At 38.7% G+C, this 256,358-nt stretch overlaps 10 protein-coding genes and 4 non-coding genes across 31 annotated transcripts; 8 read left to right on the top strand and 6 right to left on the bottom strand.

Annotated features, from left to right (window-relative positions):
- Positions 1–20,852: 20,852 nt before the first annotated feature.
- Positions 20,853–26,798, top strand: cxcl12a (chemokine (C-X-C motif) ligand 12a (stromal cell-derived factor 1)). Of its 2 annotated transcripts, XM_030155556.1 has the most exons (4): positions 20,853–20,988; positions 22,513–22,630; positions 23,622–23,705; positions 25,292–26,798. In XM_030155556.1, the coding sequence occupies exons 1-4, from the start codon at positions 20,922–20,924 to the stop codon at positions 25,317–25,319; spliced, it is 297 nt and encodes a 98-aa protein (XP_030011416.1). In that variant the 5' UTR covers positions 20,853–20,921; the 3' UTR covers positions 25,320–26,798. The 2 variants fall into 2 exon arrangements, with proteins under 2 accessions (XP_030011416.1, XP_030011417.1); XM_030155557.1 differs by lacking the exon at positions 25,292–26,798 and having other exon boundaries at positions 23,622–23,709.
- A 27,546-nt stretch (positions 26,799–54,344) lies between these two features.
- ercc6 (excision repair cross-complementation group 6) lies at positions 54,345–70,168 on the top strand. 2 transcript variants are annotated; one of them, XM_030155535.1, is made up of 22 exons: positions 54,345–54,422; positions 54,955–55,169; positions 55,303–55,531; positions 56,313–56,433; positions 56,534–56,648; positions 57,554–58,268; positions 59,672–59,803; positions 60,642–60,800; positions 61,594–61,729; positions 61,964–62,134; positions 62,453–62,629; positions 63,998–64,114; positions 64,536–64,631; positions 65,362–65,580; positions 66,025–66,135; positions 66,716–66,835; positions 67,059–67,153; positions 67,670–67,815; positions 67,945–68,541; positions 68,652–68,820; positions 68,901–68,979; positions 69,068–70,168. In XM_030155535.1, exons 2-22 carry the CDS (start codon positions 54,974–54,976, stop codon positions 69,506–69,508), a joined length of 4,341 nt encoding a protein of 1,446 aa, XP_030011395.1. In that variant the 5' UTR covers positions 54,345–54,422; positions 54,955–54,973; the 3' UTR covers positions 69,509–70,168. The 2 variants fall into 2 exon arrangements, with proteins under 2 accessions (XP_030011395.1, XP_030011394.1); XM_030155534.1 differs by having other exon boundaries at positions 57,551–58,268.
- Positions 70,169–71,417: 1,249 nt separating this feature from the next.
- Positions 71,418–94,630, top strand: LOC115434597 (uncharacterized). Its single transcript, XM_030156634.1, has 9 exons — positions 71,418–71,647; positions 71,813–71,901; positions 72,663–72,763; positions 73,342–73,443; positions 75,067–75,239; positions 75,715–75,827; positions 75,936–76,311; positions 80,571–80,628; positions 82,559–94,630. The coding sequence occupies exons 2-9, from the start codon at positions 71,844–71,846 to the stop codon at positions 93,920–93,922; spliced, it is 12,345 nt and encodes a 4,114-aa protein (XP_030012494.1). The 5' UTR covers positions 71,418–71,647; positions 71,813–71,843; the 3' UTR covers positions 93,923–94,630.
- Positions 94,631–96,045: 1,415 nt separating this feature from the next.
- vstm4a (V-set and transmembrane domain containing 4a) lies at positions 96,046–103,578 on the top strand. The gene is made up of 8 exons (XM_030156039.1): positions 96,046–96,253; positions 97,509–97,961; positions 100,894–100,947; positions 101,034–101,141; positions 101,236–101,269; positions 101,351–101,499; positions 102,128–102,195; positions 102,986–103,578. The coding sequence occupies exons 1-8, from the start codon at positions 96,205–96,207 to the stop codon at positions 103,136–103,138; spliced, it is 1,068 nt and encodes a 355-aa protein (XP_030011899.1). The 5' UTR covers positions 96,046–96,204; the 3' UTR covers positions 103,139–103,578.
- A 1,998-nt stretch (positions 103,579–105,576) lies between these two features.
- On the bottom strand, positions 105,577–150,391 carry wdfy4 (WDFY family member 4). Its single transcript, XM_030156038.1, has 64 exons — positions 150,184–150,391; positions 148,771–149,028; positions 147,765–147,876; positions 146,946–147,070; positions 146,189–146,317; positions 145,878–146,067; positions 145,203–145,392; positions 144,716–144,876; positions 142,901–143,133; positions 142,681–142,820; positions 141,857–141,981; positions 141,440–141,541; positions 141,127–141,317; positions 139,525–140,243; positions 138,583–138,673; positions 138,263–138,477; positions 138,076–138,179; positions 137,429–137,645; positions 137,136–137,212; positions 136,831–137,049; positions 136,463–136,641; positions 136,089–136,320; positions 135,632–135,765; positions 135,445–135,556; positions 135,176–135,366; positions 134,923–135,075; positions 134,729–134,802; positions 134,211–134,372; positions 133,432–133,526; positions 133,247–133,343; positions 132,913–133,115; positions 131,824–131,990; positions 131,623–131,742; positions 131,359–131,538; positions 131,113–131,271; positions 130,576–130,702; positions 130,328–130,479; positions 129,855–130,093; positions 129,636–129,757; positions 129,315–129,506; positions 129,110–129,219; positions 126,574–126,651; positions 126,237–126,428; positions 125,824–125,899; positions 125,520–125,731; positions 123,796–123,944; positions 123,565–123,679; positions 122,538–122,623; positions 122,382–122,444; positions 118,558–118,600; positions 117,406–117,525; positions 117,097–117,220; positions 116,900–117,009; positions 115,554–115,704; positions 114,571–114,662; positions 113,168–113,377; positions 112,971–113,091; positions 109,689–109,846; positions 108,670–108,828; positions 108,387–108,566; positions 107,947–108,129; positions 107,056–107,152; positions 106,264–106,393; positions 105,577–105,934 (listed from the first exon to the last, which is right to left on the bottom strand). Exons 1-64 carry the CDS (start codon positions 150,202–150,204, stop codon positions 105,871–105,873), a joined length of 9,732 nt encoding a protein of 3,243 aa, XP_030011898.1. The 5' UTR covers positions 150,205–150,391; the 3' UTR covers positions 105,577–105,870.
- A 1,885-nt stretch (positions 150,392–152,276) lies between these two features.
- Positions 152,277–157,872, top strand: LOC115434198 (putative ZDHHC-type palmitoyltransferase 6). 2 transcript variants are annotated; one of them, XM_030156000.1, is made up of 10 exons: positions 152,277–152,584; positions 153,163–153,298; positions 153,501–153,611; positions 153,707–153,839; positions 154,288–154,466; positions 154,647–154,720; positions 154,889–155,051; positions 155,148–155,240; positions 155,742–155,919; positions 156,341–157,872. In XM_030156000.1, exons 1-10 carry the CDS (start codon positions 152,461–152,463, stop codon positions 156,827–156,829), a joined length of 1,680 nt encoding a protein of 559 aa, XP_030011860.1. In that variant the 5' UTR covers positions 152,277–152,460; the 3' UTR covers positions 156,830–157,872. The 2 variants fall into 2 exon arrangements, with proteins under 2 accessions (XP_030011860.1, XP_030011859.1); XM_030155999.1 differs by having other exon boundaries at positions 152,461–152,584; positions 155,148–155,230; positions 155,729–155,919.
- A 100-nt stretch (positions 157,873–157,972) lies between these two features.
- On the top strand, positions 157,973–173,706 carry arhgap22a (Rho GTPase activating protein 22a). Of its 4 annotated transcripts, none has more exons than XM_030155995.1 (11): positions 157,973–158,312; positions 158,555–158,654; positions 163,970–164,166; positions 166,304–166,391; positions 168,642–168,770; positions 169,394–169,604; positions 169,697–169,829; positions 169,913–169,986; positions 170,517–170,638; positions 170,766–171,747; positions 171,842–173,706. In XM_030155995.1, the coding sequence occupies exons 2-11, from the start codon at positions 158,636–158,638 to the stop codon at positions 172,059–172,061; spliced, it is 2,175 nt and encodes a 724-aa protein (XP_030011855.1). In that variant the 5' UTR covers positions 157,973–158,312; positions 158,555–158,635; the 3' UTR covers positions 172,062–173,706. The 4 variants fall into 4 exon arrangements, with proteins under 4 accessions (XP_030011855.1, XP_030011857.1, XP_030011854.1 ...); XM_030155997.1 differs by lacking the exon at positions 157,973–158,312 and adding an exon at positions 158,356–158,436; XM_030155994.1 differs by lacking the exons at positions 157,973–158,312; positions 158,555–158,654 and adding an exon at positions 159,714–160,062.
- On the bottom strand, positions 172,453–186,082 carry mapk8a (mitogen-activated protein kinase 8a). Of its 4 annotated transcripts, none has more exons than XM_030156001.1 (12): positions 185,922–186,080; positions 180,774–180,940; positions 180,399–180,528; positions 180,227–180,285; positions 179,893–180,031; positions 179,296–179,461; positions 178,487–178,558; positions 177,875–178,057; positions 177,640–177,764; positions 177,460–177,523; positions 176,168–176,245; positions 172,453–174,557 (listed from the first exon to the last, which is right to left on the bottom strand). In XM_030156001.1, exons 1-12 carry the CDS (start codon positions 186,057–186,059, stop codon positions 174,379–174,381), a joined length of 1,500 nt encoding a protein of 499 aa, XP_030011861.1. In that variant the 5' UTR covers positions 186,060–186,080; the 3' UTR covers positions 172,453–174,378. The 4 variants fall into 4 exon arrangements, with proteins under 4 accessions (XP_030011861.1, XP_030011862.1, XP_030011863.1 ...); XM_030156002.1 differs by lacking the exon at positions 178,487–178,558 and adding an exon at positions 178,924–178,995 and having other exon boundaries at positions 174,379–174,557; positions 185,922–186,082; XM_030156003.1 differs by lacking the exon at positions 185,922–186,080 and adding an exon at positions 183,153–183,365 and having other exon boundaries at positions 174,379–174,557.
- On the top strand, positions 182,542–220,274 carry ptpn20 (protein tyrosine phosphatase non-receptor type 20). 9 transcript variants are annotated; one of them, XM_030155988.1, is made up of 48 exons: positions 182,542–182,777; positions 189,189–189,336; positions 189,538–189,701; positions 190,190–190,255; positions 190,349–190,528; positions 190,668–190,743; positions 191,767–191,847; positions 192,092–192,167; positions 193,099–193,252; positions 193,394–193,465; positions 193,651–193,825; positions 194,013–194,148; positions 194,335–194,473; positions 194,581–194,733; positions 195,449–195,634; positions 195,736–195,898; positions 196,004–196,262; positions 196,366–196,445; positions 196,928–197,005; positions 197,127–197,234; positions 197,360–197,476; positions 197,616–197,824; positions 198,819–198,920; positions 199,266–199,359; positions 200,815–200,900; positions 201,283–201,454; positions 201,957–202,168; positions 203,113–203,211; positions 203,304–203,827; positions 204,926–205,568; positions 206,269–206,439; positions 206,552–206,726; positions 206,818–207,028; positions 209,474–209,511; positions 209,586–209,651; positions 209,764–209,850; positions 210,531–210,592; positions 210,907–211,068; positions 211,148–211,397; positions 212,107–212,213; positions 212,776–212,858; positions 213,240–213,373; positions 213,485–213,633; positions 214,749–214,839; positions 216,222–216,556; positions 217,703–217,918; positions 218,015–218,077; positions 218,162–220,274. In XM_030155988.1, exons 2-48 carry the CDS (start codon positions 189,213–189,215, stop codon positions 218,270–218,272), a joined length of 7,239 nt encoding a protein of 2,412 aa, XP_030011848.1. In that variant the 5' UTR covers positions 182,542–182,777; positions 189,189–189,212; the 3' UTR covers positions 218,273–220,274. The 9 variants fall into 9 exon arrangements, 7 of the variants coding, with proteins under 7 accessions (XP_030011848.1, XP_030011846.1, XP_030011850.1 ...); XM_030155986.1 differs by lacking the exon at positions 182,542–182,777 and adding an exon at positions 186,133–186,455; XM_030155990.1 differs by lacking the exons at positions 182,542–182,777; positions 191,767–191,847 and adding an exon at positions 186,133–186,455.
- trnaq-cug (transfer RNA glutamine (anticodon CUG)) lies at positions 207,274–207,345 on the bottom strand. The gene has a single exon. It is a non-coding gene; the product is annotated as a tRNA-Gln (tRNA).
- On the bottom strand, positions 208,237–208,308 carry trnaq-uug (transfer RNA glutamine (anticodon UUG)). Its single transcript has one exon. It is a non-coding gene; the product is annotated as a tRNA-Gln (tRNA).
- trnaq-uug (transfer RNA glutamine (anticodon UUG)) lies at positions 209,144–209,215 on the bottom strand. The gene has a single exon. It is a non-coding gene; the product is annotated as a tRNA-Gln (tRNA).
- trnaw-cca (transfer RNA tryptophan (anticodon CCA)) lies at positions 209,341–209,412 on the bottom strand. The gene has a single exon. It is a non-coding gene; the product is annotated as a tRNA-Trp (tRNA).
- A 29,513-nt stretch (positions 220,275–249,787) lies between the features above and the next one.
- On the top strand, positions 249,788–254,058 carry gdf10a (growth differentiation factor 10a). The gene is made up of 3 exons (XM_030156765.1): positions 249,788–250,305; positions 251,749–252,917; positions 253,032–254,058. Exons 1-3 carry the CDS (start codon positions 250,062–250,064, stop codon positions 253,221–253,223), a joined length of 1,605 nt encoding a protein of 534 aa, XP_030012625.1. The 5' UTR covers positions 249,788–250,061; the 3' UTR covers positions 253,224–254,058.
- Positions 254,059–256,358: the final 2,300 nt, after the last annotated feature.

Here is a 256,358-nt window from a genome sequence, read left to right as displayed (position 1 = left end):
AGAGGTCATGGTTTCTCTTATAAAAACACATGTGCTAATTGGTATATGCATCGTACCATTTATCAAAAGAGTGAGGAAAAACTAAAAAACCTCTGAGTAAAACAAAATCATGTGTGTTTTTTCACAGACAGTGAGTCAATACAATGACTGAATTATTTTTTATCTGTTTCCTACAAGAAAAACCTTATCTGCAATACAACATAAAAAAATAATGCTCTGATTGAAAGAAAGCCATTGAACAAGTTCACTATTTTACGTCACCATCATAAACGGTCGTTTGCCTTTGTTTACATTTTGTGTTGAAGAAACAAAACAATTGCTTCATAACAGCTGTAATAGCTTATGTGATTACTCTCTACAGGGATCTGCGTCATAGTTCATGTACTAACTGGATGACTGGCATGAGGGGGCTTTGAAAAAAAAACTGATAAGACAAATCATACGTGTGTATAATATGAGTTCTGTAATCACTTAGATCTGCACCTGGTTTATTTATTTATTTTTTTTACTGTGCAACTGTTTCACTGACGTTGCCCTCAAAGGTTTGCACGCTTGATGTACACCATCAACCACGCTTGACAAAGACCAAATACTCAGAGGGGCAAACAAGTCTTTTTTTTAGGTGAAAAAGAGCAGATTTGTTTCACAAATTGACTCTGTGTTTGAGATGTTTCCCTAAGGACAACATGAAACAAGCCTGACCACAGTCTAAACAAATGCCAGACAGATAAACCCACAGTGAACATCTCTCACTGACAAAAAGACACATGAATGCAGACACGATGTACATATAGCAGGACTCAGAGTTCAAATGAGTGGAGAGAACACACACTCTCCATCAGAACAGACTCAAACTCACAGATACACACTTTATTTTCATTGTCTAGATTGTTTTATTTTGTATCTATGATATTGAATTTCCCAACTTGGTAGGAATGTAATTTCCAAATAATGTAAACAATTAAGTCACAGCAGGTCATTGTTAGAATGAATAAATAAACTTACATAGTCACATCAATCCAGTTTTGAAAATAGGTGATGCTTGTTAAAGCCCGTGTGTCAGGTATTACAAGATGAAAAAGTAGCAATGCCATGCTGTGAAAATACTCCACTATCAGTAAAAATATGCCAGTATCAGTAGAAAAATATATCTGAATTATGAAAACTTGTTACTCGTTATTGTGCAGTAAAATGCCAGCATTTAACTCTGTATGTGATGTTATGGATTAATTTTCCAGATGATTAAATATGTATGTTGCATTTTACTACTGTAGATGTTTAAAACTGAGCTGATTTTAACACTTTATGTACTGTTTAGCTGCAATGCATCAATTAATTCTATTATATAAAGTTGAATAGTGCTCATTAAATATTTTTATAATTCTTTTACAGACATTTTTATGAAACTCAAAGGCAATTTATTGATGTTATCAAGCTCACAGGTTATGTACTGATAACAAGTGCTTATAAATGTCTCGTTAATTCACAAAACTAGATTATAAATGTTTACCAATAAACATTTATATGGTTTTAATACACATAATGCTAACTTAAATAATATCTACTGACCAACTCTTATTATAAGAATCCTCTCATGAAGTGTTCCTCCCAAAAAATGTCTATCTATTTTTAAATATATAATTCTTCATCTGTTTTTACTCCATAAACCAGTGCTTTCCTTTTCAGAAATGGTAAAACCAAAGGATCAAGGTGGAATGAATGTTTGCTTAGTTGTAAACTAACACTGGTTTCATTCTAGCTACATGAGGAGACCCCAGCATTTCATTCAGGAAGCCCAACATAAATCATTCATCTGGGGACTGAGCTGAAGCTGCTGGAAGGTCCTTTTAACCACCATGAAGCCCAATGCTGTGGTTGTCCTCTTAGGGCTGAGGTGTGATCCCCAAACTGATGCATGTGTGTTAAATCTGTCTCTGAGAGAGTTTTTCCTGAAAGAACATGTTAGATTTTGGCTAGATAAAACAGCCTTGGGCTGTATATTCAAGTCATAACTGTTTGAGTGTAGAGCTCACTGGTGAATGTGTTTTCAGGAGGTGGGGGGGGACAGGAAACCAACTTAATCCATCAGGATCAGTCCATTAAGCCCCAGACAGATTCAATTAAAGGAAAAAATAATTACTCCTGCTTCAATAACAGACAGCAACAAAACAATACAGTCTTAGACACTTAACCACTCATTGAATGACATGAAGGCAAACATGACGAATTTAGAGTTCAATAAATGTTTTTCATTCCACATTTCTTCTCGAAAAGCATGCAGTAGTGTCCCGCATGGTGATCGGGATTTCACGGATGAAAATGTAAGGCAAGTCTCCTCAACAGAAAACAAATGCTGCTCTCTGTGCTTGTTAAGCGTTGAAAATATCTTCCTCAACCCGAACTGAAGCAGAATGTTAATAGGTTTCAAATTAACATTGTTTAGTTGTCCAAATATGTCTATGTCTTTTCACGTACCTCAGGCCAGCTGTGCAAATATGAATGATTTACCCACAGGGAGTATAAGTTTCATTTCATACAAGAGCCTTGTGGCAGACATCAGCAGACAAACCAACGCAGATACAAAGTTCAAAAGTAGACGTAAAATGCATATGGGGACACCTAATATATCATGACAATAGATAGTGCCACAGTCCCAGACATAGAACCGGTAGGCTCTGTAATCTCTTCCAGAAGTAGCTGTCTTGCCTTCACACACAATAAGAAGAAAATCCTTTGCTTATTTTGGAGTGAGATGAGAGAGATTCAGATATGGTAATGAAGGAATGATATCTGTATTTCTTTAGTGAATGCCCGAAGCACTGAATGACTGCTGCAGGATGATGGTTCATTGGAAAACCTTGAAGAGAATATTTTCATAGTCTAATTTATGCTTGAAATAGTTGCAAATCCAAAGTGATCCTTAGTTAAGACACATTACCATAGCAGACATTTGCAAAAAGCAGACACCCCTTAATTGCTATGTTTGGGTGAGGCCTCCAGCTCTGGTTTGAAAAGCCATATTCCTGCTCAGTGTGGCCAACAAACCATTCAGCCACGCATCCTCTGTATCCTTTCATTACCAGTCACACAGAGGGTCGGAGAGTTGGGCCTGTAATACAATGTCAAATCAGTTCCTTTTAACTCTTTTATAGCCAGTAGAGGCGTTGAAATGCGACAAATTTAAAGCAGTCTCTATTCCCTCTTCCTTTGCTGCCTTCACTTACGTTATCAGGATTTATATGGATCTAGATAGTGGCTCAAAACCCAGACGCTTTCCAGAAACACCCCGTGGGTTCTGAGGTCTGCAGGCAGGAAATAAAAGGGTCACTTGATGCTGTACTACTCCGTCCTGAGAACAAGACTTCCCTTATCAAAATCACAGTGTGACACAGACCTGTTAAACAACCTCACCTGATAACACTGATTCAGAATGAGCCAAGAAGGAAAGGGGGTTTGTAAGAGGAGTTTGCAAGCGACAGTAAAATAAAAAAAAAGGAAGAGACACATCAAAGTGGGAAATTAACACAGACGTTATTGTCTCCTGAGTGAAAACCTTGTAAAATCTCTCTTCCAGGTGTTAAAGGTGCTAGTATGGACTACAGATTGCATCCTGTGTCACCGAAAACCCATCCAGTGAACCAAAACTATCTTCTGATTTTGTTCGCGTGGTTAAATATGGCGTATGGCATGTGAGCCTGCTGTGATTGTTGGGGAGGTCTGGAAAATAGACAGCTTTAATGTGTGTATGTTCACCACAGGGTTCCTTGTAGTAAACTCTCACCATCATCACTGGGCCACAGTGTTACAGCCCAGTTAGATTTACACAGAAACCCTTTTAAAGGATGACGGCCATGCGACTCAGCAGAGTGAGTGTGTGTGTGAGTCATGTACAGTAAATAGAAAAAATATGCCTTTCTCTAGTGCTCATTGTCACATAATAAATGTCCAAACGGCTGTTCCCTGTTCATTGTTGTGAACAAAAAGAAAGAGTTAGCTCTCTAAAACAAGCAGATGTAAAGGAAAAAGGTAGAAGTTTGCTACACTGATTGGTTTCTGTACTTTTATTCACCGTGTCCTCTTTAATGGGATTCATGTGAAAGCTGCATTAGATGAATAGCTGCCATACAGACCAACAGACAGACATTCAGTTCCAGTCGAAACCAGCTCACATTTCAACCGTCAGCCAACATCTGAACAGCAGATTATCACAGCTTCTTGACCATTATGCACCTCTTGAATGGTCTTGATTCCCTGTTAATGGCACCCATACATTTGTTAAGCAAGGAATTGAAAGACCTGGTTGCAAAGGACGAAGAAAAGAGAGAGCCTTATTTCACATTCACCTCTTGAAACCTTTTCACCACACATACAGCTCCCAGACACAAAGCAGCTTTTGTCTGGAGAGTCTGGGGTTAACCCAGTTTTATTAGAGCAGGCAAGGCCTCTGAGAACCTTCACATAAAGATAAACTTATATCTTATTTAAAATAAAAATACCCTTTTTCATTGTTTCTTGACCATTTACCATCTTCTCGCCATTGTTAATCCCAGTCACCTCCTGTCTTGTAAAATGGTAAATAAACAGACTAAACCAACATAACCATAAAACAGAACATGAAAAAAGCTCCAACATGAAATAAATAAAGGTGGAGAGACTGCTGCAAATAAACTAACAATATCATTCATTCATTCATAAATTCTGAACCTGCTTTATGCTCACTAGGGTCGCGGGGGTCACTGGAGCCTATCCCAGTTACTTATGGGTGAAGGCGGGGTACACCCTGGACAAGTTGCCGGTTCATTGCAGGGCTGACATATGGAGACAAACAATCACTCTCACATTCACACCTATGGGCAATTTAGATTAACCGATTAACCTATCAGTGCAAGTCATTGGAAGGTGGGAGGAAGCCAGAGTACCCGGAGAGAACCCATGCAGACACGGGCAACATGCAAACTCCACACAGAAAGGACCCACCCTAAACTAACAGTATCTTAAATATATACAATGCAGAAAATGACAGTCAGAAAAAAAGTCTGAGGCACTGTTTATGAAAATAAAAAAACCTTTATCCAAAGAATAAAGTTTGCAAGTACTTTTTTATTTATTATTTTTTTAAAATAAACTTAGTTGTGACTTAGTTGAAGCTTTCTTCCTTTCTTTGTTTCATTTGGTCCAGCTCTAGTTTCCACAGCTATCTCTATCATTGCTCTGTGCACTTTTTTTTGCTAACCATCTTTAATTTACCTCATAATTTCAGAAAATAATGTTGTTAGTCCTAATGAACATCATACAAAATTTCAACTTTATATATTTTTTATTTTCTTATATATATATATATATATATATATATATATATATATATATATATATATATATATATATATATATATATATATATATATATATTTTTTTTTTTTTTTTTTTTTTTTTTTTTTTACATTTTAAGATACTGGCTTTGAAAAATTGGAAGTTGTACAGAAAAATGCTAAATTTCAGATTTCATTATTATTGAACTATTTTTTGATATAGATGATTGTTCATAGATTTCTTAAAAAAATATTTTCAGGAGTTGTTCTAAGGTACATGATGTCTTTAAGCCATAGTTACATATTTCACCTTATTGAAAACTGTTAAAAAAAAAAAAAAAAGAAAAAAAATCGCCATTCCTGTTTTTGAGTTTTGGCCTGATGAAGTACATCAGTTCTTCCACATTTTAATATTTGTATCTCATATCACAGTACTAGTTTGGTGTCACAGTATGCTAATGAAGTAACATTTTCGGATATGTGAAGTAGTAAAAATGAAAAAAAAAAAAAAAATCATTTCACACTCATGCTTATGTATGACAAGGTCTACCATAAAATTAAGAAGTTGTTGTCTTTACTATTTTCTATGTTAATTAGGGTTCCAATATATTTATGTTTGCTAGAGACTGAAAAGCAAAATTCTGTACTGGAGTGGAGATACATCAGAAATCTGTATGACACAATTTATATTTGGATTTGTTTATTGCATTGTATTTTATTTTAATTTATTTGTGTGTTGTTTATATTTTAAACATTATTTTCTGAATGTCTGGAGCAAATCAGAAATGGTCAGTCGGGAACATTTTCTGAAATCCGGTGAAATTAGTTGGATTTAATAAACACTGGAAAATTTTCTTTCCAAACCTACATGTTCAGGTTATTTTCACAAGGTCTGAAATGCATATGCCCCCAAGTATAAATGAAAGGGTTCTTCTTTTTTCAATTTCTTTTGGTCAATTTTTAGCAGGAAAATGTAGAAATGGGATTTTATAACTAATAAGTGGTAGGAACCATAGAAAAATTTGTTGCATTCGGGGAGAAACATTCAAACTTTCATGTGTGAAGCTCTGATTTTGTGCCAGTGGAATTCCCTGTTTTCAACTAGAAATACAGTTGTTATTGATTTATTTATTTTGCATTTTCTCCTTTCAATCCATCCAAAAATACTGATTTCATTGAGTTCTACCCATGCCACAAGCCCAGTAACATCACATATAATAACAATACTGGTAATGTTCAATTTATGCACAAATCGCAATTTATTTGTGTGTATGTTATTAAATATAAGCCTTTATGATGAAGAACAGAAGCTTGAAAATGGGATCCTTGTGTGGGTGAAAATGGTGACAAAAGTTATGTATTGTATTAGTGTTAATATGATCGAATTTTAGTCTTTTCCCTAAACACAATTTTATCCCTGAATCATAGTCAAATAAAATAGATCCTATTCTCATACTCATATGATCCTCATTAGGAAAATAGAATACATAGCACACATAAACCATATACTTTTTACAGATGGGATCTTTTTATTTCTGTTTTAACAAGCACAACAATGAACCATTCTGCTAAAAAGGACCATGACAGGAGTGTGAAGTCACTGTGTCTGGACAACAGAAGACAGAGGAAGAGAGGAGAAACAAGGAGAGAAAAAATGAGTGGAGAAGAGATGAATAGAGGAAAAACAAGGAGAGGAGAAACGAACAGAAGAGAAATGAGCAGAGAAGAGATGAATAAAGGAAAAAAGGAGAGGATAAATGAGAAAAGGAGAAATGAATGAAGGAGAAATGAGGAAAGTAGAAACTTATGAGAGGGGAAATGAGGAGAGGAGAGGATAAATAAGGTGAGGATAAATGATGAAAGGAGAAATAAGGAGGAGAAGAGAAACAAGGAGTAGAGAAACAAGTAGAGAATAAATGAATTGAGGAAAAACAAGGAGAGGAGAAATGAGAAAAGGAGAAATGAAAGGAGAAATGAGGGAAGTAGAAACTATGAGAGGAGAAACAAGGAGATAAGAAATGAGCAGAGAAGAGATGAACAGAGGAGAAAACAAGGAGAGGATAAATGAGAAAAGGAGAAACAAATGAAGGAGAAATGAGGGAAGTAGAAACTAGGAGAGGATAAATAAGGTGAGGATGAATGATGAAAGGAGAAATAAGGAGGAGAAGAGAAACAAGGAGTGGAGAAACAGAGAAGAAATGAAAAGAGGAAAAACAAGGGGAGGAGAAATGAGAAAAGGAGAAACGAAAGGAGGAGAAATGAGGGAAGTACAAAATAGGAGAGGAGAAACAAGGAGAGAAGAAAATAGCAGAGAAGAGATGAATAGAGGAGAAAAAAGGAGAGGATAAATGAGAAAAGGAGAAACAAATGACAGAGAAATGAGGAAAGTAGAAACTAGGAGAGGAGAGGATAAATAAGGTAAGGAGAAATGATGAGAGGAGAAATAAGGAGAAGAAGAGAAACAAGGAGTGGAGAGACAAGTAGAGAAGAAATGAGTAGAGGAAGAACAAGGGGAGGATAAATGAGAAAAGGAGAAACAAATGAAGGAGAAATGAGGGAAGCAGAAACTAGGAGAGGATAAATAAGGTAAGGAGAAATGATGAGAGGAGAAATAAGGAGGAAGGAGGAGAAGAGAAACAAGGAGTGGAGAAAGAAGTCGAGAAGAAATGAGTAAAGGAAGAACAAGGAGAGGAGGAACAAGAAAAGGAGAAATGAATGGAGGAGAAACTAGGACAGTGGAAATGAAGAAGAAGAGGTAAATAAACCTCGCTCTATTAGTTCTGTTTCTTCTACCACTGAAAAATAGCCCGTCGCAAGTTTGGCATCGAAAAAGCGGAACACCAAATCCTGTTCATGAGAGCCCTTTGGAACGGTCCCACTGTGGGTTTGGAGACTCAAAACCAGAAATTTGACCATTTTTCATCTGTCATTTTGTTCTCTGAGGTAAAGGAACAAACAGATTTTATTTCACCACCACTAAAGAACCATTTAGTGGTGGATCCTCAAAGCTTGTACATAATGCTAAAGCTATTCCTGCTGTGACAGAAACAAATTAACCTTATGGAAGTTTAAAGGTTTCTCCTGCAATTCATCATAGTCTTTGGTATCACCTGCTTGAATGAGTAGAACGGCGATGTGGTGTGTCAGCCAGTCAGGTGTGTGTGCGGCATTTTATGACCTTTAGGGCCATGCGAAAGATGGTCAGGCTTGTTCGAGTGGTCAGGCCACATGTGGAGGAAGGTGAAAAGGGCACTCAGCGGTTGATGTGGTTACTTCAAAGACCACATAATTGGGCTACAAATACGGACATACGCAAGTGTGTACATGTGTGGACAAGTAGTACTGATGAGGATGTGCATTTGAAGACATTGTTGTGGCAAAATGCAGGTTACGCAAATCATTCAGTTTGAGGATTAAGACTTAAATTCAGGTTATGGTTAGGTTTATGGCCTGTTGTGGTCATGGTTCCAGTGAAGGATATCTCTATAAAACTTTATATATTACCACATTAAATCAAATAAAAACAATACAAATGATGTAAATGTATATATTTTGTTCTCATGTATATGTACACTATAGAAAATGTTGGTCCAACTTTCAAAAATATATAATTTTACCCACTGAAACAGGCTGTTTCTTGTGGTCGCATCAGTGACATCCTATCATCTTTGCTTTGTGAACATTTCACATTGCTTTCACATTAGAATAAAATCTTATATAAACATAACTTTAAGACAAAACCTCTTTTACGGACATGATTTCTTTTTTTTTGTTGTTTTTCATAACAGCAGAATGGTGGTCTGGCTGCCTTTTGGTGCTGAACAAGTTTGCTTTGCCAAGGGAAACGTCATAAAGTATATGAGGCTCCCCTTGATATTCTACTGTCTATATTATGAGTTTTGTTGAGCCACATTTTGATGCTGGACCTGACATGGTAGGGGGCAAGAAAGAAGAAGGTGCCGAAGATCTTCACAAGAAAATATCAACAATACAAACAATAACAACCATGGTGATAATTATAATGGTAACAATAACCAGAACAGAGTAAACTGGGCAGAAGAGAGAGTAAAAAAAAAAGAAAGACATAATTTCTTTCTAGTGGTGAAAACAACAGCTACCATTACAATATTATCATGACTTTTATTAGATTTGATCATAAAAAATGCTAGCAGCACAAATTACATATCTTGTGTTTAGAGGTTAATTCTATTTTATAATCATATCCTGCTGTAATATTTAAAAAAAATAATAATTATACAGTTTATTATTTTAAAGTAATGCCATCCACCAGATAGAAGAAGCATAATAAACTTGTCTTCTCGGGGGAAAAAGGGAAAGCAAGAGGGTGCTGACCAGAGAAAATTAAGATTTCTCCACATTTTGCTCAAGCAGCTCCCGATTAAGACAGCAAGATATTTTATCGCAGGTGAGGAGGCCTTTTAGTCTTCGGTGAGGATGAAGATCGCTTTATTCTAACACATATATTTTACTCCAGTAAAGACCGTGAATTCCAGAGTGGAAACACCAATCAGATCAGAAGCTGTTGCTGAATTATGGTTTTAGGGGGAATGTGCAGAGGATGAATTTAGTGGTCTCAGACTCATTTTGCATAGTCTAACCTCCCAGAAAAGTCAGTCCTCTCCCTCTTCCTCCCTCTCTGCTACACCTCCACGCTGCGGTGAGTTAATAAGGAACAGAGCATGGTTACAGTCTCTAATCAAAGCCAGCTCTGGATCCAGACCTTTAGTTGGCCGCTCATTTTTCTCGCTAACCTCTTGTTACTTTGTCTTTCCTCGACATCATCTGTACCTTTCCTCTCCAGTCGTCCTCTCCAGTCCTCTCTATACCTTTTACTGTCTGTGCTTCCTGTTTGCTCAGTCTTTTCCTTTGTGTCCCATGTTCATTTGTCATCCACTCTGCTTCTCAGAGACCATTGATGAGGTGTATATTGTTTGCTGATAGTAGGAGGCCTCAGCGATCACATGGCCCATTTACAACAGCAGGAAATGTGGTGAATATCCCACCAACCAGACACCATGTCAACCATGTGGCACAGTGAAAAAAAAGGAATTTCAAGAAAGTAACAAAGCCTTGTTTCCTGGAAATTAGTCATTTTTTCCCCGAAACAAGAAATAATCTTGTCAAGCGTGGTTTTCATTAGAAAATAAATCTCATTTTCAGAAAATATATGTAACTTTATCTTAATAAGATATTCCAGATAAGATTAAGCCAGATTTACCCAGTGACAAAGAATGTAATATATCCGAGCAGTGGAACAAGATTGCTTTTCTTATTTAAGTGTGAGATCAGTTGCATGACTTCTCACTTTAAAAATATTAAGTCAGTGAGAAAAAACTGTCTCAGTGCTTATGAGGAGCACAACTTGTTCTGATTTGGATATTTTTGTGTAGTCTTAAGCCCCATTATGGTCTTTCAGCTGCTACGTTACAATTCTAGTTTTAAAGAAATCTCGGCAAGTAAAATGTGTTTACCCCACAGGCGGAATTTTTTCGTAATACAAAATGATTTGTTTATATTCAGGAATATTCTTCTTCTTTTTGGTAGGGCTATTCTTGCAATCCATACACACAGTCACTATTTATGACAGTATTACAGCCCCAGCGCTCAGTTTATGTCATATAATTTCAGTTTGTTTATCATAAATCAGTTTTCATATACATCCATATTTGTTTTTCTATGTTTGTGTATATGTATGTCTGAATGCATGCGCCCATGTGATTGCATGCTCCGGCCATGCAAGTGGATCTGTGTACATAATCTCCTTCATGTTCATTTATGCCTTTGTGAAAAATTACCCTCTGTTTCGCAGCTGGGGAATTGCTTCAAAGGAGCTATGTAGGATGAATAGCATGTAACAATATCTTGTATTTGTCCGTGTGAAAGGGGACAAGATACTCTGTCTTCTCTTCTCTGCTGGTGTCGTTTCCTCACTCTGATTAATAGACCTTTGATTGCTGCCACAGACCTGTGCCCATGTATACATAACTGCATGGCTGCCTACTATTATGGCCTGCGAAGTTACACATTATAGCCCACATAAAAGTGACAGTCATGTAAAGATGAATCACTAAGATTGACAGCTGTAGCTTTAACTCTACTATTAAATGCTTTTTAAGTGTTTTATGTTGTGACCTGGGCATGGAAAAGCAGTAAAGACACAGCAGCTGTGGTGTTACAGCTCAGTGGACAACTGAGAATAGAAAGACCTGGGGGGTTGTTGAAAAGGGGAGGGGGCAAAGGGAAAGGCTAAATTAGGGGAAAGTGCTTTCTTTACAATTATACCATGAGTCCACAGTGATTAATCAGTTGAGAAAATATTGTATGTCTGGAGCAATTAGCAGATTTATGTACACACCATCACAGCCCTGAAACTATAATCATTTATGTTGGCATGGAATAATGATTTTTAGTCTAGATAAAATCTGCATTTGACTCAGTTTTTAATATATCAAACAGATTAGTGCTTATTTATATAAAAGACATTTTTACCCCGAACTTTTCATTAGATTTTGACACGTTTTTCTCATGAATTCCAAAATGTAAAAACATCTCCCTGTAGGATCATATTTAGATATTTTAGATGCCCACTGTCAGAATAAATAAAAAATGCTATTTAATAATGCTTATATAGCTCCATATTTTTATTGCTTCAGACAGCACATGTATTATTATTGTTGCAGTGAGTTACTGAATATGTATTTCTGTTCCCTGCAGCCAAAGGAAGAGCCAAGATGTTTTTCTGCATGAGAGGGAAATTATGAAAAAATTGTGGTGAGTGAACAAATATCTTTTGTGTTCATATTCCTCCTCATCTGTACGGCAGTGAAAAGTGCTGCGAATATAAAGACTAATAAATGGCACAAACCTGGCTTTTATTTTGTGATACATGAGTACAAATTAAATGGCATATTCTCAGAATGACAGATTTATTTTTCTGAACTACATGGTGATTTATGCGCATGGCGTTCAGCTGTTTCTGGCGCTTACTCACCTGTTCCAGCATCTCTCACAGCACTCAAACATTACATGGCCACATACCAGCCTGATGGACAGAGACGATCAATGTAGAGGATAAAGCTTGTGTTGTCTGACACACAGAAGTGAATGAATAATGAAATATTAACAAGCTCCATGTGTCTTGATGTCTTTTTATCACACAAATGGATCAGGTTTAAGGAATAGCCAGGAATAGCCTGTGTGTGAGTGCTTTGACTAATGTATGAGCCAAAGACCCTAAAAGGAACAGAGGAATGAAGGGAGAAAAAGATTGTGTGTCAGTGCCTTTGTCAGGGATTAAACATGTGGTTGTGACATGAGGCATATTGTTTGTGTTGTGGTTTGCAGTTTCAGTGACAAAATAAACTGCAGGAGTTTATGCTTGTGAGAAAAAGTGACTTTGCATATGTGAATCTGTCCTGGTATTCGAGTGGGTGTTTAAGTACAGTTACAATTTACTAACACACTCTTAACCACATTGACAAAGGAGTATATATATATACAGATTGATGGTTTGCTGTAGGATTGAAAGCTTCTGCAAAAGCTGCTGTTTCAATCTGCCTTCGGGATGAAACCAACTACAAAATTCCACTGTATGCATATGCACCAAGTTTCATTTTTTGGATTCATCTTTGTATTTATTCTAAAACATTGTCAGAGTAAATCAGAGATATCTAACTGGAAAACGAGAAAGTGATGACATCTTGGGAAAGAATCAAGACAATATAGCTCATAGCAGTAGCATTCTTTGGCGTTACAAAAACCGTATCTTGATAGATGCGTGACAGCACTCTGTAATAAATCACCATTCTTGACTTCAAAAAGCCAATTCAGCAGTGTTACCATGAACCTTAATGTGTCTCTGGGCAGCTCCTCGACTCCTCCTGGGCAACATCACAGAGGCAGCTGAAGAGTTTTTGTTCCCGTGGCTGGACAGCGCCAGGTGTCAAACTCCATGGATCAACCACTAGCTATACCAGCTGGGGCTCATGCGTTCATTCTGGCATAAAATCACAGCTGAAACCATAAAAACTAGCACAAGTGACATTCACTTTAAACATGACTTTATGACGTAAAGTAAATGTTCTTTTTTAAGTAAAAGTAAAAAAAAACACATTTCATTTGCTATATTTCAACAAAAACTGGAATGCAAAAACTCACTGTGCTGTTTGACATCTGCATGACTTTTCACTGGCCAAACACAGCTTCAGCTCTTGGTTTTTGCCTGAAGTGAATATTATTTTGTGTGCAGCTAGCACAAGAAACATGTGTGCTCTGTGGTAATAATTAAACTTTTGATTAAAGTGCTTATGTGACGACAACATCATGACGCAAAAAGGCTTTTGTGTGGTTCAGGACAATACAGAACATCAAAACTTGCCACTGATTATATCTTTAATTATTTAACAAGAGAAAAAAGGGAGAACTAATTAGGGAGGGCATCATGTGAAATCTGGGGATCATGCCAACTAAGAAGAAGCACCAAACATGAAAACTGTTTCCTGAAAACAGGAACACTGTATTATGTTCAGCAACTGATCATTAGAAGAGATAAAATGAGACAGGAAATTTCCGTGGTGGGAGCATTCGGAAGATTTTGAAGTGGTTGTAAAGCTCATGTCAGAAGCATTGTTTCCCCTTTAATTCAGCATCTATGGATAAAGACTTTGTTGACAGGCTATTGAGGTGGTCCATATGGTGGTGTGAAGGTGCAGGGCTTGTGACACTGGAGGATGTGGAGCAAACCAGACAAAGGCTCAGCCAGCAGCCTCAGCCTCACGGAGCCTCAATGGAGCAGCAGCAGATCCCCCACCGGGGCCAGTTGCCTGTATTTTCTCAAACCAGAGTCTGATCTGTGGAAACCAGCAAATCTACCATAATACGTTCAGCCATCCATACTGCTGCCGCCTGGGTCAAGTAGGCTGTCTGTTAGGATGAATAGGACTTGAGGAATGTTGAACAATCAGCTGGGATGTGACAGATTTATATTTTCCAACTCATCTTTGACAGCATGTATTTTGTGGATACTGTGAATGAACAGCTTGAATTTATGTAGAGAAGAACTGGGTGCCATATAACCTACCCATTCATTATTAAAAAAAAAATAAAAAAAAAAACTGTTGCCATTACACATTTCTGCAGTTTGTGCAATATATGTCATATTAGCATGTGTAGGCATCTCAATTACAGTGTTTTGAAAGTGCAATATATTGTTAAATACATAAGACTGACTTCTAAATAGATGTCAGATGTTCCATCTTTATGTTCTCTCCCAAATGCTTCAATATCTCTATTTTGCTCCTATAGCAGCAAAAATATCTAACACTGTCTATACAATCAGTTTAGAAATGCACTTCACTTCAGTCAACCAACATCAAGAAATCACACAACTCATAGAAGTCAATGAGCTTTACAACACTGTCTGTCATATATTAAGTTCATGCATCATTCAATTACATTTAGATTTAGGCCATGAAGGCATTTTGATAAGGTTGGTAAAATATTTAGCCTTATTTTAATATAGACAAACTCCATAGAAATGTGATATTTGATATTACAATTAGTAATATTGAAACTCAAATGTAGATCCTTTCATAACTTCAAAAACACTCGTTTGTTGTCTCGGAAATCCAGAAAAATGGGATGCAAACTCCACTCTTTGGTGCTATGTTTTCTCAACATCCACACCAACTATCTCGTTATTATTGAGATAAAAGTCAGATAACAGGTAAAAAACTAAAATATGGATGCAAATATTAATATTAAATGTGCAGTGTGATGGTGGTGATTTGCTCTTCGCCTCCCCAAATCTTGACTCCAAGGTGACTTTATAGCCAATCAGAAATACCAACACAGCCATCAATATCCTGAAGGACTTACTGAGGTAAGCACATTGTGATTTCTGAGATATAATTATATACATATAGAGTTATAGTTTATACTCTGGTTTATGAAGTTCAGTTGCATAAAGTAATGTTCCTGTGCTTTTAAGAGATGTAGCTGGATGTACGGCAACGGATGTAAAGTGGGGATGCACATGAGTTGAGTAAAGTTAACACACGAAGCACCAACGGTGTGATTATTGAATCCACACAAACATAATACACATGTTAAAAGCAGATGCAGATTATGCATTTGATGTTGAAGCAAATATAAAGGATCTGAAAGTCTGAAATATATAAATACAGTTTGTATAAACTCATAGTTCATACTGTCAGTGTATTTCATGAAAATTATCTATATTACGTAAATGAAATGCATAAATAAAATGAACTAATTTGACCCTTAGAAATGTATTTTTAGTTGACAAATGTTAATATTATTCATATATGTTAAATAAATCTATAATGGTAACATTTGGCTTGAGATAACAGACTAAAAGAGATATTGGTTATGCAAGAGGTGGCTTCGGTAGGTGGTGGTAAGTTGTTCTTGGTTAAAAGAATCAGCAGAAGGGAGATGGACTGAAGAGCAGCCAAACTTTACTGACCAATTCCACATGCTACAGTACAGTGCAAACTTACACTTCACTCTTGAACTCAATATAAGTTAATAAGTTACTTCCTGAGTCCTGACTTCAAGCTGATTTTATACCCAAACAGGAATAACTAAATAACCAATCAGAATCCAGAAAGATTTACTGAGGTAATTGCATATGAAACCCAGAAGATTCAAATATTATTATCAAAGCAAAACATTCAACATTTCAACTGTCACAATATAAACATTATGTGTATGTGTACATAGTTCAGAATTCAGTATGAATATTAGATACATGAAATTCATGAATGAACTTGACTTTTTATATTGTGATTTCATTTTAACTTTCATCGCATGGAAGGATAATTGAAACTGAGAGAGACGAACACAAACAGAGTTGATGGAATCTGGCCGTGACACAAGTTCTCAAGGTTCTTCCAGGTCTAAAAAAATTATTCAGGACACCTGCTATGCTTTCGGTTCTTCAGAGAGAAATCTGACATGTGATTTACACTTGCAGTCAGAGGAGTGGTTATCATGGTCTTTGAGGGTACAGTAAGAAATGACTCATGCAGGGAGCAGGAGATGAACCCCCGGAGTGAGACCTCCCCAAACAGACAGACACATGGCCTGCAGAACACAACACCACAACTCTGTCAATCCATACAGCTGGACACTACACAGGCGTGAGTAAAACGTAACAGGTAGCATATACTGTATGTTTAGTGTGTTTAACATGTGCGCAAATCACTTCCATACCTGCACAGGCACATGTTCATTAAACAGAATGTTCAAACAAAGTACAACCCCATTATGAGAGACCAGGTTTCTTTCACTTTCTATTTTACTGAAAATAGACCTAGAAAATATTTATAAAAGAAAAAAAAATCTGGCATCAAGAAAAGAACAAAGTGTTTTATTTCAGGAACATGCCGACCGCAAACAATAGGGTAAGATGTGTTGCCAAATGTTCTTATGTAACTATTCTACGGCAGTCCATTCACCTCAGGAAAAGAAAGTAAATGTTGATGATTGGTGCAAAAATGTTGAAATAATTGGATGTGCTTTAACTCCTCTCCCATGACATGTCACAGGCTGGCCTCATTTACAGCTGACATGACTCCTTTCACTTCTGTGTATGTGTGTATGTGTGCTTTCAAGACAAATGAGTTCCATTTGATTTGTTTTTGTGCTTGCGCAAAACCACACAGCACAAGTTTGTCATTTGTGAAAGCTCGTACAGGTTTTGGGTTGGAACCGAGAACTGAAAATTTAAAGTGAGTGCACTACTAGAGGTGGTAAAAATACTCATTCTTCACTCAAGTTAAGGCACAGATTCAGTGTTGTAGTGGCTTTACCTTTAGCCACTACTATGGTGTAGAGGGGTTCCGTCTGTTGTATTTTTTGACGTGTGCATGAATGAATATCCGGAGGGTTTTCTTTGTCTTTGGATATGCCAGTCCATTTGTAGACAAATATCAAGTCCAACCGTTCAAAATAGGTCACAATCGACATTCAAAATACTCTCTATAAATAAACAAAATAGGTTACTTAACATAAAAAACACTGAAAACGCCAACTAACTGAATTCACGCTGTGGCTCACGGTCAGAAAATCGTTTGGGGCTGTCCTCACACACACACCGCCCACATCACACGGCAGGTATTTGTAACTTCACAACACCCATACCCATGATGAATTGCACGTATGGTCATCATCACAGCCACACCCACTAAAGAATTATTAAATCAAGGTTGAAATAAAAAAGAGGAATAAACAAAAAAAAAAAAAAAGCATTTGGCTCCAACAAGTGTCTTTCCTCAAGAAAAAAGCAAAAAAAGACGTACTCTAAAATGTTGCATCTTCTAACAAAGATAACCTCACATCATATTTATGGCATTTGAAAATCTTCAATCCATTTTACTTATAAAACAAATGCTAAAATAAAACAATATACACTTTTTGTATTAAACTGCAACACTAACTTTATCTTTTTAATCTCCTGAGACCCAGGAAATGTCAGCAAAGTACAAGCTTTTTTTGTTTTTTATTAAGTGAGTGTCTATATTGGAAACATCATGATGCAACAGTTTTTTCAGATGCAGTTCTTAAAATTTTGATGGAATGTCCTTTGTGGTGGACAGTTTTCTTTCCTTTTCTTTTCTTTTCTTTTCTTTGTATAAAGTTGTGAAACTCTTGTCCACAAATGTGGACAGAAAACCCATAGCTGGGTCTTAGGAGGTTAACATAATGTTTACTCCAGTGCGCAAATTAGTTTTCAGCGTTTTTTCTAATTTGCACATTGGAGTAAACTTTATATTACTCCAGTGTTAGTTTTACTCTAATGTTAGTTTTCAGTGTCCAGCCCTGTGATGAACTGGCAACATGTCCAGGGTGTACCCCGCCTTTGCCCATAAGTACCTGGGATAGGCTCCAGCGACCCCTGTGACCCTAGTGAGGATAAAGCGGGTTCAGAAAATGAATGAATGTATGAGTTTTCAGTGTCAGTATCAGAGCTCATATTATTACAATACATTTCCTCTGAGTTCCTGTCAGCTTTTCTTATATTCTATTTTAATGCACACCTTTTATGTCACTTTCATCCTGTTATATTTGTCATCTGTGATATGCACAAATGGATACACCAAAGGGATTTCTAAATTTTCTATCTCCTCCTTTTAGATTGAAATTAGTCTTGACATAACAAATACATGATGAACCCACAATTATGTGAAATAAAAATGAACAATAATTTCACGCTGGTGTTTTAAAACTAACATAATGGGCCTGTTTTGAAAGTATAAGGAGTAGAAAATACAAACATCCTGCGTGACACTGATCTGGTTCATAGGTTGCAGTGATTTGGCCAATTTGATCTGAAACCCTCTGAAGTAGCTTTTCACTCCAAACTGAGAAAATCGAGCTCAAATACATTGCCTTCTTCAACACAGGAATCTTTGCTTGTTCTGTATCTCTCTCACACACTTACACTTAGCTTTTGTGGCCTGTGAGAGAAGTCAATACACGTCCATTCAGCTGTCAGCTGACCGCGCTATGTTCGCCTTGTCCCGTCTGTCTCCATGGCATCATCTTTAACAACTGTTTGAGGCCCAAAACACAGACACTCTGCACCATAATGTTTTCAGACCTGCATGATATAAAGAACATGCATATGTAGGATTAGGAAAGAGCTTTGAAACACCTTTGTGGAAGAAATGTTTTACATTCACATGAAATATTACCCATATTGATTACATAGAGAAGCGAATTATTTATCGTATACAGACTCAATACCGTAAATCAATAACATGAAACCCTGTTATTCTTCTTTAACTTCCCTCTTCATTTCTTCACCCATTTTCATGATAGAGTGTGCTGTCAACAGGTGGTTTGCTTTCCCACGGCTTTGTGATGAGAGGATATGTCTCCAATAAATGGAAAAATAAAGAGAATATAAAACCAACCACATTATTCATGTTGGTCTTTGATTCGCAAAGAAATTAAATGTATTCAGGTGTTAAAATGTCACAATAATGCAGCAGTAGGCCTAGAATAAAGGGTTATTACATTTTCATTTCAGATCTAGGAATAAACTCTCACACACATTGACTAATACGACAGTGCATGGACAAACACACAAACACCAGAGAGTTTGCTCATGAGGATGAAAACCAAATGTCTGGAAACTTCACATCTGCACCCTGTTAAAAACACTAATAATACCACCAGTTCAACACACAACAGCACACCCATGCACACAAACACACACACACACATGCACACGTATATATATATCAAACATTTTCAGCAGGCTGTGTAAAGACAATTCTTTGGGGATTGGTTTGAACTGAGAAGAGCTGTACTTCTATCCAAACACAAGCTGGGAGGTATTTGTGTTGTTTCTACATATATCCCCCTTGTCTGTTTATTGGAGCCATCAAGTACATGCTCACGTGAATCATCTCAGTTACACGTTTTACTTTTAATTAATTTAGGCCAGTAAAATCCACAAGAAGCTAAACCATGACTGAAAACAAACACATGTTCAAATATATATCCTGTTTCTTTTCAGTCCATATAGGATTTTCCTGGGGGGCACATGTAGTTTTTCTTAGAGACCTGAAAGAAATTGGAGGAGTTAGATAAATAATTCCAACAAGGTCTGGCACATTTTGCCACACCACTGTACTGCTCATCCTATTTGACTCCTATTTATAAAGCAGGCTCTCTAATCATATATCATTTCATTTATTTTAGTTTCAGTTTGGAAGCACCGATAACCTACTAGATCTCCACAGAAGAGCTAGATCAGATACTAGCTCTATAATACCGACTATATACTGTGTATGAAACTAACACCCACATTAAATTAAAAAAAAAAAAAAAAAAAAAAAAAACTGCCAGTTTAAATAAATTACCTCTCAAGAAATGTAGCCACATGCTTATTTTGCCAAATTATTTATGGATTTAGATTCAGGGTATAAATTATGTCTAATATAATATTGTTGCAAATAAGGTCATGTACAAATGTGTCAAACCTTGGGTTGTGTCATAAAAAGCAATCACTTTAAGAAGAGTATGAGCTCACAGGAAGGGTGCAAAGATAATCTGGCAGCTACCCTCAATCATAGATTTTCTTTCTTTCTTTCTTTCTTTCTTTCTTTTCAGCATAAAATGTTGAGTTTGCATTTGCGTAACGGGAGTATTTCAGGGATGGTGGTCATAGTGGGTTGACGCATCTTAATTGACTGCTTCTCCACAGATGACGACAATAACACCGGAAACCAGTTTACAAAATAAATGAATAAACGCTCTATAAGCAAGGTTTTGGATCATCACCTTTTCATTGAGATACTTTCACGCACTTTTATTTTCTGTGTCTCAGATGCAGTGGTATTTGTTAAGTTTAATCCTGATACAGATCAATTAATATTTGTTAGAATAAAGTATGTTGCGTTGGAAGCTTTTATTTGATGAACAGCACCGGATGTTGGGGGATTACTCCTTGTCACTTGATGTTTGTGCGTAATTTAACTCTCCACCGCAGCACCGTCCGTCACAGACACTCTGGACTTTACTCTGAGCAGGACCAAACCTCGGTTGCATTAACGCAGAATGGATATGAAGTTGGTGGCCGTCGTGGCTGCGCTTGTGTTGGTGACACATGCGCCTCCATCAGAAGGTACGAGGTTATGCTCATATTTTGTATCACATTGCTGGCACATGTTTCTGTAAACTTCTTTTGCAACACTGGCTGCAGAAATGTGTGTGGAAAAAAAGCGATGGCTGTTAGTTACAGATGAAGTTTGGTATTTAGGTTTTTAATTTTACGCATGCATTTCTTCACAGGTTAAATTAAAAAAGGAGCGCGTCTAAATCCAACAGGCTAATAATGAGCTTTTTACGCATTGTTTATATTATTAGTTACTATATTTTGTGATACTTAAACATTCATTAATAAATTAATTAGAATGCTTTATCAGTTAATTACGATCTTACACAGTAATTGGATCTTTGTTTTGCATGCAGCCAATTACAAATGGTATGCCATTAGACTGCAGGTATCTATTTATCAAGCCTATCTATATTAAATTAAATATTTGTTAGAGGATCAGGGTTTTGCCTTATCGTAACAAAGACTTAATTTAATTCCCCAGATACTTCTTTTTATGTATGCATGTGTCTCCTGAAGGGTTAAAACACATTTTCCGCCGTGCGTAAAAGCTGCACGTCTCTCTGGTGAATCGCAAATGAAGTGTGTATTTGCTCTCGCCCGTTGTTTTCATTTAATTGCGCGCAAATGAGGCTGCTATCGGACAAAGCCGCAACTTAGTCTGCATGGCGACATCAGTCACGTTGCCCAAAGGTGTTGCCCCCTTCTTATGGTAATACCGTTAGATCAGGTGTAAAAATAATTAACATAAAGTTTTGTGGCCTGCAGTTAGCTTTCAGATTTGCTTTTTTTTTAAATAATGTGTTGTTATTCTTATTTTACTCATATTTTGCATTTATCATTAAATTAATCCCATGAGGTTATCACCTACCATGTAATAAATGTGATTATTTCTTTTTTTATAAGCTTCAACCTATATGACTTTATGCCATAGGATGAGTTTTATTCTGTAATTCCAAAAGTGGAAGAAAAACAATCAAAGTCTGTTTTCTCCCACATACATCATCTATGATAATCATCGAGACTTCTGCAAACCTGAAAGTTGAAAGTCTAATGGAAAGTATGCACATCCATCATGAAATTGAAAGACCACACAGTAGACTGTTGTTTATGACTGAAAGAGTGGAGTGTTTGTGTGTTTTCAAGTCCTGAGGTAAATGTCCCTTTCCACTCTGTGTGTTCTGTGGGCAGGAGAAAAAAAACAACTCTAAAGCTTGAGCATGTAAATTTGGCTCAATGTTGGCCATTCTTGATATATTCTTAATTTGTTTAAATTACAATGGGATAGGCTTCATTCCACACAACACTGCAAAGAGTAAACAAGTATAGATGGGAAGTTAATGTGCCAATCTCACAAGACTGAAGGCTGGAGTTTCCATGAGCCTCTGCTTAGTTCTACTGCTGTGTTTTAAGTTCTAATGTTGGCATTATCTATCTATCTATCTATCTATCTATCTATCTATCTATCTATCTATCTATCTATCTATCTAATGACTGTATTGGCCTGATGATACTCATGTCATCTCTTTCCAGGAAAACCCCTCAGTCTGGTGGAGAGATGCTACTGCCGTTCCACAGTCAACACCCTCCCTAAAGTCCACATCCGAGAGCTCAGATTCATCCAAACACCCAACTGCGCCTTCCAAGTGATGTGAGTACCTCTCCTCAGTGGACAGCATCTACACAAACACATCTACACAGATGTACAATGTCAGGCAGGTTTCCTTCTTGCTGGATATTTCTCACCATCAATCTCAGAGAGGTGACAGGCCAGAGAAAAGATGTGTGCATGCATGTGTGCAGACCCACCCCTCTGTCACTCACACTCACAAACATCCACAAAAAGTGTAACTTTTGTACATGTTTTCACCACAAGCCCACTGACACATCCACAGGAAGTACTTTGTTTGAGTATGAGTGAATGTGAAAAGGAGGTGGAAATTGGATGCAGTTTTGGTTTCAACAGGAAAGCAATAATTGTGGGTTTTGTAATTGGGTTTGCTTCTCATTTGCTTGTCATGCAGTGTTTCCTCCTCATGCTGAGTTTACAACCTTTCATTCTGATCTCATTCAGTATTATGGCTTGTGTGGAGGTAAATTTACAGATGAAAGTCTGTGTTTGGCTGCAATATACAGGAAAACGTCAGAGGTAGTTAAATGTTGAAGGAAGGAAACACAGTGGACAGGCCTGTCTAATTTCTTGTTGTTAAAAATGGGATACATGTACCAAAAGAGGCACAATCTTCCACATACAGACATACGATCCAGTCTTGACCCATTCTCTAAATAACCACAGGGTTATGCTAGATTTAGAAGATGCCTGGAGCCACAAGTTGAGGGACTGAGTGTTAAACCTCTACGCACATGCATTTTACTGCTCATTAATTAGGCAGTGTAATAAAGGTCTAAATATTAGGTAACTGTGTGAATCTCCAGCAGCTTTAAATGCATGAGAACAGGGTGAATGAATCTATAAAGCAGATACCACTGTGACCTCTTAATGTGTCAAACTGACAGGGTAGTGTTAATTCATTCTGTTTGATAAAGTGTCAACACACCTGATACTTCAGATTTTGCATAATTACTGTCACTCTTTCATCTTCAACTGGGACAAATGCTGATATTTTCCTTTTTCTAATCAGTGCCAAGCTGAAGTCAAACAAAGAAGTGTGTCTGAACCCAGAGATCCGGTGGCTGCAGCAGTACCTGAAGAACGCTATCAACAAGTAAGTATCAACAGATCACACCAGCTGTGCCTATGCATTGTGTGTTCACTGCAGACACTCGTCTGCAGCATTGTGGCATGCCTTCCACCCTATAGACACTAAAACTAAGTCATGTAAAAATGTGACTGCACTAATACACGTTTGGACATCTATCAATAGGCTATTGTCTTTTGACAGCACTTAATTACTCAATTTGTATCATAGCCCCACGTCCAAACATGCTGATACATGTCCAGGTAGGAATGAAGATTGATATCACTTTCACACAAACTGTAGATTTGACAAGTGGTTAGGCACAAAAACTGCACTTTATCAACACATACTAAATGCTGTAGGGTGTTGTAATGCACAGTCATCTCTATACAATGCCCAGACCTGTAACAACAGTTTCTGAGAGTATTGACAGACACTATAATTCCTCATAGAATTATAGAGTGAGAGTTTATGTCTTTGAACACAGTACAGTTTGATTGTTTATCCTGATGATGATTTGAAAACCAGTCTAAGTTTATTTCAGCCCACTTAATGTATTGTTGATGCACAAACCCACATTCATTCTAGGTTTTTCTAAATTTGTGTGCTCTAGAAGTCACTGCCAACATCAACTGTCTCCTTCCTGTCCCAAGGATGGAGACACTATGAAGTTTATTGAGGGGATCAAGTTGCCATCTTGAACTCTTTGCAGACATATACAGTATCTCCAGGGTCTAAGGAGCCATTCAGAAGTCATGTTCAACCAATTCAGTTGTACTGTGTTGCAGACATTGGTGATGCCACTGAGTCAGTGTAGATGTTAATATCTATGGACTGATTCACCCACAGTCCTGCAGGCAGCCTGTCTGTCTCAAAGAAGATTGTGGAGCCAAGGTGTGAACAGTCTTCTGTCTTCTGCATAACAAAACAGCTCGTGCAGAGAGTAGATGTGGCCATTAGCAATGGATCAGATCTAATGTGTTTCCAATTACACACAGAGTGAAAAAGGAGGAGGGACTAACTTATTTACAAAGTGCAAAAAAGCACACGACCGAAAATCACACATTCTCTCTGTATTTGTTTCTAATAATACCTTATAAAAAACACATTAAAAAATTCAACTTGTGTATTACTATTGAAGTAAACACAAAAGACTAATGAAGTAAAAGGGGGCTGGAAACCAATGCAAGATGAATAAACTTTAATGGATAAAATGTTTAGCGCTCTATTATGGGTAGAAATTATTCTGGCCCTGTAAACCTACAGCAGCTGCTTTTATTTAGAAGAGTTGAAACTGAACATATTCTGACTTCTGGCTGATTCCCATTGTAACCTTGGTGCCCAATCATAACTGAACAAACAAACACTGATTTTCATTGTGGTGTTTATGCATTACAAGTTAGCGGGCGAGTATTTTGCCACAACTGTAATGCTTGACATGATAATAACTTAACCTTTGTCACAATAGCTGCAATAAATCAGCTGCCTTATTTGATTAAATCAACTTGAGGATGCTGCTGCGATTGGGAATAATTAGAACCTGTTACATCATGTGTTGCTACTTTTACTGTGTCTTTATGTAAATCTCATATTTCATTTCTTTTGTTTTCCAGGATGAAGAAAAGCAAACAGGCCAACTAAAAACACCTGTAGGAAACCTCTTGAGTCTTCACTGAGGACTTGAGCGATCATCACAGATTTGTAGTGTGTTATATGAGATCATCTGGTATGTTGTACAGCACTTATCCTGGCTGTGATGGTGCAGTCTTTTGCATATAGTGAACCAACAACTCATCACCATGACAACCACCTACCAGCCCCCGCCGCTGAACCCACCATCAGCATCCTCACCATTTATAGAGACAGTAGACATTATTAGTGCAAAGTGCAATTATATCTGTGACTGTCTGTTTTTCTAACAATATGTATATACTTTTTTGTTAATGGACTTCAACAGTAAAGAGCTATTTTTGGAGATTTCTGTCATTGTTCTGGCCTCTCTGTCATTATGGACCCTTGGGGTAAAAGGGTTTAAAGGTCAGTAAACAGGTTTTTCTCAACAGTTAACAACAAACTTGCTTTCTTATGCAGAGAAAGTAACCTCCTGCAGTCCTCTGAGCCAGGCAAATATGGGTTTATTTTAACAAATCCATACACGGGATCTGCTTGACTTTATTTTCACTCCCAATGTATAGTTTCTCTTCTAAAAACAGAATAATGGGCAAAGACAGCGTTTGCCAAGTTCTATTTCATGTTTCAAGTTAATTGGCACCGTGGAATCTTTGCGGGTGCCAGACTGAATGTACAATGTATACAAGATCTAGTAAAAATGGCAATTACAATGTTTTTGTGATGGAAATTAGGATGCCAAAAGAACTTGAGCATTTCCTGAGCTGCTCTGTGGCTGTGATTATTCGACCCTGTTACCCAACATGTTTGCCTATTTTGTTCTTTGAGAGCAGCTGAACATCTGGATCCCAAACAGTTTTAATTGAGCGACCAATAACGAGAAATTTACTGGAATCATAAAATGTTGTCAGTTTGGTAAAAAGAAAAAAAAAAAGAAGCAAATATAGTGACACTGAAGTATCACAGTGAGCGGTCCCATTAAATTGGTATCAAAAGGTTGTGAACTGATCCGAATTGACCCTTCAGTGTGAATGTCCATTTCAAAGAAGGCTGTACAGCAATTAAAGTACCACTAACCACACTAGTACATAAAACACTTTGATATACAGGAAAAAGTCGAACTACCATTACTGAGAATAAGTGGAGATGTACATAGACTTGACTACCTACGACTGTCATGCAGATAGCAATGCACTTTATATCTGATGTATTCATATTTTAACAACAAAAGTTACTGTTACCCATTACGTCTGATGATTAAATTCTGTCTTTTATCTTTGTTTTACCTTTATTATGCTATTTCCATTCTTTTTTTTTTTTGATCAATGAATGTGTAGCTGCATTTAACTGTTGAAGCTTGGGGAGATGTCATCTACTCCTTTAAGTCTCCTTGTGATATGTAAAATTAATATTATTCAAATGTTTTATTTTTGTACTCTTATGCATTTATATATGAATTCAAAACATTAAAATGAAGGAACTGTACTCTCACACTTGAGCCATATGCTAACTTTTTGTTGTAAAACTCTCTCTACATTTGGTCAGTAAATAAGGAAATCTTTAAAAATGTTATGGTAACTATTTTAAAGCATACTTTTTGCATGTTACAGCAGTTTTACAACCACTGGTGCATACACAGGTCAGACAAGGTAAATACCATTGCGTAGAAGGATTATGCACAGTGTTAAGGGGGCTTTTCCACAGCCAATATACATCTACTGTTATGTTACTGTATGATCAGGGAAGCAATCTGTAGACTTTGATGTCAGAACATATGTTTAGCTTTACTCACAAGGGTAAATAAAAGGCAAGGACAATGATCCGGCCTGTTATTTAACTATTAACTCAACAAGCAGCCATTAGGAAAACATTAGAGCTAAACGGGTTGAACTTTTAACTCCCCTCTCAGGGCTTTTTGTGAGATGGAGCACAGTAGTATATGTGATGAGAGGGGTCTGCTGATAGAAACATGAGGAAGACATAAAGGGCTTTAAAGGGGACATGGTAGACAACAACCCATTATACCTTACTGACAGATTAAGTTCAGTATAAGTATGATGAAAGCAGGAGATGATGGTAGGAAAGTGAGAAACGTGTATTTTATCATCCAGTAATGTGAAGATGATACTACTTGTCTAATGTGATTCATCAGCATTATTCTCATATCAGACACAATAACCTGTTTGTACCCAACATTTGTTCACTTCAACCAATTAAAGATATATATATATACTGTAGCTCGCATGTAATTTGATTTATGTCATCATTACATTTTTCTGTGGTTTCATTATCACATGTCTTTGTCTTCTGTGGAATGAAAACAAGATTGTGGTTTGCACAGGAACATCATAGGGCATGTCACATAATGAAAAGCAGTTGTTTATAATTGTTCATAACTCATTATGTTCTTGGGATGACTGCCAGTTCCCACCCTTTAATCTATGCAGGTGGCTTGACTGGAGCCAGGAAGAATGAGGTGTTGTAAAAGATATAAAACAGTCTAACTCAGTATTTTATGTGCATTTCAGATTTAAATGGAAAATATTCCAAAAATACATGGGTTCTCTCAAAACATCTCACACACACACTGCTTGTTAAGCTACACCATTCATTCAATACGTTTTATGTCTCTGAAAACAGCTAACATAACCATTTAAAAGGTTTTTTATAAGCAAGTTCCTGTAAAACAACAGGTCAGTGAGATTATACAAAGTAAATGAGATGTGCTAAAAGATTAATGCATCAGCACGTGTTTAGTGAAGTGGAACAGAACAACACGGTTACATGAGTTAATGTCAGATTTACGTATATTGGGGCTCTTCCTCATGTTGGTACTTGTGGATTGCTGGGCTCTGGGCCTAAATAAATAAACCAACACTCTCTAACATGTTTCACATATCCATCATCAAACTGGAGTAAAAGTACATGGATCTAATCAGATGTGACTCACTCCAACTTTAAAGATAAAGAGAACAGCTGAAAGGGCAAGTTTTCAAATAAAGAACCTTCTATAAAAGTACAGTCTGTATCGCAAGTCTGTGTGTTTTAATATTACAAAATGTTCTGAAGATTTTTGTTGAAATTGATGAAACCAGCAGGCCACTCAACACCTTGAGGTGCTCAGCCAATGCTGCACCGCTTTATTTAAAGTATGTGGAATGTATGCGACAGAAGAAGACATATGAAATTCATATCCACTCCAACGCGCCTTCGAAATTCTATTGGGGTTTAGAGTTCAACCACAACGTCAGACAGAAACCTGACAGTAAGACAGATGAATAAGGATTTGTCATGTGAAATGCAACGAATGACATAGAAAGAATATGTGCTCATTTGACTTACAGTTCATTTTCTTTCCATCTTTAGTTATAAGGGCTCCCAGATGTGCAGCCAATCAAACTCCACTTTGTGGTTATTCATCATGAAAAGCTGAGGATGAAAATATTAAATTGAAGTGTATATGTGTAAGAACACATGTGCATTGTAGGGTAACAGGGGTCACAGAACCCCCTTTGAATGGTCCCAGGGAACACAGGTCTCTCCAGTCTGTCCAGTTTTAATAAAAGTAACAATGCGGTAAAGTTAACCCTGGGTCAGTTTTAACATTGGGGTGTGGATGTATGACCGTATCACTGTATGTTATGTCACTTCCTAACTCTACTCCATAGCTGTTAACTTCACTCTGTACCTCCAAATATGCTGGCAGCTGAACACAGCAACATTTGTCACCACCCGAAATGTCGAGGGATCAAGAAAATTGCCCTGCTGAGTGTATTAGGTGGTCAAAACCCAGACACTCCTTCGTCACTGCGGTTTGACCATGGAAGAGTAAAGTGCTGCGACACAACTGCGATCTCTAGGAGGGAAAGAAAACTATTGAGTTAGTTACTGAGTCTTTGTGATCTTAGGCTTATGAACCATTTGGTCTGGCAGGAAGAGGTTGTGAGAGCACACAACACAGATCTGCTGTTCTTTAGTGCTTTGTGGTACAACGAAGGTCTGATCTGCACTACATGAAAATGCACCATGCATGCCTTTGGGACAATGCTAATCCTTTGAACAACACCAAATACAGTCAGCTGCCTTGCATACAGTCTGTGTTATTCCTGAACATGAGGCAGCCCAATTGCCAGGAAAAAATATTGCCGTTATACATCTCAGACCACAGATATGTGTCATGTCAGGGTCTGCAAACTAAAAATACTGTGTGTATCAAAATTTCCACATAGGTTACATGTCCATGTTTTACGGATTTACCTATTCCTTGACTTTTTACAGGAGGTTATTGATGGATGAATATGCAGAATACTGGACTTTGTGTAATACAGAAGAAGATATTAAAAATGTCTTCTTATATATGTGATAATATTTCAACCAAACTTTTTTTCCTAATTCCAACAAAGAACATTTCCTGCTTAAACCTAATTACTTACCAAAAGTTGGAATGTTGACTTCACTTTCTAGTCGCAAAGGCCATATACATTATGTAAGTGAGTAAATCTGTGAATAAATCTAAAACCGTTAAATGTTCATTCATTCATTCATTCATTCATTGTCTGAACCCGCTTTATCCTCACTAGGGTCACAGGGGTCATTGGAGCCTACCCCAGCTACTAATGGGTAAAGGTGGGGTGCACCCTGGACATGTCGCCAGTTCAAATGCTAATTAATTAATTAATATCTGAAAGACACAATTAAAAGCACTATAATTCAATAAAAATGAGATATACATGTGTTCACAAATATAAAACACACTCTTGGCTTGCAAAATTGACATATCCGTAGTTTGCTGAGGCATATTTTTTCCTGGAAAATGATTTCCACACTAAAAATTGTGTGGGATGATGAGACACTAACTTTCTGTTTCTGACTAGTTTTGAATTCACATCTAATCTCCCAAAGGGAACACAGGGTCAGCTACTGCAAGGCGGACGCTTGGCTGTCACGGGGGATTGCACTTGGGTTTTCCGGTTAAAGGCTTATATCTATCCAATTTATCTTCTTACATTTTTCTTTGGCACAAAGCTTTTGACTCTCATAAACAGACATGAAAGATAAGGCTGAGTATTTTAGTTTGTGGTTAAAGATTAAGGACATAGCCTCAGAGAAGCGAGAATTATAAAATATATCAGCTGCCTGCAGTATACTTTATATAAATAAACACACTCGGCCTCTAATGATCCTTCTAATTATTCCATACCTATGCACAAAGGATCTGTTAACAAACCCCTTAAATACCGTGGAAGAGAAATACTGTTTCCTTGGATTTACTAATACTCTGTTGACACACAAATTTTGCTGATGAAATGTAGATTGTGTTTTTGTTAGCTGTTTGTGATATATAATATGTATACTCTCAGATTATGCACACCACATCAGGGCTTACACATGCATCCTATTTTCCAACACACAAAGAATAAAATAAGTGACAATTTGCATCCAAAAACATGCACACAAAAATACCTATGACTGGGATATAGTCAATTTCTTTTCAAATTTTCGGTCACAGTTTGGTTAGATGTGGGAAAGATTATGGTTTGGATTAAAATAGACCATTTTACAACCTTAACCGCATGTTTGGAAGCATTTCTGTTCGATGCTTTTAGGAATATCATACAGTAATATGAAAAATCCAAGTGTAGATACCATTTTTTTTGCACCTGGCTGCAAATAGCATCTGCCAAAAATAAATCTCATCATCAGTACTGGAACAATTTCACTGGTTTGATGTGTGTGCCTGCTCTCTGTCAACCGGAGCTCCCCTCTTTCTTCTTCTCTGCTCTGACTGTTGTTATTTACCCTCCTGTTGCAGACCAAGTCACTACCCTTAGGCATCGTGTGCAGCACCAAAATCACTCTCCCCAAGGGAAACATTAGCACAGTCACAGAGTCATAGCCGCTCTTGTATTAGATGACCCATAGCATATTTCCACACACAAACACACACTGTTCCTCTGAAAAATCCCATGTAATGATTTGCAAATGACTTGTTGATTGTAAGAGTGTTGTTAATTGCTCTAACACTGCCAGTGACCCACTAGCACATTAATCACAGTTATGACAAAATTACTCAGCTGAATGTCTCCGAAGAGTTACTTAGAGCCACAGATGTTGAAAGTGACCAACGTGTGGTGTGTAATAACAGTGGCATTTGTGTGTCTGTTTGAGAATGAATGGGAGCCTAATAGAGGGGCCCCTATGAATAGTTAAAATAGCCCTCCTGCAAAGTCTCTACCTTTCATGTGCTAATATTGCTAAGGTTATGAGTCCCAACACCATCTATCCTTACAATGATGCATGAATGAAGGAAAAACATGTGCACATATATACGCAGCATGGACACGGGGCCTACTTTTTGCACAATAACACCGATTATGGTCCAGATTCCTTTAGGGGATTCTGTTTGCCAATCCTTAAAAAACAGGGGGAAACTGGATGTTAGGTATGGATCAGATACAAAAGAATCCTGGACTCAGGGGACAGTAGGAGGTCTCCATCTGCGGGGCCCAGAAAAGCTGAAACACTGCCATCTCAAACCTCACCCACATATCACACACTGTTTTTCCCTTTATCTCCATTCCTTTTGGGATTATCACCCACATGATAATTGGTTGATCTATCTATGGTGCCTTCATGAATGGTGCGTTAAATGTCTTTCCATATGTAGCTGTGAGTGCCATGTGACACCCATAGAAAGAGAAAAAAAGACAACCATAGAGGATGTGAGTAACCATAAGAAGAAAGACACAATTATGCCATTATCTGGGGATGAAACCGATATACTGTATTCGCTTCATTTCCAATACCACAGCGCACCACAAAGTGTTTTTTGACCGTGACGCCGATCACTATAGAGACCCTTCTGTCAGGCTGCAGGGTGACTCAGAACCTCAGCACGCTGTCCAGATGCGACAGACAGGGAGGTCTGATGCCTAATACCATTCACCAACAGTGTTCATCCTCAAACAATTAAATTTTCTATAAACTCAAAGAAAAAAGAGGCTTTCACCCACAGTACATCTGAATAGTATTTTGATGTAACTGATACCCCACAAATATTTGGGATGGTCTTTATTTCATTAGCTAGTTAGTCGTACTTCCTTACATCATTTAGAACTTTGACAAAACTAATTTTACTGTTCTACAAAACACATGACTCACTGGTGGGTGTATTTAACCTGAGTATGTTTAGATTTGTCTATCTCATTTTAAGATATTTATTCCATGTTTGTTTATCCATCTCCTTGTTTGTCTGTCAGAAGGATTACGTCAAATATTTTGTAGTGATTTTAATGAAAAATTAAGTTAAAATAAGGCCTAGAACCAGGCAACCCACTTAAATTTTGGTGCTTATTCATAAAATGGGGGAGGAGGATGAAACTGTTTTTCACTTTCTGTAATGAAGAGCCCCACCCACTAACCACTGCATCTTTACTAATAACTCATACATTCGCATTACTGCACCATAGTCACTTTCACACCTGTATGTATATAGTGAATATTTACTTCCATTTTCCTGTTTGTACTAATGCAAATCTTGTATTTTTTTCTGCTTTATTAGTGTGTTCTATTTATATTATCTATTGCTTCTTTTCTCTTCGCTCTTACTTTCCTTTTTTGCTTTTTTGTGGATCGAAGTTTGTCTAAGTCTATGTCTAAGTGGGTTTGTTTTTCTTTTTCTTTTCTTTTAGTCTAAATATAAGGTCTGTAATAATCATCATTTATCAGTTAACACAAGAAAGGCAGTGTCTGATTATGTTTATTTGTTGTAATCAGGCAAGTAATCAATTTATCACAGAAAAGAGTCGGATAGTAGTGTGCAATCTGTCTTGATCTGAGCCAGAAGAAAAAAGAAGGTTCTTTTGTGAAACTTTTTTCATAGCAAAAGTCTTGCCAGTTAAAACTAAGCCAAATAACGAGATCTCTGCCCAGTTCGCTGAACAGTTAATAGTGTGATATTAAAAGTAACATTGTCTCACATACACAGACCAAAGCTTCTTCTTCCCACTGGTGTTTAAAAGCAAAACACCCGCAATGCCCTGACGTGCCTTACACTCAGTTTATAGAAAACCCAATTAACCAGAGATCTGAAAGTAGAGTTGTAAGGCTGAAGCTGTGAAGAATATTAAAGATTATTTACCTTGCAGTCTGCATGGTGCATTTGTTTTCATCCATCTGGCCAACTTAATGAAGGCTTCTTGGAATCACATCTATTGTCAAAGGCGAATGCAACCTCCCAGACAAACCAGTTGTCTGCTGCAGTTTACAAAAAACACATCAAAGGGGCAAGAACAAAGAATTTCTAATACCCAGACTGAAAGGAATTCTCTATCAATCTGGTACGAATTGTACAATACATAAAGGAGATTTTGTACGTTGACTGTTTATTGCTGGCCCATCTACAGAGGAAACACAATGTTTGACTACTGCCTGTTAATAGCAGGAACTATTTTAAGAAACAAACGTATTTCCCATCATGACCATCACAAATTCAATTTAGTTCAATCACAAACATAAATAATTGCAGTATGTTTATTTCACTGGGTGTTCTTCTGCTAAATGAAGGTTGGACCGCTCACGAAAACTATGTCAATGTTGAATTAAAAGAGTGACTAATGACCTTTTGTCCTATTACAACACTCTTCTGCTGTCCAGCTAAGAGGCGGGATATGGTAAGAGGGATCTGGCAAGACTCTTGTCTGAAGGGGATGCAGAGGAGCATGTTTCTTCCCTTGGCCTCTTTATGCAAGCACACAAATCAAGGCACTGGTTTTCACAGTAAAATAAGAAAGTGCTTTACATTTTCTATGTATTTTCTCATGTATAAAGACTGTGTACATTGGCACAGAGATCATATAAATCCATAAATGGAACAATTAGATAATAATAAAACATGGAAAAACCAAAGAAATATACTTAAATATTATTCTAGACCTCCAAATACAGCGCTGGAAAGTTTCACTTTTAAAGATGAATAATCAGTTACAAAGATTTATTTGACAGACAATGGGCTACATATGGAAAAATGTAGCATCAGATAGAAAGCAGAAGAGGATGTATAGCCACAGTCATCAAGTGATGCATCACATGTAAAATACAATATACATTTTTGTACCATAGTGTTGGTGTATGTATGCCACAACTTACTCTCACACACAATTATCCCTCTCTTTAGCAAGTTGGAAACTTTGACAAAGCTGGGACAAAGCAATATGTGAAGCCATGCTCTTTATAAGTAACTAAAGATGCCTGTCCACCTGTAACATGAGGTTGAACTCTGACGCTGTTTTTTCTCAGACTGTGTCACATATATTTAAAATGAGCTGTAGCGTCCTCTCTTTAATGTGTGTTTTCTTTTAAACCACAGCCAAGGAAGCCACAGCGTTGAGTGTCCTTTTCCAAGTGATGAGAGCCTGGAGAACTGGCCTAATTTGGAGATTTGGAGGCAAGAAAAGGACAGTGAAGTAAAGGCAGAGAGCTCCCCTTGGGACCAGAATAAACATGCAAAGCTATAGAAGAACATGTGATAGCTCTCAGCACACAAGATTTTATTAATGAATCTGTCTGACCGCACACTTTCCTGCCATTTGTTGCAGGATATTGCTTTAAACACTATGAAAATTAACACTCCACCCTCCTGCCTTTTATTTGTCTGAGGGAAACGATGTTTTTACTAAATGGTTTGTGTCTCTGTCAAACTACCACCAAGTGGCCGGCTGTATCCGTCTTTCGCAAACTCGTTGCCAACTTCTCAAGGCCATTGCAGAAACAATCATGTCAACAGCAACAACCTCCTTTCCTGCCATGGACTCATACACCCACATACTAACAAACTGCCTCCCACTTTGAGAGGGTCTGTAATTTTTACCATTATGGACAAATCTCTCTGTTCTCTCTTAACAGTAGGAGTCTCATTCAGTCTTGTGAAAAGCGTTGCTGTGACATCCATTTCTGCTCTCGCTTTGATGGTTAGTACAATACACAATTGCTCATTTGAGCCCCAGACCCCCTGCAAGATTTTATTGCTTGCATCCAACCATGGAAAGTTAATAAGAAAATTACTATTGTCAACATGTCATGAGTGAAAATTTCAAACACAATAATGATGACACAAAAGTGAAAGCTGTGGTTAATATTTGTCAAAACAAAAGTTAAAACAGAAGAAATAAAACTGACAAAAATGCTTTTATGTGTTTGGGAAAAATTAGCTGACTGATTTTTGCGGCATACCTTTGTTGTCATTTGTCGTCTGTAAATAAAATTCATGTTTTTAGACCTTTTCGTGTCTCTGTGAAAGGTCTTTACCGAGAAAAGTTTGCTGACAATGCTGAACGAGAATGTTCATTACATTATTCACATGCTTATTCTTCATACTGCTATTATCTGTTAAAGGGACTAATAGATGTTAAAGAAGATTGAATTCTGGGATGAAAACGCATAATTTAAATCTAATACTTTAAGATATTAAAAAGATGTCAGAGGCTGCAATAAAAAGGAAGGATGAGATCTTGGTTAATACATTTAAGAGGTGGGATATTTGATGGTTCTCTCTTCATGGTGAGGACAGATGTTTTTGCTTTTAACAAAAAAAGGAAAATAATAATGAAAAAAACTATGAGAGTGAATCCTGCATCATGTTGGGCACTATATGAAATATTCTCTGTAACTAAAGATGTGTTTGTTTGCGTGAGTGAGAGAAGAGAGATGAGTGGCTTCATTGTGTGTAATTTCCTCTGGGGTGAAAGAGCATCTCACACCTTCTCATGCCTACTAATTTCACTCCAGAGATCGCAGCCGTTATTGCAGTCCCATTCAGTAATTACACTGCGGTTCGGAAAATGCTTAAGGTTACTTCCACGTTATACTGGCTGTCCTGCCCCTGGGATGGACCTGAAAACTGCTCTCAGTGCTATTTTTTACAAACTCATTACTTTGGCTCTCAGAGTTTATAGTGCTTATGAATGTGAAACTGAATCCAATTGATATAACATAAACAGTGAAAGAGTAAACAGAGCAAAACTGTTTACCTAAATTCCAAACTTTTCATCAGGGTATGTGTCTGACGCTGATTCCAGATACATTCTACTCATATATCTTTAAAGATCTGCTTAAAAACTAAGCAAAACAAATATTCAATAACAGCCATGTGAAATAATGCAAAATTCGTAGTCCGGCTCCATTTCTCTAAAAGACCAGATTTTTTCCAGCACTTTGTGTTCAATAAGGCATAGCATTTCCAGTCCAGTTCTCATGATGACCTGCTTTAAAAGCGTTAACTTCTGATGCAGTGTTATTTGTGAAGCAATTAGAGATTTTACAGAATGATACTGCTGTCTTAATGCACTTTCAAGTTTAAGTTATCTATTGAAACGTGCATGTATGTATGGGTAAAAGCAGTGAGGTTTGCGTGCATATTATACAGCACTTTCATGTCCACTGCACCATAACTATAAGGGTTTGTAGATGCACAAATATCTTAATTGGCTTTGCTCACTTATTAGTCACGCTCCTCAAACTGAATTCCAGCTCGTCTGTGTTTGGTCTTCTGCTCATGATGATCAGATTGTAAAATATTTTGACCTTTATCTTCAGCAGCAAAAAAAAAGTTGTTTCAGAATGACAGCAGGCCTATATGACTACATATAATACAATGTATCATGTTAAAAACTGATGGGGATAAAAGTTGCTTTTTAAAAATGTATGACAGTGTTTTTGGAAATTGAGAACAGTGTTTTGGGAAATTTCTTTGGCAGACATATTAAACTGCCCTTGTTTCATTTTTCATTGGAAATACCCAGCACCCATCCACCCACCCACACACACAGCAGTGGGCCAGTAGCTTCTCTTACTACAGACGACCACAGACCCTGAGATCTGGAAATGTTTCCCTCTTTCGTCTTGCAGCGATGCTTCACAATTGATGCATCAGCCACTCACCAAGACCTGCCACTGTGGGTACGGTGGATGAAGCCACAATGAAGACAGGGAAACCATTTGATTTCCATGAGAAAACGCAACACACAGACAACATATGAAAAAAGTACTGGCGGGGGGGCTAACGTAGAGCGAAGTGCCATGGAGGGATCACCCCATTTGACCTCCTGAGGATGGGTCTGTTCAGGTTTCTGATGTCCTGGGAAAGTCTGTTAACCTCCACTGAGAAGGTTACAAATGTTGTTTGCTTTGCATTTTCAAATCATTACTTAGTCAGTTGGATGGATTAGCAGGATATCTCATAACCCTACACACAGATTTCTGTAATGTTGTGTTAACAGAAGTGAGCTTTAGAGCTGATAGTAGGCAAACTTTTTTTGAACTCTTAAGAGAGAACAAATCGAGTTGGTTTCCTTAAAATCCAGCTAAATTAACTGCATCCTTTCTCTAATTTCGTATTGATATTGATCTCAGATGGTATTTGGTCTTTTTATTTAATTCCTGATAAGTAAAGCACATGGAAGTCTTCCACCAAATGTTCCTGCTATGTTTTCTAATGGTATTGCAGACTCATATGTGTTGCATTCTGTATTCATTATGGCCACTGGGGAACACGGGAGCAGGTCTCACCAGTACCCCAGAGGTCCAAAGGGATGGACTCTCTAGGGAACTTTGCTATCTGTTAAAACAGATCTTAAGTTTGTTATTTTTATCTCTGGGAGGGAGAGAGGATTTGTTTTCAGATGTAGCTGCGGGGATGCTGGCATGGATGTTTATTTGTCTTTCCCATTGACAGAGGCTTTTATCAGTTCTCAAGGATTAAAGCTGAAGGAATCACCAGCAGCCTTCCGCTATTAATCATAATGCAATAAAACGGTGCAATAAAACATCAGCTGCAGGTGGCGCTTACTGACACCTCTTGCTGATGCAGCTTATATGAACTGTGATCACAATATAAAGTGATGACTTGTAAAGATGACATAAAATAACAGCAGTTTACATTGTCAGTTTGTCACATTTTAGCTTTATGTAGTGCACAACTACACAAAGGCGGTCATCCTCCTTGTTTAAGAAAATGTCTGAAGCATTTACATCATGAAATAAAGAAAGTCAGTGCTAAATTATACGGGTTTTTGATGTTTTGACAGCTGACGCACTTATTCAGCGGAATCAAAACAGGGATACATTTCTTTTGCAGCATGTCATTGTAATTGCAAATTTGATCACGTTAGTCACCAGTACCACATCTGTTTTAAAAGAAAAAACAAAAGAGGAAAAATGCAGAATCAACATATTTGTGGGATATGTGAACAGTAAATATCACTGAAAGAATATATCAAAGAGCGCATTGTGTCATGATACTTCAATGCAACTTTAGCAGCAATGCCTGAGGTGGTATGTAAAACAACCTCACACAAAAATGCACCACTTGGACCTTCAGGCTGATAGAAATTGCCAAGAAATAACAAGGATGTTTAGATGTCATCTCAGAACCTTCAAACCCTTCAGGGAAACTGGCAATCCACAACCCTGAATCCTCGCTGACCTCTGATCTCTCCGAGGGGCTCCGAAAACATGGACATGAACATTCAAACAAAATGTTACCAAGTGAAAATTTCAAGAAAGAAGAAAAAACTGAGAAGGGGGTGGCAGTAGAAGGCAGCGGTGGGGAGGACAGAGCAGGACAGGAAGGCAGAGTGTGGCCTCTGATAAGTGTTAAGGATAATAAAGAAGGGCTTAACAGGGTTTAAAAGCTGTTGGTGGATAACAGCAGGACAAATGAGAGCTTCTTTCTAACAGCAGCACTTGACTGACCCCAGCTGAGTCAACAACATTACCACGGGAAATCAGAATACCTGGAGGGGAGAAGAGAGGGAAGTGTGAAAATTCCTTCTCATCATAGATAAAATGGTGTTTTGGTGCTTTATACTCTATTAAAAAGACTCAGAGTTAAGACAGAGTGAGAGAATGGGGAAGAGTCTGGCACTAACATAACCTCATCTATTATCCTTATCTCAACAGAAAAGTAGGTGTTGATATAACAGTACAACAGTAATTCACCACAGATAAAGTATGAACTGAATAACTCACGAACTTAAATAAATCATGCATTATACTGTCATGTTAAGTGGTCGACAGAACAGACTAGTCAAACTTCACCAAACTGTGAGAACCTCATTCTTTGAGGGAGTTTCACAAAGCAAAAGAAACAAAATGGTGCTCAATATGGCAGATACTTTTGGTTTTAACTGTAGTGGTTTTTGAAATATTTTATTTGTGGTGCATTGGGAAATCACAGTTGAAGAACACTCAGCAGTCTTTTTTCTAAGTATCCACATTACTCAGAAAACATCGGTGTAGACAGACTTTTCTTGAACTTTTATGTGTTTTCGCATGATAAAACTTCTTGACATTTGGACAAACAGTTGATATTTAAAGGCTACAAAGCAGCTCCATTAACTAGTGATAATTACCGCCAAACCTGTATAAGACAGAGCCAAACGCCCACTTGTATGACGTTTTATTGAATCAGTCTAAATGTTCTTTCTTTATAGAAATGTTTCAGGGTGTGGTTTTCACAAGGAATTAAGAAGTCCAAGTGGCAGTGCTTCCCTCGAGACAGGGAGGTGATCACCAGAGGATCTCTATGTTGGACAAAGCCATGCACACTGTGTGCCAGCTGTCGGAATGAGAATGTAACTGTGCCAACATTCATAGAAAAGTGATTCAACTTTTTTAAACTGAGAAACTGAATGAGAAGGGTGTATTAGATCACACTAATACACAAAGTGAAAGAAACATCTGTGTTTCATTTATCTGAGAGCCAGAAAGTTGACAGTTTTACAAAAAATATTTGGATTACAAACAGCAGATGTTAGTGATGTTAAATCAGCTGCTTTTTTTGCGGGTAATTGTCAGTCAAACACAATGCAAAGTGAGCCAAACCATTAGAATTGGCCAGCAGGTGAGACCTCACACAGTTGCATTGATGCAATATGTGGGTAAAATGGATCGAATATTCATTTAAAGCACAACCTTGTTGCTTGTACCATGATGATAGGGAGTAATGCTGTTGTTTTGCATCTTTTTTCTGCACACTTCCATATATTTCCAGATATTTTAGGACGCAAAGTCTATAGAACTTTACAAATGTATTGCCCATTTCAATAATTTGTCAGTAAGTAATCAAAAAGAATGCAACAATGGCTTGAAATAAGTAAACAGTTACATTTTACACTTTAACAGGGCAATTATTAACCTGTAACCAATCAATGTTACTTTTAAATATGTATTCTTTATTTAACCATTTGAAATCTTCTCATTATTTTTTTCAAATAATGACCTGGCCAAGAAAACACCATAGACATGGTTACAACAAATCAAGACACAGCAAACAAAATTCTTACACAACAAAATATGTAGTTATTGACAATGTAAGACCAAAATGAATAAAGTATGAGTTCAAAAATGATTTCAGAGGCGATCACATTGATCAAGAGTATTATTTTCTTGATCCTTTAAAACAGACTTAAAATCCCCTCAAAATAACAAGTTCTAATAATTTCAAGTCCTTTTGTAAATTATGCCATAAAGAAGGGGCATGTAACTGAGATACATAAAGAAAAATAAAAGCATGTGTATGAATGATTCTCCTATCCACATAATGTTTTTCAAATCGAGGCATATGGCAGAAAAATTGAATGAATTTTAGTAAAGACAATGATTCTGTGGTTGACGATAATTCTGTGGTTGCATACACTAATTCAGATGGTAGTGTAATCCAATTTAATAATTTCTTTATAATTTATAAACAGTCACTAAAACACTTGAATAACAGAGATTATCATACTTTGCATGTATTTAATTCTAAATCCATTCCACTTCTTGGCCAGGACTCCCTTGAAAAAGAGGTTCTTAATCTCAATGGGATCTTTTTTTTTTCCTGGTTAAATAAAGGTTAAATAAAATAAAATAAATATAAGACTACAGTTCCACTTTAATATCAGCGCATACTTATTTTTCTCTGTTTCCTTCTGTGGATGTCTGTTTTCTCTCATTGTGGACCACCTGATAGTGTTGTATATCACCACAGGAACATTTGGATGATGCTAGATCATTTATTTGTAATGAAATATGCTGACCTTGCTGAAAGAGATGCCCAGAACATTTCCTTTCCTCAGTGTCACCCTCACTGTCGACCACAATGCTTTTCATATACTTTCATTTGTAACATACAGTACACCACTGTAGTCCCTTCAGATCCCTGAGAGAAATATTAAAGTATCGTAGAATTGAAAAAAGATGTGCTTTGTTATATGTTAGAAGGTTCTATACAAATCCACTGCACTCTCTTTAGTCATCAGTTATATGTCAGATGAAATCCATGTGGACGAAAATGCGATAACTAATAAATAAGCAAATGTGGCCAACTTCTTCCGAGAATAAGTTTGTTTATATTGCACAAAGTGTGTCTTTCTTACAGTGCTTTCAACTTTCCTGTTTTTTCATGCATTCCCAGTGTCCTCTGTTCGGAGTTCCCCAACATGTGCACTCCGAACAGACCCCAGGTCATGACTAACATGTGGCAAGATAACAAGACCCCCATTAAACAGGATCATGCTTCCCAGCAGGAGAGCAAACCATTCATGACAATAAGAAAAATGCCCTGACACAGGAAACATGTGCTGGAAAGCGACAATAAAAATGGCACGACCTTATGCGCTTGCTGCTAAACATAGACTGGAGGCAAATGTTAGATGGGTATTGGAGTCGTGAAGTCTGACATTCGAGGGAGTTCAGCGCTCTCAAAACTGTGACACGGTTGCACAAAACACCCAAAAACACTATTACCTAGGTCAGCGCAAAGCAAGGATTATTTAAGAAGACACTGGACAATCTTGAAAAAGCAGGATGTGATTTGTTTAGATGACTTTAATGCACTTTAATTAATAAATAACAGAAGACACACATTATTCAAGTAGACGGTTGTGTTAAAAAGTACAATTACTTATTCTCGTATGAACTCTAACTTCAAATAAGACAAATATTTAGAAGCCCTTGGCCTGATTTGATGCATTTCCTTGAAATTCTTCAAGATCATGAGACAATTGGGGCATATATAAATAAAACTGGATTGAATCGCCCAAAAATGTAACATCCAGTAAATACTGAACATTAACTTTGCTCTAAAGCACAAATGTTTTTTTCTCTGTCAGCAATGGAACTCAAAACATTATTGTACCGCTGTCTGATGTCTGTTTCGTCTTTGCTACATCTTGAATTTCAGTCATCATGTACTCCATCAGGAATTTGGTGTCATGATATGTGTCTGTAATTATCCAGTTTGGGATAAATAAAGTACATCTAGCTAGCTAGCTAGGTAGCTAGCTACCTACCTACCTACCCAAAGGGAATACTACACAATATTGATTTCCCAAAGTCTTAACTGCAAAAGGAAGTTGTGAACCAGAACGCACTTAAAACTATCAAAAACACAAACAAATCAACATTATGTATCCATAGACTATCATTCGTTGAGTAAGTTACAAATATCATTGTTTGAACACATCTATATTATGGTATCATCAAGTTTTCTTCTTCAAACTTAATCTCATTTTAACTGTTGCTCAAAATAACACTGTTTTATAATCTTCATGTGCTACATCAGATGATAGTTTATATTATAGCTCTGTTAGCTTGGTTCTGTTTTTAGAAAACAATCACAATAAATCCACAAATGATCTCAGTTTGTTGTTCAGTTCGTGTTGTCAGTATCTGCACTAAAGATCTGTTTGGAATCATCCAAACAGAGCCAGAACTGTCACAGTTTAATCTGAACCTAGCAAAGCAACCTAGCAAAGATAATAACATCACAAAATAACTTAATACCTTTCATGATCAAACTGTAGATGAAACACTGCTATTTTGTCATCAAACTCCATGCTTTTCCTTAAGAGCTTTAGAGAGTTGAGAAACTACAACAGTGCTTTGAACCTTTGATCACATTCTTTGACTCTTAAAGTTGTTTCTTAAAGGTTCTCATCCCATCTGGTCAGTTTCTGAGGCTTTTGTCACTACTACTTTAGGCCACTACTTCCTTTAGTGGTCACATAATTCCAAACATTGAATAGATTCAATTCATATCGCTAATGGTACCTTTGGCATAACTTATAGTTCTTCGTTCTTATCACTCTGATGATAGCTTACTAAAAATACAAATACTACAAATATGAGCACTTTGAGCAATGGAACTGTCTTTTCTGTGTTACTGTTTCATCTATTTATGCTGAAATCAGTGTTGACGTTGACAAGCAATGCAATGATGCAAAAATAGAAATATTCTAATTTGAATGCTTTAAAAAGTAAAGAAGCACGCCTGTTCTAACAAGCCCAAATACAGAAGAGGAGAGCACAGGTATTTGTACAAAAGTGTAAGGAGTAAAAGTAACAAGTTGTCATGCAAGTACTGTGTATACTTAGGTTAGAAAAGGTAACCAAAAACTCTAAGTATTTGAAATTTTTTTGTCCCCACCTTTCAATATAACTCCGCTTTACCTTTTTTCATTGACGTATTAACAACTGTTAACTGCTGTACATTTTGACATGTCTGTCTGTCAGCATGTGACTGCTCACATTTGCCCAGTTTGACCATAAAGGTTTATGGCTGCACAGAAAGCTAAGAGCGCTGAGTGAAGACAGTCAGGAAGGAAGGACAGTTGTGGGTAAGGAGAGGAAGGGGACACAGTTGGCAGCAGCATGGAATAATATTTTCCATGGTTAGATCCCTTGTTTATATTAAAGTGCGAACTGAGGATGCAGTGGAGGAAGTTGGATTCACAAAGACACAATGAGACGGAGAAGAAAAAGCTGGCATTTTGCAATTTCTATATTTATTCATTCATTTTCTCTCCTCTCAATACGAATGCTCCCCGCTGACCTGTAATACTCATAGACCATTTATTTTTTCCTCGCTGACACAACTCCTTTGCTGATTCTATGGCCCAGAGCTGATATCAGATAGGGTTGCATGGAGGCTAATAGACTCTTGGCTCTGATACATGGCACTTTATCTATTCCAGAGCTAGCCTTTCACTTTCCCAGCAATACTCCTCATTTATCTGGAAGCGTCTTTGGTGAATATACATAAATCTGCTATTGGGATCCTGTGCACCCCTGGCAAGAGGTGTACAGTTGCCTTAAAGTGTACGATAAAGGGTCACATGTTGGTCAGAACCTCAGCTCCTCTTCATCTTGGCCCAGTAGGTTTTGTGCTTACGCAGTTAATTCAATGTACTTTTATCCATTGATGGGACACATAAAACCTTAGTAATCAGAGCCTCATGTGTACTAGATTTGCCAGGTCCATGTTGAAAGACTAGAAACCAGCAGATGTACACAGTGAAAGGACTTAATAGAAAAGTGACAGAGAATACTCATTGTCAACCCAAGTAAGTTGCAGCTGAACTGGGATTTGACATTTTGTAAAAAGGATTTTTTGTAGCACTTCATATATTGCACTAATGTGCTGGGTTGTTTTACAGGATTATTCATTGCCTCCCACACTTGATATCTTTGTGCAGCTGGAAACACTTGTGACTCCTCGATTAAAATTGGGTCTCAGAAGACGTCAGCATGTTTGATTTGGTCCTCTAAAGGGATCAGATAATCTTGTGCATGCGTTGTGATTTCATGGTCAGCTTTTCCCATCAGATAAAAGTGTATAATAAAAGCAAAATTACATGTGCAAGACGTTTAATTAAAAGAAGAAAATGGGCACATTTAAAGTCCAAGTTAACTTCTGTTTGCCTACAATTGTAAAAGTCATCCTCACTATACCACAGAAGTTAAGACTGATGAGTTTTCTCTATTTTACAACCCAAAGTGAGCACAGGCAGACAGGTCTTACTGATACACTGAGTGCAGCTACTTCTCCTTATCCTGAAGCCCTGTTTTCTCCTGGCTGCACGGTGTGGGGTGTGCTTCTAATAAGGCTAAGTGAAGACAGGAGCCACGCCAGTAGGGATAAAGGGTAAGTGTGGCAGAAGGGCAGGAACAGAGAAGTCTTTTGCTAACAAAGCTTTCGGCTAATTTATGACTCCCAGAACAGATGGGGGGGCCTGGTCCCAGTTCCTTTGGCCACAAGGGGATCCCTGCATGGGCTCAACACCATGTGATCCTACACTGAAGTAAATCAACCACTCAAAACCAGGACAAACTGAGAGCAGCCCGGGCAGCCTATCGTCCATGCACAGCTCCATATACAAGCCTGGTGTAAATCAGTTGGGTGTCAAAGAAAGAGACAGAGGGAGTGATGGACAAAAGACTCCCTTGAGGCCAAGATCCCCAGACACATAAAGCCTTCTGTTTCTTATCAATACATGGTTTTATTTCAGTTTTCTTCAGCAGACACAGTGACACACACACAAACACATCCCAACACAGACCATCTTACAACTGGACGCTGTAATTTATATGCCAGTTTTTATTAGGCTGAAACCGTCATGACATGTTACATTCCTGATGCCAAGTAACTGTCAGTTCTGGGTTTTTACTCAACAATAACATTAAGAAGATGAGTATTGTCAACTTTGTGGCTGAAAGGGTTGTCAATCCACCCTAAGGTTGTTTGTTCCTCCTATTGAAGTCACCTTGAACAATAACCCAAACCTTAAAATTGTGACTCAAATAAATGCATTGCAATATACTGCTGCAGTTATTGCATAATGATGTATCTACAACTTTCACTACTGTTATACAAGACAAATGCACTTGAAGATGGTTTCAGGAAATGTGTAAGAGTGAATTCTTGTGAAACAGCCAAAGACATTTCAGCTGCTGTAAGTGATTCATTTATGTCATTTGGAAACTGTTTTTTAACCAACTGCACTAAATTAAACGCAACAGAAATTCAATCTACTGTACGTGAGATAAATGCAGAGCTGGCAAGAAGTGTTGACTTGCTTCCTGTTCTCAGAAAATCCATCTTATGTCCTAATGGACCAACAGGAAAAGAAAGACTTGAACTTGAAACTTGACCCAACCTTTGACATTGGCTTTGTCCAAATCCTTTCACTGTTCTCTTATGACCTTTACCCTCTTATCACAATAAAAAATCGAAATAGTCTTTATATCTTTTGCTGAAATAAGCTTACACACTCCAGATCTCAGCACCACATACCAGTAAAATGACATGTTTATCGCATTTCCCTGTTGTGTGTCCCCTTATGAACTTTGATAAGATTGAGCAATGTCCTACTTGTTTCTGCACATCATCACCTCTGATTCCTGTTGTGTCCTTGTATCATTTGATTTTAGTGTAAATCTGTTATTATTAACTTTAAAGTTAACATCCCACCGGGCAAGGTCCCTGGTGTGTAGAGTAGCTAAAATTCTGTGTGTTCATTTCTGATGACGGTGCACATGTTTCTGATTAAACTGGGAGAACAAACACACAACAAACAATAGAACTGTTCAAATGTTCTCTATAGATGTATCCCATGTGGGCAAAATAGCATCAACCCTATCTTGCACCACAGGGTAGCGGCATGGAGAAATGTGAAGAATCTGACTCTGACTGTTAGCGCTGAAAGGCATGGAAAATCACAGATCACAGCCAAATAAGTCAGAGAAACTGAATGCTATTATATCTGACGTTTGGAAACATTCAAGTTATGACAATAAGAACGTGAATATTATAGCTTTGAACAGCAGTGATGGAATTTGTCAGATTTCATTTATCTTTAGTCTTTATTCTTATGTGGTTGGTCAGAGACTCATGGACTACTACAGTTTATTATCTGTGTAAAGATATCACACTAAAATATAACGACAGAAAACCAACTGGAGAGAAATAAGATGAGACGGACAAGGGAGGTGAAGATGATGGAAACTTCATCTCTTTGCTGACAAGCATTAAATAGGTTGAAAGTAGCCCTGGGATGCAAAAATCACTTGATTGGGATTACAAGTGGACAAATGAACAAATTTGCATGCAAATGTTTGTCACGCAATATTACTCCTACAGAACAAATTTCCACATTCACCCTTTTAAATTACCCTATCTGGTTTGGGCAAATGGCTGCCCCATAAATGTTTATAGTCAATTAGTGCCATACAAAAAATGCATAGAAATTATATGAACTGAAGTAAGTACTTTTTATTCCAGCTCAGTAATAATAATAATAGTAATAGTAATAGTAATAGTAATAGTTATAATGGAGTAATGGTTTATGCATTAGTAAAAAAGGTACTAATGCCACTTTATTACCATCGTATTACCCATGTAATAACTGTAGCAATAGCTGAACAAAACCATATAAATTATTTATTTTTTGCCATGACTTGAAAATACTTAACTATTTTCATTTTAACCCTTTCATGCACACTGGTCTCTACAGTGGACAGCTATTCTACAGCTTTTCTCTTCTATATTCATGGATTTTGTTGTTTTTGTTGTTTTGTTTTTTTTTTCACACATATCTTTATTAAAGTTTTAAGACACTACATATCTTTTCTGACATGAATTGGTAACATTATGTAGATCTCTTCTGAGCATAAACCCCCAGAATCACAAGCCCTCCCCATAGTTTTCACACAATTTATCAATAAATACATGTTTCTGTGTGTCAAAAATTAAACGTGTGGTGTCCAGCTGAGTGGACATTTTTGCAACTTCATGAAAAATAGGTCCATAAGAATTTTTTTTTTTTTTTTTCATTATTATTTTTTTTAATGTATTTTTTAATTTTTTAAAAATTATTTATATTTTATTTTTTAAAATTTATTTTTTAGAAGAAAACTTTCAATTGTATTGTTTTTTTCATGCCTGAAGAAGAATAAAAACACTCAGGAAAAATTTTTGATTAAGGTTCTCATAATTCGTGCATGAAAGGGTTAATAATCATGGCTGTAAAATGCATACCTGCTTTTATTCAATTTTACAGTGTTACTAGTTTAAACCAAACATTTTGCGGTGTAATGAGTAGTTTCTGTGAATAAAGTATGCATCAGTGCTCCAATATGCAAAATTGCCTTTTTGTATTTAATTTCATAGTGATATTGCACTACAACAAATAAAATATCAGGAGGCAAAAGGCAATCGTGACTTAGAGGAGGTCCATTTTAGGTTCTACCAAAAACTCTGACTAGACCGGAAGGTTGATGATTCAATCCCTGACCCCTGTCTAGATGTTGAACTGTCCTTCAGCAGTGACTGTTTAGCCTGTGAGTGAATGTGTGCATTTGTGTGCAAATGGATGAATGTGGTACACTGTAAAGCATTTTGTGAACCATCAGGATAGACGAGCATCATCAAAACGTAAATTCACTTACCATTTATCAACAGAAGGGAATATCTGGGGAAATGAGCAGGGGATATGAAGAATTCTGTGAAGATGGGGAAATGTCAGGCTGCACAACCTCCAGACTGAGGATTTTATGAACGTTCCTTGAAAAAAGCAATGCAACATCAAGCCAGTTCAGTCTCTTTTAAGGTTGAAGATTTGGAGAGTTTGACTGCTGAGGTTAACAGTAAGTGTTAGACTTTAGCTTGATTCTGAGTAGAATAAAGGCAAAAGACTTACAAATCTAAATCTATTTTTTAGTACATCCATCTTATTTTATGCATTAACTGCCAGATGAACAGTTAGAAACTAGAGTTGGCTTGCGTTGAATCCTCTGAAAGATCCAAAACATTTCAAAAAATTATAACATTTTGATTTGCTGTCCTTCATGAGACCATCAAAAGGTCTCAGTTTTGAGGTGTCTGATGAATATTATTGCATCATTATTGCATTATTATAATTACATGAAATTTTCTCACGTTTACTAACTTATTTGTGATCTCATGTTCCCTGAAAATACATCATTTGAGTGGCTTGGTTTGGTCTAATATTACCATGAAATTAAATAGAAGGTAGTGGGTAACCTGGTTAAGGGTTATTACACACCAAACTATAAAAAGTCTTTTCACATAATAAGTCACAGAATTAAATATATCTTTCTATGTAGTTCTTTTACTTTAAACTAGACTAGAGAGGAATATTAACATCAGGGAAGATTGTTTTTATCATTTTATAAGACAAATAAAGAAGAAAAAAGGTATCCTGCACACTGTCCATTCAGCTTGCAAAAAACTTTAACCTTAAGCAGAGATCTCTGCTTGAAAAAGGTCAAAAGTACCAAAATGTTGCTATCCTATATTAAAGTTTTTTGCAAGTTGAATGGACAGTGTGTGTAATACCTTTTTTCTTCTTCACTCGTACCTCATGCTCCTACACACCTGTCCCCTGAAGACTTTTTAAGTGTGCACCAGCCTCCATACCTTATTATAAGACAGGAATTGCCATTTTTCCATCTAACAGTTTTTATTTGCTATTTTTATTGTTGCTTGTTTGTTACTGGAGTTATTACATATTTATTTAACGTACAATTACATGGTATTACAATGGCATTATCATCCAGTGCATAGTATGAATTCAGTTACCATCGTAACATATGTAAGTACTGTCAATACTACTCACTGTTGTCTATATCTACTATATTTTTAAATCTTCATCCTTTTTTCTCAATGTGCTGACATTTGAGTGTGTGTATTACGATGACTCCTTTTGCCTTGAATTACCCCCACTGAGACAAATAAGGTGGTTTAGATCAAATTGAAAATTATGGATTGATTTGAATTGATTTGAATTGAGTTGAGTTGAGTTGAATTGAATTGAACTGAATTTGAATTTGAATTTGAATTGAGTTTAAGTACCAAGTTAAACCTTTGGGAGACTAAAAAACAACTTAGAGACTGGAAGTTTCCATGTAGTAGGAAGTTTACATTTGACTCACTGCACATTCATCTTCTCTCCATCCTCTTTCTGTGGTACCTCCCTATAAGCTCCTTGTCTCTACTATTTCACAGATGCACTGATGTTTTTACAAGGGGCCCAGTCCAAACTACATCCATTTTTCAGTTTTGAGTATTTACTGTATGTTTTAACAATTTCTGAACACTGCAAAACACACAAAGCAAAGGATACTGTTTTTACCACCCAATATTCTCTTTGTATATACATTTAGCACTGCGGGAAAAAAAAGTGTACTACATTAATTTTATTGTTTGATGGTTTGCATATTTTAGCTCCTTTTACATCTGTTGCGCTGTATTGCCCCTGTTTATGTCACCTCGTGTTTCAGGCCATTCTCTATATCAGGGCATTGCTGCCACTGTGTATCACCCAAACAGTCCTGATCCCATTGTTGTGGTCGGCAGCTCTGACTGGCTCCTCCAAACCACATCTAAGAAAAGACTATATTTATCAATGCAAACTTAAACCAGCTCTCAAACACTACTTAAAACATAGAAACACACATCCATGCACATATATACACACTGTTGATAAATACATGTGTGCATATAAAATAAACTGAGCTTGCAGTGCGGTTTTGGCGGGTTTATCTGATGTGTCACTATACCACACAGGCTTCATCCTGATCTTTTTTTGTGAGATTTGGTCCAGCTGTGTTTGAGGTTTGCTAAATATACATTTCTTCATGAACTTTATAGGATGTGTCAACACAACCTAACCTGAAAGAAGTGAACCTGAATGTGTGAATCGGTATCAGTTTTCAGGTGTTGTCCTAAACTCTCCAGGAGTCACTTTAAAACAGTTATTGGGAAATAAACATTAAGGCCTATTTCCTTGAGCTCAACACATCACCTCCTAAAGATGCAGAGAAGAGTACAGTAGTGTACAATTGCCTTGTGGTTATGCGTGCACAAACATACATAAACACACCTGCTGCTGAGTAAAATCAGAAGCAGATGCATTAAACATCTATTGTAGCATGGCAGTGGTCTGATGCACCCGGATAAAAACCCCTGTAATTACTGTCAGGCACAAATACAGTACGTATACTAGCTGAGGAACGGGGGAACACATGGGAGACATTACTCCTGCCAATATGGCCACACACATGTAGAACACAATATGGCTTGAAAATACATTAATAATGACATGATGAAGCTTCAGTTATGTTGATTTATTAACTAGTCTATGGCTAAAGAAAACATTTTGGCCACTCATCTGCAGTTACACCCCGAGTTAATGTCTGCAGAAACCTCCTCCCTGAAAAACAAAACACTGCATAATAGCAGACTTACCTAGAAAAACAGTTTAACAATGTTTTAATGCATATTTATAGTACACTACTGTACTCTTCTATGCATCTTTAGGAGGTGATGCAGAAAATCTCTGTGTGGTCTGAATAAATGGTGCTTAATAGTAGTAAGCTAAAAAATCATATTAAGTTTATGATAATAGGTGCATGTAATATAATGTATGTACGGTATATTCATGTAAATATATGTTTCACCAGGTTTATCATAATTTATTTGTAAAAACACATATTTGCATGTAATACATTTAAAAGGACAAAAAAAATCATCTTGAAAAAAAAAATCATTAGAGCGATAGAAAAAAATGCAATATTGTGAGGCTAAGCTGCAGATTATGTAATAAATTGCACTTCTCATGAATCATGTGGAAGGAAATTAAGCTACTATATGTTCTTGTTTTTCACAAAAATGTTATACAATTATTTCAACCTTCAGACATTTGTAAGGTAGTAGACAACTGATGAAGGCCATGCAAACTAAAACATTCTTCACTGAAGGGAGGAATATGGCATAAAGGAGATAACAGATTAAACACTTCATATTCCATCACCACACAGGGAAGATAGAATACATAACATGTATCATCTGTGGAAGTGGAGCTACAGTGTTATTTCTCTTATTACTTGCACATAAACACAAGTGAAACTAAAGTTGTACTGAAAATAACTATATAAAACAAACTTACACGCTACGTAAATCTTGCTCCACTTGTTATTCTACTGTCAAGACATGGTGCAACAGGGAGCAGCAGTATTAAAATCTCATAACTGCACTCACTGGATTTACACACTACCCTCCTACACTCTATAAATCCACTGACCCTTCACATACAAAGACGTAGGATTCATCAGTGTGTTAATGCAAACACAAGATGACACAAAGCAATGGACAAATTGAAAATTTGGTGGGATCATTTTTCTACGGAAATCACATCCTTGCCTTTATGTGTTCATATTATTTCCACCTCCACTGTGATAATAGCTGACAGGTCCGACTTAATGCAGATGAAAGATTCAGGATAAAGACAGAGAGATCACATTCCTCTCTGCAATTCAACCTTACAGTAACAACTGTGTGTGAACATATTCATTTATTGCTCACCATAGGTGATTCATCAACATCTTGATGGTTTATTTGAGTTACACTGACTCCTATCTCTGTGCTTTTGTATCAGCTAACCGCACAAAAACAATATTGTGTCTGCCGGCAGTCCTATCAGTCCATCTACACCCTGTATGACTTCTGCTAATTAAACTAAAAATATAGGCCCACTTTTTTCTTTGTGACACAGTTTCCTTTTAGCTCACTTCTTTACTTATCCACATCCCCCCATGGTCTCTAGAGAGGTTCTAGTGAAGGTGGCCCACATTTACTTGTTAAGCAAATAAAGTACTTCAGTGTCTCTGTCTACACTTTCCAAGTCAGAGGTGGCAGCAATATCTCTCCCTATATAGAAATGTCTGTTTAGACAAATAACACTGTTTGGAAAGATTTCTGGCCTTTGCACAGGGACACCAGCACAAGGCAGAGAGGATATTTTAATTAAGTCCTCCATTTATTGTTTCAACATATTAGAAATAAACTTCCTGTGAGATGTGAGCAGGCTAGTTGGCTCTACTCACTGTTGTGACATCCTTGACTTTCCAAAAAGGGCATTAAAAAGTATTTCTTTGCAAATGAATAACATAACACTGTAAGATTTGATTGGCTTATCATTGTGGGACAAAATGCATAATGTTCTGGCTAAACCGCACCCTGATTGCAACACATGAACGCCCAAGTTTTTCTGTCATGCAAAGGTTCCCCAACATGACTACATGCAGCTGTGGAGGAAGTACTCAGATCTTTTACATGAGTAAAAGTAGCAGTGCCACATGTAAAAAAGAGTGTATCTCTTATGATTAAAAAGCAATGCAAAACAAGCCTTACTTAAGTAAAAGTGCAAAAGCATTCATATCAAAATATGCTGTACTTTAAGCTGTGCTTCCCAAAGCTGGGTTTGGGGCCCAAAATAAGTCACCTATTGGCAAGAGGAAAACACATAGCAGTAATATATGTGCATTTATTTTCAGAAACAGAAGACATATGAGATGCCACATTTGCTGTATAAAACATAAGAAACTGACCTAACTAGATTAAATTTTAAAGGCTGAAAAAGATTAAAATCCTATTGAAGATGCAATGTTTTGAGAGTGGTAGAGTTATCGAAAATGTAAATCAGTAGTAAAGTGGTAATTTATGACTTTTTTTTTTACTTTGGGTCCTAAGGAAACGCTGAATTTATCTTTCTAAAAATCATGGGATCTCTAAATTACAATATCAAAACAAATATACAGAATGGCACATTTTGAGGATAACATACAGCTTTGGAAATAATTGTTGCGGGCCTACGTCTGTAACAAAATACTGAAAAATCCCATCAGGGTTTTCTTGTATGTAAACCCGATGTAACAATGACACATTGAATGTTTGCCCTACAGATGCCAGAAAAAGATAAGCAGAAGTTAGATTGAGACAACAGAAACCTGATTTTCTTAATTACAATTTACAGAGCACAACATCGATTTCAATTATTTTTTCTTTCTTGCTTTTTTTTTGGCAGTATTACTAAAACGAATATGTAACATATAGGCCTATCTAAAGTTGTACTTGTACTGAGTGTAGTGGCCTGAAGCGGTAGAAGTGGTAGATAATGGAAAAAAAAAACTCAAATAAAGTAGAAATACCTGAAATTTGTTCTTCAATTCAGTACTGCTTTGTTAGATTCCACCACTGGCTGCTTGCCAAAATGTGGTCCAGCATCCTGAGCTCCATCTCATCCATTCATCCGCAGAAACAGCTGGTTTCGTGGCGCCATCTACAGGTGAAAATAAGCCAACAGCGCTGAACCACCAGAGGGCGCTATTCAACATATCAGTCAGTAAACAAGCACCAAAGCATAGAACCGGAAACCAGGAAGCACGGCAGCAACATGTAATAACCTGCCACAGAGATGTTGTGTAACAGCTCATTTTGTAAGTATTTTCTACCACTGTCTGCTCTAGACATGGTTAAACATATTTACCTTTACTCAGGCCGCTTTAATAAAGGTGTCACTGGCTGCTGAATGTATCGGTCTTTGTTAAAACATACCGACCGGCAGCTAGCTGGGGCTTTAAACTGGACAGCTGATGCTCACTGTTAGCTTAGCATTCTAGCCACGTAAACAATGGATGGAAGTGTAAGAGATTTTATAATGTTTTCATTCAGCCTGGGGTAACTGTTTTCGTAACTGGTTGCCACACAGAGTTATCTTTAAGATAAATAAATGATTGACGCTACTTCCTCTTTTCTACATTAATTTCTAGTCGTTCACGATATCTTAAAACTCCGAATACCTACTCCTGTTATTAGATTTAAAGAGTGTATTTAGTTAGTTCCTTGGGTTCAAAATGAAGTTAGCTCTCATAGCACGAAATACCTTGTTGTTTATTGAGTGTCTTCATTGCAGGACAGTTATACGTAGGCTTATATGACCACATCAACTTTTTGACATCTGACCGACAGCCTCTGCAGCTTCATCACCATGCCAGTAGAAGGTACAGAGGACCAGGTGCCCTCCTCCCTCTCCAGCCCGGCCAGTGCTGCTCTCACCCCGGGAGGGACAGAGGAGGATGGGGCTGCAGGGGGCACAGCATCCTGCACTTTCCCCGAGAAGAGTCAAGGCTCTGAGGCTGCCGCAACTTACCCTGCTACCAGTGAACCAGAAGAGGGGACCAGTGGTCAGTTATACATCCTCTGTATATGTTTAGTCTCTCAAATTTTCATAGCAATGAATATGTACATTTACCTGCAAGTAAGAGGAACTCTTATGGCCATTTTATGTCATTATGTATTATCCTTTGTGGTGTACAGGTGTGAAGAGATCTGGTGCCTTGCTGCAAATCAACCGACAGCGTATACAAGCAGCATCTGCCAGTTCTGGGGCACATGAGTTGCAGGGGCTTGGTGTGGCTGTGTATGACCAGGATGTATTGGAGCAAGGTGTCCTGCAGCAGGTGGATGAGGCCATCTTTGAAGCCAGTCAGGCTGCTGCAAAAGCTGAGGCAGAGAAGGAATACCAGTCTGTGCTGGATGATGTCAGGTAAAATTAATTCTTATTGGTTTGATTTCTGTAATTTTTATTTTTTTGTACTTGGGTGTATTGCTTTAGTCTTCATGTTAAAATCTGTTCATGCTTCTGTTCGCCTATAGACAGATGGTAGTGGGATGTAAATATCCATACTGTATTAGATGAAAGCTGTGATCAGGGCTAGGTGATTTGTTTTAAAAAGCATATGGTCTTTCAGGTAGAATCAAGATCCACAATGTGACTGACAATTGTCTCCTGTCATATAAAATATAGGTAACATAGAGTTACAATCAAACTGTAACAAGTTTTCTTTAGTAGTTGTAAATTAACATGCTGCACAAACTCTGCTAGCTGTAGTGGACTAAAACTCACTTTAGTATTGGTCTAAACTCATTCTGACCTCCCTGTACTACAAAACCCAAACTACAACCATCTCTGTTAAATACCATAATTTGTACAGTCCCCTTGAAAAACAGATTGTATACTAAATTAAGATCTAATACAGTTGATTGGATAATCACCCTGCCCTATTTACATTGTTGTTTATATATTTTGTATATTTGTAAAATGACTTCAAAATATTACAATCATAAGTGTGTCCTTTCATTGCAATTTTAAATATATAGAAGAGACTTTTGTGTCATGAATGTGATGTTCATTAAGTGGACTACTACTACTTAGATAAAAGAGTATTCTAGTGGGAAATATGTCGTGTGTAGTTGTAGGTTCCTCACTAAATTTAATCCCTAAACAGTCTGGTATGTCTTTTGTTATTTCACTGTGTGTTTTACAGGTCAGTCACAGGCTCTCTGAAACAAATCAACAAGATCATTGAGCAGCTTACTCCCTATGCCGCATCCAGCAAAGACATCAGTAGGAAGATTGAATCTGTTAAACGACAGAAAGAAAATAAGGTAAAATGCTTTATGTGCCAAGTGATATTGCTTATTCCAGTTGTCTAAACAAAATAGCCATGATCCTTGTATGAATGATTAAAACATCTCATGGTCTTAGGAGAAACAGCTGAAGAAAATCCGTGCCAAACAGAAGAGACTTCAGGCTATTTTGGGGGGAGATGACTCCCAGAGAGTCGAAGCTGAGTTTTTGGCAGATGACGATGAGGAAGAAGGTGAGAAATAAGTCGACATATATCATTATTTTTCCCTCACACCTCTTCTTACTGTAGATGTTTGTTTCATAGCTCAGTCTTGACTGTAATGGAATAGCCCAGGGTAGAGTATTGGTTCCCACTGCAGCTTTCCATTTTCAAGAAATTGTCAGAGAACACTGACCACAAAAGTTGTATAATTTTTAGCTGTGGGCAACACACACTACGTACTGCATATTTAGAATATTGTTAAATTACATCCTCTCCTGAATCTACCCCAGAGACATCTATAACAATGTAAAAACAAAAATATTTTTTTGTTTTTTATTTTGCATTGTGGTTTTATTTTGACAGCTGGGTTGCATTTAGTATTGAAATGTTTTGTTTTGTTTTGTTTTGATTTCAGCTGAAGAATATGTTGCCTCCCAATGTTGTTTAGTGTTTTTCAACAGATTTTGGGATCTAACTGCTCCTGTTGATACAGTACAACCACAGTTTACATAAACATCAAAACCTTTCAAGCTGCCATCAGATAAAACATGACCTTAAAGCAGAAAAGTCTGTTATTCTCTGCTGACACAAACAAAAGTTAATGTAGTGTCATGGTGTCTTGGACATAAACATAGTTAGGTGTTAAAGTACATCTTGTGTGTCTTTGCTTATATCATTGAACCGTTGTAGATCTTTTTAGTGTTTGTCTATCCTCATAAAACTTTTGCATTGTCAGTGTGGCTACAACTATGTAAACATGCATGATTTACATTAAGTGTTTTTAACTGTTTTTGTTCAGTGTTTGGTGATTTCTTTCAAATTTCACAATAGCATGACTATGGTCACAAACTAAACTCCACAGTCTAAGTTTGAAAAACTGATAGTGGACACTTCTTTATGTAATCATGTTCATGTTGTGTGTCTTGTACTAGAAGCTGGACCATCCACACTTGGCAGCATGCTTATGCCAGCTCAGGAGACAGAATGGGAAGAGCTTATCCGCAAAGGTCACATGACTCCATTTGGAACAAGAATTCCCCAGAAAGAGGAAAAAAAAGAGCCTCGAAAAGTGATGCTTGCTGAGAACTCAGCGTTTGACCAGTACCTGGCTGACCAGGCCAAACTGGCCACTGAAAGAAAGAAAGTCCCACTTCTAAAGAGGAAGAACTCCAGTTTCAGTCATGATGGAAAAGGAAAGGGAAAAAAGAGCAGAACTTTATCTTCCCCCAAGGATAAAAAGCTGCAAAAGCGCATGCGAAAGCTCCAAATAACTGCTTTGAAAGCTCACCCTAAATCTCGCCCCAGGCCTGAACCACAGCTCCCTAAGCCCAGGAGAAAGCATCACACTGAGGAGGGAGAGATGGACAGTGAGGGATCAGAGTACCTGCCCAGTGATGAGGGTATAGATCTTGACCAAGAGGAGAGAGAAGCTATGGAAGAGGGGTTTGGGGAGGATGATGATGAAGAGTACGAATTAAAACCATACAGGAAAAAGACTGAAAGGAGAGGGAGGAAGAAGGTAAAGAAAGAGGAGAGTGAGGAAGAATACTGTCCTGAGAGTTCTGATGATGAAGAAGGTGATGAGAAGAAGGGCAAAGAAAAAAAAGTCAAAGATGATGGAGATGTGGAATACTACAGACAGAGAATACGGTATGATGCTATAACACCTGCCCCTGTTAAAATATTCTATGTTTGTAGATAGAAAACAGTAGATTTGTACTTGGAGCTGGTAGATGCCAAGCTTTCAAAAGTTTTTTCCTCTGTAGGTCTTATAATAGTCATGTCCAACAAACACCCGCATAGGCCTTTAACTTTGTACCACATTTATAATGGCAGTGGTGCAAATATGCTATTGTTTAGTTTAGAAGAATGCAGTCGGTTTCTGCTGGCTCCATAGTGCAGAGGGAGAGTTAATCCCAGATGAGATTGGCAGCTGTTTCTTGACTAAGCAAATTCACTCCCTGCTCTTCTTCTCTCTCTGCTCTCACACTGCCCTAATTATCCTCCTGCACATGGTTTTATACACTCACTCACTCACTCTAATGCTCAAATTAATGGAAGAGCAGCCCTAATGAGATTTCATATTTATAGCTGCCAAATAAATTGTGTTGGCATGTGTCCTTTTTCTACACTACAGTGATTGAATGTCAATTCAACAGCACAGACACGGCATGGATGGTGAGGCTAGCTTATATGAGGAATGATATTATTAGAGCGGGCAGTATTTGTAGTTGGGTGGGGGGTGGAGAGGGGGCAGAAAAGTGTAATTAACTGAACCAATGCTTAGTCTTGACTTAATTAGAGAGTGTGGTCTCCCAGGCCCAGCTAAAGGACCAGTTTCGTGGCAGGGTGACAGGACCAGGCCCAAATGAAGATGGATTCTTATCCTCTCCACCTCACACCTTTCTGGGGAACTCGCACTACTAATTGTCTGTATCAATCTTCATTTGCTGCGCGACGACTGTGCCTCTAACTGCCCTCTTTCCTGCACTATTAAAACTGTTCTCCTTTACATTTCCCTTTTTGCTGTGGATGTTCACAACTCAAGGGAAATACTCACAGCGCAAAATGTTTGCCATCCATACTCCTGTGTAGGCAAAGCTTAAAATAAACTATTGAGTGCAAGAGGAGCAAATTTAACATTGGTTCTGTGGATTTGCATATCCTGTTTTGAGGGTCACATGGAGCTGAACCTACCCCAGCATGCAATGAGTATAATGACAGAATTAATGCATATGAACCGACAGATCATACAGGAATCATAATTTGCTTAAAATCGTTTTCTTTTTTTTTAAATGCATGTCTTATGGACACTGGATGATAAAAAGTCTTTTTGGATATAGCATGTAAAATACAATGTAAAATCATTGTAAAATTAAGGCCGATCAATTTACCATTGACAAAAGCAGTTCCATCTGTTGTTTGACTTTTATTTCAGCAACTTGCAAGTATTCACAAATTCGAAGTCCTTCTAGAATTTGCCAGTAAAATAGAGAATGTATTAACCTTAAATGTGCACTAACTTCATGATTCTATACTCACTCTCTCTATAGGAGATGGAAGCGGCAACGTCTGCGAGAAAGGGAGGAGAAGAGGCAAAGATGTGAGGAGTTTTCAGATGAAAGTGATGCAGAGTTTGATGAGGGGTTCAAAGTGCCTGGCTTCCTCTGGAAAAAACTTTACAAGTAAGTTCAGTGTGCATCAGTGTGAGTTATCTCAAATTCACACTGATATAAAATGAATAAAAGCTATAAAACAATTTGTGTATAATAATGTGTGTACTATGTACTTTGCCCAGTGTTTATTTTCGCACCCACTGCTTGTATATACCTTTGTACAAAATGATGCAGATGAACCAGACATAAGACAAAACAAATTGGTTATTGGTTCTTTCCTATTTAAAAGTACTAGTGAATGAAATTTTGGCATGCGTCAGTTTCAGGGTTAAAATCCTCAATAATGGAAGTGTCATTTTTATGAATAGAATCCAAATGTGGTAAAAATGTTGCGTTTAATTTAAATTTAGTGGATTTTATGTAATGTTTCTGTACATCACCTTACCTTCTCTTACTCACACTTCCAGGTCACTTACAGTTTATGCATTCATACAAACTGGACTGTGTTAGTAATAGAAACATTCTTCAATACCTCCCTCATGTACCTGGGATGGAGTCAGCTGATGGTTTGTGGCTTTTGTGGCACATGAATTTGTTTTTGTTTATTAATTCATGTTGTTATTGGATAAATACTGTTGGTTCTGTAGATCTGTTTGTTCATTTTGTTTTAATCTTGTTTTAAAAACATTGATACATTTTGCATCTGTATGTCTGTCTTTTCATAAAAATAAACAAAAAAGTGGGGGAAGTGGTCCCCATTCGAACAGTGTAAATGCTTCCATAGGTGAATACCTGAAATATCAGTTTATTTGCTTGAAAATTCTAACTATCTGTGTTTTTGAAAATCTGCATTTTAGGTTAAGCGCCAGTGTTTCACGTTTTTCTGTTCATGTGATTCATGTGGTAGGTACCAACAGACAGGTGTGCGATGGATGTGGGAACTCCATTGTCAGCAGGCAGGTGGCATCTTGGGAGATGAGATGGGATTGGGTAAAACCATCCAGATCATCAGCTTTCTGGCTGGATTGAGCTACAGTAAACTGAGGACCAGAGGATCCAACTACAGGTACACACACAAACACAATCTATGGGCCGAGACTATGTGTCTGTATGGTATGAATATTTGATTAGGGGGATTTCTGCTTGAGAGTGTTCATCTGAATTATTAAACATGTTTCAATTATCAGACTCTTCACTTTCTTACTGCAGACATCAGAGAAAACACTGACACAGTGTGTATGCGCTTGTGTGTGTGTGGGTGTGTTTGAATGTGATAGTTAGAGTAAGTCCTTTCTTGAACACTCAAGGAGATTTTGGACTTCTGAACTGGGAGTGGAGCAGGTGTGGGACTATAAATCAGCCATGGAAAGATGATGCACTGGTGATAATAATTGGATTTTACTGCACAAACAACACTCATGCATTTAGTAGGTGGAGCTTCCCTTATGGTCAATACTCTGTCTACTATAGACGCCCACAAATTGATTGCTTGCAAACTCAATTATGGCCCAGTATCAATAGCTTCCACTAGGCAGAGGTTCATAGCAGCCCATTAGTGTGTGTGTGTGTGTGTGTGTGTGTGTGTGTGTGTGTGTGTTTGACAAAGCTCTTGTAAATTTTCACATACAACCTTTGTCAATTCATTTTTAAGGCATGTTGTCAGTTTGGTGGCAATAGGCTTTGTTAATTATTCTGATGTATTATTGTTTTCAGCCACTAAGATGCCTTTTATGTTTTCACTGTTTTATTTGTTAGAAAAAAGCTTTCATTTTCTATAATCAAAGCTAAAAATGACAGTTATCCACAGCTCACTGAACCCCGAGTTCACCTATCTTGACTGTGATTGTGTTTGATTGCAGGTATGCCGGCTTGGGTCCTACAGTTATTGTGTGTCCAGCAACAGTCATGCATCAGTGGGTGAAGGAGTTTCACACCTGGTGGCCACCTTTCAGAGTGGCTGTTCTACATGAAACAGGCTCTTTCACTAGCAATAAGGTAAGTGTCTCAATTTAATAACTGAACTACAAAGTTTCATATGGGTTCTTTTTCCTCTGGAGGGCACCAGAGGTCTATTAATGCAGCTTGAGCTCTAAGCCTTTTCCCTTTTCTTACTTTTTTCTCAAACGACATAGAAGTAGATATGATGCTAGGACACTCATTAGAAACTAGATGGTTGCAATATCAGAGATGCTTAGCAACTGTATGGTACATTTTTTTTCTCTTTTGCAGGAAAAACTGATTCCAGAGATTGCATCATGTCATGGGATCCTGATAACCTCTTATTCAGCAGTGAGGAATATGCAGGATGCCCTGCAGCGGTACGACTGGCATTATATTATACTGGACGAGGGCCATAAAATCAGGAATCCAAATGCTGGAGTTACAACTGCCTGCAAACAGGTATTGTCACACATAGATGCATGCACGTATATATAAATAGCTTAACCAAGTGTTTCATTGTTGGGTATTAAAATTAAAACTTTTATGCTCTAAATGTAAATGTATGTTTTTATTTTTTAGCAATTGCTTAAATTCACCTTCAAAGATCTGCACATCTGCCATATATACTCATTGTAGTTTAAGTTTTTTAAAATGCTGTTTTTCTTTTCTAAATAGGAAATTATTAACTACCATCATTCCATGTTATGAAATATTACAACAGATTAAACATCGCAGCATTTTTTATGCATATCTAACTTTGATCCTCTTTCTGTCTAGTTTCGCACTCCCCACCGGTTCATCCTGTCAGGTTCCCCTATGCAGAACAATTTAAAGGAGCTGTGGTCACTGTTTGACTTTGTCTTCCCTGGAAAATTGGGAACGTTACCTGTGTTTATGGAGCAATTTTCAGTCCCAATCACCATGGGAGGCTACAGCAATGCCTCACCTGTTCAGGTACTGAAACACTATCAAATGCATAGAAATGATTTGTTTAAAACCTGCCCCTTAAGGCCAGAAGAATTAAAGGGCAGTAATGTGGACGCATTTGACTCAAAGGATGTAATTTTTATTTACTCTGTTTTGAATCATTAACTTTTTTATAATATAGTATACTACTAATTACAACTAGTACTAATGGGCAAGACAAAATCATGGGTTATTTGCATTGTAGTGAAAATGAATTGGTGAAAAAGAATGTTAACAGTGGCCCAGGAAGAACGAGAGGCACATGTAAATCAGTTAACCTTGCAACCCTATAAGTAATTCTTGTAGCATAACGTGGGAGAAAAGGTCACTGACAACACTGGATACACTTGTCCAATTTTGCAAAGGTGGAAGCAAGGAGAAAGAGAGATAGTGGAGCAACAGAGCAATTAAGTGCAGTCCACGATAATGTAGTTTCGTGCAGAGGAACTTCACTGCATCCCTTGTGTGTGAGAGAAAGGGAGAGGCTAAAGTGGAGGGCCAGTGAGCTAAATTGTAGCCCTTTGTCATTAGTGTCCAATCGTTAATAACCCACTGACTGTATGGATTTAATTATTTAAGCTAGCTATTGATGCTTCTTCCGCTGTCGATAATAAAAACCTTTACTAATTATTAATGTTATTAAATGGTCAGAGAGGGCTAAGCTCTGCTGCTTTATCCTCTTCTGGAAATTCTCAGACTAGCAAAGCAGGCCTTCAGCTTCAACTCATGAATGTATGAAATGATGCACGTACAGACCTGTGTGTGTTGGGTGGAGATAGACAAACTGATGTTGGATCCAATAATACAATAGCTTGTGCAGTGATCAGTGGATCATCTCCTGCTTCCGTCTACTTCACTTCCGTTCTGACTTCCATTTAGCCCTCAATCCCACGGTGATATTGTCCCCTCCAGCCTTGCAGAGGGTTTCTTTGATCCCTCTGTGGACCCCTGGTGAGTTAATGTTTAAAAGGCTAACTGGCCTTTAACACAGAGTGTGGATGAGGTGTAGCAGGCCATTTGTAGTGGGGCTCCTAGTGTTGGCTGGAACTGAGTGTTTCTCCCGCCGGTCGGCAATACTGATGAAAGAGGAGGGCTTTGTCCCCTGAGACCAACAGCACTCTGATCAATGTTTAATGGCTCGTACTGCTGAGAGGGACACCAACACACAAATGGGATGAGAGAGGGTGGAACAGGGGGTAAACGGCACTCATGTCCTGAGAAATATCCACACTGACGAGTGAATGTTGATGTGTTGTTTGACACACTAAACTAAATTATCTTTGAGTTTTTCAGCAGTTTGTTTTTTTTTTTTAAATTCTGATGCTTAGAGGGTTAACTGTGCTTGTTCATTTTCAGGTACAGACAGCTTTTAAGTGTGCATGTGTGCTGAGGGACACCATAAATCCTTACCTGCTCAGACGAATGAAGGCAGACGTCAAGGCCAACCTCTCCTTACCTGACAAAAATGAACAGGTATTCATCGTGCTCTTGGAAATTTGACCCTGTTCTGTCAGAGGTGTTTATCTGATTGGATGTGACTGTATGTGCCATGTCTAAAGAGTATTTGATGAATGTGCATGGTCCTTGTCAGGTGAAGCCAGCTAATAAAGTCTTGGTAAAGTAAAAGGAGCAGGTATTCATTAAGGTGGCCAGTCTCTGGTCTGTCCTCTTGGCTGACGCTGGTTGACTTCTCAGTCCACTTCAGCTCATTAAGTCAGTCCCTTAGGACAACTGTGGCGCTAAAAAACACATTGCTGCCTTCTAATTTCTCTTTTCCCACACTTCACTTCATCAAGGGGCTTTAAAGGGGATGTTCACTACTCATTACGCACTCTTACACTGCCCTTTGTGTGTGTGTGTGTGTGTGTGTGTGTGTGTGTGTGTGCGTGCGCAGGTTCTGTTTTGCAGATTAACAGAGGAGCAGCGGCAGGTCTATCAGAACTTCTTAGATTCCAAAGAGGTCTACCAGATACTAAATGGTGATATGCAGGTAAGCCTTGCTTTTAAGGGTTCATACCCTTTGTTTTAAGCCTCTTTCTTTTTTGCATCTTTGCTTTGACCCATGTTGTGCCACTAGAACAAGCAGTGCAAGTCTTGGTCAAGCGGAACACTTCTAGGAAGATGACTTCCCATATTCATTATTTAACCCATTATCCAGTGAATTTCAGTTAAGGTTTCTTACTAATGTGCATCTGTATGTTGTTAATGCACTTTACTTTCTTGTAAATTGGCATCAGAGCTTTAATTTTTGCCATGTAAATTTAGTTAAACCTCTAATTGCTTGTTTTTTGTGTTCTTAAAGAAGCCCTCTTTAAGCAGGTTGTATAGTTGCTTTTTTCACATTAGCCAGCCCCATGAGAGGGAGACTCAACCATTTATCACCACTGACCAAATGGACATGGTTCTAGAGCTAGGGGTGACCACAGCAGATTGCACAGACACACTCACATACACACACTCACAAACATATTCAGTGGTCACTCTCAGTCCATTAACCACCATTACTAATGCAGTGACCATTGGGCCTTCATCAAGAAACACAGCCTATACTGTCCGTAAATAAATTATGTAACTCATTTCTGTAGCCTAAAGTAAATGTGTTTGTTTAAAAGCACAACACTGTAAAAAATGCCACTCTTTAATATCTATTAGGTCACCCCTCGCTCTCTGTCTGTTTTCATCTTTTTGATAGTTTGTGTTTTTGTTGTGGGGTTTGGTAGGTTTTCTCAGGTTTGATAGCACTGCGGAAAATCTGTAACCACCCAGACCTTTTCTCGGGCGGACCCAAGATGCTGAGGGGAATCCCAGAGGACCAGCTGACTGAGGAGGAACACTTTGGTTTTTGGAAACGTTCAGGCAAACTGATTGTGGTGGAGTCACTCCTGCGTCTCTGGTTCAAACAGGGCCAGCGAGTACTGCTCTTCACTCAGTCTAGACAGGTTAGGAACATATTCCACCATCTGATTCACAACTTTATCACCTCTGATTTAATATAACTGTACATTTTATAGAATTTACATTTGTATGAATACATTTAGATTAAAATTTGCATAGACCATACATGTCTTTTATTTCCTGTCTGTTTTCGTGTGTTCAGTGTTAATCATTTGTATTGTATTTGCCGTTTTCTCCATTCGACCCATGTGGCTGTATGTGAGAGAGTAGTGTATGTGAGTGAGGCCCCAGCTGTTGTAGTCAATACCAATGAGATTATACCTCAGAGGGAACCTGAGACCCTCCCTGTCGGTATCTCTGTCCATGTAATATTAATCTACTCTAATCCTTTTAGAGATAATCCAAACCTCAGCCCCTCTTTGCTCTCTGTCTGTTTCCCTCCCCATTACTTTTCTCACTGTTTGTCTTCCTCTCTCCCATGTTTCCAGATGTTGCACATCTTAGAGGTGTTTGTGAGGGAAAATTACTACTCATACTTGAAAATGGATGGTACTACCACAATAGCTTCCCGACAGCCCCTCATCGCACGTTTCAACGAGGTACGGATTAGCCATCCCTAATGGCTCTGAGTGTTTCCCAAGAAAATCCCCTCCTGAGGCAGAAAATGCCTCAGTGATACTCTCCTCACCCCAGGGTGAAAACACTAATTGATGACAATCTGTTGTTCGAACTCCGGCAATTCTCTTTTATTGTTCTTTACATTAAATTATGGCAATAAGCCTTAATGTTGACAATAATTTTATATGTTCAAAAGAACTGTCTGTCCTACAAACTTGGACACGTTTTAATCTTTTGATTGTTGCAAATGCATAATTCATTATCGGTACTTCAGAAGATTATACTCTATATAGTGTTGTAATGTAGAGTTAGAGCGCAATTTACAGTGCTTATCAGTTTGAAATGTCCCTTTACTGCCCTGTAGGGAGCATATAATAGCCAATAGCTACAGTAAGATTTATTTATAGTTGAATTTGGGTAAATGGGATATTGTTTAGTATCTTAAACTTATGTGTTTTATATGCAGTGTAAAACTGTACACAAAATATTAATTAATCACTGCCATTTTTACAGCAAAATAAGACCGCTGTGTATTTTGCCCTACTTTTTTTTCTCTTACAGGACAAATCCATTTTTATCTTCTTGCTGACCACTAAAGTCGGAGGTCTGGGAGTCAATCTGACTGGAGCCAACAGAGTCATCATCTACGACCCAGACTGGAACCCCAGTACTGACACACAGGTTAGACACACACACACACATACACGGGCACACCCAGTTGTTAATTTTATTTGCCAAGTCCATTATTTGTCATGTATTCTGATTATGCTCCTTATGTTTTTTTGTAACTTATATTTTACCCATATTTTTAACCTTTTTGTTAATATCAGCATAGAGTAAAAATAACTGGATTGTATGCCTCAGAGGATGCCCTTCAATTGTTTTTTTATTTTGTTTCTTATAGGCACGAGAGCGCGCATGGAGAATTGGTCAAAAGCAGCAAGTGACTATTTACAGACTGCTGACTGCAGGGACCATAGAGGAGAAAATCTACCACAGGTCAGACATCACTTGTTAAACCGTTTAATTTCATGTTGAGCACTTCTAAATGTGTTGGTACACATTATATTAAATCACAGAACTCAATAAAAAAGCAGTAAAAATAACTCCTTCATTGTCTTTTGCGCCTTCTCTCTCACACAGTTTTTGGTTGTCGTTTTCCATTGATTGTACACATTCATGAATATTGGTTTTGACATGACTAATTGCTCACATCATGGCAGTATTACTACTTGCACTACCCCAGTTCTCAGTAATTGAAAAGCTTTCCTGCATTATTAAATGGCCAATCTAGGACTCCTAAACTGTTGCTCTGTTTGGTTTGTGTCTGTAAACTGCTTTCAAAAAGCAAGTAGAAAGAACTGTAGGGATTCTATTTTGATACATACAGTAGTGAGGTTAACTTAATTTTCTCATCCATCAGCTAAACTACTCTGTGGTGACAGGGAATCTGAACTGCTTGCTGAGGTTAACGTTACAATCCACTAACACTGCATTTCATTTGTTGTTATTTAGGCAAATTTTCAAACAATTTCTAACCAACCGTGTTCTGAAGGATCCGAAACAAAGGCGTTTCTTCAAGTCTAATGACATTTATGAGCTCTTCACTCTGGCTGATCCTGACCGAACTCAGGGAACAGAGACTAGTGCTATTTTTGCCGGTCAGTAGATGCATCATCTGTTTCTATTTTTTGCAAAATTATATTTATCATTTATTTCCATATTTAAATGGGTTCTTTTTAATGGATAGAAATAATGCTGTTTGTTGTTGTTGTTTTATCATCACACAGGTACAGGCTCTGATGTCAAGGCGCCAAAGAAACTGGAGCGATCAAGGCCATTCCACATGGGAACCCAAAGCATACATACACAGAAACAGTCCTCCGCCAACCAGAATGCAATCAACAGAACCTCTTCATCAGATGTTCCTGTATCAGGAAATGGAGTTTCCTCTCTATGTAGTTCAAATTCTCAGAGCAAACCAAATGTCCTGCTGGCCAGTCAAAGCATGGACCAAAAGGATGTGGATCTGCCAGATATTTCAGTAAATACACAGCATGCTAGCCTAAATAATAGAGACTTGAGTGATGTGAAGCCAGTAGTCAAACACTCCAACTTATCCAGCTCACACCAACGTAGAAACAAAGACAATACCCTGACTAGTCCTCAGAAACATACAGAAAAGCGCAAACACTGTGACTCAACTAACACTGACAAACGTAAACATAAGAAACGCAAACACTCCCATGATGCTCGGTTCGAAGGCCACCGCATTTCTCACTTGGTAAAGAAAAAGACTTACAATAAAGCAGAGGATGAAGACAATGAGCAGCAAGACCGGAAGAAATCAGATGATTATGTTCTGGCAAAGCTCTTCAAGAAATCAGGTACACAAATCTGGATGCGGTTTATCTGTTAATTTTTACTAAATGTAAAGTTTTTCTGTTAAGTCTTTGTTTGACTATCTTTGTCTCTGCCCCTCCTTGTTTTTCCTCAGGTATCCACAGTGTGATGCAGCATGACACCATCATGGACTCGTCCAACCCCGATTATGTATTGGTAGAGGCAGAAGCCAACAGAGTGGCCAAGGATGCTTTGAAAGCCCTTAAAATTTCTCGGCAAAAGTGCAGGCTGCCATATAATAATACTCCTCCACCACCTGCAAGGTACACAGTCTAACAATGAAATGCCGCTAATCTAATATGAATAAAAAACATCCAAGTTTATAACTCATCTGTGTCCTCAGGAAACGGTTTGGACAAAAGAAAAATTCTCTTCTGGCTGCACCATCTGTTCAGTCTGTCTCTACTTCAAGTAAATGCAAGGTAACAGCTGTCGTATTCTGAAGATATTACGATTATTGTGAAAGTTGTAAAGCATTTGTGACTCATGTGTTTAACTATTTTTGATTAGGATGCTGCTATTATAAAGAAGTCTGTTTCAAAGAAGCCGGGCTCAGGAGCCCATTTCAGTGGAGAGGGGCCAGAAAGTGACTCAGGCTCCGCCCCCCTTTCCTCCTCCTCCCTGCTGGCCAAGATGAGAGAACGCAATTACCAGCCTTCCAGCCACAGAGATGAAGAGGAGGAAGAGGATGTGTCTGTAGCTGAACGAAGAAACTCCCCTCCAGCTCCACCCACTGAGCACGACGAGCTGTTGGTGGATCTACGTAACTTTGTAGCCTTCCAGGCTCATATGGATGGACAAGCCAGCACGCAGGAAGTGCTGGAATATTTTAAACCTAGACTGACCCAGGAACAGGCGCCTGTGTTCAGAGAGCTGCTGAGGAGCATCTGTGACTTCCATAGGACATCTGGTCAAGAAGGCATCTGGAGACTGAAGGAACACTTCCGCTAAAAGAGACAAAAGCTGAAATAGGATGTGTTTGAATATTTGCCAGCTATGACATAAATATATTTTTGTTTAGGTTGTCTTTTGCTTCCTTAACTTCAGTGTCTATTGGGCACATTAGGTCAAGAAGCGAAGTGACTGAAGTACTTTTTTTTTTTTTTTTTTTAAGAACCACATGAAGCCATTTTGCATTGTAGTACATCCTTAGGTTGCAGATTAATGTTTATTATCTAGTCGATTAAGCTTAGAGGGAGGGTTTTTTTTATCAGAGTTTAAGTGAATTTTTGGTTTGCACTTGGACTACTGCAATTCCTTTGTTTTCTGTTCTTTTTTTTGTACCTGGTCATACTTGAAATTACCTGTAAAAGTAAAAACTGTTTTCTTTTGAGTAATTATTTACTCAGATGCATTTTTTCAGACATACCTGGACTTGCATCACTTGTCAGATTTTGTAACATGCTTCTATGAAACAAATGGAGTTGTGTCATTTTGTGAATATGATCACATTGTCATACATTTTTTACTTTGGACATAGTGTGGTTATGGTCACTAAAGTAACATTTAAATAACCTTCGGTTGTTGGTGAGAAATCAGCATTTGGCTGGTTCTGAAAGCACGTGATTTACTGTTTTTATATTTTATTCAATAAAAGTAATTAAAGTATTTTTCCAGTTTTCGTTGAAATCACTGCTAGATTAAAGAAGACTATGAAACAGTTTAATAAAAGATTGTATCTTGAGTTTATGTGTTAAGGGAGTGGAAGTGTGGTGCTGACCAAGGTCCTGAAATGCAGTCCGGTCTGGTCTGTATAAACCATAATCTATAAACCTTAGTTAAAGTTTGCCAGTAACATCACTCCAAACCAACGAACTAGACAGTGTAATTTCATTTAGTCATTTAACCAATTACCAGAGGATGACAGGAAAGGCGCTGACAGGAAGCAGAAGCACACACTTCAGGCCTGCTCTCGTCAGAGTTGTCTAGACCAAATATTGGGATAAAGTTATCAACCGTTATTTGATTTCAATTTTCTCCACGCACCTCGCCGAGGTCATAATAACAACTTTATTTTCAGTGGTGCATAAATTAATTACGCGCATTTAATAACTAAAATATCATTATATTCCCCCTTTAATAACATAAACGCTGCACGCCAGGGAAACCCTTAATAGCGCGGGGCCCTGTAACTGGCCATTATCCGCCTGTAATGATATTACAGAACCAATTACGCGCCATTAGAAGGGATTTTCTGCACTTTATGTGGTTTAGTCCAATCCCACACTCCTCTTCTAAATTTCAGCTGCTTCTCGAAGCCTCATTTTGCTTCCACCTCAGAGACGCATGGCGTCTGCGCTCTGCCGTCCCAGATGCGCTTTAAAACTAATTGAAAGGGTCCCGCAGCAGATCATTTATCTGAGGAAGCGAAATAAATCGCAGGACCCCTTGCTGTGAACAAAATCAAAAATTTGGCCTTGTGAGTGTTCTACATACGCAAACCCTTGTAAAGTGGACCCCCTAACACACCCTGACGAGCAATTAACCCACCCGACAGTCAATCTAAAACCCAAAAGCAGTCATCCTCCTTTTTTTAATATATGAAAGAACCAAATAAAAAGTGCAGCGCGTATGTGTGCATGTTTATGGTTAGGGAATATGCTTGACTCTGGAATAACAATCACTTGTGATGAATTTTTTGGCACCAGAGCAGAGCTGCCGTTCGCCACCCTGGGTATATTTCCCCTCTTCCACTCTGTCTTTCTCTGATACACACACAAACACACACACACACACACACACCAAGGGTTGGGGGTGAGACAGACAAAGCCGTGATAATCCGATTAGGACCAATTAGGCGTGAGATTCTGCGACACTAGCTGAAAGCCTTAACACTCTGTAGACAGTTATACAGTTATAGAGACATCTGGACACTCCCAGAGAGAGTCAGTCTTATGTGTGTGAGTGTGTGAGTGAGAGAGAGAGAGAGAGAGAGAGAGAGAGAGAGAGAGAGAGAGAGAGAGAGAGAGAGAGAGAGAGAGAGAGGGGAAGCGTGGACACTCCCAGACTCAGAGTCAGGGAGTCAGTGGAAGTGCAGCTTCCACATCTCTCTAGAGCGGGAACTCACTCACATCAGCATCCTCACTGCAGGTAGGATGCTCTCCAAACATCAGGGATTTCGCCTCTGAATCCTCCGCTCTTCCACTCGGCTCCTCCTCTTCATAGCTTCACCGTTTCACTCCATGTAAATGAGCCGCTCTGTAGCTGCTTTAACCGATTTGAAGGTTCGGGCTCAAACTTTTGTCTCTGTTCCAGGTTCACTTCAGCCGCTCAGAAACGCGCCAGGATGTTCTACTTTCATTGTCCCCCTCAGCTGGACGGGGAATGCTGTCGCTCCAATACCTGTAAGTCACAACAAACTTATTTTTAAAAGTTGTTTCCAGTGGATCTTTGAAAGGCAGAGTCTGTAAAGTTTTATATCCGCATGGTAAAGGATGCGCACTACCGCAAAGAAGAGTGCGTTGTTGAAAGTCCTGCTGGATAGGCCTGCATAGAGGTTTCTTTTTCTGATTAGGACTGTGAAAGTTACTTATTTATTAGTAAAGTAGTAAATCAAATAAAATGCCAATACACCCTAATGCGCAGTTGCTGATGCCAGAAACAGAAAACTCACTTTTTTATTTAACATTAATTTCAAGTAGTTACACAGGTTTAGTAAACACTCACTGATGATTTTTGCTTAAATATAACTCTATTTTCTCTTTTCCATTAATAAAAGAATATGGTTGCAAAGGGTTACGTGTGAATTCTCCTCCTTCGTGTCAATCTGCTTCTGTTTTGGCGAAAAGCGCTGGTGGTTTGGCCCCGGGGCAGAGGGGGCGTTTTGTCCCGGGCACAGATGTTGGGTGTCATGGCTCTTAGTCCGTCATGGTTCCCCTCAGACTCCCAACATCAATGTTTCATGCACGTAATGGAAACATAAAATGTGCCAAAGAATTAGGATAAATCTTTCATCTTGTCTGCTCGGGCCAATATTTACATTTATTTGCATCTCTGCGATTTTTTTTCTTTTTTTTTTACAAAAAGAAATCTCCTTTTAAAATATGACTACATTATTTTAATGAAATGTAATGTTTAATAAAGTTTTTTTTTTTTCACTTTTCAGTAAATTCAAGTGGGTTTGGCAACCACGCCCCGGCTGATTTTGATGACGGATTTCTACGTAGAAAACAGCGAAGAAACAGGACGACATTTACCTTGCAACAGGTAATATTAAAAAAAAAAAAAAAAAAAAGAGAGAGAGAGAGAGAGAGAGAGAGAGAGAGAAAGAAAAGAAAACAAATCAGTAATACCTGCAAATTTATTATAGGGAAAGGGCTATTGAAGTTTCTAAAAGTTATGAATAAAACAACTGCAAAAGTTTTTAGGAGTTCAGTAATTCCAATTAAATGAAGGCCTTTATTTTCTTATTATTTAATTTAAAAAAAATTTACATCACCTTTCGCATATGAATCTATAGATTAATGTAGAAATTAATGTGAATGGTTTTGGAGACCATGCGCATCCTAAAATGCAGTTTTTGGAAATAGATGCAGTTTGATGCTAGAAGAGAATTAAAAGGGCAAAAAGCGTTTCCCCTTTTAATTCTCTTGTAATTGGAAGTTAGTTAAATCTGTGGTTTTTGTTTTATTTATTTTTATTTTACAAAGGCCTGATGAGGGTACTACAAAAGAAAGAACACCGAATAAACCGACAGCTGTCTTCTAAAGTTAAAAAAGATGAATTATTAAAATAAAGAATGTTTTAAGGAAAAATTGGTGTGTTGTGTGTGTGTGTGTGTGCAGTTGGAGGCTCTGGAGGCAGTCTTCGCCCAGACCCACTACCCGGACGTGTTCACCCGGGAGGAGCTGGCCATGAAGATCAACCTGACCGAGGCCAGAGTACAGGTAGGCAGCGGCGCACTGCGTCCTGGGCACGTCTGACCATGTGAGAGAGGGTAAATTAAGCCACTCTGTCATTCCGGCAATACACTTTAATAACATCAACATAATGGTGAATATTAGATTAGCTTGATTAATCGGTCATTCATAATTAACCAGCGATAATGTTCCTCACTAATTTGTCCGCGTCTCAAAGGTAGGAATACATCATCCATGCAGATCCCTTTCCCGTAACGCAGACAGAAAATGATATGTGCTTTAAAAGGGGGCAAAGCCTCCAGTCAGCACCTAAACCCTCTGCATCTCTTTTCATTCTCTCTCTCTCACTCATTCTCTCTCCCTCTCTCTCTCCTACTCTCTGTCTGTCACACACACACACACACACACCTTAAAGAAAAAACAGAAACACACACCCAAAAACACACATACACCTTAAATTTGGCAATTTATATTCTGCTCCTGCCTGCACATATGCGCGGTTATAAACTTGGCCAGATGTAATTAAGTTATGTGTCCTGTATGTAATTTCCTGCATTCCAGATTTGCTTTTGGGTTTTGTTGTGCGAGCAGATCTAATTGTGGGAAATATAATAGTTTGCCTTTTGTTCCCCAGGGTCATCTTACTATCGCTTAAACCCAATGGCGGGGTTGATAATGGAATCCAGCGCTGTAAATTAGGGATTGTAAACAAATTATTCCCCTCCTAATCCGATTACCACATTCCTATTATTAAATCTGAACATGAATCCACCGCAGTATGCAGGGATATTAAACTTACATTATTATTAGAAAATAAATTTCCTTTCTGTTGTAGTGTTGTTGCCCCCTTTTTGTAAAGTGTCAATGGGCCTCCCCCGCATTAAGAGCACGCCGCAAATTGAGATTAATGGAGCAATTATAGCCCATTCAGAGACGGGTGTGTGTGGGGGGGCGCGACTTCTAGCTGGAAGGTGCAGGGGTGAGATAAGTCCATTGGTTGTATTGTTGTCCTGCCACCAAAACGTTGTCCTTTCTTTATGCCGAATGAATGCATGTGTTTTGTTTTGCTGTTGACATCATTTATACCTCTGCTACAATAGGAGGGATGCAGAGCACATGTACACTGACTCTAACCTCCATTCACACATCATGATTAATGCCTGCTAGAACCAAGTCCTAATCGAATCTGATGTTGTCAAACAATCACTAAATAGGGAAATAAACGACTTCATCATAGCCGCCTCTCTCTCGGGCAGCACAACTGTCAGTGGGAAGTCATTAAAATATGATAATGAAAAATTGCTCAATTAAATGTTGTTATAGGCAGTGACCTTCATTCGATTAAGATACCAGAACTTGGCTATATGTTCTCAGCCGTTGGTGAAGTTTTAGGGTAAGTTAGGTCTGTAGGAAATTGTACCATTGATGAGACATGTTCAGGTACCTGCTAATAAATGTATGTGTTTGGGGCTTTTCTGTTAAAAGATGGAATTGGAGTAAAAAAAGTTGTTTTGTCAGTAATATGCCAGACATGTGAAATTATGACCCTGAAAAACTGCATTCAGCAAATAAAATGTAAATATGTCAAAGTCTCATGTATCACAGAGATGTCGTTTCCTAATTTTATTTTCTGTCTTTTTGTTCACACAGGTTTGGTTTCAGAACCGCAGAGCAAAGTGGAGGAAGACGGAAAGAGGGGGCACAGACCCTGAAGGAGGGAAAGAGCAAATGAATGAGGGCACTCCTCCATCTCGTAGCATCAACTCTCAGTCTCCAGTGGACCACAGCAGAAAACAGAAAGAACCACTGGAGATGCAACAAAGGTGAGAAAAGACAGGCAGATGATGCTCTGCTGATGTTCTGTTTCGGTTTAGTTTGTAGGAGAAGCTTATGACTGTTGTCTCCCGTTTATGGGAGTAAACAGGTTGTCCTTTATCAAGAACTTTTATTCCAAAGATTAATCTATTAAACATTTTCTGTAGATGACACTGTACAATGTACTAAACTCTATTCAAGAAAATTAAATATGTCTTCAAAAAAGAACAGTTTCACTATTATTGAAATTTTGTTTTTACATTTTTAAGAGAACATATTGTCTGTTTAACCTTTTTTTTATTAGATTAGATTACATTCTTTTGTTACAAGTGCAAGGTAACGAAATGCAGATGCATCTAGGCAGTGGAATATTAAGATATAAAAATGCAGAGGTAACTTTGAGTATGTGGTGATGCATAATATAGTATTTACAGAATATACAGAATAATCAATAGATAATTTGATGCAAAATCTTTTTTCCAGTATCAACCGGACTGTTGGACCTGGAGGTCCATTCTTCCCATCCTGTATACCCGGTACTCTGCTGAACTCTGCCACCTACGCCCAGGCCCTTTCTCAGGTCGCCACACTGAAAGGTACATGTAATTATCTTTTATGTGGCAAACGGTACTCTCATAATAAAGTAAATGAATTGTGGTTTTCTGGAGTCTCACCACGAGTCCCATTTTTGGTTTATTTTTCAGGTAATGGTTTATGTTCCTGCTGCGTTTCTGATCCTATGGGCTTATCCTTCCTGCCACCCTACGGTTGTCAGGGCAACCGCACAGCCAGCGTGGCCGCCCTGCGTATGAAGGCCCGTGAGCACTCGGAGGCTGTTTTGCAGTCTGCCAACTTACTGGGTGCGGGAGCTGGACCCGGTGCCGGAGTGGGAGTCCTGTCTGGAGTCAGCATGAGCGCAGCCGGGGTGGCGAGGCCTTCGGTGGGTCCTGTCATAGAGGTGCCGGGCAACGTGGGAAGAGGAGGAGATAGCTCTAGTCCCAGTCCAGCAACCAAGGTCCAGGTCCTGGGCAGCAGTCCTGACAAACACCCTCACTGCTCCAAGGAACAACTGGAAAAAAAGTGAAACACTGGACATAAAGCCAACGTGGATGTACTGATACTCTCAATCTGTGATCGTGCCTGTTCTTACTTCTCTTCCCTGGTCTTATGAGCAACTAAGCACAACCACTGACTGACTCCAGAAACAACCTGGGAAAGACTGCCGATATCACAATGTATGGATGCAGACATTAAAATATTTATTTGACAGTAAATTATTATTGTTTGTGAGAAATGCTGAAATATCTGGGGCCTTGTTATTCCCATAAAAGCACAAAAGTGTGGTTTTGGATCTTTATCTGTCTTTATGCACTCTTGGACTCTATTTGATGGACTAACATAGATACACGTGTTGAAGAGCTATTTGATAATGTGAATTTGAGTGATCTGATACAGTTTTTCTTGTTTTCATAAATGACAGATGCTTACATTGTGGATGTTAATGCATGTAAACGATATGTGTAGAACCGATGGCAAAACTTTGAGAATTTCACAAGATGTTTTTGGGCAATATCGTGTTTTATGCCATCAGGCCTCAAACAATCACCTCTCATTCTTTTAATTTTAAAGTGAAAGTGCACTTTAATATTAATCAGCCATTTTCCGTGTAAATGTGTACATGTGCCAGAGTGCAGTATGTTCATGTGTGAACCCCAGGCAGGCTGAAGCAGACTGAGTGACAGAGCGGCGGTGTCCCTTTCACTCTGTTAGCACATCTGTAGCGCCAGAAGACAGGGAACACACCAGTCCTGTTGTGACATGTTCTTTAAAACAATTAAAGATGTAGTCGCTCATGTTCCTCTCCTGTTGCCTCTCGCTCCAGCCATCTGTTCTGATACATTATTTATCAGCTTCCCTTAAAGCCGGGAGAGGAGAGCAACCGTGACTCTTATTATTTATTTACTTTTAGAAACACTTACACTTTCTCTTCTCCTCCCTCTGAGCATTTTCTAATAAACCCAATTAAACATGATATATGCTATTTATTAATGTTGAATTTATATTTAAGAAAAGGCAGTACATTTGGTTATTTTCTCTTTTCCAAAATCTTTCTCCACACTGGACTGACTACTGAATATCAGCTGATCAGATTGACAATAGTTAACCGCACAGCACACAGCTAGTAGTTGGACTGATTCAATTTGCGTCCTTGAGGATTTTCAGGAAATTACTTTTGATAGTCAATAACACAATTAAGTAAACTACACACACATTATCATGAATAATTGATAAGAAATTATGTATTACCATGAAGTACTGGTTCAATAATTGATGAGGCGACACCCTGGTGACACAGAAGAGGGAGATAATGTCATGTAAAGTAGTGCCAGGTTGTACACAAAGTACCCAACACTTGCTTCCTCATTTTCACACCATTATGTGTGCATGTTGTAAATACAAATATGCAAATAAAGTGACGCTTTCAGTGATTATGAGTCACCCTTATGTGACATTAACACTTAATGAGCTTATTTTGATTTTTATTTTATTCTAACACCGCATTTTTCTTGCGCATAAAACCAGACACAATACATACAAATAAAGGGGCATTTTTACAACAGAAATGTAACTATTAAGTCAAAAGTTTTAAGTTATGCTCTCTCAAGCACAACACCTAATCAGGTCTGGTTTTATATATTGGGCTCCAGAAATAATTTAGTTTTTTAAATTTTTTTCTTTTGCAGGTGTTCTACTGTATCTATTCATGCCCCCAATATAATATTAACAAAAACACGATGTCCTAATATAATGATTTTGCTTAAAGTGCATGAAAGCGCTCCAGACCAAAGATGTTAAGCCCCATGACATGGTAGCTAATGATAACACAATATCCTTATACAAATCATGTCCTTTTCCAAAAATGTACCAATACACACAACAGAATCCAGCCAACTCATACAAAAGACATGGAAAACACATTCAATCTCTCCAAAATTGAATACAGTAGTTGTGGAATTTAATCATTAGCCAAAACAAAGGATGCTGAAGTTATAATGACTCCGATCATCATTAAGTTCTGCATGGTGCCCATAATTCACTGCTTTAATATTTCATAAACAAGTCAAGTTGGTGTTGACATTCAGCTGTGCATGTGGCATCATTGATAATTTTCTGTCACCTAAAAAAAGTCCTGAGGCAGTTTTGTGGAGCATTGTTATATCAAATTAGCTGGAGAGCGGCCAGAAAAGCAGACAAACATGGTGAATACGGGGGACAGCAGTTGAACTCTGTTCTTACAGTGCAGTTAATGGGCTTCTTTTGTTGCAGTAATGAAATATTTTTGCAGGGATGTGGGGGAATATGTCCTGAAACAGGGAGACATAGTGCACATGCACCCATTGAGGGACACACACAAACAATATAAGGCACGTGCCCACAGAAACAGACAGTATGCTCAAGAACGCCTGGCACTTACATACAGTTCTTTTGCTTGACATTGGGAACATCACCTAATATTCGACTGTTTAAGGACCAGCTTCTGCCAAACCCAGACACAAAGTACATTCAGGCTCAGGACACTGAAGGGCCAAAACATCCACTACAGTATCGTCCCTGCTTTTAATTCCTGCAAGAGAGCTGATCAATAACCCAATCAATTAGAATCAATTAGGCTCATTTCTGAATGGAGATAATACAAACAAAGCATATCTTAATGCAGCAAGTAATGTGTCTGTCTGCTGTCTGCCACATAACCACAGTTTTGCTCCTCCTTAGTCAGCACAGTGAAGAGCATCCTCAGCGTTGTTTCAGTGCTTACAGTCCTCAGTAGTGTCACATCAAAACTTTGACAAAGTGCAGTGCAATAATTAAGACATGTAATCAGAAAGTTTGGATTTTATTATAGATTAAGTTGAACTGAAGGTATTATCTTAGTTTGTCCACTAGAGGGACTAAGTGAGCAGGAAACACGTCCAGACTCCTCAGAACAGGCTTCATTTCAACCCTCAGTGGGAAAATGAGCATTCGGATAAACACATACTGTGTAATTTTTGCTGAGGGAAGTTTTTGCAAATTAAATTTTATTAATCAAAACAATTTTTAACAAGTGCTGAGATCTGAAAGCCCCAAAGTAAATAGCAAATTCTGGGTGAGGATGTTTGTGATCTGTGACGTTAATGATTCCATCTACATGGAAGGAATTTAGACATGGATGACACTGATAGACAAGAGTGAGAATAAGTGAATAAGAAGAGTATATGGATAAAAGAGGAGCTGGAGGTTGTTTAGAAGGAAGGAAATAGATTAGTTTAAAAAGGGATTACTTCAGCCTTTCTCAAAGTTTAGTGAGTCGTATGTAAAACCATCTGTGTGTATGTGTGAGTGTGCATCTGTGGGCATATGCAGAGAAGTGCGCCTCCATTAGAGTCCATGTGTGTGTGTCCATCATCCCGCCAGGCCAGCTCTGCACCCGCCAAGAATCCCAGGAAACTATCTGCTACAGCAATCTCCTATTATAGCAGCGGGCTGTTGGTGGGGAGGGAGAGGGAGGGTGAAAGGGGGAGGTCCAGTTCCTCCCCTTCCTTTGCCTTATGGCCTTTTCTGCCGGAGGGTGAATAAGGTTGTAGCCAGGGAGATTCAGCCTCAACAGTCTATGGCGACAGTGCAAAAGCAATACGTGGAATAAACATTTCTTAAAACATCTCGAAAGTCAGTGAATTCCAAAAAATCTGCTTAAATATCTCAGAGCTAATGACTGAATAGAAATCATATCCTCATGTACAATTCAATAGCAAGCTTCATTCAACTCTGTAGTGAGGATAGCAAGTGGGTGGTGACCAAGAGCCACTTGTTGACATTATACTACTTGTCAGTTCTGTTCAGCAAAGAGGGTGGCACTCCAGTGGGAGGCAATAGAGTTATTTATGTCCTCTGCACTCCCAACACCCGCCACGACCCCTGCCACACACAATAATAACACATCTACAGGGATTAAGTTTTTCCTCCCGGATTAGACCCCGCAACCCTCTCAGTCAGTTCTAACATTTTCACAGACTGCTGACAGTTAGCTCCTGCTGCTAATGGTCAACGTGGTTTGCTGTCCAGATTTATAAATAGTTGAGAAGCTGTTTGTTTCATCTGTCCGACACTTGACACCAAAGGATCTCACAGACCTGCATGCAAGCCCAAACCCTCATTCTGTTCCCCATGGTGGACACACTCTCTCAGACAACTTCTCTATTTCTGTCTGTTCTCTAGTACTGAGTCCCTGTGCCTGTCAGATGCTCCAAGACCTGACTAAGGACTATATAGAGGTTTTTGCTTTTGATTGATGTCTATAGACAGAGTCAGAGCCGCCAGAGAGGGGCTTGTGTGAGGGGACAGAGTCAGATCAACAAGGTGTTTTTTTTGTTTGTTTGTTTGTTTTTTGGAGCCATAATATTTGGATTATATGGATTATAAAATAAGAAGGTAAGGAAAGAACTCCTTAGATACATGGTAATGTTTTTGTCAGAGTTTCACTGGGTTGGATGCCTTTTTATGCAAGTAAATACATGAAATAATATGACAAAACTTCCTGCTAAATCTCCATATCAGAATACACAGTCACTTATTGAAGGTTGTCAGTGTTTTACTTCACTGACAGAATTGGATTTATTCTGCTAATTAGATTTGAAAACTATGGTTATATCCTTTCTGCTTGCATAAGTGATAGATTTGTTGCTGTTCAGTTTGGGGTTTGAATCAGAGAACCCATGAAACAAGGCCTTCTTGGTGTCAGGTTTTAGAGTCTGAGGCCCGTCACTGGACAAAAATAAACTTGTCACATGCAAGAATAAGTCGAAGTCATCCTAACAGTTTGATATGAGATTATTGTTGCAAGAAATGAACTGTGTAAAGTTAACCCTTTGCCTGAATTTTAAATGCTTATTTCCGATATATACTGATGCATGCTTTCCTGTGAACAGAATGTTTGGGCTGCTGAGTGCTCATAATGAAAGTTATTACTTGTTTTCTTCATGCATACCATGAAATAAAAGGGGGCTAAGTGCATCTGGATGTGCAGTTGCCTGAGCTGCTTTGCTAATGTATGTGCATGCTTTTTTAAAAATTCCCATTTATACTTGACTAAAATAGATATAAGCTCGTAGTTTATTAGTGTAGTGTGTAGCCTTAGATGAGTAGAGATGGACGGCCTCCAGGTCAGAAGATATTAATGAATCACTGGATATTCCGAGATAGGTGATGGCTGCCTGGCAGCTGCAGTAAATTTAACCAGAACATAGCTATGACATTACCTTGTTGATTCTAAATGTACAAACATTTTATTTTAAAAACATATTGCACAAGTGGGACTGGATGGTTCTGTAATTTTTACATTTCAAGGCATGCTTTGTATTTGTGGACTTAAATTTGCTTATTATCATTATGAGTAAAATGTTTGTACATATCATATATACCATCTATTAGCTGTTGAATAAGTGTATGATAAAACACAACTCACTGTGGTATCACTACAAAAATATAATAGTTCTGAAAGTGCAATTATGTGTACAAAAAGCATGAAGAAACAGTAAAACCTGACCAGCGTGATTAAGCTAATGTCTACAAGATTATATCCGCATTAATGTCATAGATAATGTAATAGCATGTTTTGGTTGAAAATAAATGTAAAAATCAACAAATCAACAAAAATCACACATGCATCAAACCTGTGTGTGTTGAAAATGTGTGTGTGTGCATGTGTCGTCTAAGTTTGTATGTAAGCATACTGCTGTCTGAAAATAACTCACGTGAAGCTGACTTCACTGTGCCTAGCAACAGTATAGTTTTATTCACAACATGTCTCTGAAGGTCACAGTGATTGAGTGGAAGGATTTACAGGCAGTTCTCAGAACTGCATAAAGTACATTGATGCTTAATACAAAACGACCAGCCATGATAAATTAAGCACTGTGAAAAACAGGTTAAATTATAAAAACTACCTTACACAAGGGAAAACTGAAGATTTCTTTATATATTGATAATGAAAATCAATATATTTTGGAAATCTGCTCTTTAAATTGGTCATGTTAAAATGTGTGGGTGTATTGTCATTTCCCCACTAATATTACTTTATCTTCTCTTATAGATAAACAACAATAACAGAGTTTTTGGGACTGATGACAACTACAGTTCTCAATGCCTTAGTTGATATAGACAGTCCAACACCCTGACAAAGGGCCCTAAACTCTGGATTAGGTAAAGCACCATTGGAGGACTTCTTGACAAGTTTGAGGTTGCTCATTGTCTGAATGACTAAGCAACTGAGGACAGAGCTCTGTTATAGCGAGCCAGCATCATGACCTCAGTCGAAAAGCGCCGCTCAAGCAGAAAGAGCGCTGGGCATCGAAAGCACAGTGATGGTGGCTACAGTGACACATCCAGTGGAGGGTCCTTTCTGGATGAAACTGACCGAGAGGTCAGCAACCTAACAGATCGAGCATTTAGGAGCCTCTGCATTGGAGATGAGGCTGTTTATAATGACTCTGACCTCTCAGCGTCACCCTGCTTTCAGAGAGACCGGCAGCTGGCCTTCAGTCAGGGTGGCCAAGACAGAGAGGACAGAGAAAGGGAGGAACTTAAAAGAGCTGCACATGAGAGCTTCAGCCGGAGAGTGCAGCAGTATGGACAGGACTGGATCCATGGAGGAACATATGGTGCTGAAATCCACCAAGATCCACAGTGGGGTGTATATGGGGAAAGGAGAACACAGGGGAGGGTTTCTGCCACATTCCAGCACTCGTTTGCAGAAACCTCTCAACAGGAGCAATCTCTGAAGGACGATCAACTGTCCTTCCTCAGCAATGGAGCCACTGAGTTAAGTTCACAACAGCGAAGGAGTCGCTCCAGAGTTTCCTCTCTTATCAGAGCTTTTAACTCTGAAGGACAAAGGGATGGAATGGGGATGGATGGCAAACTCAGAGACTGGAATGATGAGACAAGCTGGGACAAATCAGCTCTAATGAGTATAGAGAGGGAACTTTCTGAATTTTCTACATCATACCAGCAAAACATTAACACTGGTTATTTTCCCTCAGCTGGCTTGTTCTCATCCCAAAACTCCAACTTCTACTCCTCTGAGGTTGCTGCAGTTCAAATGAATTCTGCTTCATCTTTTATGAGATCTTCTCACAGTAAACACAGCATGTCCACACAAGTCAACTGTAACTCTAACTTCTTTATACACAGTGAGTTTAGTCCCTTCAAAGTGTGGAGGAACTATAACAGGTTTCCCTTCCAACAAGGTGAAGTCTCTGGGTTTATGCACCATTCAGAGTTTCCTAAATGGTATCAGACACCAATGTACAAAGAGCTTTCACTAGAGGCCCAACAACAGGGTCCGACTGCGTTTCAGGAAAGGGGAATTGGATACTCTGGGAATACCTTGGCGCCTGTGGTTGCTCCAACTCATCCACGCTCAACCTCAACATCCACAGTGATGCAGAAAGCCTCTGCCCTGGAGAAACGCTGTGAGTCAGAGTTGGCAGGACATTATCCCCACAGGAAACGGACCCAGAGTCTGGGAGCTAACAGGCTTCCATCTCAGCGGCCATCAACTGCTTCACCCAGTAGTGAAATGTCTCGACGTGTCCGTGACACTCTCAGTTCAGTTAAAGCGCTCCAACAGAAAATCAAAACAATGACAGAGCAAAATATTACATCACAGCCAAATCAAGATGGAGTATATTATAACAATGATAACTTTTATCCCTATGGCAACAACACAGGGATGATGGCACCAAATGTTGTCAGCAGTAACACCAGCACAACTCCCTTTAACATTAGCCAGCTTCTCACACCACTAGTCCATGCACCTCAAGAACCAGACGTATCAGAGGTCCACCAGTATGCAGTTTCCCCTCAGCCAGTGGAACATCCTCCAGTGCGTGCTGAAAGTCGAGGAGCTACTCCTGATGTGAGGATGTCTAGCTACAAATCAAGGGCCACAAGCCTCCTCTTCAATCTCAAAGACAACAGGAAAAGAGTGAAAAGCACCTACAGTCCCACCAGATTTAAGGGTTTGGAGATGCCGGAGAAAAACAAGCAGGCATCTGTCCAGGAGTCCAGAGACACTATGATAGAGATTCCAGATTTTTCAGAGATGGACATTTCAAATTCCCTGGTAGAGAAATCCAGGGTAGATGCTGCTTTACATCAATATGAAAACCAGTACCATAGCACTGGACTGTTAGTTACAGCACTAAATTCACAACCTGTTAATCCTTATATGGGACAAAATCCAGAATACTACTCAAGTGATCAGCACAGAGCTCAAATGCAAGGTGAGATGGCTCATCAGTTTGGGTTCACTGGCTTCATACCTGAAAATTACACCAACAATCAGCTGGCTAATGGACAGAATCTCTATGAAGACCTATCATCATTTACTCCCTATAAGCAAAGCATAACTGAAAAAGAAGCAACAGTGGGAGATTACGTAAACAGGCTAGGGCCATCTTACAGTGTTACAGAAATGCAATGGCTAAATGCTGACAATAATCAAACCAGAGACTATTTAATAAGTAAGGCCAATACCAGGCAGCATTTTAATGAACCAGTGGGAGGGGAATTCACACGGGGGGATAGATATCATCAAGTGAAAGAGAACAAATATGATTACAGTAATGTCTCCTCTCAGGATAGGTGGGGACAGACAACCAACCAAGAAATAGAAAAGCTGAGTCTAAAAGCAGCTCCGATGACACAAGAAAAATATGCTTTTATGGGAAAAGACCAAAATGCGGAGGCTTACCAAAGAGCAGTCATCACACAGGAAGAACTAAATTCACTAAGATACAATTATACGGAAGAAAATCAAAAGAGCGTAGAGAAAAAACTTGAGACTACAGAGTTGAGAGAAAGTTATGGTGTAGCAACATCCTCTTATAAAAAGGCTGGACAAGTCAATCCTAACATTTCAGCTAACCTGCCACAGTATGCTCCACTTAGTAATGATGCAATAGGAAATCCTGGATATTACAAACAGCAAGGTGGGGCATTAGGAGACAGATATGCACCTCAAATATCCTCTGAATACAATGCTGAAAATGAAATGAAAGAAAATCATGTAGCACAGAATAAAAATAAATACACCAATCAGGGCTATACAAATCAAAACACATTTTCCTCTAATGAAGAAAAAACTATGCTCACTCAAGATTTAGGTCAGAGAAAGCAGTATGTACCAATTCCAAGGGAGAATGAAGTGCAAAGCCTGCAGCCGAGAGAAAGTAAAATACAGTTTGAAAACAATAGGCAGAAAAATTTATTATCTGTCTCTGATAATGCAAATGCAACTGTAACAGGTAACCAGGTGAAGGATAAACCGTTTGTTGAAGTCAAGGCTGCACAGACAACAGCTGAGCAGATAATAGTAGAGCACGCCCAAACAGAGCTGGCAAAAGCTCAGCACTGGGCTCAAGTGGAGCAACCCAAAGCAGAGCTGAATAAGTTAATTTTAGCAGAGCATACTGGTTCAGAGAAAGTCAGAGCAGAAAAGAGCAAAGTAGAAGTAACAAAGCAAGACAGAACACAACAGAATAAAGAGTTTGAAAGAGCTGACAAAGACAAGTCAGTAAATGTAGAACAAGAAAAGCGAGGGTATGAGAAAGAGGAAAAAACAGAACAGTCCAGAGAGGAGAAGCCAAAAGTAGAGCAACTCAAACTACAGATGGTTACAGATGAGCCAGGAAATATAGTGAAAGCTAGAGCCAAGGAGATGAGAGAAGAGCAGAGTGAGCAGGTCAAAGCAGAGCAAGCTACAGCTGAAAGGCTAAAAGAGGAACGCATAAAAACTGAGCTGTCAAAGGGTGAACAGACCATGCAGGTCAGAGTAGAGCATGTTAAGACTGAGCAGAGTCGACAGGAGAGGATCAAAACAGAACAAGATGAAAAACTGCAAGTAAGAGTAGAACAAAGCGAAAAAGACAGAATGGAGGTAGAAGAAGTTAGGACAGAAATGACTAAATCAGAATGTACTAAACCAGAGCACATTATAGTGCAACAGGCTAATGTAAAAGAAGAGACTCAGGTAGTTAAGGGTGTTGAAGCTGTGAAAGAATACAGACCTGACTTGATAAATGCAGAGCAGCCTAAAACAGAGGTAACTAAAACTAAAAGTGAGATGATAAAAGCTGAGATGACAGAGGGAGATAAAATCCTAGTGGATCTAACAAAAGAAGAAATAACAAAAACAGAGATTGTGCAGGATATGTCAGCTAAACCTGCAGCAAAACTACCAGTGATACAACAGGTCAAAGGTGAACCAGATAAACTTGAGCAGGTTAAGACAGAATTAGCTAAGGCCAAAGCAGAGTTGGCCAAAATAAAAGATAAAATGAAGGGAGAGCAAAAAGAAAAAGTAAAAAATACTGTCCTTCCCAAGGATGATGATGTTAAGACAGTAAACATTAATGAAAATAAAGAAATCAAAACACCAATGTATCCAGAGAAAGAAGGATCAGTTAATGTCACCAAGCCAAGTGGAGATCAAGGAGACAGAGGGGCCGATGATTATCAGCGTTTAAGAGAAAAATATGGTTTTATTCAGACAACCAACAAAAATAGAGCATCTACTGAAGAAAATGCTTCTTCAAATAATGTCAGTGAAACATCACTTTTAGCTGATAAACTTGAGACAGCAAATAATAACAAACCAAAAGATGACCATAGTCCGATAAGCAGCTTAGCAACAGCTAAGTTAGAAAATAAAGATAAAGCTGAGAGTAATAAAACTGATGAGATGCCAGACAGTCAGTATGTTTACAGTGAGTCACTGAAAGAATTCAAGTTAACTAGTGCTAATTATTTAACTGACAACAGGGATAAAATTACACAGAATAACATTGTTCCCAATAAAGTAAAAGAAGTTGGCATTGAAAAGTTAGACAAACATGACCAACAGAAAAATACTGATGTGCCACAGCAAAGAGATTCAGATATAGAAAGAAAACCCCTTGAGAGAAAACCCAAGTCAACTGAGCATAGTGTACTTACAAATAAAGATTCACACCTCACACCTCTGAAAGCACTCACTCATAGAGAAAAAGCTCAAACAAAGCAGGAGATTCTGACCTCCAAGATAAAAGCTCACGCTGAAAAAGAGATTTCAGCTATTAAAGAAGGTTTTGCTACACGAGATGGATTTATATCAAAAAATTCTGCCAAGCAATTATCAGGTAGCCAAAATTTAACCATACGTCAGAGGCCACCATCGCAGGAAGTGTCCAGAAAGCAAGAAAGTAATTTGTCCACTAATAGCACAGTGAAACAGCTGTCAGAGCCTTTAGGAGCACAGGCTGAACCAGTAAAGTCTGTCTCACCTTCCTATCCTTCTACAACATCAGCTAAATCAGTTGCATCAACCAGTCAGTCAGTGGATCACTTACAGAAACAAGTTCAGAAAGAGCCAATGAAGAACACAGATAGCATGAAGGAACCACCCAAAGAAGCAAACTGGACTGGAGGTTACGACACGAAACAAGATAAATCTGAAGTCAAGTCACCAACACAAAATAAAGAACCTATCAACGGTCCAGTAAAACAGGAAGCTAATCATGAAGAAATCTCAAAGAAACAGATAGATAAAATGGAGATCTACAGTGAACCGTTGAATGACAAGAAAGTTGAGTCAAAAGCTTCACCTTTGGTCAAACCTGAATGTTCTAAACCTGATAATGTTGATCAAGCAGAGAATAAAAATGGTGTAAATCAAGAAGATTCAGGACCTTCACTTAAACTTACTTTTGGTCAGAATGAGACCACAGATTCTGATGATTTACAAATCATGGGAATAATGGTGACTGTAAGAGAACGAAAGCCATCATTGAGGAGTGAAGAGAAGAGAAGCAACCAAGACGAAACACATACAAAGGAGAAAGAGTGCAGTTTTAAAGAGCAAGAAAAATGTGGTCTAATCTCTGTTCAAGAAGTAACCAAAGTCAACAGATTATCTGAAGAAGTGTGTTTAGTTAAGAGTGGAGCTGTGCAGGAAAATCAGCATACAGTGAAGGGAGACCAGACTAGACTCAGTACGAATACCCCTGCTGAAAATAAGCATGAAATAACAACCACAGAAACCAGAAAGAATAATCTGGCTGAAAGTGGTGCACAGAAAACCCCTCACCAGGAGAGCTCTGCAATAAAAGACAGATACCAAAAGGAAACACAACTCCAAGACCACCTGGCTGAAAAAGATGTGCCCTTCACAGCCACTGTACCTGCTAAAAATAAACCGTTGGCTGAAACTCAACCCGTGCCCCCCAAACAGGACATAATACCAAGAGAAACCAAAGACTACACAAATAAAACACCAGATGTAACTTCAGCATCTAGCGTCATCAGAGATCAAGAGGAGATTACTACCAACCACAAGAACCCACAAAATGTCCTGAGAGAATATAACAATAAGACATCCAAAATGGTGAACACAGAAATCTACAAGGACAATTCTAACAAAGCTGACTCTGAGATTGTAATAAAACATGACATACAGCCATCAGTGAGTGAGAATCAGACTGAAATATTCAGAGGTAAAATCCTTGAAGTGAATGCATCTAAAATAAATGAAAAGCAGCACATCTTAGCCCCTCCAGAGCCATACAACAAAAACAATGTGACTGACAAAGAAAACAGTACGTCTCCAGCACATAAGCATAAAGGGACAAACAATGATGAGAATACTCAAGGAGATGACAAGCTGCATATAGACAGCATTGCTATCCGTGTTGTACCAGCAGTAACTGTAAAAGAAAATGTTAAAATGGCACAAAAAAATCCTGTCGCTAATGTGGCTGCAGCTAATGAAACTAAACAAAGTGCTCCAAGCAATAATGATGAAGGCCAAGCCAGAGATGGCCCTTCAACAAGCAGAGAAAAGCAGATAAAACACAGCCTGGAGGAAAAAGCTGAAGCACAAAATCTGTTACCCAATGTGAAAAAACAATCAGATTCATTGAAAACCAGCAGTCAACAGAACAGCATAAACAAAAGTGAAAATACAGGAAATGAAAAGCTTGGAAAAATAAATGAAACTGCTGATGACGCTGAGAGACAGACCATGGATGAAGACTACTTTCAAGTTCAAGGAATAACAGAGAAAAACAATGAACTACACAACAATAGTACCAATGTTGGAGATGCATCAGACATTGTCTCAAAGGAAAGGGAGCTTCCGAGGTTCCTTCCAAACACGACCACTATCAGCAATGAATTGTACAAGGAGGGAAAAATTGACAAATCTGCATTAGATCAAAGTAAAAGGAAGACAGTGGAATCCAGTTCAGTGGGCGTTCAAGATGGAAACATGAAAGTTTCAAAACAGAATGATCGTCCCACCGAGGGTAAAAGCAATAAAAACGAAAGAATGGGGGCAGGTCCAGCTACTCACAACAGAAAACATCACACAGAGAATCAGCCCACCTTAGCAGAAAAGGAAAGGCCAAGCACAAGAAATTTACACCCAACAAGGGAAAACGCCGCAAAGGAGAAACCAGAAGTTAAGCCAAAACCCAAAGTATCCACAATACCTGAGATATCAGCACTTGCAGATTATGCCAGGTTAAAAGTAATTGTTTCAGATGACCGTGAAAATACACTTCAGGAATTCCCACCGAACAAAAAAGAAGGATTCTTCCCACTAATACAGACTCGTCACAGCAGGCGCCCAGTGTTCACTACGGACCCACAAGACGTCTCTGTGAAAGAGAAAAGTTTGCCAAATGAGACAGAGGTCAATGCTAAAGTGAACAAAGAGCCCAAAGCAGTAGTGTTTCCCATTACAGAGAAAGAGCACCAAAGAACAGGAATGTTCAAACTGGGAGACAAAGAAAAATTGCCTCCAGAAAATAAAAGTTTACAAGAAATGGAGGTAAAAAATGCACAAGGCCACAAAGAGAGAAATAAGTCACCACTGAAGTATCTTATGAACAAAGGGAGTGATGAACAAGTGGTTGAAGTCAATCAGCTGACCCAAAGTATTCATCAGGTAAACAATCCTCCCTTGCAAACAACAACCTCATCCTCAGTAAACAAACCTAGACAAAGGTCTTTGTCACGAGACCGGACAATAAATCAAAAGCCTAAAGAATTTTCTCCCCAAGGCGATGGGCTGCCATATATGGATAAAAATACTTATCCGCAACAAGCTGCCGGCCCCATGTACAACTCAGAGGCAAGCACAACAAGTGTGAGAAAAGATGTGTTCTCAGCTAATGAGATGCTGCAGCAAGAAAAGCTTGCAACTCAGCGTGATGAAACAAAAGCAAGCCATCACAGCAGAGCAAAGCAGTCGCAGGAGGCAGCAGAAGCTCAGAGGATAAAACATGTGTTGGAGGAGAGTAGAGCTTCTCTGGCTGAAGAAGAGAGAAGAGCTGCCCAGAGAGAAGAGGAGAGGAGGGTGAAGGAGAGGGAGGCCATAGCCGCTCAGATCAAGGAGAGACGGGAGAAGCAAAAAGAAGCCGAGAGGAAAGCAGAGGAACAAAGAAAAGCAAAACAGGTGGAGGAGGAGAAGGCTGCACAAAGAGAAAAGGAGTTGAAAGCAAATCAAAGAGAAGAGGAAAGAAAAATTAAAGAACTTGAAGAGAAGAGGAGGGCAAAGATTGAGGAGGAAAGAAAAGCTAAATTAAAAGAGGAAGAGAGGATGAAAGCATTGGAGGAGAGGAGAAGAATTAAACAAAAAGAAGAGGAACGAGCTGCTTTAGAGGAGCAGCAAAAGAGAGCTGCTCTGATTGAAGAACAGAAGAGGAGAACTGCTCTGATGGAGGAACAACAGAGAAAAGCTGCTCTGATGGAGGAGCAGAAGAAGAAAACTGTTCTAGAGGAACAACAACGAAGAGCGGCTCTAGAGGAACAGAAGAGGAAAGCTGCTTTGATTGAAGAACAGAAAAGGAAAGCTGCTGTAATGGAGGAACAGCAAAGAAAAGCGGCTCTAGAGGAACAGCAAAGAAAAGCTGCTCTAGAGGAACAGCAGAGGAAAGCTGCTCTTGAGGAACAACAAAGAAGAGCTGCAATGATTGAAGAACAGCAAAGAAAAGCTGCTCTGATTGAAGAACAGAAGAGAAAAGCTGCTATAATGGAGGAACAGCAAAGAAAAGCTGCTCTAGAGGAACAGCAGAGGAAAGCTGCTCTCATTGAAGAACAGCAGAGGAAAGCAGCTCTTGAGGAACAACAAAGAAAAGCTGCTCTGATTGAAGAACAGAAGAGGAAAGCTGCTCTAGAAGAAAAACGACGAGCTGCTTTGATTGAAGAACAGAAGAAAGCTGCTCTAGAAGAACAACAAAGAAAAGCTGCTCTGATTGAAGAACAGAAGAGGAAAGCTGCTCTAGAAGAAAAACGACGAGCTGCTCTGATTGAAGAACAACAGAAAAAAGCTGCTCTAGAAGAATACCAAAGAAAATCTGCCCTAGAGGAACAGCAGAGGAAAGCTGCTCTAGAGGAACAGCAGAGGAAAGCTGCTATAGAAGAACAACAACGAGCTGCTCTGATTGAAGAACAAAGGCGAGCTAAACAGGCTGAGGAAGACAAGAGAGTTGCTCATATTAAGGAGGAAAGAAAAAGAAGACAGATAGAAGAGGAGGAAGCAGCTCAAATTGCATTGAAAATTCAGAAAGAGGAGAAGAGTAGAGCTGCTGAAAAGGAAAAGCAAGCCAAAGAAGCTGAGGAGAGGACACAAATGCTGGAGGTGAAACCAGCAGCTCAGCAGATCAGGTCTAAAAAGAGAGAAGAAGGTGGAAATTTACATCAGAGGGATGAGAAAGCCTCAGTGATGGAGGAGCAGAAAAGTGCCGCTCAGAGGAGAGATGGTCTTCAGTACTACTCCATTACATCAGAAGATGCAGAGAAGAAGCCCAGAGAAAAGCATGTACACTCACCTTTACCTTCACAACAGAGGAGCAATCCATCTGGGCTTGAGTCACCTGAAGATCCTGGTTCCTACAGCAGGCAACATAGACCTCTTGCCCCTGTATCTCCAGCCCTATCTCTTCCTCGCTCCAATACCTCTTCACCTACTCTGGGAATCAAACCCTTAATGTTCAGGGTGAAAGATAACACAAACAGAGGCACTGCTCTCACCAAGTCAGTTAAACCACGCTTCCATAAGACCTATGGAGAAGATTTCCGGGTTGGTTCTCCCATGGAGAGGTTGTTAGAGAAAGGAGATGAAGAGCAGGAGTTAATGAGACGATATGCTGGAACTCCTGTCCATCCTGACACTGGATTAAACAGACTAACTGCCATTAAAGAACCATCTAATATGCAGTCATCACCAGGTTACACCACCCCTGTTCAACAACATAGACCATATTCCAGGAGGAGCATTGTTTTTGATGAAGATGACTCCCGCTCCGTCATCAGCAACATGTCAGAGGATGTGGAGAGTTTTGCCACCAGTGCAGCAGACCTGGCAGATGTCAGGGGTCTGTTTGACTCTGACAGGCCCGAGTCAGCCTGTAGCTACAGCAGTGACGTGTCCCGTTCTTTGGGGAGGCCCCCAGTTGTTCCCCCCAAGAGTGAGAAGGCCCTGCGCAGGGCACAAAGGCTGACCACACGGAGGATGAAGAAGGAGTTGTCCAAAGCGGTGGCAGAGAGCCCTGCAGGAGGAGATAAACCCATTCATGAGGTCTCAACTACTCCTTCCTCCTCCACTGAGGTACGCTCATCCAGTCAAAAACCTGTGACCACGCCTCATTTTTCCGCTCCTGTCTCCCTTGCTCATGCCCCAACATCTGGATCTGGCTTGCACTCTTCCCATACAGAGCACCAATCTTCACACCGCTCCTTCCATGCCTCCCCTCATGTCACTGACCCTGTCTCCCTCCCTGTCGCTTCCCCTCATGCCACTGCCCCCATACCTGTCCCTGTTGCTTCATCGCATGGCACTGGCCCTGTTTCCCACGCTGTTGCACCTAAGACGGTTGCTCATATTCCCTCTTCTCCCACTCTCCATCATAAAACCCACCCAGCTCCAGTGACACAGTACCATGTAGAGTCAAGCTATCCTCAGTCCTACCCAGTCACCCAACGCAAGGTGCTACAAGACATTGGTTCTGGACAGTATTTTGTTGTGGATGTGCCTGTTCCAGTGAAAACAAAGACTTTCTTTGACCCTGAGACAGGGAAGTATGTTCAGCTGAATGTACGGGAGTCCGGCCGGAGCACCTCCCAACCACAGCCCCAGCAAACATACCCACAACCTCAGCTCAAACCCCAAATGCAGGTCAAGTCGCAGCAACAGCCAGTGACCCAGGCTTCTCCTGCTGGCAAGTCCTACACACCCCACAGTTATCCCCAAGGCTACCAGTCGGCCACTGTCCCATCTGTCCCCACTCACCAGTCAACCCCAGGGGTTCCAGCCTCTGTGACTTTCTCCCAGGACCAACAACCTATCAGGGAGAATTCCAACTACAGGTATCACAGCTATAGCCCTGAGAAGACTCCATACATGGACACAGTTAATGACGCAGACAAAACATATAACACGGTTTACAACACACATGGCTCACATGAGGTTTTCCCACAGTCTGACACAAACAGCCAGCTTGCAGGAAGCTCAGTTTGTGAAAATGATAACTCAGCCCACTCAAGATATCAGTCCCGTGATATAATATCCATGAGTGAACTGGAAGACTTTATGGAGGTGTCTGACTGGTGAGCACAAAGACTGGTAACTCATGAGAAGATGATATTGTAAAGTAGTCAAAGACACCACAGAGAGCATTATGAATGGAACACTATATGTAGTATTTGTGTTTTTAATGTAACTTTATTCGTTTTGGTTTGATGTTGAAAAAGCCTCTCTCTGTGACATGCTATAGTGAATTGCTGCAGTCGCTTTTGGAGACATAAAGTTGAGCTGTGTATTGTGTTACAGAGAAGTTCACCATTCCATATGACTTTTTGAATGTGAGTTGCAGAGATATTTTTCTTGTAAACAGTACGATCAGTATGGCGTCTTAGACAGACTTTATAGATCAACAAACTGTATGTGAGCAGTGTTTACTGGTACACTGGTAGGCCTGCTAAAGTTATTTTATTTTATTTCATATAACATTATTGTGATGCATGAAATTTTGTTTAAACCCACAGTGTCAAGATCTACAGATGGTGTAAAGTATAGTCTGAATACTCAACAAATATGTCGAAGTAAAACATGATGTGACTAGGGCTGTTTTAAAGGTTTTAATTTCATATAGTAGTCCGTTTTTAAAGTGGGATTTTGTGAATGTTTCTGTGTTGCTGTGAAACAGTAGTGTGACATGGACTAACTTAGACAGTAAAACCACATTTCATTCAGTAAAATGATCTCATACCACCACAACTGTCACTCAAATCACCTTTTAAAGGTTTTAAATAAAAAGAAACCATGAATGACTGATACTACAAGTTGATTTCATTTCATAAATCAAAACTCAATAATAACAATGTATTATATATATTTTACTCTGACACATCCTGGGTCTGAATTTTACTGTGTGCATAAAACAAATAAAGTGTTAGTGAGCGAGTACATTTACATGCCCAAAGAGAGTTCATAAACAGTATAACAGAGAATAACATTTTGTATGTGACAAGTGTGTACCTGTGTGTGTTTATACCAATCAAATGTGCAAATCTTTGCCCGCTATCCATATGGGATCCAATGGTAGAAATAATAAAAAGAGAATGTTTTTCCTTTGATTTCCCTTGATTCACCAATTTAAATTAAATGTATACTGCTCTGGTGAGAAAGCCTGCATAGTACCCAGTTTAATAGTAACCTCCAGTATGTTATCGTGGATCCCTGGAGAAGGAGTAACCTGCTTTGACCACTATGGGGCAGAAGAGAGCAAATCCTCCACTGGCGCAAAGACCTGTACTTAAGATTTATATAAAGGAAAACTTGAGGGCAATCCCAAGTAAAACTTAAAAAGTGAAAGAAAAAGGACATGCTTCACTGGAAGTTGCTTTTTGTAACTTTAACATGTACCTAATCTCTGCTGATGAATTTAACTGTGTTTTAAGCCTCTGCTTCAAATATTCTATGGCTCTACTCTTCTCAGAACATATCATCAAGGACTGAAAAGATAAAATATCTCAAATTATAATACTTCAAAATTAATCAGTGTGTTTCCAGAGAATCTTCTCAAACAACCTGAAGGGTTAAATATGTTGTGTAATTCCATTTGGCTTTGGCAGAGCTCAAAGCGCCAGCAGAAGCCCTGCCTCAGCAGTTTATCCTGCCCAATAAAGCAGCAGGCTTCATACCGCTGGGACAGTCTGACAACCACAGCCAGAGACAAGCCCATGCCACTCTGTCCAGCAGCCAGACAGGGAGAGGTCCCGCCACACACACACACACACACACACACACACACACACACACACGCAAACATCCACGAAAAATACATGAACACAAATACAGGGCGTTTGTTTTTGTGAACTTCATCAGGACATGCAAAATGAGTATAACTGCTGAACTACTGAGCCTCTTTAAATTTCCTTTATGTAAGCATACTGTTGATGATGGAACTGCATCTCAGAAGACTGCTCAAAATGACACCCAATATGACAGTCGCATGGACGCAGACGCAAAACACAAGACTTGACCACTGCTCTCGAGTTCTGAGGTTCTGGGCCTGGGTCCAAGACTCTTCACAGGAACACAGGAAATGACATTTCCTACGTTTTGCAGGACAGAGAAAAAGAGAGAGAGACAGATAGAGAAAGGGTGAGAGAGAGAGGGAGAGAGAGAGTAGTAGAGTGGAGAGTGGGAGTTTCTAAGTAGGAACAGAGCATTTACTGTTTCATATTACACAGAAAAGAGGAGAAAGAGGAGAAGAGTTAATGGTGGGTAAGGGCTCTGGTGGGTCGTGCAGTCAGGCTCTGTTTTGAATGTAGCTGCTTGTATAAGTGCTGTGCAGTTGTCTGGGTTTATGGATTCGCTGACTGCGGAAAATGTACTTCTCTATAGTGGTCCTTGTCCTGACTAAAGCTCTGGTCACAGGTAAGTTTACTTTGTTTACAGCAATGTAAAGATGTAAGCAAACAGACAAAAAAGAAATAATGAGATTTTGTAAGGCATATTACTTTCAAGTCACAAATTTTGCATTTATCAGTGATTTTTGGCATGACAATCAACTTAAATAATTTTCCATATGTTATCTCTCCAAAACAAGTTGCAAGTGCATTAACAAATGCAATATATGGTATTACTTTATAAACAGTATAAAAATGACAAGGCTTTATTGCAAGCGTTTGCAAAACCAAGTTGCGTAAAATCCAATAGTGGACTGCTTTTTGAGGTTGTGGTCAAAGCAAAAGTCAGCAAAAGTCATTTGACCTCATTAAAATGCCAAACAATGACTTAATCTACAGTATCCTCCTCTATATAATCTTCTAGTGATGTTCAGTTTTGCGTTAAGTTGGGTTCAATCCCTGTTGCTGCTTTAGTTGACACATAGAGGACAGACCCTGAGGGAGATTCTCCAACTAACATAAAAACCAGCAAAGCTGCATGGGAGCCCAGATGGTCCCTGTTATCTTGTCGTGTTCCTTTTAGCCCATTTCTTAGTACGGTGCTGAAGATGAATGTTTACCACCTGTAGATTCTCTTTGCCTATCTGATCACACATATTGTGTCCAGACTTTCTGTCTCCTCTAGACAGACCTGACCCATCTGGCAAAAAATAACACACAACCACCTCCAGGAAAGTAAAATGGGGCACAGAAAGTATGATTTAGTTTTCTCATTCTTCCTCCTCTAAACTATGCTTTCTAGCTGTGACAGACTGAATTCCCAACCACAGATGGAATGACATGTGTAAGTAGAACCAGTGATAGCTGGAGCTCTAAAACACTATAAATCTAAGCAGCCACAGTGGGCGTGCATGTAAAAGCATTTTGTCTAAATGTTACAATTATGTTTAATTGGCATGAAATCAAACAACTAGCAAAAACTCTGACATTTTCCATGTGGGGCACATTACCAACTTTTGTTAATTACCAGTTTAAAAAGCAGAAATGTGTTACACAAAGTCCTTGATCTTACAGCCTAATTTTTACATTTAAAAAATACAGTTGTACAAAATTTTAAATGTCTTATTCAGGATCAGTGTATAACATTTTAACAAAATCATACATATAAAAATACAGAAGACAAAGAGTAATATTTGAATGTTGGAAATCGAGTAGTAAATCACATTTTCTCCAACAAGGGTAACCACTATATTCCACCTGTATTTGTTTGTGTTTTGCAACAGAGGTCTGTCACGCATTGAATGTGACAGTGACCCCAGGGCCTGTTGTCATGGTAACGGAGAGAGACAACCTGACACTGTCCTGTCTGGTATCTCAGCGGAAGAGGAGCAACAGTGTACTCATCCTTCGCTGGTTCTTTACTCCTCCTGCTGCTCCCACAGTCTCATCTCCTCCCTTGCCTCCATCCCCCTCTACTCCTACACTCGAACCCACTCAATATCTGATCGCAAAGATGGGCATAAAGAAAATGAAGCTGTATGGGAACTACACTCGCCGTTTCCCCCAGCCAAAGTTTCGTCTGTATGAGGAGAATGAAGGAGAGATTTACCGGTTACGGATTTTTAATGTGACAGGGATGGACCAGGGTTTCTACACCTGTAGAGTGCAGGAGATACGCAAACACAGAAACACATGGCGAGCCTCATCCAATGGTACCAGCACCACACATCTGACAGGTAACCAACCATGTCCATTTACACACTTGGCCAATTTCACACTTTGTCTGTGAAAGGCTCCAGGCCCACATTTTGAATGAAATTATGATTGTTGATCTACAGACGAAAAATCAATGTGTAGTTTGAGGAAGACCAGCTTAGGACGTGTAACTTTTCAAGATACTGAAGACACACTAGCATCATTGCTTGACAGAGTCAGATAAAGGAAAAAAAACTTTTAAGCTATCACCATTCTCTTTTACTTTCTCTTTTTGGTTGTTTCTAACAGAGTTAGTTTTCAAGCTTTTCATTACATCAAATGCATTGGAATTTATTAGAATGCATTTACCCATCTTGTGGTTCAGGTGCAAGTTTTGAAAAACAACATTTCTACTTGACCAAGTGGTAAAAACAATAAAACTATGTTATAAACTTTGTTTACAAGGAATCTGGAGGATCATTAACATTTCTGCTTATTAAATACTTTTGCACTGGTCACTAACAAAAGGGAACAAACAGAGGAAAAAGGGGATTTCAGGAAAGGGTTTTCCATCCACCTCTTTCCAAGGAATTCCCTTTCAGCCACACACATTCAGCTGAGGCATGCTGTCCATGTTATCTGGCAATGGAAATAACCGAATAAAGGAAAATCAACAGCTTTTATTAGAGGACAAAGGGCAAACAGAGCCGTGTAACATTAATTCTTCGACTTCAGCTTTGCTATTTGCTTCAAGTAGTCCCTGTGTGTGTTTGAGTGTGACCCCAGTCCTCTGGCATTTCCATCTCAAAACAATGAGCTCACACAGCCAACCCACACTCAACAATATCACTCTGTGTACGAGTGTGAGGAGAAAAGGTAGAGTGCTGCTGAGCTGGCTACATTCAGAAACTCTGAAATACATGACGTCAGCATTTTGGGTTTACTTTTCTGCAAACCTCAGGAGAAAATGTGCTTCAAAATTCAGATGCATTGGGACTGTTTCAGTCTTATTTAGTGTACCAAGGTTCCATTAGTAAGTATTTTAAAGGACATGAAGTGATTCTTTTTCCACTACAGTCCATCATTTCACTGAACTAGTATAATCAGCAGGAAACCATCTGTCATCAGTGCATGAAGGGTTAAGACTTATCCAAGATGCTGCTTCAGTGTGATAGGGGTGGTGTTACCTGACACACTTGCACAAATTACCTTTCACTAGCTTTGTCAGTAAACTTTAGTTTGAGCCATCTGACAACGCCCTGCCCTATATTTGGGCCAATGTCCCACTAAGGAAGCCACACAACCTCAGGCATCTCCGACATGCATTGACCACAGAGCCAGACACACAAGAGCTGACATTATAAGGGTAAACAAAGAGAAAACTAAGTTATAGCTGTAATCCAGGGAACCCCTTCAGTCTGCGTATTTCAGAACAAAGGCGCCAATCTACTGACATCACTGGACCACTCTTATAAAAAACAGTTTGGACAGAGGGAAAATGGTTTCTAAATCCTGACATTAGACCCAAAGCGCATAATGACTGATGCAAATGCTCACTTTTGCTTCTCTAAACTGGCCAGAGGAGCAGAGAGTCTGCGCTGATAGTATTACATTTTATAAGCCTGCTCAGGTTTCAAATTCCACCAAGTTCAGAGGCTGGTTGACTTTTTCTGGGTCCTGTCCTCACAGCTGGACTGAGGGAAAGCAGATGAGCATAAATCTTTGCCTGATGCATTCAGCTTTGCATAAAAACCTGTGCAATTTACTTTTTTTTTTTTTTTTTGCCAAACTTGGCTCTGGTTCATATGCATGTGCTTGTGTGGACACATCTGTATAGAGTGTGTACAATTTAAGCCCACAGCCAACATGTGGTTAACCACAGTGTGAATGTCACATCTGTGGCCTATTTGCGTTGCATTAACTGTTAACTGCTCACATTGTCAAGAGATGGATGTTCAGTGTACCCTGCCACCTTCTGAGTTTTTAAACTTCACTAATCTTTTCATTGAGCAGCAATAACACTTATTCTCATGATATATAAATGACAGAAATCCCATTAGTACATACATAAATATTAACCTTTTAATAATGACAATAGTACTGAAGTAATTATTCACAGCGAGGTCGTAGAAATAACCTTTTGAACTTCTTCAGCTGTTGTCTTAGACTCTGTTTTGTTCATTGACAATATAATTCAAATAACAATTGATGATAATGACCAAATATTTAAAACATAAGGAATATTTTGACTGACATGTGCTTGTGTTGTGATTCTCTGCTCCTCTTAGTGCTTAGGCTTTCACATTGATCTTTATATCTCATATAGTTTTCTTCCTGAAGTTAATTACCAGTAGGATGACATTCAGGCTAGATGATTATTTTATTATCCCAACATGGACAAAATGTGCAGCACCAGGCTAGAAGTCAATTAGGGTTATCTAATCATTTCTTATTAATGTGTTTATCAACCTATATTTAAAAACATGACACATCATTAAGGAAAAATAATACATGTGAATAACCTCTTTGACTCTCTGCAACCTCCATAACCCATCATTCATTGTCACACATTAACAAAGTTATCTTATTTGCTCTCTTTTCTTTTTTTTTCTTTTTTTTTCTTTTTTTTTTTTTTTTTATACATTGATGAGTAAACAAATTGGAAACCTTAAACAATTTGTGAAGTGACCACCAAAAGGAAATGGTAATGCAGAGTAGTGGGGAACTCCCAAACACTGTCCAAGAACAGCAGTACAGTCAGACCCCTGTGTGTGTGCGTGGTGGGTTTGGCTGATGCGGCAGCAGACTCCCTTCATGACAGCGGTTTGATATTTCTGGAAACCACTGAGGCTGTCTGCTGTGTTGGGTCGGTGCCCTGAGACAACAGCATTTTACAAAGACACTTAGTCTGGGCACACTCCTCTGTCCTCAATATTTTGCTTTTGCTGACGTTTTTTTTTTTTGTTTCTACAGTGCACTTTACTCTCGAGGACGGAAACAGTGAAGGACTGTGGCGTTTATTTGCAGGTACAGTCCTTCCCTCTAGCACTTATTCTATTGATAATGACACTTGTAATGCATATTTTATGATTACATCTGTGTCTTTTTGGTAGATGTCTATCTATGTGCAGTGCTGATCTGCTCACTGGGCCTCCTGTCCATCTTTCTCTTTACTGTGGCCCTCACATGCCAATATTTTTACAGACGACACAGGCTCAAAGGTACAACAAACTCTTGCTATATTTTCACACTTAAATAGTTCTCTACACTAAATGTCAAGTCAACACCCACTCATCTTTACTGCTCTTTTTACAGCCAGTTACCTTCTGGTAAAATGCCCAGAAAGCAGGTACAGTACGCTCTCATCAGTAAAGGACTGATTTTGACGGTTCTATACACTATTAAACTCAGTCTCTTCTTCCTCATACAGCTCAGGAGAGACTGTAACCAGCTCCAGCAGTTCTTCCAGTTCATCCCCAAGAGCACAAAGGAAAGTCACAAAGCAGAAAAGTGACAGAAAAGTAACAATAACACCACCTAAACCACCTGAGGAGCCACCACCTCACATACCAGTTAAAGGTAAAACAGATGTCACATTTTGGACTGTAAATAAATCCTCTTTTAACCCCTTCACGTGAGGAAAAAAATACATTGTACACATTTGGGGGTTTTATTTTTTCTCTCTCAGTGGCTGATTTGATCATAGTGTCACATCACAGAGCAGCAGGAGTCATTTAAATGTCAGTCTGGGTGTTTTTGTGTGGTGTTTCCTCCAGACATTTACACAGGGTGGAGAGCGGCTCCAGCACCCTGTGATGCTAAGACAGGGATTTAGTGGGTTAAGAAAACAACAGCGGATGAAGCTATCCAGCAAGGACAAAAGCCGAAAATGATATCCCTGTTGTAATTTAATTTTTAGGGACAAAAACTGCATAGTTCGGGGAAGAGCGAGAGACTCACAGTAAACAATGTGAGAAACCTAATATTGTATTTGGGTAAAATCCTTCCGATGATACTTCCTGAGGTAAAATCCTGCCGAAAAGATTTGAAAAAAAGCTCCCATTTGTGCAAAAGAAAAAGCACAACTAGTCTAGGTTTAATATAAAGTGATTGTGAAGGATGATTTTGACATCTGTAGAGTCTTATTTGGGATTTCTTTCCTCCTAGCTGTTGTTTTGAGTCAATTAAGGCTGTCTTTGTTTTTCAGTGCCTGTTGCTGCAAAGAGACCTCAGAAGCCCAGGAGGTTAAAGACTCAGCAAAGGAGATCTGTCCCTGTAAGTCTTTTTTTTTCCCCTGGCCCCACCTCTTATACATACTATATTCTACCATTAAACATGTTTCCTACCTTTATAACAAACTACAAAACATACAAACTTCATTTATCTACAAAAGTGTTTTTTTCTTTTTCTTTCAAGCAGAGTTATTGAGATACATGCAAGAGGGAATTTGTTTCATGACTGCATGATTGCCGACTGGAGTTTATTGCCATCTCTTCATTCAGTTATGAGCTTGATAATTCTATTTAGTTTTATTGCTTCTCAAACACAATTATTTATTTAGAGTGCTTCATTAGTTTTATACCTACAATAAAAGTGTCATGCAAGTATATATATAAAACTACCCAAACTAAGAATCATCAGTATTTTACTAATGCTGTTCTTGAGATTCTGTGGTAAAACAAAGCTCTCAGGATGTAGGCTTTAAGATTTTTGTTTTTTTATGAACATACTGATTAGATTAGTGCAATTTAGAGGATCTGAGGATGTTGGACAGGACTCCTATTGTACCAAATGTTTCTTCAACTAAACTGAATGTTCCAAGAGGTCTCGCAAACCCCGTAAACACATACTTTCTGCAGCTGAAAAACACTAAAGAGATGTTTGCCATAGAAAATTGACAAATACTACTGTTTAGTCGATGCCTGCAAGACACATTTGACTCTCGATATGTATACTTCTGGGAAGACTCTGAAATGCTTACAATATATCTAGCACATTCCACTTTTGTCTTATCTCTTGGCTGAGTTCCTTCAAGTTTCTCTCACCCTCTGCCTTCCTCCTCCAGCCTCGAGTGATTCAGGACGATAGTTTGACATACGCAGAGCTGGAGCTAGTCAGACCAAGGCCGGAGCCCCCAGCCTCCACCAACCCTGACCCTGCATCGTCGAACTCAGACACTGTGTACGCTCAGATCCTCTTCCAGGAGAGACAGCTGTAAACCCAGCACTTCTGGATACATGGATGTCGTTGAACCTCCCGGTGAGGGAAAAGATTCAGTTCTCCATACTGAATCAATTGCCATTCAGAGAACTTATTTATGAACTATAACTATGGCATTTAGCAGTTGTTGGGTAAATGGGAGGAGTTGTATTCGTCCACAGCACAGCTCCATTCTGACACAGCAGTTTCTGAGTCTTATAAATCTGTTATTTGTTTTGTTGGCATCGTTGGTCTGTATGCCAGATGTTTGCGCATGGAAGAATGCTCTTACTGTTAACTATTCCTGTTTAAACTCAGGAGACTGTGTAGAGGGAAACTATTGTCCAGGCTCTTTTACTGCAGCGTTATAAAGCACTGTAAACCGTAGCTTTTCATTCACATTTATAACTTCAGTACTAATACACCTTATTAATAAATATATGCCTGGGTGTGACTGACGCATAGTATTTTTGCTCTCTCTCTCCATATTTTCTTGTTTTTAACCGAGTCTGGACTAGACTCAGGTCTTTCTGGAGTCAATTCATTTTTGCACAAAAAGAGAAACAACTGTGTCATACAGCTGTGTTACATTCATTTTTTATAGTAGGTGTTCTTGTTCAGTTTTTGACATGCTGGGTACATAGATCCAGGGACACAACCAGCACATTACTCCTGTCTACTAAGAACCAGCCATCAATTTGACAAACTGGGGAATAAATAAGTGGTGTTACCTGTTAAGTGTAAGCTGCTAGGATTGTTTATTTAAATACAGCAGCTGGAAAAGCTAAAAGGCTATGTAAATGTTACAACTCACAAGTTTTGATTTTCTATTGAGGACCATCACAGATATACATATCAACAAAATGACAGTAACAGAGGAGAAAGTCAGTTGTTTTTGATTTAGAAGTCAGATCAACATGGTGTAGGCATAAAAAGCAAATTTGAAACCTGGAAGCAGCAGACATTACGCTTAAGCACCAAGAAAAGGTGAAGGGTGTAGGCCATTTTGTGAAGGGCAGTGTGTGAAAAATGCAATGAAGATGGAGCTGTATGGAGGAAAAGAATGATGCACATCCACACCTTTCTCTCTTCAAGTGGGAGAGATCAAGAGAGAGACCATCATCCCCCACGGTTCAGACTCACTGACTAGGATGAACCTGCTAATGACTACATTTATTCAAATTAGACTAATTGTAATCATGGTTAATAATTAGCTTTACAGTGCATTATAATTGGGTTAGGCTACAAGATGGTTCTGCCTAGGTGCAATAATTTATTTGATTTAATTATTCTGAGGAACCCAGTGGTTTGACATTTCATATCATAAAACCAGCCGTGTAGAGAGAATGGAGATGGCCGTTGTCTTTAGAGAAGGTCATTGCTCGCTCTCTGGGAAAATTATGAGGACTATTTTCCACTCTATTAAGCTACTCCACTTAGCACAATTAGCCACACACATAAAGGTTAAAGAGAGAGACCTCTTCCTTTATGACAGAGAGGAGTGGTGCATGTGTATTAGAGAAACAGACACAGAGAGAAAACAAGCTTTCACAGTGCAGACACTATAATTTAAAAAGATAACTTAACTCATTGGAGCATTGATAATGCACTTTTCAACAGAAAGACTAGGAGCAACATTTAGAAAGGGTTAACTTTAATACTGTCTGTCTTCAAATAGGTCAGATTTACCCAGGAGTGGGTTGCCAAGGGCCTACAGTGATTACTGAAGGTTCAGCTGATTGAACACTTGCGTGGTAAATGAAGGCCTTTGTTAACCATAAACCCACACACAAAAAGCTGTGACAAGCAAATAGGATACCTCGACAAGACCGTCCACATCACACACATAATGAAAACAGAAAATTTGAGGAGGAAAAGGGCTTTAGAAATGCAAAAGCAATCATATGATCAAATGTTCTTAAATGCCACATTACAAAGCTTATGGAAAACATTACTGTGAAAACAACAAAGACCAGTAAACTATTCCCAACCAACTAAACATCCTGAATAGCTGATGCCACAAACATCTACCAAAACAAAACATTACAACTGTTGAAAGCATAAAATGCTGACATATGTGCATTCCTGACTTTTTATAATGGATGCTTGTCTGAGAACACTGACTTTTCCAACACTACAGTACTATTAAAAAGCAGTATTTCTCAGGGAACCCTGGTTGAGCAAGTATGCAGTTGTTTTGACTCTGAAGATACATAGTTCAACCACAGGGTTAATTTAAAGAGTTGGCTCAGTGTTTTCCATCACATTACTTATTCACATCCTCCCAGTAGGTCTTAACGGTTCTAGCCTGTTTCCATCTTTTTTTTTTTTTTTTTTTTAACTTCACTTCTCATTGTTTTCAGTTATGCAAGTTTAAATATTTTAGTTAATGAAATGCAAGACTGTATTTGAGATTTGTCAAAATGAATACATTTTACAGGACAAGACTCAAAGGAAAAGAGTCAAATAGCCATACTTTTATTCACATTTGTTGAAATTCATTATTTACACAGAAAAAAATGCATAATTAAATATTTATGGATGTGTTAAAATATCATAATAATATAATATGTATTAACTCTGGTAACATTCTCCCTGATTGGACACATAAGAATATAAAACACAGCTTCTCTCAATGCTCAGCTGGTAAAACACTGAAGTATTTTTTAAAGGTCTGTCAAGGTCTCGTTGAAAAGGATCAGGTCTGTGTATAAATGGTAGCTGGAGGTGGAGGCTGAGCCCTGCCACCCCTCACTCACAGATCCAGGTGAAAACTCTGCCCCAGGCATCACCCACCAACAGAGTCGCATGGGTCCTACACAGAAGAGAGAGAAAATCTAAATAATAGCTGCTTATTTGGAATTCAGTTTGAGATTATGCAAACATATTATGCTGTATATGGAAAAATACAATTATACATATTTAATGCAGTACTTGTGAGTGTAAATCTGTTTAAACTAAATCTGTTCCAGAAATGTATTAGTGCTAAAATTGTTGTGAACATAATAATGTGCTTTATGTTTTCAAAAACTTTTTAAATACATGTTTTAAATACACTTTGATTTGATTAATAAACACAATAAATCACACCTCTCTTTGCTGTTGCTAGAGGTACATGGGTTGTATGTGTGTGTTTTACTGTACCTGGACATGGCCAAAGCTGTGATAGCCGGATTATTTTTGTAGCGACGCTGTGGCACAGCCTGATTTCTGTTCAGCTCTTGACATAACACCAGCTGTCTCTTCCAGCTTTTGACCTGGCACGAGCTGCTCACTGTGGATACGTCAGGAAAATACTTCCATTTGTTACTATGTCACCCTGTCTGCAACCTTGACCTCGCTATTGACACGAGAAAACATTATATGTACATTAACACGGCATTTATCTGTGGTCAGCAAACTGTTAAAGGGAGAAAAACCCCTCAAATATAAATGCTACGGTGTTATGTAAAGACTAGTCTCAATGTAATTTGCCAAGCATAATACTCCTATGAGGTGACGCGAGGCTGTAACCAACGTATGCCAAATTGGATCTGGGTATTATTGCTTTCTAAATTATACACGCACACACACGTCAGCAGAATTACTCATCAGTGTTTACTGCCTCTATGTTTAATAACTTTATAACAACATAATTCCTGCTAGCCCTAATGCTAGTGAGGGATGGGGTAAGCATTACAAACTCTCATCTAGAAAGCACGCTGTCTAGCTCCGAGATGAGCGGTTAAAAATAATCATCTCACACTTAAGGATTTATCTAATTAGATAATGATGGGTTTCTTTTTTAAAAGGAAATACAAGCCTCATTTCTTCTTGTGTGGTTGCACTTCAGTCGGTCTTGCATTTGTGCTCTTTCCTGTCAGCCGCTCCCATCATCTCTGAATTTATAAATACAATACCTACATGCATATTCTGTCTTACTGCCTGCTGCATTACCGTCTTTTTCTGTCCGCGTTGTTCCCTCCTGCCCTGGGGACACATGCTCTTCTAAAGGGCCAGGTAATTGTGTTCGGGTGTACTCTGTCCTCCATATCTGTATGAGACACACATAACGAGTAGCAAAATCAGATGTAATTCAACATAATAACAAACACACTCACATAAGCACCAGCACACACACATATGCACCATAACTCAAGGTAGAAATGAAGTAATAATACTATTGTGTGTGTTGCACATGCGGATGAGCACCCAGTCCAAAGTGAAGTCTAATTTAGAGTTAGCAGCTTTGAAAGAAGAGAGGCAGCACATGCTTGTATTTACACTAAGCAAAAACAGTCACACACCACATACATATGCTGTTATTAATACCTTGATGTACATCCAAGCTGCTGCAAGGCTAATACCAAAGTAATGACTGCCACAATTCAATACTGTGCATCTTACTGCTGCTGACCTATTAGTCCAACAAAGCAAAGATCCACCTAAAGTGGATTTTTACACACCGATATAATGACAGTAGTTTGGTGCAGGAAAAAGCCAATCCATCGACTGATATCATATCAATTGTCTTTAAATGCATTAAAACTTTGTGTCAATAAAAAGTAATAAATACTAACATAAAAAAATCTGGCTCACTGAACATCAAAACATAAAATCAGAACATAAAAGAAATGGATTATCTTATTTTTTCTGAGCTTTTTTCCTTCATATTCAGCCACCATCAGGACCAAAGTCTACTAACACATTAATACCAATACCGCTTATTAATTGGCCAAACTGACTAATCACGTTATGCCTAAACAAAGAGTTACAACAAGGCAAGACAAAAATTTTCCCCAAATAAACAGAAGCTATCATTCATCACAATCAAAAATAAAAACTTACCCGTATGATGCCATCTGCACAGCCAGTGACAATGACATTCCTTGCGTCCCACTCGTGTCGCTGTGAGAAGCTGACACACAGGATGTCTGCCTGGAGCCCGCAGGAAATGTCAGTACAAGTCAACAGCTGACCCTTCATGGTCCACAGGTATAACACCGGCCCAGCACATGAAGCAATCTCCCCCTGTGAGAGAGTCATAGGGTGGTTACACCCATCTGTACAGAGATATATTCATAGAAATGCACACAAAAGAGCAAAATTCACACAAAGAGGATATGCACGCTGTCAACAATGAGAATCCTCCCTTCCTCATGCTGTGAGCTGAACGGAGAGGAACAACATGCGAGCATTGAGCCAAAGACTACAACAAACAGTTGAGAAAGAAGAAAGAAAGAAGTTTGGACAAGAAGTTGAGAAAGAGGTGAACAAGCTGTACTTACAGTGAGGTCATTGGTTGCCAGCGCAGAAACACTGCTTTTATGTCCAGCTAGTTGCGTAATGTAGCTTAGCTCTTCCAGATCCCACAGGATACAGGTGAGGTCACGGGAGCCACTTACCAACATGTTGTGGACCTCAGACACAGCTAAACATGTTACTGCATCTGTGTGACCGTATAATGGCTATAAAGGAAAACAGGCCCAGTGTCAATATGAGTTTATTTACTTCATCTGTGTGCAAATGTGTTCTGAAGACTCATGTTAAGTCTGATGCAGAGAGGCGTACTTGTCTTAGTTTCATGTGGGTGAGTTTGTCTTTGCTGACTGCCACATCCCACACACACACCACAGTGCTGGTTCCTGCGGTGACAACTGTTGTCGGGTTGGGACAAGCAGCGCACAATGTCTCCCCCCAGTCACACAAATTTTCACATACTGCAAAAGTCTACAGAAAGACAATACACAGGCAGACCATCATATATCATGAAGCAGAAACTACATATTTTACATACTGAATATTTTACTACAACACCTGAAAGAGGAACTGCCAGTACTAAACTGATTTTACGCTTAGAATATCCATGTATGAAAAAAAGTAGTATATAAAAAGTTGTCATGAAATCAGTTGAAAAGCAATGTGTAGCCTTATAAAATAAGTAAAACTTGGCAATTGTTAACTATGATAGGTATATGGCTTTGCTGAGTATTCAATTCTGCTTGGTCAGTGGTGGCCTTCTGCCTGCAGCATTGATATAAAGGATGAAGAACGAAAAGCAGGTCATTATTCCAAAATAAATCCCAGAATGGTGATGTTGGACCTTGACGTGAAATATTTTTGGTCAATAATTTGACCAAAAATAGTTGCAGAAAAAGTATTTGATTAATTTCAAAATTGTTTTACTTCTTATGCAACATAAAATGGTCCATTAGATTTTACAACTGGAAGTGTGTTTAGCATAGCAACAGTCTTTAATACAGAAATAACCTGAGAATGCCTTATATAGAACTATCAGAACTGAGACTCTAACAAAGCTGTGAATGAATATATGGTAACTGTCCACTGCTGGGATAGAGTAGGATTATTTTTTGGATAGTGGAAGATAAAATAATTTAAAATAAACTCTTATGTATCAGATAAATTAGTAAGATGCCATATAAATTGCATTAAACTCCAGGACAGTGAAGGGCACCAGCATCAGGTGGAACCACCCTGAGGGTTTGCGGAACGTCACATATGGATTTACATGTCAGTTGTGAAATAATCCAAACTATGTAACATTGGTCTCTATTGTCCTCCATGTTTACCTTCTCTGTAGCATAGTTTCCAAATGCACAGCTGTTGTCAGGAAAACCCCAGCTGAAGAAGCAATTCAACTGTGGTGACAGAACAAGCCGGTTTGTCTCCAAGACCAGGACCTCTTTGTCCAGACACAGTATCTGACCCACTGGTCCTCTTGGCAGCTCTGCAGTGTTAATAAAAGTGTATGACGAGGAAAAAGTTTAGAAAGAAGAGCGTGTTCATTTATTTGTCAGTTAAACCATATGCACAAATAAAAGAAGTTATGGTGTGAAAATAGAAAAAGGTGACCTTATTCTGCCTTTTGTGTACTTGAATAAAATTGCCTGGCCAAATAAAGGTAATGGCTCTTCAAAAACATCACATTAAAGAGTTTGGTAGCTCAGTAAACTTGTAGAGGATTTCATTAAATTGACCAAAGAAACTGGGCAATTAAAAACTATTCCCAGATTACACCAAGCTGAGGCTGTGTCCTGAGGGAACACCTGCGTTCTGGACAGGACAAGTTGTGTGTGCATGAATGTGGGTGAGGCAGCGTAAGGGAGGCTGTAATTGTGCCTGTAATTGACCTATTCATGCAGGAAAAGGCAGGAATCATTATATCCCATCATCAGTTCTGCTTCTAAAATCCCCAGAAAGAAGTTGTGTCTGCATTAGTCTTAGCATTCCTCCTCCTATTCATCTCTATCTGCTTATTGATCAGATCAGACACTCTAAGATTTAATATGAAATGTAATATGCAGGAATCTCTCCCTGAGCATTCGTAGATTCATCTCCTCTCCCTCAGTGGGCCTTTAGGGATATTCAGATTATTAAGTGGGGCTCAGCGGAAGAGTCATCTCCATATTGTGGCTCTAACAGATAGCTCCTACTAGTGTGAATTAATCTATGGATGTACTTCCTCTGTTTCAACAATTCCCCTGAGACCTGGGTACATCTTTGTATATAATAATTGACATCAAATGGGGTGAAATACAATAAAGAAGGCTCAATACAAAACAGCACTACATGAGGAGCGCTATGATTGAATGTATTTAGTTTACTCAACAGCAAATAGCAATGCTGATTAAGCTATTTGGAAAGATCTGTTGCATCTTCATAATTACTCTCTTTACCACTACATACTGCTCCTACCTCACCTCAAAAATCCCCTAAAAACAAGTATTTATACTAAATTATGAACCAGTGGTCTATTTAAAATGGATCAATATATTCTCTACTATTAATAAATGGGTGATTAATCCTTAATTAATGTTTCATTGAGCAGAGGACGTATGTTTATTAGCTTTTCCATCACTTGTTTATGGGGAAAAAAAACGTATACTATCACACAACTTCGTGCCCTATTTTACCTAAGACATAAAAACATAACAGCACGATGATGTGAATATACTTTACTGAAACTAAAATCAATTTAATATTCAGTAAATTTGACCTGGAACAGCCTCAATGTACAAACAAACTGTAGCACTTTTTTGGAGAACATGCTTTTTGCTCAATTAAATTTCCAACTTAAAAATGTCATTTAAGGTTTTAATTTTACTGCTATCAAATGTCTAAACAGGTCAGATTTGATCCAAACTGTATGTAAAGGGTTACATACCGCTTCGTCTATCACTGGCAATTCAGCATCTTTTCAGCATGTTTTAATTCCTATGGCTTGAGAGGAAACTTTAAGGTGTAAAAAATGAGTAAAAGGTGAAAATTTAAGGTGTTTTAAAAGCAGTGGGATATAAAAACAGGTAACTGACAGCTATAATGACCAATCATTACTGTGGAACAAAAGTGGAAATAAAGCAGAACACTTGTATAACTAAATTGTATAGCTCTGTATTAATAAACACCGATCTCACATAACATTCTAACCACTGACAGGTAAAGTGGAAATAATTTTCTCATTCCAGTGGGACTTGTCAGTAAACGGGATATTCTAAAGTAGCAAGAGAACATTTAGCCCTTGAAGGTGATATGTTAGGAACAGCAAAATAGGTAAAGTAGGGATCTGAGTAACTTTGACAAGGGAGAAATTGTGTTCTTGTAGTTCATTCCCATTGTAAAGTGGTTAGTACCTACCAAAAGTATCTGAGGAACAACAACTGGATTCCAATGAATCCAACATCTATAGAAGCAGAACATTATTACAACCTGCCAAATATTGTGTTGGTTTCCCTTTTTCAACAAGAACAGTTCTGACCTGAGGCCTAGACTCCACCAGACCTCTGAAGGTGTGCTGTGGTATCTGGAAGTAGAAAGGTGGACCTGTATGGATGGATCAGATTTATCTGTCCATTACCTCCCACAGATGATCAATTGTCCTGAGATTGGGATTTCCTTCCTTAGTTCATTTTTGGTCAGTACTAACCACTGTAGACCAGGAACACCCAACAAGACCTGCAGTTGTGGAGATGCTCTAACCCAGTCATCGCTATTACAATATGATACTTGTCAAAGTCACTCAGTTTCTTATGTTGCTCATTTTGCTGGTTTCAACACATCAGCTTTGAGGACAAAATGTTCACTTTCTACCTAATATATCCAACACAGTGAAATGTGCCACTGTAATGAAATAATCAATATTATTATCACTTCTGTCAGTGGTCATAATGTGGCTGATCAGTATATGTTCACTGAACTATGTTAGTTCCTTGGCCAAAAACGTAAACTGCTGACATTAAAAGTTGATTAAATCACATGACTAACCGCATGACTATGACTACAGGCTGCAGTTTGCAGGAAACAAACTGGCAAAACAGATTTTCAGAACAGTATGTGTGTAAAATGGCTGAATTGAGGGAGTTGCACTGTGAGTTACACTTCAAAGATCAAGCCTGGCCAAAAACAAACACTAAAAATAATTATATTGTGAAGTGGAGGCCTCATAGGTAGACCAAAGCACATAAACAGAGTAATTATGAGAGGATGTGGAAGATTAATGGCCTTGACTCTGCTGTTCACAGAATCTGAGAAGTGAATTCCCAGGTCGAGTTGCCAAAAAACCAAAAAGGCAAAAAAAATGTAGCAGCAAAGAAATTCAGTGACTTGCAATACTACTCTCAGTGTTCATCAATGTCTCTTCTTTCATTGAGTATGAATAAATGATGGGAATAGATTATAAAAAGCTAGTCAAAGCCTCAGATTTTTTGCCAACATGACATGGCATTTCATTCTCTATTTTTATATACAGTCTATGCTTAGGACTGAGAAAGAAGAACTACAGAAAAAAAAAAGAAAAAATGGCATATTTTCCCCCTCTAAGATCTTGTCTGTGCAACTGTTTTGTTGTATTTTACCTCTGAAAGCTTGGACTGAAGTCTTGAGCTTGTCCAGTTTGAAGAAAAAAGGAGTGGGATGTGTAGGTGATGATCCCTCTTTCTTCAAGCCACTACGAGGTGGATGTGGCTTAGTGAAGAGCTGCGAATCAGACACATATTAGTCCCAGCAACTTCTGTCCTGTTTATTCTGTTCTTTGGTTTAGCATCCTCTCTACCTGCTTGGGGATTTGACCAAAGTTGCTGACGTATCCCAAGACAGTGCTCTTGATGAGGGGGTCTTTAGCATCCTGACGACCTTTGTGGATGTAGAAATATGGATGAAAAGTGTTGACACTCTCGACAGCAGCTGGACCTTGTTGCCGATACCCAAAAATCAAGTCGATCCACAGGTGAAGGTGTGAACTCACATAGTCACTTTCCAAGGCCTAAGGGAAGCAGTACAGGAAGTTGTTTCACAAACTAAGACCACCTAGTCAAGTAATATTACAAAACAACTAAACCAGTGTGAAATGTGCAGACCTACTAAAAATACATTGTTATTACACCCAAACCAAACCATCAGTCAAATTGTTAATATGGGAGTTTAGAAACACAAGAAACTTCTCTGAGAATGCACAATCAAATTATACAGGTACTGTATGATTTCTTCCAAAAGTCAATTTAGAAGTCTAAAACAGCAGGATGCTACTCAGCTGCGTTATGAGCTTATCTTCATGTTAGAATTAAGAATGATTCGGGTAAAATTAGCCAGAGATTGGTTTTGAAGAGTTAATAAGGAAAAGTGGGCATTATGACCAGGCGCATCCTTGTACACAATCTTAATAACTCCATCTAGGAAAAGCAGAAAGGTGAAAAAAAATCATAACAAGGATATATTGTCCTGAGTTAATTTGTCTATAGTCTGAAGAAAAAAAAAAAACAATCTTCTGAAGTCACTAATTTTATGAGAATGGTAGGCAATATGAGTAGTTCAGTAGATTACAGAGTGATAACCATCATAGATGCCCCAGGAATGGAAAAAGGGAGGGTCACACTGTGAAGAAATCAGGCCAAAAGAGAGTAACAGAAGAGAGATATACAGTATAAAATCCTCCCACAGGGGAAGAGGGAAAAGGGTGGAGGAAAGGGAGAGAGAGAACATTCAGCTCGTAAATAGCGATGCTGAAATAAAAGCATTACAGAAAAGAGAGAGCCCTGTGTCTGCCCTGTGCTGTGTTAAAAAGGCCTGTTGTGTTGCAGTGTCTGTCATCTAAACTTGCCTTTTCTTGATATGTAACTGGCCATTATATCTGAAAACAGTCAGTACTAGAAGAGTTTAACTAAACCAGACTCAATGAGACAAAACGGCCTTTAGAAAACATGAATAAAACAGTGGCTGTTGTAGAGAAGACATATCGCTTATACAGAAGTGAGATGAATGAAGACAGACTGTAACCAACACTATTACAGAGCCACAGCTTTCTATGGATACTTGTTATAGATACTAAAACAGTAATTCTTTCATATATCACTCAGTACTGAACAATATTATTAGATCCTATGGGAGAAGTCCCTGCATGTAATAGTCTAGATTGGGCAATTGTAATGGACACCTCCAGAAAGGTGAAAGATCACTGACCTCTCGGTGGATTCTAATGAACTCCTGAGGGTCACCTTTCGCCCAGGGAGGCAGCTCCACGTCTCCCAGAGCGGTACCATCCTCCATACAGCCTGCAGAGACATACAGGGACACAACAGAATGGAGACATGGATGTACATTATATCAATATACAAATCATATCAAGTACTCTGGAGAGTTTTTGACCACTAGGGGCTGGTTGGCCCATAGATGTTACTGCTGATGCTTTGATATCAGCGACAAAAAAATAAGCCATGTCTACAAATCTGAGCTCTTTAAGACTTTGGATTTTTAAACAAATTCAATACTGTTTTTTTTTTTTTTTTTTTTTCTTATTCAAGCATTGTAGGTAAATGTACAGATATATGTTGGTCATTCGTAGGGGTAGAGCTTATACAGGTAGAGGATTATTAGAATGAGTTAAGTTAATCTACAGATATTAACAACAACATAAGTACAAAATAACAAATATAAAGTAAAGTCACAGGCTAAATTGGAGGAAATGTAGAATACAGCTTACAGAAAAAGAAAAAATATGAAATTTCAAACAACTTCACCAATTAATATGATTTTTAAGGCCTTAAATCTGCAAAACTGATAAAATAAAAAAGAACAAATTCATCTATTCTATTTTTTAAGCTTTCTAGGGATGCAAAGACATGCTAAGACTGACATTTAAAACTGTACTAGCCTAATATAGTGATAAAAACTATACAGGGAATGTTGATAAAGATAATATGAAAATACTGGTACATTTTTATCCATCCTAAAAAAAAATACTCCTTTTCATATTTGATAAAAACTAGTCACCAGCGTTTTTATCATCCACTTATAATTGATGATTTTTAAGCTAAAACATTGTTTATAAAAAAAAAAATGTTACTGAAACACACTAGTTTTGTGCCTTGCAACAAAAAAAAATGGTACTTGGACATAAAAGGTGAGGTTTTCACATTTGGATATACAGGAGATTTTTGTCTAACCCATATTAATATGATTGGAGTTGAGTAGGAAATCAGGCAGGTAGAAGAACTCAGGGATCAGCTCTCTGACGTCCCCCATGTTGTCTCTGGAGGCCGACTCCCACTCCTTCTTTATGCTGTAAAACATGCGTTCTGCGATATCAAACCCCCCCTGTTTGAAGGCGAGAGAAAACACTGTCAGACCCCGGCACACTGCTGAACCAAACTTCACACCTAACACATTAATAAAGCGGTCTGCCCGTTTCAGTGTTGTGAACCATATTTTATATCCTCTACTGTATTATGTAAGCATGAAATATTTGCAACTACTTGAAGGAACCTTTTCATTTTTCTGTAAAATTCCATAATCTATGATAGAAATCTCATGAGAGAGAATGTAATTTAGAATAAAACAATTACCCCAATGAATGAAAATAACATATATACCCGTAAACTGAGTTAGAGATCTAAATCCAGTTATGGATATTACTACACACCCGTTATGCGCTTCAGAAGACAAAAAGGCAGCAGACTAACATCTTTATTGCTTTATTCTGACTATCAAATATGCATGCCTTTTCATTATAATCAATTGGATGCTATATTGTAAATTGGAAACATCTGTGGCTATTTGTATTGGCTTCTTTTAGAGGCTTTCTGTAATTATTTGCATATATATTGAAATCTCCCTATAATCTGTTTGCATACCAAAAACAGCACTGAAATGAGAAGCACAATGCTCAAAATAGCTCATATTAGAGAGATATTGCTGGCAAGATTCACTCATACAGTGAAGAATGTCAATGGACGGCCAGTGGGTTAGTGTATTTCAGATGGTTTTACAGTATATTTCTTTACTCTTGATGGTTTAAACTATGGTGTAATGGATTTGTGTTATTGTGTACAGAGTTATACACCTGTATGTATGTGCAAATCTAGATGAGCCTTGTATTCATGTAACAAAGGCAAGGTGGTAAATGCTGGGAACAGGGAGCCAATTTTTATAACATTTTTTGGAAAGAAATGCATGTGTTGAATGCATTTAATATGGGTTGATGCCACATTTTAAATCTGAAAATTATATAACAGTATTGTGGAAAATTAAGGTAGAAACTGCTGTCAAATTAATTTTATTTTAGCAAAAAAATAAGTGTATTATGGACTTAAAACTACAGATTTCACTTCTATTAATTGCTATTAGTGTACTGTTTTTTAATGTGGTATGTGTTATATGTTAGGATCAACTCAAAAACTAAATGGTACTTCTCAATTGATTGGTATATCTCAAATAAAATAAAGTAATTCTTGCTTTTACATTTCAAGCACATAAAACAATATAAAAGTTTACACTGATGCAAAATTCTTACCTGAAGTGCCTGGAAGGTGTGTGAAAAGGGCTCCATTCTCACAAGGAAGGAGGCCACAATGATGGCAGAGGAGTAGTGTGTACAATAGTGACATTGCGCCGATAAATCTCCTGGGTGTCAAAATGTTTTAGAAGGTTTTTCAGTTTTAAGTACAGTGAATACAGTGAGAATAAAGGGTAAAATTGTTAAATATATACCTTCAGCCTCACTCATCTCAACTTCTTCATATCTCTGGATGAACATCTGCTTCCTTTTCTCTGTTTGAGCTCCCATTGGCTTGGACAGATCACGGAAAGTGGCAGGATTTGAGAGATCGAGTGTCTGTCCAGGACAAACAAACATCAGGTAAAGAATATAAAAAAACAGTCTTAATAACAGTAGTGGAACAGCATTTTGGAAGAATATCCATACAGTGTATAAATTGTCCACAGGCATTATCGTTGTTCTCTACAGAATAAAGAATATTTCATTTGTAAAGACAAAGATGTCGCTGTGTGAGATCCTACCTCTGACTGGTAATCAGCTAGAATCCAGGGGAAAACTGGATACTGCATCAGGTCATTGTAAGTCCTCCCAGCAACAGTGTTTAGATGCATCAGGTATTCAAAGTTACTTATTTCCCCTCTCTGGAAGATAGAACAGAGTGACTTAAAGCAGGAAAACAATGTCTCAAAATGGAAAAATATAATTAAAAACATCAGGGAAACTAGACTACAATTATCGTTTTATTAATTCAAGCACTTTCTGAAGTAAAGAATATGGAGGACCAAAGATGCCATTATAACAAATTAAATAAAAAAGATTTCAAAAAAATTCATACAATAATATTAACTGAAGGTTTGTGGTTATGTTTTCAGCACAATTGATATGTTACCCATGACCAACCCTGGTCACCCATAATTTTGGGGGCAAAGGATCACAAGATCAAATTACTTTAAACCCCTACCCTCCTGGTACTGCACAAATCCCTCTGGTCTGCTGTCGATTTTTTTTTGTTTCTTTTTTGTTCTTGCATTTATTTAATTATACTCTATGGTTTTATACTTAGCTTTAATGGTTTTGATTCACTTTAATGGCTTTGGTTTGTGGCTGCAACTTGTAACTCACACTTTATGCAGCACATTATGCTTTTACCAAGAATTAAATATGCTACAGAAAAAAAACTTTTACCTATTTGCTTTTGCAGGTACAATTATTCTGTGAACTTTCATGTACAATAACCAGTGGCTGTAAAGTGTCACATCAAGTATCCCTCCTCATTAGCATTTAGGTGAAGAAATACAGACAGAAAATAGATACAGAAATAAATAAATAGGGAAATATGAACAGTATCTAATAATGTAATAATATAAGTAAAGGAAAATGAGAAAACAAATAAATACAAATAATCAAGACTTTCCACCATTGCATGCTCAAACTTTTATGATCATTTAAATTCTATTGTGTTCCTGTTTATATGTATAAATATATATTATGTTTCATATTTTTAGAGAATAGAACTCCATCTAAAAAAAAGAGAAGCTGAAGTTAGATATTTTTTGCAGGCACCGGATCAGTTCTTTTAAGTGCTGTCTCCTATATAAGGCAGTTTTGGTCCTCCATAAAAATAGTAAGATTAAATGAACAAAATGGATAAAAAGGCCCGTTTATTGAATTACCTGCCATTTCAGAAGAGCTGTCTTTTCAACCACAGGGGTCTTCCTGATGCACATGAAAAACAAACACCTTAAATTAGCATTGAACTGGGCAATGATCGCTAACCAATGACTAAAGGGTTTTTTTTTTTTTTTGTTGCTCTGTAGTCTAGCAACCAGTGTTGAAATGTAACACAGTAGACTTCTGGACCAGTGGAGTGAGTGATTCAGGAAACAGACAGTGTGTGTACACAGCTGTAGGAGCAGTTATGGGACTGAGGTGAGCTGCAGAGCAGAAATACTGACATGAGGATGTAGAACATGGTGCCATCTGTAGGTTGTGAGTAAACTTTACTGTTACCTGTTTTACTAGTACAGTAGCAAACTGTTTACAGGAAAAAACAATACTTTGTTGTACTCTGACTTTTAAATGCCATTACTTAAAATGTTGTAATGCTTTTCAATACAGATAATTACTGATTAAACACAAACTGCAAAAGTCAATATCTGTTACAGGGAGGGACCATAGTTACCATAAGGAATGGATAAAACTTCCTGCTTCATTGCCGAGAAAATGTGTGTAGTGGAGATTTCCTTGACATCTGTTTTTTGTGTGTGTTTGTTCACAGGCTGGTGTAAGGTGATCTTTTAATGGGCTCAAAAGGGGCACACACTTATAGCCAACACTAAAGTTGAACTAGAGTGGAAAAACTATTCAGTTCAAATACCATGTAGCTACTGAATTAATCTACAGTATTTGGCTTAAAAAAATATCTATGCTAAAGAGCAATGTTGCTAAACATTTCATTATACTTTTTACTCATGGAAGTGCTATCTGAACATGTTTAATCTAAATTAGGAAAGCATTCAGCTGCTTCTGAAATCTCTTTTCCCTCTGTGGGCCAGTAACATGGCAATAAAGTCCTGGCGCCAAGCACCCCAGTTGCTAAGTAACGCTATGAAACAAGCGGAACCTTGACTTTGTTTGGTGTAGAGAAGCTAAGGATATGTTCCTAAACAAAAATGTGAATTCCTGATCTATCGTCTTGACTTCAGCACTGTAAATATTTTGTGAGACATACTTTTATACTTTGTTTTTGTACTGCTCTGTTATCTCACTCCCGTGTTAAATTCTTTTCCGCATAACGATGGCCTGTTCAGAGAAGCTGGTGATGTTTTCTTGTTTTGAAAAACTGAAGACCATATAATCACTTGAAAGAAAAACAAAATAGGGTAAGTACAAATCTTTATGATAAAAACATGAAAACAATTTATAACAAAGATATAGTAGGATGCTAATAGGATGTAAAGTACATTCCTGAACCACAGAGCAAAAGGCTACTTCAAATGTTTTCAATTTCTAACAATAATAACTCCTCCTCTTGTCCAATAACTCCTGACCAAATTATTTTGTAAAACTACACTAAATCAATCATTGCATTTGGCCCAGTATGTGTTATCTAATTGCAGGCAATAATTTCATGCAATAGTTTTCTATAGGAGGTTATAATGGGAACAAGCAGCAGTGGATAACCTCTCTCATCCTGAGGATGATGAATGAGGCGAGAGAGGGCCTTGGGGTGTAACACAGACACAAACAGACACATACCTTGCTCTTTTAGACAGGGAGAGGAGAGGAGCGAAGCCCTCATCACACTACCAACACTCTCTAACTATCATTTATCAAAGTCCTGATTTGACTCTTTATGAACGTGCACACGCACTGTAGTAGAGTATTTCCATGTATGTCGACACACTTGCTTGTCGACATCCCATCCATACACAAACACACACACCTTCCTCGCCTGAAAAGAGCCAAACAGCTCAATCAGTTGAATGGTGAGGGAGCATCAGCACTCATTTGTTTTTGCTGTATTACCCAGTGTCGCCTCTCTCCTATTGTTCCCCAGCATTAGCCTTAATTAGAGAGTCATGCTCTTAAATACCCCCATGGGCAACACTGGGTGAGCACGCACTAGTGCCAATAGAACACTGCGACATACACACGCGCACACTTACACACACATCGTTCAAGCTCTCATTCCTCAGAGAGCACACTTTCCCAGTTGCCCAAGGCCATACATAAGCCCTTGTATCTGAATAAATCACATCAGCCTTACACACACATACTTACACGTAAACATACACACAACACATTTATTTGCTATAGTAGTGTGTGGTGCTGAAGATTAGATAAATTATGGAAAATCAGCCACTTGGGAGCAGCTATCACAAAGTAAGGTTGAAATGTTACACTGAACCTGCAGTAAAACTCTTTTGTGTTTCAGTAGGATGCCCAAAAAGAGAGCCAAAGCAACAAAAGTGACCCTCAAAATTGCCAAAAAGGCAATACGAATGACACCAGACGGCCATCGTAGACTCACCCTATGCAACATAGGTATAACAATCTTCCCAAAGTGTCTCCTCAAGCTAACCAACGTAGATGAGTTAGATCTCAGCCGTAACATGATACAGAAACTCCCTGCCGACATTGGGAAATTCTCCTCACTCCAATGGCTCGATCTACACAGCAACAAGCTGGAGTCTCTGCCCGAGTCCATAGGCAACCTGACAGGACTGACATATCTCAACCTCTGTAACAACCGTCTAACCTCTGCAGGATTACCTTCAACCCTGGGCTGTCTCACCAGCCTGAGGAGCCTCAATCTGGGAATGAACCGCCTGGACACTCTGCCTACTTCTATGGCAGCTCTAGACAGCCTTCAAGAGTTAGGACTATTTGACAACCTCTTCATCACATTACCAGAATTTGTCAACATCCTGCCCAACCTCACTAAGCTGAACACGAAACGAAATCCCCTGACATACATGTCAGAGGACAGGGAGGACATGAAGGAGAAGTCCAAGGCAAAGGAAACTGTGTACCTGGTCCATGAGAGCAGTGTATGTACGACACACCTTAAGACATGTGAAGTACACAGGCAAAGGTGTTTGAGAGGAGGAAGAGGAGGAGGAAGAGGAGAGGGAGGTACGGTTGAGGAGAAAAGGCCAAGGACTTATCCTGGACTGGAGGTACCAAACTCTCCAGCTAAAAACACACAGGATGTGTGGCGAATTAGAAAGGTCAATTAACAAATAAAGACCCAAACAGCCACTGGAAACAAAGACTATCTATTGATGTAAAATGTTTAATACCTGTTGATCCACTAATCCTGTCAATACATGTAAATAATTGGTGTAAAATGCAGTTTTTCATTTTTTCATGGTCATCAGATATGACCCATCTGAACGTTCAGAGGCTCCATAGTGAACATGGAAACAACATCATCTTCTACAACACTGATTCATCAGTAAAACCCATGGAGTTGGATCAATGACAGTGGATGGAGACACTGGATTTATATTTAGTTAATGATATATTTACTGAAAAAGTCACTTTTTCTTCAGTTTTCTCTATTTTGATAAAATGACTTTTGAAATTACTCTGTTTAATTCACTGACCTTGTAGATGTTCATAAAAGCTCATAGGAGATTATGTGATTTACACAGAAAAAAACTTAAAAAAAAAAAAAAAAAAAGAAGAATATTATAATAAATGGTGACAAAACACTTAAGATAGGTTAAATATAGAGGAAAAAAAATCATTTGGGAACTGCCACAAAAGTAGTACTGGGTCTTTATGGGTTAAATGAGAGGCAACTGCTGATTTTACTTCAAAAACCAACAGAATTAGAGCAATAAATGCTTATGAAGTCCTACAAATTCAAGTTAGATATGCATCATAATTTGCTGTTAAACGCATATTTTCTGATGCATTTTTCAGTTTCAGTTAATAAAATAAAAAAACAATTGCCTCTAGTGTTTTGTTGTATTACTGTGACACTTACCTGGCATTAGCAATGACCTCAGCTACCCCCCTGCCTTTCAGTGCTGGCACTATCATGCACAACCTTTAGGGAAAACACCACAAAAGAACTCAGTTCAGTACCAGATTAGAATGATCTGTAGACTGTTTTAACCTCAAGTACAAATAAATGTGCTACCTTTTATATGCAGAGACATGGTCCTTATTCAGGAATACCAGGAATGCTGAGTGTCCATTTTTCATGAAGACCTCAAGAGCATTATCCTAATGGTGTGGTAACAGAGGGGGACAAAAGCTCTTTAATAACACTGTGATATTATGGTTATTAAAATCTGTTACATCATACAATTACTACATATTGAGTGATTCTCAAATCAACATGCAGAAAAGAAATCCATTCTAAACCTATTATGCATATTAGGCTTGATCTACTGAATTGGTGCTACCTGATGTCCCACAACTAAAAACAAATGTAAAAACCAATTAAGCAAACCTTAGATGTCTACTAAGATACACCTATTGCCCACTGAATCCTGAAAAGTGTATCTATAAAATTACAATTGATAGGGTATTTTCCTAAATCTTAACCCTAAATTTCATCCTGCAAATACAAAAACTATTTCTGCACGTCATGATTTTTTACTTATCTTAAAAAAGTATTTCCTTTATGAATCATGAAACTTTAAAATAAAAGTATTTTATTCTTATTTAATTTGCTGCACACCTAAGTTTTTGAACACTGCCTGAGAATGATGAGTAGATAGGTCCCATCATTCAGAAGTAAATGCATTCCAAAGATGAAAAATGATGTAGCATCATAACCAAGAATTCCTTTTTTGTGGTTTATATTTTTGGGTGTTTCTGCAGTAAATATAGTTTGTATGTGTATAAGTGTTTAGAACTGTGCAAAATAAATAATGCCAACATCTTGAAAATGTTTAAATTACCTATATACTTTCACTATTGCACATACTTATAATCCAGCCAGAAAGAGGAACAGGAATGAAAATAATTTGTGATTATGCAATAAATATTAAAGTTACTTGCAAATATTACTGTGGATTTAAATAAATAATAGATGTAGCAAAGATTTGCTGCATACTAACATGCTTTTTAAAGTTTGTTTTTGTTTTGTGGAAAGCAGTTTGCATCGTTTTGATTGACCATTTTAACTCTTTACAGGAGCATTTACGTATGTGTCTGACCTCCAAAAGGAAGCGCATAAATCGGATGTCCTTGATATCCTCATAGAGCCAGCGTCTGCAACGGGCTGGGGGCGGCTCTTTGTTTAGCATCGTGGAGATGAAGGAATCCCTCACACTTGCAGAAATGAAAAACACACAGTGATCTATGGATGGCTGATTAAGACAGCTACCCTATGCTAATTAGCTATTGTGTTATATTTATGCATAACTGCACAGTGCACACAGCTCTACCTGCTAGGGTGATGTTTTCTGCAACAAACATCTCCAGTGGGACTAAGGGTGAATCCTTCACACAAGAACAAGCTCTCCTTCCCAAACAGCAGCACCCCCTCTGTGACTTTGACACTGCTTACCATCACTACGCACATCTTAGCCTTTACCTAGAAGAAAAGAGATGAAAAAACAGTAGGGGGGAGTAGAGAAAGAGTAAAGAGATACATTAAGCTCTGTGTGAGAAGCACAATACACATCAGCCCGTTTCTCTCCTGGGACATGACAACACAGGCACTTCAGGCTTTACTTGATTGATCATTTTAATCAGATATTTTAATCATTATTAAAAAGACACAGTTGAACACTTCATTATCAGAGCTGATTGATGGGGAGCAGAGGAACCAGCCCCCTGCTTTCAGCACTGTGACTGTGTTTTAGTCCCAAAGTGGACCCACATGCTCCTTTCAGCGCTGGTTGTAGCTAATGCTAACTGCATTGTGATAATGCGTAGCTAATTCTATTGTCTCCCCTCATTTCACAGGGAGTGTGTGCACCTGGCCGTCTCCCTGTGTTGGCCCCCCTGCAGGTCCTATGGGACCCAGCACCCAAAAACCATATGGGGCCACAACATACCCGCAGGGCCTCCACAATTTATACTAATCAAATCAGACTCTCTACCCCTAGACACAGAGACACACACTTGGTGAGGCCCTGCCTGGCCATTATTAGAAGAATTAATCACTGCCACACACACAATAGAAAACCTGCTAAGTGATCAGAACCTCATGTTTGAATGCTTACGTAGAGAGGTGGTATGATGGATAATATCACTCATCATATGAAATCATTCAAGAGTCAAGGAGAACGAGTCTCTACGACTGTACACTTACACAGAGCTATATCATAGTCAGATTTAATGGCAGCTTCCTTAAATGAACACAAATTGGCACCAGGCCTACTGCCCCTCACAATGACTACATTTGTGAAAAAAACTAGTTAAATTTATTGTTATCAAAGATTAAATATAAAACAATAAACTTGTTTCCTTATCTCCGTGCTGTGCTCTGGACAGATACGCGTTATCAGTCTGAGGGTGATTTAGCTGATGATGGGAAGAAGGAGAGAAAGGAGGACTTTTATTGACTGAGAGCCTAATGTCAGACCATTGATTTCTCCCCACACACATTACTGTCATAATCACACTATTGGCGCTGGCAAGCTAATTATGAGTGGATCTCCCTTTGTGTGTTAGTGTGTGTGCGTGTGTTAGTCTGCGTGAGTGTGTGCATTTTTCAGAGCTAATGACTATGTTCATTTGACAGGAAGCTCAGCAGGACACACACACTGAACCACTGCAAGACAACAGGACACACTTGCACACATCGCACACTTACTAAGCGGATGTAAGACAGCTTGTAACACCTCCTACTGTTTTTATTAATACTTCTGTCAGAAACATTAAAAGCCGCGGCTGGTTGCCGGAGCGATGAGAGTCCCTGTCAACATGTATCTTGGTTTCTAACTCATTGGAAGAATGAGAAGAGCTGAGCTGGGCCTACACATTAAAATATTACACTAATGAGGAAAGATGAAATTCTGATAGCAGCGCTGGGCTATTGGCATCCCTTAGTCTACATCAGATAATTATGATTGTGAATATTATGGGGATAGGCTAGGAGGGAGATGTGCTTGTGTTTAGGCTTGTTGTTTTTATCTCAACATGCCCTCGTGTGCTATAGCACCTCATCTCCTGTATGCAGCTCCTGGAGGATGATACGTATATCAGGGCAGTCTTGCATTTGGGAGCAGGATTCAGGTGTGCTGAACTCAGGTGGACTCTCCGGGACAACAGGTGTCTCACTCAGAGCAGGGAAGAAGGTCAGACGATCACAGTCCTGTCCCTCTTCTTCCTTCTCTTTAGCCTCTGCTCCAACTTCACACAGGATCTTGGGTTCTGTTAAGGAACAAAACAAGATCTCTCTGGTGATTTAACATCAAACAACACCAATACAACTGAGAAGGTAAATAGAAGAAAATATCCTTTACCTGTCTCAGCTTCTGTGCCATCTTTGCCTTCTTCCAACACACCAGTCCTAAAACTTAGACATAGTGATCCTAGCAACTGTTGCAAAAATAGAGCACATTGGTTAAGTTAAAATTACATCATTATAAATTAGGAGATCCTTTCATCACACTGTTATCAAGCTGCACTACTTTAGTACTGTTACTTCCTGCTTTACTTCACTTTTTTATTTATTTATTTTTTTATTTTTTTAGAGAGAGAAAGTGAAGAGAGTCAGGCAATATGTGAAAGAAGTTGGGGAATACAATCAGCTAGGGATCAAACTTGCAGGTCTCCCTACTTTTCCACTTACTCCTACTAGTAGTACTGCTACACACTAAATCCATCTATCCATTTGTATGTAATAAAAATAACAAAAACAAATGCAAAGCTGCACCCGTTTGGATCGCCTCAGAGCCTTTCTACGGATGCGTGATTTGGTCCTGTTGGGGCCTTCTGCAGCATCTTGCACCCAGTCTCTTCTCAACAGTACTCCAGGTCCAGGACCAAACAAGGCTCTCTCCCTCAGTAGTTCCGCCTCCACATGCAGCCACTCGGAGCTTACATGTTCCCATTCACTGGCTCGTTGCTAAACCAGATTCAGAATTAAGGAAATAGATGAGGCAGAGATCATCATTATTATTATTATAAAGAGTCTGCATTCCACTTGATTCAATTCTGGCTTTTTAACAAGGTTTATATTTTGTTTATTCATGGAAACAATTCTGTCAAACCTGTAAGTGGTTTGTCCTCATGTTCTCGAATATGCTATGGCCTCTGTGTCGATGTGACTCCATATAGGACAGGAACTCCTGCAAAGAAAGGATGGTGACCTGATGGGTGCAAATGAAAAGAGCAGGCACCGCAATCGCTCTTCCTCTAGCTCTTATTGTACATACGCAACACACATCATGTTCACAGAGATTGTATTTTCATAATGGTATTGTTGTTTCCTCATGCAATTACAATGCACTCATACAATTACATCTGTTCTAAATTGCATTCACTGGGCAAAATAAGCTAGTGGCAACAGTCTTACAATAACCCTGTCTAGAAATGTAATCATTTGTTGGTGTGATCTAATTAACATAAACATTAATATCACTGAGCCACACCACAGTCAAGGGCAAAGAAAGTGTGTGTGGGCCTTTATTGTGTGTGAGGGAGTGTGTATGCGTCGATTAAAAGAGAAAAGAAATGAAAAAATAGAAAAACCCAAAACATAGCCGTGTTGACACTGCAGGATGCTCATGTTCAGCAGACACACTGGGATCATATTCTGACTGTTAACTGCTTCATTAAGCCCATCATCACAGCAGTGCTCGCTAAGAGACTAGTGAAACAACATGTGTCCATCCTCACAGCTGACCCAGGAAAGCCATTTAATTGACTAAATAAACATGCACCAACTCTTTATATCGAGTCTTATTTACAGATGTTAATACTGCGTTTTGGGTTCTAACCCAATGACAGTCGTAATTGATTTCAAGTGCAATTAAAAGGAAAAATAAAACTACGTTGCTTGTGTTGTACAAGAAATGCAAAAATTGGACATTATTTCAAAATAAACCCTTGCATAAAAGTTGACAACAAACTTTGTCAAGCCCTCTGGAGAATGAAAACTGTTTCTCTAAATGACTTGCTGCCTATCCAAATGAGACGTTGAAGAGAGAATGAAGTAAAGCAGTAATTTGAGGGAAGATTATAGAAATATTACAGACAGAAAAGAGAGTAATAATGAAGTTTGTGCGTGCAAGAGCCATGTTGTGACAGATAAACAGCAAGTCGGCGTCATCATCTCCTAATTTCATTCCTTCATTTGGACAAACATAAGTAATATATAGCATTAATTACCCTATTTAGTAGATAGGAACCTCATTGGCTTTTTAAATGCTGCATTAAATACATAACTCATCTCTTCCCTCTGCAATTAACATCAGAACATCACACTCATTTCCATTTTAATGACTTCCCAACAATACGCCACCTTTGATGATAAGGCAACATAATGTCAACTTCATTCTGGGCTGGCAGTGAATGTGTAATGAACTTAACGTGATCATTAGTGCTGTTAATTATCTTTCTAATATGAGGACACAGATATGATTATGGAAACTGCATTCGCTGATGAAATAAATCTCTAGAAGAATTGCACTGAAGCTTGACTTAGGACAGAGTCTGCCTATCAGCCTCTATATTCTCATTCATTACCTACAGTGGGCTTTAAAACTCTTCTCTTGTTCAATAAATGTAACTATCTGAGGCTCGAAAACTATGCCCTGTGCTTTGCAGAAATACATTACTGTGGCTCCAGTGACTGAAAAAGAAACTGCTCATAAGCATCTCTCATGACTTCGCCAAATAAAGGTCATAAGTTGATGATCCAGAAATTAATTAATGACTTGCTTGTTTCTTTGTGAGGATGGATGGAAAAATGAGCAGACTGACTGACCATTACTGATTATGTGAATACAATTTTTCGAGCAAGCCACTCTCCCTGCATGCTGCAGCCGACTCAGAGTGGAGTGGTGCAACACACTGCAGAGTCGGAGAAGGAAACCGTCCCTCCCTCTTCTTGCCTGCCTCTCAGATGGAAAAACAATTCATCACCCTCTCTGATAGCCTGTCAAAGACTGATATGATAAAGAATAACATCAAATGAATAATGTTTTCATCAGATTGGTACCACTATAATTGCCAACCCGATTTCTGTGGGCAGGAGACGTGCACAAACAAAAACACACACACTTTGTGGAGGTGAGACAGACACACAGACGCGGTAATTTCATGCCTGTGTGCCTGAGTAATATGTCCCCGCTCCCTGCTCCAGATGGCTCGGCGTCTTAAGCGTTGTGGGGGAACTAATGATGTGGGCCACGTGTTTCGGGGGGAAAAACAACAATAAATGTGTCTTTAACCTTCAGCAGCAAACTGTGTGTTGTAGTGAGTGTTCCCATGGATAGGCCTAACAGATATCAATTACTATGCCCACTCAGGGGCAATCAGCTGTGATAATCCAAATCCATTTAAAGAAATAATCAAACACCCCCACAGGGCTGGACGGCCCACAGCACAAACACAGCAGTGACTTTGGGATGAGTGTTGGTGGCACTGTGCTCTGGGACGCAGGAAAAGGTAAAGACCGCACACTCAGGAAAGCATGAGGATAGACCACACACTCTTTGAAGGAATCAACAGTCCCAGAATAAACATCTCTGCATTGTTTTGTCCACAATGACCGCACTTTGAGACAACATCTGTGGGTGTTACCTCAACTGTTGCTGGCTCCTTGTCCATTTTGCCCAAAGCAGAGCGAACAGCGCTACTGATCAGATCAAATGTGTTCTGAGAGTTGGTGGCCAACTTCGTCTTCTGAGACTCTATGAAGGAATTTTACAGACAAAATTTTAATTCTAAAAACACGGAATTAACATCTAACCAACTCTACTGTCAAAATATTAGTCTGAGAACTCACCTGTGTGTATCAGCCAGGCTTTGTGTGCCATCTCCTCCCATAGAGGGCTGATGTCAGTCATGCTCACAGGCTCGGTCTTTGTTGTGTAACTAGCCGAGATCTCAATCTTATAGGTGTCTTCAAGCATGTGTCGCCGCTCCGTCATGACCTTTGACCAGCAGGCCTCCACTAAGGAGACTAGCTGTCCTTCATCTAGAATATACACATAATTTTTCTGGCATCACAAGTGACCCACATCATCTCTATCGACTACACTACATCTGCAAAAAATCTGAGGCTTTAACAGTAAATGCAAATATAGCCACACATAATTCAACATACCTGTGGTAAAATCTGCTCCGTTGTTATTATGCACAGGATGTCTGGTTTTGGTAGGAAACAGGTTGAATGAAGCTTTCCTGTTGTGCACTTTTCCTGCCACATATCCAAAACCTTCAGGGTAGCTAAAAAACACAAACAGTACACAAGTGTGAATCAGAGACGAAAAGTTTTCAGTGCATGTTTGACTGAAAATGCATGTGGGTTGTGTTATACTATTACCTGCCCGATCGTATTAGTAACAAACAATGCAGAAGACATGTAACAAAGTTCAAGTTTGCATTGTAAGTTGCCATGACAACATCCCAACGCTCCATGATGGTCTGCAATGTCCTGATGACCCCTTCCTTTTCTTCTTGAGAATGTCGAGGTTGAGACAGGAAATAAAGTACGATTTTATTTGTGCAGGAGTACAATGCTGACAGGGTCTTCTCTTTATGGGATTGACCTTTTTCGAGCACCTAAAAAAAAACAAAACAAAACAAAAAAAAAACACTGTTTTATTTATTAGTATAAGTTAAAATCTAAAATAATATACCATCTATGCATTGGGCAGATTTTACATTAAATGAACTCAATATCACCATTATTAACTTTCTTTTATTTTTCTACTTTTCAGATTTATTGTAACAGTATCTGGTATGTGGTACAAATATATCAACATATGTCTGTATCTCATTGTGTGCTCATCTCACCACAACAATCTGATCTGCAAGGAAGTTGAGCAAACTCTCAGAGTCTCCCAAAATTGTTCCACTGTAAAGTTTCTGCAGGAGAGCCTTACTGAAGAGCACCACATTTTCCATCAGTGTTCCCATCTGTCTTTCAGGGCTGTGATTCTTGGAGTCTAACAAAAGAAGTTGAAAGCAGAATGTTCATAACATAATGTTCAGCATGGACAAAAAGGTGTGGCTGCTATATGGAAAACACGCTGCAGTTGTACCTTGGGAGTTAAGATGAGTGTTGTTTTCTTCATCACTACTGAGCATGTAGATGATGTCCATGATTAACTCCAGCAGTTCTGTTTGGAAAGCCTGCTTTTGTTCCAGTGAAGCATCATCTGGAGAAAACTGTGACATTTATGCATTTTTTTAGGTAGTTTTTAAGTATGATGGAAAAGGAAAAAAAGAACATTTATTTGGCAACACTTCTTATGTTGTGTCATTTGTAGCTGTCGTTGATGTTAATGCTATTTATGTAGCAAAAAAATCATTACACAAATGGCTAGTTCTTGGCCAATTACATTTTCTTCCTTGTGGTGAAGGATTTTATTAAAAGAACCTTGACTCTGCTTTATTCTGTAACTGAGCAAAGAGTGGCACCTTCTGGAGAAATGAGAGGTTTGCAGAATTTCAATAAGAATGTATCTTCAGTGAAAATTTGAGCAGTAATGTCATGTCAGTAGATCTACACAAGAAAAAAACTCCTGAATTACAAGATCACTCCCTGTATTTGTGTATTTACAACAGTGTGCTGTTACCTCCAGCAGCATTACAAGTGGATGGCTGTGAGTGTTTGCAGAAACGTTAAGAAGACTGTCCATGAGAAGAATGCGGATAAAGTCGCACACTGGTTTCCTGGTTGGATAACACTTCACTGCCTTTTCACCGCCACTTGTTTCACAAGTGTCAGCCACACCCTGAAGGAAGCAGAAAATAAAATAAAAACCAGAGGGACAAGTACTGTTAAGATTTAATGTGTCCGTCATTTATGTATTATCACAAACCTCTGAACTGTCCAAAGGATGTACTACACTAGCAAGTGCATGGAGGAATTCTGGTGATGCCCAAACTGGATCTCTTGGTCGAAGGTTATGGAGGAGACAAAAGAACTGCATTACACTTGCTGGGAGCTGCAGTTCCCATGATGCAATTGGGTCTGACATCTGCTTTGTTGAGGAGACAGGCTGTAACAGATAAAACAAACTATATGATAAATGTTTATTTTGTAGGAAAGGTGAAGGGAGGATGTAAGGTGATTAACTTCTTACTGCATTAATGATGACATTGAGTAACTTCAGGAGTATTACTGCAGCTTCAACACAGAGCTCTTCAGCTGGAGTGTTTTCTTGGCTGTCAATAAATGACTGTAGAACGTCATCCAATTGCACCTGTAGATGATACATAAGAAAGCATTATAATGGTGATGAAAATGATTTATAGAGAAATAATCTAGAAAATGGCTAACCCACCTGTTCTTCAGATGTGTAACTCATCATCTTCCCCAGCAGCAGAGCAGCCAGAGCTTCATACACCTGAGGCAGGTGAGAGTGTCTGACCAGCAGCCCTTGGAGAACATCAAATCCTGGACAGGTGGTGCTGAGACACTCATACGACCAAGAGTGGGCCCGAAGGTTATCTGAAGACAGGATGAGAAACCAGTGATGGGAGATGTATGTTGGATGAGAAGTGCTAAGTGAGCTAATAGACTTCAATTTTCAAAGTCTCAATCTGCCGGTGCATTTTAGAACAAAATCACAAAATGAAATTCTTGTTTTATAATATCTGAAAAACTATGATGAGATCCTATGATCAATCATAGTTTCAACATATTTAAACATCGCTATATGGGCAAAAATATTGGGGCACATTACATCTACAGCTTGTAGGACCTATTTCTATTGATTTGAAAAATTACCAAAACAAAAATGTTAATGGAAGTTATTCCATTTATATCACAATAAATTACATTGTGTCATTAGTGTTTAGCCCCATTAGCAATGAAACATCTAAATTAAATGTTACCCAATATTTTTTCCAGATAGTGTATGTATCACGATACAGTGATTAATAAGTGCAATAAATTGCAATAAGCAAGGCCATATACTGCATTTTCTTACATCAAATTTAAAAAGATTAGTTAAATTGCTGTTGTATACAGAACAGACTACTGTAAGTCAAAGAAAGCTTATTTTTTATGCACAGCAGTGACATCTACTTTCACACTCTCCTTATAGTACTGAAAAGCTGCATTTTTTTGTGCAATCTGAGCAAAACAATTAACAAAAATATTCTGACACAAACTTTGATGTGTCAACTATTACCTAAAAATGTAGTGTTTTAAAAAATCAATGCAGTATCTAAAAAACATAATACCAAAATACACAAGTATCTTTTATATTTTCTGCACCCCTACTAGTTAATCAGTGTACACATCAGAACTGTGTATCACACTATTACAATAATCTAACCATCAGGATGTTTCCATTTAATTGGGGTAGACAACAAATTAAATGACTGCCCTGCTTTACTTGCTTTACTCTTTTTGCTTTTTTATTTACCCATGATAGCAGAGGGCTCTTCCATGCCATCTATGAGGGTTGCAGGAACAACTCCATCTCTGAAGCTGCTCTGTTGACTGGGACTGGACAGAAAGTGTGTGAGGAGAGCGAGGCCCAGTTTCACAGTTGAGGGGTGAATGTGGGGCTGAAGGAAGAGCAGGAACCAATCACTGCCCAGTGCATCAAACAGGGCCTTCTGCTGGCTAGTGGGGAATAAGAACATCATGGACTCATTTAGTTAATATTTCTGTAATGACATTAGGCCACATGAAAAAATAGCAAATATGCTTAGTTCCAGTTTTGGTTTAGCTAAGCAGCACCATATGCTACTAACTCTTTGATTAGAAGGCTGTCTGAGTTGAGGATTTCACAAAGAGCAATTAAAAGCTGGTTGCGAATCCAGATGGGGTTGGCTGGTCCAGAACTCTGAGCTGCATAAAGTGAAAAGGCCTGGATCAGTACAGGTCCCAAATACTGTCATCCAAATGCACACATGCTGATATGGTGAATACAATGTACCTTTCATTTCCTGGGAAAGATCACTGTCCAACATGTCATGGCCTTCAGTTGCACTATTGAGAGGTGGCAATGTGTAAACCAGGAAGAGTCCAAGTCTGCACAAATAGAAGCACATTTTTAAGCACACAACTATTCTAAAAACATGAAGTACTTTTACTCAGGTGATGAACATGAATACAAACTGGAGGTAACTTGCATTTACATTTTATATACTTCTAATCCACAACATTTAGGAGAAAATTGTGTACATTTTATTCCACATTTTTCTGATAACATTAGTTAACTTTCTGCAAATAATTTTTAAACTGTTCTTGTCCAGTGAAAACCAATTTTCTCCAATGGTCCAAATGATAATTTGTGATAAAGTGAAGATTATGTGTTTCTGACAAGTATCATCCTTATCCTTCTTTAACTACTTTAAAAATACACTGTACACAGTATACACAGTAAATAAAGCATATAAAGTGTCAAATGAGCTCAACTACATCAATAAAATTCAACATACACATTTGTGTGACAGTAAACTGAATGGGACCCACTTTGCTTATGCTTTACATATTTTATATCTGTTTTTCTTTTAAGTCATATTGACTTTTCCTTAACTAATGTAGAACTTTATGTAAAGTGTAGTGTTTTCACAACGTGGTAATATCTAGTAATTAAATAGTACCTTTCCTCAAGTAAACAACTTGAATAATTCCTCTATTGCTACAGTTATCTGATATTTACCCAAGGAAGAGAAGCAAGTTGGTATTAACTGATGCATCCCCAGACTGTACCTGCTTATGTCCAGAGGGCTGAAGTCACTTTTCAGGAGTAAAGTAATGACACGGGAAATGATCTCAACCTTCTCAAAGGTCACAGCGGGATCAGAAAGCTCAAACAGCATCTTTGGTAACAAGCCCATACCATGCATTATCACTGCATTCCTGCTGTCATTGCTGAGGATACAAAGAGAGTATTAATATCAATCACAATCTGTTTCCCACAGACAGTAAATCTAATTCAGCAATCCATGCACTTGTACAGTCATGCTTTTCTTCTCAGACTCTGTGATGGATTCCTCTGAGCCTTCCCTTGACTATTTCTCTACATTTTTGTGATATTGATGACAGGATGCTGCAAATGTTGACAGACCAGTCGATAAGGTCTGCTGTCATTCCTGAACAAGAGTCTCTTTATTTCAGTGCCCAGAGTGTTGTGTAACTGGTTAGCCATGGGAGTTGAGTTGATAACAAATTAGATTACAGTTCTAACATACAGTGTTCTGTCCAGCCTGGTCACACACGGAAATTACCTTGAAGATTTCAATATTTCAGCAAAGTGGTTTAAAACCACATGGTCTAGATTATCTGATGTGCTCTGCCACACCTGAAATCAACAAAACATTAACCATTGGTTTCCAGACAGAAATAAAAACCTTACAAATTGATGCTAAGGACATTTAAAAAGTCAACTATTTTTATCTCTGCTGAAGCTAGGGATGCTTACCTCGAGGTCACACAGCAGGGCCTGGAAAGCTGGTAAGTTATGTAAGTAAACAGAACCAGAGCTCAGATCCACTGGGCTTGACAGATGTAGAACCACCTGTAAGGTTCTGTAACTGACTATGTTGCTCTTCATCTTCAGCAGGAAAGCCAGCAGCTACAATGAGAGTGAACATTAAGAGAAAAAGCAGAAATTTTCATGTCTGTGTATACAAGATATATATCTAATCTACACTTTAGTACATCCACGAACAGACCTTGAATCCATTGATGCGGATCATTTCTTCCTGCATGACTGAATTGGTCTCCAACACAGAAAGAAGAACCTTGACAGCTGCATACAGAGAGCTATCATCTGGTGCCATTGCAACTAGACTGAGGACAACTGCAGGTCCGCCAACATACAGGAAACCATTGGCTGCGCTGCTGGGGGTAAAGGTACGCACACCTAGAAGGACAAAGTCTTAAGCTTATTAGATGTGATTGGAGGGTTGTAATGACCTTTTTACATGAATACATTATTTACCAAAATGTCCAATCAGCGCTGCTCCTATGGTGCGTGCTGTACCGCTCAGGTGTTGGCTAATGTTTCGAACTAAGAACACGGGAGTGGAGTTATCTCGAGAAGTTATCCCCATCTGTAATGACACAAAAGCACTTCTACCATATACCTAAACAATAAACACAGAGGATCAACACTGGATTCATCTCACCTCTTTAGCAATGAGTCTACAGTCAACCTCATTGTAATCCTCTCTGATTTGTGCAACAGTTGTTAATGTTGAAATTGCTGGGTTGATTCCAAATGAGATTCTCTCTTCAGGAACCAGCCTGAGAGACTCAACACCTGGATTATACCACATGTACAAAAACACTTAAAATCAGGGAAAATTCCTATAAAAAGCCATTACATAAAAAGGAAAAAAGACAACTAAATAAGACAGACTCAAAGCCCACAATATTTAATTTTAGAGGACGGATATATGCAAGTGAATAATATGACACATGTACTTCTATGAAAATAATAGTAAGAAACAGTTGTTTTGTGCTAAACATTTAAGATGCATGGGTAAAAGGAAGCTCTGAAGTTCTAGGCTTTGCAAACACAATATCTTACAGGAAAGTAAACAAAGTGCACTCTGTAGAAATCTTGCACAACATGTGACTCACCTGTGTTGCGTAGAGCCAGGAAGTTACCAAGGTAGGCAGTGCCTTGTGTGTATATGACACCCACAGCCTCAGGGCTTAAAGCCTCTTCAAGCATGTAACAAGGACCCACTCTCCACACTACAGCAGCATGCTCCTTCCACAGAGCCGGAGTACCGATCAGTCCGTACACATCAATCACAGCTGTGGGATCCATGGAGGCATAGTGGCCAGGGAACGGCTGTATGTACTTCATCTAACACAAAGTACAGAACAAATTTCTCTGCTCATAAATTTGCACTTATATACGCATCACATACATTAATTATTGCCATATTAGACACAAAATCTGATTATTTATTAGCTGCGACGTCTCTAAATCACATCTTTTGTCATACCTTTCCAGTCCCCATTGCTTTACCATTAAGGTATGTTGAGACCAGGCAGCTCTTCTTTACGTCTTTGGCCATGACCACAACCAAATGGTGCCACTGACCTGGGACCAGCATGCTAGAGCATCGAAACCTCAATGAAGTGGGCAAAGAGGTGGGGCTTGCCACCTCCGGCTCCATCATATCTGGTAAACAAAAATTTACCAAAACAATTTAGTTAATTTCTGTGGTGAATTCTGATTATTATACAATACTATTTTAAACACAAATGTAAAAGACAGCACAAAAGCTGGTTAGCTGTATATATTCGTATCATTTGTCAATAAAATATTTCAAACCACGCCAACTATTGAGGAAATTCTTGTCATATTTACCCAAGTATGTTAAGGCTTCCTCCTCTGTGGAAATGACCAGACAACCATCACAGGCCGAGAAGGATATGGACAGACAGATGTACTGCTGTTCACTTCGAGACATGTGACGAACTACTGACAGGAGACGGATTGGGTGGGAATCACAGGCTGAAGTGAACCTGTTGATCTGGAACCAGCATGAATATGAGAGACCAGCTGTAGGGGGAAAACCTCTGCAGTCTAAAACAACAGGAAGGAGATGATTAGATCACTTTTTTATATCTGTTTCAATTATGCAAGTATTACCCACAAGAATAATCTCTTACCTCCTCCTATTCCACCTATTGAGATTGAATCGGCTGTCACCCCTTTCACTGTGGCCAGAGAAGGCAGGAAAAGGCAGCTGCAAAGTATATTCACACATGTCAAGAAATTGGTGAATGTTATTTTGTTTATTGCAGGGTGATTTTCTCTAAATGCCAACAATCCCTGAGGCAAGTTTCCAACAATAAATGCAGTTGTTTTACTGCCTGCTTTTCTATTATTTGCTCCCTCCTTCAGCAGTGATTAAACTTCCTTGTAATCTTATTTAATGCTGAACGACTTAAAAGTAGCTTACCCATATCCGCTCTCACTCATGTCAAATTCGACGAAAGCAGGTGAAGTGGAGACTCTGTGTGGTCTGAAGGTGCGAGGTGACGTCATGGACACGAGACTGATGATCTGATGGATGGGTATCGCAGGTCCAATGGAGGACTCAGTTTGAGTTGTTGGCTTTAATAGGCTGAAGGTTCGTTTCAGAACCTTTACTGAAGGTCCTGATGGGTTGTCTGTCTCTTCAATGGGACATAAAAGGAACAACAAAAACCATATCGAAGGAGTGAGTGACTTCCTTTCACTATTTGAAAATGCTAGTCAGTTTTCCAACATTTGTTCAACCCTTAATAAATATAGTTATACAAATTGTTTCTTTAAAATTCATTTAAAACCATGGTTAAAAGACAGTCCAGACTTGGACTTATTACATGCTTAACTTTACTTTTATGCACCCCTGTTCTTGTTCTATGTATTGTTTTAAGGTATTTTATATATTTTAAGTGTGCACTGCTATATGTACAGTATTGCTGACTATGTTTTAATGCATTCCAACTTGCTAAACTGTTCACTGTTCCTATTTAACAGTTACAATAAACCTAACATGAAACGCATCAAAGCATGTATGAAATAAGATAATGGAAAAGGTTATTTTACAATATAATGATATACCATTTGAATTGGGAGCTTTCACTGATGAAGGATCTTCTCCTTGACATAGCATGGACTTTTTGATTGGTGAGCACATGAGAGGGTCTCCTAAACACAGGAATTTTCTGGGAAGGGAACAGTTGCAAATACATATCAGATATATAAATATGGAGGATAAATAGATCCCCAGATTCTGAGGAGGTCTGACCTGAAGTCTGTGTGTGTTATGGCCTGTGAGGACAGTTTCTCCAGAATACGTGTAACTGGAAGATGTAACGGGTGGTTTGGAGAAGTCAATATGCTCTGACAGTGAGCCAAAAGTGTGGAGACAAGACCCCCCTCACACATTATCTGACGGTTTGGCTCTGATTTGACCATGGCCTGAATGTGGTATGCCAGAGAGAACTGGACCTCCAGAGAGAGCTGGGAGAGAGAGAAAGAGAGTTTGTTACTCCATACTAATCTCATATTCAATCTTCAACAGTAAGCATAAAAATAAAGGATGATATGGCCAGTTTAGGAAGATACCTGTGGGTCTTCAGTTGTAAACATTGATGGAAGGAGTGTCATTATGACTCGGATTGCTCCTGGATGAAGGATAATGTGATTGCAGGTAAACCTAATATAATCCAGGCAAGAAACGCAAAAAAAATGTTAAAAAGTGTGATGAAATTCATGACATTTTAAATCCATATTAAGAACATTTTAAAACAATATAGGAATAACTTAAAACTGCAGTACTTCACAGTGTTTTTTTGAACAACTTGGGGGGAATAAATCCTTTTGGCATATTTTAACTCAAGTGGTCTGAAAGGAAATAATAATTCTATCCACTTAACAGAGTAGATTTTTCAAAGTGTGTTAACACAGATTTGGCTAATCACAGAGAAGTGTGTGTGGGGGGGGTTAAATACGTAACTGACAACATTAATTACTAATCAAGTCGATATAGAAGTTTGGAAAAGTGGCCTCTCCTTTCCACAGCAGCGAGAAACAGAGCTGTGTACATTCATATTTAGTGTTTTATGTGGAATGAGAAGTGCCATCTGTAGAGGGAAGGGATGCATTTTCAGATTCTACTTTTTTTCTCCTTGATTTCAGCTCCTGCAGCTTTTAATTTTTAAGGGAAAGGGGGAATTGAGTAATTATGGGGGAAATGCTGAACTTTAATTACTTTACTAATGTTTAAAGATAGAATATCCTGTCATTTGTATCCTGAACAAAGACAAAAAAATATCTAGTGAAGTTTATATTGAGACAAAGACAAATAGCGATGGTGTTAAAATGTGTAAAATATTGACAGACTGACTGAACGTTAGAGGACAAAAGGACCTTGTTGGAGGTGAGTACAACAGTTCTCTGAGTATTTTTTCAGACAATAAGTGGGGCGCTTTCCCTTTGAAAGGCATTTTGTTTTGATATAATTATTCCTTGCATACAGTAAGTAGCTACTTGGAAACAGATTTCTACCTGTACTGAGACTCTGAGCAGACTGTGGAAATACTGGTAGCCGTTTTTCTCAATCGTCCCGGTGTGTCGTCCACTGGTGACGAATGAACAGGAGGGGACTCAAAATGGGCTCCTTCATGCCCTGTTGGTCCATATTGTATCTCTTTATCTCTATCACATCCATCCTCAGACCCCAAGTTTAACTCCAGAGGTGAATAGGTCCCTGTGGCAAACTGGTCGAGGTAGGACATCAGCCTTATGCATGTCCGAAGAGTGACAGGCAGGTCGGGCTGAGGCTGTGAAGTGGTGCCGGCAGATGAAGGAGTTACTGGGGCCTGTGCTAACTCAACAAATTGGTGGAAGCTTTTTCCTGGAGACTGGTTGTTCTCTGTAGTCATGGGACAGCAGCTGTTTTCTCCATCCCATGTCCTGTTCTCGGGACATTCGATGTTAAAGCAGCCCAACTGGAATAAAGCCTCTGCCAGCCTTTCGTACAAGCCTCCAGCCTGAAAATGGTGTGAATTTACTGTATGTAGGTACACAGCCAGAGCCAGGATGTGAAGTGTAAGGAAGAGGAAGTCCAGTACTGATTGATGCCCCATAGACCTCCACACTTCTCCCTTGGGAGGGTCGGAGAGGGCTCCTTCCATGTCTGTCACTAGTGACAGCAGTCCGGTGAAGCCCCCTGCCCTTCTGAAGGCCTCCCAGCTGTTAGGACTCTCCAGGACCTTCCGCACAGACTGAGGCAAAATATGTAAAATCACAAGACAAAATAAAGCCTAATCATACATGTGACAAAGCAGATTCTGTCAACTGTACTTTAGAGTTAACCTCAGAGAATGCATCGTGATAGATGTTAAGCTTTACTCAGACTTTGGAAAGCATTTCCCTAGTCAATTAAAACAATGTAATGAAAAATAGATGAAACATATAGATATATCATAAATCATTTCTGGTAACCAGTTTTTGGGGGTGAACAAATCACATTAGCTTTATTCAATTTCGAGAGCTAATCCATCAGATAGGTAATGTGTGAGGCAGAACGCAAAGGGAAATGTGATTAACTGAAAGTGGAGTAATCACAATGGCTCTCAACACTTGCCAACCCAGGTCGTACCCAATCTGATTGCCACCTGCTTTAACCGTGTTAGCACAAGCACAAAGCACACACACATACACACTATCCAGCACACAAACATAAGCGTACTCTCTCACTCACACTGAATACACAATATCTGCAAGTAAGTGCTCTTCTCACTGCCATCTATAAAAATGGACACATACAGTTGGTGTGTAACTTAGTTAGGCTTAATCAGATCTGTCCCATTCACTGATCTGATAGAGGTGGTAATCTTCAGAGTGCCACAGCACAAAGCTGCCGACTTAATCAAATCGGTCCAGAGTTAACGGCTAAACCTGTTTTAGCAAATCAATCTGCATTTGTCTATAATGTGATCATGATCCCCCCCCCGCTAAGAAAATAAATTCACTAGCTTATTATGTTTTAAGTGCATTACAAATTGTTATGATTTGATGTAGAGTAGAGACTACATTTACTATTCAGCTTGGATCACTGCATCAGGATGTGTGTGTGCTCATGTAAGTAAGATATACACTAAGTACCTGCAAAAGGTCCCGCTTCAGTGCAAGTTCCTGCTGTGTAGAGGAGCAAAGGGCTCCTACAGCAATACTCATAAACTCCTCAGGGTTAATCTCAGCGAGCTGCTCCAAAATGCTTAGAGTGGGACCTCGATACTGATCCTCATCCAAGAAGATTTTTATATAGGGAATCATACCAAGGTCTCGCACTGAAACTAGAACAAAATAAAGAAAACAAAAAAAATTTGGAGTTAATGAGGAAAATAAACAAGTAACAAGGGAATGCACAATAAGAAACATAATACAGAAACCATTTATTATGAGTGATTGTGGATACCTGTGTTTTTGATTGAACGCAACGTGAGCATAGACACAACTTGAAGCATGCAGGTCGTGAGAAGTCTCTCACCATTTTCAAGACTTGGCAACTGCTGACCATCTGAAGAGCAAAAGAGGTTTGAAAATTATACAGTAAACACAATGTGAAAGGAGGATTCATATGTTAAATCTGGCTGCAGAGTTAATGCTGCAGGAAAAAGAACAAATTACAACATTAATATACTGTACATTAGTCATTTTGAAATATGTTTCAAAAGTAAACTTAATGACTCATGTCTCGCCGTGTTGCTTCATCACATATTACTAAAACATGCTGTAGCAATCACTCCCTTCCTACTTTTTAGTCAATGTAGAGTCATGATTATGTCAGAGAAAGAAGTTATAAAGTTATGTTGCTTAATAACTGTTGGTATACCTGGGGCAGAGACAACTCCAGCCTTCCTGAGGATTTTTGCTCTCCTTCGAAGTTCTCCAAGCAGCAGTTCCAGCAGACCCCCGTCACTCAGCACCTCTGTTAACAGACCACTGTGGACTGTCATCCTACAAAGCAGACAGAAAACATACTGAGTGCCAAAAAAGGAATAAGGAAAAACATCTGAACAAGAATTCTGATTGGTGTGTATCCATAATTGTTAATAACGGATAATGATTACACCAACTAATGTTTCACAGTGTTTTATATGTTTTATTGTTTCTGCACAGGAACCACAAAGAGCTGAATATTCAATAATAATAATAATAATAATAATAATAATAATAATAATAATAATAATAACAATAATAATAATAAGGAGAAGAAATACATTGATTCGGCGCTTATGAGAGTAGACATTTACAAAATACTTTGACTGTTAAAGCAAAAGCAGAAACTCAGAGGGTGTTGTAAACAGAAAAACCATAAAGCCAAATAAAAACAAGAAGTAATATGAAATACAATGACAATATTTCATTCCAGCCTATAAGGCAATCAGACATGTTCTTCATTTTTGTAAGTTGGTCCCATTTCTTTGACTGCTACCACTATATATTGTAAATTATCCCCCATTCTCCTTTTTTAGGAATCTGTTCCAAAATTTAAGCAGCTATCCATGGCCTATATCTGACATGTCATCCACTTAAAAAAATAAATAAATAAATAAATAAAAATAATTGGTGCAGTAGTTTTTGCATAATCCTGCTGACAGACAGACAAACAGATGAATCCTAACCTCCTTGGTAGTGGCAATAAACACTGCTTACCTATGAAAACACTTCAAAGCTGTGACTCCAAACTCTATCCCTGCCACTCCTCCAGCCAGTGCCCCTGTCCAACTCTGCTTCAGTACACCCAGCACTGCTCGCAAGGTCTCATGGGGAATGTAGTTCAATTTGAAAATGACCTGTAGAAAAACAACAAATCCATTATATTTCAGTTGTAAAAGAATGTCTGTGATATCGCTTTTAATATTAGAAGCCTTACCATCTCCAACAGTGAAAAAAACAGTTTATGAACAGGTGCTGGTTTAGACAACATACAGGTAGCTAGCTGGGCCATCGACTGAACAGTCCACTCTAGAAGAAAAAAATTTGCTGTGTCCCTCTCCCATATTGTCTGCAGGGTGTGAAGGATCTGGCAACACAACAGAGAATCCTTGGATCGGAGCAGGGATCCCTGCAGCAGATGGAAGGCAGGCAGGTTCTTCACTGCGGATCCTGGAGACAAAGGTCAATCAGAAAGTATAAGAATGTGCACTTAATATGTCATCTAACTACTTTATAGTGGGCCATAATGTATGGAATAGGGTTCATATATTGGTCATAGCAACTTAGAATAGAACAGAATAGAATAGAATAGAATTTATTTGCCATTTGCACAGATACATAGCAGTATAGGCGCATTGGAATTCTTGTGCGTTTCCCTGAGTCAGAAAAGGGATCTTGAACAAAAAGTAAAGATATGACAAAAGAACAGGCAGATACAAAACATAAAACATAGCTAAAACCTACAAGAAAACAGTTATTGCACATACAGCTCAAATGCACATGTGTAGCAATAGAGTATTATATAAAAGGGGTAATAGTAATGATAATAAGAGTCCTAAGAGGTAAACAAGTTACTGCACATTTGAATTAAAAGTACTGTGACGTGTAGCAGAGTATTGCACATTAAATTTAAAGTAGTGGGAGGTAGATCAGTATATTGTACATTCAATTAAAATACTGGGAGGTAGAGCAGCGACTTTCCACACTGAGACAGACAGTATCATTGTAAATGTCAATGACATACAGTACATAACAGCATACAAGAGCAGCCTGAGGTCAATTTAGCCGACATACATTTTGAATGAATGGATGTTTATCAGGTTTTGCTCTGACAAGGTCAGACATTCAATTTCATTCAGAAAGGAAAACCAATAAATAACAAAACCATGTAACATAGAAACATAGTGAATGCCTCATAAAGCTAATAAAGTTATGCAAACAAAGACAGATTGAAAACAAACAACGTATCACATGTAAAGGTGAAAAGAAAAGCAGTGTGATTCGCCTTGATGGAGTTTGTTTGCTACATTGTCAAAATACTTGGCAAAGGTCTTAGATTTGGAAGGCAAAACATATAGCCGTTTGCTGAAAATAAATACATACCTGCTTAGTAATAGGATTCATTTTCATACTTCAAAATCAAAATTAAATCAGAACCAAATAAAATCAGCTCAAAAATGTCCCTAGTCCCACTGCTGGAAAGAGATCTACTCCGCTATGTGATAGATGGGCACTTGATGTGTGAGTGTGTGTTTACTGTGGACACTCCATTCATGAGTGTTGGATAGAGGTGTGTGTGCGTCAATGATAGATGGCTGGTTGTTGTAGGCCAGTGGTGAATGGATGTGGGGCATGTTAACAGAGTTAGCGGGAAAGCCTCCACTTCATCATCCCAGACATAATCACCTCAGCTTCCTGTTAACCTGAGGGGTGTTGTGCTTTGCAGTGGGGCAGCGGCAGGGGAGTGGAGAGTCAGGCTGTGTGGGAAATCAACCATTAGGGGTGGTGCAGTTTGGGTAGGTTATATGAGGGCAAAAGTGCAAAGGAGCCATGAATCCTGCGGTCATCTGGGGGCTCCATTCCCTCACTAAGATCATCTTTGATGAGCCATGCAAGTAATAATTAGACCATGTTTTAGAGTGTGTTATTTGGAGGCAATGATTCAGACTCTACCCTCAAGGACCAATCAAAGAAAATTAGGAAGGATGGTATCAGAATAACAATGCACAACTTTGGTAAAGACTTGACCTACCTTTGGTGAGGGGCGGGTCAAACTTAAAGCCGGGAGGTTGTGGGTTGCTGACACAAAGAGCCACTTTCAACTCCGTTTTTCCAAGCATAGTAAAGGATGCAATGAGGGCTAGTAACTCCTCCACAGGCTGGATCTGATCCTCAGTCACACCTTCTTCACAGCTTATAATGGATAACAACCAGCGACAAAAAAAGGAGAAGTGTAAAAATAGCAGAGAAAAGTAAAGATTTCTCTCCACTGACAAGCAAGCAAATTACATTAAATTACAACACTGCACGCTTTGACTTAAACTACATTTATTTGAATGGTGATGTACTAAAAATAGTAAATCTAATCTGCTCTTCAATCAAATTCTTGTAATGTCATTTAATTTCTTTAAAGTAGAATCTTCCCTCTAGGTGCCCAGTTTCCTCAAGATGCATTTACCTCTCATCCTACAACCGCGTAATAATTTCAGTCTTTCTCCATGTCTGTATTTTCAGCTCACCACTTTAGGATGTTCTCCAGGGCCTTGTAGCCATTGTTGGCATCAAACTCAATAAACAGAGCTGGATTCAAGTCATATGTGTCTCTTATAAAACTAAACACAGCCACCGCCACTTCAGCCAACACTGGTCCTGAAACATCAGCATGGAGTTTCAAAAGGTTCTGGATGCAGATACGCACACAATTCTTGCCTGATGATAAAAAGAACAAAATGTAATGATCAGGGAATTAGTGACTTTGATATATATCCAAAACATTGTAACATATTTTGTTCAGTTGAGCAAGAAATAGTGCACTATGTATAGCACGCAGACTAAACAATCTTCATGGAAAGTTTCATAAAAGTTACAAAGTCAAGCAAGGAAAATACATACTCTGAAAAATATTCTGCAAAACAAATCAAACTAAACTTGTGTGTATGATATCATTTTAGGTGAATTATCTGTGTTGACTCTGGTATCATGTGAAATATCAGTATGTCTGATGGCTGGGATGTAAAGTCACGAGTCTGTGCATAATCAACTCAGTGCCTGAACAAAAATATCAGTCTGCACAAATCAAATTATTCACTTTTATGTCTAGACAGTTTTCTGGGTTTCTGTGTCTATATCGTAAGTGTTCAGTAACTTTGATGAAAATGCTGCAACAGACAAGAGTCCATTTTAAAGTACTTCACCTTGTAAGCTTGGGACAGTGTTGCTTGTTGCAGCAGCAGATACTGCCTTGAGGATCCGGGAGGCCTGATGTCTCCAGGAGGTGCTGCTCTGGTCCCATAGTGATGTGAGACCAATGATTAAACACTGTAGCTCCTGAGTCTCTACCAGTCTCTCCACATGAACTGGCTGCCTGCAAAGCTGAAGAAGAACCTGGACAAATACAGAGATGAAGTATTGGTTAATTTCAGAAACAGAAAACAGAGATGAATGGCAATTAGAACCTGCACGACAAGCTATAAAATGTTTAAAAAATGTCACCATTGCAGTTTACCTGTGTTATTGGCTCCTGAAATGTCTCCTCTATCGCTATGTTCTCTTTCTTCGCTGGCAGGCAAACCAGAAGGTACAGACATTTCACCAGAGCAGCAGGGAGCTCTGGGTTTATAAAGGACAGTATATCCTACAAGCAGAGACTATCTGTCAGTGTTATGTTAGAGCTCCAACGTGGATTTGTAAAACCAATAATCATAACCCCAGTTTGTGAAATGCTGATAACATGTACTATTTGAAAATAGCCACAGCTTGGTCAAAAACAGTCTCCACCTGGATTTAACTAAAAAAATTATCTTGTGGTTCAGGGAGCAGGGAACAGCATTTTTGACCATGCAATGGCCACCACATAGTCCAGATCTTAACCCCATTGAGAATCTTTAAGATGTGATGAAGAAGATTATACGCAGTGGTCGACCCCCCCCCCCCCCCCCCCATCATCAATACAAGATCTTGGTGGAAAATCAATGCAATGGAAATGAATGTGACATTTATTGTGGCACTGCATAAGATTGCATGAACTAAACAATACCACAGTGAATGTACCCTTTAATCAAAACTAAAGGCTGTCCAATGAAATACTGTGTGGGACTTTTTTTTTGGCCAGGCAGTCTATATCTGGGATGAGTATTGACATGTTGATGGAAGTAAAGAACTTCAACTGAAATAAGTGTCACTCATCTCATTTGTAGAAATGTTGCACAGTGTAGCCACTGTGATTGAATACAAGCACAGAAAGGTAGTTTGCCATCACTCACTGAGCTGTCAGCCGTCAACAGCAACAAAGATTTCAACAGCAACCACCCTGTACAGTTGTTATCCTCACAGTTTGTGTCCTTATCCTGTCTCTGGAAAAACTGCACCACTTCATCACGAGCTCCCTCTGGAAACACACACAAACAGCATCTAGACTGTGATCCAAGAACTAAAACCAAGTTAAACTATGTCAGGTGTAAATCATTACAGTCTAAACCAACAGTGTACCAACATTTTTAAGGGATATACTGTAAAATGTATATACACTTGTAGTTTATGTATAACTGCCTGATGTATTTAAGAAAAACTGAGCTAAATGTTACATTTCTACTTTTAGCAACATAATTTAGTTTGTGTGTCTATTTAAGATAATGATTTTTTCCACCACAGAAGAGGTCCATTTTTCTTATTTTTATTTAAATATCACACTTAAGTGTATCTGTAAAAACACTGTGTTTTTGTGGTTTTAAAAACTGCCCACATACTTTTAGTGCCTTATAAAACATATACCCAAAAAACCAAGTACTTCTCTAAAAACTAATATAGAAACAAATGCAGACCTAAATCAATCTGCCCTCATCAGTCAGTGCATACTAGCTTTGCTCACACGAACAGGCTGCATGTGGTGTGATTTTCATTTTCAATAGTGTGGGTGACCTTAAATTTTGACAAAACCACAAGGAGAAAATGGCGCACAAAGAAAAAAGCAGAAGTAAAGAGCGGAGAGAGAAAGTCCCTATTACATGGCAGTAACTTTATTAATGTTGTGTACATTGTGTATGTTGTGTACGTTGTGCACTACTAGAAAGCACTGGAAGTACCTGCAGGCCTCTCTGTCAGTCTGTTGTAGATGTTGTAGATGACTGTGTTAGCAGTGAGCGCTGCAAGCCCCTTTATATCCAACCCTTCAACTCTGCCCACATCATCACAAACCTGTCATGAAAGATCATAGAATCCACTTTGAATATCCAAAGTCCTCAAAATGATGTTACCGTGTTCAAAACAGTTGGATTTATTGATATAAAAATACCTCAGCAGCTTATAGTACGCACTTAAACATGAAATATTTGCTCAGAAGGTTCTACACCTATGTCTAATGTGTACTACATCTGTACATTATCAGATACAGTGAAACAATATGACCGTATGCAATAATAAATGGATCTCAACTGCTTTGGCTAATGCACTTCACCATAAATAATAGAAGCTAGTGCGTACTATATGCTCTTTTCTGTTCCATAAGAGGATATCACATTTCCCTGAGTTTGCAGTTCTTAAGTGAGGCCCTACGTTCTGGTCAAATCTCTAGTCATGGGCCTTAAACATACTCTCACACACAACGTTAGCATCTGTAAGCCCGATCAATGGAGTTATGCAAGCACATGCAGAGAATTTACACTGTGTGGCATGTGAACAGGAAGATGGGAGGTTTTTACATGACAATGATGACACAATTCACAAGATGATGCACACGTTTGTCTTTTTCCAATCAATGAAAGTGAAGGCTGAAGCTGGAGTAAAGCCTGAAGCTGTAGCTCTGACGTTTTGTTTTTCATGTGACTGTTTAGCAAACCATTTTACTAAGACTCCACGTACAACTCAGGAGAAAGTGACAGTATCAGCTGAGGGGTAAACATCTGACTGTTGCCTGATATTTTTAGTTGTACACTGAAGTAGTTAGAACAACCTTTGAGGATGATACCATCCTGAGGCATTCATTAAAATGTTTTGAGATTAAAGGAAATTTGAGCTGTGACTCCACTTAAAATTCCCATGTCACATTTCATAAATCCATTCCCTTCACAATTTTATTTCAGTGGCACATACCTGTATGTACAAAGGCAGGATTTTAGCAAGATGCTCCTCTCTTAGTTCTAAAGGAACATGGTCAGTTCTGTGGTCAGGGCTTGAGTATGTGTGAATTCCCAGCCGCTCCAGTTGTTCTATGAGCACTTGTTGGGGATGAGGGTCTTTACAGGAGCCCGCCACTTTCCCGGCTTTCAACTCCACAGAGACAGATAACTCCCCCGAAGCACTCAGCTCTCCGGTTTCCTTATTGATCCTCTCCACTTTAACAGTCTGGTCCTTTGAAAAAAAAGGCATATAAGGAGGTGAATTAGTTATGTCTTATTTTAACATGTCTCAGTTTTACATAACATTGACAACATCTTTTAATCAGCTCTCCTTGGTCTGTTTCACTTCCTCAGATAAATTTATCCCAATCCTTGGGCCATCCCCTTCCCCAGAGCACACTGTGTGCATTGAGAAATCACCAGATGGCTAAAACAGGCCTCTCACAGTCATGTGTCACTCTTAACAACTGGTTGTGACACTTTGTGTGGGAGCACTTAGGTGTAATTGACGCACATTTTCAATAAGAGGAAACAATCAATACTAAAAAAAAGTTGAAGTTGTTGAAGGCTTTTAGAAAAATTTACATTCTTACATCTTACATGTTCACTCACTTTTTCTTTCAGAGAAGGTATTTAGTCGCTTACAGTAACAGATTTGTTAATATCTACAAAGACTGTCACTTAGAAAGGGGATGTTTTGATGTGTACATATTTAAACCAGAGCTTTTGTTTACATGAATAAATCGACTTTGTTTGAGCCAAAGGATGTACTGACCCTCCTAATATTGTTCATATTACCATCAAAGTTATAAATAGAATGCAACAAGTCCTCTACAGTTTGAAGCCTCTCACACAAGAGGTTGTGAATTCAAGTGCTACACTTCTATGCCACGCCAAGTGTGAAAACGGAATCTGGGTGCTCCAAAGTAGATATGCTACTACATAACTTAGTCTTAACAAGAAGGACATTGTTTCGTCATTACAATAATTAGGCTATTTTAGGTACTTTCTGTTGTTACACACATAGGGATTGCCTAACTAACTGCTAGAGCAGGAGGGATCAGTTGCACTAATACTGTCAGTACACACAGAGGCAGTCCACAATCTTTTGAAATTCATTCAATACTTGGATTTTTCCGCAAGTGACATCTTACAACTCAGTGTATGAAAGACTAGCAGTGAGCAAAACCAATACCATCCAAAACCAATACTGCTTTGTGGAAGTGGAAAAGCAACGCATATAGTAAATCTTCTCAGTTTTCCAGTCACATAGAGAGTACATGAACAAAGCCTGTCAATGAAAAATGCATACACGTGTTAGTACAATAACACAATGAGTACACCTCTCCTAAGGAGCACTATCCATGTGTACACTTTAATGTCTTACCTGTACTTGTGTGAGAGCCATCTGGGAATTTCTTGGCTCTAAGAGGACACTGTCAGATGTTTGTGTTTTCCTCCCTGCGTGAAAAGTTTGTCCCTGTTCCCATGTCAGTAGGAGAAACGAGCACAGACCTGCTATGACATGACTAGTGCCTACAATTCAAACATTTCTGTAAAATTACCCGCCCCTTACTAATCTGCAACAAGCAGACTGAACTTTGAACAAGCACAGTAACTCTGATCAGCTGGCTCAGGTCATGTGCCTTCTTACTTCCTTAGAGAAGCAGAAGTGAAAAACTGTTGTTAAGCTGGTTGGATGGGGCCCTCCCGTCACAGCTCAATGAAGAGTTCCTTTGCTTTTTATAGACATGTCATGTCAGGAGTGATATGAATCAGACTGATAACATACCATGATCCACTGAAGAAGTAAACAACACATCTTTTTATGGTGATTTTAGGTGTACAGATGCAAATAAATGGACTTTGCATGAAACTTAGCTGTGGCAAAGATAAGCTTTTTTTTTTTTTTTTTTTTTTTACACTGCAGGCTTTTTAAACAAAACAAATCCTTAACAGCATCAGAAATATTTGAATCTCATTTAGAATTTAAGGTGTTGTTTAGACCTAAAAGTAAAGACCTGAAAGAAAAAATAGATTCCAAGAGTCTTTGGGGTGTTTGTTTTTTTGTTTGCTTTTACATTTGACTCATAGGGATGCACCTTAATAAAAAAAAAAAAGTAATACATAATAAAAGAAGTGGTAAATGGTTAGTCTGGATGCTTGTGGTGCAGTGAGGAAACAAAGTGAATTGGGAAACTACAGTGAGGTTTTACAGCCTACATGAAAACAATAGCATCCTAATATAGATAAACAGCGCCATCTTGTGTATTTTAGAGGATTAGCACCTGTGATTCCAAATCTGAAATGCATTGGTGACTGATCAGTGAACCCCTTGTGTTCACTACTGACCTTTTTGCCACGAAAACATGTGCGTAACTAAGATTTCAGATGGGTCAGTCATGAACTCTTTTATGTACACTGGTCACTACAGTGGACAGCTATTCTACAGCTGTTTTCTTATATATTCATGGATTTTTTTTTTTTTTTCAATACATATCTTTATTTAAGTTTTAACACATTCATATCTTTTCTGACATGAACTGGTAATATTGTGTAGATCTCCCCTGAATATAACACCCCCCCCCCATAGTTTTGACAGAATTTATCAGTAAATACATGTTTCTTTGTTTTAAAAATTTTACGCATGGTGTCCAAGTGGACATTTTTGCAACTTTATGAAAAAAAGGTTAATAAGAACATTTTATGTATTATTATCATTATTATTATTATTATTAGTAGTAGTAGTAGTAGTATGGTTTTTTTTGTTTGTTTTTTTTTTATTTATTTTATTTATTAATATTTTTTTTTATTAGAATTTTTTCAATCACATTGTTTTTTCATGTCTAAAGAGGAAAAAAAAAACAGCCAGTAAAAAAAAAATCTTAAGGTTCTCATAATTCGTGCATGAAAAGGTTAATAAAAGCGCTCTTATGTCAACTATGAAAATAATCTGTTTGTTGACACATTTAATTAAGTCTAAAACACACAAAATGACTCATTAATCTACACAAGTACACGTTATTGTGAAGGCATGTACTCACGGGTTCATCAGGTGGCACAGTTTTAACGCAAAAACACTTTTCCCTGATGATTCGGCACAAGTGTCACGTTGTAACTATTTTTACTGTGTCAACACTTGCAAACTGCCAGTGTGTAAATGGCGCCTGAACCTGGAAATCTGGAAGGTTTTCTCTCATTTCAGCCTGTTGCCGTGTTGAATTCACACACAAACGACAACGACGCCCAGATAAACGTGTAATATTTTCTCTTTCGACACGTTTTTGTTCGTGCTTCGTTAGTCTAGATATCATTTTTATGCTTTCAGTGTGACCTGACCTAACCATAACCCCAGAACACTGTCAATTAACTTAAAAGTCAGCGTTTTGAGCCTTTTTATTATTTATACAGACCACGTGCCTTGTTGACGTCGATGAGAACGTCGGTCATGTGATCTACTGCAGCCAATGAGACGTTCAGGGCGTGTCCTGCCTCAATCAGTTTAGCACAATGAAAGATCCCCGTTACTTTGCAGCGAAAGGTGATCTGCCATCTCTCTTTACATTATGATGTTGTAGTGCTTCGTGGGGAGCAGCTGCTTTTGTTTGCGTTGCACTTTCTGTCGGTGGAAGTAACAGCAGGCCGCTCCAGTGCATGCATCATAATGCACCCGATGCCTGTGTGCTCCAGTGGTGGTGGTGGAGACATATTTGACTGTATACAGAGAGGAAATATTGAACAGTGTATACACTTCGTCCAAAATGACCGATCAATCCTAAAACAAAAAGGTAAGATAAAATAAGGTAAATCAGTAACATTATTAACAACATTTTCTGTATTCCAGTTAGTGAAGAGCTTTTCAGTGGCAGCTTCTGCAAAAACTGCAGGCCATAGTTACTTCCTACTGTTTTACTGTCATTTCAACTGTCCATAGCTGTCATTTCTGATGTTTTCGTTACAATCCATGCGTTGTTTTTATGATGTGTCTGCCACATGCTCACAATTGTGTAATAATAATTTCACCATTCTAACCTACAAAGATTACAGCATTAAGTAGTTTTTTATCTTTTAAGTTTTACCAGCTTGTGTCTCCTGATGTGATTTTTGTCACTTTGCCATTTGGGAAACCTAATACTACTGCTGTGAGAGAGATGTAAGATGGTCTGGCACCAACTCTGGGCAGATCAAGTGACAACACAGCACAAAACAGCTTATTGTGCCAAAGGGAACCCTAACCCCCAAGTCCAGAGGGGTTTCATCAAGAGGCTGTCAGGCCATGCATTTGTCGGGCCTGTATTGTTAGTCTGAGCAAGTGAAGGGTCAGGATCCTCAAACCTGAGTGTAATGTGTGTTTGTCTTCATCCAGGCTGGGGTGGATTCACCCCGCTCCACTATGCGGCTCTCCATGGTAACCGAGCACTGGTTGATCTTTTCCTAAGTAATGGAGCTGATCCTAACCTGACGTGTGATGCAGGACAAACTGCTTTTCACTTTGCCTGCAGGTGAGGCATCCGCTGCATCTTTTTATGTTATTTTTCCTGACTGTTTCCTTACAAGTGGCAAGGTAGAACAGTTGCAGAAAACTAAGAGATAGATTTTATGGTTATCAAACATGCATGTCATATCAACAGCATAACTGTCTGAGCAAAGGGTTTCCACCCGTGTATCTGAATAATAATGGGTTATACTTTTGACATCCATCAGGCAAGGGAATATCTATATTATACACCAAATGATGCAATATGGAGCTGATTTGCGCATCATAGACTTGCAAGGAAAAACGTCATTGCATCATGCAGTTACTGGAGGCAACATGTGAGTCAAAGAAATAAAAAATAACACAAACTGAATTAGTTATACTATTGTCTAATTATTTAATGTGTGCACTGGTGCATTGTTGTGTTTTCCAGTGTTGCAGTGCATTATTTGTGGGAGACTGGAATGTTCCGGTTCTCTGACACAGACATGTACAAGGTGACGCCTCTTCACCTGGCTGCATCAACTGGCAACACAGAAGTGGTGCGATACCTGCTCAGAGACCAGGTATGGTACAGTCTGATTAGAAATGCATTCACACACACACACACACGCAGACACACACACACACATATGCATCAGGTCATCGTGAATGTAACCCCTTTGTGTTCAAGCAATTTATGGATACACTTAAAGAAACTGGGCTTTTGGAAATCTGATAGATGGGAAGCAATGTAGTTTTTCATTTAAAACTTTCTACAGATGGATATTTTTAAGCTGTAACAGGGCACAGATAAAACATGAACAATTTAATCTAAACAATATTTCAACAGAAATATGCCTGGAGGATTAATCCATTCACAAGGTAACAATGGCACCATTCCCAACAATCATCTGAAGATGATTTCTGGAAGCTAAGTTGAATTTACCATCATAGATAATTCTGGGAAATAAAGACTGCAGACTTCCTACTAGCAGCGATGCACCCCAACCCTCTGCGCTGCTTGTGTTTCAGAGATGTGCTGTGGATGCTGTCGACCAGCAGGGAGCGACAGCACTTCATGTTGCAGCAGAGAGAGGCGGAGTAGAGGTGTGCTGGACACTGCTGCAGAGAGCAGGATGCAGGATGCTCCATCAGAAGAACCACAGCGGCCTCACACCGCTGGATCTCAGCAAGCAGGGGAAAACATTTAGGTGAATCTGCAATGTCTAGAAATCTCTGGAAAAGCACTGACTATCAGACCACTGTATGAGATAGTAGCAGTCCTCAGTGCTATTAAAATATCCAGCATGTTGGCATTTCCAGATTACATTTTCCTCTTGGGATTCATGTGCTGATTAATACATTGCTATGCTGTGTATTTTTTTTTCTAGACATCAGCAACTTACCAAACTACTGAGTCGGTACATTAATGAGCCAGTACACCACAAGCCCAGAGAGTCTCATGGTAAATACTACTTTAAAGTTTTGATAAATAATTTCCAGCAGAAGAAATGTTTATTATTTTGTTCACTTGTGACATTTGTTCCTCTGTTACATTAATACTATAGTGTATGTGTCTGTTTATTTGTTTATTATCTTGGATTGTTTATTTCATGTCTTTTTTTTTTTACAGTTTTGTATTACTGGACACTGTTTTTTCCAACCCTGAGTGGAGCTGCCATTCTGCTCATAGCTGCCATGTTGGGAGGCTATGGTGGGCTAATATGTGCTTTGCTTTTCCCTTGGTTGGCCAGAAGCATCTTCACACAATATCATCGCATGACAACGTACCAAAGGTTGGGTGAATACGAAATGATTATCATTTAGTCAGCATGTTTTATTGTTTGTCATATCTCTCTGATTCTGTGTCATAATATGCTCCTTATTTCTAGGTTACCAAATCCAGTCTACTTGGGAACACTCATAGCTGGTTTGTTCCATTCCCTCCTGTGCTTTTATGGAAAAATAATGCCTAATATCCTTAACAAATATAGCATGATATAGTTAAAACTGTTATAACAACTTGATGTTTTAATGTTGTACATTGTTGGGGACATGATTCCAGAAAGATGTTTGCATACATTTTTTCATCTTCATCGATTCCTAGTCACTTTCCTCAGTGACAAGTTATTTCAAAAGACATGGTTCTATATATAAAAACAAAAATATTAGAACATATCACACCTACTTCTTGCAGGACTTTCCATATTCATTGATGTGAAATATTGTCCATGTAAGTGTTCATATGTGTTGTTAATAGTCATCACAAAATATTGTCAAATCCTATTTTCTTTTAAGATTAAAGACTGATTTTTCTTCCTGAGCGTGACTTGAAGAGGTGGAACATTTTGAACAGTTTCAATATTGAGCAAAAGAAGACCACACCAGCATTCCCTCTCTCGCTTCTTGTTTGACCATCTAGCTACTATGTTTATATAAAAATGTAAATGTTTTCTTCCTTAACTTTGTGAATGTGTGTGGCCAACCAGCGCCTTGGTCCAGGTGTCAATGGTCCACTTCTCCCTAGTCCTGTGCGTGTTTTGCAAAGTTCTGACTCAAGATCCTGGGACGCTGGACAGAGCTGATGCCGACCCTCGGTTTTCCTGTATAGCTGACCTGGTGGAGAATAACCAGAGCCCACATAGATTCTGCCCATATTGTGAGGTAGGTCCTGAATGAGATGGTTCAGAGGGCATTTTGATAGATATATTTTTGGCAAGAATTTCATAATGAGCTTTAAACATATTGCAATTCAAGTGGTCTCATGGCTTTGTTTAGAGGGTTTAGAAAGTCTGTTCATGTGACAGAAGATGGTTAATCCCAGGTCTTTTCGGAGAAATGATATTAAAAAAACATGTTATTAACAGCAACAGCTACTGACAAACCCATTCTTAGAAAATGGAACACACACCTTCTAAAATATTAAATTACTCATTATTTAAGTCATGTAATATATCTTTGTAAAAATAGAAAGTCAGTAATATTAAAAATGCACAAGTTCTAGTTCATGTTCTCACCAATCATGAGAAGCTAGAATAGTAATTCTTAGTGTGTTTTTTTTCTACCTGTATTTTCTTTCACACAGTTATTTCAGCCGGACAACACTAAACACTGCAAGTTGTGTGACGTGTGCATTAAAGACTACGACCATCACTGCCTTTTCCTCAACCGGTGCATCGGCCGGGCCAACCACCGCCTCTTCCTCTTCTTCATCCTCTCCATGGTGACAGCCCACCTTCTTTTTGTTGCCACAGCAACAAGTTACCTGTATGACAAGAAGTCTCTGAGCAGTCACAGCTTGTCAGTGTGGATTAAACTGGTGGGGGAGGAGTTCTGGGTTGTGGTCATGGGGATTATGAACACACTGACGCTGCTTTGGGAGGTGTGGCTATTGACTGAACAGTTTGACGCCATCGCCACAGGAACAACCACCTATTTCAGACAATGTGAATCAACGGCCCGGCAGAGATCCCTAGTACAACGTTGGGTTACAGTATTGTCTTTTATGTTGGAGGGGAGAAGACGAGTGGGTAACGGACAAACAAGAGACAACAAATCTGCCATAGACATTTAATAATACCATTTGTCCTTAAAGCTTTATTTGTATCATCACTCGCTTACAGATATATACACTCTCAGTTTACAAAGTCTTGGTGTGCTCTCAAATGTAATTTTCAGATTCAATTCTCTAATGCCATATAACAAGTTGTACTGTAAAACAATGTAAGCTTAGTTATACTTTAATGTGATATTTTAATATACAGTATATCCACTATACACTACAACAAGTGTTTGGTCCTACTATGTTTTTAGACTTTAACCTAGTTTGTAGTGATGTCACTAAGCATTTTTAAAACGACAGTGTTTTTAATGAACTTGTGAGTTTACATTCATTTGTGTAAAACACTGGTAATTTCCAAAACTGTGTCTTATCAGGTATCACCGCTGATACTATATGAGTGCTCACACCTGTTTTTATATTCCACATCAGCATACCTTTTTAACTTCATTGTTACTGTTGTTTTAGATTAAAGTTACACATTCTGTAGAACATAGGTCAAAGTTGTGAAGAATTGTGTACTCATATTATTATCAAGTCCTGTGATTAGCTACTGATAATACTTAATAGCAGATGCACTGAAGACTTTGTTCTCTAACATAATGTCATTACCTCTGTGACCTGCTCACAGTCATTTGTGCCAAGACACTTCCTCTGCTCTCGCTAATGGGACATAGTCTTTTCATGCTTTCAATTACACATGCTCATTTCCTATGTGTCCCTCAGGACCATATTTCTAGATTATAGATGATGTTTCCCACACCCCTCAGAGGCTGGTGTGACTGGACTGTGTGAGGCTACATCATGGTGGTATAATGTAGTGTCTGGTGCACTGCCTGTTACTGTGTGCATATGGTGTGGTTGATGAGTGCATGTAAGCCTATGAAACTGTGTTTACTGTGTTCTCTGTCCCTCAGTGTTATTGTAATAAATAACGTCTATATTTTCCTGGTGACATAGCTAACTGAGGTTTTCAGATTAATCCTCCTATTTGTGCCATTATGTTTTATGTTGTGGAAAAAACTATGTTTAATAAATAAATTCACTGAAAACTGTCATTTGTAAAGAAAAAAAACTACACCCACATGTTTTGTTGGAACTCATTGAGTAACTTGAGAGCTGCAGGCCTTTAAAGGCTTTGTGACCTTCCTCTTGATTTGCATAAGCAAATCACTTACGAGCAAATGCATGAATTTTACTGCATTGTAAGCAGACAAAAAGTACAGTAGCTACATCTGAAGGAGAAACTCATAATATTTTTTTACTCAGACATCAGCAGATTTCACTTCTCCATCAAGGCTGACTGCTTCCTGAGTGAGAGCCAGACTGAGAATAGTGAGAAGGACAGCAGGAGGGTATCGCACAGCTGTGTTTTATTTCTTTGGAAGCCAGTACCTATCACAGCAGCTGCCGAGGACTATGTGATGCTTTCTTTTATGGCATACAGAGAATGGCTCCAGACTGAAAGTCGCCTGCTCTGTCCATCTGAGATGACACGGCAAGTAATACTCTCATGACTGTCTTTCTTTCCTTCCTTAGCAGAGTCTGTTGACATCAGCATTTCTTGAACACACGTCATTGGTGTGTTGATGATGGCAACTATAGTAGCTCCTTCTCTTTGGGTATGTGCCTGTCATTTGATTTGTCTCTCAGTAATTACCAATTAAGGATAGGACTGAGATTTGCCATTGTTCTGACCCTGAGTGAGCTGATGTGTGTGTTTGCCTACTGTGGTTCTAGAAATGGCTCCAGTAGAGAAGAAGGCACACTGTGGAGATCAGCTCAGAAGTTTGTCTAGCTACGATTCTTCTGACCATTGATATGCAGAAAGAACTGGCAGGTAAAGCTCCTCCTTATTTTAAAATTAGATTTGTTTATTCATTTATTTACGTTATGAAAGAATTTATATTCATTTTAGTTTAATGGCGGGGTATGCATACTCAGTGTTCCATGGGTGCTCTATTTTTCACATGAAAATGTTATATATGACATATATGGCCCTATATCAAGAGTGATTGTCATATATGTTCTGTATAAGGTCACATACATTTATCTTCTACGATTTACAAAGATATTAGATATTTATGGTAAAATCTATATATGTACAGTATACAGTACATAATAATTTAAAAGATTTCACATGTGTTTTCATATATGGAATTTAAATATACAATATGCACATTTCTGTATAGGATCATATGCTATATGTGTTTTTCCTTTAGAGAAAGCTCGGTCAGTATGCCCTTCAGTGTGTCTGTGTACTGCAACATGGTCTCATCCAGCCACTTTAAACCTCAGTGTTTATCTGTTTTTTATCACATCCACTATAATCCTACAAGGCAGAATAGCAACAAGAACATCACACCCTTGAGTGCTGTGGCTTTCACCATTGCAAAGTGACTGAGTATTGTGGTATTTCCCTTCAGACTATAAATCTCAAGCTGAATGAGTCACTAAAAAATGTTGTACAGTCCACTTTTTGTCAGTTTTGATGGATCAGCCCTGCACATCTGTAATGGTTTATAGTATAGATACAGACAATGCAATGACTCTTACTCTGTATCAAACATTTAACAGTGAGGAAAGTGTCAGTTCAATCAAATGTATTGATCTAAGTCTGTTCTTCAGGTGCATTTGAGACCACAATCAAATCTCTCTATGAAAACAGCTGGAGAGAATATTAAAAGTGATGGGCAGCCTATGTTTAAAAAAAAAAAAAAAAGGTGGCAAGACAGAGGACATAGAGCCAGACATATTTATAGACAGTGAGAAATTGATACTGAGAGTGTGCAGCAGTAAGCAGTAGGCAGAGAGACAGACAGTAAAGGAAAATGAGAGAGAGAGAGAGAGAGAGGGAGAGTGGGCAGGGCTCTAGGTATGTGAGAACAACAGCACGCTGGGCCGGTGGGACAGAGAGGGGAGTGAGACGCAAAAGGAAGGAGGGGAGAGTGTGCTTGTAAGTGCTTGTAAGTGAGTGTATGCATGTGTGGGTGCATGTATGTGTGTGTGTGTGAAATCAGTGCAGAGACAGCGTCCAAGTGCAAGGCAGTAAGCCGGGGAGAGAGAGATGCTCGTGGAGGATGAGGAGTAACAGGGCGAGGCAGCAGCGAGAGGCGCTGAGTGTCTGTGTGTGTGCGTGTGTGTGAGGAACAGTGTGTGAACAGAGGGATGCAGTCATGTCTCTGTGAGAGGGAGCAGCACAGCAACGGTAACCATGCTGAGCCCCAAGATAAAGCAGGCACGCCGGGGTAAGCACAGTCCCTCCTCCAATAGCTCTTTCTTTTTGTCCTCTGTGCATTTCATTCTCTCTCTGCCTCTGCAGACCTCTATCTGTGCCGGTGTCTTTATGATAATTTACTTGCTGTCAGTGCATTCATTGATCATGACATCAGCAGGTACTAGTACTGAATCTGCTAACTAGTGTCCATCTGCATCCCGGTGTCTATTGTTATCAGTGATTAGTTTTCTTGATCTGCTGTGTCCAAAGCCTATTGTGACTTAGATGAGTAGAGGGTCTACTACAGGGTGATGTAATCCCTTATGTCTCTTGATTATTCCCTCCTCATTCCTAGAAGACTTGAACCTAATGGAGACACTGTGGGTTGTAGTAAACATGGCTGCTGGCGGCATAATTCTCCTTTCAACAATGGTCTGCACCCTGACATGTCCACACCTGAGCACATGACTACTGTACAGCTTTATTGGTTTAGGGTTTATCTAAGATCTTGATTTGGTTTTCCCTTGGCGTGGTTTTGAGCAGGTGACAGACTCAAGATCAGAGGTGGTGAGAGGAATGCAGGGGCTCTCCACACATGTAAATCACAACAGCTGACTGTCAAACATAGTTCCTCTAACTCAGGGTAAAATCCACTTGACTGAAGTCGGGATGACACCACATATACATGCCTCTCACATGACTGTGCGGATGAATATGGAAGCTGTAAATCACAAGAACAACCACTGGCACTGAAATGATCATGATGCTGAATATAAATACTTGCTGTACTCCTTATAGCAGGTGGTTGCTAGACAACCAACGCATGCTGGTTCAGGTGGCTGGGGGAGTTGTGACAATCGATGCAAGAAGCATTGGAGTAGAAAATATCTCAGAAAAGATCATTGCACATTAGATGCTGTTAATAGAGGAATTTCCACTATTGAAATAAAATCCTGATGTCAAGTCAAATTTTTTATATGATAATGCCCATCACACAAAAAATGGAATACAGTAGCCTTGAGAATATTTCTGTGTGTGTGTGTTTCTCTTTTGGCAGTAATTGTCTGAGGCCATAAAAGATGATGGGAAGGAGAAGTGGTTCTTTTTTCTCCTCCATGAACGCAGCAGTAACCACTTCGGTTTGCTCACCACGTTTGCTTGCTTGCCATCTCTCATTTGCTGTAATGGTATTCTCCTTTGATTAGATTCCCAGCTCTGCTCTCTTCTGACCCTTTTATGCAACATCATTCAGGGCAAATACAGAGAGCATCGCTGAGCTGGATCTACACTCAGAAGCTTGAATATCAGACCTGAATCTAAAAGCATCTAAGAAGTCTTACTGGAAGCTGTTAGTGGCAAAAGCTGCATCATCTGTTTTGCTCAATGAATGTCAATTACTATTCAGAGACTATATTTAAAGACATAATGAACAGCTTCAGTCAACAAGTTGTCATGCTTTGAGGTGCTGTAGTGGCTGAATTACTTTCACGATTCTGAATTCTTGGTGCTGTAAAATATTATTGATAAATGACATTTATAATAAAGATGTGGTAAAAATATAAAATATGATCATGCTTTTACCAATGTTCTGAAGAAAAAGACCGTTAATATTTCCAAAATTGATACTTATATTAATATCTAATGAACTAATGCATCATACAATCCAATACTGTAAAGAAAATCATTTTGAAGTTTTTACTATTTATTAGGGCTGTCAAAATTAACGCAGATTTATCCATCATTATGATAAATCAGATTAAAAATTTTAAGGCAATTAACTAACCTGCAGCGCCTCTGAGAGTCTCTGGCAATGCATTTTGGACAGTTTGTCCAAGCAGAGTTACTATCGCGCATGTGCAAATGTGCAGTTGATCTGAAAGTGGCAGGCAGCAAAACTAACCCATAAAGATGAAAGACGCTAAACAGCACATTGGCCATCTGGATGGGAAATTTAACTACAAAAAAAACAAGATGGAACAGTTGTTTCAAGTTGTTTTGTTGAAACTGTTGAAGGTGTTTAATAAAGATGTTAAATGCATAAATATATTCCCTTCTTTCTTGAGTCTGTTTGCTCATGCAAAAGAAACACGATTAATATTGATTAAAAATGAATGATATTTAATTGTGATTTATTAAAATTAGTCCACAGCAACTCTGTGATTAATCTGATTAAGAAATTTAATCGTTTGACAGCACTACTATTTACATGTTATTAACAGTGAATACTTGAGCACTGTACATAGTACAGTAATTCTGATGTTATAATATGCATTAAAGAAACTCTTGCTTGAGTTAGTTTTATTTTGGCTGATTTTAGTTTGACCATAATTTAATTTGTTGTTGCAAATTAATCAGAGTTTAAACATTCAAAACCTACAATGAGCTAATGAACACAATATGTAACAGCATGTTGTAAGTAACTCCACAATAGAATGTAGATCCTACACAATAGTTACAGAGGAGAAGGAGCTCCTCAAAAACGATCCTCAGAAACAATCGTTGTCGAACATCAATAAATGAAATACCAAGATCAATGCTATAATATACTCTGGCTTTTCCTGCGGAACTTGCATTTTGCTTGCATGATGTTGTTCATGTTAAATAACTGTTTAGAGCCAACTTTTACTGTAAAAATGAATATTTTCAGGTTAGATAATTCCATGCAGAATTAACAGGATTATGTCTTTGACAATCTTTGTCATATCCGAGATGAAATGGGTTCACTGAAACATTCCTTACTTAATATAGAACTGAAGTGAATGATATTGGAAATCAAATCGAATTGAAACATTGAGAACTGAAAATGAATCGATTTGGGGAATCAGTGCCAATACCCACATATACTCCCTACACTATGATGTGCTATAATGCTACTCAGCAGATTATTACCCAATGAAACACAAAGTTTGTTGGAATAATAAGGGTAAGTGATGATTAATTGTGTAATATGGAGCAATGCATTCCATGTACAGTAACAGTCCATTGCTAACAGCAGAATTATTTAAAAAAAAAAAAATTTAAATTCCACTTTGACATTTCCTGTCTCCTTTTTAAAGATGTGCAGGATTACGTATAGAGTGTGCCCCGCCTACCTCTACTGTCAGTATACAGTCTTGTTAATGACTGCTTTACGTGGTGTCTTCTCCCTCTCCAGCAATAATGACTCTGCAAATGAAGGACACCCACAGAGGAGAGAAATAAAATGATGAGTTTAGTCAGAGGGCAGATAAGGCAGAGTGAGTGGAAACAGGAGAGAGAAACAGAAAGAGAGGTTTCAGGCCTGTACAGATACCTTCCCTGCTGTCCTCAGCAGAACGCGAGATGCAATTAACAAGGAAAAAAGACGCCATTGATTTCGCTCTCCTCTCTCTCTCTCTCTCTCTCTCCTCCCCTGACTCCCTGGGGATCACCATACTGTCACTGTTTTTGCTCTATACCATTGGCATACAGATGCTGCTATATAATCCATGTAATCAAGCTGCAGCAATTAAAGCAAAACCTGATCCAAAGAAACTCCTTTCTGTGTAAAGTAATGAAAATAATATGTGCACTAATTACTGTCCAAAACACATAATAACATCTGCTGGAATAGAGATATGGATGTCATTTTACAGCAGGATGTCTTTGCTACAAAATGGAGGCTGTGGCTTGTTAGATTGACTTGGTATTTTAAGAGGGAATCTGGATGCATGGTCAAGCCTGTGGGCTTAGCTGTGCCCATGGGAGATTTCTGTGAATAATGATTGTGGATTTTTTCTCTGGGTTTTTAGAGGAGAACAAAGAGTGAAAATCCCAAAATAACTTGCAACCTATTTCTTTTTGTAACCCTTTATTTCTTTCTCTAATTTTCTCAGCCTTTCTTTTTTTTTTTATTATTTTCTTTAAGATACAAACCACTACAATTACTTATATGTCTGTGGATGTTTGTGTTCATGCAGCACGGTCAAAGAGCATGGTGCTTGGAGAGTTGTCCCGGGTCTCCAGACCTTGCTCTCCTCTGGATCAGGAGAAAGCTCTGAAGGCAGGCTGGCTGAAAAGACAACGGAGCATCATGAAAAACTGGCAGCTGCGATGGTTTGTCTTGAGGACTGAAGCCCTCTACTTCTACAAAGACCAGGATGAAACCAAGGCACAGGTGATTCACACACTTCATCCAAAAAAATAAAGCTAAACACAGGTTTGAATAAAGTGGCATAAATATAAGCAGAGTTTTGGTGTCATCTATTACCCCAGGAGTCTCATGTATTTTTGGATCGAAAACAGATACGGTTTCATGAATTAATTTACCCTCAGGACTACTTGATCCAATATGTATTCTCCAACACTGAAAATAGCTTATTGATTCTTTTAAATGAAGCAAACAAATGTAATGTTAAATATAGCCCTCAAGCAAAGTTATGACCATGTCAATGAGATTTTTAGATCAACTGACCTTTATCTTTACCTCTCTCAAGGAGATTCTGTAATCTCTCCTGTTTGTCAGGAGCATTATGCAGAATATATAGCATTGATTTTTATAAACCTTGACAGATGAATAAGGCATGGGGCAAAAAATTAACCCCTCTTGGAACAGGTTCATAAAAAGGAGCAGAGCTTAGAAAAAAAGAGCCTCAGGTTAACTTAGAATGGTAACAGCCAGTTAAATAAAAAAAAGAAGTGTCACCACCTAAGGCCAACTGTCTGCTTCTCTTTTCATTTTGTAATATTATTAAACCACAAAATTATGACCCATATTTTCATTCTTATTATTTAACTGTCATCTTTCAGCAACAGAAGGTGCTAGGAAAGAGCTTTTTTATGGATCTGCTTAAAAACAAAGAGGTTCATCCTTGGCCCATGGCCCACCCTGTCACTGAATTTCATCAAAATGAAAGCAGTACTTTTTACATAATCCTGCTGACAGCCAGAACCTCCTTGATGACGGTAAAATTAAAGTATCCAGCCGCACTACTCGACAGAAAAACTCAATTTGTGGTTGGTTTGTGGTTTAAGAATGGATTATTGGTCTTGGTAGTGATCTGCACTCTCTGACCACTATTCTAGTTATATTTTTGTGCCAAGCAATAGATGTATGTTTTAATGGTATATTAGAAAACAATTATTTACATTTATATATAACCGAAGTGTTGGTGGTTCAAATCCTGCTCTGCCCTAGTCATGTGCCGTTGTGTCCTTGGGCAAGACACTTCACCCACCTTGCCTCCAGTGTCACTCACACTGGTGTATGAGTGCATATGAATGTTCAGTGGTGGTCAGAGGGACCGTTTGGCGCGAATTGGCTGCCACTCTTCCGTCAGCCTTCCCCTGGGCAGCTGTGGCTACAAATGTAGTTTACGACCACCAGAGTATGAATGTGAGAGCAAATGAATAATGGATCAATAATGCAAAGAGTGAGTGGTGCAGTGGATAGCACTTGTACCTCACAGTAAAAAGGTCCTGGGTTCGATTCCAACACCAGTCAATGGGGGTGGAACCTTTCTGTGGGGAGTTTCCATGTTCTCTCCTGGTACTCTGGCTTCCTCCCACCATCCAAAGACATGCACCAATAGGTTTATCTAACTTGCCCATAGGTGTGAGAGTGATTTTTTTAGTCTCTATATGTCAGCCCTGTGATGAACTGGTGACATGTCCAGGGTGTACTCCGCCTTCGCCCATAAGTAGCTGGGATAGGCTCCAAGTGACCCTTGTGAGGATAAAGCGAGTTCAGAAAAAGAAAAAAAAAAAGAATGAATGAATGTAAAGCATGTTGGGCTCCTTGAAAAGCACCATAGAGATCGAAATCATTATTATTATTATTATTATCATATAAATAAAAATCACCTTCACTGAAGACATCACATTATCCACTAAATTCAAGATGTCATTATTGCCCTTACACACTTGCAGTTTCACTGATAATGTGGTAACTGTCTGCCCTGTGTTCTGTCTTAAGCACTTAGTGGGTGACCCTTGACCCTCTATATGATGGACACATCCAAAAAGCACATAGACCAGGAAGTGGTAGATGGATAAATAGATGAAGCAGTGTTTCCCTGAGTCATCCCTGCCTCCATCATCATTACCTCCCTCTCTTGGACAGATGCCCAGAGCCCGGAGTACTCAGAGCTTTATAATGTTTAACATACACTACACGTCCAGAACATCTAGAACCACAAATTGATTTCTTGTTTGGCCACTGAATACCACTGATGCAATGTTTTCCTCCTGCCTCCCTGCCTGTCTGTCAGCCTGTCAGTCTGTCTATCTCATGTCTTCCTGTTCCTCTTCTCCAGGGTTGTATTCCTCTTCAGGGCAGTCAGGTCAATGAGCTGCTTGCCAATCAGGACGACCCTGGCCGTCACCTTTTTGAAATCGTTCCAGGTGAGCTGGCAAGTCTGTCCTGTGAGCAAGTACGTAAGTATGTAAGCCTTGCTCAAGTGGTGTTGAGTGCCAAAAACAAAAGCACACGGTTCCCTTTACATGGAATCCTGCAGTGAAATCATTTGTAAAACGATTTCTTAATAAAGTATCTAAACATTATAAGGTTCTTTTGTGCAACATAAATAGAATATCAGAGCATCTTTATTTATGGCCTGAATGGATTTCCTGTATAAAAGTTCACATCCTTGCACACAAAAACAAAGTGACAAAGAGAAAGAGGATTAAAATGGCTAAAAATTGGCTGCATGTGACTCATGGGCAGCAACACATGCACAAAATATGCAGAAAAAGATGCTACTGCCACAGCCATGTGTTTGAGACTTCAACAAGGACTTTATTCATTTCTCAGTTTGCTGGCGTGGGGTTGGCATGATCACAGTCAGAACAGTGGACAGTATGTACACTACATACAGGGCCTGCTTAGATGAAGATAAAAAAAGAAACAAGAAAGAAGAAAGTGTCTTTGGATGTTGTGGAGATATAAGGTTTTAACTTGACGACATATGAGAACGCTATTGCCTTGGCATGGATCTCATGGGGAGAGATGTACCTGTATGCAGCTGGTATTACTGCTGCCACTGCACACTTATAGACCATTTTTTCTCTGCCATTACAAACATGGGTCAGTACTGCAGCAGATCAGCTGATGCCGTAGCAGTTCATCCTGAAAAAGAGGTCTACATTAAGGATGCTAGTAAGTAGAATGCATTTATCTCAGCATTGAACTTTAATGAGGAGGAAATGTTGTACTGCAAAATACTGTAAAACCCCATTGATCAGGTACTTTAGAAAGCAGATTGGATTTAGCTTTTGCTGTGTTAAGATTACATTCTTCATTTAAGCCCTAACTTCTACTGATGTGAAAAAGATGAATAACTTTCAACCACTGATCCTTTCAATAGATTTAAGTAATTCAGGTAAAATGTGGTTTCTCAGCTTTTCAGCAGCATCAGATCTGTCTTTTTTGGAAAGAAACACTGTCATCTTCTGCAATATTGATGCACCAATAAAACTCATATTGTTTGACAAATGACTGTGGTTGTAGATGCTTGTTTTTATGTTCATTAATAATATAATGTGCTGCATATTGCACTTTTTTCAGCTTTCTCTCTTTTAATATAATAACCTTTGAATTTACTCTGATCTATGTGGTCGGTAAATTAGATATATTACAATACCTGCATTGTACTGAAAAATGCAAAATACATAGTATAGTATCATGATAAATTGCGATAAAGTGCTTTGGACAGGTTAATTCTCAAGAAAAATTCATTTCGAAGTAATTTGAAAGGGTTAAGTAACTATCCCAGTATTTTACACAAATTTGACCTCATTCACTAGAGAACACTAACTCATTCAGTATTATCTGTAAGTGTGCTGCTGCAGCATTGCAATTTAATCATTTGTTTCCTGTTTGGCTTTTTTTTTTCCTCTTCATTCTGATAAATTCTCTGTAGGTTTCAGCTCAGTGCTAGAAATGTTGCAGAAAAATGAGAGAATTTGCACATTGATAAATGGTTGGCAGTGATGCAAAGTGAATGTATTTGGAGACAGTGTGACTGTGAAACAAAACCGTAAGAGCCATGGTAGAGTTGCTGGTGTCCACTGGGAACACTATTCTTTCTGGGTCATTTTTCTCAAACACAACACACTATGCACCAGAACACAGGACTTAGTAATGAATGCAGGTACTGATATATAGCCTGTGTAGCACACATGTGCAAGCCCTGCCAAATTCTGTTTGTGAGTAGTTTTTATAAAACTGTTTGCGTCAATAGAATTAGCAGCTTCATTTTTAGCTCAGTCTGAAAATGAGCAGTGCTAGTTCCTCTTTAGAGTTTCATGAAGCCAGTGAAATTCAGTGTGATTAAAGTTTAAATAAAATAAACTCAAATGTCAGCCTGAAATGTCAAACGGTGCAGAGTCAAGCTGTGTGTAAAGAGAGGGAGAGGCAAAGCTCCATGGCTGCATCTTTGTACTTTACTGGGGCAGTGGCGCTCATAAGGTTATCAAACATGGTGGTATTTCTAGTGCCTGGAACCCACTTGTTTGTGGATAATGGCACTGCACTGGTATCTCTTCTATGTATGAATCCATATACATATATAAGGCAATATGTTTTTTGAGATTTGGTATTTAGTCTTTTCATTTGAGTAAATTAAGTCATTTGATTTTTTTTTGTGTTTGCAGGTGGAAGTGGAGAAAAGGACCGAACAGGGATAAGCCATGAATCTTTTCTGCTGATGGCCAACTCTCAGAGTGACATGGAAGAATGGGTCAGAGCCATACGTAGAGCTATATGGGCCCCACTTGGCGGAGGTGGGACTCTTAAAAGCCTGCATGCACTTATATACATCCACATGTTAAGTTAAGTTTAGTTTAGTTTGCACAATTATTGCACATTTATGAAAATATACATTTTTCTCTTTGTAATAGTAGTTTATATTGTTTTTTCTTTTGTATTTTTAAATGCCACTTTGTTCTGGTTGTTTTAATTTCCTTGTTAAATTATTCTATTTCAAGTTTTACATTTATACTTTTATACATATCTTACATTCTTGTGGCATTCAGTGTGGACGGCAAAGTGAGATTTTCATTGTATAGAGAAGCCTGTTTTTTTATTGTACATATCCTCCTGAGACCCAGCAATGCATTTTTGTCCTCTGTAGTGGACAAGAGTTTCACAGCTTTATTTAAAACAAACAAACAAACAAACAAACAAAAAATCATCTGTCCACTGCAAAGGACATTTAATTAAATAAAAATAAAAATATCTGAAAAACTGTGGCATCATACGGTTTCCAATCAAGGCAATTATATAATGTAAAAAACCCAAAACTTTTACGTAGAGGAGGTTATGACAGTAAAACGCTTTGAATCCTTTGAATGTTAAATATTCCTCAATACTGCTGTTTCTGTATTTTTCTGCTGTGTGGCTACAGGTGTCTTTGGGCAGCACCTTGAGGAAACCATGCTTTATGAAGTCCAAAGTGGCTCACAGGGACAAGTTCCTGTGTTGGTAGAACAGTGTGCATGTTTCATACGTGAACATGGGCTCAAGGAAGAGGGTCTTTTCAGGGCCCCTGGACAGACCAATCATGTTCGAGAGCTGCAGGATTCATTTGACCGTGGTGAAAAGCCGGTGTTTGACAGGTGATGTGGCAGAAGTAAACATTTGTTCATTGTAGCAGCATACCGTGGTGTCATAATGATAATCTGTCATGTTTATTGTCTGTCTCTTACAGTTCCACAGATGTCCACACAGTGGCATCGCTGCTAAAGCTGTACATACGGGAGTTGCCTGAGCCTGTGATCCCATTCTCCAAATACACACAGTTTCTCTCTTGTGCTCAGCTTCTTACCAAGGATAAAGAAATGGTAATTTTATCTCTATTGCCCAACTGATGTATTTGCTAACTTTTGCTGTAACACAATTAATACATGTTTTTCTCTCTTTCAAGGGTATCACAGAGCTTGGCAAACAGGTGAAATCCCTTCCTCAGGTCAACTACAACCTCCTTCAATACATCTGCAAGTATGTAAGCCCTGTCTTATTGTTTTTGGTCGTTCCTGTGCATGATTCCTATGATTGTGTATGACATGAAAAAGAAAAAAGGAAACAAGGGGCACTGCAGCTCCCACCATGAGCCAGCTCTGCTGTCAACGCTTTCTATCACTAATTGTTATACTCACTGATGAGACTGTGACGGACTTGATTGTTGGTGCTATTTTCCATTCATTATTTGATGACTGAGGATTTGTCACCATGGTAAACCAGAGACAGATTGCACCCACGTTCTCATCACTGGAGGAAATGGCATCACTCTGATAGACTTTGAGTCTTTATAATTGTATGTCTCCTCTGCCTTCCGCATCCATTTTTAAATATCATCTGCTGAGACCACACACAACACAGAATCATGACTGTGACTCAGTCTTCTTCTGCATTGATTAGAGTTGATTGATTCTACTTAATGGAAATGAAAGATGGGTGCAATCATTACTGAAGACTTGAAATGGAAAAACTATACCACTGAAGTTAAATAGTTGTTCCTATTTTCTCAGGTTTCTAGATGAAGTTCAGAGCCACTCAAATGAGAATAAGATGAGTGTTCAGAACCTAGCCACAGTGTTTGGACCCAATATCCTTCGGCCTAAAGTGGAGAATCCAGTTTCTATGATGGAAGGTTGGTGATAATGTCAATATGCACAACATAACGGTATTCAGCTACAATGTTTATGGCATTATTGGTCACCAATTACTATATACATTGACATACAATGTTGTTAATACTTGTTTGTTTGTTAATATAGGAAGCTCCCAGGTACAGCATCTAATGACTGTGCTGATCAGTGAACATTCCCGACTGTACCAACGCGAGGAGACCGAGACTAAGATCCAGTCACAGAGAGAACAGATTCCTGTACAACGGTGCAAAGTTGAATGGCTCCCTCAAGAAGACGCTGACTCTGTGTCCTCTGCAGACGCAGGCTCTAAAACCCCTAATGAGAAGCCTCCATCTTGCTCAATGTCAGAGAAAGGTGAAGACAGTGTGAGTGAAGGGAAGGGCAAGAGCAAAGAGGAGAAAATGGAGGACAAAGCAGATAGCAAAGCTGAAGGGAAAGGTGGGACTGATATAGCTGTTAGCCCCAGTAAACAGTCCAAAGCCTTACCCTCTTGGAGGTGTTCCTTTAAAGGCGGTGCAGCATCTGGGGGTCCGAGGGGGAAAATGGGGGGGTCAGCAGGAGACGTCTCGGCAGCTGGTGGCAGCAACTGGCTAATGAATGGTCTGTCATCACTTCGAGCTCACAGACGCACCACGTCATCTGGGGAAAGACTGAAAGACTCCACTCTGTCTCTGAAGGATTCAACCCTGTCCCTTAAAGAAACCGCTCTTTCACTTAAGGACTCGCAGAGAGACTCTGATGAAGACACCAGGACAAACACACCCCTCTCCCACAGAGCTCTTCACCAATCCCATAGACTGTCTGCCTATGACAATGTCGCTCCTTCCAGTCTAAGCTTGCCTACTGACACCTCCACCATGTGGACCTCCTTTGAGATCTCACTGGCTGACCCAGAGGAAAGTAATAAGGCAGTAAAATTAGGACCTGATCAAGAAAGATCTTCAGAGGTGAAAGACAGTACAAATGTGTTGGATCATAGTGTAAACATCAATGACAAAGATCCTGCAGACCAAGAACCAGAGACAAATGAGAGTCTTACAAATATCGTCACCGAGCTCAAGCAAGAGTTGAAGAGTCAGAAGAAGAACTACGAAACCTCCATTCGCAAGTAAGAAAGTATTATTTGTCATTTATGATCAAATTACCACCTGAGATCAGCATGAGTTTTTTTTTTTTAATTTCTTCTCCCTTTCTAACTTGAGGTTGGAGGAGTCCTGTTCTAAATACCAATCCCAGGTAAGTCGACTTGAGGAGGAGCTGGACCAGGAAAAGAAAAAATTCCACATGTTGGAGATCCGATTCAGGAACTCAGAAAGGGCACATCAAGATGCAGAGAACCGAAACGTCATGCTCCAGAGGGAAATGGAGGAGTTCTTCAAAACCCTGGGAGATCTAACAACAGGAACAGCACGGACCAACTAGACCGGACCAACCTGCCTTCACCTGGTCCATCAGAGGAAAAGTTTGATTAGTGGGAAGACCAGCCAGCCCTAAAGCTTTGAACACCAAATACCTCGACTGCAGTACTACTTGCCATCGTGTCCTCTTTAAAGTGTCCGTCTTGTGCCTACGCTGACTAGTGCCGGTGCCAAACTAAAACCTCTTTGGACCAAGCACCTCTCCTTTTACCATTCCTTAAAATTGCTATAATATACTTTAAATAATGTAGCTGATCATTTATTAACTGAAATCTATGAGACCAAGAAAAGCCTTATTATTGACATGAGGTAGTCTTCCCATATTCAACTTGTTTACTTAAGCTAAGAACTCAAAGAAATTTCAACTTGACAATAAAAAAAGACAACATTAGTCATTAAAATTCAACTCATTTATTGGTTGGAGTTGAAAGTTGACAGTTTCCAATTTTGATGTACATAATTGGTCTGTTAGTGAGGCAACTTCAGTTCCAAAGGCTAAAAGTCACACACAGCTGGCTTTTACTGAAACACATAACAGGATAGCTTTTTGCTGTCAGTGTTTGACAGAACCGTCCGAAGAGTGTAGCATCATCCCAGTGGGGCTGAACGGCTTTCCTCATTTCTTCTAAATATACCTGCACTAAACCAGATTTACTCAAGGAAAACTCATGCGTAGTCTATTCTTTCTATTATTTCTATTTTGAGGAGATGGAAAAGAGAAGAATTTCAAAAAGATGAAGCCACAACAGTCAGTGGAGATGTGGCACGGAAAGGGTCAGGACATGCGTCACAATACCCAAAGTGCATTCTGGGAGCTAATGTGAGGGGTTACTGCCCGGCTGTAGTCAGTTTCCAAGTATGACAAGGGCAAAGGGACAGGTTGGGTTTCTCAGCTATCAAATACATCCAAAGGTTACCATGGCAGGTAGCAAATGACTGTTTGCTGACTCTCAGAAAACATACTTACATCTACAGTAAAATGTACAGATTGTTCACTGGCTAGACTAATCCTAAATTATATTGCACAGAAAACTATTGAACAAAAAAAAAGAAACAAAATGCATATAAATAGTAATTCTGAATGAAATGTACATTACATACAATAGATGCCTCATAGCTTGAAATAAATAAATAAATAATTAAATAAAACAAATACAGAAAAAAAGAGTTTTTCTCGCATTTCTTTCGAATGGTGTGTGCCATGATATACATACTGTATCTTCAAAAATGTGAGTGTGTGCATGTGCATGTGTGAGGTAGAACTCAGAAAGATGCACCACAGAAGAGAGGAGCACCTGCCACGGAGAGGACTGAAAAATCACTGAACTGAGTAAGGGCACTTAAATTAAAAATCTTAAATATCAGACAGTTGTGAAGTGTGTCTGAACAAAATCGGCCAAAAAAGGGTAAAGTGACTAATTCAGACTTGGTCTCTGGTGACAGTCCTCAAATACAGCACTCATTCTAGCCAGTGGAGTGGCCTAATATTAGTGTGTTACAGCGCTTTAGAGCAATCATTGGCTCCTGACCTTATCGCATTTCTATTCACTTACATTCACCCTGTTCTTCCTCACCAAACAGACCAGCACTTAGAAATTACAATTAAATAAACACCTTAAAATCCAGTCAGTTTTACAGTACGCTATATTAAAAAAAAAACATACGTCAGTGTCAGGGCAAGAGACGTTGACTGCCTTGTAATGACACACACAATCAGAGGTGACATAATACTAAGAATTAGGTTAACTTGGATACACCAAGGGACGCTTTCTACAAGAAAGGTGAGGAAAAATTCAAAATAAAATCATACATTTGCATTAGGCTTTAAGATGAAATGTGCTATAGTCTACCGAGTTGAAGAAATGCTCGTTTTAGATTCATTCAAATGTCACCAAAAAAATAAAATAAATAAAAACAATTAAAAAATGCCAAATGAACATTTAAACTTATACTTAACATACCAGTAATATTGCAGTGCTAACAGTAGGCTATGATATTCCACTGTGTAGCAGTAGCTAAAAAACAGCAAAGTGTAAATCACACTCAAATCCTTCTCTTTCATAACATACATCACAGTTTCACATCAAAACATACTCTGATTCTTTGCAGCAAAAATACAGTAATAATGATACAATTTCAAACCACATCATCATTTACAGCAGTATCAGGATCAGGGGAATTAAAAACAAACTGTACATTAAAAGCGCGGCTCTACAAACTAATATGAGAAGTTTCATTGGCCTTCACCTTCTCCCATCACACACATCGATGAGGAAAGGGTTTATTTCCGTGTTTGTGTGTTTATCTACTGTATGTGTGCGTTATCTGCAGCAGGCCAGAGCACCTAGAGAGGTATGGCTGTCCAAGCTGCTGTCAGTTTCAGAGGTCATGGTGGGGTCACTGCTCGGATCCGTGGGCTCTGTGGACATGGACGACACATCGTTGGCTGAGGAGGAGGAGGAGGACGTGGGCTGGGGGGGGCTGTCGATCACTGCTGCACCTGTGCTGCGAAAAACACACGTCAACGCATAGGTTTCATTGAAAAATGCTCAATGCTACCATTTTCTGAAACAGCCAACACTGTGATTGTACATTTCAGCAAATCACTACAATTTACACTATATGGACAAAAATATCAGGACATATCACACCTACAGCTTGTAGGTCTTCGCATTCCTGTTGATTTGAAATATTGTCATGATAAACAAGCTCATGTCAGTTTCATGTCAATAGTTATTACGATAAATGTCAAATCAATAAGTTTAAAGGTCGATTTTTCTTCCAGACTGAGAATTGAACAAACCAGACATTTACTTGTTGCTTAAAATCATTATTAATGGTCTGAACATGATAAATACTTCAGTAACTTAGTGGTGCAACATTTAAAACAATCATAATGATTAAAACAAACTTCAACACTGAGAAAAATTAAGCAAAAACAAACTCTGGAGCATTTTGACCCTAAAGCTAAAAAATAAATTGTGCCTCTATCGTTTTGAAGCCCACACCAGAATTCACTGTGTCCAAATACTTTTGTCCATATAAAGTGTATATGCAGCTTGGGAAATTATTATTAGATTTCTGCGACGTAGTCATAAATGTGACTTATAAAGTAATCAGTTCATCCATTTAATAAAGAAATAAACTGCTTTTTAATCAACAATGAAACCACCTTTTCTCAATAATAAAGAACACCTGATGTTGCAATGTAGAAACAATCATTCTACAAAAAGACTGTAAACAGACTATTATATAAATTATATTGAATTTCCATTGAAAATATTTGAGTTTTTGACTGTGAAAGTGCTTTGGTTAGGGTTATGAAAAGGTCATTTGGCTTAAATACTATAACTGAATACACTGCGAGTCATTTTTTCTTAATGGACCTTTCTCTATTACATTTAGCCATGATAATGTTCCCTAAACCTAATCAAGTGCTGTCACATAATCTCATCACAAAAATTAATGACATTTTTCTGACAGAGATGCTTGAAAAGCACAATGAGTGGTTAAAACACTGCAATATTGCCATATATATATTAAGAAGTGTTGATATGAAACTTTTTTTTGGATAGAAATTACTGACATGATAGCATCTGTGACTTTCACAAACATGTAAAATAACAACATTTTATTTTAGTGCCTGGCCTGGATTATTTGAAGATCAAAAAACACAAGATTTAAAGGTTCAGTGTGTAATAATTACTGATGCAGAGAAGTTTAAGATTGATCCATTTTCATTTCTGTAATTATGCTCCATCTAAATCTTACACACTGGAAAGAGTTTTATTGAAATCAAGTCTTTTAAGATAACTATGATGTATTAATAATTCCAATTTCAATGTTTTCTAAGAGCTTGTCTCAGAGTCATTGATAATCATTTGGACTACATTTAACCAGAATTTAGTCCAGATGTATTATTATTAATTTAAAAATAACAATCCATTTAAGTAATATATGTACTGAAAAGTACAGTCAACATGTTGTCATTTACTATAAAAAAAACCAATATGACAACAACATGATTTTTCATCATCATGTACTTTTACCAAATTTCCTGTAATTCTTTCACTCCACCTCTTTTTATCTCCGGTTATAAAGATGACTCACCTAAAGGAGGAGGCTGGCCTCTTATCACTCCATTTTTTGTCCATTCCTCCCATTCGCTCACTTCCTTATAAATCAGCTCTGTAGGCGTAAGAACAGACGGACGTTAATACTGGGAAAAGATACATAAAGTGTTCTCTGAAGTGCATTTCCACAAATATTCTACATTTTTCTTCAGAAGAGGGTGTACTGCATACTGTATGGTGCAAATAGCATCATGTTTCTAATTTGGACAGGCTATGCTGATGTGACCCTTCTAAAAATGAGTGAAGGGTCATTATCACCTGACGGGTTAGGATGAGCTCATACTGCTGCACAACTGTAAATGATATTTCCTCACAATGTTCAGTCCTCTCGTGCTCTACAGAATCAGGTTCCCCGCAGGAGAACACCAACTGAGCGGCTTAACTAAATCATGCAAAAATGCCCTTTGGCAACTACAGTGGAAATACACTGATATACAGGGAAGCATGTCTGTAAACAGTTTACATTTACATCCACTGGCTCTGGATTGTTGATTTTCCAGCTTCAAGAACATTTGTTAAAGTATTTTTGATTCATCTGCCGAACTGGCAAAGTTGATCTTTTCCCCTTTAACTTCAAGTGTTTTGAAGATTTTAACTCTTGAGTGTGTTGAACCAAACTAAATTTGCTAATAAGTATATTCTATCAGACTTCACATGACTATTAAATGAGTTCTGTGGTTGTTTTGTTCTTAACCCTTAAAGACCTAGAACTATTTTTGTGATGACTTCCTAATGATTTTCTTCTCTACATTTAACATTTCCTGAATGATTTATCACCATTTATAATATTAACCTAATTTTACTCAGTGAAAATCTGGTATTTTCCTATATTTAATGTACAGATTGTGGAGATGTTCACAAATGCAAAAGTTGATATATTAAACAGAGAAAACTGAACAAAATAGACTTTTTCAGCAGAATTTATCATTAACTGAACCCAAAACAAGTATCTACAACCACTATCATTTGTCAGACTTCATGGGTTTTCAGAGGATGCTGGTGTTTCCAGATTCATTACAGAGCCTCTGAACATCCAAAAGACAGTACAAATGTTGCTGAAAAGCAGATAAACTGCATTTTACCTGAATAATTTAAATGTATTGATAGAATTAGTGGTTCAAAAGTTATTGAACATTTTAGATTAGCAGATACTGTTGGTCGCTGGTGGCCGTTTACGTCTTTGACGGTTAAGTCTTTAATTAATAATAAAGCAGCAGTGACAGTGAAAAGTGTTGAGTGCAGTGTTTGACTCTTCGCGTGTTGTCTAACCTTTCCACTCTTCGACAGTATGCTCCCTCTCATCCAACTGTTTGTCAAGGATCTTCGGAGGAGGCTGAGAAAGAGAAAGCTAATGTGAGATATGATGCCAACTTTCCACTTCAACAGAGGTAATTAAAATCTCATGTGACCCTTTTAGGGTTCATGTAGTCTGAAGCGCGATCTACTTACCGCCTCTACTTCAGCTGGGTCATACCAAACATTGATATAGGGGTGCTGCAGAGCTTCATCTACAGAGATGCGCTTAGATGCATCAATCACTAACATCTTGGATAAGAGATCTCTTGCTTGGCTTGCTGAGGGATGAAGCGTAACCATACATGCATTTAATCATCACTCTACAGATTTATTTTGATTAATTGGTAGAGTATAACTCATCATGACATAAGAAAGAAAAAAAAAGTACCTTTTAGTTTATTATGATCTGAGTCAGCAGGGAAGAGCACATCCGGGAACAGTTTCTCAAAGCTGTATCCAGCGTAGCGTGGCCTGTTTTCTACATATGTTCTAACTGATTGGTTCAGCTTCATTAGAAACTCTTGAGATGGAGTGCCTAGCTGCTCAATTACCTTGTTCCACTGGTCAATGTCTGGAGTGTAAATGTTAAGGAAACGGGCCACACAAACACCATTTACTCTGACACACACACTGTAATGCACCATTAGTGCGGTATGACATTTAACTGTCTTTGAACGCATCAACAGTCCCTGATAATCTGCAGTAGACACACACACACTTACGGTACAACATTCAGATCACATGTCTTATTGAAAAAGCCATTCAGTCCACTGCTATGCGGATAACTGCTGTACATACATACTTAATCAATACAACCCTATTGACTTTATGGCAGTGAACAGTGTCGTCTTATTTTGCTCAAAACAGATGCAGCAAAGGAATGATCAAGGTCAATTTTGAAAAAGATGGCAGAATGAGAAAGGCAAACTGTAGGTATGATGATGGATCTCATTACACAGAATGAAGTGATAATACAATGATCAATGACGGGGAAGGATACGATCAGTGCCGGGGAACAACACACTTCCCCTGATCATCTCGGCCACTATGCAGCCCACTGACCATACATCCACTGGAGGTGAATATTTAGAGGCGGCAAGGAGGCGGACATGCAAACAAAAAGGCGAAGGAAAAACATAATAAAACATAAAATAAAGTGAGATGAATCCACACTGAATGGTGGTGATGATGTGTGAAAATGAAAGTGAAAACCATGCAGCATCAGCGAGACACAAAAGAGCAACAGCAGTTAAGAAGGTGACAAAGGACTAAAGAGCTCTAAATAATGCATGTTAACATGGTAGGTTACCCACAATTCCCCCCTGGCTTGGCATAAAATATTGCTCATTCCAATAAGAAGGATTTAACCATCTGACAGTCTGCACAGCATGAAGCACAAACACTTTCCAAAGACTTAACAAACATAATGGAGGATACAGTCCCTTCCTGGGAAGAGGATTTTATGGCGAACCATTTCTGCCAGTATGCAGCCCACAGACCATATGTCCACTAGTGAAGTGGAACATGATAAACAAAGCCAATAAGAGGTGAGAGGAATGCACAACAGGTTAGTTATATGTAAGAAGCTAGTTAGGGAGGATTTTCTTCAAAGAAATTATTTAGTACAAAAGCACCATGCTGTTTTTAATGAAAGTACAAAGCATTAGTAGAAAAATTTATCTTTGCATTATTTTGTTCATTGTTACAATCTAAAACATGTAGAGCGGTGACATTATACCCATAATAAGAGTGAAGTTAGACTGTAGCTTAAATGCGTGTGAGATTCATAAACCACTAATAAGTACTCACCATTGGCCTGGTAGCCCATGCCCAGGATAACTTCTGGTGCTCTGTAGTAGCGTGTAACCACATACGGTGTCATCAGGAGGCCGGTGGCAGCTGTCCGAGCAAGGCCAAAGTCCAGAATCTTCAGTGTACAATCTGATTTCACAACTATGTTGCTGGGCTTCAGGTCCTACAGAGAAACATATGATGCCACATAATCCTTGCTTGTGAAATGCAATAGACAGCAATGCCACTGAAATTTCTGAAAAGGGCCTTTTTCAAACTGTGTGAAATGGTGACTTCAAATGACTCATTTGATTGAGCATCTAGGGTCCAGACACCTACTGTACTCATAGCAGGAAACACCATTTAGAAGCAACACCACCACTAGTATTAATAGGTTTCCATCTGTGCTTTTAACATAAATCTTCAAGTGTCATGAAATATCTCCAATATATTTTCTGGATGGTTTATTGGTTATTTTGGGATCTCACACATCACCTAACAGGGTGCCAATTTGTCTTTACACTTCAGTGTCAGGTATCACGGCAGGTTTAACAGTTCCTCTTCGGGACACTGGCCTGGCAACAATCTCACTAGTCATCGCCAGCTGATGCTTACCCTGTGAATGATGCCGGCAGCATGGAGGTGTTTGATGCCACACAACATCTGATAGAGCAGATAGGAAAGCCTTTCATGGTCTAGCTCCATCTGAATGACCTGGCACAGGTTGGCATCCATCAATTCCATCACCAAATATCTGGCAGAACAATCACAGTTTGCACAAGCAAATCAGAGGCATTAAACCGCAGAGTGGAAGGATTAAATTTGATACAGTCCAGAGAAGCAAAGATGCAAACAAGTAGACAGTAACAAATAGTTACTTAATGGTGTAATTTAACTTGATAGTACACACACATACAAGCACGTCCCCGCTTTAATTACGTTTACTTACACATCTTGGAATTCTTCTAATGATTTCTGTGGTGTAAATACATTTAATAGGCCAATGATCTGTAAATGTAAGAAAGATGATTATTTCATTAACATATTAATCTACAAATGTACATGTTGGTTATTTTAGATGCCTTTTAGACATCTAATTCATAAAACATCTCCATACTTACATTCTTGTGATTGACACATTTCATAAGAACTAGTTCTCTGAATGCCCTCTTGGCATGGGTCTGATTCTGAAACGGTCGACTTAGTTTCTTGATGGCAACATTTCTTTCAAGGGTTTGGTCATAAGCAGAGCTAAAGAAGAACGAAATTGGAAAAAATTAGAATTTGAAGTTGCAACTGTACTATTATAGATATTACACATCATGAAAAGCAACTTAAACAGTCAGTGTTATTATTCAACATGCACATCAAAAGTGCAGAACTGTAGCTAAATTTGATATGGTTATTTTACTTTCAGGTTTTTAAGGTAACACATACAAAATATCTGTTCTGGTGTCTCATTAGAAACAGTGTTTGGATGAGTATAAAACACTTACCAAACGATTCCCTGTGCTCCTGAGCCAATGGGTCTGAGATTCTGGTATCTTTTCAGTACTGTAAACGTTGAATCCCCAACATCTAGGCTGTAGAACTCTCTTTCTCTCTTGTTCTTGTTCATGACGAATTCTTCAATCACTGATTTCTGTGCATCAAAAAATGTCCTCTGTGTAGACAAAGACAGATACAATGGAGTGAAATTTTTTGCAGCGCCAGGGCCACAGTACAGATTCCAGAACGGCTGCTGAGCTGAGCAGCTGAAAATTAGAAAATCTATTGACAATTCCTCATCCAGAGAAAGCGGATTAGGAGTAAAGTGGTAAAGACACTGCTGAATTTCACACTTGAGTTGAGCACTGCAGTTCTTATCTCAGCAATTCAGCAAACACACCAGGATGGAAGATTTGATACCATCAGCAGTGGTGCAGAACAGCAGGCCAGGCGAAGGTCTACTCCTTCATATGAAACATGACTCTCGGAGTCACACTGGAAAACCAAGCCTGGTGATAATTCCTGCTTGAACGCTTGTGAGTTTGGACCGGAGCCCAGGACTCCAGCCCAGTTCTGGAAGCAGGTCTTCCACAGGCACATGTTAGCTGGGTCAAGATACACCATGAGGCTCTGAGCCCAGATACGACATAACACAGAGACTGAAATCTGTGCATAATGTGGTTAATTATATTTCACATTGTTTAGACTGAAAACATTTTTTTCAGGAAAAGGAGGAAAACTTCAATTGGCTTTCCGTTCCTTTATTCTTTTCTTAAACATTTCAATCACCCTCCCATTCTTCCGCTCTGTCGACACACAGTCCATATGAGGGATATAATTGGCAGAAAAAAATGAGTCAGCTCTCCTTCTGTTCCTTCAACGTCACAAAGACGTCCATAACATCCACCTCCCTCACAACATGAAAATAGACATGACGCTTCTCTTCATATTTCTGACAGAACAACAATTGCTCTTTTCTTCTTCTGATGAAGTAATGGCATTATTTTTAACATCAACAAGCATTATAAGATCAGGTCATTTTACGGAAGGAATCACAGAAGCTTTTATCAGCCTCTATCTCCTCTCAATTCATCACACACAGTATACATATAAACAGTTTAATGCAGCATTTATGGTAATGTTGCTGCTGTAAAATAACCAGTGTCGATGCTCTGAACTGGATGCTGCATCATCACATTCCTGTGATATCAACAACACACCATTAGATTGCAGTTATATGTCAGCTGCAGTACACACAGAAATGCAGCAGAACACGTCTTTAGTCACATGCAGCACCTATGAGAGCTCTGAGCTTTAATGGTGCATTTGAAGTTGGGGATTTATAGGCGCCCTGTGTATTCTACAAAAGCAGAAACACAGCAGCCTCGTTCCCCGAATGCTCTGCCTTCTAATGATTTCGCCTCTTCTTCTCCTCCTTCTCCTCTGAACAGGCTGTTTCAGCTTAATGATTTAATGAATGGGTTCAAAAGCACACACTTAAAGAACAAAACACATGCTGGCAACAGTGCTTAACACAGATTCTCACTAATGAGGCCACTTGCAAAATAAGGACACATTTGCAGGACTGCACCACATAAACACCTGATCAGCCACATCATAAGAAAAACACCACATCAGATCAAGTATAGGCTATGTATAAAATTCCCATAGATATATTTCTGTTTTAGATGTTCCCTGCTTACTCTACATGTGAAAACACAACAAACACATTATCTACATATTGAAAACAAATTACCTTATGGCTGAAGGGTGCTGTCACAGATTTCCTGTCGCTATGTACATAATCCAAAGCTGATAAAGCCTTTATCAATCCACACAGATAAATGATCACAGAGAAGCACGAAAGATACACACAAGGACCGATCTGATAACACAAGAAGCGTGGAGAGGACCGGTATCGACCCGTTATTTATCTTCATTCCTTGTCAGAGCCTTAACCTTGGACACACGACCCCTCGTTTTGAATGGTCGACGGCTGAGGTATCCAGCAGGTAGGACCGAATGAGACCGCTGCATCAAATAGGGAGCTGTATGCTAAATGCTAAGCCTGAATAAACGGGACAGTGCACACTAGAAGGCATTATTCTAAAGGTCTAACACCCATATTGTGATATGACAGGGCCTGTTTGTGCAACACAGCCGGTGCGCAGTCGGTGTTGATACCAGCTGGTGCCATTGAACAGCGGCTGTACGCGCCTGTTTTACACCGAAAAGGGGACACTTCAGATCGGCTAATGGGTGAAGCTACCACGCAACAACCCCAAACAAGCACCGCTTAGGCTACAGCAACACGCACATGCACGACCCTCCCCCACGGCCAAACAATAAGCGCGTCTGAGGAGCAGAGGTGCGAATCCTCACCTTACCTTTTTCATCCAATCAAACTATCGATCCCTCCGCGTCCCGATCTGCGGCGAAACGTTCCGGAGCAGCGGACTGTTTGTTTATGCTGCCAGGGAATGATGATTTATTCCGTTGTGCAGCTTAAAAATACATGACCTCACCAAATTCACTTGCCTACGTTTCCATCTGGCTGCTACTGACAGGCCGGGACGCGAAGTGCGCACGGGGCATGCGTCCCAGCAGCGCGTCACTCCTCCACAGAGACACACCCACAACATCCATCTACCCTTCCTTCCGCTTATCTATCTATCTATCTATCTATCTATCTATCTATCTATCTATCTATCTATCTATCTATCTATCTATCTATCTATCTATCTATCTACACGTTTCTCCTTGGCATACATCCCTTAAAACATGACTAATTGCTTGTTATTTGTGCCACTGTCTGCAGTAAATGTATTGCAGAGGATGTACTAGACACACAAACAGGTTATAGTCCACATACTGCATGGAGCTCATACAGAAATTTTGCTCACATACACACGTTTTGATAAGTGTTATGAGTATTTTCTATAAATATTAAGAGAGAAAGGCAGGGGTGAGAAAATGGCACAGAATAAGTGTCAGTCTGTATGATTTAGTGGAAAATGTAGTCCATTTTCTTTCATAAATGCTGCTGAAAGATTCCTTAAGGACAGTTGAATGTGTGTATACTTTGTAGGGCTGAATAAAGAATAAGTTTCAATGAAAAAAGACAAGTTACAACAGTCTATGGACAATTTCAGTGTCTTTGAACTCACCCTGAGTCTATTTGTCTGTCATATTAGTCATTTTTGTGTCAAGAGTAAACACTTAACATGTGATACTTTTCATTTACTTTATATTTAACCTGGATTTACGCTTTTAAATTTCACATTAATTTATTGCCTATTTCCTTTCACAAATGAAAGATTCTTAAGGACAATTAAATGTGTGTATTCTTTTTAGCACTGAATTAAGAAGACAAGCTTATAGGGGAAAGGACAAGTTACAGTACATATGCACGCATCTAGTAGTTAATGGGCAATTTCAGTGTTTTCAAACTGTATTTGTTTGTCTTATTAGTATTTTTTGTGTCAAGAGTAAACACTTTACATGTGTTACTTTTCATTTACTTTATATTGAACCTGGATTCACGCTTCTAAATTACATCTATTACCTATTTCCTTTCACAAATGCTACAGAAAGATTCTTAAGGGCAGCTAAATGTGTGCATTCTTTCTAGCATTGAAATAAGAAGACAAACTTATAGGGAAAAGGACAAGTTACAGAACATATGCATGCATCTAGTAGTTAATGGGCAATTTAAGTGTTTTCAAACTGTATTTGTTTGTCATATTAGTAATTTTTTCCAGAGTAAACACTTTACATGTGTTACTTTTCATTTACTTTATATTTAACCTGGATTTACGCCTCTAAATTACATATTTATCTATTACCTACTTCCTTTCACAAATGCTACAGAGAGATTGTTAATGACAGCTAAATGTGTGCATTCTTTTTTAGCATTGAATAAAGAACACAAGTTTAAAGGGAAAAGAACAAAATACAGTATAAATGCATGCATCTAATAGTTAATGGGCAATTTCAGTGTCTTCAAAAAGTATGTGTCTTATTAGTATTTTTTGTGTCAAGAATAAACACTTTTCATGTGTTACTTTTCATTTACTTTATATTTAACCTGGATTTACGCTTTTAAATTACATCTATTACCTATTTCCTTTCACAAATGCTACAGAAAGATTCTTAAGGACAGCTAAATGTGTGCATTCTTTTTAGCACTGAATAAAGAACACAAGCTTAAAGGGAAAAGAACAAAATACAGTACAAATGCATTTGTCTTATTAGTATTTTTTGTGTCAAGAATAACACTTTTTATGTGTTACTTTTCATTTACTTTATATTTAACCTGGATTTACTTCAATTTCAGTGTCTTCAAGCTGTATTTGTTTGTCTTATTAGTATTTTTTGTGTCAAGAATAAACACTTTTCATGTGTTACTTTTCATTTACTTTATATTTAACCTGGATTTACTTCAATTTCAGTGTCTTCAAGCTGTATTTGTTTATCATATTATTCATTTTTCAGTCAATATTTGAATTTACCTTATACTTAACCTGGATTTACATCATTATCCCTTTGGTATTATTAAAAATGCTGTGCAAGTAAGCCACAGATATGATGCAAACCAGGATAAACAATGATTATGCTGGAGTGATCTTTATTATTATTATTATTATTATTATTATTATTATTATTATTATTATTATTATTATTATTATTATCTAAATCTCCAGTGTATTTACCATTCTGACAGTGTTTGTCAGATGATCTACATCAGGTTTACCCAATAGCCTTTATTCCCGGTCCATAACTCTGGCATCAGTTGTAGACCATGACATGCACTGGTTCTGCAGAAACCCTTAGTATAGTAGTAGTACCATCTAGAGTTCATCCATCAGTTCCTATATGCTACAACAGCGACCGTATACCCACGGAGCCGTGCACTGCGAAGACATGTGACTGAATAAGGACATTAGGTAAAATTACGTTAAGTTAGCGCTGAGTAGTTTAAATTCTCCCTGCACCCACCTGACAGCCCTGGATGGCTGTTATTTATCCTTGTCCCTGCGCAGATACCCCGGGGCCTGCAGAGACAAGCTACGCGCAATAGACCTGGATAGGAAGCGGCATGGATAAACGTCCCAGCGCCGATTCCCGCAGCGACAAAACCTACTCCTCTTTCTTACCCCTTGTTCGAAGAGAGCCCGCAGTGTTATGATCATGATGGGGGAGCAGCCTTCCAGCAGCAGGCTACAATCCACACGTCCAACCGAGGTCGTTCGTCCTTCCCAGGGTTTCTCCGTAGCGCACCTACCACCGGGCATCCACCGCACCTTTGGGCGTCAGACGGATTAGTTAAAATCGGTGTTGCTGATCTCACGCCACCCGCTATTGGTGGCTCTGACCTGTCGCTGTCAAACCGCGAGGCAAATCCTATTAAGTGTTTAAAGGCAAGAAGCTAAGAATAGCGCCAATTACAGTAAAAAGTTTCAGATCTTCAGCCTGGTGGTGGTGGTGGTGGTGGTTAATAGAAGAAAATGAAAGGGCACCATGTTTAGTTAATGTCATTGATGAATTACCTGCCAGAGAGGAGCAGCCTTTACTCAAAGGACGTCAAAACAGCAATGCGATGATCACAAGGATTATTTTGGATCCGTGGTGGGAGCACTGACGATAATACACAGGATCAGACTGCAGACATTGGTTACATATGTTACCAGGTAATGTTTCTGTTTCTCATCTATCTGATCTATATCCTTCCTCATGTAGATCTGTCTGTTTGACAGTTTGCTGATTTGTTCTTAGACAAATGTGTTCTGTCTATACTCAAGGGATGACATGAAAATCCCCTCATCTTATATACTTTGAAGAAGACATAAGAATATCTACTAGTTTTGCCTTAATATAAGCTGCACAGTGCTGCCTTCAGTACTGAGGCCTGCTGAAGTATGTTGGTAAAGTATGCTGTTTGTTAGAGGCTACTTATGATGCAGCTAAATGCACTGGATTATGACCATGATGGATTAATGTGAGTACTGCCACATTTGATTTTCATTGTCTGTGAATGTGGACTTTTGATGTGATAATGTATGGTGTTGAAAACAGGGTTGAGACTGAGACCTAGATCTCGAAGATGTATGTTGTCCCCAATTCTCAAGTACAGCTTCTCCCCTGTCTGGGTCTAAATCATGTGGTTGGCTGCTAAATGGATCATGGTGGTTTGTCAATGATAGGATACAAAGCCTCAGCGATGGTGACTGCTTCGTTAAAGTGTTTTATCTGTTTTTGACATTAAAATAGTATGTGTAATGCTGATGAATTTGAAAAATGGAGGAAGGCGTCATGTTTAGATATTGCCAGATGTGGTTATTTGTGGTATAAGATGTACAGAAATGTCAAAATGAATGAGAACAATAACAACAATAACACAAAACAATGTCTTAAATATGAAATGGGAGCAATTTGATGCTCATGGTCAAAGTTGAATCAGGAAAGGTCACAGGCCAGACTGTGTTTACATGCTACATGTAATATCAATGCTTCCTTTCAAGATATTTTATTATCAAAAGCAAGATTAGACATGGATTGTGATCAGCCTGGCCTCTCTGTGGGTCCATTTTTTTCAGTTTTGAGTGTCAAAGCATTTCTCCAGTAGTTTTACACCTGTAGGCAATCAACTGTGAAGGAGAAAAGCTGCTAAAGTTTAGTTTTCTTGTCCTACTTGTTTGATCTTTGAGTCATAACAGTGTGGGACAAATGTGGTTTCAGATTCCTTATCAATGTAATAGTTTTATCATTAAGGTACTATCTCTTTCACATGTCACATGTTGGTCATCTATGTTGCTGTGCTTTTTGCCAAACATTTAATCTTGTAGGACTTTCCTCTTATTAAATCAACGGTTTGGGTGTCAAGAGCTTAGGATAAGTTCAGTCTAAAGACACATGGAGGGACTTAATCAGGCCTAAAGTAATTAGTTCATTGAATGGGTGGAAGCATGCTTTGTGTAGTCTTTGGATAGTTATTAGTGAAATGTGCTTCGAAACTTTAGATGAATAGAAATTCAGTCAAATAAAAACAACAAATCAAAAAAATATCATGCTGGATTTGTCGTAACAGATGAATCGGAACTGTTATCTTTTCTGTAACTACATAAAAGTGACACAAGAAAGAGGATATTCATATCATTTCATTTGACCACACCTTAACATCCATATTTATACTGTACATAATCTTATCTATGCATTGAATTTCCCTCAGGAGATAAAGTTCATATTATCTCATCTCATACCTGCCATACTATATACTAGACAACAATCATTGGTGGAGTTTTTATACATGAATGTTTCTTTTACTTTTGTCTTCTAAAAAGCTGCTACTGAAAGCACTAGTGCTTGTTTATATTCTGTTCTGTCTTGTAAAGCGGTAGTACTATAATCATGGTTCTGCTTGGGTAAAATATTGATCTACGAAGATTTACACCAACATACTTTCAACATAAATTCAAGATTCACGCCTGGAAACTACTAAATCTACTATGTAGTTTGTTCAGTTTTATTGCATGAAACTATTGATTCTGTCTTTATTATATAGGAAAACAGGTAAAATTAAATCAGATTAATAATGATTTGACACACTTATCACTTAGGTTGAGTTTATTAAGTAAGCTTCTGTATTATGGCTTGTTTAAAGACTATGTTTAATGATAAATGTCTAAGTCAGTATTCTGAGAGGTTGAAAAACACACATATTATGGAATCATAAAAAGGGATTTCTAATTTAATTTAATCTAATACTGTATGTCTTAGTTTGTTTGTTTTTTTTACCTCAACATTTGTATCATTTTAAATCACTGCAGGAATAAATATCACAAGCAGAATAAGCATAGTACGTAACATAACTCACAGTGGATCATGACACAGTTGCAGTGATGCTAAAGTGCCCCAGGTCAGTAGAAAGCCTATTACAAAGTGGGAGGGGCAGGGAGAGTGAGATACAGTGAGACACAGTGAGACTAATGGACTAAGATAATCTAATCCCAGTCCAGCGCAAAGAACTGTCTTTTCTTGTAAAGTTTATTTTAACAGTCCCTCATATCTGTGTCTTGATAAAAAATGCTGTTGGCAGGATGTGACAAAGACAGTAATATCATTTCAGAAAAACAGAGTGAAGAAAAAATGTAAAGAGGCCATGGATGAGAAATTAAGTCAGAATAAAGAGGGTAATGAGTTTGACATCCTGTTAATATATTTTCCTTATATTAGTGAAAGATATATTACTTTTTGCTCCCATATTTGATTTTTATATATATTATAGACCAATTATAACAATACCAAGCACATTAAACCTCTCTTTGAAATATCACATTGAACGAAAATTGCAATCATTTGTGGGTTTGTTTATTTTTTATGTGTTATCTAACTTGTGTGTCTGTTGTATGTGTGTACAACCTCAGGTGCGTGCTTGGAATGTGTGCAGGATGAGCAGCACATTTGTTACATTAGCTGAAGTACTGGAGGCACGAGGAGGACCTCTGCTGGAGGAGGAGGTCTGGTCTCTGCTGCTGGGCACTGCAGAGTCTTTAGTGGACATCTCCTATAAGGGTAAAGCACTGCTAAAATGAACATTTCTTATTCGATGTTGTGATACACAGTTAACACAATGGGAATCAGTGTTTTGCTGAGCTTCATAACAAAATATTTTAACGCTTTATGCTGTTTTATCACATCACATCACGTGTCTTTACTGGAGACGGAGCAGCATCATTACACTGTATATTATCGACTTCCCACTTTTTTTTGCAGGCCCCAACAATATGTGCAATATCATAAGCCCCACCTCTTTGCTGCTGTCAGCCACTGGTACCTTAGCATTTAAGAACTGTGGCCTATCAGATGAAGTATCCACCTTCACCGCTCCAGAGATGCTGCAGGGCCGTGCCAGCTCAACCAAACCTGCCATAGAGAGGGTCTGTGCACACATCCTGATCCCACCATTAAACACTCAGAATGCTCATTCTACATTCTATTAAGTTACACTGCATTTGCATGTTAAACATTTAAATGTGTGTATTTACCAGAAGTTCCTGGCATCACACATATTTTTTCCCTATAAGTATTAAATCTCAGCAATGTCAGGAGTTGAAGGACGCCTTAGAGGTCCAAGGATGCCATCTAGTGGCTAATTAAAGAAATATATGAATATTATGCACATCAAAGTTATATTTGATACATTTGCATATAAAATTGATTGAATAACACACATAGACTTGCAAATATACACAAAAACTGTATATTTTAAAGCCAAAATACTTTATTTTGCAATATTTAATGATAAATGGGAGCCCAGGGTTTCACACCTTGAGAGAGGACTGAAAGTTGGCCTGGTTTTTAACGGTAAATGTACTTATTCAGTCCTACCCCATCCTAAGCTTAATTACTGTATGTTGTTGCACAGATGCTGGTGTATTCACTGGGTATGACTCTCTACTGGTCAGTTGATTTTCACCTACCTCAAAATCAGGTGAGAATTTGGAGGTTATCCACATTCCAGTTCTATTTTTCACTGTTATTACCTTTGTACACCTCAGTAATTGTTCTCTTTTGTCCCTTTCAGCCAGTCCAGTTGAGTGACCATCTAAACAGCCTTCTCCTCAGCATGTGTGAGGACCTGGCCCACCGCAGGGTAAATCTCAACTCCATCCTGGAAGCCTGCGAATCTCAGCATAAGGCCTCCATCCTGCTGTCCCCCGCCAAAGTCATCAGACAGCTTGTGGAGGAGGTCTTTCATGATTCGGTGAGTCCAGTTACCTGCAGTATGCTCCTGTCTAGAAGCAACATAAGCCTCTCTGCGGGTGTTTGTGCTTATGTGCTAATTTACACAAGAAAAAGCAAATAAAAGAGTTTGTAAATGGCGGGGGTTTGTGTTCCATCAGATGGACCATGGCTCTCTGCCAGACAGCAATGTCCCCCTGAGTGGCAGGAGCCAGATGATCAGGGAGAGGCTTCATGGTGAGTACGCATGTTAAACTCCCATTAGTGGTGATTTAAGTATACAAATTGTAAATTAAAGCAGCATCCCATGCATCAAATATGAGGAAATCCTGTTAATAATAACTTTAATGATGAGCAGGAGTTTGACACTGAAATAATTTTGGCTAGTTTCTGCAAAATGTATTACAGATCAGCAGTGACAGTGGCAGTTTGGTCAACAGACAGACTTAAAACACAGTAGTCAGTGCCTGAGCTAATTCCTGTGGTAAAGAGTTTATGTGATCACTTCAGTTATTTTCCCATGTGTCAGGATTACGCAAAAATTGCTGCACAGATCATCAGATTTGGTGAAAGGGTAGAGCGTGGCCAAAGGACGAACCCATTAAAATTGTGGATCAGAGCCATTAAAAGGGGCAGAGGATGGATCCTTTTAATGCTTTTTCTAATACAGAATGATAATGCGTTTGATTGGATTATAGGGCCTCGTAACATGAACCCAAATTTCATGAAAATGTATGCAGTAATTTTTGCGTAAACAAATATTCTCATTCTCGGAATCTAGATCTAGATGAGAAATTAAAATGATACAGGTAAATAACATTATAACTTATAATATGCCAAAAGTAGGGATAGTCCTTTAAGAGTAAATCATACGTCATTATTACTGACTTCTTCTGACGAGTTAAAAAACAGATGGTGAAAGTCACATGGAAGTATCCTTCAGTACCACAGCATAAAACTAAAAAAGAGTTTTGAACATAAATAAAGTTTCAGAAAGTATATATGAGCAGAAAGTGTGCTGTATTTATTGTTATTTTGACTCAAGACGGTATGCAGGTCAACAGGATTAAGATCTTAACCTAAAGCAAGTCCAGGATTAGGCAACTGCAAGAGCCAATAATGAGATACTGAGTGTGGATGCTCCAGGCTAAACCCTCTGCCAGACTCAGTGCTGTCCAAACATCTCAGTGTCTCAGTAGAGCACAGAGACGACAGGAATCAAACGTCACTGTCATCTTTTATCTCTCACCTGGTTGACAGGAAAGAGAGGGCCATTTTCAGACTTCAATGAAGGGTGTGCGGAAGGGAGAAGATACTCAACAGACTCTGACTCAAAGTCAGGTATGAATATGATGCATAGGAAAGTTAGAGAAGGATAGAAAGAGGAAACTTTGGTTTAAGAGGCCAAAGAGTTTGACCTCTAAAGCATTTCCGTTGTTGTCCCTAGGATTTAATTATTATAGACTATATGGTATTTAAACTTTGCTGTGGATGTAAATGCACATTTCACCATACGTCTTCATTCATTTTATGTTTTGACAGCAGTTATGTCTTTTATACATGCTTTTTATATCTGTTTTTTTAGGGAGTTTACCTCAGAGACCTTGGAGACAAAGACAGAGAAGCTCTCCTACACCTTTGTACCACTCGTCTTTAGACAGGTTTGTACTTTATAAAGCAGTGGTCTTAAAGTGCTAGTACACAAATGTGAACATACTCTAACATTTTGTTATCATTGGATTATATTTAAATTCTGTAACCCACAAGACGATAGATTTTTAAAGAAGCTATCACAGCCTGATTGAAGTGTGGACTTTCAGCTTTAATTCAAGGGGTTTAACAAAAATATTTCATCGTCCATTTAGGAATTACAGCCATGTTAAACATAGTCAGTTGATTTTCAGAGGCTCAAAGGTCATTGGACAAGTGACTGACAAGCAGCTTTGTAGCAATAACAGTAGCAAAAATAAAAACAAATGTCTGATACACAAATCTGTTTTCAGTTCATGGACATTTTCTCTCATTTTTGATCTGTTAATAGAACATTGGATGATTGGAAACTTTATTCAAATGAAACCAGCTGAGAAGTTCAGAAGAAAAAAAATCCCTTTTTAGTGGAGCTGTTAACTCATTTGAAATGTACACATTCCTGTTTATTAGATGTCAATAGACCAAATGTAAACAACTGTAATTTAACAATTTATTGTGTATTAAAAGCTTTTTATATCACCTTAAGAATAACTGAAGCTCTCAAATAAATGTAGTGGGATAAATTGTGGAATATTTGCCTCTGAAACATATATTAAATACTCTAGTTCAAGTATCTCAAAACTGTGCAAAAATATACTCCTTGAATAAAAGCACTTCATGGTTCCTTAACATTTATAAAACACTAAAACTGTGTTAAGACAACGATTGTCTAACTATTAGAGCTTTCTGCATGTCTAAAACAGAATTAGTCAGCTTAATCTTTTTCCTAGCTCACTGTTTGTACCGACTTTGTGAGGAAATGACATTGTACCCTGAAGAGTTTGACTTTTTTTCTGTACAACTATTACACAACCTGTCCTCCCCACCCCTCTCTTTCCTCAGACTCCATCGTGGGGTTCGTCACAGGGACAGTAACTGCAGTTGGCTTGGAAGGAGCATCCACAATGACATCTCTCCCAAGACATCAGGCAGATCTCACAGTCCTTCGATCACCTTCAGCGAGTCCTCCATCAGCCTGAGCCAGAGGAAATCGAAGGTAACTTTAGTTTTGTCTGTGTAAGAAAAGAGAGAATCACTAAGGTACAGGGTGCTGGTGCAAAGCATTTACACTACGACGAAAGCTTCTCAGATGTGTTGCTGCTTTTAAAGCTAACATCATACCTGTTTTCAACCCCAGGCTTTGGGTCCTGAGTTCATCAGAATGCCAGATGAACAACAAATTGTTCTCGAGCTTCCAGGCTCTATCGTCGTAAGTTGAGATTTTCCTCCGATCAGCATTTTTAGTTGCTTTTTCACACAATTTGTTAATTCTAATACTGTCCCTGTCTTTTTTTGCATGCTAAAATATGTTTGTTTGCATCTGTATGTGCATGTGCTAGTGGGTTTACTGTATTGGTGTGCATGTATCTTTGTGTATTTGTGTGTCCTTCACAGTCCAGAAAGGGACGTTCATGTTCGTCCCAGAGAGAAGTGACTGTCGTGCTGCCGAATGGACAATATGTGATGGTTCGCTGTGACACTAAATCCAAAGCAAGAGATGTGTTTGATATGGTGGTGGCTCATGCAAACTTAGTGGAGCATTTCTACTTTGGTCTTGCCTTCATAGATGGTAAGAAGACACAGATGTTAGGACCTTTTTTAGCGTAATATTGCACACAAGAAACATCATTCATAATTATAAAATACTCTATAGTACAGCTTGTTATGAGGGTGGATGAACTACATCATCATATTTTATGATATACAAATGCTCTACATGTATTTTTTTTTTTATTAAAAAATATTTTATTTTGCAGATGATGAATACTTCTTTTTGGACCACGAAACAAAAATCTCCAAAGTTGCTCCTGACACCTGGAAAAAAGGGCAGATTGATACTTTTTTGGTCTTTCTGAGAGTCAAATTTTTTGTCGACGACATCTCTTTTATTTTGTAAGTACTATTTTATTCTAATGTTTATTTTCTAAGTATTATTTTATTCAAATGTTTATTTTGTTATTACTATTTTATTGTAATCTATATTGTATATGTACTGTTTTATTCTAATATAGCAAATGAATCATGAAAAATAACATTTTAACATTTTTCTCTTGACTATCTTTTTTCATGTTTCCACAGGCACAGACTGACACGTCACCAGTACTACTTACAGTTGCGGAAGGATATTTTAGAGGACAAGCTTTACTGTAATGAGGAGACTGGCTTGTTTCTGGCTGCACTTGCTCTGCAGGCTGAGTTTGGGGATTACATGCCAGAGGTACTGAGGACAGAAAGACAAATGCTCAGCTTTGGTCTTAAAATACCAGCGTTATCTTTCATTGTGTGCCACAGCAACATGTTTGGTTCTTTTATATGTCCTTCTAGCTGTATGGTAAGAATTATTACCAGCCGGAGCATTACGTGTCTAAGAGGATGCTAGAAAAGCTGGCTCTACCCAGTGTTAAAGAAGAGTTGCCAAGACTTCATGCAAGTCATGCCCAGATGCTTCCAGAAGAGGCAGAAACAGAGTATCTAAAGGTAGCTAGAGTCATGATGCAGTTTCACTTATGGCTCATTTTGTTTTTTCATCATATACTACATTTTTGACCTCAAAGCATAATTAATCAAGACTGAAATTATCCTTTTTTAATGTATGCAAAGTGAGAAACCTACTAATGCATACAGTTGCAGAAAAAATTATTAGACCATCAAATTAATCAAAACAATGGTTATGCAATCAAATACTAACTATGAAAAATACATGTCAATGTACATGTCAAGTACAATGCCATAGCTATTGATGTAAGAACTTAAGTGATTTTGGTTGTTATCAAGAAAACCATGGAAAATGGCTAGATATCACCTCTGAAATTAAACTCTTATGAGCTATTTTTGTTGCTATCATTGTATTTGTCCGAACAAATATACCTTTAGTTGTACCAGGCATTAAAATAAGAAGAAATTGAAGAAAACAAAGGTGGTCTAATATTTTTTTCTGTGGCTGTATGCAAAACACCTGACAAATGTCACATAAATTAATTTAAAAAATAAAAATATAGCAAAGACAGACTAAACTTATATTAAGTTTGATCAGTAACATGAATATTAGCAGAAAAGTAGAAGAAAATGACTTCATGAGTGACTATCCCTGAACCCTTTTATTCATATTGCTTGTAGATTTAGAAAATGTCTCTATTCTCACTCAGCAGATTACTACATTTCAAATGCATGTTTCTTGTATGTATCCCTTCAGATTACCCAGCAGCTCCCAGAATATGGGGTTATGTTCCACCGTGTGGGGAGGGAGAAAAGACCACTGATTGGCGAGTTAGTTTTGGGTGTCTGTGTCAAAGGAATCATTGTGTATGAGATGAAGAACCACCTCCGGATCGTCACCAGGCGATTCCTCTGGAGGGAAACAGACTCCATATCTACAGGGGTAGGAATTATTGGCATTTCTAATAGATTTTTCGCATTGGATTTTAAATAGATAGACTCATCATGAGAAATAAATGTATGATATTTTGTGTCTGATCCCAGCGTCGTAAGTTGATAATCGAGTGTGGTGGGCCCAGTGGGAAAAAACACAGTTTTATCACAGAGAGCTCAAAAATAGCTCAGTATCTCCTGAACCTCTGCTCCGCACAACACAAGTTCCACAGTGAGATGACTTCACGACAGCTGAACCACAGTTTGATACCAGGTGAGTAAAAGTTTAGGGATTGTGTAGCATCTGTTGATTTTTATTGACATACTCAAAAATCAATGAGTAGAATAAGTAACACCCGTTTTTCTTCTATTTCCTCAGATGAGAACATGGATAAGTACATGTCTGTGTACCGAGCTCGTAACCTGAACCTGAAGAGGATGTCGTGCTCAGAGGGCATGTTGAACCATGTAGGTTTGTCACCTGGTCAACCAGACTCCCTCTCCAAGTCCTGTGATGACATTAATGCCAAGCTGGAGGCACGACTCCGCCAGCAGAGAGAGCTGAGACGAGAAATGAGCAGAGACCTGAACAAAGAGCTGGCTGAAACAGGAGATGTCAAAGAGCGACCGTCATGGAGGTAGCTCCTGAAAATATTCACATTCTCCTCACTGACAAAATATGACTCAATACCTCTGAGGGGAGAGTTTGATTAAACGCAAATATGCACATATGTGTTGTAGCACCCCAGAGCCGAATCCCAGAAGGATGTCCAATGTCTCCCTACAGAAGCAGGACTCAGATGCCTCTTCTTCCATACGAGGTGAACATGCATCATCAGAACTCACATCACAATAGGACCATTAGGACAGCACTGCTCCTTAATGTCTCTGGAATTCAACACCATATTTATAAAGAATATACTTAAAACTTGCCAGTATGCCCCCATCCACTCATCCTTCCCCTCACTTTTAAGTTGTGTCTTTTATCCTAAATATTTGATGCATAATTGGGTTAGCACTATCACCTAAAAGTAAATGTTCTCACTTTGGAACTAGGATAATAGCAAAAAATAAAAACAGCAGGCAAGGAGTTTGCACATTTTCCTTTCTGATTCTCTTTCTCAATCATGCATACTTTAAGTGAAGTGAAAATTCAATATTACCTGTTGGTGTGAATTTTGACCTTTCTTCAACACTCTGAACAGGACACACAACGTCTGAATATATAGTAAATCAAACATATCCAGTAGAGGTTTATATCAAATGTTGCCCACTCACAATATTACAAACATGTGTTTTGCAGTCGACACACCAACTAGGACTCCACCAGAGAGAGAAATCATCTGTGTAACACTGAAGAAAGATCCCAAACTAGGCTTTGGTGAGTTTTTTTGAGGAACACGTCCCTGTGTGCTTCATGCAACATTTATGAGCAGAATGTGACTTATCTGATTCTTTCACACAAGACCTTTGTCTTCATGTCCTCTCTGGTCCTGTTTCAGGCTTTGTAATTGTGGGAGAAGACAATACAGGTAAACTTGACCTCGGGATCTTCATTGCTTCCATTGTGCCTGATGGACCTGCGGACAAAGATGGACGAATAAAACCTGGTACGGAACAGCACTGGTGGAAACTGGAAACAGAAACTACCTCAGCACAGTTTTATTAGTGACGCCTCATTAAAGACTCAGCTTTGCTTGAATGTTTGTGTTGATTTTTTTGGTTGAAACCCAAGGTGGACGTCTCATCTCCTTAAACAAGACTAGTTTGGAAGGTGTGACATTTAGCGACGCTGCGGCCATCCTACAGAGCAGCCCTGAAGAGGTGGAGCTTATTGTATCTCAGCCTAAACGTAAGACCTGCTTTCTATGCATACACTCTGAAAAGTCCATAAATCACTGTCAGACCATACCTATGTATAGTAATGACATTTACCAACAACCTTCATGTGCACTGAAGTCCTTTTGTCCACCTGGTGGTTTTTCCAACAGAGTATCTGAAGGACAGGACGAGTTCACTGAGTCAAAGCAGCCTCGGTTTGGCGTTGGAGAGGAGCTTTGGATCACAGACCACCCTGAGCGGCACCGAGTTCCGTCCTGCTGCAGAGGAACTGGAGGAGGCCATCACTCTGTCCAGCATAGCAACACCAAAGCAGACCAGGAGGCTTCACATTCCTGTTGTTCGAATCCACGATGCCCAGGTAAGAAAGTGACTTTGTCTCCATACAAGTAAGGTCTAAGTTCATTAAGTGACATTTACATGCACACTAATATTCCACCATTATTCTTAATTTTACATCTGAGGCACCATGTAAAGAGCATATTCCACCAAACAAGGCTTTTTTTCCCAATTCAAACATGTGGTATGTGCTGATATTATGTTGGTTTTATGACAGTTCTCTAGGGATGTATACAGCACATTCATAAAATGAATGTAATTTACTTGTTTTACTGCAGATTACCCACAACTCCTGTTTATGTTCAGCTACAGTACACTGCAAAAAAGGGGTGTCTAAAAACAAAATGAAAACAGTAAATCTGAGGAAAAAGGTACTCAAAACAAGTGAAATATCTGTTCATGCAGCAAAAAATTTTCACTTGACAACATTTCTTGAATTAAGATTATTAAATATAGAAATAAGCATGTCTACAGATGTATGAACACTTAAAATAAGAAATTAACTTTTAAAACAAGATCAATTATCTAACACTTGAAAATCTGATTTTTTTTTTTTTTTTTTTTTTAATCTTGGTAAGAACCAAATAATTTGCGGTGTAACGACAAAAATACTCTCTGGTAGAGATGTATCTTCCAAAGAAAAATCCACATTTCTGGTCAGGAGGAGAAACACACCTATTGGTAAACATTATGACACAAGATTTCAACAGGTTCCTAGATATGGCCAAATATTAAAAAATCAACATTTTCCCAGGTGTCTGAAGGAACATAAGAGGGAGGCTGTATGTGAACAGGAAAATGAGAGAATATTCATTTGCAGTTTCTATGTAAACAGATTGCTCTGAATATTCTCTTCAGAATTGGGGAAAAGCTGAATATTAGTGTGTACGTAAATGTAGTCTGTGATAACTGCTAGATCAATTAGCACACTGACTCTTGTGATAAGACTCATTATCATACTATAGAACCTGCTGAATACAAATACCCTTTGAACCCACATTTCATCTTTATTTCAGGATGGCTGTTCCCGCTCCCCTTCAATATTAAGTCTAAAAAGTGGGGAGAGGTTAACAGTGGAGTTGAAGAAAAGCAGTGGTAGCCTCGGCATCAGTGTTGCTGTGAGTATTTATTTATTTTTTTTCAAAATTGATTTGTAGATGAGTTTTCATTTCTTTGCTGATCTCTAAGATGAAATTCAACCAAAGTATAAGACTACAGCCATCTCAGAGCTGAAGAGTCTTGAGTCCAGTGCAGGGTTGCTGTGTTGACACATTGAATTATAACAAGGAATCAGTGACATCACTGTGTTGTGCATCAGCCAAATCAATTAACAAGATTAAAAAGGAAAGGCCAATAGGTAACTGGCTGGAATACACAGTTACTCAGATCCCTACACGATGACTCAGGACAAGCTTTGAGGGTTATGTGAGGTCTTTGACATTGACTACTATAATTCTTTTTAGGGAGGGACAAACACCAGTGTGCGTTTTGGAGGCATCTACATAAAAAGTCTGGTTCCTGGAGGAGCTGCAGAGCAGGACGGCCGCATTCAGATTGGTAATCTCTCTTTTTGTTATTTTAACTAATTTGGCAATGACTTTATTCTCTCTGCATCATCAAAAAGCATTGTGACAACACTGTTAGCTCTTTTAAAAATTCAATGCATTAGTCAACACATTAAACTCTAAACATGGCTGTTAGTCTTTTTAGTCAGCTCAGTGCGATGTTTTCCTTAGTGATACTGACATTTTCTCATAGGTATAGCATATAAGCGCTTCCTAAAACACTATACCAGGGGTGTCAGTCTCATTTTAGTTCAGGGGCCACACATTCCCAAGATGGTCTGAAAGAGGCCAAACCAGTAAAATAACTAGAAAAGCACTCGGAGAGCGCAGACCTCCCCCAAGGGAGATCAGCCCACCCCCCAATCACCACCAGTATCAACATTTCCTGAAAATTTCATCCAAATCCGTCCAAACCTTTTTGAGTTATCTTGCTAACAGACAAACATACAAACAAACAAACAGACGGACAGACAGACAAACCCTGATGAAAACATAATCTCCGCCGTTCCTTAGTGGAGGTAATTACATAATATTATATATACAACTCCAAACTTTTCTCTATGTTTTGGAGTGAAAAAAAAAAAAAAAATTGAATTAAAAAAATAAAATAAAATAACATTATGAAAACTATATCTACAAACCATCCTTTAAAAATGTGAATAATATGAACAACCATGAAAAAACTGAAATTTATAAAGACAAATAAATGCAATTATAACAACATTATGCCTCAGCTTCTCTTTTTCACCTGTGCATTGCATCTTAAAGATTACCGTGGATCTACAAATACACAAAAACATTTTGTAACAGGCAGAATATTGTTAAAATTGCACTGACTAATTTTAAGTCATTTCAGGTTGTTTATGTTTCTTCAGGTTATACACATTTTTTTGTGAAAGGATAGTTTATAAATGTAAACATTTTCATGCAATTTTACATTTTTACACTAACACAAACAGCAGAATTTGTAATTGTCATTATTTATAGGTTATTATGATCCACTTGAGATGGAATTTGGCTGTAATTAAACTAAACCCCTGAACTAAAGTGACTGTTAATATCTTCAGTGTAATTTTTGCATTTCACAAATTGATCCCACGGGCCGGTTTTGGCCCCCAGGCCGTATGTTTGACACCTGTGCTCTAAACCATCACTTATGACCTACTAGGAGTATGTGGGGCTGTATTTACCTACAGAGACACTGCCCTCTGCCTGTATTTTCTTATTTTATTATTTATTGATGTGGAAAGCTATGTTTAGTTACAGAAGCCACAGTGCTTTGTCTGTGTCTCCTTGGTTCATGCTTCAGTGAACAGAAACGACTTTTAGATTTGTTGACGTGTCCATCATCACCCACACTCACACAGGCGCACGCACACATCCACACAAACCGTTTATGTATTGATGCTACTAATGATGATGAGATTTGTGTTTGTGCATATGACAGGTGACAGACTGCTGGAGGTTGACGGCTCTAACCTGAGGGGCGTGACTCACCAACAAGCTGTCGAGTGCCTGAAGAGAACCGGGGAGGTAAAGACACACAGATGCAGTCAAACCACACATATACAGACTACAATTATGTCTCATCTGGTTTTGACCAGCTTTATATGTAAAGTGCCATGAGGTAACTTTTGTTATGATTTGGCCTATATAAATAAATTTTGATTGATTGGTTTGTTGCTAAATGGGTGTATGTGTTACTAACATTCCAGAAAAATGACCAGAAAAATGACAGGAGTTATTAAAACGCTTAATGAGATTATGTTTAGTTTAGTTCCAAAGCAGGATGTGACATTTATTCACACTATTGCAACTGTCATATTCTACTAGATCCCATGTCGTTTGTTCCCACTTTAGTCAGATGTAAATGAATGAAAGAAAGTATCAAATAAATAACATTTTTTTGCTGCAGGTGGTGAACCTGCTATTGGAGAGGGAGCCTACAGTAGTCTTGGAGCCGAGACCTGACTCACCCTGCCCCCCTTCGGCCCACAGTTCGTCACACACACAGCCCCCCAGGACCGAAGTCTCCATGGAAACGACCTTGAGTGGTCGAGCCAAGGACTACAGCTTTGTGACTGATGGTGAGAAGAGACAGGAAGGGGCACATATGCTTACAAAAAAAAGAGAAGACACTGTCAGGCAAACACACACAAACACACAGACACACACATGGCCCAGAGGTGACTGTGCGTCATCTGACAGCTACATTGTGGTTGCTGTCAGAGTCATCCGGGGTTGACGCTGCCTCAGTCCCCGGAGACTGCACGCATTGAAACCTTGAAGCTGCCTGTTCACTGCCGGGGCTTAGTTAAAGGGACAGTTTGTCATCTCTACAAGGCCTGTTTTTCTGTGCTGTAAAGAAGATTTGAAGCAAATCACAAAACATCATTGCTTCATTTTTTAGGATTTCATTACTAGAGATATTCCTACAGAAAATAAACAACCCTAACACTACTAGATATGTGGGTAAATGTGATTTGGCGCATATGTCATTTCCACCACAATGTGCTAAATCTCATTGCAGATGAAGGATTAACGATTACACAACACACTAAGATTTTCCTGAATCTCTTCCCTTTCTAGAAAACACACATGAAGTGGTTCTAAAGAAGAGTTTGTCGGGGCTTGGCTTCAGCTTTTACATCTCACATCTGCACTCGGGTCCAGATCGTGGCAGCGTGGTCCGCATCAAGCGTCTGTTCCCGGGGCAGCCGGCGCTTGAGAGTGGACAGCTGAGGGAGGGAGATGTCATCCTGTCTGTCAACAAAGAACCCGTCAAGGACCTCTCTTATCAGGTAAGATCTAAGTGAGTCTTTTGACAGAAATAAGTCTTCTCAAAAAGTCTTTCTTGATGTGAATAAATGTAGGTCTGTTGGGAAAATGTAAGTATCAGACTGGAATGTTGTCAGTGTACACATCCTTAAAAGTGTCCATTTGGTGTTGTAATCGCCATGCAGCAGATGAGCCGTGGACAAACAATTCCAACACTTCACTCTGTTATTTCTTAAATTCCCGGTCTCATCAGTTGGTCAAAAATCCTTTAATCCCGAGCAACAAAAATAGCAAGCTGGTTGTGTCATAGTGTTTGATGTGTCTTAATCCTTTGTGCTGTGGTACTAATGAGTTCCAGTGTAGATCTAAACATAACTAAGATACTTCTCATTCATTCAGTCTTTCAGGCATGCATTCAACCTTTATTTATTTCTATGCAAACTTTACAGTGGTGATAAAAACAATAAAAAGTAATTCAGCCAACAATAAATTCTAAAGGACATTAAATCAGGAACTTTGATAAAACATTGAAGATAAAAACAGCACAAGACAGCTCAGTTAACAGTAAAGTAAAAAATATTGTGAATAATAGGAATAAAAGGATAATCAAAGCAATTAAAATGTATGTAAATAAATGCTAAAGAACAGCCGTGAGCACAAGAACTAAAACAACTAACATTAAAACAAAAAATTATGATATATAATACATTTAAATTTTACATTCCCTTGATGCAAAAATAAAGCAATCATAAGCTTTAACTGTAGGTTTTTGCAGGTGGTATAATGAAAGTATAATGAATGAAACTGGAATTACTAAGATCAGTAAAAGCAGCTTGCACCTGAGGCAGAATAAAATAATATGAGGATTTATTTGATTCCAATAAAAGCTTTAAAAATATTGTTTAATAAAATCTCAGAAACCAAATATTCCTGCATCAACACAAACTTTTTCCTGTGTTTTTTCCAGAGGGTTTTGTTCCTGCTACGTGGGGCTCCATCTGAAGTCCATCTGTTGATCTGTCGACCAGGTCCTGGTGTTTTGTATGATGTTGATGACAATACACTGGTGAGATAACGCAAACGTAAATACATACATTCAAATATACAGTGTCAAAAGTCGTATTAATGCAGACAGACTGTTTTATTTGTCATCTGTAGAGTCCTGCACCCATCCGAGAGGTTAGATCCCGGTCTCTGGATATCCGACTAGGGGAGGACTACAGCCAGCTCCTTAAATTTAACTATGATATCAACATACCTGCCCAGAAACAGCCCCCCACCCAAGAGGAAGACCTGACCAACACAACAGAGAAGAGCCCAGAACCTCCTCCAGCTCCAGGACCTCCACCGAGCCAGGAGAGTCCGCCTGGCGAAGCAGAGGACAACAAGTCTCCCCCATCTCCTCCTCGATCACCCCCATCACCCACCTCACCCACCTCACCTCCGACGCCCATCTCCCCAGCCTCACCTGCTTCACCTGCTTCACCAACTTCACCTCCTTCTGGATCTCCACAACCTCGGACAGAGTCAATACCTTGTCCTGAGAAAACAGAGAAGCAGCAAGAAAAAGAGGCAGAAGAGGAGGAGAAGGACGGGGAAAAGGAGGCAGTGACGACATCAAGTACGACTGTGATGCTTATGGATGTTTGTCCAAAGAGTTCCTCAAGTTCTGTATATGCCAGGTAATGCATTATAGAAGAATAAGTTTTGGATGTCAACTAAATTATAATGACACTTTGAAGTATTATTTTCCACTATGATATTACATTTGTTAATTCAACCATGCTTTGCCATAACATTTTCAATTTAATTTTACCTTATCACTAAAATAACAACCCGTTATTAATTATTGTGTAATAGGGATTGACTGATTTGCTTTTTCAGGGTCAATGCCTGAAATATACCAATTATAACAAATAAAGAATGAAACATAATTAAAATTGTAACTTGATCTGTATTTGCAGAAAAAAAGATTAAATACTGATCTCAGATTTAGACTAATTATGACTCAAAACTTTGTTGAAAAACCTTTAAAGTGACTCTAATGATTCATGATTCGCTAATATTCAGCAATACTTGCTGTCAGTTTTCACTTTCAAGGTGACAAACTGTAAATCCTAAGTATTAGTAAATTAACTGATGTTTTTTCTTTCATGTCGTTATCAATAGATTATCGTTTGTGGCATGTAACCAAACATGTAGTGCTGTGGGAGTATTATTTCTGGATACTGGAGAGGGGTGACCACAGAAAAAGAGAGGCAACTGCATTGGAGCCAAAGCAGAAAATACTTAAATGAAGAAATAGCACTGCAAAAAATAGCAAAAATGTTGATTGCACTGCAAAAATCAATATCTTACAAAGTGTATTTTTCTCATTTCTAGTCCAAATATCTCATCACACGTAAAATAAGACAATCAACTAAAAAGTAACTTGTAAGTGAGATATAAGAACTTATTTTTAGACAATAGATCTTGAAAATCTTATTTCAAGAAATCTTACCAAGATGATTTTCACTTGCTCCATTGGCAGATTTTTTTTGCTTGAATTAAGCAAAAAAAATCTTGAATTAGACTAGAAATGAGAAAAATACACTTGGGGAGATTTTGATTTTTGCAGAATCAAAAACTGAAATTGAAAAATGTCAGAGCTCAGTTTTTCAATCCCAATCTTTACTCTCTTATGGACATCGCTGGAATATTTTAAGGCAAAAATGCTAAAAAGGATTGAATTTGGATAAACCTTTGTATAAAAATCTGTTTCATGTCTTGTTTACTTTCAGCGGAGTTAGAGAAGAGGCAGATGGAAGTGTGACCTACTGCCTCGTGGGAAATGGCCTGACCATAATGGCAGATGAAGAGTATCTGACCATCAGCTCCACCCTGGAGCCTCATCACAGACCCTCCTTAAGTTTGGCCAGTCATACCTCAACAACAAACTCTGCAGCTTTCACCTCACAAACCTCTGACACGTTGTCCGGTTATAACTCACAGAATCAGAACTTCGTCCCTCACATCCCAGGGGTTACTGTCTCGCCCCTCAGCCTCTCTACTGACACCCCGACCACATGCTCCCTTGCACACCCGTCTCAGCCCCTCACAACACAACCCCCCAAAGCTAAACGCCACCCCATCCAGCAGGGGTTGCTTCCAAGTCATTACAAAGCTATGTCCAAGAACAGCCGGCCTGTGCTGCCTCCGCCCCAGCCTCCTGCTCCACCTGCGACACCCATTACAGCCCAGATAATCTCCTCTGTGTCACCATGTGCCAGTTCTTCTGCTCCTACACTGACAACCACAGGGCTACCCCCTCCCATCCCGAGCCACCCACCAGTGAGGGAAGAACCAGAGAAAAAAGAAAAGGAATACAAAGATGATGACGACGATGATGAATTTGACGAGGAGGAAGAAGAGAGTCGAAGAAAAGTATGTCTGAGAGGATATGTTTGATGGTTCAGTTTGTCATGTTTGCTGTATGTCTGTTGACTTATTTGTCACGAGGGTAATCTATGTCATTTGAGTCAAAAATGTGAGTCAATGAAACCAGTTCCATAGAGACAGATACTGTTGTTAAAGCACTAGTTTACATTCTGCAGGTTAACATTAGGACTTACTATATACAGTGAATTCCTGGCTTATAGTGATTTTGATGCTACTATGAAAGTAAATACAGATAATTTACAACAGTCAGTCATTACCCCAACAGGACTCACTCTTTTCTTTTCTTTTCTTTTCACCTTAATTTCATTATATTGGCTAGCTGCTATACATTATCCTGGTTAATACACGACTTACTGAAGAAATGAATACTATGACAACAAATATTGAATAAAAGGTTATGTAATTGTATTATTTACAAAACAATCTTCTGTGTTTATGATCAGAAGCAGGCTCATAGCAACGTTATGTTATTCATAGCAGGAGTCTGCAGTACAGACTTAACAGACCGTGAAATGGCATCATTGACCAGAGTCAAGTATTCAATGAGATTATGTAATGAAACATTAAGAGAATACCTTTTTGTGTTTCAAAATTCCAATGGTACATTACTGTTTCATTTGTACTCAGTGCAACAGAAAATATTTGTAGGTGCAAGATAAAATGTGATTCTTTCTGTATTCGACAGGGATTAGTTAAAGAGTTTGAGCTCACCGTGGTCCTTACTAAGTCTCGAAGTGGAAGCTTTGGATTCACTATCACCCGAAGCAAGTTGGATAATTGCTACTATATACAGGATATACTGGACAACCCAGCCAGGGCTGATGGACGGCTGAGGGCAGGAGACAGACTCATCACGGTACACACAAATACACACAAGCTTAAAATTCCCTCACATTTAGAAACACGACTATATGAACACTGTTTTCATATTAAGTGTGCATCATTCCTCCCTTGTTGTCAATAACCAGGTAAATGGGCACGATGTTACCAGTGTTGCGGATGATGTTGCCATGACAATCCTCAGATCATCTCCAAGACGATTGAGCATGACTCTGGGGAGGGCAGTTACCAATCTGGTGGCACCGCCTCCCTGCGACAGCCTGCCAGACATTGTTCTGTACAAGACCCCATCAGGACAACTTGGTGGGCCCCTGCACATGTTTTCACACATCTTGAGTGAGTCATCACATCAGTCAGTATCATTTAGATGTATTTATGTATGCACCATCTGCAGGTATAAAGCTGACAGGAGGCATTGGCAGCAAATGGCAGGGCATATACTGTCTGGAGGTGGTGCCAGGCTCCCCAGCAAGCGAGGAGGGCAGTGTCCAACCCAATGATAAGATCCTCTACATCAGTGGCAGGTGCACCCTGGGAATGACTTTGGAGGACGCAGTTAAGGCCTGTGAGATTGCCCCACGCAAAGTGAAACTTAAAATCATCAGGTATGTGGTTTCAAGGTTTAGAGAGATAAAACCCCTGGGAATGAGAAGTTAATGAACTCACTGACTCACCAAGTTTTACTACCCAAAGATAGAATTTCATTGCTTTTTAAAAGGGATGAACTGAATGAACTACACCTTTGGGTAGTAAGACACTGTACTGCGTAAGAGGTTACCTACAGTCGACATGTGATCTACAACTTACTGATTATGAACTGGGTTCTTATTCCCCAGACACATTAAAAGCCAGGTTCCACTGAGATTTGAACTCAGATTACTGGATTCAGAGTCCAGAGTGCTAACCATTACACCATGGAACCACCATACCTGTATCAGTCATGGTGTGTTGAAAGACATCTAAACAGTGGAAGATGCCAAAAGTGTTTCTTTTTTTTGTCATCCTTAGTTGTTTTTGAATTTCAACTGGACTTGTTTTGTCCTCTCTACAACAATATGTGTTAGGGCCGTGTGTGTGTGTGTGTGTGTGTGTGTGGGGGGGGGGGGGGGGGGGGGGGGGGGGGGGGGGTTGGTTTGCTAAGGTGAGTCCAGACATGTGACCCTGACACTTAGAATCACTAAGATGTGGGAAAAACCAGAGGTCCCAGGTTCATCAAGTCAAAAGTCCTTCCATGTATTGGTTCCAACCTTTTCACATCACGCAGGTGATTCCACTAATTATCCCATCTACATGGATGAGGAGTTGTGCTCATCAAAATGGGCTGGTTCAGTGAGCAGGTTGGAACCAATACATGGCAGGACTTTGACTTGATGAACCTGGGATTACCCACCTCTGGGAAACAGAACCTACTCAGACCATTCCCCTTACACGTTAATAAGTCTGCTTTCCCTCACCAGCACAGGGAACCGATCAAGTCTTTTGAATGAGAGATGAAACTTTCAAGATTAAAACCTGTCCAGCTGAACTTCGAAAACAACTAAAGATGAACAATGACCAGGGCTAATGAGAGCTTACCCAGACGTAAAAAAAAAACTGTTATCACACTATCATATATGATTCTCCATATTTCTCCAGTTCATCCTTGTTAATAAGCTATTAAATTACATCTTGGGTAAAAAAAATTTGGTACTGTGTCCCAGTTTACATGCTGGGTCTTGAGTTGACTGATTATCATACAAATACAAGACATATATTAAAGAGGAGATCTTACTGATGTGGGTACTGAGTTCCATTTATCATACTAACCACATGCAGGTTCCACTGAGATTTGAACTCAGATCACTGGATTCAAAGTCCAGCATGCTAACCATTACACCATGGAACCACTGTGTTGGAAGTCATCATGGTATGTTCTTGTAAACAGTGGAAGATGCCAACGATTACATTAAAAGAGCTGAAGATAGTCAGACCTTTCATACTTGATATTGGGCCTGAAGGGGTTAAATAGTTAAGTTTCATGACCCTGACGTGATTTGAAAATGCAATCTGCTGGAGTCAGACATGCTACCGTTGCACCACAAGATCATGTGAAACTTTCCCCTTGTGCAAATCCCTTTCCTTTTATCAAATATCAACCAGATTTTTAGGTATTTGTGTTAGGATTCATTGAGATCAAGTTCTTGTTTGATAAGAACAGGAAGGTAATGTCAAAACTGATGTAATGCATGACTTCTTGGTGCAATGGGAGGGTGTCTGACTACAGATCAGAAGGCTGTGTGTTCAAATCACATGAGCATCATTAGAGCTAAAGATTACACCCATTTAGACTGAACATATGTTATGAACGTTCCCACCCCATGCAAGTCTGTGAACACAACAAGATCTAATGGATGCCATTCTGAATTCAGTGGTCAGAGGTAAAATGTCAGTGGGATTTGTGTAAAATTTGTCTAAAACCACATAGGACATGAAAGGGGGATGTAAAGAATCCTATAACTATTAAGTTAAAGAGAGTCACTCAACACAGACATTAATGAAACAAAACTGAACACCCCAGGATGGATTAAACTGATCACACACACCTGGAACAAGTGCAGTGAATGAGTATTATTTTATGGACTTCACAAGCCAGTCAATATCTCTGCTTCCCAGATTTTTATTACAACTGAGATTCTACAGATGTTGAATTTGGTTCTCTTTTCCCCAGACAGACTACATACAGGTTCCACCGAGATTTGAACTCGGATCACTGGATTCAAAGTCCAGAGTGCTAACCATTACACCATGGAACCGCTATTCAGTGACCTTCAGAGCATGTTCAAAGACTTGTAAATTTTAGAAGATGCCAAAGAGCTGAAGACCGTTGAACCTTTCATACTTGTTGTACGGCCTGAAGGGGTTTAATAGGAAAGTTTCCTGACCCCGACGTGATTTGAACACGCAACCTTCTGATCTGGAGTCAGACGCGCTACCGTTGCGCCACGAGGTCATATGTAGGACTAGCTTTATGTGCACCACTGCTTCTCATATTTATTTTTCTGTTATCACAGAGAGGACCAGCCAGTGACTCCCAAGGCTAAATGGAATGGTAAGGGCTTTCAACTTATGGGATGATTTTACCTGCTTAAGTTTGCACAATGACAGACGCATTGTTGTTGTTAGATGCAGTGATGAATCACCTAGAAACCAGATATGTTGAATATTTAAGCTCAATCATTACTTCAAAAGGTTAGCAACCCGTGAAGGGGATCATTTCTTACTTAACCTTTTACATATTTAGAATTAGTACTTTTATTGCATTGCAGTGTTTTCTGTTAATACATACATTCTTCTTTTGTAGGTCTGTTTGATTGGAAAAAGGACAGGAAGTTCTTTGCTCGTTTTGAAGACCCTGTCTCTCCAGAAAAAGAGTCTCCCCCTGAAGATGGTAAAGCTTGTTTCTTGATTAAATCCTCTGTTCATGTATCTCCTCTGAACTCTCTCCACATGTTGTATCAGCGCCATAATTGGTGCCCTTTCACTTGTTTACTTGTTGCTCCTTTGTCTGGTGTGAAGCCGGAGCTCGATGCTGAAAGATAGTTCTCTTTGCAGCTGTGTGTATTTGCATGTGTGTGTGTTTGTGTGTGTGTGATCTGAATGTTGACAGACAGATCCTGGGCTCTGACTGCAGGATTAATAATTAGCAAGCCTCTGGCCCTCCACTGGTGTATTGGACTGCAGAGCTGTAGGCATCACACACACAGAATGCCATACAGTCAGCGGTCTATAGGACAGGTAGCTCAGTTGCTTGGTGACAGTGCATGTGGCCGTAAGGGACAGTGGACAGGGTCAGTCTGAAAAGACCAGCCTTGTTCACCTGTCATAGAAGAGACGCACCCATCAACACTTCTCTTTCAAAATGGCAGAAGAGGTGGGAGGTTGGTGTGTGTTGCTTTTTTTGTGTGTCTATTTAGAAAATTTAATTGGCTCAAATTGGACGCATATATGTAAATCAGTTCTAAACTTAAAGCCAGGTTTGATCAACATCTATTTAAGTTATATTTGGTAAAAACATTATTTTGTCTAATTTGCTCCTTTTTCATACAGATAACTCTTCTCTCTTTTCAGCTGAACCTGTGTGTAGGACAGCTGATCGATTCAGATGTCTCTCTCTCACACAAGAACAAGATGTAAGTTTCTGAGTGTATTTTCATTTTCCACCTTTTCATGTCCAAAGATCCATGGTCTCCAGAGTCTTATTCTCTTTTCTGTACCCTTTATCTTTGTCAGGTCTTTTCAAAATTTTCAATTGTTTCTTTCAATTGTTGCGCTCTGTAACATGAGTCTACTGTGTGTCAATCTGCATATGTATTCTCTCCCCGAGGGTCACTGCCTGCATGTGTATGGATGTCAGGCTTTCATTAAACCTGTTTCATGTTTTCCCAATATAATGAAATTTTCTGGTCCTCATCCCTGAATAAAAACTGTCTCTTCCTCTTATCAGAGTTGCATCATGCAAGTGGAGTTTACTAAACCAGAGGGTGGAGGTCTTGGCTTTGCTCTGGTCGGGGGGACCAATGGCAGCATGCTCAGAGTAAAAGAAATCTGCTCTGGTGGAGTAGCTGAACAGGACGGTCGTCTGAGAGTGGGAGATATTCTATTAGAGGTAATAAACAACTTAAATGTTTGGATTTTTCTTATCTTATCTGTGGTGAAAGCCCTGACCCCTGCTGTGTTCATTTTAGGTGAACGGTGTAATTGTATCTGGGCTGAGCCATAGTAAAGTGGTGGATATCCTGCGTAAAGCTGAAGGCAGTGTACAGCTCACCATCTGCAGAGACATACTGCCCCTGACCTACTCTGAATCACCCACGCCTCCCAACATGTCTGCTCAAACTGAAGCTATTTTAGCCGAGCAGCCAGCTCCTGTGTCCAGCCCTGATACCTGTACCATAGCTGACGTCATAGTTAATAAACCCGTGGAGCGCCCTCCTGGTAGGAGTTTTTCCTATTAGCGTGAATGTTAAATGGTTGCCTGGCTGCAAACCAGCAAACTAATTAAATTCTATTTATTATAGCTTAAGTAAAACATTTTAGAATGGTTACAGTTTAAATTAAGTCGTATTTTTATTCAGTCTTTCAGCTTTGTTTTTTATTTGCAATTGTCCTCGTGAAATTGAATGCATTTTTGTCTATAGATGTCTTCATCACAAAATCTATAGCATGTTTGTTATTGGAATTTTAAGTATATATATTAGCCATTCTTGAAAAAATTGGGTTAGATTCCTGCATTTTAAATGATTCTTTACATTTGAAGCTGATTATTTTTTTCCTTTTCTCATAAGTCAGCTATTGCTCTGAGCTGTAAAAAAGATCATTTTCTTCCTCTTCCAGAACAACTAGAATACATTTTCATATCTAAATCCACCGTATATGACAGCACTGACACTACAAATTACACCCACTCCACCACAAGTAACTGATGATTGAAACATGAATCCAAATCCTATATATATTCATATTTTTAAAGGTCAAAGAATTTCTTCATAATATATCTATTTTTTCCCCACTCAGCATGGTGGATATGATATAAGGGAGTGAGGGTCAGCAATTTCTTTGCAAGTCTTAGTTTTCACTATCAATCATAACCCTGTACAGCCCTCACAGCCCCAGTCCATAACATTGTGTCTCATCGTGGTTTCAGAAGCAGCTCCAGACCCTGTGGTAAATGAATCAGGTGTGTTGATTACTTCACCCCCTCCTGTAAAACACAGACTGACTGTTGTAACAGATGACACATTAATTCAACAGGTAAGGCACACTTTGAGACACCAGCATGTATATATATATATATATATATATATATATATATATATATATATATATATATATATATATATATATATATATATATATATATATATATATATACACACACACACACACACACACACACACATAGAATGTAGTGTAATTATTATTGTAGAATCACAGTGCACTGACCATCAATTCTGTGATATGATACTTCATGTTTATGTAAGTGAAGATGAAAAAATACCTCTGAAAAGACAAAAAGAAGGAATTATGCATTCATTCACTGCATTGTCATGTGATTTCCACAGAATCCTGAGAGTCTTAATTTAATAACACTAACAGTAATTTCCATGTCAGTGTGTTTTAACAGCAAACATGTTGGTATTTGGCATCAGTGTATGAATTACATTTCACAAGAGAAAGTACATTTTATACCCATATCAATATTTTGTCTCTCTCCTTGTAGTTATTCTAGTGCATTGTTTTGAAATTACATCCTAACCCTCTTCTCCTCTCTACTAACATTTACTAATGTCTGCTTCTCCTCCGGTTGGAACAGGAGAGCTGTAACAGCACCCCTTCTCACCAAGCTTGCTGCCCCTCCCTCAATGTCACTGACATGTTGCATGGAGCATCTGACAGGTAGCCTCACACCTCACTTACAGCTTCTGTTGCATACTTACCTCCCCTCTTTTCCATTCCTGTTCCTGCCCTTCTCGAGTTTGGTTTGCCCAGAGGCCCACCTTTTACCACAGGGAGGCAGCAGAGAGCAACAAATAAATAAAGCACCACTGCTGCTAATGGACTGTGTTGAACCCCATTAAGACAGAAATAGTCTAATGGTTAGGAAGTGTCTACTGAAAAGCAAAACTATCACAGAGGTGTCTAGACGTTTAGCCTGTTGTTTATTATTTTAGGTGGAAAAAAATGCAGGGAAAGGGAGCTCAGCCTTGCATGATTTCACCCCTTCCCACTGAAGAGTAAAAATGGTGTGGTCTCACCCCTGCCCACTGACTCCCCCAGGAAACAAATTGTGACCAAACTTTTGGACCAGTCTTGCAAAGACCCCCGGAAAACCCAGTCAGATGGTTGGAGCAGCGAAGAAGAAGATGATGTATTTCACCACACTGACCAGGAAATGACACCACCACAAACAGGTGTATAATTTCTCCTCTAATTTCAGTGTGCTATGATAATAATTAAATCTACATTAGGCTTTACAAACCACCATTGTCCTCTGCACTCTCTCTTTTATCCCTTTGACTTAGGCTCACCAATCGTTTCAGAGGAGGAACTGGCCAGTTTAGCAGTTATTACTCCTGCTAAGAGCAGCGAGTATTCAGGCTCCAGGGTCAAGGCCCTCATCCAGATTCTGCAACATCAACTGGACCAACAGGAACTGGTTAAGGAGTTCATGGTGTGTGCCTTTTAGGCTAGTGTGCACATTTTATTGTTGTACAAATGCTATAAATGTACTTATTCATAGCCTGGCATTCAGCTTTACATCATTGAACTTTATATCAGCTCTGACAGGCACAGACTTAGATCTAGTTACAAGTTTATTTCTCTGCAATAATTCATTAATGCCGTATTTTAGTCTGTCTGACCCCAGTTAGTGTGCTTTAAAACTTAGACAGTATTCATTTATCCGGTCTACTCTGTGCTAACCACATCAATCTTCTGTATCATTCCCAAAATATCTGCAACTCATCTCCTCCACCTCCCCTGCGTCCTGCTTCAGAAAACTGGTTTTCTTTGTTCATAGTGTGATCATTTAAAAAATATATAATGATTCTCAGTTACTTTTTGGGAGGAAGGGTAGTTTTTGTTGGCAGAAAACCCAGTAAGACTTTTTTACCTAAATGATGTTAAGATTTACTGTATGCAAGGCTAAGGTTAATAGTAAGGTTAAGAATTATAGTGAAAATACAGGTAACTCACAGAAAATATGACTACATATAAATGAGGACCTAAGTAATCATAACAAAATAATATTATTACAACACAGTAATAGGAATGAAAAGATAAAATAATATAAAATATGGGTATATGAACAACAAAACACAGGAGAAATGGTCTTTTAAGGATATAGTGTAACATTTTGTAGTGGAATAAGACATGCTCTATTTTAGTATTCCTAAATCTTATAGCAAATTGACATCTGCAGCTGAGATATTGAGGAGGATACTGACTTGACTAAGAATCAGCTGTGCATATGCTTTAAAGTTCAGCAATACTCCCATCACTTGAGGGAAATACTCCTGAGCATAAAATCACATTTGAGAAGTACTGACGTCATAAATAGTAAGTAGTAATCCTTGGCTCTGGTGGAGGTTTTGTGATCTCAGGGTTTGTGTCATGTTTGCTCAGATTGTTCCAGAACGTCTCTGTAACAGCGCAGCCGCCAAACTCAAATGTATGTCATTCTATTATAAATGGTTAAATGGTTAAAACTGACGTAAGCGTCCTGTCTGAAATGTCTAAAATGATTAAGTGCTTTTTTTGTTATTGTTCTCACACCATTCATTGCAGGCTCTGGAGCATCTGAAGCCCTCTGACAACTGTCTGGTGGGAAAAGCTCCTGAGAACAGAGACAAGAACCGCTACAGAGACATCCTACCTTGTAAGTCTCAGTGATGACTTGTATTTACATTTATTTTGTCTATTTTTTTTCCAGCTGCCTTCATTTTATGTACTCCTGTTAGATTTTTTAAAATGGTGTGCTAGAGCTTATAAAAATAGATGTTCACAATGTCTGTATTTATACAAGAGCAGGAATTTGTCTGCAACTTAATAAGCTGCTTAATTTTAATTTGCCACTTACTAAAGGGAGTTTACAACTCTTATCTAATAAATATGCAACAAATAATTTTCTATCTCAGTACATTTTTTAAAATAAAGTCAGAACTGGTCAAGAAGATGTCATCCATTAGTAACCTCATTGTTATCTGGGATTTGTAAATTAATTAATGAAGCAGCATCATTGAAGGTTAAAGGTTAATTTGCTTTATTAAGCCTATAGGGAAATTCAGTCACTGCATTTCACCCATCCTAGTACACAAACAGCACCTTGCATTAGCATTAGCAATTAGCACATTAGGAGCAGTGAGCTGCCATTGAAGGTGCTCAGAAAAATTAACTTTTATTTTATTCTAATTATATCATTTATTAAAAATCATGAGCAAATTTAATTGCAACCAGGACCATATTATTGTCACAGAGGAAAGAAGAAGAAATACAGAAACAGAAAACAGAAAATAATATAATAATGTAATTTACATGTTCTTTTATGATATATTGTGGTCAGCCCTGATTGCATTGAACACGTTAAACTAAAACATTTAACTTGAGGATGTTGTTAATGTCAAATACAGTGCTTAATTCCTTCCCCTCTTCAGAGGTCTGTGCATTAGGGTGGAAAGGGTCAGACTTGAGATGTATGAGTGCGATGAAAACGATAATGACCCCCAGTGGAATATCGCTGCACCTCGCCATATGCCTTGTCGCCTCTTGCTCGATCCAACTCCTGTTTGTGCAAGTGGTTTGGAAAAAGCCATGTTATTTACCGATCCGATCCATTGCATGTACCCTTTAACTTTTTTATTTAGAAAGCCAGATTTCTAGCCTGTGGCTTTTTTGACCCCACAAGCCCAAGGTGGGGGTCTAACCCAGAAAACATTCCTAACTGCTTTTGGTCTATCACCCCTCTCATCATCAACAAGCGTCTTCACAGCGCTGGTTTGTAGAGCCTCAGTCCAGACCTCGAAGTTGTTTACTTGACTTTTGGCAAAACAACAAGGTAGCAGTGTTTGTTGTTTATGATAGAAAATTGACGGATTTATCAAGAATCTGCAAGCATAAGGAAAGTCTGACATTCTTTAAGGTGTGAAATGCTTCTGAAGGTGTAATTTGTCTATCAATTCTGAATTTGTGCAGTGACACACTTGTACTTCATAGATACACACACACTCAACTGAATACTTGCCTTGTTTCTTTCTCCTCTAGACGACCAAACCCGTGTTCCCATCGGAGAGAACCAGGACTACATCAATGCAAGCTACATTCGCATGCAGGTTGGAGCTGAAGAGTTCTTCTATATCTCCTGCCAGGGTCCTCTGCCTTCCACAGTGCTTGCTTTCTGGCAGATGATCTGGGAAAACAAATCTGATGTCATAGCCATGATGACCCTGGAGGTAGAACGAGGAAGGATCAAATGTCACAAGTACTGGCCAGAGAGGCTGGGTGTGCCTCTGGATGCTGGGAAATACCAGCTTCACCTGGAGAACCAGCAATATATGGAGTACTTCCATATAAAGGTCATCCGCATGGTTGAAACAGAGGTGAGAAATATCAGAGGAATCTGTGCTGTTGTAGTGTGGATCATTGTAACAGCATGAGCGCAGCACTTGACCCAAATGAAAATGGGGGAAGTATGTTCAGTTCACATCCAACCACTATTGTATAAACCATATTATTTTGTGATTTTCATTTTTTATGGCACACAAAAACATTAAGATTCACTTATAGCCATCCACCCATGAGCTTTTTTTTTTTTTTTGCTGAAGTCTGAAGTATAATGTGAAAATCTACTGCCTTGTCATTTTCTTTAATAATACTCAAATCTGATATGAAACCACACAATTTTTAATTAAATAACATCAAACCCCTCAAATCCTATCACAATACCAACCCCAACCAACCAAGCACAGAGTCTAATACCCCAGAGGCCCAGGGTCAGGTTTTTCAACTGATATTGAGATCCAAAAGTGGGTTTCAAAGTGTATGGTTAAAAAAAAAGAAGCTAAAAACCATTTTATTCCTTTAAATGGCACCTGAAGTTGGACTAGGGTATTGACTTGTGGGCAATAGTAGGCAATGACTGAAGGATAACAGGCTATGTTTAAAGTGTGGTTTATAGGTAGGATATAACCCAAATATGACTACAAATATGTTAAAATATGGATTTACATTTGTATATTTTCTATACTTTTTATACATTTATTTTGTTGTAATTGAATAGTGTATGGAAGAAGTATGAATGAATATATGGAGGTGTATTCTTGTGCTACCTTGCAGGAGTAGCACTCCACTTGTCTATTCTATTCTATTCTATTCTATTCTATTCTATTCTATTCTATTCTATTTACAACTGAAATACATTGTAGAACTGAAACATACACTTATCAGTATATGTTAAAGTGGAAACAGTTGGTTCTAGGTTAATGTACTCTGCAGTGCAGTGATGAAAATATGTGCATGTTTTGTTTTTAAAAAATCACAATTACATGTTGCATGTGTTTACTACTATATAAATTTGGTCTATTTGATTTTTATAAAAGTGGGTCATGACTTTACTGACCAGTGTAAAATATGGAAAATAATGGAAAATATGACACATTAATGAAAATACCCCGATGAGAGACCATGGAAAACCCTGAGTTGAAAATGTCTGCTTAAACATCACATTGAACTATTTGTTGTTCCAGACTGGTGAGACTCACTTTGTTCGTCACCTGAAGTTCACGCACTGGCCTGACCATGGCGTCCCACACTGCTCTGAGCAGCTGGTTCGGTTCATTCGCTACCTGAGGGCACTGCACCATAAGGGCCCGGTCACCGTGCACTGCAGCGCTGGCATCGGACGCACTGGAGTTCTCATCTGCACAGACGTAATCCTCAGCCTCATTGAAAATGATTTACCTGTGAGTGGATATCATCCCTTTAGTTTTATTATTTAACAATTTTTGTCCTTTCACTTTGGTTTAGTTGCAGATTAACATTTATCTGTCTGTCTCCAGATTAATGTCAGCGACATTGTGAAGGAAATGAGACTTCAGCGGCATGGGATGATTCAAACAAAGGTCAGTGCCAAGAGAAGGGTTAAAGTTCAAAGTTCAACCTCTGATCCCAAAAGCTAGACATGCCCTTTGTCTCTTTCGTTTCAGGAACAGTACCTCTTCTGCTACAAAGTCTGGTTGGAGGTTTTACAGGGCATTTTACAGCTTCATGGCAACCAATGGCAACTGGATAGTCCCAGAGACCACAAAGTAGTTTGAACGTTTCCACCTTCAGTTCACCTGCCTGTAAAGCACAGACTATGTTTGTGTGAATACATGCAGTCTAAACCTTTTTCTGTGGCTGTAGTTAATTTACTTTCTTTACTTATCTTTAGTTAACCTGTAATTCTTTTGTTTTGATACTCTGTGTCAAGGCCTGTTGTTTAGTTTTATCCTTGTACATGCACTCAGTGCTATGATTATCTCAAATTAACTTAGGTCACTGAGGTGTGTGTGTTGGGTTTTTTTTTTTGTTTTGTTGTTGTTGGGTTTTGTTTTGTTTTTTTGGCCTTTTCAGGCTTAGAGATTTGCCTTCTGTGTCTAGCATCTTTTCAAAACTTTATATTATTACTATTTGAATGTATGACCATGCCCTTTCATTTGCTAAATGCATTTATTTTTGAACAGACATTGCATGGTAGGTAAATCTGCTAAGATCCACATTTTTTCTGCCAGTATCATCACCAAGGTTATCAAAGTGCACAAGTCATCCTACCAAAGTTAGTGTTTGAAAACTTGATGAGTAGCATCTGATAAAGCATTGTGTTCTCATTTCATTAAGTGCATTTTTACCCTGGAGAAAAGGGCATTAGCTAAAGAACGGGTTTGATTTCTTTGTTCATTACATAAGGAAATGAAAAGAATCAAGTGCCTTGGAATGACTCTGACGCTGCTTGCTCCATATTGACCCGAAGCCACTTATCATAAGTGTTTGGGAATAGAGAGCAAGAAACCTAGAGAGCACCAAATGGTGGGTGGATTGAATGTTCAGCTTTCAGTCTGTTTATGGTCTGAAGTGGACGTTTGGTTGATTTGAACTACAGGAGGATTACATCTCACCTTTTAGTTCATTACATTAAATTGTAACATAGCACACTGTAACAATCTGAAGCCTGTAAAGTTTTTTGTTGTTTGTTTGTGGGCCCATTTTATACAAGACATTATCACAATGAAAGTCTTATTACACATAACCTCAACTTGCACATCTTAATACAGATAAAGAATGATGAGCATAATAAATACAAAATAAACACATTCAAATTCCATTTACTCTTTTACTAAAATTTGGATGAGGCACCAACACCAAATATTTTGACTTTTTAGTAAAATGAACAATCATCATTAAAATGTCATTTGAATAATTAGTTGCTGAATTTTTAACTGTAATTTGTTATGTAAAAACATCCTTTATCTGTATTCCATAGCTATTTTAATACAAACTCAGCCAAAAATGCAAAAAATATTATAATGGTTTACAAACTTTCCATTTTTGCCACTTTAGATGTATATGATGTACAAAGCAACAGAACTGCATCTCCGAGTCACAGATCAAAGATTTATAGCTGCTGGTTTGAACCTCAACCTTTGGATGTAACTGCTTGTAAGCTTTGTTCTTTTAGCTGCTATCACACACACCAGCTCTCGTATTGCATGCAGACTCTTTAAATCCAGAAGTCTGAGCCTGGAATTTGTCTGAATGAGTTGAACTTGATCAAACAGTGGAATGTAACAAAGCAATATTCTCCACAAGGAGGGAGATTCAGAATGTCAGAGTCTTAACAAATAACATTCTCTAAATTGTAGAGCATGTTTGCGAGACATATGCAGTACTGTACCTTTTGCCATGTGGATGGTGACGCAGAGCCATCACCTTCTGTACTGTGTATGCAACATTTTGTCACATAATGCTGGTTGGTTGGTTTCCAGCAATGTCATGCACAAAAGATCCTGTTGAACTGATATGTTTTCTCCCTCAGATGTTGGAAAAGTATTATTCTTGAAAGTACAACCTGAAGCACATTTTGCATTCATCTGTGAAAATGCATCTTGTACAGTCAAGAAAGTGCTTATGCAATAGCATTGTGAAATCTAATAATCCTTAATTGCACAACTGCTTATTTATGCTGAATTAATATCTTGTCACTGTACCAGCCACTATGTAACCAATTACTGAGAACAATGTAATACCTCTCTCTTTAATTAAAAACTCTTCTGAAACTTGTTTGTGTGTTATACAGCACGTTTCACCCCCTGAGTGTGGACGTAACATAACTCAACTTGAACAACGGAACAAGAGCAGCGGAGTGGGTTTTCCCTCATGGCACACACAGAACAGAGAGCCGGAGGCGGCCCTAAATCTAATTCCACTGAGCCCCCTCTCTACTTTTACTGCAGGGTATACTCCCTCTCGGGTTTTACTGCAGGGTAAATAAGCTGGCCTCAGAGGGGTCTTTGTGACAGCAAAAGAAACCCCTGGAAACACACCGCACACTCCGCACACATATAAACCTGACGCAGGGGGGAAGCAAGGAGTAGATTTACTCCCTCAGCTTCTCCACTCTGTCTACTCCCACTGCTCTTGTGTGCTATCTCCTAACAGCCACATGTTTTTAGCAAACAGCATTGTATGGACATTCATCTGGAGGTTACATTCACTGACCACTTATCCAAACCTTAACCATCACGCCTGAACACATAACCCTAATCCTAAACCTAAAATCAGGATGTATCGTATTTCTCCACTGTAAGGTGAAGAAATCCAAGTGTTTCACTTTGGAGAAGTGACTCAAAGACTATCTGGACTTAAATGGGAAAAACAGCCAGAACTGAAAAAAACAAAGGTTGACCATGGGTTTGAAGTTCAAGTTTACTAGTCAGATCATTGCTGAACACATCAAATCTTATTTACCTACTGAAAGCTTTTTGTTGTGTTTTAGAAATATGCAGGTGAACTGCACTCAGAGAGCACCTGGAACTATTTCACAGCCATATACTTGATTTAATGTCTTGGTAAAAACACAAATGGACATTAAGGATATGTAAAAGAACATATTTTGCTATTTGAAATAGTAAAATAAAAAAATCTTAATCCTCAAATATCTGAATGTGAGGACTTGCAATGTGGTCCTCACTTCAGCAGTTAAAAATTCTAGCTGGTTCTCACAAAGACACACATACACACATAAAGTCCAAACCCCTGGACAATTACCCTCCTCCTCTACCTCCTCCTCCTCCTCTTTCTCCTTGCTCCCTAACTCAGACCTTGTTATTGCTGTAAGTTATGGCAGGAATGACAGCGACTCACTTATTCAAGGCCCATTCCCGTTTATGGTTGTATCATTTTATTAAACAGTTGTCCTTTCTATTTCCAACTACTGGCGAGGGGAGGGATAACTGGCTCCTTCAGTAACTCAAAGGTGATATTGAAAAGTCAGTACGGCGATAAGTGGGAATGTTCTGAACCACAATATCAGCTGATAATGAGTACATTATTAATGGAGGATTATAGTAAAGAACATTTCCTGCACAATGTCTATGTAGTGTGTAAATAGTGTTCGAGAGAATTTAGAGAACCAGGAAGAAAGTGGTTAAGTTGTTAACAGAAGGCTGTGAAAGTGTGATTTAAAGGTCTGAGAAACATGAACTCATGCTCTCAGTAAATCCTCTTTTGCTCTGCTGCAGCACAGACATAGACCTGTTTTCTTTTTTTCTGTGTGCTGATTAAAAATATCTTGCAAATTATGTGCAGCTACAAATTCCCCTTTACACACACACACACACACACACACACACGCTTATCCACCACTGCCTACTATTATTGGTCCCATCCTCCTTTGCTGATTTGCTGCCCCTTCCTGTCAAACTTCACCTTGAAATCCTGACAAGCAGCTGCAACACATTGTAAGACACAAAGACCACTGAACTTCTGTTCTGTGACTGATGCAGCTCCATCCCATTAATCAATTGCAGGCAGGGATGCAAGATGTGTGAAAAGCAGTGCCTCTACCACAAGATGTCCTGAATTTTAGGGCTAAGCAAATAACTGAACATGAGTATTTGGAATGGAAAATTTAAGCGCACATTTTTCTGTAATTTAACCTGGCCCTATGTCTTGGATGCTCACAGTGTGTTTGTAATGATGATTTGACTGAAAGGTCTGTTACGGTTGAGGAGGTTAAGTATGACCCTCCCACTGCAGCTGCTCAAGAGGACTGAGAATTATTACCCTGCAGGATTCTTGCAAAATAGGTCCCATCATAGACCATTTGGATCCTCACAAAAACATGGGGATACATTCCAGCTTGTGTTTTCTGATCGGCCAGTAGGATTAAACATAAGCTGATAAAGGAACACTATCAGAAACAAGGACGTTTTCATGAAAGATGGAAGATGCCAGTTAAACAAATTTCCTTAAAGTATTTTTTATAAGGATAATGTGTAACATTATCATTTAAATTTGTATATATAAGTGGTTTGGGGATATTCTACCTGTTTTCTTCCTTTCTAAGGCGATCTAAATTAATAGACCATATAACCTAAACATTAATAAGTAGAAAGTCAATGCATTGAAGAAGCAATAAATAGACAAAATAGAGAATAATAGAGATAATAATTTATTTTCCTGGCCAACAGAGCAGTACAGACAACAAACCAACAGCTTTCATACACTACAAATAAATAATTATAACAGCCACTGCAGTATTATTTCTTTACATCACTATAATTTTTGCACACTAAATATCTCCTGTCTCCTACTTAAAGTTCTGCACATGTAGTTCTTTTTTCACTTACAACTGTATATTCTTGGATATGTTCTAATTCCTTTATTATTTATTAATGATTATTATCTTATAGTTTTTATTATTAGAATTTATTTTATTTAATAAAAATAGATTCATCATAGAGTGATTGAGACCACCAAATGTGATTGCTGCTGCTGTAACTTCTGTATTTTCCTGCAAACGATCAAGAGTATCTATCTATCTATCTATCTATCTATCTATCTATCTATCTATCTATCTATCTATCTATCTATCTATCTATCTATCTATCTATCTATCTATCTATCTATCTATCTATCTATCTATCTATCTATCTATCTATCTATCTATCTATCTATCCATCCATCCATCCATCCATCCATCCATCCATCCATCCACCCATCCATCTACAAAACACAATATCTAGTAATATACAATAAAAGACCAACATACATAAAGTATGTGTTTTAATGGGTCAGTGCCACTGTCAAATCATCAAGTTACTTTGAGTAAATGAGTTTTAAAGCTGAAGTATGTTGAATGTCAGAAAAATAATGGGGGAAAAAAAGTATTATTCTTAAGTTCAAATACCTCACTGTCATCAACACAATGTAGGGGATAAAACACCTCCGTAAATTTCCCTCTGCTATGGGTACCGGTATCATTACGATATGCATACTTATGTTCTTATGCATACTAATGTTCTTAAACTGTGTCTGTCATTTCTATCTAAAAATGCAGTATTTGACTGAGTTTCAAGCCATAAAATAAATGAGCATTAATGTGTTTTTCTGTGTTGTTGTTGACTGTGCCCTTTTGTAAGTCGACCCCATAGGCTCCTCTGCGATGACAGCCCTCTGACAGAGACACAGAGAGCCATTCATCCTCTCTTTGAACAGAATGTCACTTTTGTGGCCTTCCAGACTTTTAAAAACCACAGACTTGTCAAAGGAAGCTGATTATGATTAGGGCCTCCTCTTGTATGTTCACTTGTAATTATCTTTACTCAGTTATGTAAGGGTTAGCTAGGCTCGCCATCGGCTTTACTGCGGTGAGCTACAAGTGGGGTCTAGAATTACATCCAGAGGTGATTTGTGGATTTTATTTTCTAGGACTGTTAGTTATTCAGTGAATTTCTGTCATTTCCTAGTCTGTTCCATTGTGCCTCCATGAAATCTAAAAGAAAAACAACATACCACATCACTACACATTACAACGTGTCCTATAATCATTTTGTTGTGGAGAAATATGTCCTAACCATGTGTCCTGAATATTAAGCAGTAAATTTTTATTCATGTAGAACAGACACATGGTTGGACTTCTTAAGTCAAACAAGACTGTCTTCAACAGCTTCTCCTCTATTTAACAAAGCGAAATCCTGAAAAAAACTGCACAAATGTTCGGCCAAACTATACTGCAGATATGCACACAGTGTTGAAAATATAAGTCAGCCTGCTCTAACTCCAGGTGCTATAAACTTTACGATACAGGGAATGAATCATAGACATTCTGGAGCGTTTTGTATAAAATATGACAATGACACAACCAGAGCTTCACCATATACCTTATAAAATTCTCGTTAGCTCGCCACTGATTTATTTTGATCACACATACTAAAGCAAATAGCGGCAGTTATTTATTTTTCCTTTTCAAAAGCTGGAGAAATTGAGCAACATTGTATTTTAGGTGTTCGGTTTGTGTGCTCTGGACCTCTGGAAGACTAAATCCATCAATAGAACTCAGGAAAGGCCTTTTTTCCACAACCATAATTCACCATAATTATCATGTGACCTCTCCAAGCAGCCAGAGTAAATGAGCACCTGTCAGTGGACATAAACTTCGGGTTTACTGACACTCCATATAGGAGGGAGCAAGAGTATGATGTTTGAAATTAAAAATAAATTAAGACCAAGAAAAAATGAAAAGAAAGAAAAGAAAATGTCATGATCCTTAAATATGCTCACTTTATTACTATTTTTCCTTTAAGTGCAGTTGGTCAGATTTAGGGATTTTGTCATGTTATTTAAAATATTTAACTAAGTCTTTCAGAATGGCAAATGCTGTAAAATTTGCAAAGTGCAGCAAAATTCCTACTTTGTGAACTGAATGGTCATTGTCACTGAGTGGCAAGGACGATCTTCTCTTTGTCAAACTCCCTCCTAAATCACATGCTACATCAGACCAAGGTTGATTAACACCTGCTTTCAATTAAGTGACTCTCCCATCAAGCCGTGGTTAGAAATAAAAAAAGGCCCACGCCTCGTCACGTCGAAGATGTTCCTGAATTAGAAAGCCATTAAATCAGAGGAGGAGACGCACAGTGTTGTGAGAGGCGTCGTTTATCTTCATTTGAGCAGGCCCTCCATGATCATCTCCACAGGGGTAGCTAATTGAAAAAGGGCTTCAGAAATGCGATTGTTAGCAGCGATAATAATTTATTACTCTCAGCTTGTGGAGTCCTGGGAGTCATTTGTATTCATTAGTGTAAATTCAAATTATGTTTGCGATTAAAATGTGACTTTGACAGGCAGAGGGGCCTCTGACGGGGACAGGCGCTGATGAGACCTTTGCTCCGGGTCACTGCCTCCCACATTTGCCTCTTTCTAAGTATGAGGCAGAGGAGCATTCGTTGCTTCACCACCATCAATCTGTGTCTGATTCAAGTTGAGACATTAGCTTTGATGGCCTCTATTTGGGCTTGTGTGTATTCTCTGTTCGTACCGCAAGTAAATTAACCTACCTTCTGAAAGACAACACCAATCTGACTGAGGATAACGCACAAGCGCAACTCAGTAAATTGCCATTCTTGTAATTTTCTCTTTTATTTATTCTTAGTGCAAATGCAGGTTATTGTTTGTCATGCCTGACTAATATTGACCATGCTTTTCTCCAAATGTCAAGCTGTGATTTCTTTGACATCCAAGAGGAGATGGCAGTTAAGTAGGTCAGTGTCACTATGATGAACATCAACCATGGCGGGTCACTGACTGGGCTGCTTCTCCACTTGCCCGCCTGTCACAAACCACTGAGCCAGAGGAGGCAAAGGAGCTGAGTGCTCCTTTATTGAAGCCCGGTAAATTACTCCAATACAGGCTGTCATAGCGTAAAGTGAGGAACTTTATCAGATGTACACTGCCAAAGGTCATATTTTATTGACCTGACAGGTCTTTGGCAGGGCCTCGCTGGAAAGGGTGACAAGGCTGGAGCTGAGGCTGATGGTTAAAGGCTGTTTGTGTTGGATATGAAAATGTCAAGCAAGACATTTTGAAAGAAAAAAATGTTACTTTTTTGGCCTTAATTTTTTTTTCTGTATAAGAACAGTTTAAATGAATTCAATCCACATGCAAATGTCTTAAGTTGGTAAAAAAAATTCAGTTTCCACCTGCAGTTGGCAAAGTCTGTTATTTTATTCTATGCCTTATATTTATGAGGGATTTATATAAGTTTTAAAGGAGAGAAAATAGGCTAAAAGAGAAGCAGAGAAAATGGGGAATGACACTATCACCAGGATGTGGGTGTTGAATTTTGTGGTTGGCGCCGTTAACCGCTTTTATTACCAGGCCATCCCTACGGTTTATTATCTCAGCTGGTGAGGATACCAGTAGATGGAGCTAAGAGGCCTCACAGGCATTATATTACAATGGATTTTCTTTGACTGGCTTAGTACTTCTATTATAAATACAAACCATTTCTCTTAATACTTAACACAGAAACTTTGTCATTAGTACATTGCATAGAGAAGATTGTCCTTTAACACAATTGCTATACAGTTTTCAATTAATAATGTTGCCAGTTGTTGCTAATGAAACAGACATAGTGTGACTGTGGATCTTCAGACCTACCTGAAGATGATGAATGATGATGCATTCTTACTCAGACATCCTCCACTAACACCAGGCCTGCAGAAGGGTATTATATCCCCCCTCCTAAAGCTCTGCAGCATGAAAACAGATTTCCCTCGCAATTACACATGAATCAGACACTTTAAAACGTCATACATTTCTACCCAAACATGGAAAACATGCAAGTGTACACACATATACACAAGTGGAAAATCCCAGAGTTTCCTTCTGACCCTGGTCCGCACTTGACACGGGGACAGGAGCACCAGCCTACATCAATGGAGCTTTTCTCTTAGGTGGAGGGAAACCTCATATACACACACACACAACTTTCACGGATACACACTTACAGGGCAACCCCCTCATATACTCCCACGCTCCAGGCCTCAGTAAATGTCAGACCGTGGGAGAGAGGGTTTATCTTGGAGCGATTTGGTATTTTTACACCTTTAGTTACTGCCTCTCACACACACACACACACACACACACACACACACGCACTTGCAACATTGCCCACCCAATGAAGGGCAAACCTTGGTCTTGGTGCTATACCCCAATCTACATAACACTAAAATACCAAAACTTCAGAACATTTAAGCTCTGAGACATGCAAGTAGCCGAATCCACTAAAAGTTAGTGCTGGACAAATACAAGAAAATGCTTGGTGATTCCAGTTGTTTTAAAGCTGAAACAAACCCACTGTCAAAAAGGCAGTTTAAGGCTGATTCTTCTATAGTAGTCTTTAAACCCAAATCTGTGGGAATATTTGTGGCTTTACATTGTTTTGCATGCCATTAGGGTCTCTATACCATTGTTCAATATGTTTAAGTGTTATCTTTCCTCTGTGCATACCATTAATGAGCTCCAGTCAGGACTCACAGACTTCCTGTGTATTATAAAAAAAAAAACACCTTATCTGGATGCACACCTGGAAGACAGCATATATTTTGTGAATAGTTTGGCTTTCTGTCACTGATAGGTGATGTTAAGTCTAGACGTAAAAACATTACAAAAGATTACAGTCAGTAACATATTAAGGCCAAATTGTTGTTATAATATTACAAAATAAACAATTCTATAGCAGGTTTCAGAAGTTTCACTGATAAGCTTTCCCAATCGGATATTTGAAAAATGTTATTTCTCTGCTGTTAGTCGATAATCCAAAGCATTTTTAAGTCCAAACCTCCACCAAAGCAGTGAAAATACACATAACATTTGTTTTCCATCACGGTTATGGAAATTTATGTAATTTCCACCCAATTTTATTTGTATTCTGGAAGACAAAGGTCTAAACATTTTGCTCTTAAAATCTGAAAGAAAAAAAAATTTGTTTGTAACTTTTTTACTCTTGTGACCTTGACCTTTGACCTATAAATGTCAACCTTTTCAAGCACTAGATGTTGACACTATACATGCATGTGGTACATTAGAATCAAAACTGATGTGTTTTGACTGAAATTGTTAGGTTAAAAATGTATGTTGTGAAATTTTGCCATGTTGAAAAATTTACATTTTTGAGAGTCTTTCCTAACCTTCAACTTTTATCTCGAATTTCTAAAATATAATTATCAGTAGTCTGGGTGATTTATCTACAATTATGGATGCTAGACTGCTAACAGATAAAAAAAACACAGACAGACATGCAAAAATATCATATCCTTGGTGTAAGTAAGAAAACCTGACAGCAACTGAGATTACATAAGGTCAGCGTGTCATGTCACTATTTTTCATTATATCTCCATTTTTTCAGCAAGATCTCAAATCTGGCCAACATTAACAGTTATTTGAATCCACAATGTGTTAATCTGTCAAACCTGGGCTACATTTTAAGAGGAGCAAAGATAACTATGAGAACAGAAAGACTAGGGAAGGAAAGTAAGCTAGAAATTTACCCAGTATCATTTTAGAAATAAAACAAATATACCAGTGCTGCTGCGTATGAAGTGTCACTGACATCTAGTCCACCAAATAGTAAAAAATGGCAAATAAAAAACATTAAATATGGAACATGGAATAAAGAGATGGATGCTAAACTGAATCAAAGCTCTGTAAAATAGAGGCTGTGTGAACATGCATATGGTTTATTTATCCATATACAGAGACAGATGTAATTTACTATGGGATATATGAAAAATAACTAAAATCATTAAAGACCACGAGCTTTGTTTTTTGGGAAGATACAATTCATTTTAAGCTTTAAGCCACCCGCAATAACTTAAATGCACTTCTTAAGCAATGGCGAGAGCATGTTTATAATAGACAGTCATCTGCATATAGGTGTATCTTTTGCCTCAATGTCCTCGCCTAATTTTTATGGGAAAAAAAATGCTGCCAACAAATGGAACTTTAGGGATCACAGTTCTCTTTTTGTGACTCTAAAAAGAGAAAAAAAAAATGTTGGTGATGTAGTATGTTCCTTAAAGGCAGCTGTTGTTTGTTTCTCTCACGTGTGCTGTTGAAGTGGCGGTGGCTGGCTGTGGTAGGGGTGACGGGGGGGCGCGACAATGCCTGTCTCCCGCCCTGCTGTTCCACCCAGGAGCCTAAACTACTAATGGCCCCCTAATGTATAAATACCATTCTACAGGCATTAGTCACACTTTCTCTTTTTCTCTGACACACAAACATGCACATGCACACACACTCTCATACACACACACAGACGAAGAAGAAGGTCTATAAGGCATTAGTCACAGTGGCAGCCCTGCCTATGGTTGGATTGCAGATGAGGGCCAAGGCCAGGGGCTGAGGGTCTAAATTCTCCTGCACAAACAATGCATGTCAAAGGGGCCCATCATAGGCATTCTTTAAGGATGTGAAGATGTTTAGAGCACAAAAAGAGGGCAGCAGTACCATGCCAGAGAGTGGTGAAGATTGAGATGTGTGTATTTACAGACTCAGATCACTATTGTAATGAGTGTGTGACTGCACACAAGATGTACTATTGTAAATGTCTGCTGGGATGTGTGAACAGAGACACGCTGACAGCTTTGGATGGCAATAAAATTAGAAAACATGGTTACTCTGAGACTGTTCCTGCATGCAAATATCTGGGGTAAAGTCGCGTTTTAGTTTTGTCTTTTAATATGACGTGAAGTGAAATCACGAGCAGTGAAAGACAAAAGCCTCCAATACCCAGGGGATTGTTGACAGCTAAATATCTTCATTGTCACAAGAGAGATTATGGATGCAAATTGCCATGTAGTTGCATGTATGCAAGAGTGGCGAAGATCATTACAACCTATTTAAAGCATCATTTATCAGAACTGTATAAGGACTGCATGAACGGTCATTAATCACTGTGTATTAGGTAAATATCCTGAGTACAAAAGTGAATGTGTGTACATCTTTATGTTTTATTCCTTATATATCAGCGTGTGTGGTATAGGCAAGCATGACCTTTCCCTAAATTTCTGACATTTTCCCACACATGTTCAAAAGCTGAAGTGACAGCCAAAAACACTTTGATAAATTCATCATCTTCATCTTTCCACCCACATACACGATCAATCAAATTTGCCAGTTGAGGCAAGTCTTTGAGCTCTTTTTTTTTGACAGGAAGGCTTCAGATTCTTAGACATTCAGACATGTTTAGGAGCCTGTGCATAAAACAGACATTAAAAAATATAAATATCCTGTGTTTTTGGTGAAACTTAGCATATGGTCTAGACTCCAAAGCCCCTCATGCCACTAATAAGGTGCAATTCCATATTTTAGTCTGTTTAACAATTAGTGAACCTCGCAGCATGGGACATGGGGATCATTATTGGAGAGCATCAATCAGACCCTTGAAATCAACCGTAACCATGCAACTATTACTGAGCCGTGACCACTCTGAGCCTATGACCTTATAACAGGGGCTGTAAAACACATAAAGAGGCTTTTAATCCACTGCTTTAACCAACCTATTTTAGACACCAAACAATGTGGACACTCTTCTGGTATAAATTGAGACAGAATTCGATTACAAGCCAAGGCAAAATTAAGAACATTAGAGAACATTAATACCTTATTTTCATCAAAAAGTCCGTGTATGGTTTGGCAAATTCGTAGTCGCGTGAGCTGTTATGTGACTGACCAGGAATGTATGTGTGTGCGTATTAAAATAACAGCCTTTCTCTTAAGTGGCTGGAAATTCTAACGAGGTAGCAGCGTTTGGAGGGGGATTCCATGAGAAAACACCTCACCAGGGCTTTCCTCGACATCCCTCTCCTCCACCCACGCAGCCGCTGGCCCATACATGCTAATAGACAGTGACATGCATACACGCAAACCGAGTGGGACATGCTAATTTCTGCTTCTCTTGGACTAAGATAAAACTGCAAAGGAAGTTGGAAGGTTGTTCGGTGTCATTTGTGTTATTAAGACATCAAATAGCTGGAACGCAGAAATGTGGCTTCCCTGTGATTCTTTCATCCTTCACCTTCAAATGAGAGCCACAGCAAACACCTGAACCTGATTCTCTCCTCTCACATTGTAGCTTTTCAAGTGGTCTGCGTTTTTATGTTAAAAAGCTTCACTGTCTCACCTTTATAACCTCTCCCCCACTTCTCATTAGATCCATATTTTACTCCTTAATTTGCTAATGTTCCTCAGTCTGGTTTCCCGCTGGGGAGGCTGTAATGTTTCGTACCTTTGCAGAATTGCTGTGCAAAGGAGACCGGAGCTCAACTAACATCGTGAGGCACATTTTCCACTGTTTTAGATGTTTTCGCTGTTTACCAGGTAAACCCCAGAGAGAACAGAGGCTGGAAACTTAAACGACTATTTAACGAGAGAGGGGAAAAAGCCTTTGCAATTTGATTTCACATCATGGCAATAGACGCTGGCCTCAAAAGTGTATGGAAACCACCAGAGGTAGTGGAACGCGACTGCCTCTGGCTTTAAAAGGCAGTAGACAAAGATGAACGAGGCATTTTCATTTCAAACATGGGATTTTAGATAAACAGAGAGGTTGGCATTTGCTGTTCAAAAAGGACGAGTTGCAGACCAAAATGTATTGAAGCTGAAATGCAACATCTCAGAGCTAATAGTTTCCACCATGTCATACATCTCGGAAGCACATTGGCTAATCTCTACTGACAGGATATAGTTGTGTCATGGAATATCATGGATCATTTGGCATTTGATGTCACTTGCAAATAGACAAAAGCTAATTTTTTCTCACTCATGATTTGGATGGATCTCTGAGGTTCCATCACACCAACAAAGAGTTACAGAAAAGAACAAAAAAACTTTAAAATGTCGTTGAAGAAGTAAGAAACTCATCCTCAAAATGTTCATTTGAGCAACAATGAAGGGCTGACAGACAGACAGACAGACAGACAGACAGACAGACAGACAGACAGACAGACAGACAGACAGATAGATAGATAGATAGATAGATAGATAGATAGATAGATAGATAGATAGATAGATAGATAGATAGATAGATAGATAGATAGATAGATAGATAGATATGCATATCACAGACCAGTGAAACTAGTTACAAGGGTTTATTATACACCAGTCACCAGAATAAACATCATTTATTTCTGCAATATAGTGAAAATAATGAACATTAACTTCCAACACTCCTAAGTGCAGTTTCCAATGTCAGCAACACAATTTAAACATTATGACACATTTTCTCCACAGTCCAGACTCTTTTCTTTTTTATTTGTTATGATTTTTATGTCATTTTTGGCTTAGTTTCTCACTCATGACATTCACCAATGGAGACACTGTCTTTTCTTTGTGTTATTGATGACCAATTTCATCTCAACTGCATTTTAATAATGAAGTTACTTGTCTGTAAGAATTGCAATGTGAGGAGTAGAAAGTAAAACATAAATAGTAATAAAAAGAAAAATATTGTACAAAAATACATTACATGAACAAAAATAATAGGTTTTTACTGCTTACAAGGCTAGGCTATTAAAACAATAATGACAGGTGGATTAATTCAATTTTAGATTTATAATTTAATATTTTTCAACATATGTCATGGCAATAAGCATTTTTATTTTGTCTTCAGGGTTAAATCTGTTTGTCATCTATACTTGCAAAATGTTATAGAGTTGACAAATTAAAGTTTTTTAATCATTAGAAATGTTTTAAATGTTCTATTTCTGGATTTCTACAATATTTGTCATATTCTCAATATAAATCATTTTATACCATGAGCAATCAACTGTTTTGTTTTGGGGGTTTTTTCAATTCTCACTCAGGAACAACACCTTTAAAGATAAAAGAAATATTGAGTTGACATTTCTCACGCTAATTATTCAGAACAACTGACATGAACATTTTTATCATAATCATATTTCTAATCAGTGGGTTGTCGTATAAGCTGTAGGTGTGATGTGTCCTAGTATTTTTGTCCATATTGTGTAAATACTCAAATAAAATAGAGATGTGTGAAAACTCTGCTTGAATTTGTACTTTACTACTTCCCATTTTGTAACTTATCAGTGTTTTAGAGCCATACAATTGCACCATTATTGTATCAAGCTTTACTTGAACTGCAGCTTTCCTAAACAATATCCAGGTGTTACACACTGCTGTCGGTAAAGCTGTTATGTAAATCACTTTCTCAACTATAACATATCAGTCAAAGAAAAAAATTCAGTGGCTTGGAGCCCTTAATTGGCTTTTTATAAAGTTCTATAGTTTGCTCTAATGACCTTTAAAGAGAAAACATACAGTGTGTGGTGTAAATGAGCCTGAGCTGATAGGCAAGGCACACCTGTTGGATGTTGCCACCTTCACATCTGACAGCCATTACTTCCCTTAAACCTCCTCTTCCCTCCACTCGTACGCCGTTACCATGACACTACAATACCACCAAAGACGACAGCCTCATCAATCTTCTGCTGTCTTTGAACAAACAGACACACTTGAATCCACTGACAGGCTTTTCTCGGCAGCGCTCAGGCCTCCTCCTGCAGGGCGTTTATTATTCTTTCTCCTCTGACATGTTATATGCTCTTTTATCTTTGAATAATGCAAGAGGTCTTTTGGAAATCCAGTTGTACATTTGGCATCACCATTCAGTTTATTTGGCTTTGCTTTTAAATTGTCAAGGTGCCCCACGCATTATAGGAGTCTGTCAAGCCTCAAAAAACCCCACTCTCGTTTTTTTTCCATCCTCAATAATGACACACACAATTTACAAACCTTTCTTGTTCTCAGAGGTTTACTTTGTACAGCAGGCCCCATCTCTCCAGCTGCCAGGTCACCCCTCCTTTAGCATTTATAACTCATATTTCTTACAGTAAGTCCTGCTTAGAAGTGTTCAACCCAGTGACTGGGATCTTTCCCTCCCTTGTGTATTGTTATGTGTCGGGCCGATAATGTAAAATGTTAGCAGTGGGCCAGGTCAGTGGCTGCTGTTTTGGGGCCTCTGTGTTCTCTCAGGCCTCTCCTTTCCCAGCTCCTCTCCCTTGAAGCACTGTGGGTGTGTTTAGACCATGCCCAGCAGGCCGCCCTCAATCACAAAGCCCTCTTCTTCCACAGCCCGAGACTGCCAGCTGGTGAGAGTGGCCAGTGTTAGTGTGTATTTCTATTGGAAGAAGCAAAATGTCTGTGCAAAAAAAAAAATAATAATAAAATAAAATAAAATAATGCCTTTGTCTTCTCCCTGTGCCACTGACCCTACCAGAAATTCTTTGTAAAAATCAAAGAAGCAAATTTGAAGAGAGATATGAAGGACTTGGATCTCACTGTGGAATAAATCAACAAGCTGGACTCATTAGACCCAACACGGCAGGATTTTTTTTCTCCCCAGCAGGCAAGCCAGGCTGATAAAGCTGCTCCACTCAAAAGCAGCTCCACAGAAGAAACAGGAACATAAAAATACAATTCAAGAATGAAGTGCAGGCTTTGGGGATTCAGGAATCCAAATTAACTGTGGGTCATGTCATGTGAGAGCCTTGCTGAGGCTGAACTACATCGCCTTTCTGGAGCAGTGAGTAGATCACCCATTCCCATGGGAACTCACAGGGTCCCCTTGACCCGTCCACCATTAAAGCTTTTATAGAAATATATAAGTTCTCAAGCAACAGCAGAAATCAGATAAAAGCTGCTGGAGTGATAGAATGAAGGACACAGTTTTTCATTTTCGTGAGGCCAGACGACATGCTGTATCGCCTCCGGATTTGGCTCAGCTGTACTTCATGAAGGAAACAATGACAAGTGGTTGATAAGCATGGCCCTCTGATCCAATCCAAGTCCTAAACAGCACCAGTGGCCACAAAGAGCGATGCATCTGTCAGCTGTCATGTTCCTTAAAGTCCTACAAAAAAAACATTCACTTCCTTCCTCCCAGGCGACATGTAGCAGCCAGGTTTCAGAAGAAAGACATTCTGGTGCTCATCACACACCCCTATGATTATTTACAATAGTAGTGGGAGAGTCGAGAGCTGCTTGAGTTGAGGCAGAAGCCAGACTGACAGCAAGAGAAGAGACAGATTTGGGGAAGACACAGTTTATAAAAGCAGGATTCTTTCAGTGCAGTCAAAACAGCTGGTCATGTGCCATGTGGGTTTGTAAAGGGCAGAGGGGGAGCGGACCCCAGTCCTCTGGCCCTTCACCAACCTCTGCTCTAATACTCAGTCTAACCCTCTTCTCCACATTTACCGTACTCTTTCTGACCTTTACTTAAACACAGTCACAGCATGTACATGTAGCTGTGTTACATAACACATGCAGAACAAAACTACCTACAAACCATTACGTTTGCCTCTTACACAGACCGATTATCAGAATCAGAATACTTTATTAATATCAGATCGAAATTATTGTGTGTTACAGTTGCTCCATTTAAGTATAATAAAAAGTAGCAGGAAAGAAATTATTAATACAACAAAAAAGAAAAACAGAAAAAAAACATAAATATACATATTCCATATTCTTCCAGTGTATTAGTACTTTGTAATCTATGTGATGTTTTATTATGTTAGTCGTGTATCCAGGACAACAGACGTAAATTAGCTTTCTGCTAAATCTGGTGCATGCATCTTGTTCTTTGCAACTAATGCCAATACACACTGTCCTGTAACTAAATAACTACAAATACAATATATATATATGTATATAAGAAGTATATATATATATATATATATATATATATATATATATATATATATATATATATACATATCCCTACACACATTTTTATCTTAGTGACATTTAGCATGTAGCACAATTTTTTTGTGTAGTGGCATACATATTTTTTTTCTACAAAATATTAGCCATGAACAGAAATTTTGTGTAATAATTTGCATATGCTGTGCACAGAAAATGTATAATATGTGTCATGTCTGCTGCAGGTCTTATCTTTGCAAATCAGAGGAACCAGATTTGGACCCGAACAGCTCCAATGTATCAAACACATTTTGTTTCCATATGGATTAGCCCACACATTCTGTCTAAGCTGGTTGTTGTGGTTGGCCAAACTGCACAGCAATGGACTAGATCTATTTTCAAAGCGCTCACACTGATCTCTGCTATTAAAGCAGACACTCAGAGTGCTATTTCAGGAGCAGGCCTGGGGGCCAAAATAACAGTCTTTTAGTGTTGTGGATGGAGCTTGAAATTAAAAAGCCACTTTTGAGCTTCACTGAAACAATTTCAGTGAGACAAGGAGAGTCTGACTTTAATGAGGTGGATTTGGGTGGATAATAATAGGAACGATATGAATTCAGAACACATACTGACTGAACAATGAAATCACAGGCCTTTTGACTCAGGAGGCATACGGAAGCACTTCAGAGAGGATCCTGCTTGGCTATGGTCTCAGTTTTCATTTCCCAAAACCATGATTATTCTTTTGAATTTCACCCCATCAAAACTGCACTCAGACCACAAGGCACCACAGAAATCCTCCGGGTCTGTGATTTGCATTTCAGGATTTATGGGAACACGTTTGAAGATCTCCAGATCAAATGCAATATTAGAACGCTGAACTATTCCTTCAGCTTCAAAAAAGAAAATAGCTACGTAAACATAAACAATCCTAATGATATATAGAGGTGCGATGAGTGATGCAAAGCAGATTATTGGTTTGTTTTTACCTTCAGTGTGTACTCAGGGTCAGCCAAAGAGTCACACTTACAAGTAAACGAGTAAATGAGATAAATAGACGATGGTTTTACTTCCTGTTTATAAACTAAATGGATTCACTGAAGTCTATGACCCCAGGTGATAGAAATCTGCTGGATGGTAAATGGTCACATTTACGACTCCTGAAAGTGTTAGTTACTAATTGTTACTATAAAAAGAAGAATTATTTATAAGTTTGTTGAATGCAGCGTCTCTTTTCACAGCCTAACAGGCCATCTGTAACTGCTAGCAACCACAGTTCATTTTTTTTAACGGAGAGTGAGTTATTGGCCTTTCTCCTGTTTGTCTTTTCCTGTCCAGGTTTGTATTGGCAATGTGGTGACTGAAAAGAAACACAATCAGGCCTAGAGTGCAGCTCTGTGCCCTTCCTTCATCCATCACATCAAGGGCTTTCTGATCGCAGTGCTGCTACAAGCGTTTCATGCCACTGTGCTCCAGCGCTCGGTGCTGCTGCTCAGTGTAAAAGCTGCCTTGAGGCACAGACCGTAGAGGTCACAATCCACTTCCTTTACCTTAACCTGAGCCTTGCAGTGGAAACAACAGACAGCCATCAAAGCGGTGTCAAAGCAAGATGAAACTAGCTTATTAACTTCATAAACCCCCCAGAGCGATTTTCTCCTCGTAACATGCTCCTGATTGCACAAAAGCCATGATTTCCTTCATACAGCTGAGAAATTTCTAAAGTCGCAGCAGTGGTGAGGAGCGGTTCAGCCAAAGATTTTCTGCATTTATGGTAAATCCCATTTTATCCATTTAAATAACACATTTAGAAAAGAATTTAACCACATCTACGCTGCCAATCAGATCACCCAGTGACTGGCAATATGTTGAATATGTAAGACTTCACACATTTGTTTTGAATTTTTTTTTTTTTTTTTTAGGTAAAGAAGGAACGAGAGTGCAGCAAAGCCAGAATAACAAATGTGGTGTTTTCAGGTGGTTTAGAACACATATGTGGATGCACAAACTCAGACATAAATGTAAAAGCAAACATACACACACACACACACACACACACACACATTATTAATCAAACTGCCAGTGATGTTCACTCAATCATAATATATGTAGCATGAAAGCCTTTCACACTTGCTTCATTCAGAGCTCATCAAACTAACATAAACACCTTCATGGGAATCTGAGAACTGCATTTCAAGTAGAATCTACAGTTTGAGATACTTCATAAAACATAAAGCACATAGAAGGGCTTTCAGGGATCGCAGAACTCCAACTGACCACTTTTTTGTCTTGTTTGGAATTACTAGTTACAACTTCTGTTTCCCTTTTTTTTTGGCACTGGATAGTTTAGTTGACTAGTTAACATTGCACCAGAACTCTTATTTCTTCTGTCTGTTGGTGCAATTATAATTTCTTTTTATAGATATACTCCAAAATTTTAACAAACGAGAGTTGGTTGTTTGTCGACATTAGGTATTGATAGCTAGAATTTCCCACTGTGGTGGAGCAGAAAAGACGTATTGAGGCAGATGGCAGGTATTAAGATTTTTTGTGCAAAATCAACCCAACTTCTTGACACAAAATTCTGTGTGCAGGCTATTATCAAACAGTTCCAGCACAAAACCGACCCCAACATACACTTCACATACTTAGCACACAAGCATACTAAACCTATGAGTGACAATTTCATGCAAGTCAGTGCATTTTTGTGCAATCGACCTGACAAAGATAAATAAAAAGGAAGGCGCACAGAGCTTCCTTAGTTTGAATGAGATTTTTGTAGCATGATTTAAACAAATGCGTCAGAAAACTATGAGGCTTTTAATTCTGTTATATTAAAAAGTGAGAGATAATGTAATAAGACAATAGAAGATAAAGGTGTAAAGGCCAGACTTAAACTCTATTAACCATCACCTTATGGCTCCAGGACTCCACTGTGGTGTGGCTCTGAGCCACTGGGCTATAAAGAGAAATGAGATAATCTGGCACTGGTGGAGGTCCACTGTGGAGAGTGTATTGTCTGAAATGAAGCTAATAAAGTCCAGTCATGATGTCTGATCCTTGATCCTTGGCCCAGGTCCAGACCGGGCATACTGCTCCTGTCTCTCCACTTATCGTCTCTGCTCTGCCCCCTCCAAACTGTGACAGGAGGGCTTCTAGGAGCAGCTTTGATCAGCGTCTGCCTGTCATTCAGCATTAGGGGAGTCCTCTCTGGGCCCAGGATGGACCATGGAAGGCCTAGATCCTGAATGGAAGGGCCCATAGCTATGGAACAATCAGCTCTGTGTGGTACGGCAGACGTCTGGGTGTGAGCAGACATACTGTGGTGTGTGCCACATGTCTCACCCCTGACACTGTCATGACCCATTCTGCACTCCCTTACAGCTTTATCTCCTTAATACGGCCCCATGACTCTATTAAAAGGGATGTGTTGATTAGATCATAGCTACTGCTGACACTTACGCATGATGATTTAACAATGACTTAATTGATTTTTAATGAGTTTTCCAGAGTAAAACTGGAGGGAATCGAATTAAACTCCCTGCATCCAGGAGGTAAAACGTGTAGGTTCACAGTGTTTTAAGTCCAACAAATTAGCTTATTTCCCATTCCCTTAGAATCACGCACAGCTAACGACTTGCTGGATAAAAGATTGTTCTCACTCCAGCCTTATGCAGCAGCCAAGCATGACATCAGCCGTCTCCTATTCGAATCTATCATCTGCCCATGTCTGAGGTAAAGCAGTGGGCATTAGTGTGAGTGTTATTCAGCCATATAGTCGTTCATAGCAGCGCCTGGAGGTCACTGGGACTGATGGGAGTTTTATTCACTTACACCTATGAACTGCATGATTTCAAGTTAAATAGTAAATTACTTGAATAGTTCCATTTTATAGCACTGCACGCTTTTACTCCATTTCAGATGAAAATATTATCCTCCGCTATGTTTGTGAGATTATTTAGCTCTGAGGTAACAGCTTTTCATCTCCTCCCTGCTCAGTGAAAACCACATATCTCCAAATACATTTTTCAATGTTAATGAGAAAGGATTTGGGGTTATTTAAGGGGTAGAGAACCTAGGACACTTTCTTAAACCAAATAAAGTCTTTAAAACCCCTCTTGAATTAGCTGGAAAATGTAATATCACAAAGCTAAAAACAGTTGCTTTTTTAGTTGATACATGGTTCTCACAATATGATGGATTGCTGTACTTTATATCCAAATTAAACATACTCATTAATGCATAAAAAACATTAATCAAAAATCATCATCTGTAATACACTTTTGTCCATAACACTGGAATAAAATATTTTATATTTCTTCCCCTGAAATGATTGTGAAAAACTATGTGGAATTTATTCTTAATAAATAAAATGTAAGTGGGACTCAGTATGTAATCATTATTCAGGGTCAAAAGTAATTACTAATGTGTATAAATAGGAATAAAAACAGGAATGTGTCTGAAAATAAAATTATTTCAACTTTATGGGCAACAGTGTAGTAAATCAGGCCATTTTACTGAACAGTGACTACTACTTGTCATGCTTAAAGCACATTTTGCTGGTATATTTACCTAAGGATGGTTTTGATGCTGAACATTTGCTTTTTCTATAGTGTTTTTACAATGTGGTAATGTTGTAGATACTATTTCTACTGTAGGCAACAGATGCTAATGTGAAGATCCCGTGGTCCAGGAGTATGACTATGGAATCAGTCAAAAGGTACAATACAACCACACACATGTGCACAAACACATTCACAACCACACGCACACACTCAGAACATACACATGCGCTGTAACATCTGACACCGCTTCCCTGCTGCTCCCGCCGTGTCAGGAGGGGAAGTCCATTCATTTCAGAAAAATGCCTTGTGAATCAGAAAGACTCTGCGCCAAGAATGAGGTTTCAGTTTACGTTGAGACTGAACATTAACAGCTTGTGTCTGCCACATCCGATACCATTCATAAATAATATTTATATTTTATATGAAAAGCCTAAGATAAGGTGGACTGGGACCATCGATCATGAAGCAATGTAGACCACGAGGAACCATAAAAGAAAGGTAACATGAAATTATATGTAGTTCATTTTAACCATTCAGTTGTCAAACTCCTGAAACTTTAGTAGCAAATGACTTACTCTGTACAATGCCCTGCATTCCATCATCAGACTCTCCACCAATCAGAAGCAATCGTATCAGTTATCCCAAACCTTTTAGCATTTCCTGTTCCTGAACCAAACCTGAACCAGAGGCAATCAATTACTGAGATTTACTGTAAGTTTTTGTACACACATGCAAAACCACTAAAATATCAGCCTCACGAACAATCAAATGAGAATGAGTCAGAGAAAACAAAGGCCAGAAAAATAAGGAGGCCAGAGAAATGGAAAAAGAAGACAATGGTTGTAAGAGAGAGGTAAAATTATGTTAACGTGGTGACTAATATCTAAACACACTGAATTCATAAAAACGCCCTTTTCATGAGCAGCTTTTATTACAGCTTATTTTGTAAAATAACCAACAAGTAATATGAACTTGATTATAATGGTAATACACATAACTTCACCAACAACAGAGCATTGTCCGTGGTACTAAGAAAACAAAGGTTTAACTGGAAAAATCACTCTAGCATCCAGCTGTAATAATGACAGTAATGGCCTGTCCACTTCAGAAAAGAAACTGGGATATCTAAACTCCCATCTTCTCATCATTACATAATAAAGTTTATTTTCTATTTCATGGATATAATTCCTTATGTTTAACAGGATCTTTACAGCACCTAATCACCATCACCATCTCACTCTGAACATCTAAATACCACCCACAACCTAATATGCTATGGTTCTGGTGGCTTGTATTAATTAAAAAGAAAAAAAAAAAACTTTCATCCTGTCTTCTTGTCTATCCCGGTCTGATGCCAATATGAAAGCAATAACACAGTGAAGCCTGAAGGTTCATTTTGTTTAAGACTCGGAAGTTGTCAACAAAGGGCCTTCACTGCTATTAATTGAAATTGCGTTCCTGTGAGATTGACCTCCGGCTGCTCCGGCCTTGACCTTACAGCAGGCTTTCAAAGGCTGACAACCCTCACTTTCTCATATTGTATATTGTACAGTATGCTTTAGGCTGCTGGCTGACACAATGTAATGAGCTGCATAGATGAAATGTTTATGTTCATATCAATAATTGCCAAAATCAGGACATATCACGCTGATTTAACATGACTTGGAAGTATAACAACATGTTTCTTTTTTGGTTGCGTACTTTCCTGACTTTCAGTAATCAGTCACTTGCCACTAGTGGTTTTTTAACTTCCTGAAACTAATATACATGACATCACCGGAGCAACGGTCATGTCCAATTAGAGCCTTGAGAGCGACAGGAGGGTCGAACCCCCCACTAATGGGAAATAGATATTGCAGTTATTACTCTGCTGGAGGTTAAATTTATAGGGAAACATCACATACTGCCTTGCTAAATGAGAGAGACAGAAGCAAATTAGAGTACGGGTCAATGTGACAGATCCATCAAGTTATGAAAAGGCCCTGCCATCATATTCCCAACACGTATTATATATCTGCTTTCTTTAGAGAGCCGGAGCTCTGGGATAACAGGCCTTTTTGGGGGAACCTTGAGGCCATTGGGTAAAAGTCAGCCCAACAGAAACAAACCCCATGTAAATCTCAGCAGGATATTGTACTGAATGTGTGTGGGCATATCACGTTCTGGTAAAACACCCATGTTCGGGTGCAAAAATCATCACATCCCAATGAAGAAATACACATCCTCCATTCTTCCCATGTCAGTACTCATGTTTAAAAACACAAGAAATGTGAAGTGAGGAGGAAGTAACAAATAAGTGCCCTTTGATTTGTTTCATGGTTAAAACACACATGGTTATTCCCAAGGGAGTCAGCTCTGTTTTCTGTCAATATTATGAAACCCGGCTACGGTTCCCATCCCGCTAATAAAACCTTGAATTTTACTTGAACTTGAAAATGAAACGTCAAGACGGCACAATGTTTAAATCTTTGCTTGACACGTTCATCTACCAAAGGCACAGTCGCTCAGGCCCCATTGTGAAATCCGAATAATTAAAGGATTTAGCCAATCAATCTCCTGGTGTAATTTCCTCCATCCTGGCTCGAGCCCAATGGGGTTTAAGTGCAGCCTGTGGAGGTGAAGGTCACTGGCCTACGGGACATTTTCAGGAAGTAGCAGCGCACAGCTCAGCCTGTAATGAATATCACGGGCGTCAGAGTAAACACAACACCACCAGTCACAGCTCAAATCACACTCTTTCTAGAATATTCTGCATTCCCTCTGAACAGTGGACACTTCAGCATCTGAATACAGAGGTGTTCATTTAGGGCTGCACTGCAGAAACAGCCCGACCTGCAAAAGCCAAATATTCTTAAATAGATAAACAAATTGTCTTGTCTTAAGAAAAATAACTGACAATTGAGTAAGAAAATTTTGCTTGGATACATTTCTTACAACAGACTGTTTAACCCTCAAAGCTGCCACCAAGAACATACTGATCTAAAATATTTAATAACTTTTGAACTATGAATCCTATCAATACATTTGAATAATTCAGGTAAAACGCAATTTCACAGCTTTTCACCGACATCAGATATGACCCATTTGGATTTTCAGAAGCTCCATAGTGAATGTGGAAACACCATTATCTTCTAAAGCATTGATTCACCAGCAAAACCCAAAAATGACAGACATTTGTTTTATGTTCAGTCAATAATATATTTGCTGAAAAATTGTCTTTTTCTTCTCTTTTCTCTGTTTTGATAATATAATCGTTGAATTTACTCTGACCTTTTATGAGCATCTACACGATCAATAAATTCAGTATAGGAAATTACTTGATTTTAATCGAAAAATACATAAATTCAAGACTATAATACTATAATAAATAGCAATAAATCACTTGGGAAGGTTCAATGTAGAGAGAAATCCATTTGGAAGTCACCATAAAACTAGTTCAGTAATTTAAGCTTCATGATTTACTTATTATTTGGAAATTGAGAACTGGTACAAGCAATCTCACAATTCAGATCCTGCACTAGGTTATTACATAAACCATCATTTTTGCTGTTAGTTACTGTTTAAGTCTAGCTCTGTAATATCTTGGAATATCTTATTAAGGCAAAGTTATATTCAGTTTCAAAAAAATAAGTCATGTTTGTAATGCCGCTGCAGTATATTAAAGTCTAACTGCAAACAACACTGTATAGATACATAGATGAACAAATAGCAATTTTACTGGATCATAAACAAAACCATTCATGAGGGAAATTTGAGTATGTGAGCTGATATTTGCACGCATTCGAACAACATCGATGTAAGCCACAAAAAATAATAATCTATTAGCTATTAGTGGAAGCACACAGTATAACATTGATGTTTCTGTGGGTTAATAATGGCGCTATTGAGAGATGGAACAAAGGCTGTATGTCAGACCTGTGAAAGAACATCAATCCTGAGTGTTTGAACCACACATGGACACACACACGTATATATATGTATTATTTATTTTCCTTAATCACCAATCAACCCTCCTGTCAAGTGGTTTGAGTCGCGCTCAGAGAAAACACTTCTGTAAGTCTGTGAGATGTTAAGCACAATACTTCTTTCTATACTTGGCCACAGGCTGTGAAGACAGAGGTGAACCAAAATGAATCTGAGTCCGTCAGATGTGAATTAAAAATGAAATAATACTCCCTCGGAGACCTGGTGTAATGTGGGATGTTTTTCTACACAAAAGTCAAGATGTCACATGAGGTGCAGTTATGAGATGTCAAGCTCTGCCTCCAGTTTTCAAACATGGTTCAAAACAAAACATCCCATTCTGCTTCTGAAGACCAAGATTACCTGAGTGTTCTGGAGACCTCTATGTAAAGCAAAGAACCAGAGGAGAAAGAAAATCCCCAAACACAAAACTATTTATTGAGACAAATTCTGTACAGGAAGGGAAATATTTAGTTAGCTCGGTGGCAAACGTTCAGCGGTGTTGGAGCAGTCCACGGTTGATGTTGGGGGGGAACAGCCGACCCTTTGTTTGCGAACAAAATGGTGCACTCCGTGGGGTCATTGCAGGAGGCCCGACATCAGAGACACAAGGACACACACTAATTCTCCTACTCTCACACATGCACTCACACACACACAGGTTACCAGGGAATGCACGCACCCTCACACAAAAACCATAACATTCCTCTGCTTCCATGAATGTTTTATTAACCATGTGAATGGGTCACAGAGTTACACCCCCTAAGCATAACTATAGTCTCCATAGTCACTCACACATATAAACACACTCCTGTTCTTTCTCACACTCACACACCTACCCGTCGGAGTGGATGACATATAAATGGTGGGATGCCTGAGCCTTCATTTTCGTCTAACCTGGGTCTCCTTGTTGGGTTTCACTGCATTAAAACAGCCAATGAATACCTCACTGCAAACAGCCTGTAATATCTGGATCATTTTATCCTTCAGTGAAAATCTAACTGCAGAATCAGGACATTCTTTGCCACAAGAAAGATTAAATCCCATTTAAGAAAAACATATTTTCTTACCACTTTTCTATCCATGCAAATAGTTTTGGTGTGATAGCTTTTGTGTTGCTTAGAAATCATGTTATGAAAAATTTAGCAGCACCCCATTAATCATTTCTGATGATTGTTGCCACATTGAAAATCATGCAACATGCACTGTCAATTATCCAAAAAAACACAATGACATCCTCCGTGGAAAGACATATTGACTGGTGAATGTCTTAAAAATGTTTTTTCACTGCTGTGAGCACCACAAACAGCCTTCAATTTGTGCTGTATTACACGGTTGACAGAGAGAGATGTCATACAAAATACTTTTCGTTATAATTTAAATGATGTGACCCTTTAAAGATTTGCCAAAGAAGCTCCCCTATTTTTGTTTAAAGGGGTTATATTTTGCTAAACCCACTTTTATTAGTCCTTGGTACATCTATTTGTGTATTTGGGGACCCTAAAAGTTCATGAAGTTTGAATTTGAACCCTCCAGGTGTTGCAAAGCTATCTTTATATTCATTTTGGCAAAAATCGAGTGGATTTCTACAACCCGTTTTAATTCCTGCTTAATTTGTTACGTTTTATAACGAGTTACGTCACAACATTTGCACATATAAGGTCAAGACTTCTGACGAACATTTCTCAGAGTACGACATAACTGTTTGTCAGCAGCAGTTGTAGTAAAAACTGAAAATACGTCCAAACTTCGAGTCGATTACCTAAAATGTTCAGTTGTTGGTTGTATTAATGAACACAAGTGGCTGAATGGGACAGAGCAGCCTTGTTTTCTTCAGTTTCTTGTTCCTTTTAATGCCTGGCACAACTGAAGGTACATTTGTTTGGACAAATATAATGATAAAAACAAAAACAGCTCATAAGAGTTTAATTTCAGAGCTGATATCTAGCCATTTTCCATGGTTTTCTTGATAATAACCAAAATCACTTTAGTTCTTACATCAATAACTATGGCATTGTACTGCCAAAAACATTGCTTTTAAGCATTCCATGTTTTCTTTTCTGTCTATTTTAGTCACATGATACACATAGGAGTTAGTACTTGATAGCATAACTACTGATTTTGATGACTTTTGATGGTCTAATCATTTTTTCTGCAACTGTACTGAGAGGAGCCAAATAGATTTTTAACCTCTCCGTCTCCTCTACCACAAAATTCTTAAATTATTACTGAAAAGGGGAATTGATTTGTTTAAAGTGGTGTGAAAGTAAACAGCTGAGCTCCCCCGATTGGTCTTGTGGATGCTCTTTCATAACAGGGATTCAGAGAAGATGTCACACTGAGGTATTGTCTGCTAGAATCTTCTTACATGGATGTTTTTGTCTGGTTAACAGGATCCTAACAGCCTTTGCATTTACTACACTCTGAGCTTAATTGTATGTTAGAATGTGTTGTTTTGCCTACCCATAAAATATTTCTGAGCTACACAGTAAAAGTTACTTACAGCAGCTGTAAACATCCTGGAGAATACGCAACATGCCAACACTTAGCTCAAACAACCCTCTCTGTATTTTTATGAGCACAAAACATTTCCAGTCAGTCAGTCCCTCATTCGTGAGCAGCACTGTTCTTTTTGGACAGAGCGTGACAACACCGGTCACAACAAAATGATTGGCCAATAGTCGATCTATACCAAATCCCCTGTGCCCACACACAAATATCCATCAGACCCCCACTGTGGAGCTCTGGCACCAGAAACCCTGACCAAGTACCATGCAAAGGTGTTAAACTCGGAGCATTTCCAGAACCAACCCGCAGACTTTGCACCACACACAGGCACACACGAGGGCATGTTAATTCCTCACGCTCCTCCATACCCCCACCGAGAGCAGAACAGAACTCCTGTTTGGTTTGGACGGCCCTACAAGAGGACCTCCATGTTGAACAAACTATAATACACTGCTGCCCCGTAACACTGTCTGAGTATTCTGATACAACAGGCTCCACGGTTCAATGCACCCTGCAGTGATAACGCGCAGTAGCGACTCACATCTTGAAAGAACAATCCCCTGAAATGACAAAATCTATCTATCCTTCAAGCTTTACTCTACTTCAAATATGAAAGTGTGCGTTATGCAATGATCCGCAGTGCGTATCTGTAGCTATTACTGTTTCATGTGTCCACTGGTGCATGTTATGTGTCATAGTGGCTGCACTTTCATCTGTCCTTTTAATGTGATTTGTGATGTGTGATTGTGCCGATCGGATCATATTACTGAATGTCCACATGTGGCCTGTAAATGACTGTTGTGCATGTGATGTGGCGTTACTGTATTCTCTTATTCTGATTCTCATCTCAGTGCAACCTTGAATACTTCCACATGTTGCTTTGAAGATCCAATAGCAATGTGAGTAAATCTAATTTTTGTGCACGACGACCTGTCACTTAATACACCCCTTCTTCAGACTGAATGATGAAAGTTGCACTGAAATGACCATATCATGTAACTAGAGCCTCCGATTCTATACCTATCCCATTGAGCACGTCTTGGATCATGCTGGGAAAAACAATTCCAACTGATTTCTGTATCATGCTGTGTTTTTTTATTTTGCTTTTTAGCTCATTTTATTATACCTACTCATTGTGATGCTGTTTTCCATAAATTAATAACATAAAGAGGAGCATTTTTGCACACAGAGGCTAACATTTATCTCAAACATTTCATATTGTAATCCTCTGGAACACCGTTTATCATGATACTAATGCCTGGTTTCAAATATCACATAAACTCCAGCTCTTTCTCTGTTTCTATCTGCATCTACAAATGTTGGACTGTTTAAAATTATAAAATATTTCAATGTACATTCATGCATTTTAAAAAGACTACCATTAAAACCACCGGAGCTGGGTGAAATGTGTAAAATGAGCAAGTATGTGTTCATTTTCATGTGGTATTTAAGAGAACAGCAGGGTGACACTGCCATACTGTCATAGGGGTAAATGGCATGTTAATAACAAAGGGTGTCAGTTCACAACCAGGCAATTATTATCTGGTTTCAAGAATTATTACATTAAAAAACAACTATAAATTGTTCAGTATGAGATTGTGAAGCCAGTGGTGAAATTTTGCAGAGGGGTCATATTTAGATGCCACTGGATTTCCCTCATGAAATGTTTTAAAGATGACAATAACCAAGACAGAGGATATGGCATGTATTCATGTAAACAACCACAGTAATTAATCATGATGTGTTTTTCCAAAAGAGTATTATATGGCACAGTATTAAAGGCTGAAGTAAAATGTGTTTGTGTGCAATAAAACCATGAAGAATGCCACTCAGCAGCGCCCTTATAACACTATCACACATGCACACACAAATACACACAGATGTTGTGTTTCCATTTGTTCCCCTAACATAACCCAGACATTAAAACTAATCATAATTTAAAGATTTTTGTCATGGGGACTTACTTTTTGTTCCCATAAGGGAGCTGCGTCCCTGCAAGTGACTGTATATAAGCAGATTTACATTCCCAAATCTATAGAAATCACGGCTGCACTGACACACACTCACACACTCACACACACACACACACACACACACACACAGTGAAACACATCCTGAGAATAGTCCAGATTTAAGACCTGTCGCTGGTGTGGAACATAGTGAAAAGGAGTATCCAGTGGGGCCCTTGTGGGCCAGAAAAGTACTTAGTAGCTCTGTATGTATGCTCGTGCATACAAGTGTGTGTATGTCTGTGTGTGTGTGAGGTTGTGTGTATAGCGGCAGAGTGACCCGAGAGGCCCAGCTAGTTACAGCCTCTCTGCTGGAGACCACCACTTCCACAAAACAAGCATTGTTGGTACAGAGCTCCAGACATCAGAGACACACACTGGAAACAACTCATATGCACACATGCACATATAAAATACATACACACCAGAGACTAAACACAACAGTGAGTTTGAAACCAGCAACTCCCTCAGATGTCATGTTCTGTTTGCAATGAATAAAAAGTCTCATCTCACAGTTACACCACAAACCCTCACAGCAAACCTCACTCTCTCTTACACAATACACACAAATGTCCAAAATGGGGATCACTGTCACTAACAATAGCCCTTGGGTGGTTGGTCAGACTATTATTGTAGGTGTTTCTATGCTAATTATGTGTGACTGAGACCATGTCAAAAGCACTTACTGGAAGTAATGTGGTGAGCTGGAAATTGTGAGGTGGAGTGACTATGCCTGCAAATAAAATCAGTGTCTGAAGAGAAGCTTTGTTTGACCAAGATTAGTAAAAAGATCTGTTTTTAAACTGTGCCAAGCCAGCAGATACATGTTGCCATTATAGCAAAATTATAAAGTAAAATATCATTAGGAAGTCATCATCATTAATATTATCATCACCAGGAAGAGAAGGAGGGGGGGTTCGGCATCTTGACCTCCACTTCTGGCTGTGTGCTCTGCAGAGACCTCGTTGGCTGACAGGAGTATACGTCAGCGCCTCTCACCGCTCCACTATAACCCCCTCAAGCCTCTGGCGGTCACACAGACGCAAATGTAAAAGTAGCAGCTCCAACTGTTGCCCGGACTAACCCACTCTGCATCCACGTCTGTCACACTCTGACACAGACTGCTGCTCACCGGGCTCAAAGCGGAAAGTGAGCGAAGAGGTGAAACGTTTACGCACCAGGTTTTCAGTCCGGATATTTGGCACATCTTTAGAGTCGACCTTGGATAGTTTTGAACATTTTGCTGCACTCTTTGGGATTTTCAATTTCCATCTATTTCAGCGTAAATTGCAGCTGTGAAGATGTTCTCTACGCACCTGTTCCTGATTGTAAATTGTTTCCTGGGTGTCGCATCGGTTTGGACCGTGAAAGGTAGTTCTGGGGGCGCGCAAGACAGGAGCGTCCTCCAGTCCTTGTTGGATCCGTTTTCAGATGACTTGGATCAGGACATGCTCTCCAAACACATGTTTAAACTGTACGAGAAGTACAACAGAGAAAATCGCCTCAGGGAAGGAAACACTGTCAGAAGTTTCAGAGCCATCCCAGGTGTGTTTACGCATTATCGACTAAATTGTATTTTATAGCAAAACGCAAACAATGTGGTCTTTTGTGCCATTATTTTAACAATAATCCGATACAAAAGCGCAAAATAAATGCCAGCTCCACTGATTCTCTCTGGATGGTTATTAAAAGTACAATCACTCATTGGTTCAGTATGGCACAACCCTAAATAGGTTGGATTGTTTTGGAACAGTCTGAGAATGTATTTAAATGATTTTAGGACGCCCCATGGCACATTGTGTTTGTAGCTACAGCTGTGCCTCGCCTGCCTGGTGTCCGATCAATTACCGCAGACAGACGCGGAATATGCGCAAGAATGCTGCGGATGCCCTGCGAGCAATGCCCAACTTCAGTACAGTAAAACCGCAGGAGCTTTTACGCGCTGCAGAGGGTCATTGTCGTGGCTTCTATGTTCCTGTTGTGGCTACAGGACATGTGTGCCTCCACGTCCTGGAGTCTAGAGGCTTACAGCACAGCCGTTCTCCTCTGTCTGATGCTGTTTTTAAAAACACAACTCATAGACATTTATATCCTACATAGTTCTCAAATGGCATATCATAACACGTGTGTATTTTTACTGCAGAGGCTGAGTGTAATTCAAGAAGAGATGTAAGAGAGTTTTCACAACAATGTAAGATCTGTTAAAACAGTTGATTATGTCTTGGTGTCTGGGCAGACAGTGCTGGCTGTATTAGACTTAGGGGAAGCTTTAAGAGTAACTGAGGTAAGCATTTCCATATGCAGGCTGGATCCGAGGTAAAGTATATCTCTTGAGTCAGTCCTTGCTTCCGCTGAACTCTTATACAATGAACAATAACTCTGCTGTTGAAATTAATGTTCATCGTGAATATGTACCTCTCTGCTCGACCCCTCCACCTCTACCAGTCAGATCCCCAGAGTCTGGGTCCTCCTTCTGAAATCCTCCAGAGTTCCAATACTCTACAAGCACTGATGCAGTCATTCAACAAGGACTGGTATTGAACATATGATACCTCTTCCTAAATCATTATTGTAAGACTTGATCATGATGTCGGTCCTTTAAAAAAATATATTTTTTGCTAAATAGTAAAATAATATATAATCAAGTTTTAAAACCATTGACAACTACTTTGGGATGGTTCAAAACAGTGACTTTAAAGATGGTTCATATGATTCTATTGTTAAATACTTGCATCATCTTCATATTTTATCAGTGTGAGCCTGCACAACAACCAAAGAGCCATGGATATACAACAAAGTCTCATTAATTTGCTAACATACAAAGAAAATTACACAAACACCTATGTGCAGAAGTCAGTTTAAAAAAAAGGCTTGAAGAAATATAACAATTAATGTTGATTACACCTTATTCAATTAGTATAAGAGAGCATATTTCATTGTCGTGTTTCTTAGTGGACCAGCTGACTGACTGATTTATTGTCTTTGCAGATTCTTCTGATCACAGGACAGTGTACTGGCTAAACCTTACAACCCTTCAGGACTCAGAGGTCATCCTGTCTGCTACATTTCACTTCCTGCATGAGCGACGTCCTCCTCAAAAACCGTGGTTCTGTAAACGCTTTAAGGGCCCGTCTTGCCATTCTTCAGACATCCACCCTTCTCCGTCCATCAGCCTGCTCCTTCGCTCTGTCTCCTCAGGGTCAGAGATCAGCTCTAGGTCAAAGGGGTCTTTTCTAGGCAATGTAACCTTCCACCCCCACAGGAGAGGGGTGTGGCAGATGAAAGATGTGACCCAGGTCATAAAAGAGGCACAGGACAAGGGTCATCTTCTAATATCAGTGGAGTTGGACTTTGGGCAGCAGTACCAAAGGAAACCAGAGGAGGTGCTGTCTGTCGGCAATCTGCCCTACCTTTTACTTTATGCCAATGACCAAGCTTTGATGGAGCCCAACAGCGTGGCTGCAAGCCTTCAGAGATATGACCCATCCCCTGAGGGAGGAGAGCCCTCACATTCCTCACCGTCCTCTCACCTCCTGCACAAGCCTAATTCCTCACCAGAGTCGAAAGGACGTGTGAGAAGAGAAGCCATTCTGCTCCCTGACCCCATTCAGAACAATGAGCTGCCTGAGGTTGAGTACAAGCCTGATGGATACAGGAAGGATGACCTTTGGGAAAGCACTTGGTACCTGGCATTCAAACCAAAGCTGAAATCAGGAAGGAAAGAAAAGAAAAGAAAGAGCCATGAGGAAGAAGGTATGGAGAAAGGAAAAGGAACACATCACAGAAAAGAATCTGAGGCTCACAGAGAAGCAGAGAGAACATCACAGGGGCATCACCTCGATGAATCAAGTGCGAAAAAGCCTAGCAACAAAGACATTCCCACTCCATCTATAGGCCATGAGCGAAAGGACGAGCAGAGAAGTGATGGGAAAAAGCACAAGGCCAGTGCAAACCCTCAATCACCTGTTCTGAATTTTGATGAAAAAACAATGCGAAAGGCCAGACGGAGGCAGTGGGGTGAAACCCAGCACAGAAGTTGCTCCAGAAGGAACCTCCGAGTGGATTTTGCAGATATTGGCTGGAGTGAATGGGTCATTGCACCCAAGGCGTTTGATGCCTACTACTGTGCTGGCACATGCGGATTTCCCATGCCCAAGGTAGGTAGGAGCACAGCATCTCACATGGGTACAAATGGGTAGATCAGAGCTATTTCTTAAATACAGTACCTTCTCCTTTTCATGTTTTAACTTTTTATGCTCAAACTCTTCCAGGTTGTGAGGCCGTCTAACCATGCCACCATCCAGAGCATAGTTCGAGCTGTTGGGATCATCCCTGGGGTTCCAGAGCCCTGTTGTGTCCCAGAGAAGATGAGTCCTCTGGCTGTGCTCTACCAGGATGAATCCAGCAACCCAGTGCTGAAAGTTTACCCCAATATGTCCGTCCAGTCCTGCTCCTGCAGATAGGAAGGGAGGGAAAAGGACAAAGCAGGGTGGATGTGGAGGGACGCAAACAACAGGACTAACAGAGATTGAACTGAACCTCTGTTTGTTCAGTGGTTTCTTAATACTGGGAGAAACAAAGTCACTTTGGCCGTCGTTATTCCTTAAGGAACATAGGCTGTAGAGAAATCACTTCCATCTCTTTTGTCCTGCGGCAGCAGACTTGAAGAACCACATTGTCTGGCGTCTGCCTTACAAAGAGGAACAGAGTCACACATGTAAAGTCGGGGCTCCACATGTGTCAGAAGCCCAGTTGTTTTGATTCTGTGTTTGATGTAATATTGAGGATTTCATGGACAGCAGCTTTTAAGGAACATTTCCCTTTTATCTCAGAATGTTCAGTACTTGTACCAGCTCACAGTGGGTTTATGTTCATACTGTCTGGAGACATAAAGGCTATAAATGAAAGACTTATCAATGTGTCGTCAGGCAGTTTACAAAGTCACATACAGATGACAGATTATGAAACATTTTGATATACTGTGTACATCTGTTTTTAATTTTAAGCTAATTATATCCCACATTGTACATACATGCAATTTTAATGTGTTTGCAAGATGGGGCAAGATGTCTTGCTCTGTATATCTTAAAAAGGAAGTGTCCAATGAGTTGCAGAGAGCATCTGGAATTCATTTACATACACCCCTCCCCCCATAACACTTCAGGAATGAAACCAGAAATATTTTTCTATTTTTGAATGTGAAACTTTGTTGACATTACTTTGTCAAGGTTACAAGATTGTGTATTACTCTATTTTAGTTGAAATTGTGTTTTGTACATGTGTCTTGTTTAAATTATGAAAAAGTAGGCATTTATATGTTAGAATAAAAAGTAATTTAATCAAAAAAATACTCTTGTTGGAACATTTTTTGATAAAGTGTGTATTATTCTTGGTCTTTACTGGCTATCGTGTTTGATTCTTTGGAGCTTTTTTGTCTAAACAAATCTGAAAGGGCACTGCTGTTCCAAAATAACTCAGTACAAAGGCAGGAAGGTTTGACTCAAAGATAGCTAACATTCCCCTAAAGCTCCTTGAAGCCATTATTACCCCACACCAAAGGCTGCTGTTGATGCTGTCCAGAAAATGATGTGGCTGATGCGGCCATTGTGGAGTAATGGCTGATGAAGGAAGCAGGCATGCGCCAATTAGGACGACAGGCACTTGAACTTCAAAACATGATGCACTTCCTCTTTTCTACCCATCTGTCCTCACGTTCTAAAGAAAAACAACTCAAGTGCAGGATGTTCTCCTCAATAGCCCCTTTTTTTACACAGATGTTTAAAGGAAGATGATCTCAGCCACTTGTCACTTTTATTCCAAGTAGGAGGAGACAAACCCAGGCACTGCCTAAATAGTGTGTCAAACTGATGGTGAAATGATGGCACACCTTTTGATTATTAACCCATTAGTCTGTGGTTGTTTGCCTCAAGTCTATAGAAGTTGGCACAGAGCACCACATCTGTTTGCAACAACAGTATGCTTTGAAGTAGCAAACACTGGACAGCAAATTTGCCTCAGTGACAAAGATCTTTGGTAACCACGGAGTATAAAGGAACAAAAATGTGTCTGTTGTAGTTACAGTATAATGCTGGATAATGCTGTCAGCTTATATGGATGCAGATGTATAACGTAGACTGCAAGTCTCTACCTTCTGCATTGCATACATTATAAGAGTAAAAAGAAAAGAAAATGTGTGAGGTCATTTTTATTATTTTGGTAATCACAAAAAGTTAAATGTGTTTATTTTATGTGAAAAGGAGAGTGCGTCGCCTGCATACAAGTAACACTAGAGAGTGATGCTGTTAAATATGTGCTGTAACATGCAATGATGAGGATTATCATGACCTCAAAAAGATTATCTTTAATCCATAGTTGCAGATGTCCAAGATAAAAAGGGAGGGAGAGAACGGTGTCTAAAATACAAGATGTATGATTTGGTTTGTTCCCAGTTTGAAGACGGAAACGTTCAGCTACAAACCTTTTTACCAAGGCACGTTCTCTGGGTTTAACCTCCATGTAAATTATAATGATGACTGTAATTAGGGCTATTATAAATCATGTTTACATTAATAGATGTTTTATTCTCAAATGCAGGCTGGCTCAACAGTAATGACACATCCAGGTTCTTTTTTTTTTTTTTTTCCTCATTTCCCGGCTGATCCCTTTACAGTCTGACCCACAGTCTGCTGTTGCAAAGTGAACCTGATGTCAACCGCAATCATAGTCACAGGAGAGTACTTACAATGGTCAATTCCAGTCGAGCAAACCACAGTAGTCTAGGCTCGCTTTCAGACCCCAGTATGCCTAAAAGCCAGAACGAAACGAGGCAAGTAGGGAACCAAGAACAATATTTGTTTTTCCACATGATGACTGTTCAATTAAAGGCGAGCAATACAGCCATTATTGGACAACAGAGGATTTTCTGTGTCCAGGCTGAAATGCCTTTTTCCTCACGATTACCGCGCTCATAGAACTAATAGCTCTGTTCGTCAGTACAAAGCTACAATATAGTGACTCATAATCACCCATTTAATGTTAAGGGCCACTGGGTATTTTATTGAAAATATCTTTTTTTCCTTTTAGAAAGTGGAAGAACTGTTAAAGATCAAAACTAAAATTAAGAAACAGGAATTATAGATTCTCACTCAATTTAGACCATAGAAAATGTATTATTTGTGCTAAACATAGATTGATGTATAACCAAATGATAAATTATATAGCTGTTTTTGTCCATATTATTCATTGTGGTGTAGGGATAATACTGAAACAAGTGATTCCAAAAAGCAAAATATCCATTAAGTGAATGTGTTGAAAGCTTAATGAGTTGACATGTGGAGAATCAGTAAAATGAACTAATAAAAGTAGATGACAGTCGTATGAGTGAGTTTGCATCTGTGCTTACATTACAGACAGACTGAACCGGGTTCAGACTTGACTTTCCCATGAACTTCATGCTTTCTCCTGCCTCATTTACCTGCAACAGAGAGGGCTATTTATGTCCATCTGTCCTTAGTCTGACCTGGCTGGACCGCAAGTCCATTGTTTTGGTGGAGAGACATAAAATCACAAAAAATAAGCAGCAGGCTTGCGCGGACCCC

Source organism: Sphaeramia orbicularis, chromosome 15, assembly GCF_902148855.1.
Source record: "Sphaeramia orbicularis chromosome 15, fSphaOr1.1, whole genome shotgun sequence".
In the NCBI taxonomy this organism is placed as follows: domain Eukaryota; kingdom Metazoa; phylum Chordata; class Actinopteri; order Kurtiformes; family Apogonidae; genus Sphaeramia; species Sphaeramia orbicularis.
Note: the sequence above shows the minus strand (reverse complement) of the source record. Positions and strands in the feature narration are given on the sequence as shown.

Bases quoted from the DNA above. Each gene is read 5' to 3' on its own strand.
- mapk8a (XM_030156002.1), bottom strand. From the start codon at position 186,059: ATGCCCGGTGGTAGGTGCGCTACGGAGAAACCCTGGGAAGGACGAACG. The intron at 180,941-185,921 runs GTAAGAAAGAGG...TTGTCTACACAG, and splicing joins GGGCTCTCTTCGAACAAGGG to AGGACATTTTTTGATGCACA. The intron at 180,286-180,398 runs GTAAGTATGGAG...TTACATTTACAG, and splicing joins AATGTGTCAATCACAAGAAT to ATCATTGGCCTATTAAATGT.
- wdfy4 (XM_030156038.1), bottom strand. From the start codon at position 150,204: ATGGCTCTCACACAAGTACAG. The intron at 138,478-138,582 runs GTATCTTCCTAA...TCTCTCTCCCAG, and splicing joins TTACAACTGAAGACCCACAG to CTCTCTCTGGAGGTCCAGTT. The intron at 122,445-122,537 runs GTAGCACATTTA...TTTTCCCTAAAG, and splicing joins CATGTCTCTGCATATAAAAG to GTTGTGCATGATAGTGCCAG.
- gdf10a (XM_030156765.1), top strand. From the start codon at position 250,062: ATGTTCTCTACGCACCTGTTCCTGATTGTAAATTGTTTCCTGGGTGTC. The intron at 250,306-251,748 runs GTGTGTTTACGC...TTGTCTTTGCAG, and splicing joins AAGTTTCAGAGCCATCCCAG to ATTCTTCTGATCACAGGACA. The intron at 252,918-253,031 runs GTAGGTAGGAGC...AAACTCTTCCAG, and splicing joins GCGGATTTCCCATGCCCAAG to GTTGTGAGGCCGTCTAACCA.
- cxcl12a (XM_030155556.1), top strand. From the start codon at position 20,922: ATGGATATGAAGTTGGTGGCCGTCGTGGCTGCGCTTGTGTTGGTGACA. The intron at 20,989-22,512 runs GTACGAGGTTAT...ATCTCTTTCCAG, and splicing joins ACATGCGCCTCCATCAGAAG to GAAAACCCCTCAGTCTGGTG. The intron at 22,631-23,621 runs GTGAGTACCTCT...TTTTCTAATCAG, and splicing joins AACTGCGCCTTCCAAGTGAT to TGCCAAGCTGAAGTCAAACA.
- ptpn20 (XM_030155988.1), top strand. From the start codon at position 189,213: ATGAGCAGCACATTTGTTACATTAGCTGAAGTACTGGAGGCACGAGGA. The intron at 216,557-217,702 runs GTGAGAAATATC...TTGTTGTTCCAG, and splicing joins TCCGCATGGTTGAAACAGAG to ACTGGTGAGACTCACTTTGT. The intron at 217,919-218,014 runs GTGAGTGGATAT...GTCTGTCTCCAG, and splicing joins TCATTGAAAATGATTTACCT to ATTAATGTCAGCGACATTGT.
- vstm4a (XM_030156039.1), top strand. From the start codon at position 96,205: ATGTACTTCTCTATAGTGGTCCTTGTCCTGACTAAAGCTCTGGTCACA. The intron at 100,948-101,033 runs GTACAGTCCTTC...TCTTTTTGGTAG, and splicing joins ACTGTGGCGTTTATTTGCAG to ATGTCTATCTATGTGCAGTG. The intron at 102,196-102,985 runs GTAAGTCTTTTT...TTCCTCCTCCAG, and splicing joins AGCAAAGGAGATCTGTCCCT to CCTCGAGTGATTCAGGACGA.
- LOC115434597 (XM_030156634.1), top strand. From the start codon at position 71,844: ATGTTCTACTTTCATTGTCCCCCTCAGCTGGACGGGGAATGCTGTCGC. The intron at 71,902-72,662 runs GTAAGTCACAAC...TTCACTTTTCAG, and splicing joins ATGCTGTCGCTCCAATACCT to TAAATTCAAGTGGGTTTGGC. The intron at 75,240-75,714 runs GTGAGAAAAGAC...TCTTTTTTCCAG, and splicing joins CCACTGGAGATGCAACAAAG to TATCAACCGGACTGTTGGAC.
- arhgap22a (XM_030155994.1), top strand. From the start codon at position 160,029: ATGCTGAGCCCCAAGATAAAGCAGGCACGCCGGG. The intron at 168,771-169,393 runs GTGGGACTCTTA...GTGTGGCTACAG, and splicing joins ATGGGCCCCACTTGGCGGAG to GTGTCTTTGGGCAGCACCTT. The intron at 171,748-171,841 runs GTAAGAAAGTAT...TTCTAACTTGAG, and splicing joins TACGAAACCTCCATTCGCAA to GTTGGAGGAGTCCTGTTCTA.
- LOC115434198 (XM_030155999.1), top strand. From the start codon at position 152,461: ATGCACCCGATGCCTGTGTGCTCCAGTGGTGGTGGTGGAGACATATTT. The intron at 154,467-154,646 runs GTGAATCTGCAA...TTTTTTTTCTAG, and splicing joins AAGCAGGGGAAAACATTTAG to ACATCAGCAACTTACCAAAC. The intron at 155,920-156,340 runs GTAGGTCCTGAA...TCTTTCACACAG, and splicing joins GATTCTGCCCATATTGTGAG to TTATTTCAGCCGGACAACAC.
- ercc6 (XM_030155534.1), top strand. From the start codon at position 54,974: ATGCCAGTAGAAGGTACAGAGGACCAGGTGCCCTCCTCCCTCTCCAGC. The intron at 59,804-60,641 runs GTAAGTTCAGTG...TTCATGTGGTAG, and splicing joins CTCTGGAAAAAACTTTACAA to GTACCAACAGACAGGTGTGC. The intron at 64,632-65,361 runs GTAAGCCTTGCT...GGGGTTTGGTAG, and splicing joins TACTAAATGGTGATATGCAG to GTTTTCTCAGGTTTGATAGC.